At 36.7% G+C, this 288,358-nt stretch overlaps 1 long non-coding RNA gene across 1 annotated transcript; it reads left to right on the top strand.

The window, feature by feature from the left end:
• Positions 1-76,447: 76,447 nt before the first annotated feature.
• On the top strand, positions 76,448-235,237 carry LOC150047049 (uncharacterized). Its single transcript, XR_016539495.1, has 6 exons — positions 76,448-76,519; positions 77,752-77,919; positions 97,408-97,595; positions 119,313-119,493; positions 180,716-180,806; positions 234,928-235,237. It is a non-coding gene; the product is annotated as an uncharacterized LOC150047049 (long non-coding RNA).
• The last annotated feature ends 53,121 nt before the right edge of the window (positions 235,238-288,358 follow it).

Genomic DNA, 288,358 nt, shown 5'->3' with positions numbered 1-288,358 from the left:
GTAGTAAGATTTCTACGTAGGTTGATTTGGAAGGAAGTATAAGATTTAGATAATCTGAAACCCTCCTTTTTAGGTGAGTACATTGATATTTGTTGATTGTAAGTTAGTGATCATATTTAAAAGTCATGCTGTATTTTGCCCATCATTTTCATTTGCAGTTTATCCTTTTCAGAACCAAATGCTTTGATTCACACTATTAGATATTGGTAAGGATAGACAATCTCGGTGTTCAGATAGCCTACCTACTTATTCATTAAAGAAACACATTTATACCTATCTTTCTTCTCATTCTGGGGACTAGCCACCAAGCAGTGTAACTGGCAAAGTGTCTTTTCTAATTATGACCAGGATAATGGCAGCAAGATAATGTACTGGGCTGTTTCTCAGGTTTCCAGCTGAGGGTCAGAACAACGAGTATTGCCTAAAAAGGTTCCCTGAGCTTTTTGGCTAGTATATTTCAAACCAAAATATTGAAATGGGGCATGTGGCCAATATTTGCAGCCTGTTTAGCCAGGGAACAGGCACAGCACTTATTACTAGGAGTATTTTCATGATTACTACTGTCACAATAAAAAAGGAAATCATTTGAGAAATAAACCCTTGGGCTCAGTAAACAAAAACATAAGTGCATCCAATAGCCTAGATTACCCATGCCAAATTTCCTTTCATCATCAGGCCAAAGCCCAAAGAAATCCTGATTTTCAGCCAACTTGGATTTCATGGAAGAAATACTAAGATCTTTTCTGTTTTAACTTCATTCTTTCTTTCATAACTACTTCTTAAGAAATCTTTATAGCTGAGTACTGGTGGCTCATACGTGTAATCCTAGCTACTTAGAAGGCTGAAATCTGAGGCTCAAAGTTCAATGCTAACCCTAACAGGAAAGGCCCTGAGACTCTAATCTTTAATTAATCACCAGAAAACCAGAAGTGGAAGTATGATTCAAAGTGGTAGAGTGCTAATCTTGAGTGAAAAAGTTCAGTGACAGCTCTCAAACCCTGAGCTTAAGTTATCTGGAAGAAAGAGAAAGAGAGAGGGAGAGAGAGGGGGGAAGGGGAGAGAGAGGCAGAGAAGAAAGAAATTCTTATAGAAAATGTTAATAGACGTAGTATTCCAAATATATGATATTATAATATCTCTAATATATAGTATTATGATATTATTTGGTTCCTAGAATTTGGAAGATGGGGATGTAGTATCAAATGAAATATTCTGACTCAGTCAATATCTTTTTACATTGATTGGGCCTAGAAACTCTCCAGAGGACAGAGAACAGTTTCCTTTGGTATGACTCTGAATTGAGATTAGCTTAAAACACTCAAAATCTATTGAGTTATCCTCCCTAATAAACTTTTCCTTCATTGTAACACTGTGTTCTTTATGTGAAGGGAGCTGGAACCTTTCAGGTCATATAAACATGTAATTTCATGAGAAAGACTGCGTAGGCTGAAATTTACAAAGTAGCATTGTAATACTGGAACAGGCTCAGAAGAGTTGTTAAAGTTTGCTGATTATGATGAGCATGAAATTGTTTGTTACAATAAAAAAAAACCTTTTAATTGTTGAAAAAATTCTAAAGAGTGTAGTATGGGGGATTGTTTATGCATTCATTTTTTCCAAGTCTGTATTGATCAAAATTTGTTGGAAGAAGTCTTAACTTAAGGTTATGAGGTATATAAGAGCAAAATAAAATGGCAAAATAAAGGACCAATAGAAAACATTTTTAGAAAGTGAAATGTGTTATGTCCGATAGAGAAATATATGATAGCCTTATAATTGAATTGAAAAAGACAGGAGAGAGGAAAGGCAAGAGAGAAAGAGAGAGAGAGAGTGAGAGAAAGAGTTGCTCAGGTTTGGATCTCTCTCAATATACACATATAGACATATATATAGAATATATATTCTAAAGATATCCTATTTATACCCAGTGGAGCCATTAGTGAGGAAGAGCTTAGCTACATGACTGGTAATCAGGAAGAGGCAAGGAAGAAGCCTCTTTCCTGAGATCTTTGCCCTGTTTTGCTCCCATGCCTCTTGGCTGCCAACTTTACTTATACAATGGAGATAGCTATAGCAATTCTCTTCTAACCATGGTGTGGCACAAAATAAATTACTAAAAGCCATTTTGTACTTGCCCACAGACTTTCAAGAGAGAATCTCAAAGTGAATCTAGGCTGCTGTGTGCCACAAAGAGGACCAACATTTCTCTTTGGCTTTAAAGAATGTCCCATTGTGAGAATGAACTTAGGGTTTTATCTCTCTCTTTGAAATAGAATACATCAAAGTGAGACATCTGAAGGCAAAGACACAATGATCCCCAATCCAAAGCCGAGTTCAAAAACACAGAGATGAGTTGTGTTATTATGAAATTGTATTTGCTGGCTGAGATGGGGGACAAAGAAAGATTAAGTTGCAAACATAAAACAGGCCTTGAAATTCCTATTAGTCTTGGGCCTCAGGGCACATACTTTTTCAGCAGGACACATTTTTCAGAAGTATAGGAGCAAGAACACATGTAACACATGAGGCTTCTCTTTGCTCTCAGTCTGAAATGTACAGTTATTAAAGTGGAATGCATTAATGATTGAATGATGGATGAGGAGAGCCAGTTTGGAAAGTTGTTACTGAGAAACGTTTCCTTTGGGGGGCCCAAGTTCGTGCTATGAGGACTGCATCAATTGTAGCAGTGGCTTTTGCACACCAACTTTCTAAAGCACACTTTTCAAGTAAGGTACACCTACCTAATTGCAACTTGCTTTAAAGCTTAAATTTCAATTACATTGTGTGCGAATCAATCATATTAAAGAATAAATGCTCGTACCTCAAATTTTTTCATTAAAAATGCTCCATATACGTATAGTTTTGTGGGATTTTTTGCTCTAGTAATACTAGAACAGTTTATTTATTGAATGCATATTTATTGAGTATCATGAGGCAGGTGAATTTTTGATTCTTAGATCTTACGATCTTCTGCTGCCTTAGTTTAACTTTCTTACAATCAAATGCTGAAAAGAGAATTGGAGTGAAAGGAGAAGAAGTGAATAGGGCATGAAATAAGATGAAGGCAGAGAGTGGTGATATACAAAGGGAAGGAAGCTAAGCAAAGGTGATTTTTTATTTCACCTACAACCTGGAGTTACTGTTACTGCTTGCACCAGCTACTAATGCTTTGGGCCACACCTCTTTTGTTGATCATCAAATTTATGTTTGGAAGGACCATACTGAATATTAAAGTATGCAAAACCAATCTGGTATGGAACTACCATCTAGTAAATGCCAGTTATCATGGTTACTATGGCTACATGATTACTGAATAAAAAATAACTACATGGGATCTTCTTGAGATAGTCCTTGTCTTGAAGATAGGATTATAGCAAATCAAATGAAGAAAAATATAAAAACAACTTCGCTCTGTAATCTTAATTACTCGGAGGCCAAGACCTGGAAAATCATGGTTCAAAGCCCCTCAGAGCAGAAAAGTCCATGGACTTCATCTGGAATTAACCAGCAAAAAGCTACACTGGAGGCATGGCTTCTGTGGAAGAGTGCCAGCTCTGAGCAAAATCCCAGAGAACTGCAAGCTCTGAGTTCAAGCCACATTGAAGCCAAAGATGAAAAGAATAAAAGAAGAAAGAAGAAAAGACAGGAACACAGGAGGAAGTTGATGTTTTCCCTGAATCTTCAGCTCAAAACTTTGAATCACTCCACATTGTTATTAATTGCTTTCATTTGGGCATTCTAAATATTTTGCTGTTTTTTCCTGTCACAGTGAAAATGAAAAGATGTGTGCAGAGAGGGGCCCATCTAAATGTGAATGAGAGTTGCTGAGAAAGTTCCCTTCCAGCGTCATTGAAGAGATTAATATGGAATTGAGAAACTGCGACTGTAGCAGGAACAGCATAGAAAGCCATTTCTTCCCTTTTTATGGTCCAGTCTAAATGCAAATTTGACTTCCATGACAGTTTGTTTGCTCATCAATGCCTGTGCGGGTCCTGGAGATGGCTTTAGGTTTCCTAAGTTAGGTGGTGTATGTGACTTAGGAAGAGGTCATTTCATTACATGAGCTCCATTTCAGAGGCACAATGCACTAAGCTCAAAATACATGGGACTTTCATTGTATGCAAGGGATGATTCTCCCGCTGAAGGCTGGAGAGAAGGTGTGTCAGGGGCCAACAGCTGGTCAGAAGTATGTCTCCCTAAAGATAAAAAAATTATATAATGAAAGAAGAAAGGGTAAGAGTCCACCGTGGTCTAATTAGCATTTGCTTCTTGTAGCCCTGGAAATGTCAGTCACCAGTTGGTGGCAAAATAAAGATGTAATGTTAGTGATAATGAATTAAACTGTGGCCATTTGCATTGGAATGCCATGATAATGATCTGAAATTACCATTGTATATGTTCCCCTTGACAGTTCAAAATTGGACTCTAAGCTAATAGTATTTCTGATGAACTTTAAACCAATGAAATTGCTTTGAGTGAGTACACTCCTTTTGGCAAGCCATGTGGATTTCAGAAAGTTAATTTACCTCTGCTTTGTTCAAGCTGTTTGGTAATTGATGAACGTACCATAAAAGTTTTAATGAATAACCCAGGGACCATTTAACTTATTTACTAGGTAAAAGTGAAATGCATTTGATTACTCTCTCTAATCTGGCTCTCTCAATGAAGCCAAGCCAGAACAAATGCATCTTTTTGGGGAGGGGGGTGTAGGGACTGCCATTTCTGTTGCATAAAACACCTCAGGCAAATATTTTCAGAAAGTGTGGATGAAGGAGTTGTGTTTCCTCCCATTAGCTTCAATTTATAGTTCTTTTGCAAGCCTTTACATTGCTTAGGGAGAACTTATGTCTGTGTGCAGAAGCACTGGAGGCTGTGTTGCTGTGGGGTTATGTAGCAACCCACAGAATCAGCACATATCTTCACAGCATCTGTTGTGTGAATAACTGTGCAGCGCACCATTATTGTGAAGCAGTTAAAAATAAGAACCATTTTTTTCCTTTCTAGCCTCCCATAAGTGATAATTATACCGTCACATCCTTTCATAAGTAGACTCTTACTATGAGATAAGTGCCCACATGCATCTTAGTTCCCCATTCAATTGTATTCCTTGGCATGCCTCTATAGAGTGCTTTTAACAGTTCAGCCACATGCAAACAAAGAAGTTCTGCTGAAGCTGGTGGCAGAGTCAAAAGAATGTGCTCTGTCTCATTCAGATGCCCCCAGGGGCAGCTCCCACAGATGTGGGTTTGCCTTAGCACAGACTAGCTGTGCTTTCTGGGGAGCATTATTTAACCCCTTCATGCCTCAGTTCCCTCATCTGGAATTATGAATTGACATTAAGTTTGTTGTGAGGATTAAATGAAATAATTCATGAAGCATGTGATCCAACATTCATTAAGTGCTTTTAATCCCAAAGCCTCATGAGTACTGATACTGAGTCTCACCTCCAAGAGTGATGCTTGTCTGGGGATAGCTCTGTGAGAACTACTAGCTGGAAAGATTAAAAGCTGCTTTGTTTGCTTCCATACTTACAGTGAATGGTTTCATCTAAGTCTCTAGAGGGCCCAATCATGTTTTATTCTCCCATATTATCTACTTATGCCCTGAAACTAACACAATAAGTGTCAAAGGACAATCAAATTGAGCTGTGATTTCTTTTACTTTCTTTCTTTTTTAGAGCTTTAAACTCTAGGAACTACACTGTGCAACATATATCACTTGATGTTGTACAGCACTTCTTTGAATTGCTTTCAAGGAGCTGAAGTCAGATTGCCCCAAGGTAATCCCCACCCTTCTACTTCTTATTTATGACTCATTTGACAGGTTTGACACTCTTTATACATCTATTTTCTTATCTATAAAATGGGTATAACAGCATTACATATACTTATAGATCCTTAGGGAGAAACTGCGGCACAAAAGAAGAAGCACTTATTTGGGTCAATCTGAGTTATGAATGAAATTTTGGACAAACTGAATTAAGGCCCTGCACCTTTACAACAAAGGGGGACAAAGAGGTAATTGATTAGGATGAATTTGGATTGGTGTAGACTGGTAGCAAGCTTTCTGTGAGAGAAAGATTGGATAATTTAAAAAATATTTTTAAAGATGTTCTCAGAAATGGGGGGAGGAGGACAAGAATAAAGGCATTCTTGGAAAAGTAAGGGGAAAATGATGTTTATGGCTATTTGTGAGATTGCATGTTCTGTTCTGGAAACAGTAGCTCTCATGTAAACCACTGGATTTATCAAGTCATGGACATAGTGGCAGATCTGACTGAAGCCTGGTCTCTCATATCCTCTTGAGCTGGTACTTTGCAGTACCTCAATCTGCTTTTATGTATGTGATTTTAATTCTCCACATATTATGGTATTGTTTAAACTATTTCTATTCCTTAATACTCAAAAGTTCTTACTGCAGTATTATGCACAAAGAAAGTGTTCAAATATTTCCAACTATTATTATTGCTAGTCTTTTTATCTCTCTTCTCCCACCATCAGAGAAAAATAAGACTCTTAACATAGCCCTGTCTTTTAAAGCTGTCATTGTGACTGAACATAATGGCTTTGCATCTTGGTGAGTGGAAAGCCAAAGCAATAAGAAATAAGAGAGTGGAGAGATTTATTATCTGCAGCAGGTAAGGAGAGCAGTGGAGTTATTTCAAAAACAGTGTCCTCTCTGAACAAAGGAAGCATGGGGATTTTACTTGGGGAGCTGATAAAAATGATACATATTCATACAAGAAAGTGCTTCAGGGGTGGGCACACACTCCTGAGCTTGCTCAGTTTAAGGTCATGGTTCAAGAAAAAAAGATGGCAGTCAGACTCACACATGCTTAGGTCAAGAATACATGTTTGAAAGGTTATAATAGCTGACTTTGGGCATCATAATATTTTTAGTAAGACAAAAAGAAGGGAAGGATACTTCAGAAATGTGCTAATATAGGAATTTTACCCTGCTTATTTAGCAGCTAAGGTCCTGCCACATTAGAGGTATGTCTACATTTTGAAATCTGCTTCAAAAAGCAACCATTCCTCAGACTGATGATAGATTAAATGCTATATGAATCTGCCAGGATAAATATGGTCAAAATATTTCACTTGTACATATGAAAATAAAAGTTTGTTGAAATTGTTTTAGAAGTGGAGACTAGGTAAAGAAGAGAGATATAGGTGTTAGTTTGATGGGAGAACATTGTATGCAGGCATGGCATGTCACATGAACCCCTCTTCTTTTTCACAATTAATATGTCAATAAAAACTATCTGAGAAAAAGAAATTGTTACGCTAGATAACATAGCTTTATTACATGAAAAAACCCTAAGTTTTGTGGATATAGCTAGGCCAAAGAAAGTTATCAGTTTTTCATGGGAATTTGAGAGGTAGTAGTGGTCAGTGCAGATAATGGAAATGTACTGCTCTGTGTGCCAAGCAGATGGCTTCCCAGATGGGAGGACTCTGAAATCTAGATCTGCATGGCATAGGGATGAAAGACAATAGTTCTTTGCTTTGGAAAAAAATTTACATATGAAGCAATCATTTATTTTTTTGTCAGTTGTGGGGCTTGAGCTCAGGGCCTGAGCACTACCCTTAAACTTTTGTCAAGGCTAGAGATCTACCACTTGAGCCACAGCACCACTTCCAGCTTTTTTCTATGTATGTGGTACCGAAGAATCAAACCTGGGTTTTCATGCATGGTAGGCAAGTATTCTACCACTAGGCCAAACTCCCAGCCAAGCACTCACATTTAAACAACATGTAATGAATGTATATAAAAGATGAAAGTGCATAAAAGATAAAAGCTGTAACTAACTCTAATACTTTGGTTGTTATACTGTATTGTAGTTCTGCCATACATCACCATTTGGAGAAATGGGGCAGAGCCCATGAGATCTTCTTTTATTGTTTCGTACACATACAATTTTATGTAAGGTAATAATTATTTTAAAGTTAAAACTTTAAAAAGTTTGTAGAAATAAATAACATATAATTAAGGAAAGCTAGAAGAAAATGAAAGCTATGCTTATTTTTTTCTTCCACAGAAAACGAAATTCATACTTATACTTCCTCAATTTTCCCCACACATTTAATTATAATTAAATTTAATCATATAATTTAAATTTAAATTTATATAATTTAATTATATAATTTAGCTATATTGATTTTAATATTATTTTCCCTTATCAACAATACATTGTTGATTTCCCTCCCTCTCTTTCTCCCTCTCTCTCTCTCTCTGTCTTTTTATTTTTTTGCTAGTCCTGGGCTTGAGCTCAAGGCATGAGCACTGTCCTTGGGCTTTTCCTCAAGGCTAGAGCTCTACCACTTGAGCCACAGCACCACTTCCAGCTTTTTTCTATGTATGTGGTACCCAGGAATAGAACCCAGGTCTTCATGCATGCTAGGCAAGTCCTCTAGCACTAGGCCAGACTTCCAGCCCTGGATTGCTTTCTTTATTTTGGCAAACTTCACCTTTTGTCAGCCTGACTGTAATCCCACCTATTTTAGGTAGTGATAGTAGGATCATGGTTTGACACTACCCTGAAAGCCGAAGAGTCAAAAACAAAACTGGGCTCTGGTAGCTTGTGCCTGTAATCCTACCTACCCAGGAGGGTGAGATTTGAGGATCACAATTTAAAGCCAACTTGAGCGGGAGAGTCTGTGAGGCTCTTATATCCAGTTTACTCATCAAAGAGCAGGCAGGAAGTGGAGTTCTAATTCAATATAGGGAATCCACCCTTGAGCTAAAATGCTCAGGGATATTGTCCAGGACCTAACTTCAAATGACAGGACCGACACAAACAAGAACAACAGCAACAGACCAAAAACAAAATGAACTTGAGAGTGGGACATGTCTGTGGGCTCAGCTATTAAGAAGACAGAGGTAGGAGGATTTTGAGTATAGTCTGGACAAAGTTATTTAGAGAGCTTATCTGAAAAACAATACTAAAAACAAATGGGCTTGGGATATGTTTTAAGGATAAAGCACTTACCTAGCAAGTGTGAGGCTTTCAGCTCAATTCCAAGAATCACCAAGACAATAACAACAAAACCCTACCTTTTGAAAGTTTTGCTTAGTATGAGTATATAATAATTGGCTTACCAAATCTGTAAATAGTATTGTGATGAATCCTTTGCATATATGACTGAATTTATCCATATATTATTTATAATGACTCATAAAATGTCATACAGAATTTAGGGTTCAACATGAGTTTCATTTTAGGGGTAGGGAAGATGTCTTTTTAAAATTTTCTGTATCACCTTGCCTGTCTGTGAGCAGCTAGATTTGAGGTCTGCTAAGCTCGGATACTTCTCCCTCTTCCTCAGTAACTGTCACTGCCACTTGCCAGTGTTGGTGCACTCAGTATTAACTGCTGTGTTCTGCCAGCTTTAAAATCGTCTTATCTCCAAACTACCAGTACAACTAAACTGCAGTCTACCCAGAACTGAAGCACCCTGGGGAAAATTTTCTAATTCAGAGGAAAGAGTGAATAGTTTTAACTTTTTTTATATATACAGGTTTAGAGAAGATTCATTTTGTATCAGAGATGAAGCTGATATCACTAGGGATTACTTTACTATTGGCATTTCCTGAAATCAGAGGCATGTAGGTTGCCTCTTGGCCTTCTCCTACCTCTATTTGTAACTAAACACCTGTCCCATCTCTTTTTGATGAGGGTGAGTTTGTTAGAGTTAGTGTTAGTGTATCTCTAGTAGTCAAATGTCAAACCCATGGCCTAGTGGTAACATAATTCTGAGAGACTGACATTCTCATAGATATGTTATTATAATTAACATATACTCAAGCTGGGTGCCAGTGGCTCATGCCTACAATCCTAGCTACTCAGCAAACTGAGATCTTAGGATTCAAAGCCAGCCCAGACAGGAACATCTTTGAGAATCTTACTTCCAATGGACAACCCACAAGCCAGAGGGAGCAGTGTCTCATAGGCTAGTGTACTAGCTTTGAGGAAAATAAAAATGAGAAGGAAAAGCTCAAGGACAGCGCCCAGGCCCTGATTAAGCTCCAAGACTGGGCATATACTTCAGGAACACATTCCAGGAGAACAATTTCCTTGGAAGGGAAAGGGGATTCCTGTGAATCTAAGGAGCAATGATCCACTGAGATCCAGCCAGCGGGGTCCTATCCGTGCCATTTATTCATAGTCCCTGATGTGCAGACCAGCCTGATGCTCCAAATGTGCCATGGTCTAATTCAATTTGTTTGCCCTTGATGGACACATTAAGTTTTGAAAAATAGTAAAATGAGCAGTGTTTGAGAAAAATAAGAATTTCCTTGTTACTGTCTATTAAGCCTCTCAGGAAGCCTAAAAAGCTTCTGGTTGAAGGAGTTTGCCTGAGTTGATTTCATTAGAAGCCCGTGTGAAAGAAAAATAACCAGCAACAGCAAATGGACTTGCAATTCAGTGACCCTCATCTGAATAAAACTTGCTGCCACTTGTTGATCACATTTATGAAGAAAAGAAATTGTTTTTCTAGTTTTTCAATTTTAAAAGTATTGGCAAAGTCACTCTGACTTCAATGATTGTTTTTTACGTGCTGGGAATTGTGCCCGGTATTTTATGTGTTGTATCTCATTTAATTGTACATCTGGCCACTTGTGTGTAGAGCAGGTGTTAGTGAATAGCAGCCAGTTAAGCTCTTGACTTACAGGCTAGTCTTGTGCCCTGGGGTAGCAGGAAAAGAGGATGTCCTTTACCTGACAGTTGTGTCATAGAAGGCATTCAGATGATAATAACCAAGTTCACTTTGTTGAAGAGAGGAAAACCGCTCTCTTGTGATATGTGTTATGATTCACTGACTTGGCAAAGGTCCTGGGCTTATTCTGCACCATCTCCTTTGAATGTAAATGACTGTTAAGGTTCATGAGCTTGCTAATGACACCTAGACCCTCCAGTCTCCTGCTTGCATGCAGAGTTTGCATTTTGGTGGATAAAATAATAATAAAAAAGAACACAGCCAAGATAGATAGATAGATAGATAGATAGATAGATAGATAGATAGATAGATAAAAGAGCTGAGATTGATTCTGTTATCTGAATCAGAGAAGGAGAACATGGGAGTTACTTCCAAAGTAATGCTCCTCTCCAGCAAAGAAACTATGGTGATTTTATTCTGGTATGCTGAACAAAGCGATGTAAGAAAGCATTTTAGAAGAACCCTTTCCTTAACATGTTCAGTTAAGGAGCATGTTGCTGAGCATGTTCAGTTTAAAGACATCATTCAAGAAGGAAAGATAGTCCTCATGAAAAAATGATGTATGCTGGGGAAGATTCATTCAAGGTCATGCAGCAGCTATTCAGAAGGTTAAAATGGCAGACAAGAGTACTCCAGAGCAATGCTGGGCTTGCATGGTAAAGGTGGCAGACAGGAACACCTCAGGACATTAGTTTTCTTCAGAAAATCTTAGCTGAAACAAATGGCAAGGGTGGAGATATACACATCCCTTAAAGGTGTCTACCTCTGGCTAACACATCTCCATCCAACTGTTTCTCTCACCGAGTCTGGTCCTCTGCTTCCATACTTGAGTATGAACCTTGGGCCCAGGAGTATGTATATGATCATATGTTATGATATGGAGTAAGCCCTCACTGTCTGATAAGTATAGAAGCTAATACGTTGGCCCTGGTTTTTGTAAAAGGGAAAAGCTTTATTTATGTGTGGATAGCCAGATAGGTGGTGAGGAGTGATGTGCTTCACTCCTTCATTGCTTGTGGGGGAATGTGTGGAAAATGAGACGGAAGAAGCTGCTAGTTGATTGGATGGCAGTAGAGGAGTGTTTAGGCTTCTTTCTTAAGAGGTGACCACATCCCTCACCCCTCTTCACAGGTCTCACAGTTCTTTGGGAGGAGAGAATTAGAATGTTCTGTGTAGAGGATTTGGAACTTGTGATGTCAAAAGATCATTGATAAGATGAGCTCGCTTCTGCGTGTCCGTGCTTGAGAAGCCCATAACCGTCTGTCTTTGAGTGACTTCTGAAGATTTTTTCTCAAAGAGAACCTGAGAGGAATTTATGTTTGGACACATAAAGGTCTTAACTGATCTCACTAGGACGTTTGTGAGATTGTTTTCTCCACGTCCTTGCAATTATTTATTTATTTTTCAGTATCTGCTACATGCCTTAGAACACCCAGTCACACTTCTCTCTAATCCTTCACTACATTTAGTAAAACCCATTCACCTTACAACTCAAGCTCTACTTGCTCTGAAAACACTGCTTTCTTCTTTCTTTTGTCTTGTTGTGTTCCTTTGCCTTGCAGATAATGGATAATAAATAATAAATAACAACAATTAACTAATATTGTTTAGGAGCAAGTAAGAAGAAGATATCACATAGAAGTCAAAAGACTAAGATGAGATGATTTATCTGCTTATCTGTTACTTACAGAGGACAGGAGATGATCTGGCAGTATTCTACAGCTTTACAATTGGAGGGTTGTCTTTTTTTCTTTAGGCAGAGAGGGACTAGATCTACAGCCTGAGAGCCTAGGATTAAAGATTATTACCTTTGGTAGAAAAGAAGATTTTATTTTTGAATGCTGAAGTAAGCTTGTGGCAAAATATTGGTGAAACTTAGATGTTGAAATGCAAATTTTCTAAGAAGAGTGTTCAAGAAAGGGAGGTAAAGGGTTTATGGTCAGGAAGAAACCTGTCTAAAGGTTAGTCAAGCTGAGGGAGACATGAATGATTCCTTGGTCAATACTTCAGAAGTACATTTCTTTTCCTTTCTTTCTCATGGAGTCTAGTACATGGAACATTGACTTAAGTTTTGTTTCATCAGAAAGGAGTGACATTGTTCAAAAAAGTAATGTACTTATAGCCTGATCTATATAACTGTAACCCTTGTGTACATCACCTTTACAATAAAATAAATTAGATAAATAAAATAAAATAAAATAAAATTCAGTAGGCCGGGAGTCTGGCCTAGTGGTTAAAGTGCTTGCCAAGCATGCATGAAGACCCGGGTTCGATTCCTCGGTACCACATACATAGGAAAAAGCCGGAAGTGGTGCTGAGGCTCAAGTGGTAGAGTTCTAGCCTTGAGAAAGTCCAAGGACAGTGCTCAGGCCCTGAGCTCAAGCCCACGACTGGCAAAAAATAAAAAAATAAAAAAATAAAATAAAATAAAATTCAGAGACTAAATGAGGAAAAAATGTTTCTCCTAACCTGCACTTACTTGCTATGGTCTTCTTTTTAAAATATTTTTATTGTTATTGTAAAGTTGATATGAAAGGTATTACAGTTACATAAGTCAGGTTATGAATACATTTCTTTTTGAACAGTGTCACTACTTCCCTATCATCTCCCTATCATCTTGGAGTTTGAGCTCTTCAGCTCAAGGCTACTGCCCTACCCTTGAGCCACTGTGCCACTCCTGGTTTTCTAGTGGTTAATTTGGAGATACGAGTCTCACAGACTTTAGTATCCCTGTTGGCTTTGAACCAAGATCCTCAGATCTCAGCTTCCTAAGTAGCTAGAATTACAGGCGGGAGACATTGCTCCGGCTTCCCTATGGTCATCTAATCAGTGGTTTACATTTCATTTGTTGCGTGGTATTTCTTGAACTTCATTTCTCTGTGCAATGCAAACAATAAGATAAAGTGTGCTTTATAAGTTGGTTATAGACATGCAGTCATGCAGAGAGTAAACAGAAATGGACAAACTTCAGTATATAACATAATATAATATGCAGGAATGACATGATAGTTATGGAGTGGAATTACATTTATGGAATGGAATAATTACAACCAATGTCCTAAGTTTTCCTGTACTCACATGTGCCTATAAAAGCAAAATGTCCAAAGAAAGAAAATGTAATACAAGCAGAGATCATCAATGGAGAATACCAGTAGAACTCACATGACACCGCTTCCCTTTTGTCATGAATGCATGTATGTTACTAAGTGTACAAACCTTTATTTCCATCAATTTCCTGATAATGTGGTCTATGGAAACAAAAAGGGGGAATAAAATTTGTCAGGAACTATGACTTTCTAGGCATTTGATTTCTTATGAAAAGGTTTTAATCACATGTGATAAATGCTTATTTATTACTTTGGGATGAATATATCATTTTTTTTCAATCTCTTTGAAATTTCACTATTTTATCATTCCCTGCCAAAGGGGAGAATGAGATCAAGGGAAAGAGAAAGCAGAAGTCAGAGAAGCCTTCTTCCTCAGTATGTCTCTCTGGTAGAGGTGAAAGGGAGAGAAATTGGAAGTAGATTAACAAACAATCCCACACTACATTGTGCCTGAGGCACTGGTATACAGACAGCCATTCAAATAGTCTGTCCATGAGGCACTGATTGTTTTGGCTGCTTCTGCTCTCATTTGATTGAAGCAGGGAAGGTTTTAAGAGCTTCAAACCTCAGCTCTGATCTGAAAATGAAGTTAGGTGTTTGAGAAACAGCTGCTAGAAACAGCTCGGCTCCCTCTGGAGCCTCTGGTTGGCTTCAAAGCAGCTGCCAGAAAAGAGGGAGGCAAGTGAACTATCTTGTGTGTGTGTATGTGTGTGTGTTAATAAAACAAAATGACTTTGCCTAAATAAAGCATGGCTGTTTTCCCTGGTATGAATTCAACTCTAATTCCATCTTTCTGTCTCTTTTGAGCTTTTAAAGAAGTTAGAACTCCCTCTTACCTTTGAGACTCTGGAACTGGAGGCAATATAGTTGGTTTGGTATCCATGGATTCGACCAACTGTAGATCAAAAGTTTTGGAAAAAATAGTACTTGTCATTGCCTCCTAAACAATATAATATAGCATTGCCATTTTATTCAGTATTGTAAGTGAGCTAGATATCATCTGAACCACACAGGAAGAAATGCATAAATTATATACAAATACTATGCTATTTTATGTAAGGAATTTGAATGTCTTTGGAGTTAAGGTGTATGAGGATCTTGGAACTAATTTTCTATGAATATCAAGGAGCAATTAAAATTAACCTATTTGAGCCTGGGTTTCCTCTTAGTTACTCAGCTTAAGCCCTTGATATGATCATATAAACAAAGGACATAGAAAAATGGTAGAACTCGGTATGAGTGAATGCCTTCTGTTAATCTCATTCATGAACATGTGTATTTTCTTAGAATCTCTTTGATCATTTTATTCATTAGTAGGATGATTAGCTTTTCCCGAATGCTTGAGATTTTTCTAGTTTAGTACTTGCAAGTCCTGTTTATTTGGGAAATCCGTCAGTCCTGGCAAACCAGGATGGTTAGTGTTGTGGTTTGGATCTTGAGTATTCCAAGGCCCAGATGTTAAAGCTTGGCCTTAGAGTAGTACTACTGGGAGATACAGTAAGGTTTAAAGGTACCTAGTATGGGGGCCAAGTGTTTGCCCTAGTGGTAGAGTGCTTACCTAGCATGTATGAAGACCTGGGTTCAATTCCTCGGTACCACATACATAGTAAAAACGTGGTGCTGAGGCTCAAGTGGCAGAGTGCTAGCCAAGGACAGTGCTCAAGCACTAAGTATGAGCCCCAGGACTGGCAAAAAAGTGCCTCATATGGAAACCTTTAAGTTATTTGAATCATGCTCTCAAAGTGATTGAGGGACCCTAGCCCTTTCCTCTCTTTTCTCTTCCTCATCATAAGGTGAGCAGCTTTGTTTCGCCACACACTCTTGTCATATCATGCTGCCACTCTGAGCACAAATTACCAACTAGAATTTCTAAGATTGTGAACCAACTAAAATAATTCTTTCCTCTTTATAATTTATCTAAGGCTTTTTTTGTAACAGAAAGCCAAGTAATACAGTTAGCCACTCTACATTGTATCTGAAAAATGACAATTAGTCTGTACTCTTCAGAAACTTAGGATCTGTCATATATACTTTTTTTATAATTCCTTTATTTCAATGTATAGAGTGGTTACAGTTATATTCACCTCTGTCATATATTCTTAATGCTATAATGATTGATAGGTACATTTTGATTATTATTTATTTTATTGTTATTATTTTATAGCTTCCTTTGATAGATTCTGAATTCATAGAAATTAGGAAAATATTATCTTTTCTTCACATTCATCGCCAAATTCTACATTTGCTTGGTGCCACGGTTCATATGAGTGTCCTGCCAAGGTTTATGGGTAGAACCTTGGTCTCCAGATGACACAGTAGATGTTTAAGGCAGAGCTGTGAGAACGATTCTTAAGTCACTGAGTGTTGTACCTTGGAGAGGGGTTTTAGGACTCTGGGTCATCCTCTTGGTTGATTACTTCTGTGAGATGAGAGATTGCCTCTGAAACATGCTCCCTGCTTGCCATCTGGTCCTTGCATTAGAAGCTCAAAGTAGTAGGAGTGGCCAGTCTTGGACTAGAATCTCCAGATCTATGAGCAAAATAGCTATTTTTCCCCATAGTTACCTCAGATAATTTTCTGTAGCAATGTAAAGCTGATTAGGCATTCAACAAATATGTACCTAGAAATTAATCATGATACATGATAATGGATTCCTTTTCTTCTCATTTACTATGATCTTGGCCATATCACCGAACTATCTTAGTGTTTAAATTTTTATCTAAAACACAGACACATGCATAAACACTGAATGTTTACCTCAAGTGTACTTTACTGTACACTTTAGTATACTTGAGAATCCCTTTGTACAACTACTTATATAATAAAAAAACTTAAAGAGATTTACCTGGCTATATCACTGAAATAGAAATTCGGGTACTCTATGCCTGAAATTTTGATTCTCAAGGATAGAGTCTGGGAATCTGAAAACAGTTAAAGTAATTCCTGTGTTTCAGTATTATTGGGGAAAACGTACATTTATCCTCTTGTCAGATGAAACATCTTCTGGATTTCTTGGAGTTGTATTGTTTTACATCTAATTATCCACCGAAATTATCTATTATATCTCCATTCATTCTCAAATGTCTATGATGGATACATAAACAGTAGCTTCAATTTTGAGCATATGTATTAATGCTGAATAAAATCTACAGACTAGTTACATGTCTGGGAACTCTTCCTCTGCCCCCTGACTACCTTATAACTTCTCTAACTAACTCATCTAATAAAATAGCCTTACTTTTTCACTTCTAAAATTATATGCAACATCTCAAAAGTTGTAATTGTAAGAGACGATTTAAACCTGGTTTATTTTAGTGGATTGGGAGACTAATTTACTCGTCACTTAATACAATGCTCAGTGTTAACAGAAATAAAATTCTTATAAGCAAACAAAAGCCTTAATTTTTTAGATGAGAATATTCTCCCTAGAACAAAGAGCCCAGGAGGTCAATCTAGAAATCCAACTTGGTAATCTTATTAGAAGCTTTCAGTGAAAAAGTTATAACTCAATTGTAAAGCAACAATTTTAACTAAATCCTCAGAGTTTTTGAAGGTACATGTTTCTTAAACACAAGTTAGGGTTTTATATCCAGAAGCTATGTATATTTTTTGTATTTCTTAACAGAGCATATTGGAAAAGAGGTATAGGAGACAATGCAGTGGCTAAGATCTCAGTATTTATGCTACTTAAAGGTAAAGTTCTGTTTCACTATTTACTATCCATTTGAAATTAGACAAATTTATATGATTAGTTTTTTGGCACTTCAGTAAATGATGAATGGTATAACAGAGTGCTGTGAAGATTAAATAAGCCATCTCTTCTACATTCTTGTCTATGTGTCCTTGGCGCCTCAGGTTTTAGCCACAGCTTGGGTGAAAAATATCCTACTCCACATCAGGCACTGCATATGCCCTGTGCCTTTACCCACTTGCTGGGTTTTTAGTTCTAGGTCCTTACCGATGCTCAGGAGGGATAGAGAGAACATGCCCAGAACAGGAGCCAAGAAAGGACCAGAGCCCAGAAAGGAGAGGGCTGAGAAAGGAGAGAGCTGAGAAAGGACCAGAGCCGAGAAAGGAGAAGGTCGACCGACCACCTGCACCCAGTCCTTCCTTGCCGGGGAAGACAGGTCAGGGAGACCTGTCAAGGCCGGAGCTCCTTTTTTGAGGAAGTACATTAGGCTAATATAGGATACAGGAGCCTATCAGCACAAAGGTAGGCAGGGCGGGGGAGGTCCACGTGTTTACTCTCACTATAGGTCTCAGCAGAGAGTGATAAAGCAATAACATTCGTACCCAATGGTAATCAAGTTTCAGCAGAAAGTGAGTCACAATATCGCCGATATAACTCAAAGTTAGGCATGGCCTTCATACATGACAGCTCATTTCTTTGTGTGGTTATCTTACTCAGTGATGCAGATTCATGGGCCAGCCTGACCCTGCACTCAGCTCCCAACACCCACTGATTTCACCAAAGAAAATTAGGAAATTAAGAGGCAGTTAACTTCACTTTCTAGGATTTGGGAGCTAGTGAGCATACATTTTTGCTTCCTGAATGTTGAGAAGAACAATTCTGGAAGCCATTTTCCTGAATCTCAGAAGTTTGATGTGGTCAGAAACTGGCTGTTAAAATTAGTGACCCTAGAAACAAAGTTGTTGGTTAGTTCTTATTCCTATTCTATCTCACTCTCTCACTTCCTACTCTCAAGCCTTTAGTTTGATTCTATCTTAAGGAAAAGCAAACTAAACTATGAAAGCATACTAGTCATCTCATGAAAGACTTGTAACTACTAACAATAATAAAATGATACTATTTTTTGTGATCTGTATAATTTTAAAGAGAAAAGGAACCTTTTTAATTCTTGTTTGGACTAGACTTGAGATGAAGCTAATCTTTTTTCTTTCTTATTTTTCATCTACATCCAAACATATCCTTTATAGTCTTCATTGAACAGGATTAATGCTTATTGTTGTCTACTTTTTACTTCACAAAAATGCTCTAAGAGTCCTAAAGGAGTGCTTTTACTTGGTTCTTTCATCCCTCAGGCAGGGGAAAGAAAACCGTACAAATCCAGGGGAATAGATTGAATAAAACACCTGTTAACCTTTTTAAATTTTATTGTTTCTTCTGCAACATGAAAGAGACTGGTTTCATTAGTGACACTGGCAAATTCTACTCTTTGCTGAGCATCCATTTGTTGTATTTCAGAGATGCAGGTCATCACTTGTAACAATCATTTCATAGAAATTGGTGATGATATTTTTGAGTCTAAGGTAATATTCCCAGCTCATCCTAAATATACAGATTGCATCCTCAAGGATAAGAATTTTATTTTGCCAGTCCTGGGCTTGAGCTCAGGGCCTGAGCACTGTCCTTGGACTTTCTCAAGGCTAGAGATCTACCACTTGAGCCTCAGCACCACTTCCGGCTTTTTTTCTATGTATGTGATACCAAGGAATAAAACCCGGTTCTTTGTGCATGCTAGGTAAGCACATTACCACTAGGCCAAACTCCTGGCCAATGGTAAGAATTTTTAAGAGAGACGTAGTCATGCTTCCTAATGAGTGCTACGATTAATGAAAATTGTAGAAATTTAGGGCCAAAAGGAATGTATCATCACTTGGAAAATGATTGGTTGAACATCATGAATTTTGATTAGTTTGTCTTTGTTTTATGCAGGTCTGTTGTTAGAGTTTATTTCCTTTTTCTGTTTTTACACTTAAGAAAGCAGTTTATTATTCCAATAAGTCTTGATCAATGTCACCACTTTCAACATTCTCACTTATTGGTTTTTATCATTGCAGAGTGTTTTGAATGAATTCTCATGGGCTAAGGCCACTCACAGTGATTTTAACTGTTTTTATTTAATTCAGTCTTATAGTACTTCATACCAAGCCAATTATGGCCAAGTTAAACTAGTATTTTCTTTTTACCTAAACCACAAGCTTCTAGGAAAATAACTTGATTTTTAATTTCTGACACATAAGAAGCTTCAGAAATCTTTGGTCTCTCTGTGTATTATATTTACTTGAATCCCACAAATCCCACTATAAAGCTCCTCATTATGCTGAGTACAAGAATTAAGTAGAAAATCCTATAATCTGAGCAGCTACTACCATTGTAGGAATAATTGCATTTGGAGAAGGCATACCTTCTCTTTAGTGTAAGTAACTGAAATACATATTATTAAAAACAGAAAGTTACCAAATGATAATGAGTGAATAATAGGTAATGTTTGTATATTGCTTTAAGGATCACAGATAATTTGAAAGGTAATAGTGGCTAACATCTAGCAGCACTTATTCCAGGCATGGTGCTAAGCACCGTGCATACATTCCCTTGTTTATAATTCACAGTGATTCCATGTGCTATACAAAGCTTAAATATTGACTTGATGGAACTGATGGAGCTTGCAAAAGATAGATCTGGGACCAACCCAGGTTGGTCTAACTCAGTGACCTATATATTAGCTATGACATAATGGATCTCATTTCCTATTCATTATCTACTTTCATTCTTATTGCCCAGAGGCTACTAATGTCCCTCTTTTAGAGTCATGTGAAGTGAGACTTAGAAAGGTATAACATTTGGCACTGTGCCTCCATGCTGGAAAGGGCGGTGTTAGTAGTTTGTCTCATTTTTTTGCCCCTCTTCTTCCCCATCACTCATTCCTTTCCCCCTGATTCATATACACTGTTGAAAATCTCAGACTTCTATGCTATTCATCTGAACCATACAGATTTTTCTTAGATTAAGTTCTATCGAAAGCAGAACCTCAGGCACAAACCATATGCTAACACACTGTAGAGGAGAGCACATTTTGGGAAGCTGAAGTGAGGTGAAACAAAAGGGAAATGGGAAAGGAGAAAGGACAAGGGATCCATTAACTGGCTGCTGAGCTGGTCATAAGCCTCATAAAGGTGAGGGTGATTATTTGATTTCATAGGATGCTTTCCAGATCTGTGTGGAGACTTTTAAATGGTCAGTCTTGACAAGGGAACCATAAGGAATGTTTCCATGAGTTATCATCTCTAATTGCCCCAAGTTTTCCGCATTGTGTGCCATTGTTCTGCAGTGGATCATACCATTCAATTCCGAGGCAGACCTTCTGGGGAGCCACTAGGAAAGTCTCTCCCAAACTATAGGAGCGTTCATGTGGCAAGTCAGAATCCTTCTGTGGCCACTTGCAGCTTAGAAATTTATGTATTCCAAGTGGACAAGAAAGCCAACTGGATGTGTGTTAAGAAATGTCACATGATTGTTGCTCTCACTATACTATGTACAGTTATTTTTTTCTCTTTTTTCCCTCTTATGGTTAAGCTCATGTGGTTACTGTATCTGACTGCTACCTAGTGTATTGTATATACATTTGATTGTTTATTTGAAATAGGGAAGGGATATGGGGAAACAAGATGATTGGGAGGGAATGAGAAGAGGGAAAGGGGGACAAAAACATGAGAAAGGGTATCAATGTTCAAGAAGCAATGTACTCATTACCTGATGAATGTAACTAACCCCTCTATACATTACCCCAACAATAAAATATAAAAAAAGAAAACAAGAAAGGTGACTCATAACGCTGCAATACCATGCTATCAAGGGCATTACCATCATTTTAGAAAGCTCTGCAATGAGAGTGGTTTATCTAATAGGAAAAGATGCCAGTAGAAGAATCCGAAGTTTTCAAAAGGTTGGAAATCTCTTTAAGAGAAGGGTTTCTTCTGTTCTAGGAATAAGTTGTATCTTTCCTGAATATCTAACATCAGAGATTGGAAGGTACCTTAGAAAGCCCTGAATAGATCCACTCAATTAACAAGTAGATGAGCATGTTTACAAATGATGTCAGATTGTCTTGAACTTTTACTTAGTTAACAGTTGAGTTTAAACAGGTGTTCAAGACGGACACAATAAATTGTCTCTTCCCAACAATAGAAGTCTCCATTTTCAGGTGGCCAGTAGGACCCAGGCTTCTACATCTCCAGTAGTCCTCAATCCATTTCTCTACACAGACATGGCTCTTGGCAGGAAGATGGTGACAGACTAGCAGCCAGCCCTCCAAAGAAGATTAAAAACTTGCTCCCTGCAGTTTGTTAGAGTATAATTATTACTAAACCATCAAACACATCAGGCAGAAAACTGTAACTCAGAGAAACCAGGGAGATGTTTAAATTTCATTCTAAGCACAGGTCTCAGGCCTCCTATGTCTCCATGCTGAGCTCTAACTAACCCTGGACAAGGTTACAGTTCTCTTGAGCCCGAGTGTTGGGGACTTCCTGGTATCTACTGATAACTGCCTAGAGTACTTTTAGTGAGAATTCAAACTAAAGAAGGAAGAGTAGACTATTGTCCTTAAAGTACTATGGTATCTCTCATCTCTTTTACTGTCCCTTGGTTATCTCATATTGTTACAGTATTTTACCTTGTGATCTAGTATACTGTATATACGCTTATTTGGTTATTTGCAATAGGATAGGGAAGGGGGGGAAACAAGATGAGGGGCAGAGGTTCGGGGGAGGGAAATGGGGACCAAGACCTGAGAAAGGGTATCAATGTTTGTGAAGTAATGCACCTTCTATCTGGTGAATATAATGTCACCCTTCTATTAATTACAATAAAAATATATGAAATAAAGAAAAAAAGAAGGAAGAATAAGATTAAGTCCGCTCAATGACAAAACAGAAGGAAAGAGAGAATTGTCTTTAAGATTTTCTCCATCTCCATCCTCCTGAACTCTGTGAGTACTGTACAAACAGATGTTAAAAAGCAATGAAAAATACAATAGCTCTCAGCCTCTATTTTTCATCAGTTGCTTGTCAAAACTTTGAATGGCCACAGGACTGGAAATTGTCACACATAACAAACCAATGGCCACGTTTATTATGTGCTGAGTGAGGGCAATAATTTTAGGAAACAGCCAAATTACCATGAATGGAGTTGTCTTCCATGTTCCCAACATCATGCTTTGGCTTTACCACACAGACATTAGTGTCCTTGGCCTTCGATACAGCAGTACTGACCAGCTCCTCAGTAGTCTGAGTAGCCTCAGCAGCTACCAAAGCCTTCAGGTATGAAAAGCCAGGCCATCCTTCCTGAAGGGAGAGTAGGATCTTAGAAGCACATCGCTTTGGAACAAAGCCTGGCTCTATACCTCACCTTACTCCATTTGTAAACCCTCTCTGCTTCAACTTCTCTCTATTAAGGGACATGACAATAATATCTCTAGGCAAGAATTGTTAATGAAGACTAAAAAGTGGTAACTATAGTGATCCACCTTGCACAATATCTATAATCTGCTAGGTACCTGATGAGTATTAGAAGAGGTCATTAAGGAGTACTCTATAATGAATACATATCAATGTGAGGTTTTTTTTGGCCAGTCCTGGGGCTTGAACTCAGGGCCTAAGCACTGTCCTTGGGATTTCTTAAGGCTAGAGCTCTGCCACTTAAGCCACTGCACAAGCTTTCCTTTTTCTTTTCTTTTCTTTCTTTTTTTTTTTGTGGATCATGGGGTTAGAACTCTGGGTCTGGGTGTTGTCCCTGAGCTCTTCAGCTCTAGACTACTGCCCTAACCCTCGAGCCTCAGCCCCACTGCCTGGTTTTCTAGTGCCCAGGCTGGCTTTGATCCTCAGATCTCAGCCTTCTGAGTACCTAGGATTACAGGTGTGAGCCACAGTGCCTGGCTCTTCTAGCTTTTTCTACGTATGTGGGACTGAGGAATCGAATCCAGGTCTTTGTGCATGCTAGGCAAACACTCTACAGCTAGGTCAAACTCCTGGCCCTAAATACATATTAATGATTTTTTAATTGTTACATTTGTCAGGTAGTGGGTGCATTACTTCTTGATTGATACCTCTTCCCATGTTTTTCTCCTATTTTTCCTCCTCCCACCCCCTCCCAATCATCTTGTTTTCCCCCTTGCTTTCCCTATTTCAAATAAACAAATAAACATATGTACAATATACCAGGACTAAAGTCAGATACAGTAACAACATGAGATAAACCATAAGGGGAAAAAAGAGAAAAGAAATAACTTCACATAGTACATTAAGAAAAACAATCACATTTCTCTTGGCCTCATCCTATATGGATATATGTATATAGCTTTTGAGCTATTATGATCCTCTGTTAGGAGAACCTTAAATATAAACTAATTGTTACACCTAAAGGAAACCATGGAGCTTATGTTTCTTTGGATCTCACTTACTTCACTTAATATGATTTTTTTCCAAGTCTTTCCATTTCCTTACCAATGGGGAGATGTCATTCTTGCTGATGGCAGCATAGAATTCCATTGTATATAAGTACCACATCTTCTTGATCCAGTCATCTACTGAGAGGCATCTGTGTTGGTTCCATACTTAGCTATGGTAAATAATGCTGCAATGAACATCGTTGTATCAATGTTTTGTTGTTTTTTTTCCCATGGTGATATGCTTCAGGCAAAGCTCTAGATACTGATAATAGTTATAAATTGCATATTTCTTCAGGTTTCTTGAGGCAGACCCTGGGAGTGTGTTTCTCTGTGTTCTCAAAGGATTTGGATATGTAGTAGTGTCAACTCTGACTTCCTCACTCGCTAATGGTAAAATTTTGGTCATCAAATCTACTTAACTGTTTAAAGAAACGTTTTTTCCCCTTTTCCAAATTTATTTCAAAACAACAGTAAACAATTAAGCAAAAATGAATATTCAATCAATGTTTAAAGAAACTTTTTTCTACACTTTCTAGGAGGTAGAGAACAAACTGGTCCAGCAGCAAACCTCTTCTTTAAAGGACTAGATAGAAGATATTTTGTAACTATACAACTCTGCTATTGTAGCCAAAGTAGTCACAGAAAAATATGCCAGGTTAAGTGTGATTATATTCCAGTAAAGCTTTATTTACAAAAAAATAATAGGTCTGGGCCAAATATATGTAAAAGAATAAATGTGGATGTATTTCAACACAGCTTTATTGACAAGAATTGGTTATAGGCCACATTTGCTCCATGGTCTGGTGTTTGCCAAATCCTTAAGTAGTTAATGCAACAGCATGCTTAGAGAAAAAATAGAGCTGCTTTCTATCTCTTAGATTAGGGAGCAAACTCCTACTTCTAATACTGTGTGCCATTTCCTTCTCTGCTATTAACATTTCATTTTTACTTTATAACTCTTGAACTGCATGTAACATTTATGTAAGACAGTATAGTGATGTATTCATTATTTTTTATTGCATGGAGAATGAGGGAAAATGAAATGTACTCATGAGATACTATAGTCAACTGATAAAAATAATATCTTCTCCATTCATCTATCAGTATACCAAGTGATATAGCACAGATATAGTCAATTATTTATAAGCATAAGGTATGAAACTCATAATTACTTATAACACTAAATTCCAACTCATCCTGTGAGAGGCAGGAAATAAATGAATAACTGAAAAATTGTGTTCAAGATTATGTTCAGTATGCACATTGAGCAAAGTAAAAACAAGCAATAAAATTTAGAATCAAGGATGGTCATAAAGGAAATGCAAATAAAAGCAACGCTAAGATACCACCTTACCCCAACAAGAATGACCAAGATTTTGACAGTGACAGATGCTGGTGGGGTTGTGGAGAGAAAGGAAACCTACTACACTGCTGGTGGGATTGTAAACTAGTTCAGCCACTCTGGAAAGCAATGTCGAGGCTTCTTAAAGAACTGAAAATTGACCTTCCCTATGATCCCACCATACCACTCCTGGGTATCCACCCTGAACATCATAATCCAAGACATGATAAGGACACCTGCTCAGCTTTGTTTATCGCTGCACTATTCACAATAGCCAGGCGATGGAAACAATCCAGATGCCCTACTGCAGATGAATGGAAACAGAAAATGTGACATATATATATATATACATACATACATACATACATACATACATACACACACACACAATGGAATTCTACATAGCCAACAGGCAAGATAAAATAATGGCATTTGCAGGGAAGTGGATGAATCTAGAGTGAATCATGTTGACTGAGACAAGTCAAGCCCAAAGGAACAAAAGGAGCATGGTATTCTTAATATGTGGCTATTAGATACAAACAGTGCGAGAGTGAGGACTCAATATTTGCATACCCAATGATATGGACATGTTACAGGAAATATAAACACAACTACATAGACATAAAAACTTATGACTCTATAGACAATGTTTTATTACATTGATTAATATACATCTATGATATACAAATCCTTAACCTAATTTTGATTATGTTCTAAAAACTAAGTGCCTGTGTTTGTATATAGAGATTCCCTTCTTGAATGCTTGTTTGTTAAACACGTCATTTGAAATATGATGTAAAAATTAATGTTAATAAATTCTTTAATAAAAAAATTTAGAATCAAGGGCACATTTTTACACCAATCCACTTGAATATCTGAATAATTCCCCTTTCCAATATAGTTGGAAATAATACATAGAAGGATATTTGTCTTTTCTTACTTAATATCAGATCATATCAAAGATAGTAAAAATATTGACAGCATCTTCCTTATGGTCTCTGAATTTCTGCCAGTGAATGGAGTGTACATAAGAAGCCTACACAGCCCAAGACTAGTGCATTTGTGAAACATGTACAAGAACCTGGGCTCAGTAATGACATACAAAAGAGGTGATATTCAGTATATGCTTTGCCCCACTCCTTCCACATTCTGTCCCAAGTTCTCCTAGTCTTCAATCTGCACTCAAGATCGTAACATTTTTTTCCTGCTGGGCATTTCATTTTAGCTTACAGTTTCATTATATTGAAACTTTCTTGATTATTTTTGTTTTGAATTTATTCAGACTTTATATCTTATCGACCATTTGAAAATAGCAATATAGTCTTTAATAAAAATGATTAATAGAGATATTTTCTAGTATCTTCTTAGCATGGATACGTGTTCATAAGTATGAGATAGCAAAAAAGGTCCTAATAAATATTAATGCTTATAATTACTTATTTAGTTTATTCAAGGTCTTCTGGGAATTGTGAAACGAAAATAATTGGGGAAATAAATTAGTTGAAGCTCACAGACTAGATCTCGTGCTTAATTCTTCATTTCAAATGACTTTACACACTACCATGATCTTATTTTTCTCAGAGATTGTAATATTGTATCTATGGACTTATAACCATAATAAAATATAAACTTCACCAGGTTTGTAAAATATATTTATTATAATAAATATTTTAACAAATTTCTAAATCTTTTAGTGGTTTACTTCAGGCAGGAAGGTTCCTTTTAGATGTTGTGTCATTTCAGTGAAAAAGAAAAGAATACAAATTCTTGTCTCGAATTTTGAGTGTTGCTTGATTCCAGTTTTCAACTGGAGCGTTTTGTTCTCTAGGGAACAATGATTTGGGATCAAAGGTTATTACTGGTATCTACTGGGTAGAAACCAGAGATGCTTCAAAGTACCATGTTGTGCATAGGCTATTTCATCTTCTGTCTCTTAGAGTAAATAAAATGAGTAGTGCTCAGGTTGGGGAATCCCACTTAGCAGATATTGGATATAAGACAATTTAGGAAGTGGATTCTGAAAGAGGACTTATTAGTCTTATGCTTTTAGTCAGTGAGAGTGATTTAATTCATTTGATATTGCTCCACTTTGGACATGATAAATTGCTGGTAAATGTGAATACTAAAGTAGATAGATGAGACATAAAATTTTGGTGATAATTTTTTAACTATAGGGTCACTTCTGAATTTTGGTTCTCTCATCTGTAACTTTGGAAATATAGAAATATGTACTTTACATTGTTTTGAGTTTTTTTCAAAAAGATAAGTATTTTACCCAAGTTTAGCTCTACCAACCAAATGTTAATTATCTTCATTGAACATCTATTCAAGTTGAGCAAATAGTGCTATTTAAATCATGAAAAGTGAAGTATAAATTACACTCTCCAAGCTCCCATGGGAATCTGTGAGAAATGTTCTGGGTTAGATGCAGGGTTTTTATCTGGTGAAACCAGACTCATGTTTGATCTACAAATGTCATGTTTGACATATTGTTCTATTACCTTTCCCACCCTCCCAAATCTGAAAGGAAGCAAGCGTGGCTCATCTTGAGAATGCAGGCAATTTTCAAGGATATAAATCACTCAAAATATTTTCGAGGGCTGTTGACAAAAAGTTTTGTCTTTGTTATGTCTTTTCTGATTGAAAAATACTTCTAAAAAGGGGATTGCGTGCTGTAGGGAATTTATTAAAAATATGATAATGCCCAGAAAATGAAAATCACTTCTCAGTTCAGCATGTAGCCAAAAAAAAAAAAAAGATTTACAGCTTTGACTTAGTGGGTGGCTATCTGAGAACTTCTTTTCCAAGTGTTTTCCCCATTGTAGGTAGATTGATTTCTCCTGATTTTTTTTGAATTGTAGAAAGCAAAAAGTAGCAATTCTGACTCCCTGCCACTTAAAAGCGGAGGAGATTTATTGCATTTAACTGTTGAAACAGGGATGGTGTAAGTAATCAGGCTGCTCCAGACTGACTCTTCTGGCCACCAGCGTCATTCCTTATTGCTTCCCCCTGCCTGCACATCAGCATTTGCTACTGTTTGCAGAAATGCTGCTGCAGAAAAAAAAAAAAAACCCAAAGTGATCAGCAGTTCGCTGGTGTATGTCACAAGCTAGATGATTACTGTTGTTCTTTGTTGTGAAACAATTTTTTGTTTGTTTGGTTAGTTGTTTGTTTTTTTTTACCATCAGCTGCATTCATTCCTCCATGGGCAGAATGAAGCAGGTCCCACAATTATTTCTTAAATAACAGTGGAGTGAAACTAGGTTCAAACTCATGCAAGAGGAACTGGGGAAAACAATCTCATCTCTGCTAAGGAAAAAAACACTGGAGTCAACATAAATCCACATTGCTCCCCTTTTGTGTGCAGAGATTAATGTTCAGTGTGGAATGCAGGGCCATGTCCTTGTATACAAGGTTCCAAGTCCACAGGTTCAGGGCTTTATGTCGAAGGACACTCCATCTTTTATGCTAGTACTGCAGTGGGGGGATGATTTAAGGAGGACTTTAATTTTTATTTTCTTGTTCTTTCAAGGAGGTCTCATGGATATGTGATCCATCTATCCATCCATCCATCTCTATTTTAAATATAAGAGAATTAATATGATTTGATAGTAATTATCCTAAATTTAGGCTATATTTTTATATTGATGTAAGAAAACCTTCCACATTTCTTAGCCATGAGCTAATCTTGAGGTTTTGAAATAGAAAAATTTTATTTAATTAAAATATATGCTTACTGGCTGCTGAATAAAGTTACTTCTTTTTCTTTTATTATTGAGCCCTAAGATAATATAGAAATCACATAGCTTCCCTTGTATTCAATCCATTGTAATTTAACAAAGGAAACTTTACCTACAGGTTTGAGAAATACATTTTCTCCTAAGATAAACTTGCATAATGTTTGCTTCAGAACCAAGGAGTTTCATTTGTAATTCTCCATTATTTTCAGTAATTGTCATAAAGCAATAACCTATGAAACAGTTAGAGGAATATAAAAAACTGACATTATTGGGAATAGGCATTTAAAATTTCTTACAGGAAGTTTCACATGGTTTATATTGAGTGACATTGGCTTCCCTGAAGGTGGCAGTAAGATGTGCTGAAGGGAAATGAGTTTCTATTCTGATTCGCTCCAAGTAATTATGAAGCCAGAACATGTGCACTGAAGTCAGTAGGAGATAGTTTTTACTCAACAGCTTTTCTATGTGAATTAATTGAATTACAATAAAAGTGAAAAAGAAGACACATTTTAAATGTGAGACGTAGTAAGCCTACCCAAATCAAGAAAGGAACTTGAAAGTATTTTCCCACTTCTTTCCAGTCGTGAGCCCTTCCTCATTAGTAGTAAGTAACCTCTACCATGATTTCTAGAGTAACAGAGCAGTCTTATCAGCTTTTGAGCTTTATATGAATGGAATCCAGTATTAGGTTCTCATTTGTAAAGGTTTCTTCTTGTCTCAATGTTTTATATTTGTCCATGTTGCTTTGTATAGTATTAGACAGACTATTTTGATTATAGGTAAATATTAATATATTACATGATTTCCATACATACAATTTAATACATAGTGTTTGATATAATAATATTACATATATAATTACCTATACAAATATGTGTTATAAATTACAAATATATATAGAATTTCATAATATAACAATACATTGATATATAACATAATATAGGTATATGATGCTATATTATATATGGTATTACATTATATATATATTATATGTGACATCATATATCATATATTGTATATGCTTATAGTTAATAAAATGTAATAATACATGATGATAATATACAATGATATAATTATAATTATTAATATTGTGTAATGTAATAAATGCAATTGCATATAATATATTATACAATATTATAGTCTATGGATGATAAATATATACACTACAATATTGTACTATAGTATATTATATGTAATATAATATAGTATTATGTAACATATACTATATTACGTAAGTTATGATATCCTATATAATGTATGTAATATTGAATCATATAATATATTAGATAATATATAACATAATAGCATATATAATTTATAGTATATATTATATGTAATACTATAAAATACTATAGCATTATATATTATATTATGTAATAATATATTACTATATAATATATATTATGCATAACATGTATTATATATGATAATGCATATAATATATGTATAATACAGGGTTATATCTATAATATGTGATAAATATATAATATAATATGTATGGCTATCTATGTGTAAAGATAAATGCATATATACATCTATATATACACATATATAATATGTATATCTAGCTATACGTATCTCTCTATGGATATATATATATCGATACACATATAGATAGATATAGATATAGGGCTGGCGTGGTGATTTATGTCTTTAATCCTAGCTATGCAGAAGGCAGCAGCGGAGGATTGCAGTAGAATTATGGTCTGCATTGGCCCAATGCAAAGGCTTAAGACTATCTACAAAGTCAACTGAAGTACAAATCACTTGTCATGTGTCGTTCCAATGTGGAGCATTTACCTGAGGACTTTAGTTTATATCCCATTAATTCCAAAACAAAAGAAAGAGAGGATGAACGCAAACAAGCAATCAAGAAGTAAAATAATTTATTTTAAATTAGAATCCTGCTGATGGATAGTTGAGTTAATTGGAATTTTTAGGTTATGAACAATTATGTTTCCTTTCAGTACTTTAAAATTTCAATATTTCTGCAGAGAAGTGTTTACTCTGTGTGTGTGTGTGTGTGTGTATGTGTATGTGTATGTGTGTGTGTTGCTGAGAACTGCAAGCAGAGCCCCCATGCTAGATAAATACCATAAAGCACTTTATTAGGCTTATTTCTATATTAAAACAAGAATAGTGAGGAACCATCGAAGAGATGGTTAGCATTTCTCTCAATGAAAAAGATTTTCCTCTTAATTTCTTTCATCCATAGGTTTTCCTAACTTTGTATGAAACAGATCTAGCAGAAATCAACAATCTGAAGGTTGAAGAGTATATTATATTCATAGTATCTTTCTAATAATAACTAGCATTTGAAAATCTGTATGCTTGGAAAACATGTCAGTTATGTTTTTCCAAGTGTTTATATGACTTGAAATTCATAGCATCTGATAAAATTCATTAGTTTTGGAAATTTCTTGGCCGTTATAAAATTCACACATTTCCCTCTTGAATGTATATTACTTCTTTTCATGTGACTTCAGTCTATTTTGTATATATTCTATCCCCTTTTCCCTTTTTTTGGGGGGTGGTGTTGGTCAGAATGAATACTTTGATTGACATATCTTTCAAACCACAAACCCTTTCTTCATCTGTGTTTAATCCACCATTAAACTCATTTTCTCAAAATTTGAAATTCAACAATTGTATGTCCTGATGTAGAATTTCTATTTTATCTTTTTATTCATTCTGAATCTTTGATGATATTTTTCATCTTGCCATCTCCCTTTGAAGACATTAAGTAGTTATATTATGCATTTGAAAATTCTCATACTTAGGCTTCATAGGAATCTCTTACTATGGTCATTTTTCTTTTAGGCAGATATCTCACTATTTGCATTAAGTTTTCTAGTATTTTTACTAATGATGGCTATTGGTTATGTAAAATGGAAAAAAAACTGTATGAGACATCATCTTTGGGTAAGATTAAAAATGGATCACCATAGTTCAATAATGAAAGAGTTTTTAAAGGATCTGATAGTTTCCCAATTTAATCTCACTTTCTAGAACACAGTCTTCAGGGTTCCAACTGAAATTTTGAAGTATTTATGAGTTACTTTTTTTTGTCAGTCATAGGGTTTGAACTTTGGGCTAAGGCATTGTCCCTTCAGCACAAGGCTAGCACTCTACCGCGTTGAGCCACAGAGCCACTTCCAGTTTTCTGGTGATTACTTGGAGATAAGAGTCTCACTAGAGCAAAACCTTGATACATAAAGCCATATAGTATGACGCTAAATGAAAGGACCTCTAGGATATAGAAACAGAAGCCATATAATGAATGATTGTTGTCCTTAAGGTACTATGTTATCTCTCATCTCTTTTGCTGTCCCTTGGTTATCTCATATTGTTACAGTATCTCACTTTGTTATCTGATATATCGGATATATTTGTATTTGGTTATCTGAAATTGGATAGGGAATGGGGTAAAACACGATGAGGGGTGGGAGTGGGGGGGAGGGAAATAGGGACCAAAACATGTGAAAGGGTATCAATGTATGTGAATTAATGCACCTTCTATCTGGCAAATATCATATAACCCTTCTATTAATTACAATAAAAATATATGAAAAAAAGAGTCTCACAGATGTTTGTGCTGGGCCTGGCTGTGAACTGTGATCCTCAGATCTCAGCCTCCTGAGTAGCTAGGATTACAGATGTGAGCCACCGGCACCTGGCCCTGTATCTGCCTTTTTGTTCCCAGACACTACGTCAACCTTTTGATTTTTGATTTCTGCTAAAAATTTCTACATGAGTTTCATAGAAAGTTGTGAGAGCATTACAATGTGGGGTGGTAAATGACAAGAATTCAGACTTCAGTGAAATTTTTTCTTCAAGCAGGAAGGTTTTTTTTCTGGTAAAAGTAGGTACACATTACTGGAAATGGAATATTTAGATATCCTTTTATATATTCTAATTTAACTCTAAATTTTTTGTATAGTATTGAACAGGAATGTCCATTTTTACCTTTATTTTTATGGTGCTTTGAATAATATATGTCTCATTAAACTGCAACTACTAAGGGGAAAACTACTGAATTTTGAATCCCAAGTAATTAGAATAATTCCTGATACAGGGGATAGAAGCAAATGTTCTTTGGTAAAGTTGATCTTGAGTATTTGCAGTGAATAGCATGAAACAATAAATTCAATTAGGAGCTGAAGAATAAATTCTTGAGGAGGACAAGAGAAGTAAATATGTCAACAGAAAATATATTGAAGTGTCTATTGAGACGGAACTTAGATAGTATTAGTCAGTGGTGTGAAATGAGAACTATATTTTATGTAGCCTTTAGGAGGACAGGCCCGTAGAGAAGGTACTAAAGGTTCTGATAACTTAAACTTGTAGACCCCAAAATATTTATGACATTGCTTTGAAAGTGTCCATTGCAGTGATTTGAAAGCAGAGAGATATTTGGACAAATGGTTGCCACAGGCCCATTCTCAAATAGTAAGAATTAGCATTTGAAATTCCATGTGCTTAGAATTCACATACTCCATTATTTCACAGGAGAAAGCATTGTTGATTATATTAACTCTTGGAATTTCATATTTATAAGAAACTTTTGGACAGCACTGATATAAAATAAAATACATCAGAAATATGTTGACTCCCTGGGTGTTCTGGATTTAAAAAAAAAAAACAAGTGGATAATGGCCTGTTTTGTAACTCTAATATTAGTATTCTTTTGGGTAGGAAAAATTTTGATAACTTGTTTATGACTCAAGGGTGAGCAGAATGTTTCATATAGATAGTTCAAATTCAAAATAAGGAACAGCCATTATTTTCCAGTTATAATGGCATTAAAGATGAAACATTCTAGTATGTATTTTGCTAGAGTTTGACATTAATATATTTGTGTGTGTGCGCGCGTGAGTGCGCGTGCTGGTCCTGAGGCTTGAACTCAAGGCCTTGAGCTTTTTTTGCTCTATCACTTGAGCCGCACCTGGGCTTCTACCCTGGCTGGCTTTGGACTATGATCTTCAGATCTCAGCCTTATAAATAGCTACAGGCATAAACTATCATACCCATCAATGCTTTCTTTCTTTGATCTTAGAAAGCAGCATTATTTATTTAGTGCATTGTGCTGAGTAAATATTTTGTGTCCAGCTCCTCTTTGGGACCCTGCGCTCTAGCTAGGTTGGTAGGGGACTTGGTTTCATGAGATACTCAAATATACTGAGCTGGCTGTGTGTAACAGTATATTGAGAGGGCATTGTTGTCATAGGATGCCAAATAGAACTCATTCAAGGCCAGTAATAACAAGAGCAGTAATTCTCAGAACATGAGATTCCAGGAGTTACTATAACCAATAAATAGATTCTGGCCCTGGACTGCTGCCTGATTTGAGAATTTTACTCTTTTCAGTTTTCTAATTTTTAAAAGACATTTCTATGGAATGATGTAAGACTGGATGGCTAGATTTCAGGACCAAGGATGAATGTCACTGAGATCACATGCCATAGAGGTCCTTTTTTAGGAGCCAGTATAGCTTGCTGGTAAGGAACAGTCAGGAAATCTGATGTCAGATTTAGTTTCACCTCCTGTCAACCTGATAACAAAATTCTTACCTTCAGCATTTCCATTTGTGATATGGTGGTAAAATCTACTTATCAGCTTTAGAAGAGAGCCTTTTCTAATGAGTACTCTAAGGAAAAAAAGAAATTCACAATGTGATTGAAAATAATGTCATGATGCCACAGAATACAGAGACAATAACAATGGTCTTGAACATGGAACTGAGCTTCCTGAGTGATTTTCTTCCTGCTTTATATGGCAAGTGGGTATTTTACAAGAAGAGGGACCTCTATGTTTCAGAGAAGGCCAAAATCCCCATGCTGTGGTACTCCATTCTATCATCTCAGAACATGTCTTGCTGCTAAAGTTAACACTAGATCTGCAATCCTTGAATCTAATATCAGAAAATGAAATAAACTCTGTTACTGTTAGATACTATATTCAGAGAAAGGAGATTAGGCATTCAATGACTACCTCATATTGTGGCTCTTACGTTTTAGAAACATAAGAAACTGAAACTCTTTATCTCTGATGATATAACAACTACCTTTTCCCCCTTCAATGAATACAACCCAGAAAAGTGGCAAACCAATCTTAATTCCTTTTAGGATAAATTAATAAGCTTCAACTCTTTCAGGACCTTGTAATACAAAAGTAATTGTATCCAGGTTCTAATCTATTTGAAAACAGAAGCTCTTCCTATTCTGCATGCTAGCCTCTTTCTTATTGTCTTATGCCTCTTATATATCTTCAGACTGCAGCCTCCTCTTATTTCAGTTTAATTAGCACCTTTCTGTTTTATCATTTTAATTTCCATCTGATAATTTCCTAAATTTTGTATCCTCTCTAACTAAATTATTTACAATCCCTTTGTCACACTGTATTTTCATCCAAACCAATGCTGAGTTTTCATTTCTTACATAACTATCTTCAAAAAGCTGTTCATCAGGCCAAATGTACATACTTCGCATATTATGTATTGGGGTTTTTAAAGTGTGTCTTTGAATGCCTGTTTCTCTTTACTGCTTACATTAACCTTTGTTTAAGTGGAGGTGCAGATTCCTTTATCTCTAGCACCCCATACAACATCTGACAGGTATGTACACATGTGTACTTTAAGTAAATATTTGTTTAGTGAAGGATGGCTGAAGGAAAGACTTGACATTTAAAAAGAATGAGGGAGAAACAGAATGATTCAGGAAAGGCAGCTGTCTTTCACAATGCCACTTATTTTTCTAATATATGTTCATAAACTTACCCAAACTTTTTTGGAACAGTTTTATTTTACATTTTAGGATTTAGGGTTGGGATTAGATTTCGAAAGCTGGCATGAAATATGTACTGAATAGTATTAATGAGTACCAGCAAGAGTAGTACAGCATTCCATAATTCAATAAATGACTATAGGGCAAGGGACACACATTGACAAAGTCTTAACAATTCATCCTACAAGTTCAGCCAATAAATTTGCTTCTACTTTAAGAATCTACTCTTTGGTTTTTGGAGATTCTTGGGTTTGGGATTGTGAATAAGTGATAGTAGGCCTAAATTTTGATCATATAGAAATTTCCTGTTGTGTATTTTACAGATTTCTAATTGTCGGCTGAAGATGGAATCTTCGGTGCAGACGTGACTTTCTTTGCCCTGAACATATTGAGAGAATAGTGTGCTTAAAAATTAATGCTGATAATGGCCATTCTAATAGGAGTGAAATGGAATCTCCAAGTTGTTTTGATTTGTATTTCTTTTATGGCCAGAGATGTGGAGCATTTCTTCATGTGTCTATTGGCCATTCTTATTTCTTCTTCAGAGAAGTCTCTCTTTAAGTCTTTAGCCCACCATTTGATGGGATGGCTGTTTCTTTGAGGATTTGTTTTTGAGAGGTTTACTTTTTTTTGAGCTGTATGTATATTTTAGATATGAGGCCCTTATTTGTTGTATGACCAGTGAAGATCTTCTCCCATTCTGTGGGCTTTCTATTTAAAATGCTAGTTATGTTTTTTGCCATACAGAAGTTCTGCAGTTTAATGCAGTCCCATTTGTCCAAACTTTCTTTAATTTGTTGTGCCTTGGGGCCTTTATTAAGAAAGTCTCGACCTGTGCCAAGGAGCCCTAGTGTATCTCAATTCCTTCTTGTAAAGTTTTCAGGGTATTTCTAGTTAACCACTAGAAAACCGGAAGTGGGGCTGTGGCTCCTGAGGTAGGGCGGTAGCCTTGAGCTAAAGAGTCCAGGGGCAACACCCAGGCCCAGGGATAGGGCGGTAGCCTTGAGCTGAAGAGTCAAGGACAGTGCCCAGGCTCAAAGTTCAAGCCCCATGACCCACAAAAACAAAAAAAATTCCTATTTCACATTCACTTTTGGTTAGTTTCTTGGGAAGCTTAGCTATCTGAGTATGACTCTTCATAAAACACTGAGGATAACTCTCATGAAGAGTTCTTTGGAAAGTCAAATGAGAAAATGCACATTGACATTTTGGCAAGGTGTCTGCTTATTGGCAAAATGGTTACTATTGTAATTGTGACTAGTTGTATTCAAGTTAATTCTTTAAGCTAGTTTCCAGCTTGCTTTAAGTAAAATTATGATATGTAGGTAGTATTTTGAGGTAAACAATAGTTTTTATGGGGCTTGTGAAAAATTAAATTTTGTTAAAATGATACAATAAAATAAAAATGGAAAAATTAGGGAAGTTGTAGGAAATATTTTCCCTCAAAATTAAAGGAGAATATTGGTTCATTTGGTGCATATGAACATTTATTTATTCTGTTTATTCATTAATTATAATGTTTTTGTGTGCCAGTCCTGGGGCCTGGGCCTAGAACTCAGGGCCTGGGAACTGTACCTGAGCTTTTCTTGCCCAAGGCTAACACTCTACCACTGTGCCACAGGGCTACTTCTTTTTATTTCTTTAATGTTTAGTTGGAGATCAGAGTCTCATGAATTTTCCTTTCGGGGTTGGCTTCAAACCATGACCCTCAAATCTTAGCCTCCTGAGTAGCTAGGATTCTAGGTGTGAGCCACTAGGTCTGACTTGATAATAACTGTTTTTTAAGACTCTAGATCAGGCTGACTGAGAGTAGTGAGAAAGCCAATGTTACATTTTGCCTACCTTTAGGGGGAAAAAAAAAACCTGTGAATATAAGGATAGCATAGTGCTTTTGTGGACATTTATTGTCAAAGAAGTTCTCTCTACTCATATTTTTTAGAACTTTTATTATGAAAGCATGTTTAACTTTGCCGAATTCTTTTCCATCATCCAATGATGTGGTCATATAACTGTTCTTTATATTGTTAATTTGGTGGGTTTCTTTGACGCATTCTGTACCAATCAATTCTGCATTTCTGCTTGGCCACTTGGCCACAATGTATAATTTTTTTGATGTATAATGAATCCCATTTGGTTAAGGATTTTTGAATTTGTATCCATAAAGGATATTATTTTCCAGGGTTTATTTTTGTTCTTGTATTTCTTTTTATTTTCATTATCTGACTAGTACTAGACTTAAGAAAATGAACATAGGAGTGCTTTCTTCTCTCCTATTTTCTGTGTTTTATTTTGGAACTAGGTATTGAACAGACAGCCTCCCGCATGCAATGCTCATTGCTCTACTTTGGAGCTACACCCCAGCCTTCTTTATTCTGAATGAGATACTATACAGGTATTGTTATTTCTTCTTTAAATGTTTAAATTTTCTCCTGAAACCCCCTAGATTTGAAACTTTCCATTTTAGGAGTTTTAATAACACGAATTCAAGTAAATAGTCCATTTTATCTCAGTTGTTGGATTAATGTGTACCTGAAAAGCTTTCATTTTATTCCCTTATTATCTTTGGTGATTTAGAGAGTCTGCCTTGTTATACTCCTAGTTTCATTTCTGGTTATAGTAGCTTGTAACTTTCCTCTCCCTTTTCCTTTCCTTTTATCTCTCCTTTTTCCTTTGCCAGTTTTTCTAGCATTTTCTGAGTATTCTTGACTTTAAAAAAAAACCAGCTATTTGTTTCACTGATTTTGTCTATTGCTTTTCTGTTTTCAATTTAATTTATTTGTGCCTTTGTGTTGGTTCCTTTCTTTTTATCACTTTGTGGTTTTCTGCCTTTTTGGTTATTGTTGTGGGAGTTTAGGTTGTTGATGTAAGGCATTTGTTCTTTCTAGTATTAAAAATATATTTCTGTAACTTTCCTCACAACATTGTTTAGGTATGCCTTTATTTTATTTTTTTTATTTTTTGGTTTTTACTTTCTTTACAGTGTTTGCATTTCCATTATAATTATTATATTATTTAATTTACTAGAAATCCACTACTGATTTACTGTTTGAAGATTTTCCTTTTGTCTTTATTATTATTGATATCTAGTTATATTCCATCATGGTTAGAGAACAACTTTTACTTGATTTTAATTCTTTTAAGTTTTATAAGGTTTGTCATATTCTTCAGTATCTGTGTTCCACAGGTATTTGGAAAGAAATGTCTATTTTCCTCTAGGTGATTGCAGTTATTTATGAATGTTGATTAGATTCCGTTGGTTATGGTGTCACTGAGTTCTGTATACTAGCTGATTTTCTATTTAGATACTATGCTAGTTGCCTAGAGAAGCTGTTGAAATCTCCAACCTCTATTTCAGTTTCAGCAGGAGGCGTGTCTGCTTGCAAAATTTAAAAAATTATAATCCACATTGCCCTTCATGGAAGCTCAAGGTGAAGGTATGATTATTAGTTCTGATGCATCCAGGTGGAAGTTCATCTTTTTTTCCCCTTAGCACTACAGTAGTAGTGACGTTTTGGCCACTGGTCACTGTGTTTTCTTGACTTCTACTAAGCCTCCTCTGGCGCCACCCTATCGAGAAGAAGAGTGCTTTGGGAAGAAGAGTGTTCATGGGTGTGAACATTATGACTTCTTATTTAGATATTTCTGGCACTACCTGAGCTATGATGTTGAGTATCTTCATGTAGCATTCTAAGGTGCAAGTGTGGCTTCCCATCTGACTTTGCTATATATGGTAAGAGTATTCCTTGTGTAAAAACAGCATTAATGTTTCCCTCAGTGTGTCCAAACAGGCACATTCTCTGCCTGTGGGCTTCTGACTTTCTTTTTCTTCCGAACATTGAACTTTGAAAGCTTGTAATACCTTTGTCTACCTCTTTGAGATGTACCTCCTGTTCAAAAACATCTCTAGTCAGTTTCTCAACCCAAGAGAATCTTTCTGGAGAAGCTGGGAGCCAATTATTTGAAATAAAAACTTGAAGGAAATAGTTCCTTTCACAGTGGGAAAGGAGAAAAATAATTTCTTGGGTGTCACTAGCCCAATTACTGAGAAGGAGCTCTTTAGTCACAGGAACAATTTTGTATACTGGATACATCATATTGATCAAACTCGCTTCAACTTTCTTAGCTGTTTTCCACCAGTTCACACTAGCACTCACAAATCCTGCTTTTTGTTGAAGTCGAGTGGAAACTAGGTTTTGTCTATTACTGCAGTAGTCTTGTAGGACTGTTCAACTTTGTTCAGTGCACTTGGAGAGGTGGGTAGTTTTAATGGAGTGATTACTTTCTAAAAGTTCTTGTCTTTCAGAGATTCACCTTTCCTGGTTAGTATTTTGTTTCGGTCTTCACTTTGGTGTCTTGGTATTTCTAGCATTTTCAGCTCCAGTCCTGGTATATAAATGAGTCCAAACCACCTTTGAGAGAACCACTTACTATAATCCCTGCCTCTTTAGTTTGTCTACCTAGTCTCTCCACATTTTAGTTTTGCTTATCTTATGCATACTATTCCAGGTTATGAGTTGTTTACTTAATCTAACAGACTGGCATAGGCTGGGCGGTTGAAATAACAGAAATTTATTTCTATTAAGTCTGGAGCCTAGGAAGTCTGAGATCAAGCAATATCAGACATATATCCTCATTTAGAGATGGCCGTCTTCTTATGTCATTACATGATGGAGAGCAGATAAAGAACCATGATCTGTCTTGTCTTTTAACAAAACTTTCATTCTATCATGAGGAATCCAGCCTCATGATATCATCTACTCCTAATTCCTTTATATAGTTACCTGTATTCCAATATATGAATTAAAGGGGCTCAGTTCAGCTCTCAGTAGTTATGCTTACTGGAAGTAAGAGAGCAAACACATCGTTCCCAAAATAAAATATTTGTTTATTAGGTTAATGTCACATTTTTCCTTCTGAACCTTCTCAATCTTATGAAAGTTGTTGTGGCAGAAACTTTGGTTACGTAAGAGATAAGTTATTAATATACTTTACAAGCATTTAAAAGTTTATGGTTGTTGTCATTATTCTTAAGGATCCAAACCCCTTTACCTTATCTTCCAGAGAAAAGGGTAATGTTAGAACAAGTTTTTATATTGGGAATGAATTTAGAATATAACCAAATTTTTCCATGTCAACATTTTCCAGGTCAGAGATGAGACTGAAGTTTGTAGAATATGTCTTTCTCATTAAGGTTTATCTGGAAGTTAGCTTGTGCTTTTATGCTACCCAAAATATTTCCAGACAAAACCTGCAGACTGCAAAGGACAGGCATTACAGAAACTTGAGAAGACGGATTCTTTTACCTTCTCCTTGACATTTCTTCACACAAAAGCCTCTATCCGACTTTTTCATCTATCTTCATCCTCAACAGACCAAAGTTTATGTTCTTTAACATACTCTGTGGATACCTCAAAGCAAAACTCCTGTTGCAGTTCCTCATACAAAGATTCCAGATAGTTCTAAAATAACACACTCGTACCTGGTTATTGAGAGTTTAGAGGCGGTGTGGTAGTTCAGTGGTTACAAGGGTCAGGATATGCTGGGCATTGCCAGGTGTGCTCACTGGATCTGCCGACACAGAGGCATGGACAAGAGAAAGTAGCTAGATACCACTCAGTAAAGAGTCATAGAAAAGCTTATTTCCAGAGGGGGTCATCAGTTAGAACCACATCACCACTGGAAGTTATGGTCTCTTCGAAGCCAGGACAGGTGATCGAAAACCCATGGCACAGCTGTAACTCCCACTGCACTTCGATTGAGAAACTGCCCTATGTATAGAAATTATTGCTTCTCCACTTATTCTTTGCTCTAATTCCTACCACAGTGTCAAGAACCTATGAATAATTAGTACTCAATAAATGGTCATTAAATAAACTTACCCAAGAATGGATATCATGGTCTCCAACATCCTAGTATTTATTAAATTCTTCCAATGAAAAAGGAAGTTTTTATAATGAATATATGTATGTATATATATTTAAAGGTAAGTAGCCATATTTCAATTTCAAATATGGTTAAATAATTTAGCTGACTAGTCTTAGAACATCCACATCCCATGAAAGATGAAAATAATACAACTGCTAAATTCCTGGCTCATAATATATTGCTGCTTTAGTAACATAAGGAACATGGATTCTGTCTTAATACTTGGAGTGCGAGGTTCTTTGAAATTTCTCTACTGTACACAGATGTATTCTGCAGTTGGAAACATCAAACACTGGGCTGACAGCTAACATCACAGATGTTTGAAAACAAACAAAAGGCGAATGTGATTTGATTATTTGTTTATTTCTGAAAGTTCTGAGAACAGTGTTCTGACACTTCATTTGGCTAACCGAGAAAATAAAAGACACAGCATATATACCGTTTCCCATCTCAAACGGGCACGTTTTCTGCTATACTTGTTTTCTTTTGTGATTGCTCTACATTCCCTTGAAATATATCTTCAGTCTGTGCTTCTAAAACTGGTATTTCTTAAAAAGCCCTGCTTCAAAAATGTCAAACATAATGAAAAATGAAAATCACAAAAGAGAAAGTTGTTCACAGCCACTCCCCTGGGGTTCCCTCATATTTCTGGGTCACCATGCCAACCCTCCATGTGGTAGAAATAACATCCATAGTATACTTAGCAGGGAAGCCCTTGTGGCTAGGGTCAGAATGGCTCCAAAGAAACAAAGCCAAGCTCTCCTTGAAGACAACGTGTCATCTGTTCAGAAACACTCCATATCACCCACCAAAGGAACTTCGCCTTTCAAAGTGTAGAAAAGGAGAGCTTCTTTGGAGGTATAAAAAGGCCACTTTATTTTCATCATTTGGGGCTAGAGCACATGAAGGGTATGGGAGCTGAGGCCTACCTGTGGGTGAACGTGACAAAGACCATCAGAAGGAAGCAATGAATAAGCACTGGAGTTCTGAGGATTTGGGGATTCATAACATCCGCTCAGTATAAATGGCACAGAAGTGGAGAAAATTGACGTCAGCAGTGAGCTCAGTCTATGATAGAATCCACTCCTGTCTCCTGAGCACCTGAAACCAAGAAGAGAACTTGCACCAGTTTTATCCTATACTGCTTTTATACATATGAACACGATATCATTGATTATCTCAGATACAATTTATTGAGCATATGCTAGTATGCCAACTCCCCCCCCCCATGGCTGAGGAATTATTTAAAAATCTTAGACTCTGGAATTGAAGACAGCTAAATTTGAGCTCCAAATCATGAGCTTTGTAACCTTAGCAGGAATAGGAAGTTATTCTCTCTCAGCTGCAGATTCTTATTTGCAAGCTGCTTGAAATAATAGCTTCGTCATTGGTTATGGTTATACTTAAGTAGGTTATATATGTAAAAAGCTTAGTAGTGAGACATGCATTTCATAAATGATTCATAAATGTTACTTATTATTATTTATGCCAACTATAATGAATATTTCTTTCATGTGCTACATGCACCACAACCTGGTAAAGAAGACAATTCTATGCCTTTTATGCAGACCTAGAGGCCTCTATAATAGTAACTGCCGAACCTAATTGTCATGTTTTCAATATTGAACATAGTAAATATTAATATATGTATCATGTATCAGGCATTTATTGAAACTCTTCCTACCTCTACTGAGTAGTAGAGTTTCTATTGAAGAGTCTCCTGTCTTGATATTTGTAACAGACCCCATAGTATCCGTGTTTTTTCTAATTCTCCAATTCACACTGTGCGGTGATTTTATAAAGGGAACTCACACAGGGATGAAACACCAGGCAATCAAGTTAAACCCAAACTCGTACTGCTTCCAATAAGTAGCCTAAATGGACAAATGCCCTTCACAGCTTTTGAGAGGCCTGCTCTGTCTGCTAGCTTTGTTCCAGACTGTTTCATTTGGAAACATGCATGTCACATCGGCCAGTTGTTGACATGGCTGAATGTGATTCTGACTGTCAAAGGCCTGAGTCTTCCTTTGAGTTTTCTCAGCTGCACAGCTTGGTTTGGAAGATCCTTGGGGAAAAAGAGCCCCACTTCTCAGCTGAATTATGTACCAAGTTCCAGAAAGTTCATCATGTGACAATGTCGATTAACAGGTTATATTTCACAGTGTCCTACAAGGACAGTAGGTGGGCACTCTCTATGAAAACTACCAAGTTAGTTTCATACATGCTGGCAGAAGACATAGACTCCTGAGTCGGAGACAAAGAACTGTATACTGCATGGCATGAGATCTATGTTCACATTCTCTTGTGCCTTCAAATGACCCTAAACAATGAAGAGGTGGACTGGGGGAAGGAGGGAGAGAAGCTGTGTCTGAGGAGTCTACACATGGTAAAACAGCCATTCTCATGAGGGGTTGTGGTGAGCTCAAGCAATAAATCTACCCTCTGACTTAGATGGAGACACTATCTTTTTCGCCGAGGCTGTTCACAATACACCTACCTTTGACATGTGATCCAGAATAAAAGTGTTCAGTGTCTTGCTTGGAAACAAGAAACCCATGAAGGACTGAAACCTGGTAGCTTTGTGATGGTACCCCAGTTGTACTACATGGGCAGATGAGATGGCTTTCCAAGGTAGGCCCCTCTGTTTCATGTTTCCCAGAACTGGTTTCTCCAAGCTCTCATGGAAAGAAATATGTCTAGTCTAGCAGATAAAAGAAAAAAACTGAAAACAAAAAGTCATCCAATATTATATAACTGTGAAGAAAGGCAATGAGCTGTGGGCCAAAAGGATTGTGTAATAGACTTTCACACTAACCCGTGTGTGACGGTGAACAAATTGCCTAAACACTAAAAGCCTCACATTTATTTATCAGATGGTGATAACAATATTGTCTATCACACAAGGTAATTGGGGAGTCTAAATAAGATAATATGTTGATTTCTGACAAATAGATCTAGAAAACAATGCTTGCTCTCTGTAGCAGATATATTTGGTATACTGCTCAGGTATTATGGATACATTTTTATCTATTTACATCCACCAACTTCCCTAGGGGATGCCCTTGAAGTCATACATACATTTTCTCCAGAAGCCTCTTCTGAAGACACGTCTGAGTTAAGTTCTTTCCTTGGAATCACTGCTATAGTTGACCATGGCAAAGATTCAGAAATATACATCCTTTGTATCCTTTGGATTCGGACATGTAATTTATTCTTTATTCTTCAAAATGGATCAGGATGAAATTAGGCTTTACCTGAAACTACATCTTTGCTTAACTTCTGTCCCTTACCCATCCTACATCCTTGAAAGTACCTCCTTAATAAACCACCAATTTGTTAATAGGTAGCGTCTACCTATAAATAAAACATGAATAGCTAGCTTACATTATGCCTCCAGGAAACTTAACCTAAGATTCTATTGTCTCCAATGTTTGAAATGGGGAGAATGCAGTTTTACTGGACATAACCTATTCTGATTCCTCTAGTACAAATTTCAGAATCTGTCTTTATAATTGCAAAACATTGGAGATGAAAGGCATATCCCTTGTTCTGTATAAATGCAAACCAAGCAATACTTTCCTAACATAAATACATTAAAGGAGGACAGAATATTTTAAAAGACAAATTAGGAGACATATTGTTTTCTGTATTTTGTTGATCCACATATGTAATTAGAACTATAATATATAACAAGCACTTTGCTATATTTCATATACACACACAGAGCTGCTATATTGTTGTTTTGAAATGTGAATTTGTGCCTGTATCACTGACATATTAGGAAAGTTCTGCTACATCTTGAGTTTGTGTTTACATATATGCTATTTCACCTGTAGGTAACATTAGGTGAATTCAGAAAACTATACTAAGTTGACTTGAGCTATGTAGGCAAACAAAAACTGTGAATGTAAGCACATACATACATTTCATCAGTACCCTTTGATATATATATATATATATATATATATATATATATATATACAAGATACTTTGGTTTGCTGCATCAAGCATAATGTTGTATTTTGCTCTTTTGTGTTTGTGAACTTTTCTATGTAAAAAAAAAAAACCCAAATCCCAACTCAGTTTATAGTAGGATCATGCTTAAGAGTCCCAGTCAAAATCATCAGTAAGGAAAGAAATGGGAAAAGGTTTGCTATTTCCTGAGAAGTGAGGGAATCTACATGTGGGCCATCAGTTTCTGTTACTAAAAGAAATGTCTGTGACTTGAAGTACTTTTATGAAAGAACCTGGTTTGAACTGTTCACAAAAATGCAAAGTCTGTTAAGCATATAGATTGAAGATGAGAGAGAGAAAAAAAATGAGAATCAAAATTTCTTACAATGAAGGAGAAAGTACTATCTGTATATAAGGACCTTCAACAAAACCATTTAATTCTTTAGAAGTGCCTCCTTATAATGCTAGTTGTATCTGGCTTAGTGGTTTCAAGCATTATTACAATTTCTAAAGCCTTCCACCATTGGGTAAAGCCATGAATGCACATGAGAAAGCCATTAAAAGTGAGCTGGGGCCTGGGAACGTAGCCTAGTGGCAGAGCCTGGGTTCAATTCTTCAGTACCACATATGCAGGAAAAGCCGGAAGTGGGGTTGTGGCTCAAGTGGCAGAGTGCTGCCCTTGAGCAAAAGGTGTCCAAGGACAGTGCCCATGCCCTGAGAATAAGCCCTAGGACTGGCAAAACAACAGCAACAGTAACAACAACAACAAAAGTGGGCTGGCCCTCAAGGGCTCATGCTTGTAATCCCAGGACTCTGGAGAGAGAGGTAGATCTGGGCCACATAGCAAGTTCCAGCTCAGCCTGCACTACAGGGTGAAACTCTATGAGATTTCCAGTGCTGATACCAGAAATTAAAAGAAAAAGGTGTTAATTGAATTCAGGTTTTTATTTTGATGAAATGAGTCTCTAATACAGATGCATGCCTCAATGGACATATGTCTTAAAGACAGAGATACACGTGGCAGGGTCTACCTGCAAAATGTCTTAAAGTATGACCATTTCTTTGTTTCTATTAAGTCACAAGCTCTAGTTTTTCTTTTTCTGTCTGTTACATTTCTGTCATATTTATTTGCAATTAACACATTGCAAATATTGATGGTCACTACATGCTGTTTTGGAATGTGTGTTAGTGTGTGTGTATATAAAACAAATGATGGGGTGGGGAGATGTGGATCTAATATTTAAAAAAAATTAGTCTAAAATATATAGCAGAACACGGCAGTCATAGTTAATGACAGTGTGTTGTATATCTTGAGTTGATACTATTTTAACCACATACATGCTGAAAGCATGTAAGCTACACTCTTCTTTTTACAACTAATTCTAGAAATTACATTGCCATTTTTTGCTAGGTTTCTTATCAGTTTTCCCAATAATGAAGTTTTGAAGTTTTTGAACCTTTTGTCTGTGGTTTCAAATGTCCTATACTTTTGGTATAACATGATGATTTTAGGAATAAGCACTGTATGCATTGCCATAAATCTTCTGTGCTCCTCTCTGCCTTCCTTATTCTACTACTCAACTCTTACTCTTTCTTCAGATTTATTTCTATTTCTCTAAAAACAAACACTGTGTTTAGTTTATTGTCCATCAAGGCAAGAATTTGGAGTTCATATAATTTATTGGGGAGGCAATTCCAGGAAAAACCCATAGGAGAGGATGGCAGACATGTCATGAATAGACAAAAAGCCTATATACAGAGAACATTGATTAGCCATTTTTCTCCTGTGGGTATCTGAGGCTGAAGTCTACTGAGAACTTCCGAGGGATAGTGTGGAACACATCTCAGAACAATGAACCTCTAACATTTTGTCTTCCTACTCCCATCTGTCCTTGTCGGAGGACTGCATCCAAGGGCATTCATGCCCTGGCCCCTCTCACACCATGCCTGGCGTGATCTCTCAAGCTTTTGGATGGAAAGTCTCAGGTGTTTGCAGAAGAATGCTATTAGCATAAAATGAGCTGGTGCATGCCTGTGAGATAATATTGTGCGTGAGTGTGTGTGTGTGTGTGTGTGTGTGTGTGTGTGTGTGTGTGTATTTCAGGATCTGATGCCTCTCTTGACTTTCTCATTAACAAAAAATACTCCTATTAACAAAAAAAATTACTCCTGTTCTATGCATTTGGATTTACACTCTTTCCTTTGTGCCACTCATCACACTGGCCATTCTTCATTTACTTATGGACTTGTCGATTAGATACACAGGGCAGTGCTGGAGTCTGCCCACACTGCTCACAAGAACCAATTGTACTACAAACTCATGAATGCCAGGCTGGCAGCCTGAAACAAACCGCAACAGTAGTATGGACAACGTAGAACTGGTCAGTACCATTGCATATTCCCTTCTTACCGTTCTCCAGCCCCTTCTGAAGAGCCAGTGACATGTTTGTAAGCACTGAAGCTGACTGAATCTTCTTTGTCTTACTAGTGCATGAACACCATTTTTTTCCCTCAAGGCCACATAGTCTCTGGGGTCCCTCCTGTGACTAAACCCACTCACAGGCTGCCTGAGGCAATTGAGAATGTCTGCTTAGATTGTGAAGAGTGTCTGTCAAAACCCATGATATTAATCTTAGCAGAGTGGGTATTGACCTCTTCTCAGCAGTAATTAGGACACAGGAACCACTGTTGCAACTTGATGCCAGATTGTCAGTGGTCAGTGGAGAGGAGAGTAATCGCTGTGAGGAAAAGACATTCCCCCAATATCTTAAATGCTGAATATTATTTAACGGTAAGGCCTCAGAGAAGAAAAGTAAAGGCTCTGAATGCTTGAGGCAGAACATTCATTTCTAAGAATATGCTCTTGTTTTTGAAGTGTGCTTTCTAGACTTTGCAAATAACAACACAGGTTTCTGAACTTCATAACCAATAAGTCTACTTAGGATGCTAAATACCTGTGATATTCCACCGATAACTTCCACTGTTTTTTAAAAATCTTAACATTAAGATGCATCACTTGGGATAAAAATATCAGCAATAATAAATACTACCACTAAAATAATGTGCTACATTTATGTCAGGGAAAGAGTGCAGAGAAATTCTCTGGGAAAATCAAATCACCTCTGGGAAAAAGGACTGGAGGTGCATGGTTTCAAGTTGATTTTCTATGATTTTTTTAAATATAATTGCCCACTTACAAATGCAAGTTCCACTAGGTTAAGTTCACTCTCCATGTGTCTGATGCACACAGGCAGACTACAGAGAAAAATGCAACTGGCTGTAGAATAGGGGAGTTTCTAACTCCACTATCCAGTCACAAAGCATTTATTTTCAATATGCAAGTTCGCTTTTTGTCCCACCATTTCTGTTTCTGTGATTCCCTATTCCTTCCATAAATCAGATAAACTTACATGCAAGTCAAAGGGTATAGAAATAAAAAAACAATGATCACAGTGAATAAACTAAAGGGAAAAAGAAAGAAAGAAATGAACCAACAATTTCTAACTGCTGCATATAAATGATCCAAGTATGGCCAGCATGGAATAGAAGGCATTCTTTCCTATTTCTATTTCCAAATCAAGATCAGAATAGGAACAATCTGTCAATGTTTACTTTTAATTTGTTTTGAATAAGTTTTATTTTAATCAGAAAATTATATCTAGGAAAAAACTCATGGAATGGTATCTAGGAGAAATATTGTGCTGACATTTTATAACATTTTCACATGGAATTATGCTAGTCCAGGGACAGTGTTTTAAATGGAAAACGAGATTTAAAGAGCAAATAAATAAGAAACTTTTTAACTTGCATGACACACAGAATTAGCCTTAGGATTTCTGTTTATGTAACCTTCTTTGATCTCATTTTCCTATACAAATAATGCAGGCCTCCACAAACACAAATAATTTTGAAAGTTTGATAACATAACATATTTTGAGACATGATTTTAACCATCCTTTTTCCATCTATTCAGTGCTCACCAGTTTTCTTTAACAACCCATGAATTCATTGAGTAAATCAATGGTGATCCTGGGTATGTCAGGATATGCTAACTAAACTACCCAGAACACTTCCAAGAGATTTTCTTCATTATCTGTACTATATTATACATGCTAACTTTTACTCTTTTAAACTGTATCCCATGATAAACTCAAGATAGTATACAGTGGTAAAATTGTTAATATTACTACCAATTCTTGTTTAACACCTAGCTCTACCTTGTACCAGTTTGCGCATAAAAAATAAATACAGGCCAGGAATTTGGCCTAGTGGTGGAGTGCTTGCCTAGCAATCCACAAAGACCCTTGTTCGATTCCTCAGTGCCACATATGTAGAAAAAAAGCCAGAAATGATGTGGCTCAAGTGGTAGAGCTCTCGCCTTGAGAAAACCCAAGGGCAGTGTTCAGGCCCTGAGCCTAAGCCCAGGACTGACAAAAAAAAAATACAATGTTTGTCTACTTGTAGATGGGAAAGTTCCTAAAAAAACAGTAATAATTATCATGTAATTTTTAATACTGTGTGTTATACAGCTCTTATTATTTGTAACATCTCACTATGTTAGAGAGGGAGATTGCTGAAGCAAATAAGCTTGTCACTTTCTTGCACGGATATACATCCATCTATATACAACTGTTGTAGAGGGATATAAAGGAAGCAGCAAAATATATACTAGGCATCCAAATATATAAGAGAACCGTGGATCTTTCACAATGCACGTTTTCTTTGTGGGTGCTATCGTTATCTTTAAAGAACAGCACTTCAATGACAGGCTAAAACCTTTTTGAATATTGGGGAAAAGAAAGTTAGACTGAGAATGCATAAAGACAAGATTATCTTTGCAGCAACTAATTGTGAGACTTGGAGAAAATTCTTAAAGGGCTAGATGACCTTCAGAATCCTTTTACCTCTATGTTGTTTTTTTTAATTTTTATTATATTTTTTACACTTTTGAGTCAAGTTTGCAGTTCAATGCCAACATTTGACAATTATGCAAAATGAGTTCTCAAATCTATAACTGTAATCTTGTGTGGATGTTAGGGAGAAAGATAAAAATGGATTTTGATGCTTGCTTTGTTAATTCACTAGGGTTTTTACATGACAGGCAGTGATGTGAAAGAATATCTCTATTTGAATATAGATTAAGTATGCCTTATCCAAAATTCTTGGCACTGGTAATTTTTTGGATTTCAGATTTTGTTCCCAGATTTCAGAATATTTACATCTATGCCATGAGGTATTTTGGGAATGAGACCCAAATCTAAACATGTTTTAGATTTATTTATACCTTATATACAGAGTCTGAAAGTTAATTTTTTAAAGTGCCTTAAATCATATTTGTACATGAAATAAAAATTCTTTTTATGAAATGTCTTAATTGTATCATGGTGGTACTCTAAAAAAATTGGAATGGAGACACTTTCAAATTTCAATTTTTGGGCTAGGTATGCTTGCCATGTGTTTATTGATAAACTCACAATGATAATTTGTATTGGTGAGAGGATAGTTTCCCCTACCCCAAGAATAGCCTTATTTTAATTCTCATTATTATGGAAATGGATTATTAAATTAATAAGATATTCTACTATTGTAACAAATACTTTTCTCCTATTTCTTCCTCTCTCTCTTTTTTTCCTTTCTCTCTCTGCCAGTCCTGGGGCTGAACTCAGGGCCTGGGCACTGTCCTTGAGCTCCTTTTATTGCTCAAGGCTAGTGCTATAACACTTGAGCCACAGTGACACTTCTGGCTTTTTCTGTGATTAACTGGAGATAAGAGGCTCACACACTTTCCTGCCTGGCTGGCTTTGAACCATGATCCTCAGATCTCAGCCTCCTGCATAGCTAGGTTTACAGACATGAGCCACCGGCAACTGCCTCAATGTTTCTCTTGTTAGACATAAGTCAAGGAGGGAAATGTATAGATAGTAGGCTCTTTGACACATGTATTACAGTCCTGAAGACATGAGGTTCTGGTTATGATGGCTGTGTTGGAATACTGGGCATGGAACCTCCCTCAGCGCTGTTTACTAAGTACAGGAAAGAGTGGTTTCCAGACCTAAGCAACTTACGTGAAAAAGTGGACAAAGACACTGGCCAAAAGCAACAAATTTCCCTCAAAGACATTGTCAGGCTAGACATATGGCTCCAGAAAGAGACCACCTTCCATCTATGAGTCATAAAGTAGAGATAGAAGCCATAAATAACTTGACATTTTCTTTTCACTCAGTCGTCTCATTTTAGAGCTCTCTTTCATGAGGAGGTTGAAGAATTATTATGCCCATTAGTATCTAAAATGATGTAATGGCACTCTATCTGTCAAATTGGTTAAAATTATTTGTATTAAGGGCACACAATGTGTCCCTAGCCTTTGCTCAAATAACATTTGCCTCTTTATTTAAAGATAATATATCTTCTAAACAGAGGATAAATGGAAAGTAAAATAAAATAGAGAACTACATTCTGTGTAGGCCAAAGGAATTTTTTAAAATGTACCAAAATTAGATTGAGAAATTAGCCATCACAGGCAATTACTTTTAGATTAATTCATCCAAAATATTTGATATTAGGATATATAGCTTTTGATCTTTACTGGTGATAAATAGCCTAGTTAATGAAGGAAATAGCTGTAGTTGAGGCCTCAGAACATTTTACTATAATATAGTAGTGTGTGGTCTGTAAAAGATACTAATTTTATTGAGAAATGTTCATGTTAATATTTTAATTAAAAATTATGGAAAGTGTCTAAATTTTGGCTCTGACACACACACACACATTTATTTACATATCTCTTTATGGCTTTATCTACTAATGAATACAATAAAGATAAAGATTATGCATATCTCAGGAGTACTTGTGAGGACTAAGTGAAAAAGGCTATTTAAGTCACACTGTATTCTATTTTACTCAGCTGCCATTAACTTGATTTTTATGGTAGCCATTAGGTAGACAAACTATTATTTATGTAATTGTCCTGGCATGGCTAAATGTTTTGTTGTTTAGTATTATCAAATAACCTTGAAATGAACATTTCATTTTTTTGCATTTCTTTTATTTTTTTATTGTAATTAGTAAAAGGGTTACATGATATTTGCCAGATAGAAGGTGCATTAATTCACATACATTGATACCCTTTCACATGTCTTGGTACCCATCACCCTCCCCCCCACCCACCACCCACCCCCCGTCTTGGTTTTCCCCCCTTCCCTATCAAATTTCAAATAACCAAATACCAATAAATTCAATATATCGGATAACAAAGTGAGATTCTGCAACAATATGAGATACCCAAAAGACAGCAAAGGAGATGAAAGATAACATAGTACATTAAGGACAACAATCATTCATTATATGGCTTTTGTTTCAGTATCCTGGAGGTCCTTTCAATTAGCTTCATACTATATGGCCTTATATATCAAGGTTTTGCTCTATTGCAGATCTCTGCTAGTAGAGCCCAAGGTTTCTACTGGTTATGACAAATGAGGGAAACCATTGAGCCTAAGTTCCTTTGAGTCTGGCTTACTTCACTTAATATGATTTTTTCTAAGTCTTTCCATTTCCTAATAAATGGGGCGATATCATTGTTTCTGACAGCAGCATAGAATTCCATTGTGTACAAATACCACAACTTGTTGATCCACTCATCAACTGAGGGACATCTAGGTTGGTTCCATATCTTTGCTATGGTGAATAGTGCTGCAATGAACATTGTTGTGCTAATGGATTTAGTATGCCCTTGTTTCTGGATGGTTGGGTAAATGCCAAGTAGTGGAATTGCTGTTTAGCCTTTTGAGGCACTGCCACACTGGTTTCCATAGTGGTTGAATGAGTTTGCACTCCCACCAACAGTGTATTAGTGATCCCTCCTGGCCACATCCCCTCCAGCATCTGTTATTATTCGTTTTCCTGATCCTGGCCATTGTAACTGGAGTGAGGTGGAATCTTAGAGTTGTTTTGATTTGCATTTCTTTTATGACCAGAGATGTTGAGCATGAAATGAACATTTCTGTATAGAATCTTTTTCTTGGTCACTTGGCTTATTTCTTTAGAATACATTCCTCTAAAAAAAAAAAGTGTTCCCAGGTCAAACATATCTAGAGTTAGAACAACATTTTGAAATTCTGTTCTGGTGTTTCTGTCCAAAAGTGACTGACTGAGTTTACTTCTGGACAGGAGGTTCTCATTGCATTGCAAATATCGCTAGGAATGTGGCTTTGTTTTCTACAGAGTGACCCATACCCAGTGGTCTGTTTTCCTAGTTGCTGGCCTTTAAAAAGGCCTACTAACAAGCTGTTAGACCGATGCCCTTTTAAAGGGCAGATCCCAGACTGCACTCCCAGACCAGAATTGCTTATTTGTTCTAGCCTGATATTTTTGTTCTGCACATGCTAGAAGGTTTTCAGGTTGGTCCTTGTATTTGTCCCTGAAAGCTGTGAGGATTTCAGTTCAAAGGAAATGAATAAGAATGTGACATAAATATACCTGGCTCATTAAATCCCATTAGATCACTGGGATTTAAAAATATACATTTTGCTGTTATTGTAGAGATGATATACACAGGGGTTCCAGTTATATGAGTCGTGATGAGTACAATGGTTTTTGAGCCACATCTCCCTTTCCCTTGCTCTCTCCCCAGTTTTTCCCTCCTGTTCCACATAGTATCTGATGAGTACCACTGTTCACCCTTTGTTCCAACTTTTCAGATCCTTGGTTTTGTCTCAGAATTTATTTTATGCTTATTTTCCTTAAGGAACTATTTTCAGAGAATGGGAGAGAGAATCTATCTATCGTCTAACATCTCTTTATATCTATCATTTATCTTCTCTGATAGAGTGAGGCTAATTTTATAAATATGCAGAGTTTAAAAGAATTAAGAATGCGTGTTTATACATTGAATCAGAATAGTGCAGTATTAAAAAGTTGGGTAGAAAAAAAATAAAAAGTTGGGCTAGAAATGATTCCAGTTTGCCAAGGGTTTCCCCCACCCCTACCCTGGAATATGGAATTTCCAACTCTAAAACTTGGTGTCCTAGGTTAATGGAGCTAGTTGGCAGGTTTAAGGATTTTTTAAGTCAGAATAAAATCATTTCAATGGAAAGGTATCTGATCTACAAAAGACTCCCTTTTACTCAGTCTCAGATTGTTGGGGACCGACTGTGGGGTCAGTGACCGTGACTTTGGGGTCAGTGACCGTGACTTTGGGGTCAGTGATCTTGGACCCCCACAATTGAGTACACAAGGAAGTAAGCTCTTATCATGATTTTGGGCTGTGTCAATAGCTTCTCATTTAACCTGTTTGGGACTCAATAGCTTCTCATTTAACCTATTTGGGACTTGATCGCTTCTCATTCAACCTATGTGAGACTTGATACTGTTTGTACGAATGTAGCCCCTGGCAGTTCCCTAGTTTAAAGAAGTGTATTTAAGGTCAGAACTTGAAATAAACTGGGCTATAGTCTTGGGCTACACGCTTCTTAAGCTGTGGCTCCTGATTTGGTCTTTAGCCCTCCTGAACCCCATCTGTTTGTCTCTCTTTTATTTTTTCCCAGTCCCTGCCCCCTATTTCAGGAATCCCAATCTGCGAATCCTGGTTCGCTGCCAGCTGGCCCGGGCACCAGATGTCTGCCAAACATCACAAGAAAACTGACCACTACTCCCTCCTGCTCTATGTGTCCTCCAGAAGGCCCGGACTCCCCAGTCTGCACTGAGCCGGAGTCAGCCCTCCAACTTTACTATCCATTCCTGTTTCGGACAAGTTGGCTATAGTCTTTGATCACGCAAGGCTGTGCTCTCGCATTACCTGTTTTTCCAGGTGTCTCTTAACATCCTGGATAAACTCATTTTGTGTCATCCTTTTGAGCTATGCCGTGGAAGGACAAACAATTTTATAAAAAGAGGCCATCCAGAGTGGTACTGGTTAGGAACATGCTATGCTTTCATGTTTAAATTTTTTTTCTTGATCCTTAGCATTAACATTATTTCCTTTGACATATGTGCTTTTTAAGTGCATCTGAAGCACACATCTATCTTACTATCACAACTATTACTCTCCATTGTTATCAGCATTCTCATGATCACTTTTCTTTATCATCACCTTTATTTTTATTGCCACCAATAACCACCATTTTTATTGAGCAAGTTCTAGTGTAAGCACTTGACACATTTCCAGCTGAGGTACTCACCACCAGTGTATTTCACAGTGACAAGCATGGGGGTTTACTAGTTGAGAAGACTCAGATCCTAATCCTAGCCACTCTCTTCTGTAAAACGTTCCTGTTGTTTTAGGGGAGGAGCAGAAAATCACAATGCCTTGTTATCTGATCATACAAAGTATTATTTATTGAAATGAACTTCAGGAAATGAAAATAAGAGTTTTTGAAAATTTTTGATCTTTTTGTTTTCTTTCCTTTTTGTTTGTTTTTTGTTCATTTATCGGCCTTTGGGAGTCTAAGGGGTGAGGCACAGAAATGGAGGAACAAATGCAGCAGTCATTCTCTCTAGACACTACGTTCACAATGAGTTGTGACCTGTGGGGATGGGAGGGAGAATTTAGAGAAAGCCAAGGAAGGAGTGACTCCTCTATGCATCACCTTTATAATCACAAGAAAAATTAAATTAAAAAATTCATGCAGCTGCAGAGGATCAAACCTTCCTTTATAAGGAGCAGCAGCAAAGCTGTGCTTCTGGGATTCAGAGCACACCAAAATGGCACTGATGCTAGAAAAATGAAGATTTGCCTTCAGTAGGTTTAGCATGGCTCCTGACATTCTGCATTTCTAAAGTGTCAAGGTAATGTTGATGCAGGGAACATTTAGCTTAACAAGCAAGGCCCCACAGATACCTGAAACCATGGAGCCTATGAGTTGGTGGCTAAAAGTGCTTAGAATGCTTTCTTTGGACGTGTAGTTTGTACATTGCTCTTAACCAATGGAAGTGACATTGTATCTAATTGAGATCTTATAACCTGCTGTCAGAAACATCACAACCTCCTCTTGTCAGACAAGGCAACTCCCCACTTTTTAAAAAAGAACAGTAATGATAAAAAAATATTCTCTTTCAAAGAAGTTTTAACAGCCATTCTATTCTTGGAAACTCAAAGTAGCCCGTGTGTGCAATTCTGTAAGCAACTGTGTTGCATAGATGACTTTGGTAAATAATGTGGCCACCCTTGGAAACTGTGTGAGTTTAGAGTTTGGATTATGTGGAAGAAATATGTTACAATTACACCAAGGTTCCCTATCAGTTTACACTAAGCATTAGAGTGGGCTAGACTATAGCTGCATGCTGTGGCTCACACCTGTAATCCTAGCTACACAGGAGGCTGAGATCTGAGGATCACAGTTCAAAGCCACCTCGGCACTAAAGAACAAGAGACTCTTATCTCCAGTTAACCACTAGAAAACAGGAAGTGGGGCTGTGACTCATGAGAAAGGGTGATAGCCTTGATCTGAAGAGCTCAGGGACAGCACCCAGGCCCAGAGTTCAAGCCCCATGAACAATGCCCCCCCCCAAAAAAAAAATTAGAACGGGCTAGACCAGGAATGTTTTCAGGGCAGAGCTTGAGATAGTAAATGGAGCCAATGATCTTTGGCCCCCTGCCTTTCTTTCCTGACCCTTTTTAATGGGTTTACCTTTGCTCTGTTGCTAAGGAAGCCAAATCTTAGGCTACCCAGGTTTAAGAGTAAAGTCTGTGGGTAAAAATTAAGTAAGTCAGTTAGCACTTGACCTTTCTGAGAATGTCTAGTTTTCTGGTTTCAAGTGCATAACAATCAGTTTGTGTCTGATCTTTATTGCTAGGATTAAAAACCTGACATTTATTCTCTTGATAAGTGAAGTGTAGTAGCTTTGGATAAGTCCCATTAAATGGAATGATAAATGTACAGATACTAGTTCTCTAACACCTAGAAATGTTCATTTTACTATTGTACAGTATTCTTCCTTAATAGAATACTGAAATCCTCTGAAGCATTTATTATTATTGAAAGTATATCAACAATACTAGTACCTGGTAGAATATGTTAGTCTTAGCCATCAGGTTATCCCTTCATTCATCTTAGTTAACATGGTTCCCCCCCACACCCTGCTGTTTGAAGCAGTTTCTGTGACCATTCTTTTGCCACAGTTACAATAGTTAAAGCAAGGTTGACATTCTTAAGGATGAATGACATGAAATTCCTTGAATATAAGTCAAACAAAGGTCATATTGGAAGGGTCAAATTGCTGAGTTAGACTTATATAAAGGATCATCTTATTTAATGGTAAGAGAACTGGACTGGGAAGAAGAGAATTTAAGTTCTAATACTAGTTCTGTTTCTTGAAATGTGTATGCCTTTGGGCAAATCCCTGTACCTCTCTGAGTTCACTCACTTGTCTACAAATAGAGAGGTCCCTGGGGACTTCCTTTGAGATATGGTTGGAACATCCCTAAGGGACACCACACAGGCTATCTATCTATCATCTCTATTATCTATCATCTATCTATCTATCTATCTATCTATCTATCTATCTATCTAGCATCTTTCTCTTATCTATCTATTCATCCATCTAGCCCCCCCCTTCTCTCTGTCTGTGTATCATCTATCATCACCTGATGGATGGGAGGGCATTTATTTAGGGGAACTGGCTTTCAGGATTGTGGAGAATGAAAAATCCCAAGGATACCTGTAAGCAGAAACTCCGTGAAATCAGTAGCTTGGAGTATTTCAGATATAAAATCTGAAATGAGCAAAGAAGCTGATAGTGTAACTGATGGCTTCTGGGAAAACCCTCAGAGTCAGAAGCTGAAAAAACATGTCCAAGGACAGGAGAACAAAGTCCCTGCAGTTTCAGGATCAATCTGTCTGTCTGTCTGTCTGTCTATCTATCTATCTATCTATCTATCTATCTATCTATCTATCTATCTTCATCATCATCATCTCTCTCTGCATATCTATATATACATACATGCATATATCTGTTTTGCTCTATGTAGCTGTCTAGCCAATTGAATTCTCTTGATTCAGTCCACTTATTTATAGGCCTATCTTCTTCAGATCACACTTACATATATCAAGAAACAACATTTTCTTGATCTATAAGTAACCTTTGTGCATACCTTCATCTCATTTGGAGACAGAGGCAGGTATTTCAGCTTGGTGCCTTGGCTCTGGAAAATAATTTTAGTTATGAAAAATAAATGGCAAATAACTTTCAGAAAATAGTTACTTAAGCAAATGTGGCATATTTAATGTGGGAACAATTCCTACCAAAGTTGTAGAAACTTCATGAGGAATAGTTTTGTTTTGATCTGTCTCTAATTTGAGCACCTTAGAACAGCACTCCAGGATAATTTCTGAATGAACCTTGAAGTAGTTGAGAAAGCAGTGTCTTGTGTGGCCTTGACTTTACATGCTCTCAGTGTAATGTGCAGGGATGAAGGATGCTCTGGATGTTCATATGAATGTCTGGAGGGGTGACAACAGCCAATGCCACAGCTTCCCAGAGGGGCTAAGATCTTTGGGATGATTCTAAATCAGGAATTGCTTTCCCAGCCTTACACTGTCAGTGTTGACAGCATGAGAACTCATGGGGGATGATGGTGTCTTTTTCACTTTTGGAGCAAGTGGTTAAATCACCATGGTGATTATTAAAATTATGACACAACCTCATGAGACATGTGAGCTGAGATTTCAAAACTGCCAATCATGTGTACCCAGGGAACACAGAGTCCTCAGCCAAACAAGAGACTATTTTAAGTACTACATTATCCATTTGACTTCCTAGAAAGGCCAGTGCTAAAAGTGGCAAAGAAAGAACTTCTGGGTTTTGACCTATTCATTGCAGTTTACAACTGTGCCTTTAAAGTCAAACTTTTTGTATTAGTGTGTCTTTCCATGTTTTATGGCAGTGTATTTATTTGATGGTATGCATTTCTCTGTGGCACATTCTGCTCCAGCCACAGGCTTTCTGACAATTTGTGTGCGGGAATCCTGCTTTGGGAATTTCCTACTTGGGACGGAGCTTATGCATTGTTTCCCTGCCTGACTCCGGAATCTTCAGAGCCCCATGGAAATGCTAACTCTGAGGAAGGCTTTGTTAGCCTTCTATCAAGAGGAACCCCACCTGTGTTATAATCCAGCACTGTGCCATTTTCTTTCCTTTAGAAGCAAGTTATTTTAATAATATTTGAAATATTTGTCCAGTTACTTGGCCTGTCACCAAGGTAACTTAAGGAAGTGTAGCTTATGGAAAGAACAATTGAAAAACATTACTTATGTGGTAGGTACTGTACTATTTCCTAATTAGAAAGTTCTGAATATAATATTCAGTAAATAAGTAGCAAATCTAAATAGAATGAGGAAAAGAGAATCTAGTCCAGCAATTCTTTGTTATTTCCTTAGACGTAGGAAATAAACTATGTAGGACATGGTACCTGAAATTTGAAAAAGCTTTTCTCTAGATCCCTGGTGTCATTCTCTCCATATAAAGCATTTCTTCAACTTCAAGTGTTTTAGAACTCTTTAAGGCTGTGGGACTGTTAAGAGGTTAGATTGACTGCTGCCAAAGGAATTAGCCTACTTTCAAGTATTTAGTTCTTTGGTTAATAATAAATGTAAAAATGTCTTCAAGTTCTTTTATTGGGAGAGTGAAAGAAACAATAAGAAAAAGAAGTCTATATATTCACTTTATTTGAATGATTTGTTCTTAAGGTGATTTGTTTAAGGCACTGGAGGTGTCATATTTTATTTTAAATTATGCTTTTGATATAATATCTCACTATGTCTCTAGTATGGTCTTGAATTCTCAATTCTCCTGCCTTTGCTTCCCAAATGCTGGAATTACAGGTGGTGTCACTGTGGTTTCTGGTCATACTCTCAGTTGTATTGTAGATATTCCCCAAAGTGAAATCATATACATCACATTTCTCTCACCAATTAGAAGATAGAATTATTCATAATCATGACACACATATAAATAGATGTGTAAATGTGTATGGATGGAATATGTCTTCCCTATGATTAAAAAATAAGATAGTTCAGTGATTTTCTTGCAGTCATGGGAAAACTGTGGACTGTATGTTAAATTCATCCTATTGCCTTGAGTTTTATGGCCTTAAAACTCAGACTTATGTTTACATTTTCAAATGTAAAAAATTAAATACAAATGTAATGATTAGTCTCTCAGCAGGAACATTTGCTCAGATTGTTGGGGGTGTTATCCAGTGACCTGCATTGTTAACTTTCTGCTCCTTCACAGCAAAACTTGCTACCCCCTAATCTAGCACATGAACTTATAGCATAATATTCCTGTTAGGAATCTCTTGAAATCCCATAATTATAGTAAAATGTTTCTCCCTGTATTATTTAGAGAAATAATATGTACTATTATTTTGCCAAGATCTTAATTCTCTTCTTTTTTTTTCTTATTTTTTATTGTCGGGGTAATATATAGAGAGGTTACAATTAAATTGGCCAGATAGTAGGTGCATCACTTATCACACTTTGATAACACTTTCTCATGTTTCTGTTCCCATTTCCATCCTCTCACCCCCCCTCCCAACCATCTTGTTTTCCCCTCTTTCCTTTCCTATTTCAAATAAACAAATAAACATATATACAATATACCTAGTAACAAAGTTAGACACACAAACACTATGAGATTAACAAAAGGGGAAAAAAAGAGAAGAGGAAATAACATAGTACATTAAGAACAACAATCACACAAGATAAAGCTCTTGTTTCCATATCCTAGAGATTCTTTCATTTAGCCTCATCCTATATGACCTTATGTACCTAGGTTTTGCACTATTGTAATCCTCTGCTAGGAGACTCCTAGATGTGTACTAATTACTACAAATGAAGGAGTCCATTGAGCCCATGTTCCTTTGGGTCTGGCTTATTTCCTTTAATATGATTTTTTTCAAGTCTTTCCATTTCCTTATAAATGGGGCTATGTCATTCTTTCTGATGGCAGCATACAATTCCATTGTGTATAAGTACCACATCTTCTTGATCCAATTATCTACTGTAGGGTATCTGGGTTTGTAACTTATCTTTGCTATGGTAAATAGTGCTGCAATGAAGATCTTTGTGCTAATGGCTTTAGTATGTCCTTGTTTCTGGACATTTGTATAAATGCCAAGGAATGGAATTGCTGGGTCATAGGGGAGCTCTATGTTTAGTCTTTTGAGGTATTCCCCATATTGCTTTCCAGAGTGGTTGAACGAGTTCACACTCCCACCAACAGTGTAATAGTGATCCCTCCTGGCCACATCCCCGCCAGCATCTGTTGTTACTAGATTTCTTGATCATGGCCATTCTAACTTTAGTAAGGTATAATCTCAAAGTTGTTTTGATTTGGATTTCTTTTATGGCCAGAGATGTTAAGCATTTCTTCATGTGTCCATAGGCCATTCTTATTTCCTCTTCAGAGAAGTCTCTTTTAAGTCTTTTGTCCACCTTTTAATGGGATGCTTGTTTCTTTGAAGATTAGTTTTGGAGAGATTCAATTTTTTTTAGCTCTAGATATATTTTAGACATGAGGCCTTTGTCTGTTGTATAGCTAGTGAAGATCTCCTACTCTGTGGGCTTTCTATTTAACTTGCGATGTCCTTTGCCATATAGAAGCTCTACAATATAATGCAGTCCCATTTGTCCAAACTTTCTTTAAATTGTTTGTGTTTCTGAGTCTTTATTAAGAAAGTTCTGACCTATGCCAAGGAGACCTAGTGTATCTCCTGTTCCTTCTTGTAAAGTTTTCAGTGTTATCTGCTTTCACCTCAAGGTCTTTGATCCATTTGGACTTAATCCTGGTATAGGGTTGCTGGAGCCAGCCGGCAGCGAACTGGGATTCCTGATTTAAGGGGTGAGGACTTGGAAAAGAAGAAGACAAGGAAAAGATGGGGTCAGGAGGTCTACAGCTCAAGTCAGCAGCCCAAGACTGTAGCCTAAGGCTGTGAACTTAAGACTGTAACCCTGTTTATTTCAAGTTCCCATCTTCAATACTTTTCTTAAACCCAGGAAACTGCCAGGGGTTACATTCATACAAAACAGCAGTCAAGTCTCAGATAAGTTAAACAAGAAGTGATTGACACAGCCCAAATTCATTATGATAACAGCTTATTTCCTTGTGTACTCAGTTGTGCAGGTCTAAGGTCAGTCTCAGCCCCACTCCTCCCAATATCTTCCCCATCTTTATTTTAAAAGAAGCAAATCGGCCTGTCGTAGGTTGAGTGGATCGCTGACTCTGCCTTATCCTTCATGGGGAACTTCTTCAGATCAAGTTGAAGGCCCTGTCTTTGGTTAGTCAGAGCAGCATTCCTTTGTACCTGTCTCTGGCTGTAATTCCTCTCAAGGGAAACTCATTCATTTGGAGCTTGACTTTGTGGAGTTGACCTGCAAGGTTTAGTAATGAATTTTTCAAGATCTTTGCACACAAGTTAGGCAAATAATAATAATCATAAGCAATATTCCCAGACCAACAAAGATCATCAGCAAGCCTTTTAAATTGTTCAAGGAGGGAACATAGTACTGGAACTGTTTGAACAACTCCTTGGCTGTCTGTGTTATTTCAGCGTCAGTGATGGTGCCTGTTCAAGTTCAATGATTTGTCTATGAAGCTGATACAAATTTAGAGACAAGTTTGTGTGATGTCAAAGTCCATTTCTCTGGGGATCTGAAAGTCCAAAGTCTTCACATGCTGTCTTCACCTAGGAATGATGAATCCAGTAGCTCTTAACTGGAATCCAGTTGATGAACATGTCCCAGAATCAACTTGTAAGGCCTGTAAGGACTGGATTGAAGCATGGTTAGAACTATCAACTAGTTCAGCTTCCAAGTTTTCCTTCAAATGACTCCTGGGGCTGCCTCTGGATATCTGAGATAACACATGGTCTGGGGGGATGTCAACAGTTGCTATCAGACCTGGGCCGACAGCATTCTTTGGTTTGGAGGGGCATACAGTGTGACCTTCCCGTTCTTCACCCAAGAAAGCCCTCAAAACTGGGAAGCATGAGACAAGGCTTAACAATCCCTCAGGTGGGCACAAAGAATAGTTTCACATCAGGGTACCAATCCTGACCCTGTTTTTATTATGGATAACTCTCTTGCATACTAATTTTGCTTGTAAACTCTGTCCTTTAAGAAATGCTCATACCATCTGCTACATACAGGAACTCTTTAGGATTTGTCTTCCTCCCATTTTAGGACATTTAAAACAATTGTTTCCAGATTCTTTCTTATCCATAAACTATTCTTCTGTTTTCTCAATTCCCTTCCCAAGATTTTCTTTACTAACTCTTCTCTTTCTTTTTCTTTATTTGACATTTAGCATCTCTCACCAATAGGCTGTTCAGCACTGGACGGAAAATTCCAGCCAGAGGCACCATGATGGCTGCAAAAACCTAGGGGACTTTGAAACTTAGCACAGATAGAATGCCCTACCACCAAGGTTTTCAAAGCAATCTATGAAGTAGCTGTAGGGCAATAGAGTCAGTAAGGACAGTATGTGTAGTAGCAGCCTTGTCTCTCAGCAGCTCCAATGGAATGTCACACCTCCTGCTGGGTCACCTGCAAATTTCTGCACAGACTGGTTAAAGAAGCTTAACTTAAGGCCTGACTTGGGCTAATTCTCCCAATGATTTCCTGGTTGCTTTACCTGAGAACACTCGGTTTTTGCAGGCTGGCACCCCATTAGTTTTTAGGACAGTATAGGGCTGAAATTCAAAAGCAATAGCAGGGTGAAAACTTTTAGTAACTAAATTCCCTTTGAATGAGGCTAGGATTTTCTAGACAGGTATAGAAGACGAACCTGTAGCCATTCCCCACAAATGCAGTCTCCATGCTTGCACAACTGTTACTACTGTTTCCCATGCCTCTAACTTACCCTGTCTTACTTTCCAAAAATGACTCTGGTCCCTTCATCTTAAGGGGGTTGATGGACGAAGATCTATCTTCTGTAACTTCTTCAAGCTGACTCAGGGGCATTGTCACTATATTTAGCTAGGGACCCTAAAAGCTTACCCTATTTTACCAAGGGGTTGCCAGGATTACATTTCAGGAACAATATTTTACTGCAAACTGGAGATCACATAAAACATTTAACAACTGCACAAACCTTTTCTTTGGCTACAACAGTGTAGCTTACTCAGCACCCATTTGCAAAGGCATTTTCTTGATTATCTGGGGAACTTAATCTCTGAGATCCTAACAATGCCTCAGTTACCTATGTAGGCCTATATACAGATCAATAGGGACACAGCCTTAGGCCCACAGACTTCTCTCCTTAATTTGTGGCTGGTGGGGCCAGGAGTTTGGCCTAGTGGTTAAAGTGCTTGCCTAGCATGCATGAAGACCCGGGTTCGATTCCTTGGTACCACATATATAGAAAAAAAAGCTGGAAGTGGTGCTGAGGCTCAAGTGGTAGAGCTCTAGCCTTGAGAAAGTCCAAGGACAGTGCTCAGGCCCTGAGCTCAAGCCCAGGACTGGCAAAAAAAATAAATAAAAAAATTTGTGGCTGGTGTCAAATCAAAATTTGCTCAGTTAGAGCTTTGAGCAAATACAGGGGAGTGGTTAGCATTATAAACTACTTACTATTATAGATGACTGACAAGTTCCTGCCTAGTTATGGAGTAAATGAACATGGACAGTAATAAGGCATGCTTACAAACTATTCTATAATCTCCCAGCTCTGTTTAATTTTGAATGGCCAATCATGAGTGAATCTAGGATCTGACACCATCTCTGCCACTTTCTGCATCTGGATGCTTGGAGTGTCTCTTCACACAGGGATAAATGTCTCATTGGCATTTCACTTGGTTGGTTTCTGGACTTGAACTCAGGGCCTGAGCGCTGTCCCTCAGCTCTCCAGCTCAAGGCTAGCACTCTGCCACTTTGAGCTCCAAAGCAACTCTGCCTCACTAGCACTCTGCTGCTAGATTAGACACCACAATCTCACAGGGACTTTGCTTTGCCCAGGCTGGCTCAGAACTGCAGTTTCCAAGTCAATGAGTCCTACAAAAGGCCACTTTACTACAATTAAAGCAACAAGGTGGTCAATACAGAAATAGTCTCTAAGCAGGATCTTACCTGGAACTTCGTAAGGGCCAAAATTACATCTGAATAAGGATCTGCTGTCCTTTTCTATGGGCCCTCTTGAAATTGCTATTAATAAACTCACAAAAGGAAACTGAAATAGCAATTAAGCAATCATTTTGGTAGTCCTAATTTTCCTTTGTTTTTTTTTCTTTAAACAAACATTTAGGACAACTTCATTTCCAAATTTTGTTCAGAAAACCATTTCTATTTTTCTTTAAAACTTTTACTGATATTTGCTTAAACACTTAACACCTTAGCCTTTATTTGCTTTTGAAGAACCCTTAAGGGCTCAAAGCACTTCCTTTGCCTCCAGGCCTCCTTTTAGAGAGGCAATTTTTTTTTCCTGCAGTTTAGGTTACTGCCTAGAACTCCAATAACAGTTTTAAACTCAAATAAGTTTTTCCTTAATGCAAGAACTACAAACATCACCAATGCACCAAAAGTCCAGACTTAGTTTCTTTTTTTTCTAAAATACATACAATTGCAAAGTAGCATGAAACCAAATCATAAGGAAATAAATCTTTAAACATTCCTTTTAAAACCCTTTTCCCCAATTTAATATATTTTAGGGGACAGTTTAAGAAATACTAATTACATCACCTACATTTTACCATCAGATTTTCAGAGTCAGTCTGCAAGGAAAAAGGATGAAGATGGTCCACTCAGTGTATCTGACCAGGGTTAGATGAACAGCCTTTGTGCCAGCTTATCTTCTTTTGCCATGCTTGGAGTCTCCCTTAGGGCCTTTTCCACCATGGGAACCCAGAGCTGCACCTTTGCCAGTTCACTTCTCACTCCCAAAGATGGTCACACAGGACTATCCTAAGTTTTCCCAGTCCTTTTTCTTGGCATTTGATTACCTAAACATTTTAAAAGACAGACAGGCAAAGTTTCTGACATTGATAAACAAATTCACATTTAAATTTCTGATACGTATCTCTAAATTTTAACTTAAGGAAATAAATTCCAAATTTCCTAATGCCTCTGGGCTAAACAGGATACAATGTTTACAATGCAAACAGCTCTATCCATTACAATATTAGATTTTAAAGCAGTTTCTCTTTAAAACAATGCAATAATCTTTTGAGACATTGGAAACATTCAAACTTAGTCATTTTCTTGAAGTTTAGACTTAAATTTACCCAAATGCCTTTGTGTTTCAAGTATAAATTCATCCATTGTTTTATACAGCATCCTAACAATTTAACCTGAACATGTTCACTCACACACATACTCAAAGATCTTAAAAGTGTGCAAAATTAATATCAGCTGTACATTTTCTGGAAGTTTTAGTGCCAATCTTACTCTTGTAGGTGACAACCAAGTCTTTAAAAAAAGCTTTCTAACAAGGCAACTTAGCTGAAATTTATTTTTCCAGAGCTTGTTCCTGATGTCAGACATATTACCATAATACATTTTGTGGATGAAAGTTGGGTGGGAGTCTTAAATCTAGGGGAACTAAGACTGAAGTCTGCGTCCTGCCACCAAGGATGCATGTGCACATGTACACACACACACACACACACACACACACACACACGCACACGCACACACACAAAACCCCACAAAGACCCATATTTAGTACTGGTATTAATTTCAATGGCAAAATTGGGCAAGAAAAAAATACCCAAGGAAAAATATGTAACCAGAACAAGACAGAGAAGCAGAGACTTTTAAGTAACTCCCGAACTTCTGATGGCATGCCTGGCCTTAAACTATCAGAGTGATGGAAAGACCATGGGGCCCTGAACTCAGGGGTCACCTCCCCTAAGGAGATTTTCATTCCCTGGTAGCTAGCTGGTGGAGGCCATCCTAACCTACAAAAGATTCTCAAACAAAACCAGACATTGACTTATAACAAGAGAATTGGACTTATTCAGATACACTGAACACAAAAACATGAACTCAGATGAATGTTCTCACCAAACAACTTATTTAGATTTAGACATGTCTTGCTGGTGGGACTCAAACCCACACATCCTCTCAGACATGCCCTGTTATCCACAAGAACCCTAGAAGGGGGTCAAGGCGTCCCTTGACCACCCAGGCCTTAGAGAGCTTACTGCATCCAGCTTTTCCTCTCTGTTTTAGGCCCACGGTGCACTTTATAGAAAAAAAAATACAGACATACAGGGAGGGTCAACCGACTTTTACATACCCCTGGAGGCCTTTGCTTTTCAAGCCTTCAAGTTGCCCCTGCACTACCTGCATTCTGCCGGCATGGAGCACTCCTTTAGCGGCCTACATATGGAGCCTGTGGCTTTCACCTTGTCCCATTATTTCTTATGTCTGACTATATACACTCCTGCTCTCTCCCTTCCTTTTCCGGTGCGCATCTGTCATCACAGCGGGGTCCTCTACTGTCGTCCCAGGTTTTCAGGTCCCTGTTTGGGTGCCACATGCCAGAGCCAGCCGACAGCGAACCAGTAGTCCTGATATAGGGGGTGAGGACTTGGAAAAGAAGACAAGGAAAAGATGGGGTCGGGAGGTCTACAGCACAAGTCAGCAGCCCAAGACTGTAGCCTAAGACTGTGAACTTAAGACTGTAGCCCTGTTTATTTCAAGTTCCGATCTTCAGTACTTTTCTTAAACCTAGGAAACTGCCAGGGGTTACATTCATACAAAACAGCAATCAAGTCTCAGATAAGTCAAATAAGAAGTGATTGACATAGCCCAAAGTCACCATGATAACAGCTTATTTCCTCAGTTGTGCAGGTCAAGGTCAATCTGACCCCACACTTGGCTCCCAACACAGGGTGACATAGAAGGATCCAACTTTAGTTTTCTGCAGGTGCTTAACCAGTTCTGCCAGCACCAATTGTTGAAGAGGTTGTCTTTCTTCCAGTCTATTTTTTTGGCTCCCTTATCAAAGATTTCTGGGTCTTCAGTTCTATTCCATTGGTCCTCAGGCCTGTTCTTGTGCCAGTACCAAGATATTTTTGTAACTGATAGCTGTGTAATAGAGTCTAAAGTTTGGTATTGATATTCCTCCAGCACTGTTCTTTCTGCTAATAATTGTTTTGGCTATATGGGGTCTGTTATTATTCCATATGAAATTTTGGATTGCTTCTTCTATTTATTTAAAGAATGACATTGGGATATTGATGACTATTGCATTGTATTTGTAGATAGCCCTTGGCAGAATTGCCATTTTCACAATGTTAATTCTTCCAATTCAGGAGCACGTGAGGTTTTTCCACTTCCTCAGTTTTGCTTTACATTCTTGGTCAAATTAATTTCTAAATACTTTTTTTTCTCTGAGGCTATTGCAAAAGGAGTTGTTTTCCTGATTTATGCCTCGCTCCTCTCATTGTTGGCATACAGGAAAGCAGTTGATATTTGAGGGTTAATTTTATACCCTGCTATTTTCCCAAAATTTCGAATCAGCTCAAGCAACTCGGAAGTGGAGTCTATAGGGTTCTTTAAATAGAGAATCATTTCATTTGCAAAGAGGGAAGGTTTCAATTCCTCTTTCCCTATTTAGATCCCCTTTATGCTTGCTTTTTGCCTTATTGCTCTGGCTAGAAATTCTAATATTATTATTAAAGAGGAGTGGAGGGAATGGGCATCCTTGTCTTGTTCCTGATTTTAGAGGGAATGGCTTTAGCTTTTCATGATAAATATAATGATAGCTGTAGATTTGTCATATACAGCCTTTATTATACTGAGAAATGTTTCATGGATTCCTAGTTTTTCCAGAGCTTTTAGCAGAAAGGGGTCTTGGATCTTATCAAATGCCTTGAGACACTCATGTGATTCTTGTCCTTGCTCCTGTTGATACGATGAATTATATTTATTGACTTGTGTATATTGAATCAGCTTTGCATCCCTGCGATGAATCCTGTTTGATCATAGTGTATAATTTTTTTTGCCAGTCCTGGGCTTGAGCTCAGGGCCTGAGCACTGTCCTTGGACTTTCTCAAGGCTAGAGCTCTACCACTTGAGCCTCAGCACCACTTCTGGCTTTTTTCTATATGTGGTACCGAGGAATCGAACCCGGGTCTTCATGCATGCTAGGCAAGCACTTTAACCACTAGGCCAAACTCCTGGCCCCCATAGTGTATAATTTTTTGATGAGTTGCTGAAGATGGTTGACCAATATTTTGTTGAGAAGTTTTGCATCAATATTTATCAAAGAAATGGGTCTATAGTTTTTTCTTTGATGAGTCCCTGTCTGGTTTTATACTGGCTTCATAAAATGAGTTTGGCAAAGAAGATCTTAATTCTCTTCTGATAAATAATAAAATAAATTAGCACTAACAATAACAGTAATAAATGCTAATAGGTAATATTACTTATAGTTACCAATTATTAATAGTTACTGATATCTTCCTGTGTTCTAGGAACTATTTTATAAACTTAAAAAAAGTCAAGTGTTAGTTGAGCATCTGTGGCTCATACTTGTAATCCTGGCTACTTAGGAGTTGAGATCTGAAGATTGTTGTTTGAAGCAAGCCTGAGAAGGAAAATCTTAAGACTTTTATTGCCAATTATCCCATAAAAAGACAAGGGACAGTAGTTAGGCACTGAATTCAAGGCCCAGTAGTGGCACACATACAAAAGAAGACAAATATTTCCTTCATGTTTTCTTTCATTTCTGACTTATAAAGTGATTGACTTTATTAAGGCTACCCATATCAATTTTTTTTTAGTGAGCACTTTTCCTGACATAAGCATCCCTAATTTGTTTAATGATTCTTATGCATGACTATGAGATAGTTCCAGTGGCCTAGATGCTGGGGTTGAAAAGTGGTAAGAGAAGCATGTATACTGAGAGACATACCTGTGTCATTGCTCTCCAGGCTTATTTGTTCATTTCCACATCAAAATTTCTAAAACCAAGTGCTGAAACATCTTCCTCATCAGTCAGATGCATAAAAGGTCAGGTGAACTGTGCTTTCATGTCTGTATCCTAGAGTTACCTTCTGTTGAGAGGCAAATGAGTCTGATCAGTGCTTTGTTACTGTTTGTGCACTAAGAATGTTCGATCTGTGATCACATTAAATGTCGAGCAGTGGAGGCATCATTTCTGGCTGGTCCCTTTGAGCCCACGGATATATCATCAAGAAACACTTCACAGAATATGTTAAAATAACACATGTTCTATGTGTATTTAGCATCTAGCCCTCAAATTTCCAAATGGAATGTATAGAAGGTATCTTATAAATCCATAGATGAAACTGAATAAAACTCCTGAGAATTTTAGCAAAGGTCAGTTCTTTGCATTTTCTTTTTCCTCTATGCTGTCTTCTGTCAAGACAAATGGAAATTAACTGTTCATATATCTGAGAAAGGAGATGGTGCATACTATTAATTAATGAACTAATTTACTTACTGGATAGCAATGAATTAAACATTTGATTGATAATTGAACTCGAATCTTCTTGGTCAGAAATTATGTCCTGCCGCATCCTCACAACCCTGAAAAAAATCCCACCTGTGACTTGTTCATGAGTGTGTAATGTCTGCCTTATTATGTCCACTATGTCTGATTATGTCTATTTTTAAAGCTTTGCAATGATTTTTCACAGTCCATACTTTACTTCATTATGGATGAGCAGATTCCATTGAACACACAAAAGTAAACAAAAGTAACATTCTAGCAGCTTTTGGAAAGCCAGCAGTGAGCATGAAGTGGATGAAATTCTGGAGTGCATGGTGCACAGATATAAATAAAAAAACAACAGCATGCCTAATATTGTTGGTCATCTCTACCACTGTTTGGCATCAAGAAGTGTTTGGCACTGGGAAAAGTTTATAATTGTGTGCATGGGCTAAGTTTCGGTAGACGGAACTTCATGTATTCATCTTGTATGTGTTCCACTTCATTACCTTGACTAGACAGTTGATTGATCTTTTTACCTGGATCTTAAAACTTTCACAATTTTAAGACAATTATATGATTTATACATTGTTTCTCATCCTCACCATCCTAGTTCCATTGGGCCACTGAAAGTTAAAATTCTCCATAAAACCCATAATAGATGTTACTTATAATACCCTGGCTTGAGATTTGGCTTGTATCCCTTCCTCTGCATCTTTGAAACACTTGTCATGTTCTTTTACAAGCATAGATGCTTGGTTGTTTGGACAGTGGAGATTTCTGTGTGCTACTTACTCTCTGTCATATTGTGAGCTGCATCTTTACCATTTCAAATCTTAACTCTGCATAAATAATTGTTAAACAAGTAACAGAAAATGATCAAAAGAGAGATTTCATTTCTAGATTCTAGATTCTGATTTGTATTTTGTTTATGCAGTGATTTTGCCCAACTTTGACTCAGTTGACACTTCCCAAGTCGGTCCATGCCTTTCATACCACCTTGATACTCCTTTGCATGAATGAATCTTACTGTCCCATTTTCCTAGGAACTTGTTATTCCAAGCAACTTGTTTGTACATGTTGACCTTTTCTGTAAAGACCTGATCAACATCCAAAGACTGAAATAATCACTCCCTCCTATCCCTTTCCAACACTTTGTTTCCTCAGTTCTCATAGAACTCATTTTTTTTTTTTTGCCAGTCCTGGGCTTAAGCTCAGGGCCTGAGCACTGTCCTTGGATTTTTCTCAAGGCTAGAGCTCTACCACTTGAGTCTCAGCACCACTTCCGGTTTTTTATAAGTATGTGGTACCAAGGAATCGAACCCGGGTCTTCATGCATGCTAGGCAAGCACTCTACCACTAGGCAAAACTCCCGGCCCCACAGAACTCATTTTGGAAGGAGTGGCAGTAGTTATATTATTCTCCTCATGAAGAATGGCAAGAATATGCCTATTTTAAGCCTGTAGAATTGGTGTTATGTAATAGTCTGTTTCATTTGGGTGCTAGGAAACTAGCATTGATTGGAATACCAAATTCAAAGATGTATCTTTTGATATAACCTTCACTTTCTTTGATTTCAGAAGATGGGAAATAAATTTGTAGAATTCTAAGGATCTTACAAATTGCTTGCTTTAGCATCTAATTTTAAAGTCATTCTCCATAAGACATTCAGTCCCCTTAATAAAGTAATGTTTAGTGTACAGGTCTCTTGATTTCTTAATTTAATGTCTTTAATCACTTGGATTTCTATTTGAAAATTTGCTTACAAATTTTTGTAGTACTTTTTGAAACTAAGTTGATGAAAAACTGCTTATCAAAAGAAAGTGTACAGCATTTTCTAGGAAAGAATGATATAATTCATTGATTGACATATACTCACCTATGATTGTATATGAAATAAAGCAGTTAAAATGAAATTGCATCAGAAACATCCTGGTCTTCTGGAAACAGTTTCTATCCTCTCTATTTGTGTTCATGTTTATGGTAGATACTGTGTATATCAGTAGAATTTTTAAGAATTAGTTTCTACTCTAGGAAGATCTTGATCTTGTGTAATGGTTCTTAATGTACTATTTCTCTTTTCTTTTTTTGCCCTTTGGTTAATCTCACGTTGTTACTGTATTGACATTGTTTCTTGGTATATTGCATATATGTTTATTTGTTTATTTGAAATAGGAAAAGGAAGAGGGAAACAAGATGGTTGGGAGGGGGTGGAGGGAGGAAAATTGGGACAAAAGCATGAGAAGGGGTATCAATTTGTGAGAAGTAATGCACCTACTACCTGGTGAATGTAACTGTAACCCCTCTATACATTACCCTGACCAAAAAACAATTAGTTTCCAATAAAGAATATAATACTATGAAACGGAAATGAGTGAGGTAGCTTTGGTGCTGTTCTTCTGGTGATAGGAATAAAAGAATCCAGGGTATAGCAAGTGCAGGCCAGAAGTAAAAATTACAAATAGATTTCCTAGTTTTCTCAAAGCTATTGTGGTCCATCAATAATACTTTTTTTTAGGTCAAGTAACTTACAAACTAACTTGTTACTGCAAGTAAGATTCCCAATTCTGTTATTTGAAGGAAATTAAGATGAGGACATAATTTAGCTGAGAATTATCTCTCTCCCTTCTGTTCTGTCTTCTTTGAGCTGGTTGTGATAAGAAAGTTGGTCCTATATTAAAATGGACACTTTGGACAAAAATTGTGTAAGTTCATTATTTACAGACTAATAGACTCCTGTCAATGAATACTTCATGTCACTGACATGAACTTCCAGTGTTGTACCTTGAAAATTAATAAGTCTGTATAAATAGAAATAGATCCAATGTACATTACATTGGAGAATAATTCTAGGTAGAGGGAAATTGTGTTGTCAAAATATAAATATTGATAGTCCATTGACATTATTAATGTTTTGGTTGGAATAATAATATGATAATAGGGTATATATTTTAAGACATTTCATTTATGAATGTTTCTATAAACTCTAACATGAAATTTTCTATGTTAACTAGATACATATGCAATATTTTTGTCCATATATTTTATTGTAATTAATAGAAGGGTTATATTATATTAACCAGATAGAGGATGCATTACTTCACATACATTGATACCCTTTCTCATGTCTTGGTCCCCATTTCCCTCCCCCCACCCCCACCCCTCATCTTGTTTTCCCCCTTCCCTATCCTATTTCAAATAACCAAATATGTATATATACAATATATCAGATAACAAAGTGAAATACTGTAACAATATGAGATAATATGCAATATTTTGTGTTTAGAAAAATCTACTTTCTTTTATCTCTGATACAGGTCACCATTATAAGTTGTCAAAATGTTTTGCAAATACACAAGGCAATGTCTTATTTTATTAAACCTGCACTACTTTTGAACTCTGGATTTCTGGATAGTACAGTAGTCTACTTAAGTATTCATGAATTCAAGTTGTTTTACTGCATAGAGCAGTACTGCATAGTAATAATAACTAACATTTATCAAGGGATTATTATATTCCACATAGCCTTGCAAACATTGCTAGCAGTTTACTTTACTGAATCCTTATAAATTACAAGGAGGTTGATACCGCTACTATTTTACTATTTTCTGCTTTAGAAATTAGAAGAACATGCTAAAATAAATTAAGCATGTTGCCTGGACTCAGATAACTACTAAATATAATTCACAATACTCTGTTAGTCTTACTCATCTTATGAGTCAGTGTATATAATCTTCTGCTCAGTACATGGGATGGCAAAAAACTTAAATGATTAATTCAAATCCTGACTGTATCGTATCATGTCACGGCATCTATTTAGTCTAGTTTCTTTCTCATGAGTGCAATAAAGTTTACTTCATTGGAGTGGTGTATATTAGTACTTAGCATGTGGTCTGGACACATCTATCAATTTAGTTTTAATGAATCTGACACGTACTCAAAAGTTCTCAACTTGGGTTTACTAGTAAGTGTTATATGTGTGTACATGTCTGCTTTTTATGACAGATGTCCTTATAATACTCGTGATCCACAGGATTAAAAGAGACATTGGCTAGATGAATATTTAAGTTCTCTTTTAAACCCAGAGGTTTTGAGAATGAAAAGAGGCTAATTTATTTTATTGTTGGGATAATGTATAGAGGGGTTACAATTACATTCATCAGGTAGTAGGTGCATTACTTCTCACACTTTGATACCCCTTCTCATGGTTTTGTCCCCATTTCCTTCCCTTACCCACTCTCAATCATCTTTTTTTGCCACCTTTCTTTTCCCTATTTCAAATAAACATATATACAATATACCAGGCAACAAAGTCAGATACAGTAACAACATAGATTAACCATAAGGGCAATAAAAGAGAAGAGAAATAACATAGTAAATTAAGAACAACAATCATACAAGAAAAACCTCTTGTTTCCATATCCTAGAGTTCTTTTCACTTAGTTTCATCGTATATGACCTTATATACCCAGGTTTTGAGCTATTGTAATGCTCTGCTAGGAGAGTCGTAGATGTGTACTTATTATGACATCACCCATTCATAAGGAAATGGAAAGACTTGGAAAATATCACATTAAGTGAAGAAAGCCAGACCTAAAGGAGCATAGGCTCAATGGCTAATTTCTAATTACTGAGAGAAAGTAGGTGAAAGCCAAAACATATACTGCCTTTATAAGTGATTGATGAAAACATGCATATTTCTGTATTTGTTTGTTATCTCTTAATGAAGAGATTAAGTTATATAATCATTGAAGAATCTTACAGATCTGTGATTATGACATTTTCAGTTAAATTTCAATCCAACTGTCTTGATATATCACTAGGATCCTTAACATGTTGCCATCTGCCATTTGAGAGGAAAATTCACATTTGCCAGTGAAAGTATGATGGGGCAAGCAAATATGAAAGGGCAGCAGAGAAAACAAATCAAGATTCAGATCCAAACATGTGCCTATTTCGGGTTGTTCTGTTGCGCTTTATTTAGAATATCACATCATCTATGTGGAGCATTAAGACAGGATGCTGCTGCTTTCTTCCATGTCCTGAGCAGCACTCCCTCATATTAGAGTAGAAGTGTTCAGATGTTCAGTAAGGTTGAGACTGGCAAGGCCTTTGGTATAACACACGTGATGTTACACATGTATCAAGGTGTAAAATAAAATCACAGAAGCATCAACATGTTGGTGGCATTCCAGTTGCCAAGATTTCTCATGACAAAAAGTATCTCACCTTTGTGATGCCGTACAAAACAGTATTGTTGCCATATCATTATTGGTGAGGTTCCGTGAGGTTCCGATGTGCATCCTTAACCTAGGACTTGAGTCTTCTTTTCATCTGCCGTTAGATGCTTTCATGGATTTGGATTTATGGTAAAGATAAACACATAGCTCAGTGTCTGAAATTAAAAGTTGTTTAAAAAGTAACATTTGTGGTCCTAAAGGAAAATAAAATTATGAAATTCCAAAACAATCTTAAACAAGCAATAATGATTAATATTCTTTTATAGTGTACTAATCTTTGTCATTAAATATATTAAAAATTCTGGTAAAATAAGCATCATATTATGTTTGTAATTTTTACAGTTAGGTGGCATTACTACATTGAAATGGTACACAAATATCAATACTAATTCCAGACTATCATTCCATCAACCTCAAATTAAAATCCTTTCCTCATGGAACAATCATTTGTCATACTCTAATCCTGCTAGCTCCTAGAAACCACAAATCTAGTCATTAAAAAATTCTATTTTAATATAGATGGATTTATATAATATGCATCTTTTTGTGTTTATCTCTTTAAATTAGCATTAATTCTTTCCAAGTTTATTGTTGTAATTAGTATTATCAGTATTCCATTGCATGAATATCCCACATTTTATTTATCCATTCTTCCTTTGATGGATATTTGTTTTTCTTTAACTTGTAGCTATTTTAAACTCTGCTATTATGAACATTTGTGCACAAGCTTTGGTTTGAATATCTACTTTTAATTCTTTAGAGAATATACCCAGCAGGGATCAAAGAGTAGTTCTATTTAATTTGTTAGGAAGGGGCTTTCTCATGCTCATGGTTTTAACTCAATGCAACATGAGCTATATGAAAGACACTTCCATATTCACAATACTTTTCACACCTCAGAATTGCTGATAGGACATTGATGCCTCCAGGGATGACCTTTCCCAGCATGCTGGCAGTTAGGTGAGGGTGTGGGACTAACTCTTGTAAGTAGAGTATGAGAAAATGGCTGTGCCTTCTCCTGTCTTCGTTTCCCTCTCTTTATTTTTTTCCATAAGGTGACAGTAAGCCACAGACAGTGGTGGAGATACCAGGGCCTTCGTCCTAGAATCTTTCCATAGGACTCTCTCCCTGGTTGAATATACCATTTAAAATTTACATGAGTAACAAACATTTATTATTTATGAGCCATAATGTACCATGAATGTATCATTTATGTAATTTGATAGATAACACCATCTTAAATAACCTAAACTGTAAATAAAAAAAAATAAAGGAATACAGAATGACCTCTTGAAACAGTGCTGGGAGATACCTCTTTTTTGACATCACTTTTTTTTTCTGTGTGGCTTTCTTTATTAAAGCTGTATTGAGAATCATGGAGGCTCATTATCAGACACTACTTGCAAGAAAGTGAGTTCCAAGCTTGAAACTAATGGTATCATGACATTGCCAGAGCCTGGATGGACTTTGACACAAGGCCTGAAGAACTGGCTTGGGAGGAGGTGGAAGGAATCAGATCATGTATAGTGGTCAGTAAATGCCAATACAACCTCTTTTCCACTAATGATGGGAAATAAAGTGTTCTAAGTTTAGATAGCTTGTGCTTTTGATTAACTTTTAGAAATCCCTATTTGGGTGTCCAGTAAGTCTCTCTTTGTTAACAGTAGCGTTTGGGGTGGGTAGTACTACTGGAGTATCATAAAGAAAAGCAGAGGTGCCATGTTGGTGGCACTGTCCAATCTCGTATGGATACCATTTTCCTAATCTTTAATTCAAGTTTTCTGGAGAGTCTTCTACAAAGAAAGTATGGACAATAGCATGTGCCTTCAGCATCTCCTCAGCAATCTCTGACACCACACAGAAGTGAATAGATAACACATTTTCTGGAGAAAGTAGAGATATTCGCTGAAACCTTTGTTCTGAGCTGTTTCTCTCTATTAATATGTTAGACAAGACATGTGGGCTATACAATTGCACATTCTTACAAATAGACCTTTTAGGGTAAGGCTTTTTGGCTCAAGAGATGAATGTGAAAAATAATAAAATTACCAGCTTGTGCCTCTTATTCCATCTTATTTCTAGTCTAAACCATCTCATCTCTAGTCTTAAAATAGGTTAATTCATTCTGCCAAGCAAAACAAGCCTTGCTCATTCAAACATACCTTGAGCTCAAGGCCATCTCTTAGGAATGGAATCAGGCTTGCTTGAGATTTTGATCCTGTTCATCATTTTTTCAGACATTTTCATTACACACCCAGGCAGATCTTGAATTTACAATCTCCTTGCTTCAAGCCTCCCAAGTGCTGGGATTATAGGAACAGGGCAGTAGGTCTGACTTTTAAAAATCATAATTAGTGTCAGATGTCAGCCATTGTTCATATACCAAAATACATTTAAATCTATTTTACTGTGGTGAGTATGTATGCTATGTTTCTTAATATGTTACAAATGAGATGTATTGTTTCTCTATAGAACTACTAACTTTTTTTCTATCGGTAACTTTTATCCACATTTACCATTATAATTTAACTTCTCAATTATTATACTTCCAGTTAGACTTTACTAAGGCATTACTTGCTTTCAGTAATGAGATAAGATGCAGTTTTCACTTTTTTAATACATCCTTAAAATATTATTTATTTTGCCTTAGAAACTATTTGTCCTTTGTTTTTACAATAAGAATATTTGGGGTTTAATTAAAACCATCAAAAATGCCGTTAGAAGATAATTAGTAAAAACACCTGCTGCCATTATTAGAGAGCAGTATTTTCTCGAGAGCGGGAGTAAGCTTCTGTTGGTGAAAATGTGTGTATCATGTGTTTCATGGAATGTGCTGCTGGATTTTTGCCAAAGTTTAGAAATTCTTATCTGCACATTTTAGGAACTGTTCTACTTTCAGCAGTCGGAGATGTGCTGTATCTAAGTGAATTAAGTGCCCTCTGATTTCTGAATAAACTTGAACTCTAGATTCAGACTCCACTGGAAGCTCACCTTCAGTTTTAAGTCTGGGAGCAAGAGAAAATAGGGAAAAGACAGAGACAATGCTACTCATCGTTATACTAGCGACACTCTCCGAGATATTTGCTGTCTGCAAGCACATTTGTGATTAACCACTGGAAGGAGCTAGAGTAAAGATATTGGAAGAGCACTGTTGAAGCTGTAGCAGGCAAAATAATATAGAGGAAAACGATGAAGGCAGGGTGGTTTGACCTTACTTCTGAAAGGCAGAAATTCAGGTTTAAAATTCCATGGCACGGCGATACATAAGATCATTAAAAAAAATTGTAATGTGGAACTTTTGCAAGAAAGTAGTAAGACAATAGCTTGAAAGCCTGTCATTTCCTTTTTATTTTGCTTGCATCAAAGATTCAAAAGGGAAACAGTAAAGGAAAGGAAGAACAAATCAGAGATGATTACTCTAACTTAGAGAATCCTTATATCTTTATAAAGAAGATCTCAGAAGGAGAGATTAGCTATAAATACTTAACTCTTTAGAGGCTGACCTTCACCATTTTTTCTTAAATAGAAATAAACATAGTTTGGTTTATTGCAAATCTTTTTTTTCGTAGTCAAGACTTTTGAGATGACAAATGATTCAGCAAATATTCACATAAAGATAGAGGTTAAAATTAAAGTTTGATTGCTACTTTTTTTCTGAAATGGAAACAGAGTCATTTACAAATGATAATAAATCAGAGTCTACTTGTATTTTCAAGTTTACTCATATTTTTTACGTTAACATGCCTGTGATTCTCATTGATAACATGATTCTGTCTACACTGATAAAATTAATCTAAATACAGATAAACTACTCATAGCAGTCATGTTATTGCCTCTGGACAAAGGTTTCATACATAAAACATTAAGAAATGTACAAAAGTGGTAACTTTTGAGTGATATGGACAGGTAATATAGTTCAAATAATCAAAACATCCAAAATAGGCATCAGAATCTTTTGAACCTTGTTACTAGCAGGACAGAAAGTTAAACAGAAAAATCTAGACTCAGATTTTCCTCTGAGCCTGAGATTGTCTCCATGATAAAGTTCATATTCATACATACATATAAGCAAGTATGTGTAATGCATGTGTGAGAGAGAAAAATGAGGATGTTCTAACACCATTATATTTTGCTTGTGATTCACTAAGTTTTTTTTAATAAATCATGTTTTATATCCAGATTATGAAGCTATTAGCTCCTCAAAAATGGAGTTGATGAAACTAATCATTTTGTAGGGGCAGAAGTTGAGAGAGACTGATTCTGTTTAGGAAATTGATTCAGTTAGGTTTTCTCTGATGAACTGATAATTTTTCTTTAGTATATGTATATGTGTATATATATGCACTCCATTTTGTTGAATTTACCCATTTCTGAAATAATTTGCTCCTGGGGAAAATATAAAAAATGTTTCCATATAGTATACTTTAAGAAATGTCACACAAATTTCCTCCAAAGATTTGTTTTCTCTGAGGGGGAGCTGCTTTACACACACACACACACACACACACACACACACACACACACACAGGCATGCACTCACACACACCACACACATGCAGTCACGCATGCACTGTATTATATAATTCAGCGATAGCTGCATGCCCTGTTCTTGCTCAAAAATATTGTCTTTTGGGGGAGGATTATTTATTTCTTTTCAAGTGGTTGTTCTACAAAACATTGTTATGAGTGGAAGGGAGATACCAATCAAATTAATTATTACTTAAGCTTATACATTTGTGAGTAGATTGGTAATGATGTTGACAGTTCAGTTGGAAACCAAGTGGAAGAACTTTCAATATTTTTCTTTTTTTGCATAATGATTTTGGGCACGGTTATCTTTGAAAACATACTGTTACAGTTTTTAGTCTCTCATACTGGAATACAGCTCCTACCATCTCTTTTTCAGAGCCACTTTTGGAATTATTTAGCTCTGATTCTTACTACTGAAATTGATAAATGTCATGGTAATCAAAACTAATGTATCTTTAGGAGTTATTACCTTATAAAAACAGAATTCCACTATAGTATTGGAATGTATTAATCCACTGATGAACCTTTTATATGAAATGTTGACACATTTGCATGTACCAACGTATTGATTTTTAGGATGATTTATGAAATTTTCTGGCAAGTTGAATGGTAGTCCCTATCAGGATCTTTGAAAATCTTTCTACTCGAACTAAGAACGGGGTCAAGACTTTAAGGTTTCTCCAAAAGTAACATATTTGCTAGGTACCAGAAAGTGATTCCAAGGAAATAAAGAATTTACAGAGCTTGCTCTTGGACTTTTATTTTTGTGTGTGTCATGGGGCTTGAACTAGGCCTGGGTGCTGTCCCTGAGCTCTTCAGCTCAAGACTACCACCCAACCCTTGAGACAAGCCCCTTTTCTAGTGATTAATTGGAGATGAGAGTCTCTGATCCTTTTGTGCCCAGGATGGATTTGAACCTTGATCCTCAGATCTCAGCCTCCTTAGTAGCTAGGATTACAGGTGTGAGCTACTGCACCTGGCTAAACTCTTGGACTTTTCTGAGACTGATTCTGAAAGAACAAACTAGCAGTTGGTGCAGTTATGTGTATGATGGGGCTAGTCCATGTAATGAATTTTTCTATTCAAAATATATTAACACACCAGTGGCCATGACTCTTCAGGATGATGTGCTCTTTCACTTCCTAAAGCCAATATAGGTTTCTTCTCTCCCTCAGTTTCCTCTAGTCTTGTCTAGACAGTCATGTATAACTCACATCTCTAAACCTTTTCCCTACCTTGACTTTCCCCTAATTTCTTCCATCAAAATGCCACCACTATTTACAATTGTATATTGCATTCTCACCCTTGGCACTCTGGGCCCTATTCACCAGGGCAGGCAGATCCTTTTGCAGCCCTCATCACTATGTATTTACTTATTCTGAGACAAAATATCCCCACTCCATCAGTAACATTCTGTTCATCCAAGAAGCCCAGCGTAAAGGCCAGCTGGCTTCTAAAAGGCCACTCTTTTGTCCTTCATCTCTCTGCCTTTTGACATATAGAATCACATTCATTATTGCATGACCACATCATATTTTATTTACACAGCCTAAGTGCATGTCTTCCTTCAAAGATTCGTTTTTCTAGACAGAAATGTATGTTCTGTACAATAACTAGCTTTCTTTTTGCTTTTCTACATCAGGGATTGAACCCAAAATTGTGTACATAATGCCAGGCAAGGACTCTACCAGGAACCTGTAACACCCTTGCCTCCTTCTCCCCTCACCTCCCTGTTCATTGCTGGTCACCAGCGTTCAGCACAGCTCCTTGCCAGCAATCATTTGAACTTCAATAAACAATGTGAATCTATTGCCACCTTGTCTGAAACCACTCAAAAGCATTATAAATGATTTTTTGCTTTGTATTCATTAGTTTCTAATTCATTTTACATTTACTTTTCCCATTAAATATAATATGAGAGAATTTCTGTGAAAATTTTGACACTAAATAATGAGTTTGGTCCAAAATGGTGGTGAAAATGGTTTTTTTTAAAGATTTCTCCATATTTCATATGTAGGAATATATAAATATTGCATATAACACAAAGATAATGCATATATATAACTAAATTAATTGCAAAATATGTCAAATTGAGGCATCAATTAGGATTTGAGTAAGGTTACACCGTTATTTTGTTATTAGTTAAAAATCTCAGTAATTCTCTTTTACCTTTTCACATGTTGTAGCACCCCATGTATTTATTTTCATACAATTCCAGACTGAATGACAACTAGATCTGAGGCCTCAAATTTAGCCCCTTCCCAGAAGAAAAGGCCTTCTGTAAGTAGAGAGTGTATGTCAACGACAGCCAACAGCCAAAACTGGGAAGAAAATGGGTGAAGAGAACATGTCATTTTCCAGGGAGGCAGAAGGTAATGCATAAATGACTGACAATCCAATTAGAGAGTTCTTTTTAGGGAAAAGTGTGGCAGAGTGGAAAGTTATGAACTACATAACACAGCATGACAAAAATTCCCAGGGCATCTAGTACCATTCCACTTTCAAATATATGTATGAGAAAAATCCATGAATAATGGATTTCATATAACATCTTTGCTATGCATTATTTAAAATATTGGTACTGACTGGAGGTGATCACACACTTTTCTCTTTACAGTTTAGTGATGTGGTTAATATTCTCTACCTATGATATCAGTGTAAGGACATGATACCGGACATGTTGTTTCAGAGGCTAAAACAGATTATCTGAATTTAGATAGAATTGTAAGCATTTAGAAACGTCTATTGCAAAACAATTTTTCAAAAGGTGTCAATATTTGTTTATTGCATTTTTTCAGACAGGAAGATTTAAAAATGCAGAGGAATGGGAGATGTATCTAAATTGTATTCTGGTTAATTTTTCTCTTTATTCTATATTTAATATCATGACAATATATTACCTTCTACCTTCTGTTTCTAGTTTCATGTACGTTATTCAGGCAAAACAGAATTAGAATATAAATAACTTAATTAGAATATCAGATTCTCCAGCTCCAAATTATGTTCACACCCACATCTGAATAGGGAAACAACTTAAGACCAAATGTCTACTTCAGAAGTTATCCACATTTTAGTTTTCTGGTATACATATACTAGTAACTAGCACAGTTACATGTTTTCAGAAAAATGTAATATATTCACAAATATATTACATTAGCTTAATGATATTTATGAAATGCCTAACATGTTCTGGCTTCTGGGATGGATGTGTACACAGTAGGTAATGTGGAACTTATCAATACCATGGGTTGATGTTAGATACCTTTTACTTTGTGGGTTGACTGAAATGATGCTAAATAAAATGAAAAAATATGAAAATATTCTGTTATATGCTCCATATACTTACATATATGTTTATATATTATGGTAAAGTTGTGATTTGTAATCTTACTGCTTTGTATATGTTTGTACACCCACCCATGTTTTTCTTTTGGAATTTCTTTTTGGTATTAATAAGAGTTCATTATGCATGTTGATATCAAAGTCTATGTTTATTATACATGCATATACAGTATATTCATATATCTACATACATACTTATACATACTGGAAGAACAAAGAGCTGCTTTGCAGAATAAGAGTGAAGATTTTATATGTTTAAAGTATATATATTGTATAGGATTATCTGTGTGTCAATATAGGCCTTACCACTTCCTGGTAGTGCCACGGGTTGTGACTTTGAGAGATGTTCAGTTGTCAAACTGGAGCACTGGTGTTTCACAAGATAAAATAGGGCTTTTTTTTCATATTTCTTCTACACTAAAAAGGGGGGGGGAAGATTATCTGAAAACTATTTTCCATGAGAACTCTAAACAACCCAGTGGGAAAATTGAGAATAACAAAATTTCAATTCTAGATATGGCTAGGATAAATTTATTCCTACCATTTACACTCTTAAGCAATGCTAAGAATTAAATAAGAACTTTTACAAGTCTGGGTTGAGTTTCAGTGCTCGAATGTCAAGCGATATTAAATCTCAATTTCTGAGGGTTAGAAACAGCAAGGCTCCACTTGCTCTTTTCATGGTGAGACTCTCAACATTCTTTATAGAGCTTGTCATGGTGTGTGTCCCAATTGCTGTCAAACAGGCTGCTATATATCTTGCTAAATGTAAGCTTGAATTAAAAATCTTCAGGCATTTATAGGAAAGTAGCTTAGATATAGCTGAGGGGATTCTGGGAAAGATAAATGTCTTCACATTCTTCCCATTAAGAACTGACCAGAAACAAGTACAAAGACTGTGTTCTGTTTAGAGTAGCTGAAGAAGAGTGATAATTTAATTAGTTTAAAATAAGGTTATAAGTGACAAGTTCTGTGTTCCACTAGATAATACATTGTCATTAAATGTTTTAAAACTAATGTATTCTCTGCCCACCCTTCCTCACACATAGAAAGGAAATGTAGAAGTCCTTTAGAAACTGGTTAACGTAGTACCTTATTGTATTTTTAAAATAAATACCCCGTTTCCTATATAAACTTGAATTGCTAGCAACCAGGAAGATTTAAATTTCCATTTTTTTCCTACCATTTCTATATCCCTAGAAAAGGGATGAATACTGACAAGAAAGCATGACTAGAAATCTGCCATTTTTTGTACCTCTGTGAGGTAGACTGTGAATCTTGACACTCAAAGTGGTACGTGCTGTTCAGACTGTAAGCACGGAGTTTCCCCCAAGAACTCAGTAGCTATCCAGTCTAAGAAGGTAGAAACCTTAGAATAAGACGGATCAATCTGGGAGCCCAGTTTGTGGCTGAAAGAAGGCCTGGAAGGATTCTGGAGAATCAGTGGTATGAGTCTACACTGAAAGCTTAAAGCTGGACTCTGTTGTCTGCAGGTGACTGCAGCATCAGTTGAAATACTTAAGAATCAAATCTACAAACAAGCAAACAAATCAAATACCCAAATATGCATTTACTTCCTCCTTCCACTTTTTGTTCCGTATAGGCTCCGAGCCTATTGGGTGATGATGTCATAGTTTCCTGTATTCTTTAGCTTTTTGTATTGACAAGATGCCAGAGAGAATTTCAAAGAGTTGAAGGAGTTGTGTTTTTTGTTGTTGTTGTTGTTTGAATTTACAGTTTCTCTAGCTTGATCCATGATTGGTTTGTTCCACTGCTTTTAGAAGTGTGGTCTGGTAGAACAACTGGCAGTTAGGAGTGTGTGGCACAGGAGTCTGTTCACCTCATAGTGCCCAGGATAGAGAGAGATAAGGAGGGATAGGAGATAGCCAGAGGCCCAGAGATAGGAAGCATGAGAGGGACAGTTGGAGATAGGGCAAATGTGAAGGCAGAAGAGAGGAAGGAAGAGAGAGGAAGACAGGGTCTTCATATCCCTTTCTAGGCACACCCACAGTGAGCTAACTTCCTTCCACTAGATTTTATCTCCTAAGGTTTGCACCACCTCTCAGCAGTGCCACAGGGTGACCTTTGGGTGATATTCAGATCCACACTGTAAAACTGCTATGTCTTTTTCATTTTTAAAAACAGAAATCAAGCCCTATCTGCGTTCATGTAGAACAGTATTCATTCTTGTCTAATATCCTAATTACAAAAGCAGTTTTCTGTAATTTATATATATTTCCAATTAGTAATAGAAATGTTTTCAACACAGACCTGAAAGCACTTTACAACACTTCCAGGAAGTTCACAGGTGTCTTGTACTCTATATAAAGGTCTTAAAATAAGTAACTTTGAAATAAGGGCAAATCACTTGAATGTTAGAACTTATTTTATTTTATTTTATTTATTTATTTTTTTTTTTGCCAGGCCTGGGCTTGAGCTCAGGGCCTGAGCACTGTCCTTGGACTTTCTCAAGGCTAGAGCTCTACCACTTGAGCCTCAGCACCACTTCCAGCTTTTTTTTCTATGTATGTGGTACCAAGGAATCGAACCCGGGTCTTCATGCATGCTAGGCAAGCACTTTAACCACTAGGCCAAACTCCCGGCCCTAGAACTTATTTTAAAACCAATAGTGAAGATGTGTCACTATCTCTATATTTGTCATGCTTATTTGCAATATTAGATTTTGGAAATTGGTCAATATCAGGAGCTTTACTTGGCAGAAAATATTTTAATATAAATTGCTTTGAGGGCAAAATCAGAGAAATTAAAGTTAGTAGAGCAAATCAAGTAACAGAAGAGAAAAGATAATATCATATAGTAAGCACAGTGGCTAGCCTCCAGTTTGCAGACGAGGAACTGAAATTAAAAGAAAAGTCTGTGCAGGTAGATCTAGTAGGTTCCAGTGTTTTCCTCTGCCTTCTCCCACTGTGTTTTGATTGTACCAGCAAGATGGTCATCCCTGAGATCTGATCTTTCTGAGATCAGATCCCCGAGATCTGATCATTCTGTTCATCAGTACAGACTTAATTAAAATGAAATTGACTTATTGTTTCAATTGGCCATTGGCCCTTTGACCAATAATATCATGTATTTCAAAAGAGCTGTGTAGGGTACACTAGTTTCTGGGTGAACTCTCTAGTTTTACTCTTCTCATTAATTTGAATGTAGGAAGATGGTAATACTATTGGGTCATCATTTAGAGGTTAGGTGCTGTGGGTTACACCTATAATCCTAGGCACTGGGGAAGCTGTGACTGTGAGGCTTATGGTTTAGATTAGCCAAGGCAAATAGTAAGGCTCACCCATTGCAAAGATGGGAGTCTCTTTTTGAATAACAGCTAAAGATGAAAAGGGCTGGGGATATGGCACAAGTGGTAGAGTACCTGCCTAACAAGCCAAAGCTGGAACTTCACAGCCCAGTGCTATCAAAAACAACAGCGAAGAATCATCCTTTAGATCTTGGTAATGTGCATTCAGTTTGGAGTCTGATATTGTGGTGAGGGTAGATGTTTGGAAGGGAAATTACAGAGAGATTTCTGTCTTGTAAAACAGTCTCACAAGAGAAAACCTAATTTCTTAAAAACTGATGATATTTTTCTTTCTTAAAGATCCATTATAATGTTTAGGTTTTTCTCTCTCTGTCTCTTTTTTTTTCCCCTTGGAAGTACTGGGGAGTTGAACTCAGTTCCTTGTGTTTGCTAGGCAAGCACTCTTGAGTACTACTTGAATTACAATGTTGTTATGTTTTCAGTGAAGTTAATAAACAAAGGAAAGGAAGATAATCTTCCCATTCAGATGATTCCTTTTGCTTTGCCTTTTCTCTTGCTTTCTCCCTCTATTAGGTACATCTATAGATCTCTATATATCAACAAGGCAACAAATACATGTACCTCTATAATCTACAAAAATATGTTTCTATATGTAAAGTAATAAAAAGCAAAACCACAGCTTAGTTTCCCATTTTTTTGGCAATAGATTTTTTTTCTTTTCTTATTTTTTATTGTGATTAATAGAAGGGTTACATTATATTCATCAGATAAAAGGTGCATAACTTCACAAACATTGATACTCTTTCTCATGACATGGTCCCCATTTCCCTCCTACCCTCCCCCGCTTATCTTGATTTCCCCCCTTCCCTATCCAATTTCAAATAACGAATTAAGCACCTATAAAATATATCAGATAACAAGGTGAAATATTGTAACAATTTGAGATAACCAAGGGATGGCAAAAGAGATGAGAGATAACATAGTAGAAATTAGTTTTTATCTTAATGCATATGTTGATTTTAAGATTTGCCCACTTGAAGGAGTCAGATTTGCATATTGTTTAACATCTTGATTTTGTTCGTGCTGTCCAAATTATATTCTTTGGAAAAGCATAACCCTCCCTCTCTTCCCAGTTCACCTCATATTTCATGACATTTTCTTGTATTTCAGCTGTTATTCTGCACTGAGCTTCTTAACAGGAAATGATACCTGTGAACCAAACTACATCTCTATCCCTGATGCGGGGACAAAGAGAGGTGTGTGGGTGAAAGTTGCTTGAGATCCTAGAAACAGGGAACCTAACCATATGTTCTATTTGTTTGTGAATTAGTAGCATAACTATATCTCATCCATAGAGGGGTGCTTCACAAAGATAAAGGGGTGCTCTTAATAATCACACTGGAACAATAGACACAAACTAGTAAAAGTACTAGACCAATTGGAATATATGGTCACTTTCTTTTAAAATTTCATATTAACATTATTCATATGGAAGTGTTTTGGGAATTTCACGAACATGTGTAAAATGTACTTTGATTGTATCCCCCCAATAACCCTTTCTTGGTCCCCTCTTCTCACTCACAGAATTGCAGATAAAATGTTGGATCCACAATCTTATATCAGAAGACTCGATTTATTCATATGAACTTTCATATTAGAACATTAGATATTTTCCTTTTCCTTCCTGGTGTGCTCTGATGTCACTTGCCTCTTCCACATTCAAACACCTGATAGTCTGTCCAAATGATGAACAATAAACACACATGTAACCGGTTCCCTTCTTATGCTAACTTTGAAGTAAGCCTTTTAGAAATTTTTTGGAAGTATTATTTTAAGATATTGTAATTTTTTGATCTAGAATATCAGTGCCAAGATCATTCCCTTTTTTGCCTTTCTATTTCTACTTCCAACTAATTATCTGGTTCAACTATTCCTCTATTTGTAAAAGTTCCCTACTTCCTCTTTTTCTATACTAGCTGAAGGACCTATTTCTTTAGGGGGTAAGGGAACCTCTTTTTTGTTTCTTTTTTATTAAAGAATTTATTAACATTGATTTTTACATCATATTTTAAATGGCATATTTAACAAACAAGTATTCAAGAAGGGAATCTCCATATACAATTACTGGCACTTAGATTTTAGAACATAAATAAAATGAAGCTGAGGGTTTGTATGTCATAAATACATATTAATCTATGTAATAATATATTATGTCTATAGAGTCATAGATTTTTATGTCTATGTAGTTGTGTTTACATTTTTGATACCATGTCCATAGCATTGGGTATGCAACTTTTGAGTCCTCGCTCTTATACTGTTTGGATCTAATAGCCACATATTAAGGATATCATGCGCCTTTTCAGGGAACCTCTTTTTAATCTAGAATTTATTGTCTTCATGTGTAAAACAGGAGTAAGTTCAAGAGATTTTACACTGGATCAAATGCAAAACATATCATATTGTCTAACAAACCATAGAAAACAAAATAAAGCCAACACAAACCTAAAAACACTTCAATTATATTCAGTTTTTAATAAACTTCAAAATATTTTGTTCATAAATTACTCTGTTCATCAGATGAGACACTTAATTAATCATCTTGAATACCAAGGGCTATGTTAAGAATTTTATAAATGAGAAAACAATGGATTACAAAGGAGAAAATTAATAAGCTTATTGCTTGTCAATTTTATTAGCATAATTTATGAACTAGCTATTGATTTTATCATTTGATGCAGCTATCGAAACAAACTTTGAAGCCAACTGAAATAAAAGGATCTTTCACAACTAGAAATAAAGAAATGGTTGATTATTATATCCTTTCTCTCTGGAGTCTCCAAATGAGAAAGAGTTGTTTATACCAAACATGCAATCTGATTTAAAAAAAAAATACACTTTGAAATGAGTTTAGTTGGCAGGGAGAAATTTGGTGACTGAAATTCAAATTTCCAATTTAAGTGAATTCACTTAAACATTGTTTTCCCAAATAGGTATTTCTTTGTCCTTCCTAATTTCTATATCTTTATTCCTTTTTCTTATTTTTTTTTTTTTGCCAGTCATGCGCCTGAGCTCAGGGCCTGAGCACTGTCCTTGGACTTTCTCAAGGCTAGAGCTCTACCACTTGAGCCTCATCACCACTTCTAGCTTTTTTCTATGTATGTGGTGCGGAGGAATCGAACCCAGGTCTCCGTGCATGCTAGGCAGGCACTTTAACCACTAGGCCAAACTCCCGGCCCCTAGTACCGCAAAATTTATTTCCTAGATACCAGAAAGATATTACAACATTATGTGTTCTTGGTAGAAAAAGGATCAATTGAGTTCTTTGATAAGATTAATCTTGCTTAATATATAAATTGAATTGACAAAAGAGAAACTAAAGGTTGATACTCCAAATAGAAGACTCCTGTGAAATAAGATTACTTTAGGCTTTATAATCAGTTTCAGAACCTAAGCAAGATTAAGTTGAAAAAGATTATAAAAGGAAAAAATGATGATATTTTATAGTTAGACTCCTTACATACAAAGATAACGTTATCAATTTTTTTTTTTTCTTTTACCAGTGCTGGGAATTGAACTCAGGGCCTGAACACTGTCTTTGGGCTTTCCTCAAGGCTAGTACTCTACAACTTGAGCCACAGCACCATTTGCAGCTTTTCCTATGTATGTGGTATGTGGTATGTGATACTGAGGAACCGAACCCTGGTCTTCATGCTTGCTTGGCAAGCACTCTACCACTATGCCAAACTCCTGGCCCATGTCACCAATTTTCAATTGAATCACTCTCATGGTCGGAAGTGGAAATCGTGAGGTAGCTTCTGATATTTTTAAAGAAAACATCATCATATATGTTGGCATTTTGGGATGTTATCCATCAGCCATGTGAAATGTATGTCTAGACTTCAAAAGTTCTATTTGGCGACACATACTGAAGAATAGGAAGCAAAGGACCAATGGATTTCATATAACTCAGACATGAATTTAAATCCTTGGTAGGGCACAGGTATCTCATTGAGTGGGATGACCCTCTAGGAAACCACTGATAAATGGTACATTGTGATTGGAATTCAGCCTCCTAGAATAAGCAAAATGTCTGAGGGAGTCTTAAATCTCATATAAATAGAATTCTCTGCTTTAGAAGACTGTTCAGATAAAGCTCTGCTGAAGCTCTGATACTAGGGTCCTAGCTAAAAGTCTGAAAAGACTGGAAATTCAATCTTTTCAGTGTTTTATGAAGGTTTGGTACTACTTTCTAGTTGATTGTTTCAGAGTGAGGAAGAAAAATGGTGGCTCAGATAATCCTCCACCTCTCCCAAACATATAGTTTCAGATGAACAAAAGAAGTGAATTTCTTATACTTTTTATATACTTGTTAAATATAAAAATTGGAGATAGGAAGCTGGAATCTTGTCCTAAGATCAACCCTGGAGAAGTTTCATGAAATCATTTGAAATCTTGCCTTTAGTTTTCTTAAAAGACATGAATTTTTGTTTAATTAGTCATATCCACTTAGAATGAACCTTATAATAGAATACACCATCCTTCTGAAGATCTTAATTTTAATCCTAGAACTGTCTGCAATTGAGCTAGGTGAATTTAGGAGAAAGTATAAAAATAATGCCGAACGTGGGAAATACTTTATCAACATGTACTGTATAGATGAATGAAACTTGATAGACCTATGTGGAAAGACAGGAAGAAATAGTAAAAGATGGTAATGAAAAAAAAAAAAGTGGAACTTTCAAATCAGTGAAGACCTGGAAGTGTAATTAGATATCCTCCATGCCTACAATCCTTTGAATACTGGGCAGCTGAGGACCCCAGCTAAAATAGAATTTTAGCAAATTATGGCCAGGCCTGATAAATAGTATCTTATGTATTAATAATAAATTTTCAAAAAATTCATTGTTTTTAGTGTTTCTTCCTCCAGAAATGATACCTAAGCATGAGAGAGGCTAAGTACCTTGGCAAGGGTTGTGCATAGGAGCATTGAGTTCTACCTGTGACTGGCCTGTGCTAAATCTCTCAACGTTATAACTTCCCTTTTTGTTCTCTGCTGCTTAGTAATGGCAGCACAGTAATGGAGACTCTTTGGCTTCTTGAAATGTGGCTCTCATCTGGTCTTGTTTGAAGTAATAGTTTAGCAAGGCCAAAATTTTATTTCTGATTCCAACTGAGTTTCTTCCAAGCTGTAAGTCTGAGAGGAATCACCAATGCACAGGACTGGAGGATGTGATATAATGGTACCTGAAGGCTAGGAAGCTGGTCTGTGGGACATATTGTTATTTATAGAGTTACCATGAAACTTGGCTTGGGACCCAGTCCTCTATATTGGAGCCAGATTCTGTCTTTGGCTAATTATCATGCTTCCAGGAGAAAAAGAAATAATTGTTGGTGAGCAGCAGAACTATTAATCATTAACTGTGTGTCATCTTCTTTACAATCACATTTCTAGTAGAAATGGATAATCACACTCTTTTGCAAGTGGTCAAAATAATGTGCGTTCTGCTTTTATTACATATATATTTTTGCAGTTCTTTTTTAAGGTTTTATTAACATCATACTTCAAACATTATGTTTAACAAATGAATATTCAAGAAGGGAATATCTATCTATATATAATCACTGGCACATAGATTTTAGAACATAATTAAAATTAAGCTGTGTCTTTGTATGTCATAGATACATTTTAATCTGTGTAATAAAACATTATATTTTAAGCTTTGGAAATACCAAGCTAATCACTAAAGGTCTCCTGTTTTGCAGTATGCAAACATATCTTATTGATGCACACAAATATACAGAGAAAGTAACAGGCATCATCTAAGACTATGATGATCCTAGTCCTTTCCAAGTCTAAGGAGGTAAAAATATTTGTGCACATATCATTTACACAATATCTATGCAGTATATTTCTTATCTCACAAATTACTCTAGATGTAACCAACAACATGTCTAAATACAGATATAACTTTCTATTCACATAGATACAAGGAAGTAAAAACATAGACACTATGTAAAATAGAGGTTGAATCTCAGTTCTGACATTCACCATCTGTGTGGCAGTGAACATAAACATTCTCAACATTGGTGCCTGCCTTTACAATATGGGCTATAATTTGTGCTTTAAAATATTCCTATGAAGTTTAAATGGGATACCACATTTAAAATGTACTGGCACAATAAATGTTACCCAATGATTCATTTAGCATTCAGAAACATTCATTTCTTCTCTCTAAAATATTAGACTCTAGTATGATGTCCATATTCTTGTTTTATAACTTGGCATGCATCGTAGAACAAAATGAAGTTTGGCCCCTTTAGTTCCCGAAACTATCAGACATTTGGTGAGTAAACTAAAGCACAGTATTGTGGATTTGGACACTAGATTTAGCATCACTAAGCAACAAGTTTGGGCTTCTTCCAGTGCGATCACATGAAATACAAGCCACCATCCTTCTGTTACATCCCATAGAACTGTGAACAAAGTAAAAACAGAGATAACCCGAAAATGAAACCCATTTACCAACTCTATTTCAGGGCAGGTATGTGTAATAATACCAATTTTGCATACCTAAGATATGTTTGGTTTCATTATGGCATAGGCTTTGGAGGGTAATAAGGTATTTTGGTTGAACTGCATACAATTCTACACCATGTCAAGCATAGGAAGGAAAGATTTCTGGCTTGTAAAGAGAGAACTGGAAAGTACAAGGACATTTTAGTGGTTTACCTTGCTATTCCTAATGCTTAGTTTCTTACTACCTTCTTTTTTTTTTAAAGTAAGATATACAGTGTTGCCAAACTTCATTTCTCATCTGACAAGAGTTGTTTCTGCTTTCTGAACTAGTTGGTATTTATCCACTTCACTGTGTTTCCAAGCTTATGAACTTAGATAAATTCCTGTAATAAGATTCTGTTGAGAATAGAGCTCTTGGTTAAATATAGCAGTTTTTTGTTGTAAGAGCTTTCTTAGTTTCTAATTATTTTATTATGAAAATAATGCATGTAGATGGTAATAAATAAACACATAGTAAAAACCTACTAATAAATGAAAAGCTAATTTCTTTTACATGCTCCTGTTTTTTCCCTCCTTAGTCAATTAGCATATAGATGATAATACATCTGTTTCTAGAGAAAACAAATATTTGTTATAAACTGTCCCACATACAAATAGATGTTGTAAATATATTATTTTGCTCTTTTACACAATGCATGTTCATTTTAAGTATTTTTACGGTGAGGGTTTTTCATGTAATATATCTCGGAGGAAGCTACTTAAAAAATGGAATAGTGCAATCTGAATATTCTAATCACTGTTCCAAAACTTAATAATAAACCCACCAGGTTGAAACACATGTAAAGAAGAATCACCACTACTTTTGAAACAAAAGTAGAGCCAAATGTATTTTTGTATCCTTCAAAATATTGAAATATATGGTAGAACCAAAGGATTCAGATAAGTGCCAAATCCATTTCAGAAGATATAGAGACAGACAAAATTCAGGCAACTGATTTTTTTTTCAGATTTATTATTACTTGAGGAAAAGTACATACTGGTAGTGAAATCATCTTGGCAAAACAAAAGCATAGTCAAAACTTTTATATATTTAGAGATATAGATAAATGTTAGTGGAGTGCAGTATACTTCAAGTGAGTCATTTGAGATGAAAACCACACTTAGTAAATCATAAATAATGGAAAACTTTGAAAACTAATGTGGCAACAAAATCTCATAATCCCAGTTGCCCGGGCTACATGCTAAATGGTTAGCCCAGTTTGTACTATGTGAGACTTTGCTGAGGGATAGGGAAAGACAGAGAGAGGGAAGGAAAGAGAGAAAGAGAGAGAGAGAGTGTGCTTAAAAGCAGCTGAATAGAAATGAACTATCTCACAAAAGGAAGAAATAATTTGAATAATTCATCAGAAAATATGGGGGCCAGAAGATTCTGGAATTACACATTGAAGTGTTGAAAAATTGAAGAAATTAAAGTGTTGAAGGTAAAAATAAATTCAATTATTTTCTTCCCAGTCCAAGTATCCCTCAGGAATACATATGAAATAAAGACATTTTTAGATGAAAAACAAAAACCCAAGAATTTGTTGCTGGCTGAACTGCACTCAAAGAAATGCCAAGGGAAGTTTCTTAGATCAAAAGAAAATTATATGGGATGAAAATCAGATATTCAAGAAGAAACAAGGAATATGAGAAATTTAGATTCTCAGGAAAATAGAGGATTTCTCTTAGTTTAAAAATTATGTACAAAAAACAAGTAGAGTACCTACTTGTGGACTTGTCAGCATGTAGATTTAATACATATATGAACTGGATCCTAAAGGAGGGAGATAAATGTAACCACATGATTACAAGTTGTTTATCTTTTATGTGAAGACAATATTCTATATTTGTAAAATATATATGAAACTAATTTCTCTAGATTTTACATGAATTAGAACAATAGCAATTCTAAGATGACTGTGCCAATGTATGGCAGTCACTAGGCCAACTGTCTCAAAGGTATCATGTATATAACTAAAATCCAATAGATGAATTTAAAAATAATTCCAAAAATAACCAAATAATGTTAAGCATGTTAGGAGACAAAGAGCATAGATATAATGACCAAATCAGAACAAAACTGGAGACCATGTAGCAAACATATATAAAATATGTAGACCTAAGTCTAATCATGTTGAATATTATAACAAATGTTAATGGATGAAATAATCCAAATAAAAATAGTTAGTTGGGCAAAGCCCAACTTTACAATGTTGACAAATTGGTCAAGGTCACAGAAATATTCAAAGTAATAGGTGGGAAATATGTGCTATGCAGGTAGCTTAAAAAACCTGGAATGATTATTGTGATATCAGAGAAAATTGAATTCAGTATAGAATATTACCAATAATATAGATGTTTCATGATGTTAGAAGTTAACTTATTTAAAAATATAACTATTATAAATGAGTATGTATCCAATAACAGAGCATTGTGATATGGGAAGCAGGAATGGACTCTATTAAGAAATAAGTAGTTCTAATTCTATGTTTTCTATAAGATAAGCAGTTCAAACATGATGACACATTGTTATGAAATTATATAACAGACAGGACTAATTAATGATAAAAATAATACAATCTTAGCCTCTGGAAATACGGATAGCAATTACTTAGAAGTTGTAGAATTGAACCTTCTGGAATGATTATGATTCCCTGCTCTTTAGTGGGGTTCAATTATATTTAACTATGTCAATCTGTATCATTAGTTATAAATTAGAAAGCTAAATCAGACAAAATAGCTGTAACTAGATTTTAAACTCTAATAGTATGCAGGTGGAAATACATAGATGTACATTGATATCTATATTTAGTGGTTAATAGGATCTTTTCGTATTCAGTAGTTACAGTAAACCAGTCTACATCCACTGTTGATCCAGAGCCTTATTAATTCTATCTGCAATTAAGAATTGGCCAAAAATTATACCACTGCTTATAACAACAGCTGTTATTTGGACTCAGGTTTCTGATTTCAGAGTGATATAATGAGTCTGAATTGTCCTGTCAAAATGTCAGAAAGGTTAGAGATCCAGATAAAGTCCAGATAAGGAAGGCCCAGGTAAAACAAGCAGTTTGAAGAATAATCAATAAACTGTACTTAACTTGTCATACAGTTTTGAAGATACCTTTAACACTAATATCCCTTTCTCCAGAGAAAGGAAGGGAGAGAAAAAGCTCAGAAAGGGAAGTAAACTACCCAAATGCACACAGCTAGTTTGTTAGGATTTTAACTGAAATCCAAATTATTTTTTTTCTCTCCATTGTGTATTAATGGAAAGTGAGACCAAGAAATGTATGTTACTTACGTTGCTTTACTTTGCAGAGGCTGGTCATGCTGATGTGGGAAAAGCCCTGTGGTACACCCTAAGTCTCATCTAAGCCAACATCTGTATGTGGACTGAAATGGACCTTCACATTTTCCTGGGGAGTAAGAATATCAGTTACCTTCCATGCTTGCTGGCAAGAGCTCAACCCTGCAAACTAGGATGGTGGTCAAGAAGTTGAGGGAGGGTAGGTCTGAGTTTTTCTTCGAATTAGAGTTTCTAAGTTAAGTTCCTGTTTGCAGAAGTTCTTGTTCTATACAGAAAACCCATGAAGACTTTGGTGGTGGAAAGAAAAGACTGATTTAGCCCTTATACCTTGAGTTCTAAAATATCATCTCTGCTTTAAATCCACTAAATCATTTCTGGATGTTTTCAGCACTAAATCAATGCAAGAGGCATTTATTTTCTTTTGTTTTCAAAGCCTGCTCTATTTTTATATTTAATCTATAAAGTAAGCTCCATCCAGTGAAATAGTTTTCCTTTATATTTATTATATTTATTATTATTATTATTAGTTTTTTTTTTTGGTCAGTCATGGGACTTGAATTCTGGGCATGAGCATTGTTCCTGAGCTCTTTGGCTCAAGACTATTGCCCTACCCCTTGAGCCACAGCACCACTCTGGTTTTCTAGTGGTTAATTGGAGATTAGAGTCTCATAGATTTTAGTGCTGGGACTGGTTTTGAATCATGATCCTCAGATCTCAGCCTCCTGAGTAGCTGGGATTATAGGCGTGAGCAACCTGTGCCTGGCTTATATTTATTATTTATATTTTTTATTATCTTTGAGTAACTGTACAAAGAGGTTACCATTCAATGTAGTCTACAAGTGCAACTTATATTGACTGATGCCACCCTTTTCTTCATTCTCTCTTATCTTTTCCCAAACCAACCTTTCACTTCAGGTTTTTTGGTTTCATAGGATGTATCTTGAATATTTCACTACATGCTCCCTCCATCCAGGCTTATTTATTTTTTTACTTTTAACTGAATTCTTAGCTCATACTTTCTAAAATTTTCAGATTGTCTAATTTTTCATCATTATTGTTATTTTACCATATCAAACGGAAATTATAATGAGGAATTTTGTTTTAGAAAGCACAATTTACTTACACTTTGCCAATAGCACTTATTTATTTTGTTCTTTAAAGACAGTAAAAATCATCACTTCTTTAGTTTAGGACCTCTAGGTATTATATTTTGGTCAGCCAACCGTTCATGCTCAGTTTCTATTTTTCAATGCCATAGTTTCTTCTAGTAATAGTATTTTATGAACTTTTCCTAAAACTCATTTTGAGGTACAAGAGAAAGAAATACTAGAAATCTGTCCTAGTTGCCATCTACTTACATCCACATCGATTTTGAAAGATCTACCTATACTTGATTGCTCTAAGTTTAATTTTCCTCACATAGTTATTTCCATAAGTATTCAGTTGTATTTTCAAACTCTTGCTTTCCAACTCCAGTAACTTGTTAAATTCAAATAACTTGTTCAGTAACTCTTTTTGTACCAACATTCACTGATTAGAAAACCCATGACATCTGGTGAAGTAAAGCAAATCCTAACCCCTCCCTTTCTTTTTTCCAACAATCATTCTGGCTATTATTATTAGATGTCCAATTTTCAATATCTTTTGTGTGTTTAGCTGATTGAATTAACTCCTCAGTTTTTCTGTCCAGTTTTATATAGGATCTTGTTGAATTAAAACTATGAATTAGGATGAGTTTTCTACTGGTATCTTTCAAAAAGAAAATATATCTTAACTAATTTTACTCTGAATATGGTAGAAATTTTCGTTAGCAATATCAAGAGTCATTTTCTCAGAGTAGAATTCTGAGAATAGGACTATGGACTGTGTTAGAGGGGACATGGACTGTGTTAGAGAGGATAGAAGTTTGTACGATATATTTGCTTTTCTGAGACTGTAGTTGGTGCATGCCCTGTTTTACATTGCTCTCTGACTCAAACAGAAAACCTCAACGTTACATTCTCGATTTTTTTTTAAAGAGCAATTGTAATAAAGCATCCATAAAACATGACTTCTACAATGAAAACTAGCAAACTGGAGAGCCTTGAAGAAATTGAAGATGACACTAAGAAGATAGATCTCCCATGTTCATGAATTGGCACAATTAATATTGTGGAAATGATTACTGCCAAAAGCCATCTAGCAATCCAGTGCAGTGCCTATTAAATGATGATGTCATTCTTCCTCGAACAGAAAAATAAATCTCAAAATTTATAGAGAAGCAGAAACTAGACACTAAATAGTCAAAGCAATCTTTTTTTATTCTTTATGGTTTTTTTCATATATTATTATTGTAATTAATAGAAGGGTTACATGATGTCTGCCAGATAGGAGGTGCATTAATTCACATACATTGATACCCTTTCACATATCTTACCTCCCCCCCACCCCTCATCTTGTTTTCCCTCCTTCCCTATCCAATTTCAAATAACCAAATACAAATATATCTGATATATCAGGTAACATACAGGGATAATGTAACCATATGAGATAACCAAGGGACAGCAAAAGAGATGAGAGATAACATAGTACCTTAAGGACAACAATTATTCATTATATGGCTTATGTTTCTATATTCTAGAGGTCCTTTCATTTAGCGTCCTACTATATGGCCTTTTGTATCAAGGTTTTGCTCTATTGAAAATCTCTGCCAGGAGAGCCCAAGGTTTCTACTGATTATGACAAACGAGGGAAACCATTGAGCCTAAGTTCCTTTGAGTCTGGCTTACTTCACTTAGTATGATTTTTTCTAAGTCTTTCCATTTCCTAACAATGTCATTCTTTCTGACAGCAGCATAGAATTCCATTGTGTACAAATACCACATCTTATTGATCCACTCATTAACTGAGGGACATCTAGGTTGGTTCCATATCTTTGCTATGGTGAATAGTGCAGCAATGAACATTGTTGTGCTGGTGGATTTAGTATGTCTGTGTTTCTGGATGATTGGGTAAATGCCAAGTAGTGGAATTGCTGGGTCATAGGGGAGTTCTATGTTTAATCTTTTGAGGAACTGCCATACTGCTTTCCATAGTGGTTGAATGAGTTTGCACTCCCACCAACAGTGTAGTAGTGATCCCTCCTGGCCATATCCCCTCCAGCATCTGTTGTTATTAGTCTTGATCCTGGCCATTGTAACTGGAGTGAGGTGGAATCTTAGACTTGTTTTGATTTGCATTTCTTTTATGACCAGAGATGTGGAGCATTTCTTCATGTGTCTATAGGCCATTTTTGTTTCTTCTTCAGAGAAGACTCTCTTTAAGTCTTTGGCCCATCTTTTAATGGGATGGTTGTTACTTTGGAGATTAGTTTTAGATTGATTAAATTTTTTGAGCTGTTGGTATATTTTAGATATGAGGCCTTTGTCTGTTGTATGGTTGGTGAAGATCTTCTCCCACTCTGTAGCCTTCCTAATTAGTTTACTAGCTATGTCCTTTGCCATGCAAAAGCTCTGCAGTTTAATGCAGTCCCACTTACCCAGGCTTTCTCTGATTTGTTGTGATTCTTGGTCCTTATTAAGAAAGTTTCGACCTGTTCCAAGGAGGCCTAGTGTATCTCCTATTCCTTCTTGTAAAGCTTTCAGAGTGTCGGCTTTTACCTCCAGGTCTTTGATCCATTTGGAGTTAATTCTATTCCAGGGTGGCAAAGAAGGATCCAACTTTAGTTTTCTGTAAGTGCTTAACCAGTTCTGCCAACACCAACAGTACCAGATGTGTGACATCAGATGGCAGAAGAGTAAACCTAGACCTTTATCGCTCACCCTGTCTAAAAATCAACTCCAAAAATGTAAAAAAAATCTGAGAACATTATTTAAATGTCTATTCTGATTTCTTTTTCAGGAATTTCTTCATTATTTCTATAGCATTGAATTTTGGAGATTTATTTTCTTCCTTTGTTTAATTCTTCTCTTATTATTTGTACACTTTTTAACTATGTGTTGAGATTCGCACTTTTGGAACAACAGTGACTCCTTGCAGTCTTCATGGGCTGGCTTTGCTAAAGAAGGCCAAATAGCTTGTATGGCCACTCTAGGTGTAATTGAGATCTTCTGGTGTTCTTGGGGGCAGGGAAGCTATGACATGTCATTTCTAGGCCCATGTGAGCAGAGGTCTTGTTTCTTTGTAAGGTGCTCACATGTCCTTATTTTTGTTGGCACCTGTGGGCATCACTGCAAGAGCTCTGTTCAACTGCATGTCCTTCTCACTGTCCCTTGCTTTGGTGGCTAATATGTGTCTGAAGTAGGGGGCTAGCTGATAGTACCCCAAGATAGGGGAGATTGAACCTCTCCATGTTACAGATCTAAAAATATAAACCTGGACAATTGGACGCATGTTATAGTCTCTGCCTCCAAGGGAGAAGCCATCATAGCCAATGCCTTCTCTCCTAGCACTGAACTTTGTAGTGAGAGTGTAGTGTGGGCAGAGTGAAATTGCCTTTTTAACCTGTTTGCTCTTGTTAGCCTGGGGCACTGCAACTTTTTACTTCAATTCTGGAAGTCTCATAAAAGTATTTTGGTCCCTATATCATTTCCAGATTGATATTTCTATAAGTTACCAAGGGCTAAGATTTCTTTTTCCATCATCTTATTTTTCCAGTTTTATAATACCCACATTCCAGAATTTCAGAGACTACATGTAAAATAAAAATCTTGACATGTTTTTCACATCAGCTCTGTAGACTTAAAACAGAGGAGGAAACAATAGCTGGAAGTTTCTTTTTAGATTTGCTTTATTTATTTGTAAGTCTCTCTTAAAGGTAAAATAAGCATCTTGTCCATACTTTCTTAAAAAATGTGAATACTCAAAACAATGACAATAAAGAGATAAAAGAATGGCTTTCAATAAATTTCACAGATCTGAGTTATAGACTAAGTGTCTTCATAATTATTACAAGAGGTACATTTCTTTGGTATTAATATTTGAAGTGTGATCTCATTTAGAACAAAAATTCTAGCCACAGCCATAAGTTATCGTTATGCAATTATTCCCTGATATAATTGATTTTTCCCTTGGTATGTTTCATCTGATTTGTAATGGTATTTTTAGAAATGATACTGCTAAAATATTTACATGATAAAATCTTGAAAAATGGTGAAATTACCCTACTACTCTACCTCTGCTGAACATTAACTGTTTTTGAAGATTTTGTCAGACACTCAAAATGCCAGAGTACATGAACTAAGCAGACAAAATATGAGCAATTTCCACCCAACAAAATTGAAAATAAAAGAGACAAGCATTTTCAGATGACCTATCATCAATCTGTGTTAACTTCCCATCAAATTCAGGAGAGAATAAGCATGCCCTTTTGGTACTTTCCTTGACAAAGAAACCTCACTGTCTGACTTATAGTAAGGAGTAAGTGCTTTGGAGAGCTGCTCCAGCCAGAGGCAGCTCTGAAGAGTTATAAGTCCATAAAGAAATGTTTTCTTTAAGTAGCATTCACACCCCCAGACTCCACAACATCTCATTAGCTTTCGCTTTCAAGTGTCCTTAATTGACAGAATAAATTTTCGTTAGAAGCTACATTCAAATCTCTCTTCTTGCTTTTATAAGCGATTATATTAAAAATAGGAGAATGCAAATAATTTAATAATATGCTGGTCATTACTAGTTTTTTTTAATTCCTTACTTCTTTTGCTTAAAAGGCGCCTGTGTAGACTCACTTGACAGGCTGGATAGGGTTGAGTTAGATGCCCCTAAGATAGGGCGTAAATATGACCACAAATTAAATCTTTCCTTGGGGACACATGCTATTATATACAGTGTTCACCTAGAATTAAAAAGAAAAACACATAAGACATTTTTAAGTTCTTGCTCTGAGAATCTCTTCAACCTGGGCCAGGGAAGCACTTAACTAAATAAAACATTACTTCAGACAGTTGTAAGTGGTTTCCATATAATATCCTTTCCAGTAAGGCAGGAGCTTTATTTGTTTTATTCATTAATGTGTCTTACATCACCAAACACTGCCCAGCTAATAGTGGACTTGGGATAAATGCTCGTCAAATGGATGATGATGATGCTGGTGATGATGATGACATGATGGAAAATGACAGGAATGCAGAGAGCTATGCTGATGTGATGGTGATGGACGTGTGCTTTAAAAAGATCCCATTTTGTGTGGGAGCTACAGAATCAGAAAGAGCCAGTTATGAGTGCATCTAGTTATAGAGAGCATCCTGGAGCAAAGGAGTCCTGAAAAGACTGGAATATGGCAGGGGTGTGGTAACTGAGGATTTACCAAGGCCACTGTGCCAGGCATATCATACAGGATGGGTGGATGATAAGGGTGAAAAGATGGGATTGAGCCACACAGTGGGATGTGCTGTCTCATAGCAAATGCTTGGTCTTGGTTGTTGCTGGTTGTTTTTTTTTTTAATCTTTGAATATAGGAGTTTCAATTCAACATATCAGTTTATGGGTATAACGTGTCTTGATCAATTGTGACCTCTTCCTTTATTCTCCTTCATTCCTTCCAAACCCACCTATTTCTGTTTTCACTTATGTTGATTTTAGTTTTTGAAGTTATTACAAAACTTCATGCAAGTGACTAAAGTATTTGAATGTCTTCTAATGACAGTCCTTTTAATACAGCTTAGGAACAAGCACTTCTGTAGGAGATCTTCTTTGAGAAGGAGATTGTAAGTTATGCAGATGGAGGGAATTCTGTTCGTAACATAATAGTAATGATAACAGGATTTTCTAATAGTATGAATGTAGGTGATGGTAGAAAGGCAATTCCAAAATGATTTCTTTGAAACTTTTTTTCTGATAGGAGTTTTATTCCCTTCTGGCATTTATCTAGTTACTAAGTGACTTCATTTTTCACAAACTCTACCCAATATACCAAGAAAGGGTTTTTAGGAAAAGAAATTTATCACAGAGAAATAACTTTTAGTCTTCCAGTTCTCATTTTTTTTTTGTCAGTCCTGGGCTTGGGCCCAGGACTTGGACTTCATCAAGGCCAGCACTCTACCACTTGAGCCTCAGCACCACTTCCAGCTTTTTGCTATGTATGTGGGGTACCGAGGAATCGAACCTGGGTCTTCATGTATGCTAGGCAAGCACTCTACCACTAGGCCAAACTCCCAGCCCCTCTTGCAGTTCTCATATATGGTGATATGTACTCATTTTATGACAGATAGGGAAGATTGTTAATGGATTAAAAGCAAAAACTTACATATTGAAAGACTTCAGAATTCATGAAGAGAGCTTGATCAGAGGGCAATTAGAAGCAGAGAGCCATAGCCCTGAACGGCACTCTGTAAATTCAGGTGTGCATGTGAACTCTAAAAAACATATTTATGCAAAAATCCTAAAGGATTGAGCTTTGTGGATGAGGAAAGTGTCTGGAGAGAGCTGAGATTTTTCTTCTCAAAGCTTCCATTCTTTTATTTCAGTCATTTTACTTGGAAATTATGCTATAATGTATTCAATACACCTTACTCTTCTAATTCTAATGTAATTTGAACTTAACCTTGCTTATCCATGGTAACTTTAATGTAATAATAGCTACCATTATTGAGTGCTTAATATATTCTACCTGCTGTATAAAATCATTTTTACTTATGCTTTTTATAGCTTTCTGAAGTAAAGTCTACCCATTTTTTTATGATGATAAAATCATGGCTTATGGAGTTAGCTCATTTACGTGACTTAGATAGTAAATCAATAAAAGCAAATAAAATAACCAGATCTTTGGTAGTTTTAGGAAATGGGTAGGATTCATTGTATAACGGTTACCGATAACATTCCTTTCCCTAGAGGGAAAACTCAGTGACATCAGTATTATCCTATATAACGGGTATCTTTTTCCTTTACTTTCTAAAGTGTTGAGAAGGGACACCACAGATCAAATGGAACCACAGGGCCAGAAGAACCTGATTGTGCCATTATGCTCACAGAAGAGGTATCTGGATTAGAAAGAAAGAGGGTTGCATAATTTCCTAGCTCCATTAGCAATTTGCAAAGCACTTTCTTAGGAGAAAAGTTGCTAAGGAAGCAATAATAAGGATTGAGATTATAAAACAGTAAAATCATTATAATAATATAGAAATGTAATAATAGAAATAAAACTTAAAGGGAACACTAGAAGAAGAAAGAAAAGAGAGAGAGCAAAAGGCAGGAGAAAATGGGGGAAAAAAGAAGCAGAGAAGTGGAAGGAGAGAGTCCGTTATATACATCATCTCCTTTTATTTGCACTAACTCTCTACTTTTCACATGAAGTAGCTGCACATAGAAGGCTTTGTAGCTAGAATCATCTCACACAGTGAGAAATTCAACACTTTCTTTATTTTATGTGACTTGGAATTTATTTCTTGGGTTAAGAGACTATATTCTTATAAAAAGTCACAGTAGAAATTTCAGATGACTTACAGAGAACAGAGGTTGCAAGTAAATCAGAATTATAAATATGTTTATGATATTATAATTTATATAATATCTTGTTATTGTAAGAGCTCATAATGTGATATATCAAATTCTATTTTTAAAGTTATATTTTTGATATCCCATACAGTATATTTCAACTTAATGATGATACAAAATGAAAATTTGTTTTTAGGTCATTTGAAACTAAATAAATGGCAAGCTACTGATTTTGTATATAACAACTGAAATAAAACTAGACACTATTTTCATCATGCCTCTTTTCTTTTTTTGTCTATATAGGTATATTTATTTTTTCATATACTTTTTGTACTTAATAGAAGGGTTACATTATATTCACCAGATAGAAGGAGCATTACTTCACAAACATTGATACCCTTTCTCATATCTTGGTCCCCATTTCCCTACCCCCAGCCCCGCCCCTCATCTTATTTTACCCCCTTCCCTTACCTATTTCAAATAACCAAATAAGCATATATACAATATATCAGATAACAAGGTGAAATACTGTAACACTATGAGATAACCAAGGGACAGCAAAAGAGATGAGAGATAATAGTACATTAAGGACTACAAAAATTCAACACTTTTTAAAGGAAATTATACTCTTAACCTTAATATACAAAGTCTGCATGTGGAGCAAATATAAAAGTAAAGAATAGCCGGGCGCCATGGCTCACGCCTGTAATCCTAGCTACTCAGGAGGCTGAGATCTGAGGATCAAGGTTCAAAGCCAGTTTGAACACAAAAGGACCTGAGACTCTTATCTCCAGTTAACCTCTAGAAAAAGGGAAGTGGGGCTTGGCTCAAGGGTAGGGGGGTAGCCTTGAGCTGAAGAGCCCAGGGCAACACCCAGGCCCAGGGGTAGGGCGGTAGTCTTGAGCTAAAGAGCTCAAGGACATCATCCACACATCATGACCCACAAAAAAAAAAAAAAGAATACTAGTCAACAAAGAGTGACTTTATCCTTAGATAAATTGGAAAGTTTTATGATAACCCATTCTTCTTATTGTGTATATATATATTAACATATACATGTAATGTACTTTCTTATACCCATTTTGAGTGAAGTGCACTTAATTGGTCCCCAGTTAAAGATCTTCATGCATAAACATCTGCATGTATCTACACAAACATCTACAAATCTTTCCCTGATAGACATTTGGTTTCTCCCAAGGATAAGTCAAGATTTTGGCTCCATAGAGTTTTCAAAGTTATAGGAAAGGTGCAAAAGATTACAGCTGACCTATTTTCTCATTGGAAAATAAGTTCTTCTTAGATCTCACAAGATGTTTATTAATTTCTAATTCCTATTATGTGATGTTTCCTGTGAACACCATCTGTAAGTCAATGATGTGTTTTATATACAAACAGGAAGAAGGTGTCCTAGGGTAGATTGTCCCAGAAGTAGCACCTGAAGTAAGGAATGTGTTCAGTGATTTGTCTTGTACATGATGTAGGGAAGCAGGCCAGGGGATCAGGGCAGTGGTGTTCAGCAACAGATGGCCAATAAAACAGATATTATTGCACCACTTACCATTCTGGTCAGGGCTCAGTTCCACAGGGGAACTTTGAAGACAGTGTAGAAGATATTTCAGAAATATGCTCACTGAAGTAACAGAGGTTTGAACTATTTCCACAACTTCTATTAGTCATCAGCTTACAGAGATCATTTAACCCCAGGTCTTGAGATAGCTCTGTGCTGATCAACTCCAGAAACTTCCATGACTAGAGAAAGCTGTCTGTGAGAGAACTCTTGGTAGGACATACTGAGCAGTTAGAAAGATGTCAACAATGCCAACAACATAGACATCCTTACAAGAACAGGTAGCCCACCATCAGTCACCTCAGGCTTTCAGTCTTGCCCTGCTGCTGGACTTCTTTATTCTGCTTGTTTTTATGAATGTATTTTTTTTGTTTTGGTGCTATTAGTGTTTTAACTCTAATCTTTGCACATACTAGGCAGGCAGACAGTCTACCCTGTGAACCACATCTCCAATCCTTTCCTTTTATTTTTTGAATAGAGTTGCAATTTTTTTTGACCTGGTCTGTCATGGGTTCCATGGCTCCTATTTATGGTTTCTATGTAGGAGGAACGATGGCTGCATGTCACTGCACCAAGCTTTTTATTAGTTGAGATTGGGTTCTGAAAACTTTCCACCCAGGCCTTGAACTGTGATTTTCCAGATTCCAGCTTTCCAAGTAGCTAGGGCTGCAGGCATGAGCACCCAAACTGTGCCCAACTTTGACCTCTCTTTTGCATAATAATCCTCTTTCTTTTCTATCAGCATAGTTTGTATTAATGTTCTCCTATTTCACTTTGTCTTCTGTGATGAGATTGAGTCAATACTGTGTTTTATTGTGGTTTGATTTGCAAATCAAATATGATTGACCTCAAATTAACTATACACTATTATATTTAAGGTTCTGTATGAGGCAGGGGAATTAATAAAATTATTAAGTAATAAGGGGCTTGGTTAGTTGGTTCATGTATGCAATATCAGATACTTAGTAGATAATTGAAAATTCTGATTCAGAGCCAAGTTGGGAAAAAGTGCTACTTAGGAATTTCATCGAAGAAAATTCCATGTCTTTAAAGTAATTGCAGATCCAAACCACGTATTTATCCTTAGAAATATGTTTGGCTTAACTAAGATATGAACCAATGCAGTTGTACCTCAGTAGATGAGTGGATCAAGAAGATGTGGTGTTTGGAAGTGATGCTGTGGCTCAAGGGGTATGTCAGTAGCCTTGAGTTGAAGAGCTTAGGGTCAGCGCCCAGACCCAGAGTTCAAACTCCACGACTGACAAAAAAAAAAAAAAAGATTTTATAGAACAGGCCTGAAGACCATTGTAATAGAACTGAGGACCCAAATATTAACCCACAGACCAATGGCCACCTAATTTTTGATAAGGGAGTCAAAAAAATAGATTGGAAGAAAGACAGTTTCTTCAACAAGTGGTACTGGCAGAACTGGTGAAGCACCTGAAGAAAACTAAGTTTGGATCCTTCTTTGTCACCCTGCACCAGGATTAACTCCAAATGGATCAAACACCTCGAGGTAAAAGCAAATACACTGAAAACTTCACAATAAGAAATAGGAGATACACTAGGCCGCCTTGGCACAGGTCGAAACTTTCTAAATAAGGACCAAGAAACAAAACAAATCAGAAAAAGGCTGGATAAGTGGGACTGCATTAAACTGCAGAGGTTCTGTAAGGCAAAAGACACAGCTAGAAAATTAACTAGAAAGCCTACAGAGTGGGAGAAGATCTTCACTAACCATACAATGGACAAAGGCCTCATATCTAAAATATATCAACAGCTCAAAAAATCGAATCGCTCCAAAACTAATCTCCAAAATAACAAGCATTCCATTAAAAGATGGGCCAAAGACTTAAAGAGAGTCTTCTCTGAAGAAGAAACAAAAATGGCCTATAGACACATGAAGAAATGCTCAACATCTCTGGTCATAAAAGAAATGCAAATCAAAACAACTCTTAAGATTCCACCTCACTCCAGTTAGAATGGCCAGGACCAAGAAATCTATTAACAACAGATGCTGGAGGGGATGTGGCCCGGAGGGATCACTACTACACTGTTGGTGGGAGTGCAAACTCATTCAACCACTATGGAAAGCAGTATGGCAGTTCCTCAAAAGATTAAACATAGAACTCCCCTATGACCCAGCAATTCCACTACTTGGCATTTACACAATCGTCCAGAAACAAGGACATAGTCAATCCACTAGCACAATGATGTTCATTGCAGCATATTTACCATAGCAAAGATATGGAACCAACCCAGATGCCCCTCAGTTGATGAGTGGATCAACAAGATGTAGTATTTGTACACAATGGAATTCTACCCTGCTGTCAGAAAGAATGACATCTCCCTATTTGTAAAGAAATGGAAAGACTTAGAAAAAATCATACTAAGTGAAGTAAGCCAGACTCAAAGGAACATAGGCTCAATGATTTCCCTCATTTGTCATAATCAGTAGAAATCTTGGGTTCTACTTGCAGAGATTTACAATAGAACAAAACCTAGATATATAAGGCCAGATCTTATGATGCTAAATGAAAGGACCTCCAGGATATAGAAACAAAAGCCATATAATGAATGATTGTTGTCCTTAATGTACTATGTTATCTCTCATCACTTTTTCTGTTCCTTGGTTATCTCATATTGTTACAATATTTTACCTTGTTATTTGATATATTGTGTATATGCTTGATTGGTTATTTGAAATTGGATAGGGAAGGGGGGGAAAACAACATGAGTGGCAGGGGTGGGGAGGGAGGAAATGGGGACCATGACATGAGAAAGGGTATCAATGTATGTGAAGTAATGCACCTTCTATCTGCTGAATTAATGTAACCCTTCTATTAATTACAATAAAAATATATGAAAAAATATGTTATAATTATACACAATAGAATTCTATGCTCCCATCAGAAAGAATGACATTGCCCCCATTTGTAAGGAAATGGAAAGACTTGGAAAAAATCAAATTAAGTGAAGTAAGCCAGACCCAAATTAACACAGGCTCCATGTTTTCCCTAATTTTTAATAATTGGTACACATCTAGGACTCTCCTAGCCGAGGACCATAGTACCTCAAATGCTATATGCATATGGACATATAGGATAAAGCTACCTGAAATGAACTCCAGAATATGGAAATAAGAGGTTTATCTTTGTTTTTCTTAATGTACTATGTGAAATTCATTCTTTTCTCTTCTTTTCCCCTTTTGTTTATCTCACGTTGTTATTGTACCTGACTTTGTTACATGGTATATTTTATATATGTTTACTTATTTGAAATAGGGAAGGGGGAAAATAAGATGATTGGGAGGGGAGATGGGGGGAAATGGGGACCAAGACATGAGAAAGGGTATCAATGTATGTGAATTAATGCACCTTCTATCTGGCAAATATAATGTAACCCTTCTATTAATTACAATAAAAAATATATGAAAAAAAGATGAGGGAAGGGAAATTGGGAGAAAAACATTTGAAGACATATCACTCACCCTGTAATAGAATTAACTCCAAATGGATCAAAGACCTGGAGGTAAAAGCCGACACTCTGAAAACTTCACAAGAAGGAATAGGAGATACACTAGACCTCCTTGGCACAGGTCGAAACTTTCTAAATAAGGAGCAAGAATCACAACAAATCAGAGAAAGCCTGGGTAAGTGGGACTGCATTAAACTGCAGAGCTTTTGTATAGCAAAGGACATAGCTAGTAAACTAATTAGGAAGCCTACAGACAACCATACAACAGACAAAGGCCTCATATCTAAAATATATCAACAGCTCAAAAAATCGAATCGCTCCAAAACTAATCTCCAAAGTAACAAGCATCCCATTAAAAGATGGGACAAAGACTTAAAGAGAGTCTTCTCTGAAGAAGAAACAAAAATGGCCTATAGACACATGAAGAAATGCTCAACATCTCTGATCATAAAAGAAATGCAAATCAAAATAAGTCTAAGATTCCACCTCACTCCAGTTAGAATGACCAGGATCAAGAAAACTAATAACAACAGATACTGGAGGGGATGTGGCCAGGAGGAATCACTACTACACTGTTGGTGGGAGTGCAAACTCATTCAACCACTATGGAAAGCAGTATGGCAGTTCCTCAAAAGATTAAACATAGAACTCCCCTATGACCCAGCAATTCCACTACTTGGCATTTACCCAACCATCCAGAAAGAAGGACATACTAAATCCACTAGCACAACGATGTTCATTGCAACACTATTTACCATAGCAAAGATATGGAACCAACCCAGATGCCCCTCACTTGATGAGTGGATCAACAAGATGTGGTATTTGTATACAATGGAATTCTATGCTGCTGTCAGAAAGAATGACATTGCCCCATTTGTTAGGAAATGGAAAGACTTAGAAAAAATCATACTAAGTGAAGTAAGCCAGAACTTAGGCTCAATGGTTTCCCTCGTTTGTCATAATCAGTAGAAACCTTGGGCTCTCCTGGCAGAGATTTGCAATAGAGCAAAACCTTGATACAAAAGGCCATATAGTAGGACGCTAAATGAAAGGATCTGTAGGGTATAGAAACATAAGCCATACAATGAATGATTGTTGTTCTTAAGGTACTATGTTATCTCTCATCTCTTTTGCTGTCCTTTGGTTATCTCATATTGTTACAGTATCTCACTTTGTTACCTGATATATCGGATATATTTGTATTTGGTTATTTGAAATTGGATAGGAAACGGGGAAAAACAAGATGAGGGTTGGGCGTGGGAGGGAGGGAAAAGGGGACCAAGACATGTGTATCAATGTATGGGAATTAATACACCATCTCTCTGGCAAATATCATGTAACCCTTCTATTAATTACAATAAATATATGAAAAAAAAGAAGTAATGTACCCACTACCTGACCAAGGTAACTGTAACCCCTCTATACATCACCTTGCCAATAAAATAAAAAGAGAAATATGTTTAGCTCACCACATTAACTGAAATGAGATTTTTGAAATAGTACATTTTACTAGTGGATGTGTGGTCTTACCTCTGGGCTGGCCTCAAAGCATTATCCCCTTAATCTTTGCCTCCAAAATTTACAAGCTTGCGTCATTATACCTGGCTTTCTTCGCGCTGATCCTTATACTGAAAAAAATGTTATTACAAATATGATAAACAGACTACAGTTACATAAAAAAAATCAGGTAAAGAGTACATTTCTTTTTGTGCAGTGTTACACCTTCCCTTGCTCTCTCCTAGGTTTTCTCTGCCATCCCCAGCTTCAAGTTTTATATAATTCATTTTCCACATAGTGTCTACTGAGTATCACTACTGTGCTTGTTCATCCTTTTCTCTACCATTTCTACCCTTCCCTTTACCTTCCCAAAGACAAATGAACCAAGAAAGAAGATAGAAAAAAGAAAGCAGAAACAGCAATGAAGAAAAAGACCTCTGTTTCCACTTCTTGGATTTCATCTTGAAATATTTCATATGATTAGAGAGATATTTGTGAGTGTGTGTGTGTGTGTGTGTGTGTGTGTGTGCACGTGCCAGTACTGGGGTTTGAATTCAAGGCCTGGGTGCTGTTTCTGAGCTCCCTTTGCACAAGGCTAGTGCTCTACCACTTGAGCCACAGCTCCACTTCAGGTGTTTTGTTTCTGGGTTCTTTTTTTTTGGTAGTTTAATAGAGGTAAGAGTCTCATGGAGTTCCCTGCCTGGGCTTTCTTTGAACTATGATCCTCATATCTCAATCTCCTGACTAGCTAAGGCTATAGGCATGAACCACTAGCACCCTGGTTCACTCTGATTCTTCAGTTACATTTTCCATTTCTAGTATACTCTGCAAGCAATTTTGTGACAAATGTCTTTTTATTTGTGTGCAGGAGTTGAGCCCAGGGTCTTGCATATGAGGTAAGGCTATATTCCCAGCCTGAAATACCTTTATTTTATGTTCTTTTAAAAATAATTTTATCTTGGCTGGGAATTTGGCCTAGTGTTTAAAGTGCTTGCCTAGCATGCGCGAAGACCCGGGTTCGATTCCTTGGTATCACATACATACAAAAAAGATGGAAGTGGTGCTGAGGCTCAAGTGGTAGAGCTCTAGCCTTGAGAAAGTCCAAGGACAGTGCTCAGGCCCTGAGCTCAAGCCCAGGACTGGTAAAAAAAAATTTTTATCAATTATCTTCTTGTTTAAATTTCCTTTATTTGATTTGATATTGTATATTCTTTAAAAATCTGATGCCCTTGGTCTTTTATTAGCTGGGGGAAATTCTCAGTCCTTTACTCTGACTCTCAGTTCTTATATAACCTGTTATGGAAAGTCCTAGAACTCAGAATCAGAATTTGTGTTAAAAAATGATCACGTTTCTTACCAGTTTCAGATTGTCTTTCATATACTCTGTTGCTTATTGTCAGTGTTTTCTTTTTCTTTTTTTCATATATTTTTTAATGTAATTAATAGAAGGGTTACATTATATTTACCAGAATGAAGTCATATTACTTCACAAACATTGATAGCCTTTCTCATATCTTGGTCCCCATTTTCTTTTTCTTTTTTTAAAAATATTTTTACTGTAATTAATAAAAGGGTTACATGATATTTGCCAGATAGAAGGTGCATTACTTCTCACATATTGATACCCTTTCTCATGTTTTTGTCCCCATTTCCCTCCCTCCAATCATCTCGTTTTCCCTCCTTCTCTCAGCATCTTCTTAATTCTGCTTTATTTGGAGATATAGTATTGTTGTATGTTTTGGGGTCGCTTTGGTTCATTATCTTTCCTTGTTAGCTTCTTGAGAGTGCAGGGATTACAAGTACATGTGCTATACCTGACCTAGTTCTGTCGTTTAGTTAATGGATTGTGCCTACATGTCCTTTTCCCGCCATTTAGAAGTCTCATTCGATGTGTGCCTTTTTGTTCTCTTTTTGTTCATTTGAGTGATGAGCTCTGATTGTGTCCTTAATTCCCCCCTCTCTTTCTCTCTTTTTTTTTTCTTTCTCTTTCTCTCTCGCCTTTCTCTCTCTTTCTCTGTCTCTGTCTTTCTCTTTTTGTGCTCCTACTGGAGCTTGAACTCAGTGTCTGGGTACTGTTTCTGTGCTCAAGGCTAGAGCTCTACTACTTAAGTTACAGCACCACATCTGACAGTTTGGTGATTAACTGGGGATAGAATCTCACAGGTATTTTTCCCCACTGAGCTGTCTTCAATGTCTAGATCTCAGACTCTTGGGAAACTAGGATTACAGGTATGAGCCATTGGTGCCCAGCTACCTAATTTGGTTTTTATAATGAATACTTTTAGTTTTTTAAATGTAATCTGCCTAATTGTTATTTCTGGACCATTGTTCAGAAACTCTTGTGTTAGTCTTATTTTATTGTTTTAATCCTATTTCTTGGAATTTTATTTACAGTTGCTTCCTAGATTATTGTTGTGTGCTTCCAGAAATTATTTAAGTTTTCTATTTTTTTACAGAAAGTCTGAGATCATTGTCAACTTAAATCATTTAAAGGTTTGGACTGACTTTCGGTCTGAATGATATTGCTTCCCTCAGTCTTTGTTTCCCTCCTGTACTTTTGGAGGGTGTCCTGTCCAGCATTCTTGGTGGGGTGATATTTGTCTCCTAGTTTACAGTTACATAGAATGTTAAACACCATGGGGAGTCGGCACTGTAGGGAGATGTAAGCTTCACCCTCCATGCCATGTGGGTTTGGGGAATACCTCTTGAGTCCTTGGTGTGGTGATTAAAGCCTCTGCTCACCCTTATGGATTTTTGGTTTTGTTTTTGGACTTCAGGGGCTTCCCTTTTATGGCCCAAACAGTTTGAGAAATATATTATTCAGTACTTTTAGCTATTGTGCAGTAGGGTTATTGTGTAGCATATGTCATATTTCCCAAAGTAAAAGTCCTAGTTGATCAACTCTGAATCTCCAAGAGCCAAAGGAGTAGAGAGGAAAGTGAATAACTAAGTCAGGCAGTTTTCCAGTGGGTGTGGAGTGTGCGGGTGGCATCTGAGGCTCTCTGTGCAATTCTTGTCCTGGTCAAGTTCGCCGCCCAGTGCTGGGAAATGCTCAGTTAATAATAATAACCCAAAGCATGTACAACTGGAGATATATCCTGAAGAAATTAAAGCTAATTATGCAAACACAGTATTTTCTGTCATTTACACAATTATCCATAATAATCCTCTAATTTCAATTTTTAGAACCCATTTCACATTTCCTTTGCTAATTTTAGTAACATAGAGTACTCCCTTCTTGGAAATTGATCTTTCAAGAGGGAAAATGACCCTGGATTTTTGCCCTCTGGCTATCCTTAGCACTCAGACAAGATGTGTTTTTCCTTTTTCTTCATATTTTATTGTTTTTGTGTACTTGATACATAGAGGGGTTACAGTTACATGAACCAGGTACCATCAGTATAATTCTTTTTGAACCATTTTTCCCTTCTGTCTCTGTCTCTCTCTCTGTCTCTCTCTCTGTCTCTCTCTCTGTCTCTCTCTCTGTCTCTCTCTCTCTGTCTCTCTCTGTCTCTCTCTCTCTTTCTCTCTCCCCCTTCTCTCTCTCTCTCTCTCTCTCTCTCTCTCTCTCTCTCTCTCTCTCTCTCTCTCTCTCTCTCTCTCAATATTTCCCTTCTATCCCCAGTTGTTTTCTACATAGTGTCTGGTGAATATCATTGTTGTATGTGTTCATTATTGTTCCACCTTTTATGAGCCCTTGCTTTCCCTCCCAAACACAAAGTAACAAATACAAAAAGAGAAACATAGGTAACTAAAGAATGTCAAGGTTTTTTTTCTTTCTTTTTTATTTTTGGCAGTCCTAGGGCATGAACTCAGGGTCTGAGCACTGTCCTTGGGCTTTCTCAAGGCTAGAGCTCTACCACTTGAGCCACACCACTTCTGGCTTTTTTTTGTGTATGTGGTACTGAGGAATCGAACTCAGGTCTTCATGCATGCTAGGCAAGCACTCTACCACTAGGCCATGCTCCCAGTCCCTCTTGTTTCCTTTTCTTGGAGTTCATTTCATAGAATATTATTTACATGACCATCTGACTCTAGCTCTTGAGCCTTTGCCCAGTACTCCTATGCTTAACCTCTTTTGGCCTCTATGTTAATTACTAGAGTCCTATAATGTTTATCATATATCTATTTTATTTGTCAAACAAGATTTAAGAATGCATTGCTTTTATGTCTAAAACAACAATTGTAGTGATATTCCATAAATTCTCCACTCTAGTTCGAAGAATTGTCATGTAGTAACCATTTTTTTGGTGCTAGCACTGGTTCTCGCACTCAGGATGCTCTTCCTTAGCTTTTCCTTCTCAAGGCAAGTCCTCTACTATTCGAACTACATCTTCACTTCCAGATTCTTGCTAGTTAAGTGGAGCTATTGTCTCACAGACCTTTCTGCCCAGACAGGCTTCAAATGATGATCCTGCAGATCTCAGTTTCCTGAGTACCTAGGAGAACTGGATTGAGCCATTGGCCTGGGACTACAAACTTTGTAAAGATACTGGAGAGGCTGAAAAACATACTTTTCTTTGTTGATTTGCTTTGAATTAGTTTTCAAAACAACTGCAGAAAACGTAACATTAACAGTTTCCAAATTTAATCAGTGTGTGTAAACTACTGATTTTTTTTGGCACCCCTCTCCTCCATCTTATTAATTTATACTATGGGAGTAAGCAATTTTCAAATTTTATTTTGAGATGATAAACCATAATGGATTTAAACATGTGAAGATACATATTTAATGAACTTTAATGCCTTTATGGTCTCAGTGTTCAAATGTAGAGCCTTAAATAATCCTGCCTAGAAATGCTGATATGCTCACTTGTGCATTCCCCACAGAGCTATGAACATGCTCCTGTGTTCCTGGCCCCTCTGCTCCATTTTACTGGGTAATTCTACCTCAGTATATTTTGCTTCATACTTGCATTCCATCAGCCAATGAGTTTAGTGTGCTATTGTGTGTTAAAGAGTCCAAAAGATGGAAGCAAGTCTCACTTTTGTTACCAACAATGTAGGCCAGGCTATAATTTTTTGGAAAAATACTTGGGAAACTCTGCGGTTATAATAACTATATAATTATAATTATAAAATAATAATAATTATTATTGACATTGTTTCTATTTTTATTATTACTGATGTTGAAAGCCTCCTTCTCACTACCAAAATCAGCTTTCAATTGGGCACAAGTTATATAATCTAGTCACATTTCATATTTGTAGAATGTAAGCAACTTTGAATAATTGGCTAATATTTATCAAGAAATGAGTAGTATAAAGCTATGCCATTTATTTTCACCTTATCTACTTTAATACACAGTGTTTTGGTGTATTTTTGTTAACTCTTCTTCATGCAGGAGCAAACTGAGTCTTAGATGCCAATTCCTAATTGCCATTTATTCAGTGAATGTTGAAATGTTGAAATTTATATTGCATCTCTGGTTTTTCTTAAGTAGCTACGACCCTGGCTTTCATGTAATGGTTAGGAAGAAAAGAATGCATGCAATACAGACTCATCATGGAGATGTAGTTGAGCTTTTAATATTGGAAATGAGTGGAACTTTGAGCAAATATCCAGGAAATGTTTGCCCCTTTTATTAGTTTCATTTTAAGGATTATTGCTCTCGAACTATAAAATTTAAAATAAAAATTTAGAAATTCTTCCTAGTGCTTGTCCAGATAGAGCTGAACATTTTACTGATAGTGAAATTGTGGGCCAGAAAAAGAAATTATCTCTTTTAAATGAAGGCTATGTTTCTCTCTTTTATGTTCTGTGTGGTTGTTTTATCTACAGCAGAAGAGAAATGGCAGTAATGGTAGGCATTTGGCTGAGCCGAGTGAGTCTTAATGTACTTCTGTAATATGTAAAGTGAATAGAAACTACCTTTACAATGTTTTGACCTATTTTATAATACTTGTTCAATAAATTATCAATTTAAGTGATACATAGCAGCACATATTTTAATGACATATAAAGCTTTCCATTTTCCTTGCAGCACAGGCTTCCAGTTTTTGCTTTTGGTGACCAGAATGGTTACTCTTGACTCTGCCTTTCTGTGGAGGATAGTGATGATAAATAGGACCTGATATAATGGTCATTATTGCTATCAAGTTCTTATAAAGTCTCTGGCACCATACTGAATTCATTCAAAATTATTTTCTCAAGTTATTCCATAAGCTAACTTTCCATAGTTGATACTATTCTTTTTCAGCCAATCTCACAGATGAGGAAATGAAAGCTTAGAAAAAATTAGATAATTTGTCCAAGAGAGTAAGAAGCAAAACTGAAAATGATAGGCCCTCCCTTTCCAAGTAGAACATTTCTTTATTTATCTTGGTGTCTTGATTATTTACATAATAGCACTTGTCACAATATGCAATTATCAACTTTTTTTCTCCTTTGTCTTCTACCAAAATGTGAGCTTCCAGGCAGTATCATCTAGTTCTGCTTCCCTGCCTCCACCATCTCCTTGCATTCCAAGCATGAATCTCAGTGCCTGCTACTCAAAAGGCTCTGTGAACACGAATGCTATTTGCTGACGAATGAATAAATACATAATTCCAAGTCACATCTGGGGCCACTATGCATGTGACAGAAATTTTCTACTGCACAAACATCCCATCTTAACGGAGAAATCCAGGATTTAATGTACCTAATGATTTAGTATGCTAAAATTAGAAATGAGGTAATTTCATAAGAATTTTATGTTACAATTTAGTATCACAAGTTATTGAGACTGAAGAACACGGTTGAAACGTAATTTAATTACTGCCATCATATATTTGAAGAAATCGTAATGAGGGGGCAACCAGCTGTTTCCCATCTGTAGCACATATAGAACAGGATGAAAACGGCTTATATCAAAAGCACAAAAATTAGGCCAGTCTTGGAAAGGGCTGGAAGAGATGAAGGTAAGTTTTTGAGCTGTTACAAAAGAAGTCACTGCTCCCTGTATTCTTCCTTTTGTTCTCTCCTCAGGCTGGTATGTTATGAGCTCAACTGGCTGACTCCGACCTTTCTAATTGCCAATAGCCTTGGTTGCCCTATAAATTATCAAAGGCCAAACTACCAGGAACATAGTTCTCCAGTATGTGGCACCACTGTGTAATTAATTCCATCAGTTCTGCACCACCCCATGAGATGAGAGATCATTGGTCCTGTAAGTAGCAGAATTTATGGTTTGTTGACAATGTAAAGGATTTGCCAGAATATCACTTAAATTATACAGTGGTAAATGGTATTTAAATGGTATGTACAATTTATTGCATTTCTACTTCTTATGTTTGATATTACTATCACACATATATAGTCTTCCAAAATGATAAAGTAGACAATTCATTGAATCAAATACACAAACATTTTGGCATTTTGACTACTTTGTTTGTATTAGGTTTCCATAAAGCTAGGCTAGGATACAAAATAAATTTCTACATAATACCTATATATTATAGTTTACAATCATTTTAAGGTTTTAATCCAGTCAATACATTTGAATGCCCACTATATTTCAGGCTAGTTGACCACTAATGAAGGCATAGTACAGACAGAGCTTAAAAGGGAGCAGTTATTGTTGGCTCTGGTTATTCACACGGGCTAAGCACCAGAAAAACACTGCGCACATGCAATCTATTTCCAAGTCTTTGGGTAGATGAACAAATATGTCTGGTGCTGGTGTCTCACACCTGTAATTGTAGCTACCCCAAAGGCTGAGAACTGAGGATTACAGTTCAAAACCAGCCTGAGCATGGAAGTCCATGAGATTTTTATCTCCAATTAGCTACCAGAAAACTGGAAGTGGCCTTGTGGCTCAAAGTTTTAGAGTACTAGCCTTGAGCTGAAGAGCTCAGGGACAATGCCCAGGCTCAGAGTTCAAGCCCCACTACTGACAATAAAAGAAAAAAAAATATGTCAATTGCACATTCTAAAGGGTACACACTCTATTCTTGAGGAATAATGTTTAAGAATATAACTTTGAAGCAAGTTTAAATACTGAATCTTGAATTTCTTTTCTGTACGACTGGAAAAGTTACCTAACCTCTTTCTATACAATGTCCTCTACCTCGTTATCAGGGTTAGAGATGATAATAATACCTAGATTATTGTTATATTATCTATATTATTAAATCTACTGTATGCTGTTGTGAACGTTAAGTAGGATGTGTGTGTGTGTGTGTGTGTGTGTGTGTGTGTGTGTGCATGCGTGCATGCGTGCATGCGTGCATATACACACAATTACAAAGGAGGTTATCAAAATAGGCCAAGTAAGTTCTACCTGCCTCCTGTTTTTATGTGATTCAGGGACTAAGAATAGCTTTCACCTATTTAAAAACTGAAATAAATACATGTAGTATTTTGAGATTCATTAAAATTTGTATAGAATTCAGTGTCCATTTATGCAGTACCTATAAATAAAAATCATACTCATTTTCTTATACGCTGTCTTTGGTTCTTTTACTGACTAGTTGAACAAAGACTAAGCTGCAAAGAGTAAAATACTCATTACTACCTTACAGAAAAGCAGTTCTGAACTTTGGCTTATCATATTGACTAACCTATAATAAATGCTAGAAATTGTTATTTATTATAATATTAAGTATTTTCTCAAGTTAGAATATTACCTTGGCTTGGACATTTTCATGAAGACTCTGTTTTAGAATTTTATTGTACTGAATTAAAGAGTATTGGTGAGTTTGTAAAGTGCTGGCCTATATCTGATTCAGATGTCTGCTTCCTTATAAATTTCACTTGGAACAAATCTCAGGCTGAACATAGTCGCTTATGTATGTAATTTACTTAGGAAGAAGATATTGGAAAGATCCTAGTTTGATACAGATACCAGCCTGGGCCAAATGACCATGAGATTCTTACTTCAACCAATAAAAGCTGGATATAGGAACATGTCCTTTAATCCTAGGTACACGGAGAGTATAAAAAGGAGGATTGTGGTCCAGACCAATGAGACCCATACTCAGAAGGTAAATGCAAAGCAAAAAAGTAACTATGAAAGAATGATGGCCAAAAGGGCTGTGAACATGGTTCAAGTGATGGAATGCTGCATGGCAGACGAAAGCCCTAAGTTCAATCCCCAGCATTGCCAAAAACAGTTTTTTTTTAAAAAGTGAATATGAATGAAACTTAAACGTCTTGTCTAGTCAGGTAGATCTTCAAAGTTCTGTGAGCCCAAATCTAAACACTCTAAATGGAATGATTGTCCTATCTTTATGACAGTTGTAGAATAATAGCTAAAGGTTGTGGCTGCAGTCTGTTACTGTGACTTTACTCTCCCAGTCTTACCCCAACACGAGAAGTGAATTATTGTTGTGAATGCCTTAGCACAGGGAACAAAAGAGAGTCAGAATTACACCCCTAAGGCAAACCCACCTCTGCTGGTATCTAACTCAAGCCAGGGGATGGATGGCCGCACAATAAGCATTTCCTGTTACCTCTCTGCAAAAGCTCTTCTCACTGTCTGCCTAATTGGAGTCTCATTTTGGTTCCATGATTGTTCATGGACATATATTTGACATACCATTTATTTCCATCCCTTCCGTGAAGAATTTCTCTAGTGAGGTGACTCATTCTTTCTACTATTACTTATTCATGTGTGGACTTCTTATATAAATTGCTTTACTTACTGCTTTTTGGGCTCTCAATTCCATAGCTCTCTTTTTGAAAATCAATAACACCTATCTTCTGAGGGAAGCTCTCAGTAAAGCAAGCTGCGATGTCTTTTGTTGTACTCCTTGGCATTAATTATTCATGGTTATTTATTGAATAATTCAGCGTGTTATATGATAATTTTTAAATTCTCTACCTTGTTACTGAAAAGTGAGGACTTTTTGGACTATCATTTGATTCATACCAAATGAAGCCATTATCAGCTAGAGCATACACTATGTAAGAAGGTGACATTCAGTTTTCAGGTCTTCATTAAATAAAATAAAGATGACTCCAGTATATTCCATGGCCCTCAAGGAGAGCAGTATATTTTTTCCTACTCTTGGTATAATCTGGATAAGGGGAAATTACCAGGACAATGTTCAAGCAAGATTTGGAGAGAAAAAAGGGCCACTTTTGTATGATAAAATGCCAATGATGTAAAAAATTCAACCATCCTCTCTAGTCTATTAAATGATAGTCTTTTCCTACAAAACGTTGTCTTCTCTAACTCCTTTATTTCTTCTGTATTTTTTACTTTGATTTGTTTCCTTTTGTTTTGTTATTTTTCCCATGTTTTCACTCACTTGGTTTTAGATGATTCCTTTAGTCTTTGATCTTATACTTAATTCTATATTAAGTATCCTGAATGTTATGAATTTTTCAGAAATTCATAATCTCGTTATTTTGACAGATTATAAACCAATAGTAATTCACATTGCTGTTTACTGATTTTTCAAATTTAAAAAAGCAGTGAGATATTTCTGATACTCATTAAATTTTTTCCCCAGGATTTCCAGATTTCCTAAATTAAATAACTCTCATTCTAGCCTAGCTTTCGGGAGTTTTCATTTGCACTATAATACCTCTTTTTATAATTTTAAATTAGCATAACTGCATTTGAACCACAGTAGTCTATTTCAGTATTCTATTACATTGCATGTTGATTCTTATTGAGATGGGGCTGGGAATGAGTACCTGAGTTAAAGGAGTTTATAAGCATCACAAATAAAAGACTCTGAAGGGTCAATCAAATGCTCCTATCAATCAATCAAAACTTTTTATTCAAACAGAAGCTAAATTCTACAGCATGTGTGCACATTGTCAATAGAAGCCAGTTTTCCAATTGCACTAATCTATTTTAATGGGAGAATTAAAAACTTTGTAAGTTCATTTTGATATGTCAGATAAAGAAGGTTTTAATTGATTATGTTCATTTGTCTAGCAACTCTGCTTTTGAGAAAGATAAGGGTACTATATTCATTGTGTTATAAATAATAAAACATAGATTATGGCAAATACCTGAATATCTGAGAAGCAATTAGCAATAGGGGGTATATTTGATTAAAGTCCATTATATACAAATATGGCAATGTCACAAGGAAATTCCTTTAAATCTATATAAAATAAAAATTCACAAGGAAAGAAATAATACTTCATTCAAAACCAATATTAGAAAGTAGTGAAAACATTATTATAGATGAGTAAATGGTGCTTAGAAAATTCTATCAAGTTATTAAAAAATAACAAGTTATAAAAATGGATTGGGAGGGACAGGTGAGAAACCTGAAAGGGTAACATTGATCAGGACACACTGCCTTCATTAAACTGCCTTCTTGAATGGCAACTCCCTTGTACAAATAGGTAAAGGTAATTTTTTTTTTAAAGAAAGGCAGCTTGCTTAGTATGGTGGAAATGAAAGAGAAATAAAAAAGTTTCAATTAATGTGTGCTAATAACCTATGTTATATATGAGTATGTGCATCCCAATACACATGTATGTTTTTATATTTACTGGTGTCTGTATATATTCTTTTCCTTCCTTCCTTCCTTTCTTCCCTTCCTTCCTTCTTCCCTCCCTCACTCCCCCTCCTCTCTCTGTCTCTGGCTCCATCCCTGTCTTGCTTGTGCTCTGTCTCTGTCTCTGTCTCTCCCTCTCTCCCTCCCTCCCTCCCTCCCTCCCTCCCTCCCTCCCTCCCTCCCTCTCTCTCTCTCCCTCCCTCTCTCTTTCCCTCCCTCCCTCCCTCCCTCCCTCCCTCTCTCTCTCTCTCTCTGTCTCTCTCTCTCTCTCTCTGTCTCTCTCTGTCTCTCTCTCTCTCTCTCTCTCCCCCTCCCTCCCTCTCTCTCCAATCTCTCTCTCTCTCCAATCTCTCTCTCTCTCCAATCTCTCTCTCTCTCCAATTTCTCTCTCTCTGTTCCTTCTTTTTTGGTGATTAATTGTAGATAAGAATTGCAGGAACTTTCCTGCCCAGCCTGGCTTCCTGGCTTTGAACCCAGATCCTCAGATGTCAGATTCTTTAGTAGCTAGGTTTATAAGTGTGAGCCACCAGCATTTGGCTAGACTGGTAAGAAGCTAGTATCTTAACTATAGTGAACTATGATCAGATGAGTTCACTGCATATATTGACCCAATCAAACTGTCATTAAGGACATTATACTTAATAAAAGAAAATTAAATCACTTGCCAAATGCAAAATCTGATGAATAGTATAAATACCTTAGGTGAGATTTCAGTCTGTGACAATGTTCCTCAACTGAGACTGATTTTTTCTCTGGTGGTATTTAACACCTTAGATATTTTCATTGCCACCAAAATGGAAGGAGGGGATAGTGAAGCTACCAGCTACAATATACAGAGTTTATTTTCTCTACAAAGTCAATAGATCCCTGTTGAGAAACCCTGTTCTAGAATGACGGGAACAGAAAGTGGACTGAAGTTTGAGAACCACTGTAGTGGCCTTTCAGTTGAGGATGATGTGTAATGAAATGTGCAGTTTCATGATCCCGTTTACTTTATATCTCAATAAAGGTTTGTAAAAGTTGATACAGTATATAAATCACAAAATAGCAGATGCCAATATAAAACACATGGCATCGAACCTCTACTCAACTTTCTAACCTTTTATTCATAGATAGAATTATCCAAGTTTCCTAGGCTTAATCTGGCCCCTGATGTGTAGTTAACTGCAACTACAACATGGAGATGGTGGCAGCTTCCCTTACAATTGTCGTGAGAATTAAATGAGAATGTTCAATAAACATGAAGTGTCCTGCCCAGCCTCTGACTAAATGGCAGCTGTTCATCAGAGGAGATCACATTATGTTCCAAGTGATTGAAGTGACAGAGCTTCTGTGGCCCCGTAAATTGCAGAATTATTATATCTTATATGAAGACAGAAAAAGAAATGATTACCTCTTTTGATGGAAAGCTATGTTATGAATTACTTTTTTAAACCTTCAGATAAATGAGTTAAATGTGAAAAGCCCTGGAATGCTAAGTGTTTTCTTTCTTTTTAATACAAGATTTGTTACTGGCAAGGAATGGGAAAGCATAATGAGAGCAGTCCAAAAAATTACTATGCAAACTTGCTGATGTGCTGTGTGCTACAGTAGTGACAGATCATAAAAGTACTGAGAATGGTAGAAGTATAGGGTACTGAAAATATAACAATTACTGTCCCGGGGTCTTGACTGATGCAGTGTTTTCAGGATCTAAACTGCTAAGTTTCGCATCAGTGTCCCTGGCATGTGGAATACAGAAGGTGACTTAACTCCAGATAAGGCAAGACTTGTTGGGAGTAGCCCTCACAATCCAGTCCAGGCTGGTATCATGCACTTCTTATGAATGCTGCTGGTTTCAGTGTGGTGACAGTGAGCCAGGGCCTATCTAGCTCTCAGATGCATTTTCTCTTCTGTGTAATGAATATGTTTATGCCACCTGCTTCCACAAATGCCCTTGATTATGTTGATTAAAAGAACAATTCATGAAACCCTTTGTTCAGCTTTTGGATCTATATTAATCATCATTATTTTACTACCAACTTCTAAAAGCTTCTTGTTGTTGCAATAATGTGTGCTATTTTGTGTTTTAGCTTTGTTTAAAGTAAGGGCAATTAAAATATGTTTTCTGTTAGTCTTAACATTATAAGGCAATGCCTCCTAATTAATATATAACATATAATATTAAAACACTGGCTCCGTCTTTTCACTTGTGGATTTTTCATTAGCTAATTAAGAGAACGTTGCCATAATATATTATCCATTAAAAATGTTTTCCTTATCCACTTTTATTTCCTCAATTTGTCTGATTCATCAGTGAGAAATATTCATGATTAGACTTGATGTTGGAAGAACATCTGTACTACTCTGACTTGAACTCCTGTGGGAAGAAGGGCCCTTGATTGTGTCTGACCTGCTAGGATATGGAGACAAGAGCTTTATCTTATATGATTGTACTATGTCATTTCTCTTCTCTTTTGCTGCCCTTTGGTTAATCTCATATTATTACTATATCTGACTGTGTTACCTGGTATATTGTATATGTTGGTGTATTTGAAATAGGAAAGGGAAGGGGGAAAACAAGATTATTGGGAGGGGTGGGGGAAGGTAAATGGGGAAAAACATGAGAGGGGGAATCAGTGTGTGACAAGTAATGCACCTACTATCTGGAGAATGTAACTGTAACCCCTCTATACATTGCAATAAAAAGTTTAAAGAAAAGAAGTAGCTGAGGGAATACATAATAGCAGAATGCAGCCCATAAAAGGTCTATGCTCAGCATGTGTGAGGCAGCAACCAGAAAAGGTTCATATTGCATGCATTTTATGTTATGGGCTCTTTAAGTAAAATCTTAGGCCATTCCTTCCACTTATCCTTGGTGAGTATCCTTGGTTACTTACAACATTCAGGTTCCTTGACTTTGGCTTGGTTTTCAGGTGAAAGTCCAGGGAGCCATAACCCATTCTTTAAAGAACTCTGTTCCTCACCTCTCCTTCTATAAAGAAACAGGAAGCTGGTTTGTATGTTGAATGGAGAAACCAAGTTGCAGTGACTGCTACTTTAAGTTAAGCAGCAGAAGTTGGATACAATATTTATATCGTACCCCAGGTTTATATGAAAAATGTAGGATTGGGGTCATCATACAGCAGGGACACCAATGAGTAAACTTTAGGTTTTATTTTTTTTTTGGGGGGGGGGTTTGCCAGTCCTGGGCTTGAACTCAGGGCCTGAGCGCTGTCCTTGGACTTTCTCAAGGCTAGAGCTCTACCACTTGAGCCTCAGTACCACTTCCGGCTTTTTTTCTATATATGTGGTACTGAGGAATTGAACTTGGGTGTTTGTGCATTCTAGGCAAGCACTCTAACACTAGGCCAAACTCCCAGATCCAGACTTTAGGTTTTTATATGCTTCATGTAATTCAATAAGCAGTCGCTTGTGTAATGAGATTCTAGAAAGACTCCTTTTTGGTGATTTAATAGCTCCGGTTAATAAGGGAGTTTAATGACTTTTATTATATCATTATTGAATAGAAATATGTATTTACTATATTAAACAATATATTATCAAATATCCATCTATTCACTCCCTCCCATGTGTTAATTATGTAAAGAGAGAACTGGACAGCAGAAATGAGGACAAACTTATAGAAATGAATACAGGGGATTGACTGCTAAAACTTAGATGGGATTCTATGCTATGAAGCTCATCTATTTGTATTTTCAACAAGAAAGAATAAGATCAAATTTGAGAGACTTTATGTTCTAACAAACATGAAATACAGGTTTATAACTATATAAATATATTATATGTGCACACCTATAAACATCAAATGTCATCATTGTACTCAATGCTCGATTAGTCAAGCAAGCTCAACAATGAGAGAATGATGAACTCCAGTTGATAAATGAGAAAACAGATTATGGGAGTTTGGCGTCATTCACCTTTCAATTCATGAATTTCTTTCCTCAGTAATATTTATTGCCTATTATAATGAGGAAGAAGAGGAATACAAAGAATAAACACATGTAAAATAATACATCATTGCATGATCAAATGAATGACAAAATTTCTACTTTCATAATCCTAGCTCTTAATCCCTGGCTGGCTTTTTACTAACTCTATGATCTGGTCAAAGCCTCAGATTCTTTATCTGTAAAATGGAATTGAAAACCACCCCTCCTTCCACCATTCTGCTCCATTTGCTCTCATACACTCTTTCTTATCCCCAGCCCTCTTTATATTCTTTACGTCTGGTACTGAAACACCATATGGGACCTTGAGAGCTCAGCATGATGACAAATAAAATAAATACTCTGAATTATTTATACTTGTACCGCCTCATGGAGAGCTTCATGAGAGTTTAAGCCCAGCCCTGAGGCAATAGAAAGTAAGCAACTCCATCTGCCTGACCCTGCTTAGAAAGACTGTCAAACTCACACCAAAAAAAAGGCCTACTAGTCAGGCCTGTGAGGGATGAAAAATATTTTGTCAAGGAGTTACAGAGTAAGGACAAAGAATTTCATCTGGTAAAAACACTCCCTTTAAAGACATGAGGTCAGAAAAGGGGACAGTCTATTGATTATCCATGAAATGTACTGTATCAGGAACGCTGTAGCTGAGTCAGCAAATGGTTTGTTTAGAGAGTTTGAAGTTTAGTAGGAATTTAAGAGCAACTTAAGTTTTCATAGAGGTCAGTATTAGGAGAAATCTAGTGTTTTTCTACTACAACCAGTAGCTTCTCTGATATTACTTATAAAGTTATATTATAACATACTATTGTGTATTGTCCTATATAGCTAGGTCTGTATTATAGTACTATACTCACTGTGGATATAATATATGGAAAATTTCTCCTAAATGTATTGATTCTAATTAATCTTAATTAGATTTTGTCTTGGCTTAAAAAAATGATCAACCTCCCCTCCCCCACACATGTCTTTTTTCTGCCCCTCCCCCCTTTCCTTTTTTTTTTTTTTGCTGGTATCAGAGGTAAACTGAGTTCCTCTCTCCAACAGCTTCCTTGACTGTTGCTCTATCACTTGAGCCATGTATCCACCTTTGCTTTTCGCTGGTTATTTTGGAGTTCAAATCTCACAGATTTTTCTGCCCAGGGTGGTATAAGCTACTGGCACTCAGAAAGAGGCACTTAAAAAAATGAAATTGCAGCCAAAAAATGAAATTGCAGCACCTGAGACATTTCCTATGACAAGATCTTTTTTGAATACTTGAGAATGCATGAAAAATAGGCAAAAGTAAACAAAACTTTTACTTGATGCTTTGTGTTGAGAAGGAAAACAGCAAAGTTGAGTTTCCTAAGGCATGCTGACGGGAATATATTGTTCACATGAATGTCTCCTGATTCAAAGCATATGCATAGAAAGGAAATGACAAATAGTATCCTAATGTGTCATTAAGGACTAAAGGAATTTTAAGAGAAAACATCCAAAGGAAGTGTGGATGTCTTGGAAACACCTTTCAGGAACTGTGGCTGATCCGCATAGCTCCAGGTCATTGAAAACCAAGTCTGTACAACCCAGGCAAGATAAATTACATCATTCATGGACACAATCCTTATTAAGGAGTTGCCTATTAAGCTTCTTAGTGACTTTCCTCTTCTTTATTTCTAGCATTTCACAGTGCATTGCAGTGGAAGAAACTTTTAAATGCTGTTGACAAATTGATGGAGGAACTTTATGCAAAGGCTGAGTCTCCTTTCAGGAAGCATTTGTGATATTGATGAAAAGCAAGGCTATTTCCATATGTGTCCCTTAGAAATAGCACACAATGATTTCACGTCCTTTTCTCAGTTCTACCGCATGAGTGCACAAACATAAATACAAAAACTAAGCAAAACCAATTTTCTCCATAAAAATTAAATCAGTTACTTCCAAAACATACATGACTCTCTCCACTTACAGTGTTGATATTTTAATGTTGGGCTTATGATATTGTGTGGGCATATTTAATATGAAAATTGCAGGAGATATAAATGTTCTTCTGTCATTGGTATTATAATTTGAAGATGGCACTGCTTTTGCTAGGCAGGCACTACTACTTCACCCTGCAAAACCCTATGTTTATATTTAGCATTTCTTTCACTTGAAAAAAGAAATTTTCTAGGTAGCTCACGTGTAGAGATTTTCAGGGAATAAAAATATGGAGTGGGAGCCAGAACCACATTTCCCTATTCTGGGCATTTAAAGTGGAATCACACATGTGGTCTTATGTGACTTCTTTTACTTAGTGTAATATTTTAAAGCTTATTCATGCAGTAGCATGTAGTAGTATTTCATTTCCTTTGATGAATGAATAATATTCTAGCATGTAGATATATCACATTATTATCCCTTTTTATATAACAGGTATTTGGAGTGTTTCCTCTTTGGAACAATTACAAATGTTATAAAATATTATAAATGTTATAAAATGTTACCATTTGAAATATTAGAGTTGGACTGTGGTACATTACTGAGTTATAGGTTTTTGGACAAGGTTTTATTAAGTAGCCCAAGCTGCTTTCACATTTCTAATTCTCTCTCCCTCAATCTCCCAAAAGGTGGGATAATAAATACATGCCACCATGTTCAGCAGGTATTTATTTGCTTTTTAGAGACATGGTTCTGTTATACACGCAGGTTAAGCTTCAAACTTGCAATTCTCCTGACTTATAGTATTTGATTATTTTGTTTTTTGTTTTTTGCCTGGTCCTGGGTCTTGAACACTGAACCTCTATGCTGCTCTTGGACTCCTTTTGCTAAAGACCCCTGTAATCCTAGCTACTCAGGAAGCTGAGATCTGAGGATCATGGTTCAAAGCCAGCTTGTCCACAAAAGTCCATGAGACTCTTAACTCCAATTAACCACCAGAAAAGCAAAAGTGGTGCTAGCCTTCAGCTGAGGAGCTCAGGGACAGCACCCAGTCCCAGAGTTCAAGTCCCATGACCAACCAAAAAAAAAAAAAGCAAAAAACAAACAAACAAAACAAAAGACTAGCACTGTACCACTTAAACCACAATGTCACTTTCAGCTTTTCCTGTGATTAATTGGCGAGCATGAACTTTCCTGCCCTGGCTGGCTTTGAGCTGTGCCTAGAGCATGGTTTATTGTAGTATTTTTAAATGGATTATTTTGAGCTATCTAGAATATATATAGTTCCTTATTTCCAATTTTATGCTTTACATATATCCTTTTTTGCCCTATTATGTACAATCATGTCTTTTGGGTTAACATTTTATCACAAGGATGCTAAGTTTTAAAAATAAAATCTGTAGCAAATACTATTTCACTAGTTAAGGAGAAAAACAACACTTAGTTATGATGTATTTTTTTGATGTGCTACATAATTCTAATTGTTGCTATTTTATTAAAATCTCGGCTTTGATGATCAGAAGTAAGATTTGTTTGTTATTATCTTTTGAGGGCTGACATTGGTAAATTCAGTATCAATGTAATTATGCTTGATTAAAAGAAGTGATTAAGCTTTACTTCATATCATGCTTGAAAGCAGTTCAAAAGCATAGGAATTATTTTAAAGTTTCTTAGAATTCCCTTGAGAAACAGTTTAGCTATTTGAGTGGGCAGAGTGATAGTTCCACAGTGAAGTACTGATTCTGATCTCTAAAAGTTGTTAACATGTTAAGCTACATGGCAATGAAGGAGAATTAAGGTTACAGATCAAATTAAGGTTTTTGATCAATTAATCTAGATTATCCATCATGTCCTTTGAAGTAGAAGATGAAGGTAGAGAAAGCCAGAACCAGAGAATTTTGAGGATGTGGCACTGCTGGTTTTTAAAAATACAGGGAGGAAACACACACCAAGGAATGCAGGCAGCTTCATGCAGAAGGCCAGCATGGTTTCCAGCAGCAGTGTGCCTCTCCTCACCTGGCTTCATTTCAACAGTAACAGTAACAAGACATTGGCTCTGAGTTTCTAAGCCTTTGGCAGTAACATCCTCCCCTCCCCTCATGAATATAATTTATAGGGAAATTAACAGTTCCATTGTCAGGGTTTTTTCTAAGTTTACCGTGTGTGTGTGTGTGTGTGTGTGTGTGTAACTGGCTTTTCTGACTTGAGAAAAAGAGTAGCTCTTATATTTTCATTAGTGAAGGTCTTTTTGATCTCCTTTATATGGAGATTCAGTTTTCCCAGTGTCATATATGGAAGAGGCTATACCTTTCTCATTGTGTATTCTTGCCATCTTTGTCAAAAATTAATTGATTTCAGTGAGGATCTGGTGGCTCACACCTGTAATCCTAGGTAATCAGGAGACTGAGCTCTAAGGACAGAAGTTCAAAGCCAGTTTGGGCTGGAAAGTCTGTGAGATTCTTATCTCCCATTAACTAGCGAAAAGCAAAACCTTGAAATGAATCCCTTGGCTCAAGTGTTAGGGTGCTAGCCTTATTCAAAAAATGCGCAGGGACAGCTTCCAGGTCTTGAGTTCAAGCCACAGGATCAGTGTGTGCACGCACGCGTGCACACACACACACACACACACACACACACACACACACCACACAATCGATTAAAATTGATTAAATTGATTAAATGTGCAAATTTCTCATTTGATCCCTTCCTCTCTGTTTTTGCAATTGGGCCAGATTGTCTCAACTACTATAGCTTTGTGGTTCATTTTGAAATCAGATGATATGACACCTCTAACTTTGTTCTTCACATTGTTTTTGACATTTGTGGGAGGGAGTATGTAAAATTTATTTTTATGTTTTTTATATTTTAAAAATTAGTTTCTTTTTTTCAAAAGCAGTTATGGCAGGAATTTATTTAGCTCCATTGTTTCTGTGATTGAATTTGCAAGATTTTGAAAGGGCTTCTGCCACCATGCATGGAGAAAACGAGGTCATTGTTTCATTTTATCCATTTGTCTTCTAACAAATCCTTCGCCTCTCTCTCCAGAAAGATGAAAATTAGCCACAGATCAGCCATTTAAAATGAATACTTTCCTAGTGAGAGAATGGTTACAAATGCTGGTATTGTGTATTGTGTAAGGGACGTAAAAAGATGCATCGTCTACCTGACAATCCCTTTAAAAAATGTCTTTGAATGAATTGGTGAAAAAAAAACTTGGGCAAGATTTAATCACACAAAGAAAGTATTCTGAGTTTAATATTTTTCTTTCATAAAATGACTGATTTATCCCATTCAGACACTTAACCCACTTGTCATTTTTTTTTCACCAGTGCAATTTACAGGGGGAAAAAAAGGAGGGGGGTTAGCTTTCTCAAGTTAGAAAGAACAGCATGCTGGCCTGAGAACTTGTTGTGGAATCGAGATCGTATCAATTGATGGTGTTTCCTCACAACTCTGATGCTTGACTATACAGAATTCCAATAGAGAATTGGGGTAACAGCCTCCATCTTCTCGAGGGAATGGACTTCAATAGGACAGTTTCCCCTTTTCTATGATTCTTGTCAAGAGGTCTGGTGAAGACTTCACAGCTAATGCAAAGTTTCCATGGAGCCAGCCTCCCATCCACTTGAAGCCAATCTGGAAACTTTTGCTCAACACACTGACCTTTGTACAGCTGTCATGAGTGCTGTCTATCAAAGAAGAAGCCGATCCTGAAGGATCACAACACTCCAGAGCTGTGTGGCTTTGGTTTGTTTTTGGTGGAACTGCATTTTAATCTTCTACTGACAAGCCCTGTAGGATTTAGGATTAGCATAGCTCGTATAACCATGTTACTTGATATAAATATTCCTTTTGGTGAATTTGCTTGCTGATACACGTAATGCTAATAATAGACTCAGCAATGAAGTTAAGCTTGCGTTATTAATTTTTCAATATTAAATTTCACTAACAGATGCATTAAAAATTAATTGTCATCTTTATTATGCAAACTCTAATGAAAAGACATACATCATTAGTGATATGCTTACAATATAAAGTATGTAAGAACATTTATGAGGGAAAATCAATAACCTCATTAAACATGTTTATATTAGTTCCTATGTTGTCAATTATATTCACAATTATTAGCATATTTATATTATGACAAACCCAATGAATAGCTTTTTTTTCTACACAGAAACCTCATCTTATCTGTTTCTCTTAATTCATTGTATTTTATGATATTTTGTTGTATACACTGAAATCTTAAACTTAAAAACAAGTTTTTATTGGAAGTCATAGACAATTATTCTACATTTAAACTGAGCATTTAGGAGAAATCCAAGTAAGCTGGAAGTCACTGTTTATGTTAAGATGACGTCTGCGTAAGTGGTTTAAAATGTTAAATGCTACATATAAAAAAGCCTAAAACCGATTAAGTGGCCATATCTGCCAGATGTTTCATTTAATTTTAGATTTGGAAACAAATTTATATGCTCTTACTTTCTCAAGATTTAATAACTTAAAAGATCACTGTACCTCTTGCTGTATGCTACTAATAAAATGTTTTAAACATGGGTATGTAGGACACAGGTTGCAGTTGTGTATTCAGGACACAAGCAATACCAAGTCTAGGGTACAAGAATATTACATTTTATTAAAAGTTTCAACCTTTTTGTTCCAGTAGTTTAAGTTCTATGTATGTATAACACACATTGTTGTGTGGATATTTGTGTACTTCACTAGCATAGAAAATAAATTTTCTTTTCCTTTTGTAGAGAATAGGTCACAAAATTGTGGGGGTAAGACACAAACAGCAGTTAAAGGAAGTCAGAAAGTTAAAAAGAAAACAACTGAGAATTAAAGTGAAACTGTCAAACACATTGACTGATGACTCACTTTGCCAAATAGCGACTTCCAAAGTCCCAGTCTTTTTCAAAATAATCACTGCAAAGTAATTTTAAGTTAGACCATGACTCTCCATTGTAAATAACACAACAGGAAGCTATAAGCAATAGCCTTTAAAAGTGGTAGGGGAATGGAATTATCACCCAGTGCTTGACTTCTTGAGCCACAATAAATGCTCTACCAAAATATCAAATTCATGTAATACTTATTATAAGGAGATTGTGTCTGTGGTATAGACTAAAATTTAAAATGTCCTGTTTGGAAACAGAGTTCTAAAATTCTAAGAAGACAATGACTATGAAATTAAATAGGCAAATTTTACAAGCGCTCTGTATTTTCCTGGAGTAAACTACTCCAGTGGGTACATAGGCTCTGTAAATATTTTCCCTACATTGTTTTAAAGATTATTATCACTTCTGAAGAATACCAGTATAGGATGCTAGCTTTACTAGAGAAAATGCAAAAAAATTAAAGTTGTAAAAATTTCTCCTGAGATATTAAAAAGTTTAAGGTAGATTAAACCTAGAACAAAAATTAAATCAAATTATATTCTGTGTGCTCAATTTTCTGTAGGGAACCAAAAACCACTGGAGTGTAAAATTCTAATTAATTATGTGGAATGCTAATGGATTTTAAATTAAAAATACGTGCTATTTAACACCTCTCCCCATACAGTTTTGCAAGTAGATATTAGAATGAAACTGTCCTATAAAATCTGAAATTCATGAAAGGTATAATTGTCACTTCTCCAATTAAACCTAAAGAGAAAGGCTGCATTTTCCTCACTGGGAACCTCTGGCAAATATTGCATGGTGACAGTTAAGCTTGAAGGTTTGCCAGTCTACCTATACAACACACAACAAGAGATTAGCCACTGACATTAACTTAATAATCACAGACATTTGTTACAGCTTGTCTAACTTTATAGTGGTTTTAAAGATGATCTTTGTTACACATAAGGACGCTGAAATTCATATGTTCACAATATTCTAGGCATCATGCCTCATCATCAGAGTTGACATTCAAAAACAAAGGTTTGGATTTCAAATTGTGTATTCAAATAATTACAGCAAGCTCAATAGAAGGAATGTGACAATAATTCTGCATTATTTTACTTTTATCAATGAATTTATTTTTATTATCCTTAAATAATTATATAAGGGAGGTTCAACTTAACCTGTCCATTTATGTGTGCATGCATATTGACCAGCATTACATCTTCTATTATTCTTCCTATCCCCATTTATCATCTTGCTTCTAAATTTATTAATTTATTTTTTAACTGACAAGTAAACATAATATATAATTAGCGTGTCCAGCATGGGATTTCAAGGTAGATATTAATCATGGAATGGCCTAAGTCCAAACCATTTAACATATGCACTGCTTTGTATTTTCAAATGTAAAATATATTGCGACTAACTGTGGTCAGGAGGGTATCTAATAAGCGCTTGAAAAGTTTCTTTCTTTCTAGTTGAAACTTTGTGTTTTTTGGCCAAATAGTTCATCCTTCCCCGAACTTCAGTCTATGGGAGCTACAGTTTCACTGTCTAGTGCTGACCACTACTTTTTAAAACCACCTTTATGAGTGAAATTACTTTAAAATATCAAGTGGAAACTCTTTGCTGTATTGGGTGATTTTCAGTGTTATTCCTAACACTTTCCCCTTGCCTGGTAATTCTGTTGGAAAAGGCATGAAGCAGTCTAGAGTCAGGATAGCTTCACTCATTCATTAGCTCAATCTTTTTGGTATGGAGCATACACTTTGGGAAGGACTAGTTTTATGTATTAGATATTTCATCAGTGAGGAAAGTAGTTAAACTATCCTTTAAATCTTGTTTAGGCAGGTGATTTTAAAATATAAAACTAAGAAGCATGTTTCATATTGTGTTGAGAATTAGATCATAAGTACTAAACTGGGATAAGGTTAATAGTGGTTCCTATCTCATCCTATCCTGGGTTGTCAGAAGCCATTAACAAAATGACATTTTAGCAGAGAACTATATGTAAGGTATGAGAGAGAAAAACCTGTGATTAAAGTTTCAGGAAAAGGAAATACATGAGTGGAGACTCCACCTGAGTCAGGCATACTCTTGAATATCGAGATGGAGTCAAACACGTGGACAACTAGCGCTACAGTGAGCATTTAAAAGTAAATGGGGCGGGCCTCTTGTGGCTCACTGAGTTCTGAGGACTGTGATTCAAAGCCAGATGAGCAGGAATGTCCATGTGACATCTCCAATGAACTACTCAGAAAAAGCTGGAAAAGGTGCTGGGCTCAAGTGGCAGAGTGCTATCCTTCAGGTAAAGAGACTTGGGGACAGTGCCCAGTTCATGCCCCAGGATCAGTACACCACACACACAGACACACACACACACACACACACACACACGGACACTCACTGGAGGCTCACACATATAATCCTGGCTACTCAGGAGTCTGAGCTGTGAGGATCACAATTTGAAGCCAGCCTGGAGAGGAAAGGGCTTGAGATTTTTATCTCCAATTAAACGCTAAAAAACTGAAAGTAGTGAAGAAGCCCAAGGGCAGTGCCTAGGCTATATGACCATAAAAATCCGAAAAAGTATGTCATTCCATATTGTTTTTGTAAAAATAAGTCTAATTGTATTTATAATTTAAAGGTTTTTAAAAGTTAACATTAACCCTGCAGACTTTTTTTTTTACTTGTAAATCACATTTTATTTACACAAATATATTCTGCCCTCTAGGTGACAACATGTGTCTGTGGAAACAAAGCTTTCTAGTAAATGAAACCATTGCTAAAACATTCCTTTCATCTATATGTATGGCAGGCACACATTTTAATGCCCTATTATATTACAATCCTTTATCAGAATGCATTCTGAATATTGTCAGAAATCACTAAATATTATTGGAAATGTTTTAAAGTATTTTAGACCGGTGGCTAGTAAGCTTTGTGTCCACTCATCTCATCACCTTCTCAGGGGGAATTTCTTTTTATTTATTGTAATTAATAGAAGGGTTAGTTATGTTCACCAGATAGAAGGTGCATTAATTCACACACACTGATACCCCTTCTCATGTTTTTGTTCCCTTCCTTCACCCCTCCCCTCATCTTGTTTCCTCCCTTCCCTTTCCTATTCCAAATAAACAAATAATCATATATACAATATACAAGATAACAAGGTAAGATACTGTAACAATATGAAAATAACCAAGGGACAACAAAAAATAATAACAGTACAGTAAAAACAACAATTAGACATTATATGGCTCTTGGCAAGAGATAGTAGAAAAGGATCAAGCTGGTGGCAAGAACATTTCCTCCTTTTGATATTTCTCAGAGACTGGCCAAGGCTGTGAGTGAAAAGTAAGGACAAACTCAATCCCCTCCCCCCAAAAAAGGAAACAGAGAAGATCACACCCTTTTTCCTTATCATTACCTGATTGTGGGAATAAGTTCTGCTTTGTCAAATTTAAGATTATTCAGAAAACATTTTTAATAACTGTAATTTTCACTGGGTTTGGTGGCTCATGCCTGTAATCCTAACTACTCAGGAGGCTAAGATCTGAGGATCAAGGTTCAAAGCCAGCCCAGGCACAAAAAGGACATGAGACCCATATCTCCAATGAACCTCTAGAAAATGGGAAGTGGTTCTTGGGTCAAGGGCAGGGTGGTAGCCTTGAGCTGAAGAGCTCAGGGACAATGCCCAGGCCGAGTTCAAGCCCCATGACCCCCCCCCAAAAAAGCTTTATTGTTATTAGAAAGGTGATGCACGAGGGATTATGACTGCCTGAGTTAGGTAATGAGTGCATCTCCTCTCAGGCAATGTCCTCTATTCCCTCACTGTCTCCAGTCCCTTCCTTTGTAGTTGTGCAGTTAACTCTCAGCAGTGTCCTGTGAGCTCCACTGCTCCTGCAGACCCTTAATATATCTGCACTGACTTATAAAAATTAGAAATAAATTCATCTGTTGCCTATTCCATTGTTTTCAGGACACAGTTTCTTTAGCTATATCATCTGTAGAAGTGTTCATGTTTATTGTAATATCAAAGTGCATGTTAATACACTTAACTTTTCTCTGCCATTCTTTGTACTTCCATGAAACAATTCCTAGCACTGGTTTTGCATCAAAAACAAACTTTGCTAAATAGGAGCTAACACTGTGACTAAGAATTCCAGAAAAGTTTTGTTTGGGAAAAAAATAGAACAATGACTTAAGAGTGAAAGAAGTTGATAGTTTGAAGTTGGTTTATGGATAGATGGAGTTTTGTAATGTATCAATTATACTTGTAAACCTGGAATTTTTTAATAGATAAGGTTTAAAAATGTTCTCATTTAACTTGTTCTTTTTGTGCTAGGGTCAAGAATCAGTAGTTTTAGTCATTGCCATTTTTCTGCCCCAAATCTCCATTTAGACATTGTTTGGTAGTGGAGTGGCTCTCTGCTGTGTCATGTCAACCACTACTCTGTAGAGAGGGGGTGGAGATACTTGTTAGGGGTCAGGATCTCAATCAGTTAACAGGTTGCTGAAGCCGGGCTGGCTGAGCAGTCTTCCACCTTGAAGGGATTTTTCCTCAATGTCTCTGAGGGATGCATTGTCTGAGTCAACAAATGAATAAGTCTATATAATGAACAAATTCACAGCAGGAACAATGCCAGAGTGGTTTTTTGTTGTTGTTGTTTGTTGTTTTGTTTTGTTTTAGATGTTCATTTCTGTGTTTACTGACAGGCTTGAACCCACTAGCCAGGCAGTTTTCCACCGGAGGACGGTTCTGCCTGCTCCTCTGAAAGAAGGCTTTTCCACACTGGGGCTTCCCAGAAGCGCGTGCTGATGGCTTGGGCAGTGTGTGCTCACCCTTTGAGAGTTAAGGAGTTTCCAGGTGCCAGTTGGCTATGGAAGATTACAAGGCCCCCAGCCAACTCTCACTGCTCCCCCATGGCAGCCATGGCAACCCTTCCCCGTCTTTATCCATTGTGTCTGGCCAGCTGGCAGGGGTGTGAGCACTGAGCTGCGGAGGGCTGCTGGTGAGATCTGCCATATCTGCCTCGGGAGTCTCAGGTGAATGCTCCATGCATCGGGCACACCAGTTCCCTCAAACAGAATTATTTGCTTTTGATATCAGTGTGAACATGGTTGATCAGTTTATGTAAAATGTAGAACTTCATCACTTTTTTGTTTTCTTAATGAACAATTCTACATATTTAGACTGGATTTTGTTTGCTAAAATGATTTGCTCATTTCTTTTGGCCCATAACAGTCATCACAGTTTCAAGCCAGCTTAAGTAACAGTCCAGTAAGGGAAAGTGATACTTGAAGGTATGAGGTACTGCCTGAGTGCTTGGCTGGGCATACTCTGTTAGAAAAACTGTGATTCAGAATTAATTTCTCACCCTCTATAATTAGAACTTTTAAGCAGAAGATTGATTTCTTCATTCATGTTTGTCTTTCAAATAAATCTGCATTACCTACTGTGGACATTTTATTTTTGCATCCTCAATCACTTTAAAAATGTCCATATACTTCAGGTATTGAGATAGGAATCAAACTTTTTTTCTACCATTGTCAATTATTTTTTTCTTTCATGTATTTTAACTGTTATTATAAAAGAGTTACAGCTATATACATCAGATACAGATCTTTTTGAACAATGCCATGCCTTCCCTCATCATTCCAGGTTTTTCCCTTCTCTGCCCACCCACAAGTTGTGTAGTTCATTTTCAACATAGTGTCTAGTGAGTACTGCTGCTGCATTTTTCACATTTTGTCCCATCATTTGTGTGCTCCCTGTTGCCCTTCCAATGACACATAAACCAACAAAAAATACAAAAGAAAAAAAAAACAAAAATAGCAACTAAAAAAACCCTCGTGTTTCTATTTCCTGAAGTTCATTTTTATAAATATTATTATTATAATTATTATTATTGCAGTCCTGGGGCTTGAACTCAGGGCCTGTACACTGTCCTTGGGCTATTCTCAAGACTAGCGCATTACCTTTTAGTCATAGCACCACTTCCTGGCTTTTTCTGTGTATGTGATACGGAGGAATTGAACCCAGGGCTTCGTGCATGCTAGATGAACACTCTACCACTAGACCACGCTCCTGGCCCCTATAAATATTATTTTTTTATCATCAGATGAACATAGTTTTGTGCTTTTTATTCCTCTCCTAAGAATATCTTCCTTAGGTCTCACTGAGTATGAATGCCTAAAGACTTGTACAATTTATCATGTTCCATGTATTTTTTATTTATTTTACTATCAGTGTGTTTACTTGTAGATTTATAGGCACATTCAAGCTAACACAAATGAAGGAAACCATGGAATCCCTATTACCCAACAATTCTACTCCAAGACTACACCAAATCTACCAGCACAACCTTGTTTATTGCAGTATTATTTACCATAGCCAAGATAAAGAATCAGACCAGATGCTCCCCAGTAGATGAATAAATCAAGAAAATGTGGTATATATACACAATGGAATTCAACTCCTCCACCAGAAAGAATGATATTGTACCATTCATAAAGAATTGGAAAGTACCACATCTTCTTAATCCAGTCATCTACTGAGGGGCATCTGGGTTGGTTCCATATCTTCCCTATGGTAAATGGTGCTGCCATGTATATTGTGCTAGTAGCTTTAGTATGTCCTTGTTTTTGGACATTTGGTTAAATGCCAAGAAGTGGAATTGCTGGGTCATAGGGGAGCTATATGTTTACCCATTTGAAGAACCACCATGCTGCTTTCCATAATGGTTGAATGAGTTTACACTTCTACCAACAGTGTAGTAGTGATCCCTCCTGTCCACATCCCCACCAGCATCTATTATTAGATTTCTTGACCATCACCTTTTTAATTGGAGTGAAATGGCATCTCAAAGTTGTTTTGATTTGCATTTCTTTTATAGTCAAAGATGTTAAATATTTCTTCAAGTATCTATAGGCCATCCTTTTTTTCTCTTCAGAGAAGTCTCTCTTTAAGTCTTTAGCCCATCTTTTAATGGGATGGTTGTTTCTTTGGAGATTAGTTTTGGAGAGATTCAAGTTTTTCAGCTGTAGATATATTTTAGATATGAGGCCCTTGTCTGTTGTATGGCTAGTGAAAATCTTTTCCCACTCTGTGGGCTTTCTATGGAATTCTACGATGTCATCAGAAAGAATGACATTGCCCCATTTTTAAGGAAAGACTTGGAAAAATTCATATTAAGTGAAGGAAGCCAGACCCAAAGGAACATAGGCTCAATGATTTCCCTCATTTGTAATAATTAGTACACTTCTAGGACTCTCCTAGTAGAGGATTACAATAGCTCAAAACCTAGATACATAAGGTCATATAGGATGAGACTAAATGAAAGGAACTGTAGGATATGGAAACAAGAGGATTATCTTGTGTGATTGTTGTTCTTAATATACTATGTTATTTCTCTTCTCCTTTTTTGCCCTTATGGTTAATTACATATTGTTACTGTATCTGACTGTATTACTTCCTGTTTTCTGGTGATTAATTGGAAATAAGTCTCCAGGTTTTGTATTGCCAGGGTTGGCTTTTAACCTTGATCCTCAGATCTCAGCCTTCTGATTAGCTAGGATTACAAGCATGAGCCACTGTGCCCAGCAAAATGTAATTTCTTATGCTGAGGCAGTCCCTCATATTATCTTTAAGTCACATGAACTTATACTTCTTATGTGTGGGGGGGGAAGTTGTGTGTGTGGGGATGTACTTAGGTTTGTACTTATGTTTTGTTACAGTTTGGGCAGAAAGTACAAACTTTGGTATTCTACATACCTTGATTTTAATGTGCCTAACCTCGAGTGCAGGTTCAGAGCTTTTGTTGGGACCAGGAATACTATTCAGGTGTTAGTGGGAGATGAAGCAAGTGTTGAAATAGTTTCATAATGCTGGAACATAGCAGTAGTTCATCTATGACTAGTTATTGTTATGTTGATATACTCTTATCTAGTTCTTAGATCACATAAGTGTCAATCATAATGCTTATACCATAAAACAGTTTAAAATTTAATTGGTATATGTTTTAATCCAGAAAAGTTAATATGTTTTATGTTGGGAGCTGATGTAGCAATATTTCTTATTTTAAATGAATATCAAGCCATTTAGCAAATGATAAATGCATCATTTCTTAATTTGTTAAGTTTTCTTGGCTTATTATTGTTAACCTTTTCATTTATATGTATATTAGATCAAGTAAATTTATACTCACAACTATTACACTAGCTGTGCTAACTGCTTTTTAATAATCTAATATGTAGCTGCATATAAGTAAATAGCATTTGGGGATTTCAAAATTAACAGTTGGTATTTTATTAATAATATCGCTTAGTAGGTTAGGAATAAAGGCTAATAATAATTGTTAATTCCTTATAATATGCAACAAGTAATAAATTCTCACAGACATATTTGAACTTCATGATGAAAGAATGATTTGGAGATTTCATTGGTATTACCAACCACCCAGTGTAAATGGGTTTGATTGGACCTTGTAGACTTTCTTCCCTGGGCTGACTTTGAACTGCAGTCCTCAGATCTCATCCTCTTGAGTAGCTGGGATTATAGGTGGGAGCCACTAGTGCCTGCTTCATCCCCAGCCTTTTCTTTTGACTCAGGAATAAGGCCTCCCATGGCCAGGTTTCAGTAGACGGCAATATTATGAGCATCAGAATGCTGTGACCCAGAGAAAACATGATTTTACTTCTGTTATCCTTCGAGATAAATCACATAGACATGTTTTCAATGAGACAAACTGAGAGCAGCTTTGTCAAAATTAATAGAGATGGTCCTTAAAGACAAATATTTCACGTTTTTCCCCTATACTTCAATACACTAAGTGGTCTATCCTTGGGCCTTCTCAAGGCTAGAGTTCTACTACTTGAGTCATAGCACCAGTTCTGGCTTTTTTTCTATGTCTGTGGTACTGGGGAATCAAACCCAGGTCTTAGTGCATGCTAGGCAAGCACTCTACCACTAGGCCAAACTCCTGGCCCCACCAATATAAACCAACTATTAACTGGCAATAACAGTAGGCTACATTTAGCCTAATGAATGAACCAGGTAAATGGGCCATGTTTTCTCACACAGCTGAATTCTCTTATATGCTTCCAATGCATTGCTTCTTCAAAAATCAGAGGGCTGTGTACAGTAAATTTTAAGCTAAGTATTTTGCCCATGCAAAATACTTCTTCTTGATGTCTGTATATTGATTTCCATTTTCGAAAATGCATTACTTTTTATGTCCTGGTTACCTTTACTATAACCAACTCATTACCCAGTAAATCTGTTCCAGTGTCAGCACTGTTTGCAAAAATCTTACAGTGAAAAAACAGATAATTTAAATGGTGGTGAGCCTGCTATCTATAGTTAAAAAACAAATAAAAAATAACAACAACCTATTTTCCAGTATTACTGATTTCATATTAGTTCAGCTTCCATATCCTCTCATGTTGATGGTTTGGCCTGCTTAAAAGGCAGATTTAGTATCATCTCAGCTCTGGCCTCCAGTGGTGCTTGCTTCAGTTTAGATGATTTTCTCATTGCCTTTGCTAGAAGGAATGGAGGCTGCAAGGCTGTGTGTTCCCTTGCACAAGCAAAGAGAGAAAACCATGCTGAGACAGTCACCTCCACCATCATACATTCAGTTTAAATCTACAGTAATAGACTGGTACTCCAAGAAGGCTTGCTGTGTTTGTTTGCAAACTAGCATGCAGTACTTACAAGTCTGTGGTTTTATTGACATGTTCCTTTCTGTTCCTGTGGTTTTTAATTGAAACCCCCACTGTTTAGCCCGGCTTCAAGAATACAGCCTATAGGAGTTTTACATTAACTTCCTAACTTAGACCAGAGGAACTCAAGAGGCTCCAGTTCATATAACGAAACCTGTAGACTGGAGTGTGGTTTTGAGTCTGTAATAAGATGATGAGCTTCAGAGTGTGTGTTGGGAATTAATGACTGAATTAAATCTGGTTTATGAGAAGCTTCTGTTCAGCTCTTCAACATGTATACTGTCATTACCTGTAGAATTGCAATATTTTTCCTTTTCTACAGTCTTATATTACTATTTCTAACTTTGCAACACTCTATAGTAAGTGCAGACTCAAATATCGAGGCATTTTTTTTTCTCTTAGAGCAGTCACAATGGCAATACTGCTGTTTATTACACCAGCTCCATGGAGCTGGTGTAATTTGGCTTTCTTGCTGGATTGCAATTGTGGCTTATGCTATTCATTTCTCTCTTTCCCTCTCTCTGTTGTTCTATTTTGGTAGTACAGAAACGAACCATTCAGATCTTTATGGCAACTCAAATGCCTGGATGATTCACCTAGGTTAATTCTAGTTGGCTCTCTCCTTTCCTTCTTTAGGTGCTGGTTGGGGAAGTTTTCCAACTGTTACAAGTTGCTTTTCTACTGTTACAAGTAGAATTGTGGTGGTTTATTTTCTAACATTGTAATGTGAACTTAAAAAAAAAACCCAAAACAACCTTTCCTTGTAGCTTCCAGTTTCCAAACTCATTTCAGCACCATCTACTGAGAGCACAGAGTCTACTTCTCTGAAAAGACAATTCAATTAAGCACTCAATATTTACATTGTATTTTCATCTAAGATGATGAGGGGATTATAAGAATGTTCTGGAAATATCCAGTCTTTCCCCTAGTTTACTATCCAGAAATTCAACTGAATACAAAAATAAGATTATATCTTCGGATAAATTTCACACAAATTCCCACAGATTTCAGCTTAAGCTCTCCGATGGTATATATTGTTAGCTGATTTTTCTGAGATAAGTTGAAATATCATTTGTTTTCACAGATGAAAGTAACAAGCGAGTGTGCAATAATAAGTACTATTTTTTTCTGATCTTAGGGGAAAATGGAAGTGAAGAACTTCTATCTTTTAATTATGGTTATTTATTTACAATAAAGTTGCCACTGCTTTGTAGAAATGTAAGATTACCTATAAATTATTCCTGAATTCTTTGGCTAAGCCATGTACATTTCAGCACCTTTGTATTCATTTCCAAATTTGTACAGATTTAGTGACTGGAAACAACATAAAGTTATCCTCCTGTAGTTCAGACAACTAAATTCTGACAGGAGTCTTATTTAGCCAAACTCAAGGTGCTGGAAAGAAATCCCACACTCATTATGAGAAATCGGTTTCTTCATCTTGTTCAGCTTCCAGAATTCTCCACATGCCCCAGCGACCATCCCATTGCTAGGAATAGAAAGCCAGCATTAGGTTGTGTTCTGTCTCATTCTATCATTCTCTCTCTCATCTCTCTTTGTCTCTCTTTAATTTTTCTGATACTAGGCCATGAACACAGGGTCTTGTGCTCACTCTGCCTGCTTGCTCCAGTTTCTACCATTTGAATCATGCCTCCAGCTGGTGCTTGAGTCCTTCTTATGCTGTCTTCTCTCAGATTTTAGAACACTTAAAGATTTGGCTCACTTAAAAAACAGTTAAAGATTTGGTTAGCCTAGGGTAGTATGCTTGTTTTAAGGTTAGCTGATTAATGATGTCAATTTTCATATACTATTTATTTTCTTGTTGGTAATGGGGCTTAAACTTAGGGCCTCACATTTGCTAGGGGAGGTAATTTATCACTGGAGCTATGTCCTCAGCCCTTTTTGCACTTGTTATTCTTCGGATAGGCTCTCATGGTTTCCTTCCTATATAGCTGGGACCCCAGGGCTGCCCCTACACATAAGGTCTAGCTTACTTTTGGTCTTCATCTTGAGCCTCCTTGTTTTAGCCTCCCGAGTAGGTGGGATTGTAGGCATCGGTCACATATGCAGCCCTTTATATAGAATTTTAATTAAGCTTTGACATTTAATATCAATGATCCTGGGGATTTAGAATTTAAATTCAAAAGAATTTAACAATTCTCTAATCATCTTTAAAATAATATGTAGCATGAGGGGTGGGGGTGGGGGGAGGATAATGGGGACCAAGACATGTGAAAGGGTATCAATGTATGGTAATTAATGCACCATTTATCTGGCAAATATCATGTAACCCTTCTATTAATTAGAATAAAAAAATAATATGTAGCAATAACTCTGAAATTCAGCTTATTTCTGCCATACTCTTCCATATTTAAGAAAGCTTCTGTTTCATATATAAATTATTCATAGAACATGACATGGAGGGGTAAAATATGTTTTCAATATGTCTCTGGATACTGAAAGCTACTACTTTATTATATAGATGTTTATCAATTATTTTTAATATCTGCTTTCTTTGAGTGAGACAGAAATCTGTACTTTACATAATTGATATCAATGGAATTTTTTTTGCCAGTCCTGGTGCATGAACTCAGGGCCTGAGCACTGTCCTTGGGCTTTCTCAAGGCTAAAGCTCTACCCCTTGCGCCACAGCATCATTTCCAGCTCTTGTCTATGTATGTGGTATCAAGGAATAGAATCTATGTCTTCATGCATGCTAGGCAAGCACTCTACCACTAGGCCAAACTCCCAGCCCATAATATACTTTTTTTTTTGGTTGCTTGTGAGGCTTGAACTCTGTCTGGGTCTGGGCACTGTCCAGCCCTTCAGGTTGAGGCTAGCACTCTACCACTTGAGTCACAGTGCTTCTTCATCAATGGAATTTTAATCATCAATCACTATACATATATATGTACATATATACAGATAGACATACATATAGTCTTTCACATATTTATATAGGTACAATTGCTTTCTAGAGTAAGATAGCCTACTGTTTGTCTTGCTGATTTTTATCCAAAATATGGAATCATTTACAAATACTTTAGGTACATTTTACTGGCCATCTTATTTACAGATATGAATTAAATAGGGAAGAATTTTATTGCAATTTTTACCAGATACTTTTTAAATTCTATTTTTCTTTTGAGGACGATAGTATTGGGGTTTACACACAGGGACTCCTACTTGCTCTGTATGTTAGCTTGGCTAGGAATCTGCCACTTTTACCACACCTCCCATCCAAATTTTGATTAATTAGAGATGGAATGTTTGGACTTTCTTGACCCAGCTGGCTTCAGTCCCCAAGCCACTGGATCTTAGCCTTATGAGTAGCTAAAATTACATGTATGAGCCATCTGCTTTTGGCTATAATGGTCTGTTAGACAAACTAACACTTGTAGGATTCACATGAAAATCAGGTTGATGTTATTTTTTTCTTAAGATGTCATCTACTTATGTAGAAAGCTGTTCTTTTGGAGAGTTGAGAGATACATCGATACAATTTTGTGGTGTTTGGTGCTGTTTTCTTCGGCACCATAATACCATCTAGTATTCATCCTCCTTCGAGTCCTCTTCTAGCTTTTCTTTCTTTATTGTTTTTGTATGCTGCTTTTACTTGCACACACTCACTATTTCCTCTCAATTAAAGACAACCCTACACATTCCTGGAGGTTTTTCTAATTGGAAAAAAAAATCCTTCTTTGGCTTTTTCCTATGTACATGATGAGTAAGCCTGAAATATAATAAGTTGTCTTTTGCTTTTGCAGTGAGCCTTCTGACCACTGTGCTTTTACTGTTGTAGTGCTTCTGATCTGTACACTCATCGTCTTTAAACTTGGCACATTGTTTTTGGTACTTCATTTGTTTGGGTAATATTTTCCCCCTCTTCTCTTTTTCCCCCTAGACTATAAACTTCCTAAGTGTAACTCACAGCTGTATTTTAGTCCAGTATTACTAGCGCATTACCTGTGTCTAAGATATTGTCTAGCACTAGTAGAAACCAATAAAATGTACACTGAAAGAAGCATTGAGCTACCTTCTACCCCTCTGGAAGGACGTTTATATTTTTTTTCACTCTTTGATGGCAACCAATGAAATAGTGTATGTTCAAGTTGGAAACCACATACTCTAAATGACTTCTTTTTTTGATATTTTTATTGTAATTAATAGAAGGGTTACATTAAATTCACCACATAGAAGGTGCATTACTTCACAAACATTGATACCTTTCTCATGACATGGTCCCCATTTCCCTCCCTCCTCCCCCGCTCATTTTGATTTCCCCCTTCCCTACCCAATTTCAAATAACCAATTAAGCACATATAAAATATATCAGATAACAAGGTGAAATGTTATAACAATATGATATAACCAAGGGATTGCAAAAGTGATGAGAGATAACATAGTACATTAAGGACAACAATCACTCATTATATGGCTTTTGTTTCCTTATCCTGGAGGTCCTTAGCTTTAGTGTCATACTATTTGGCCTTATGTATCTAGATTTTGTTCTATTGTAAATTTCTGCTAGGAGAGCCCAAGGTTTCTACTGATTTTGACAAATGAGGGAGACTCTTGGGCCTATGTTCCTTTGAGTCTGGCTTACTTCACTTAATATGATTTTTTCTAAGTCTTTCCATTTCCTTACAAATAGGGCGATGCTGTTCTTTCTGACAGCAGCACAGAATTCCATTGTGTATAAATAACACATCTTGTTGACCCCACTCATCAACTGAGGGACATCTAGGTTGGTTCCATATCTTTGCTATGGTAAATAGTGCTGCAATGAACATCATTGTGCTAGTGGCTTGACTATGTCCTTGTTTCTGGACAACTGGGTAAATTCCAAGTAGTGGAATTGCTGGGTCATAGGGGAGTTCTATGTTTAGTCTTTTGAGGAACTGCCATACTGCTTTCCATAGTGGTTGAATGAGTTTGCACTCCCACCAACAGTGTAGTAGTGATCCCTCCTGGCCACATCCCCTCCAGCATCTGTTGTTATTAGATTTCTTGATCCTGGCCATTCTAACTGGAGTGAGGGGGATCTTAGAGTTGTTTTGATTTGCATTTCTTTTATGGGCAGAGATGTCAAGCATTTCTTCATGTGTCTATAGGCCACTTTTATTTCTTCTTCAGAGAAGACTCTCTTTAAGTCTTTGGCCCATCTTTTAATGGGATGGTTGTTACTTTGGAGATTAGTTTTGGAGTGATTCAATTTTTTGAGCTGTTGATGTATTTTAGATATGAGGCCTTTGTCCGTTGTATGGTTAATGAAGATTTTCTCCCATTCTGTAGGCTTCCTAATTATTTTACTAGCTATGTCTTTTGCCATACAAAAGCTCTGCAGTTTAATGCAGTCCCACTTATCCAGCCTTTCTTTGATTTGTTGTGTTTCTTGGTCCTTATTTAGAAAGTTTCGACCTGTGCCAAGGAGGCCTAGTGTATCTCCTATTCCTTCTTGTAAAGTTTTCAGTGTGTCGGCATTGCCTCGAGGTCTTTGATTCATTTGGAGTTAATTCTAGTGTAGAGTCACAAAGAAGGATCCAACTTTAGTTTTCTGCAGGTGCTTAACCAGTTCTACCAGCACCACTTGTTGAAGAGGCTGTCTTTCTTCCATTCTATTTTTTTGGCTCCCTTTATCAAAGACTACGTGGCCATAGGTCTGTGATTTAATATCTCGGTCCTCAGTTCTATTCCATTGGTCTTCAGGCCTGTTCTTGTGCCAGTACCAAGCTGTTTTGATTTTTATAGCTCTGTAATAGAGTCTAAAGTTTGGTATTGAAATTCCTCCTGTGCTGTTCTTTCTGCTAAGAAGTGTTTTTGCTATACGGGGTCTTTTATTATTCCATATGAAATTTTGGATTGCCTCTTCTATTTCTTTAAAGAATGACATTGGGATATAGATGGGTATTGGGTTGAATTTGTAGATAGCCCTAGGCAAGATTGTCATTTTCATGATGTTGATTCTTCCAATTCAGGAGCATGGGCGGTTTTTCCATTTCCTCAGTTCTGCTTTAATTCCCTTTTTCAGGATTTTAAAGTTTTCATCAAAAAGGTCCTTTACATTCTTAGTTAAGATAATTCCTGGGTACTTTATTTTCTTTGAGGCTATTGCAAAAGGAGTTGCTTTCCTGATTGTTGCCTGGTTCCTCTTACTGTTGGCATAGAGGAAGGCAGTTGATTTTTGAGGGTTAATTTTATACAGAATCATGTCATCTGCAAAGAGGGAAAGTTTCACTTCCTCTTTCCCTATTTGGATCCCCTTTATGCTTGCTTCTTGCCTTATTACTCTGGCTAGGAATGGAGAGAGTGGATCTAAATGACTTCTTCTATGGGAACATAGAGATTAATACTCAAAGTCAATGTATGGGAAAATTACAAATTTCAATTTTTGAAAAGAAAAACCCAACTTGTTTTCTTTCTTCCACTAAGTGCATAAAACGTGGACATTTTCCAGTTCAGATAATTTGTTGTATACATTTGTTCGACTCGGTGCTTCAGTGTAGGTATGCTTAGCCCTGTAAGAAGTAAATGACTACAAATAAGAAGCTCATTTGATCCAACAGATTCACAACAGGAAGGAGATTGTCATTTCCAAATAGGTCATTGAAGAAAATGGATGGAAAAACTATTTGTAAAGGCACTGACTGAGTTAACAGGAGAAGATATGGGGAAGTATCAGAGGTAGCCACATGGGAGCCATTACTACAAATTAAAACTGAAAAGGCAGGACAGGAGCCATGGCTGGATCCCCAGAGAGCCAGGGAGAAGATTGGCAGTCCTCTGGTGGGCCTTGAGCACAGGCTGGGAGAATCGTCAAGCCCCAGCCTACCATTGTCCTTCCAGTCTCTTTCCAGTTTGCCCACAGGCTGAATCCAATGGGAAGCCAGAGTCCTCGAGAATTCTCCAAGGAAATAGGAAGACATTAGGAGCAAATGAAAATATCAATGATCACTGCTGAGTCTGTGGGTTTCTTCCTTTATGTTGTTTAACAAAATCTCTTTTTTAAATAACACAAACCACAGTTCCAGTTATATTTAGAGACTTTGGGTAATGTGGGAAGTATAGAAAAATACTAGCAATAACTCCATCAGTCCTAAAATAGCCTTTGTAGCACCATTATGTAACATGCAAAGAGTTTTTTGATACAGAACATGAACATTACTTGTGTTCTTTATAAAACATGCTATGCATGTAATATTAACTAATTTAATGTTGGGAGTGCTGGTGTTTTTCTACTCAGTACAGTCCTGTACTTGCTGGAAAATACTCAACCACTAGGGTGGAATGGTTCTAGGCCAGTTTTCTGCTAATTATTGTGGAGATGGAATTCAGCAGATGTTCCTTCTGAGGCTGGCTTCAAACTGTGATCCTCCTGCGTCTTGGCCTCTTCCTGAGTATGGTATAATTACAGATGTGAGCCACTGACACCTAACCTGTTTGTTTTTGGTTTTTTTTCCCAAATAAGATCTTACTAATGTTTTTCTTAGGCTGGTCTGAACCTCTCTCCTCTGTCACCTTCCAATAGCTGAGATTACAGGCGTGAGCCACCATCCTTGACCCTACATATCACTTTAGCAACCATATATCACTGTGGCAAATGTGTCTGCTCCATGTATTTTTATTTCATTTTAATTTATTATAAAGGTGATGCACAGAGGGGTTTCAGGTAATGAGTAACATTTCTTTATGAACACCCACCCTCATTTTCTCCCAGATGTTTCCTCCCAGTTCCTCTTCCTTTCAAGTTGTATGGTTCATTTCCAACACAGTGTCTAGTGACTATCACTGCTGTATTAGTTCACCCTTTTCCCACCTTTCCCCTCCCCAAAACAGATGATAAACTTACATACAAGACAAAAGGACACAGAGAGCAAAAACAGTGACAAAAGAGAATAAAGCAAAAAAGAAAGAAAGACAAACAAGAAATACAAACAGTACAATAAAAAACCCCTCTAATTTCCATTTCTTGGAGTTAATTTGGATGAGCGTTATTGATCATATATTTGTATATGTTATCGATACTATGATTTTTCCTTTCTCCTTCCTCATTCATCTCGAACGTACTGAGGCTATTTTCAGAGTTGGATACCTCTTACAACCTTCAAATTCTTCTGACAGTGAAAATGATACCTTAAATTGCCAATAGTGAGATATAGGAAAAATGAGGGAAACCTCAAATCCAGTAATAAATTATAACCAAAAATAATCAAATCATTACAAGTAGAAGTCAGAATTCTTAAAACAGACAAAAACAGTTTTCTTCCCTCATTTTCCTTTGGTTCCTGCTTCTTGGAGTAAGGGCAGAGAAGCTCATCTCCTCAGCATTCCCAGCTTTGTTTAGAAAGGGAACATGATAAGTAGGATGCTCATTCCTGTAATCCTAGCTATTTAGAGGTCTGAGATTCAGAAAAATGTTGTTTAAGGCCAGCCCTGGCAGGAAAATTCACTGGACTCACTTTTGGGAAATAACCAACAAAGTGGGCTTGAGATATGTTACAAGTAGTAAAGTGACAGTCTAACAAGCTCAAGATCTTGAGTTCAAACTGTAGTCACACACACATACATTACACACATACATATACTCATACACACACAACATATACATACAAGTAAAAAAGAAAGAGAACATGCTAAACTTCATTATTCATTAGTTTAGTTTTGTACAGCTGAATGGTAAACAGGAATTTTACATAAAGTCAAAAGTTCTGATTCCATCATCACTTGTAGGATAAAGGAAAAGATCATATTCAGAGTGAGTTTAACCTGTTTTTCTTTGTTAACTACAGTAATTATACATTTAGAACCACTACCAAGTTATAAGGCATAAATTCTTGCTGTAGGCGTCAAGAACTGACAGGTGACTCTGAAGATTTAAAATATTTGGGAATCTATCCATTCAGTATACCTTAGACAACATCATATGTTTTTTTGTGATTGATTCAGTCCTTATATAGATAATAAGCAGGTATTTGCACAGACTATAGGAAAATGATTTGGAATGCTTTGTATATTAATTGCAGTTCATATTTTAATTCTAGTATGAAATTACATTAACAGACCAAATAACACAATATTAACTAAAAGTCACCATACTCACATAATGAGTAATTTTTATTCAGCAATTCAAACTGTTATTTTGTATTTCTGACTTACTCTCTTTAACTTTTGGACTTGGATTTTTTCAATGATACTACAATTTGTACTATCTTTGAATGTCAGTTAGCATTTTATTACTATAGGAAAAGTAATGCTTACATTTCAATTGATAAAAATTACTTGATTGGGATCATGAATACAAAGTTCCTGATATGAATGAAATATCTAACTGCTTTTTCAATTCTTATTCTTTGTCATACAGAAGGAAGCAAAATACAGTGATTAAGAGGTTAGATACCAGAGTTAGCTTTTCTGGGTTGAAATCAGGCAATGTACTTAAAAACTATTTTGGACAATTAAAAGATGGTTATCAATTCTCTTCCACTACACTCCAATCTGAGGACCAATCCTTTTCACCAACCCTGCACAGTAGATATGACAGAATCTTTTGTTTTGTTTATTTTGGGGTACTGGGGATTGAACTCAGGACCTCTTGCTTACCTGGCAAGCACATGACTGAACCACATTCCTAGGCCTTTTAGTTTGTTTAAGATGGAATCTCACTAACTCTTCCCTAGTGAATAGCTCCCGCTCAGATCCTCCTGCCTCAGTCTCCCGAGGGAGTGTAGGTGTATGCCATCTGCCTGGCAGTACCTTTTGTATTGGACGCTTTTTGTTCACTGACCAAGGTACGTTGCCATGTGGAAAAATAAAATGTTATAGTATGTGTATGTGACGTAGGATCCTGTGACCAAACATGTTAACATATTCTTCAGTCCAGGTTCTCTTCTCATGTCTGAAAGTGCTGACATGACAGAAACCCCCCCCCAAAAGCTTGGAGACATCACTTAGAATACTGATATCTGTGTCACACTCTGACATCCAAAGTGATTTACTTTTAAAGGTGACAGTGTGTGAAATCATCGACATAACTGCCCACTGCAAAGTAGGACTTGCCTTTTCTCTGTTGATGTGTCTTATTTAAAAGAAAGCTCTCTCTCTCTCTCTCTCTCCCTCTCTCTCTCCCTCTCTCTCTCCCTCTCCCTCTCTCTCCCTGTCTCTCTCCCTCTCTCTTCCTCTCTCTCTCTCTCTCTCTCTCTCTCTCTCTTTCGATAAGTAAGAATGATAGCTGAACTATTTTATCTTCTCTTTGTCAAAATGATGGGGGAGGGCAAAAGTGCTGTATACATTTCCATTTTAAATTGTGTAATCATGTTATTATCTGAAACTAATACCACGCTGTTAAAATTTAGATAAAGTGTCCTATAATGCATACAAAATGTTCATTTGTTGAAGGCCATTAAGTTAATTTCCTGGCAACAAGATTAAATGCAAGGCATTTACATAATCATTAGTTGTGAGGTGTGGAAAAGATAATTAAATATTCCGCCACATTAATTTATATTTAATTAACTGTGCTTTAGTGATCCTTCTGTCTGAATATTAATATTGTGTAAATAAACAATTAGAATGCATACTGATTTTATTAAAGGCTTATTCTTAAAATTAGGCAAAAGATGCAATTATTAATTTGATTATATTTAATTTTGAATCCTAATCAAGTTAACAGAGTCTAGAAAGGTCTATCATTGGCTTCAGTGATGACATTCTCACGTTTTATATTCTCAACTACAGTTATGCTTATAGACTCAAGAATATATTCATTTAGTTCATTCCAATAGTTAATTGCTTTCTTAATATTCTACTCAGGAGTTCTTTTAATTCACCCTGACACTTTAAATTTCAAAAATGAAAATTAGTTTCTATTGTGAAGTCAACTACATTCTGCTGTGGCCATACTCACTTGGGATGGGATATTTCTGTTGAACAGCTATATTCTATAGAAAGGAATGAAAGTTACACAAACTCCGATAAGACCAAGTGGTTTGAAATTGCAGCTAACATCCATAGGAGATAAATTTCCGAGGTCTTTTGAGTTTTTTTTAACCTAATATTGGCGATAATCAGTCATTTCTAGACAGTTGATCCTAACAATTTCTGAATCTTACATGCCAGGCATTGGTGCACTGTATAGCTGTCAGTGAAAGAAAATCGTAATCATAATGGTCCATTTTCAGAATCGTAAGAACTCCTGCCTTTGTCTGCCTGGACAATTCAGAAGTTAATAAATGCAAATGTCTAGTCCTCATTAGACACCCAGAGTGGGAGAAGCAAGAATATATGTTGTGGAAAGCAAAAGAGAAACAGGCGAATCTAAATGTATTATGAGAATGTATTCATCTCTAAGATATCAAGCTATACTATGGTATTTCTATGAAAACCTTTTGTTATGACCAAGTAGATTTATTTCCTGTGACATTATCACATCTACCTTCTCCAAAATTGTTGTTTTCCACATAAAACATTTATTTGTATAAGCAATTTAACACTGATTTTAACTTTCTAAATGTAGTTTGCTGGCAACTGATACTTTCTATCGGCACATAGTTCCTAGTGGAAACATTTGTTTCCACAATTTTGGAAGGGGGAATAATAAACTTGCCTTTGTTCTTTTCCAAAAGCCATGGGGACTTTTATATTTATAGTACAATATGGCTGTATGGTTAGTGTTCCCTTGGGCTGGCCAAAATATATTTCCCTCTGATTTGTGAGAACACTTGGCTAAGAATCTATTCTCCTTGTGTGGGGAAATCATGTTTCCACACTGCTCAGCTTACTGTATATCAGTCATCATGCGTGAGGAATCCAAAGCTGGTAGCCTTCCCAGGGCTTCAAAAATTTGATACAACTCAGCACCTCCTAAGTCCAAATGGCTAATTTCCACTCACCATTGTTCATTTGGTTTGTGCTGCCCCCTCCAATTCTGTGTTTGAATTATACTGCTGTATATTCTTGGGCAGATGTGGTATCACTTGAGACATTTTGATCCACAGCTCCTGGTGGTAACTGTGGTGATCTCTCTTTCATTCAACCATTACTTTTGTGTATCTTCCTTACTTAAATCACTACCAACAGGTGACAAGTTTCAAAACTTTAGAAATCATTTATAAGATCTTTTAGTGAAGGCATGTGACATCTAGATGAATTGATAAATAGATGAATATTCATTTTGAATTAGTAACAAAATTCCCCAATTTGGGTAAGAATGGTTGGGTTGAAAATAAATTGAGCAGTGACTCAGAGGCTGCACCCCCTTTATAAGAGGATGTTTGCTTGCTCTAAGCCTGAGCTTCTACTTCATTGAAGGATGAACAGGAGAACTCAAACTAATGCAAGATTGTGAGCCAAAAATGATAGGAAACCTGTCCTTCAGTCCTGAGCCACGGGATGTGTCACCCTTATGATGACAAATCACTCACTGCCCACAGTCAAGGGACAGACATTCTCATATTTTCTCAGGAATTAGCTGAATCCTCCATGAAGCACACAGCTCATCCCAAATAAACAATTCAAAAACATATCTTAATAATAAACACTTCTTCTGTCTTCTGTTTGAAATGTTAATTTCCTTTTTGAAGTTTTTCTTGTTTGATAACAGTATGCAGTGTTGCTTGTTTTGTTGCCAAAGATATACTGGTAGAGTTCTGTGAATGCCCTGCCTTGTATACTTATAAAGAAGGGGATTTCAAAATTAAAACAAAATACAAACACAAAAGCAAGACTCTAGTGTAGCCAAGTTCTGTAACTTTCTTTTGGTCTTCTGAAAATTGAATCATTTTGATAATATCTAAATTCAGGTTCATTGTAAGTAAAATTACATTGCTTCTTAGTAAAATCACATACAGGCATTCCCAGAGAAGACTTTACAGTAAATGCACTTGCATTATTTATGTAGTTGTTTACATTTATATAATTGATACATGTATCCTTGTGTATATTTATTCATATCTCTATTTATACTATTCATATTTTTTAGATTTGAAAGGAGAGCTTTCTTTGAAACTTTCAATTCCAGAGATAAGTGAGATATGTATGGTCATGCATGCATGTGATCTCAGACATTGCAAAGCCTAAACAAAGGGATGGAGTGTTCAAGGCCAGCCTTGGATAGGTGGGGTCTCCCTGTCTAAAAACATAAACAAACAATAACAAAAGATAATTGAAAAGGAAGAACTCAAAGTCTACACATTTCTTTGGAGTGACTTGCAGAAAACCTTCTCATAGAATGCAGATCTTCAATAATCTGGAATACAGATCATCTGTAATTCTGCTATACATAAGATATGAAATTTTTTTAATTTGATCACTAATTTTGGTAGGTTACTCAAAACCTACTAGCAATTTCAGTGTATGCTAATGCTTCTGGAAAATGAATAATATAATGTTTTCTTATTGATCTTTATCCTATTACAATTTATATAAAATATAATTGGAGTTGAGATCAACCAGGGAGTCAGTGGTTAAAACAAGAAATGAAGTCTTGCAAGAGGAAGGAAGCACGTGTAGAGTCAAGATGCATATTTGAGAGCGGTCAGAATGCATGTCACCCCTGTGTGATGTACAGGAGCTTCCTGAATGCCAGACGGGCCACCTAACTCTCAGTGAAACAATAGCATTACTCGGAATTTGGATAATATGCTGGCATCCCCTCCATCTGTATATGTCTCTCCGATTTATACAATCTACAAGGCAGCAGGCACCTTCCATGTGTTATTTGGCATCATTTAGGTGAAAAGTAAGGAAAGATAACATCAAGGCAATCAGACATGAAGCTTGTATGCATGTTAGTTTTACTGGAAATTTTAATTAAAAACTCCAGATTCCATGCTTCTCACCAGAATCTCAATTTTAAGTTACCCAGATAATGCAATATAATTCCACAGTCTTGACCTTCATGACCTTGTTGATTGTTTTAAAATTATTGAGTCAACTGTGTCAAAACACCCTGTAGCTTTGCAACAGGTCTAAGCCTGTTTTGTGGCAATACATTTGTGACTTCTTATCCCAACTATCTGGAAATGAACTAACATCAGTTTCCAAATAAGTGCCTCTAGTACAGTTTTTATCTGATATTCACCCCCTTACTCCAAGACTGATTATAGCATTAAATTGTTGATAGTTATATGTGTATATTTTGTTGTGATACTAGGACATGCTTTGGATACTTTTTGTAGTTACCTATAACTGTAATAGCTACAGATAACTTAGTTAATTTTTGGTCAAAAAGTTAACAAACGTTCTAACTGAGATTCTGCTGAGATTATGATTTTTCTTATGTAATTGTGGGTAAATAAAGGGAGAGACCAATTTTCTGCCTTGCTTCAATTTGACTAGGGAATAGAAGCCAGAAAAATGGAAATTCTTTCCATGTGGTGCTTCCTAACTAAATGAATGTCTAGTGCTAATTTTAATGTCTCTTCAATTTACTTATCCTGCAAATGGTCAAATATGCAACAAATCAAGGAAATAAAAATTGTGATAATTTTAAATGGGAAGAAAGCTTAAACTTTCAATTTGCACCTTAGTCTACTATTCTGAGATCCACTGAAAGGAAAATGTATTGACAATGTATTTACTAAGGACTTTTTTCCCCTCTTAATTTTCCCATAATTAGTATAACTATATCCAGAAAGGAAACAGATAGAATCCAATCTCCATGTTAGTATCCAATTACTCTAAGATGCTACAGTAAGATTATCTTCTAAGAAGCTTATGCTCTGTACCAAGATATTTCTATGCCAAGTTATCTATGGAGGTATTTCCATTTTGCCAGGAAATGTGGAAAGATGCCTGGTGAGCCATAGAAGATAAGAAAAAAGGGATGTTCTGATAAGTAGTAACTTCCTGCCTTAAGATAGCTGGGAAAGGATGTGTTTTTTTAAAAATGTCACACAGATTCTGCATCCCAGCTTGTCTATTAATGAGGACTCAACGAATTTTATGAAATTTCTTTGTTTTTAAGTCTCTTGGGGTATCACTGCAGCATGTACTCTCAAGCCAAGTTTCTTTAATTAGGGAGACACTAATTTGGATGAAGTTAAACTATTTAAATGTCCATGGAGATTTGGTGAAACTAATTGAGTTCAAAATGTACTGAAAATGTTGAGTGATTATATTATTATGGTAACATATGCACACAAGTATAAGTACAATAAACATAAAACAGAACAAATGGTAGAATGCAAGACAATGCTCAGATTTAGATTCAACTATAACACTTGAGAAATTTCATGGATTGTTTTATTATTTTTTCCCCAAAGAGGAAAACATCAACATTTCCCAATGCTATAATAGATCTCTGTTTTGTGTCTTGACTTTCTCTGATTTAAAGGAAGATGTTTCTGATGTTTTATTCTACCTTTAATTTTACATTAAGTGCTTACTTACTAAAATAGTTAAGGGATAATGCTTAATTTTGAATTAATGGAGATGATAATGGAAATAGATTGAAAAAAATATTAGTTTGCTATGTCTTCTGTTATACTTCAAATTGTCTCGCTGTGAATGTGTTTTAGCTTTCTATTTTCCATAACTAGTAAATTTGGAAGGATATTCTTAGCCTGAAACATAGAGAGAGAATGTAAGTTGGTTTAAAAGGCTTTAAAGGCCTGGCTTAGGGTCAGATAGAATAAATCTCCCTAGATGCCCATACTGTACACTTAAATGGTTTCCATTCTCGTCTCCCTCTTGCTTCCTTTACAGTTTTTTCCTTTCACTTTTTAGACACTCTGTCCTCCTCCTTGATATTCTTTTTTTCCTCCTCTGCCAACTTTTCTTTTGTCCATTTCTTAATTTATTTTTATTGAGTGTTTACTACTTTGTTCTACCTTGTACCTACTGGGCGTTTTTTGCTTGCATACAGGTGTGTTTGTGGTGCGTGTGGGGAGGGGGATTGTGTGCATGAGCATGCACATGCATGTGCTCGTGTACACATGAGTACATGCAGAAAACAGTGGTTGTAACCATCTCTGATATTCTTTCTCTCATCCACCTTTGCAAAGCTATTTTGTGTGAGGAATCCTTCATATGTCCTGATTATATTAAGTGATGTAATCATTTCTCATGTATTTATTCATTTAAACCAGCATTCATATAAATATTGATGATACTAAAAATGCAGATGTGTTCATTCATTCATTCATTCATTTATACTATGTGGTCTAGGCTTACAAGGAGCCTAGAGTCTATTAGAAAAGAATATAAGAAATGCAAATACTTAAAATACATCAAGATTCGAGTTGTAAGTACCATTGGTAATACAAAGATCACAGAGAAACATGGAAGAAATTTCTATGGATCTGCTTGAGCTGTTCACATAGTGCAGACCAGTAAATACCAGTACAAGTGATATTTCATAATTCAGCCTGACTTATGAAGGTGATAGCCAAAGCCAAAATGTTGTATATGAGTTGGTGGCTTAGACCATATTCTCTAGGGGGAGAAGAGCTTAGGGAAAATCTGAAACGATCTCAGGAGAATATGAATGAGAGAAAAGGGAATTGAGAAGAGAAATGTTGGTAAGGAAGTAGAGATGTGGCTCAAGGTAGAATGCTAGCCTTGAGCACAAGAATGCCAGGCCTTGAATTCAAACTCCAGGGAAAAAATACATAATAAAGCAAAAGGAAATTCCAGTAAGAAAATGCAAAGCGGTGCAGAGTATCACAAGACAAATGCATCAGGTTGCACTGTAGGGTTGGACATGGGTGGAAGTCTCATGGAGTTTTCTATCATTTGACTCTCTTCTGGACTCTCGTACTGAGCTAAGTTTGTTTCCTTGGGGATGAGCTCTATCATGGGATGAGTTACATACAATACATGGCCTCTGTGGGCGGCTGCTAGAGCATCATGGGTCCAGTGGTGACTTCCCTGGACACTGGTTGGCCATTGCAGAGCCATCGAAGTCATGTCCACTGAAGCCCTACTCTTCTGGAAAGGACGAGAGGACTTCCCAAATCAAGAGACAAAAGAACAGTGATGACAACAAAAGCTTTTTACCAGTGAAGAGTATGATCAGGTGCTGGGCGTCTTTGTCCTAGACGTAGCACAGTGGAATGGTCGGCATCAGCTGAGCAGCTGAAGGACTCTTAGGAAATGGGGGCTGAGGCTCAAGAGTGCTCTTGTTTCCTAGTACTCACACAGTAGTGCAGAGAATCCATGCAGAGGCAGACAGAGTAGGCAGCATATTTTTTACCAAGCCTGGAGCTTGCACTCAGGGCCTGAGCACTGTCCTTGGGCTTTCTCAAGGCTAGTGCTCTACCACTTGAGCCACAGCACCACTTCTGGCTTTTTCTATGTATGTGGTACCAAGGAATCGAACCTGGATCTTCATGCGTGCCAGGCAAGCACTCTACCACTAGGCCAAACTCCTGACCCCATTTTTGACATTTTTTTTTGTTGCCACATTCACACCTCTGTAGAGGAGGGATAGTGATATAGGTGATTTGAAGTAGCAGAATTACAAATCACAGGGAACTATGTGCCAGTTTCTATTTTTCCTTGAGGAAATTGTGAAATGACTACATCCATTTGCCTCTAAACACATAATATGTTTAATTCAACTCATCTTGTATACAGAACTCTAACATTGGCAAAAACCTAAGGTATAAATCATCCCCATAATCACCATTACAATAATAATGATCAATGATACCAATCTTAATTCTTACTACCTTATCTTTTATGGATGTATCCTCATGTGTATAATGAGGATATTAATAATAAGTTCTGAAGAGTGATGGCATGAAGTATTGCCCTGGTTTAATTCAACAAGATTTGTTAAAACATGATAAGGAAAACTAAATCGAGGTGGTTGCCATTAGCATAGGAACCATAGGATTTGATTTTTCAGGGAAGTAGAAATTGGCCTAAATAACCAATAAACACAGACTGGTGGGAATTTAAACCTAAGAGTAAGCAGGGACTCAGTGCATTGACAGTTACTTAAAGGAAAAATCAAGTGGGTAAGGAATAATCTTTTCTTCCTGTTTTGTTTATATGGCGTTTGAACTTGGGGCCGAAAAGATTTTTTTTTGTGACAATTCTCCCCCTACTTGTCCTTGTTATCATCCTCTGCCTCCTCCTTTCTTTTTCTTTTTTCTTTTTTTGGTTGGTCATGGGGCTTGAACTCTGGACCTGGGCACTGCCCCTGAGCTCTTCAGCTCAAGGCCCTAGCCCTGGGCCTGGGTATTATCCCTGTGCTCTTCAGCTCAAGGCTACCACCCTACCCCTGATGCCACAGCCCCACTTCCCATTTTCTAGTGGTTAATTGGAGATAAGAGTCTCATAGTCTTTAGTGCCTGGGCTGGCTTTGAACCTCGATCCTCAGATCTCAGCCTCCTGAATATCTAGGATTACAGGTGTGAGCCACCGCACATGGCTCCCTCCTCCTCCTTTTTTGCTAGTGCTGGGGCTTGAACTCATGGCCTGGGCACTGTCCTTGAGCTTTGTGAAGGCTAGTGCTCTATCACTTAAGCCACAGCAGCACTTTCACTTTTTCTGTGTATGTAGTACTGAGGAATTGAACCCAGGGCTTCGTGCATACTAGGCAGGCACTCTACCACTAGGCCACAATGGTGATGCACAAGTGTCTTCTAAGTAGTCATCTTCATAGGTAGGGTCTGCATTTATCCAGCTTTTGAGATCTTCACTGGGTAAATACATTATTTTCCCTCAGACAAGAAAAAGAGCTGTGTATCAATCAAGTACATTTCAATAATTCCTCTAAAATGTCATCTCATTTTTATGCATTCTTTGTTTTCAATAGTATGAACTATCAGAGTGAATTGCCTGAAAATAAATGACAAAAATGCTGTGACTGTGGTCTGAGCTGTGTAAAGCCACTGAGAGATTTGTTTGGTCAAAAATAAAATACATTAACATGGATACACACCATATACATTCAGAGTCATGCACACACAGATTCCTTGATAGAATCTTTTTCTTTTGAAAATCATAGATTTTGATTATTAAGCAACTAAGTTATTCAAATAAATTTCAGTTTATCTGATGCCTTAGAACTGTTTTCTTCCCTCCAAGGTACATTCTGATTATATTGGCTATTTGACTTCAGGATTAAAAAAGTGAATTACCTCTTCTTTTTCTTCAGTAGTTATCACCTTCTTTCATCTCTGTTTGTATTCCTGGTTTTTCCTGAAGCAAACAAGCTAACAACAACAACAAAAAATTTACCTGTGTACAGTAATGGTAGATTATAATTGATAAGAATAAATGCTACCTCTAGATTAAGTTTATTCATTCCTTGCAGATGAAATTTTCTAGGTTAAATCAATACATAGAAACCGTTGCACATTGATTTAAAAGAATCCATTTACTATAATGGAGAATTTCTGTTTGTGTGTTTTTATTCTTTTGCTAACTACATAAAACAGTGAAAAAAAGCATTCTTATCTATAATTCAGTCACCAAGTTCTCTCATACATTTAGCAACAAGTGTTTCACAAACAAAACTTCACCTAGAAATGAAATTTTCATTAATATATATTCAATTACTTTTTTCTTACAATCTAAATGTAGTCTTTATTTTTATCTTTACTTTTCTGCCCAGTTCTATTTCAGCTTCTTGTAGTCTCATTTCCTAAGCATTTATCAAAGCGGCCCTTCTAATATTGTTGATTATGGTATAGTTTGTGAATAATATTCAGTCTTTATCTTAGTGGAGTTTCTCTCTACTTCATATGACTTCCTTAGCTGTGATTTACTAGCACATGTGCCTTATAGTATCTTCCAACCTTTAGAAGTGCATATTTTAGGCTGTATCTATATATCCCTGCTATGTCTACTCAATGTAGAAATGTCTTATCAACCTTCCTTATAGACATTTTTCCTTCTCTCTGTTCATACTCTTTTCTGAAGAAATCCCACCTGCCTAAGTTGACATGAAATTCAACAACTCTCAAAAACTTAATTCTTTTTTTTACTTATATGTATATATAATTTTTATTGTAATATATAAAGGGGCTACCATTACATTGGCCAGACAGAGGGTACATCACTTCTCACACATTGACACCTCTCATGTTTTTGTCCCCATTTCCCTTCCCTTCCTCCCAATCATCTTATCTTTTCTTTTTTTTTGCCCTTAGATTAATCTCATATTTTTATAATATCTGACTTTGTTACCTGGCATACTGTATATATATATATATATATATATATATATATATATATATTTGTTTATTTGAAATAGGAAAGGGAAGGGGTGAAATAAAAAAACCTATTTCCAAACCAACTTTTCTTGCATAATCCAATTTCATATTACTTCATTTTACCTATTTGGGATTGTAACAAGATTCTGTCTTCTTGAGATTTTTAACCAGAAATTCCATGCTTATCTCTACTCAAACTTGATTGTGTGAGTTCACATATGTGTATAGGGGTGAGGACTGGGGTAGTGGTGGGGGGAGTCTACCTATAAAACTGGATCTTCCAAATTGAGTTTATGGCAACTGTCAACAGAAACAACAATAGTAATAATAATATAGGTATTTATCTTAAATGAAATGAAAGATATTATATGAAATGTACTAAGTTAATATTTATTTGCAGTGTGTTTTCACTTTATTGTATTTATATTTTTTCAACTTTTTTTTTTTGCCAGTCCTGGGCTTGAGTTCAGGGCCTGAGCACTGTCCTTGGACTTTCTCAAGGCTAGAGCTCTACCACCTGAGCCTCAGCACCACTTCTGGCTTTTTTGTATGTATGTGGGACTGAGGAATTGAACCCGGGTCAAGCACTCTACCACTAGGCCAAACTCCCAGCCCCTATTTTTTTCAACTTTTAGTGATTTATTTTCTGCGCAACAATTGTGGTATCTAAATCATCTCTTATCTTAAAAAAGCATATCTCTATTTTTTCTGCACTTTTCTCTGATTGCACTACCCTAGCACATCCTTGGCATACAGGCACCTGTGCCAGTGCCACTCTGTGCCATAGCCATGCATCCGTTGGATTTTCTGCTTTCTATACTGTGAACTGCTTGAGTAAAATGAGATCTCATCCTTTCCACAAACATGTCTACTGTCAATGTGGATATTTGGTGATAGACACAGAACTATTTGACTTCACTTGTGTTTAGTATTCTACCACATGGCTGTGGCTTATCATATTAATCTCATCACAATTAATATTTTCCGGTTATTTCCATATTTTATTATTTCACATAACGACACAGTGATTTTTTAATCCATGATTCTCTTTGCCCATTACTCTTTCATTTGTAAATTAGATAGAACCTGAGATAGTTTGCCTAATTATTGGCACCTTGTATTTCCATCAACTGTGTTTTCTAGCTGTTAACAGAATGCAAATGCTCCTGAGTAGAGAAGTTTGCTTGATGTTTCTGCTTGACTAGACATAAGATCAACAATGTAACCCTGGATGTGTTTTGATACAAGCTAACTTATCACCCTTCCTTTTTCCACATACGATTGCCCTATTTTATAATGTTAATCCACTGGCATTAAATATTTCTTGATCCTTTTGTATACTTTGAAATACACTATCGCTCAAGGCATTATAATAAAATGTATCTCCTTTTGTTCAGAGATCAGCTTATGTCTCTGCATTAATTTTCTTTCTTCTCTCTCACAGATAATTAATAGAAGATACTGGAAAGTGCTTAACTTCAACCTATTTGAAGTTTCTTACCCTCGTGACACACATCACAACCACTAAAAATGGATAAATTGTAAAACATACCAGAGTTAAATCTCCCCATGAAGAGCTGCCACTCCCAAGTCTTCGAGCAGTGCATTTTCAGATTGCCCTCTCTAATAACTCTGTTTCCCACAGAGCAAAAAGCTTTTAGTGCATTGCAAATGCTATACTATTGTTCTTAGCAGCCCATTCTCAAACTCTCATTTCTGATATGCTTCTAGTGGCTGAACTCTGACCCATGTAGTCAGTGTGCTACCTTCATGCCATTAACATGAAGCTTTCTGTTTAGACATTTAGGCGTTTCAGAAAGTGGTCTTCAGATTTGTGGGACAGAAACCTATTTCTAGAGGATTTGGGTAAGAGTTGTGAAGTATGAAGTACTGACACAGTGCTCAGTTAATTGTTCAGCAGATTTGATAGTGGAAATGTCTACAGGCCCCTTCATTTGTCATAGTTCCTTCCCAGACCATCCTGTCCCAGTTGCATTTTATGTGTACCCCTTTCTTTATGTAGTTTCCTTCCTTTTGCAGACTGCTAATATCTTCATCCGCTGCTATAACAGGGGCCGTGGCTCTCAACAAATCGTCTGTGTGCTGCTGCATCTCTCTTGGCTCTTGGCATAACAGGCAGGTCCTTACCTCTGGTTCTGGCAATAGGCTGGTGAGCATGAGAAGTGCTCTTCAATGGTGTCATTTCTACACTACACATCTTTGAGATGGAGCCAGGACTCTGAGTATATCACACAGTACACACAATGCATAATGTGCAAGCAGACCTAAACAAACCAACACTTGTGGAACTGAGCTTCTGAGATGGAGTGGCTCATCAGCTCACAAAGCAAGTAGTAGGCCTGGTGTGGTGGCACACGCCTGTGGTTCTAATACTCCAGAAACTGAGGTGAGGAGAATCACTGGTTTGAGGCTAGCCTGAGTGGCAAAGGGTCACCATGTCTCAAAGAAACAAATAAGCAAACTGACAATTCAAATCATACACATAGTGTATTAATCTGGATTAACAACTTACAACTCTCTAGATAGTACTTTAATATACTACTCGATTTTTTATTATATTTTATTGTCAGGATAATGTATAGAGGGTTACATATATACAGTATACCCGGTAACAAATTAGATACGGTAATCACATGAGATTAGTCGTAAGTGGAAAAAGGAGAAAAGAAATAACTTCTCATAGCACATTCAGAACAACAATCACAAAGATAAACCTCTTGTTTCCATATCCTAGAGTACGATTCGATTTCTTTCCAATTTTTGCAACAACTTTATTCAATGTGCAATCCTGCTCTTACTGCCAATTTTATCCCTGGCTCTGGGTTATTGAGTTTCCCCTCTCCTTCTCAGGTGAAATAGTGGTGTTCCTTGAACAGGTAGTGCGTAAGTTCAGGTTCACAACTGAACATTATACTTGTTTTAAAAAATATTTAAAGGGGCCGGAAGTTTGGCCTAGTGGTAGAGTGTTTGCCTAGCATGCACGAAGACCCGGGTTCGATTCCTCAGTATCACATACATAGGAAAAAGCTTCAAGTGGTGCTGAGGCTCAAGTGGTAGAGCTCTGGCCTTGAGAAAGCTCAAGGACAGTGCTCAGGAGTGGCAAAAAAAAAAGAGTATTTTAAAACGTCTTTCTTTCTTTTGCCAGTCCTGGGGTTTGAACTCAGGGCCTGGGTGCTGTCCTTGAGGTTTCTCAAGGCTAGCGCTCTGTCACTTGAGCCACAGCACCACTTGTGTCTCTTTCTGTGTATATAGTACCAAGGAATTAAACTCAGGTCTTCATGCATGCTAGGCAAGCCCTCTACTGATAGGCCACACTACAAGGCCCTAAAACCTGTTTCTCAAAGTCTGGAAATTGCCTTTCTTTTGATCAATTTCATAAACCTGTATTCGGGATATTTTAGTTATCCACTCATCTATACTTGACTTTTAGTATTGTTGCATATTACTTAATTTTATTTTTACTTGTAGGGAGATATCTGCTTGCTCATAAACTTTTGTTATTTGCTCTTCCTTAGAAACTGCTTTTTGTGCTGATCTTTTCCTACATTTTCAGCTCCATCTTTTCTAGAGTCCTTTTTTGCATTCCCTTTTTCTTGACTAGACCTACTCTCCCTGCCTATTTTTTAAAAAATCACTTTCATTTTCTCAACTGGTATCTACTAAAGGGTTAGTTCCTTAAAGAAGCTTGTGTCGGTCTCTAATTTGGTCAAGAGGTCAGTACTGCCAAAGTAGCTCGCACTGCCTCCTGCCTTCTCATTGCCTGTGTGTATTAAGTGTCTCAGGAAACTGTGAGGCCTCGCCCTGTGTATGTCTCTCCTTCCCATGTGCTCTTCATAGCTGGCACATTGGTGGCATGTGAAAGGACTCCCCGTAGAACACCAAAGGATAACATAGTTCCCAGCCTGGTAGGTGACAGGGTCCCTTCCTAGTTTTCTCTTGGCACACAGCCCATCTGGGCCACGAAGACTTCTGTGGGATTCCATCCCATGCAACTTTCCCACTTGCCTTCCAGCTGGAGCCACCTCCTTCATGCCCAGCACGGCACCACTGCTTGAATGGAGTTCTTCCCCTATCCAAGAGTGATCTTGGAAAACAGGGTCTAATTATGAGTAAATAGCGGGTGATATTCCACCAAGGCTTCTCATGAGGCAAGCATTATGTTGGGATAGAACTTCAATAAAGAAAAGATCCTCATTCAGGATGCCCAGAAATTAATACATAAAATGACAGGAAATAAATACACAGATGGCAATCGTTTATTTTTTCATTTAAATTTTATTGTGAAGGTGAGGTATAGAGGGGTTACAGTTACATAATGTAGAGTGCATTTCATTTTGAACAGTGTTACCCCCTCCCTCATTTTCTCTCTTTTCCTCCCCCTGAATTCTCCTTACACTTGTAAAATGTACATCTAGCATACTGTACTGAGTATCACTGTTGAATTGGTTCATACTTTGTCCCACAATTTCTGTAATTCCCTTTCCCTTTCCAAAATCAGATAAACTAATATAGAAAACAAAGCTACAATAATCAAAAACAGTGACAACATATCATATATATACATCATATATATATATATACATCATATATATATACACACACACACACACACACACACACACACACACACACACACATACACTCATGGGGCTTGAGTACTGTTCCTGAGTACTTTTGCTCGAGGCTAGTGCTCTACCACTTTGAGCCACAAAAATACTTCTAGTTTTTGAGTAGTTAATTGGACATAAGAGACTTATGGGGACTTTTCTACCTGGGCTGACTTTGAACTGAGGTTCTCAGCAGCTGGGATTACAGGTGTGAGCCACTGACACTGAATTTCAGATGATACATTTTAATGCATGCAAATGTACCTTAATGAATTTGGCTCTGAATCTATGTTATATCTTGTCTTTTTGTAAGTTAACATACAAAATATACAGTGATTCACTATTGTGATTATCAGGTATGTAATTTTGAGTATTTTGAGTATATATTTTAATAGGATGAAGAATATCAAAAATAAAGGAAAAAGAAATAACTTAAAACAGTACAATGAAAAAATCCTCTTGTTTCCAAATTAATTCTAAATGGATCAAAGACCTCAATGTAAGACCAGACATCCTGAAAATATTATAGGAAAGGATAAGGGAAACACTGGGCTCCTTGGCATAGGTCAAAACTTTCTAAGTAAAGATCCAGAAACACAGCAAATCAAAGAAAGGCTGGAAGAATTTCTGCATGACAAAGGACATAGCTAGCAAGACAAATAAAAGGCTCACAGAATGGGAGATCTTTACCAGCTATATATCAGATAAGGGCCTCATATCTAAAATATACTTAGAGCTCAAAAATTTAACCCGCCAAAAACAAATCCTCAAAGTTTACTTTTGTAACAGATTTATCATAAGAGAATGTAATTTTAAAGGGGTTTTATAATAAAACAAAGCACAGAAAATATCTTTCCAGTTGGATATTGTTGGCTCCTACCTGTAATCCTAGCTTTCAGGAGGCTGGGATTCAGAGGATCACAGTTTGAAGCCAGCCTGGAAAGAGTCTGCAAAATCCTGTGTCCAAAATAAATAACTAAAAGGCAGGCTGCCAGAACGGCTCAAGTTATGAGTGTCAGCTGAACAAGTGTAAGGCCCTGACTTGAAACCCTAGTGTAGGCAAACAAATGAACATAAACAACCTTCCTCCAAGTAACATGGAATCCTAGGAAACATAATTACCTCCACTGCTGTTAATTCTAATCAAGTAAAGTTAAACTCCCAAAGAATAAGCATATCCAGAATGTCTTAATACATAGACCATTCCTAGCCAACAAACTGTACTTTGGAGATATTTTTGGTGCGGAACACATGTACGGTGTAGAGCACATCTGAAACACAGGCACATGTGCGCATGCAAAATCCCATTAGTGAAACCATTTGTTCTGCCTTGAAATCTTTTGAAACCTTTTATTATCTTTGCCCAGTTGGAAATTTATGAAGATAAAAAATAATGACATTTTAGTATTTTATTTACAAGATTTTGCTGAATCTCTCAGAAGACAAATTTGTGGTACTTTAGGAAGATCCTTGAGATTTTGATTCTAAGCAGACAGAGATTTTTTAAATACCTTGTATTGAATCAGCATTGCAATCGTTAGGGAGAGAAAATGATGAAATAGAGGCTTTACTGACCTACTAAAGAAAAAAGCAGGTGTCATTTAAGCCAATAGCAAAGTAAGAAGACCATTTTATTTATCAAGAGGGACTTGTTTAAAATAGCCTATTTTTACAATTTGAATATTTTTCCTCCTGTCTTATCCTACGTGTATACAATTTCTCATAGCTGTTTTTATTTCATTGGATTCTAAAAATGGATTTAAGATTGAGGATATCTAGAAAACATCCAAACAATATGAGGATATCTAGAAAACATCCAAACAATATAATTAGAAATAGGTGCAAACGTAGAACAAGACAGAGCACCAGAAATGGGGCAAAATCTAAACATGTTTGCATAGAAGTTTTATATATTGCTGCTGTTTTAAGATCTTCAGCAACCCATGCTGAATAAATTTAATCTGTCAGGACATTCATGCTATTCAGGATTTTACAGCAATGGAATGTTGAGGAAGGGATGCAGAACCGGGAAGGTGTATTCTCTTGTTAGGTGTCAGGAAAGACTGTACAATATAATGAACAACACTTTCAGCAATATCCTCAACATTGCTATAGTAACTATGATGAGTAAGACACAGAGGTTCCCTATTCACCCTAATAACATCATATTAAGATAGGATGAGCACAATTATGCTACATTTTAGGATTAGGACTGGAAGAGTAATTAGATATAGTCTAACATATGGATTTATATTGTTTTGGCTGAATTAATTGTGATTGTCAACATAAACTATTGAGCATAATATATTCTTAGCATGTTCTTCACTGGCTTCTCAGTAAATATTAACTGTGCAAAATCTTATAGTTTCTTTGCCAAAGGAATCAAGTTCTACCTTTCATACCAAAATTCCAACTCAGAAGTTCGAAAAGGAGATTTACTTAGACCCAGAAAAATAGATGGAAACTTTTACACACTTCATGATGATTATTAGTAACCTACAAAAATAGAAACATTATAGAGTAAATTCTAATGAAGCAATAAAAAGTATTTTGGTGCTCATGAGCACAGATATAAAGTAGGCCAAATTTTCGGCAATTAAGAAACCATTTAGAATAAAACTGAGGACCCAGATATTAACCCACAGACCAATGAACACCTAACCTTTGATAAGGAAGCAAAAAAAAAATAGAATGGAAGAAAGACAGCCTCCTCAACAAGTGGTGCTGGCAGAACTGGTTAAGCACCTGCAGAAAAACTAAAGTTGGATCCTTCTTTGTCATTCTGCACTAGAATTAACTCCAAATGGATAAAGACCTCGAGGTAAAAGCAGATACACTGAAAACTTTACAAGAAGGAATAGGAGATACACTAGGTCTCTTTGGCATAGGTCGACACTTTCTTAATAAGGACCAAGAAGCAAAACAAATCAGAGAAAGTCTGTATAAGTGGGATTGCATTAAACTGTAGAGCTTCTATATGGCAAAGGACATATCTAGCAAATTAACTAGAAAGCCTACAGAGTGGGAGAGGAACTTCCCTAACCATGCAATGGACAAAGGCCTCTTATCTAAAATATATCAACACCTCAAAAAATTGAATCACTCCAAAACTAATCTCCAAGGAAACAACCATCCCATTAAAAGATGGGCCAATAACTTAAAGAGAGTCTTCTCTGAAGAAGAAACAAAAGTGGCCTATAGACACATGAAGAAATGTTCAACATCTCTGGTCATAAAAGAAGTGTAAATCAAAACAACTCTAAGATTCCACCTCACTCCAGTTAGAAAGGCCAGGATCAACAAATTTAATAACAACAAGTGCTGGAGCGGATGTGGCCAGGAGGGATCAGTACTACACTGTTGGTGGGAGTGCAAACTCATTCAACCACTATGGAAAGCAGTATGACAGTTCCTCAAAAGACTAAACATAGCGCTCCCCTATGACCCAGCAATTCCACTACTTGGCATTTACCCAATCGTCCAGAAACAAGGACATACTAAATCCACTAGCACAACAATGTTCATTGCAGCACTGTTTACAATAGCAAAGATACGGAACAAACCCAGATGCCCCTCAGTTGATGAGTGGAACAACAAGATGTGGTGTTTATACACAATGGAATTCTGTGCTGCTGTCAGAAAGAATGACATCACCCCATTTGTAAGGAAATGGAAAGACTTAGAAAAAATCATATTAAGTAAGGCAGACTCAAAGGAACATAGGCTCAATGCTTTCCCTCATTTGTCATAATCAGTAGGAAGCTTGGGCTCTCCTAGCAGAGATTTATAATAGAATAAAATCTAGATACGTAAGGCCATATAGTATGATGCTAAATGTAAGGGCCTCCAGGTTATAGAAACAAAAGCCATATAATGAGTGATTGTTGTTCTTAATGTACTGTTATCTCTCATCTCTTTTGATATCCCTTGGTTATCTCATATTGTTACAGTATTTCACCTGGTTATCTGATATATTGTATATATGTGTATTTGGTTATTTGAAATCGGGTAGGGAAAGGGGAAAACAATATAAGGGGTGTAGGTGGGGGGAGGGAAATGGCGACCAAGACATGAGAAGGGTATCAATGTATGTGAAAGAATGTACCTTCTATCTGGTGAATATAATGTAACCCTTCTATTAATTACAATAAAAATAAATGAAAAAAAAACATTAGCTCACTAGGATCCTTACCACAGAAATGTCTGTTTCCCAGTGCTTATTCTACCACTCAGGTATATCACATTGTTAACAATTTCCTCTACCCTTTGTGATTAAAAAAAATTAGAATCCTCCATGTGAATCCATAGTTGGAAATGATTCTGTTTTGGTGTGATACATTGTTTGATATTCTTTCTATAGGTCATTATAAGAAAAGGTGATAGAGAAAACTCTTAGTGAAATATTCGTTTTAGACTAGTATGTCAATAATGACCTACATTTCATAATCATTATTTAATGGAGAGAATGAGAAACCTGTTTAGTATTGCTGAGCACCAAAGTTTTGTAGCTGGAGAAAAGTAGATCCAGGATTGCAACCCAGGTGTCCTGTCCTGAAATCATGGTCTCCAACCCCTAGCCTGAGCAACTATTTACCTCCTTTCTATCACAATCAAAAGCTCTAAGACTTGGCAGGCACCCAAACAGCTTTTAATTTCATCTCATTTCTAGTTGGAGATATTTGTCTGCTTAAAAAAAGAAAGTTGACTACTAAGATTTTAGTGATAAAGAAATGATAGTTATTAGATTGGGATACATTATAATGTCACTTTAAATTGTGTTTGGTACATCCTGATAATAGATAATGAATTATAATCTTGCTGGAAAAGAATTCAGTGTAACTCCTCATTTAATGAAATGGCTATTTCTCTATGTGACATTTCATTACAACACCAGAATCAAGGACTTCAGAATTTTTTCTCCTATTATTCAAGAAATATTGCAAAATGCAGTTTCATTGTCATTAGGATGTACTTAAACTCCTGGGTGTTACACGATCTAATCTCTGGGATAATGTCTGCATTAAAGAATCTGTGTCAGCTCAACCCTTTCTCTTCCCTTCAAATAATAACAGAAAGCATAACTAAATGATCTTTAAGGTGGCAGTAAAAGCTTTTGCTGCTTTACAATTTCTCATTGCTCGTTTCTTTTCTGATGAGCACTCAAAATTCCAAAACTAAAACTTTAGCTTTATGCTAAAGTTTATGCTCGTTATGCTAGCCATGCCTATTGCTTTCCAATAGTGTGCAGAGGATACTAGACGTATAAGATGTGTACATTGAAATCTCTGTATGTCCATTTGAAACAGGAGATGGGTCTAGTCATATGCCATTAATTAAAGGAATATAAGACGTAAAGCCTAAGGAGGAGGGCGAGGAGTTTGGCCTAGTGGTAGAGTGCTTGCCTAGCATGCATGAAGACCTGAGTTTCATTCCTTGGTAACACATGCATAGAAAAAAGCCAGAAGTGATTCTAAGGCACAAGTGGTAGAGTTCTAGCTTGAGAAAGTCCAAGGACAAGATTCAGGCCTTGAACTCAGGCCCAAGACTAGCAAAAATAAAAACCTTGAGAAGGAAATATTTAATACTTGTGTAGTTTCTTTCATGAACAGAAATGTAACCGTGGGAGAACTTTTGTGAAGGTAATAAGTTTTATTAGATTTCTGTAGCTTTGAAGAAGGATCTATTTACTTGGGGACAGAAGGAGAAGATTATACTACAAATTCAGAGTCTTGGTAATCACCAGCAATCTGTACACAGGTGCTCATGTGCAGAAACATTTGTGAAACTGCATACAGATGTGACACCATTCACTTCTAAGAATGTAGTTTGCACCAAAGTTTCTTTATCATATTTCACTTCACTTTTGATCTTGTCAAGTATTTATGACATGTGAGCAATATGAAGGGCCTACATTTCACTCTCTGTAATAAGAAATCCCTAAGGGAAATCTTTATTATCTTCTATGGCTGATAACAACTCATAATTCATTTTTATAAAGTTTTATAAGTCCTAAATAAAGAAAAAGAAAATAAATGTAGTCCAGGATACTGTGTAAAACATCCTCTATCTATCTATCTATCTATCTATCTATCTATCTATCTATCTTTCCTGTCCATCATCTAAAGGACACACAGTAATTTAAATATTCTATTCAGGAATAGGCTTATGAATTCACTATAGACTCTCTCTCTCTCTCTCTCTCTCTCTCTCTCTCTCTCTCTCTCTCTCTCTCTCTCTCTTTGTGTGTGTGTGTGTCTGTCTGTCTCTCTCTGTGTCTCTGTCTCTGTCTCTTTCTGCCTCATCTGTTTGACATAATGCTTCAGAGAATCAGAGAGACCAGAGTAAGAGCTTATCTTTGGAAAAATAACAACCATCATTTTCCCCAAAAGATGTTTATTGAGCTTCTACTGTGGGCCAGGAACACAGTAAAAGTTGTTGAGGATTGCAGCTATATTTTTGAACTGGATTCTGCTTTTTAATATAACTTCGAGCTGAGAAGGACAAGTATATCATATATACAAGTCATAACGTTGTAAGGAAGAAAATGATACATGACCCAAAGTAAAGGAGAAAACGCATAATGGAAATTTAGGGGAGGGGGTGGGAAGAAGTTCAGCGAGAAGATACTACAAGTCAAAAATGTTAATGTCTCAGAATTGGAAAGTCACATAATGAATTTATCAAGTAATATAGTTTAGAAATGGGTTGTCATGAAGACAGATGTACATTTAAAGCAGCATTTGCCCTGGATTTTTAGGTCACTCTTTGAGCATGAGTCTGAATCTTGATGTGTAATTTCGTTTAGAGATTCCCATCCTAATTTTGTTATTGTGGTAATAAACATGATCTATCCCGAGGAAGCAGTTGGTTTGAGCAGCCAGCTGCAGTGTCTTCAGGATTCACAAATTTCTCCAGCTCAGGCTGTGTCCTTCCTCAACAATTGGGGCCAGGAACTAAACCAGGACTGATTCCAGCTCCATATTTTTGTCCCAGTTCTGGGCTCCCTTGAGGCCATTACCAGAGCTCCCCATGGAGGACACAAGACATTCTCAGAGCTTGTTTAGTTGGCTTTTCATCACTGTGACAAAGTACTTGAGCAAATCAACACAGAGGAAGCATTTGTATCCGTTCTTGGTCTCAGAAGTCTCAGCCCATGGTTGTAGGTCTGTAGTGAGGCTGTAACTTCACAGTGAAAGGACATGGCAGAGCAGAGCTGCTCAAGTCAGCCCCCAGGAAACAGCGGCAGGAAGGAAGTAGGGACAATTCATGCCCTTCAGAGGCCTGGCCTTAATGACTTCATTTCTCCAGTGAGGCGCATTCAGTATGAACTCAGTGATGGAGCTATCCATCCAGGTAGTATCTTGACAATCCTGCTGAGTAAGCTGCAGAAAGTGAGGGAGGTAGGGGTGGGGGAGAAATCACTTTCAAACCAAGACAGGGCGGTTCCACGCTCTGAGGCATTTCCTTACTATGCTCTACTGTTCCTCTTAGTTTCTCAGTCTGCAGTCTGGAGACATCTACCTAGTGCCAGATCCCTCTTCTTTTATCTTTAAGAAACATGACCTCAATTAATTTTTTGGCACCTACTTTTTGGAAGACCCATATGGACACTCTAGCTGTCATCTATTTAGTCATCAAAATATTGATTAAGTAGAGGAAAATGGACATGATCACCTTTTATTGACACAGGAGCAGACTAGGTTGTTAAATGGTTTGGCCTTCCTCCTAAGTCTGATGAAAGAGGGATTGATTTTCTTTTTGAGTAGAGTATGTAGGTCCTTAAATATACTTGATATTTAAAAGTAGCCTACCAATCTGTCTGTGCCCTCCCTCTCTCCCTCTCTCTCTCTCTCTCCCTCCCTCCCTCCCTCTCTCTCTCTCTCTCTCTCTCTCTCTCTCTCTCTCTCTCTCTCTCTCTCTCTCTCTCTCTCTCTCTCTCTCTCTGTCCCTTTCCCTCCCTCCCTCCCTCCCTTCTTACTCTTTCCTTCCCGCTTTCCTCCCTTTCTCTTGCCTCCCTTTCCTCTTCATTTCCTTGTGTGTTTAATTTGGATGAATATTCTTATGTGTGTGTGTGGGGGGGGGTTGACCACAGGGCCTTGTCCTTGCTAGGCAAATGCTACACAACTTGAGCAGTATTCTCTATCATTTTTTATTTGTTTTTTGGATAGGGTCTTGTGTTTCTGCTCAGATCAGTCTGGACTCTGATCTGCCTATTTCCACTTAGTTCATAGCCATCAAGGCAGACATGTCCAACCGTTCCTGGCATGTTGGTTGAGATGGGAATCTTGCCTAATTTTTGCCCGTGATAACTGCAAGCCCTTATTCTCCCATTCTTTCCTTTCCAAGCAGCTGGGATGGCAGGCATGAGCCACCATATCTATCCATGGACACTTTTGTTTTCCATTAAAGCCTCCGGGTGTGTCCTCCCAGAAGGACAGCTAGCTTCACTCCAAGCGCTCATTTCACAAGCATTGTAGCCCTGGGCTACAAGAAATGCATGAGGTCAAGACAGAGAGTAGGTGCCCTTGCTACAGTCACTTCTGTTCCTCAGATGCAGTGACTGCTTTGCTTTCAGAGGCCCTTCAATCAGGCTGATGCCCTGACTCTGTAGCCTGGCATCTTCTTCACTATTCCCAGCTCCACTTGTTAGCCTGTGTGGTTCCAACGACAGACATTGGTTATTCTCAAAAACCCTTCTTCCCCTCAGCACTTTTGGTAGACTTTTGACCTCAATGTATTTTTTCTTCTATTACAAGTCAAGAGCTTTTCATCAACAGCCTTTTCTTTCTACTCATCTTAAGCTAGGTGAATGGAGGAAGAAATTCCCAGATGTGTTTTCAGTCTCTGCTAGATATAACTCCTTTCATACTTTTACTGCCTCACTAAAATTGGTTTGATGTTTCTATATCAACTCTGCAGTTTAAAGACAGGTACATTCAATAGGAGGACTCCTCAAGGCAGAGGCGAGTCCAGAGCAACCCCTGGCACACAGGAGAATGGGGCTACTTGAATGATTATTGAAATGATTTTTTCTTACAAAACTATCTGTTTGGGTCACTGGACTTTAAGTTACTAGAAGATTGAAACCCTATTATTTGCATATTGGAATCTTTTTTTCTCCCAAAGAATCTTTCACATGATAGGCACTCAATAAGTATATAATCAAAAATGCAACTCAATTTGAAAAATAGTAAAGAAATGATTATCACTGAAAGTGGCTACCACTTACTTAGACAGTGAAGTATGATTGGAAGAAAATATACAGTGTATTTTGAATATGATCTGTCTGTATGAATTAAAATAGCCATAACACTGTTAAGCATTCTTGCTCTTTTATATCAATGAATTTTACTTCATTGAAGACTTCTATCCTTCAGTGGGGAAAAGTGTCATAAACTAAACATTTTCCATGAGTTGCTATTCTTCTTTAGTCATTAGATGTTAATAGTTATCCAAAGGTTTTTATAGCCATGCCATTAATTGGAATTGAGTTGAGGAAATCACCCGTTACAGCATTAACCTCTTGGACCCTTTCAGTATCTCTGCCCTTAGTGGCAAATGAATTCCCTGGAGTATTCATTTGGAACTTGTCAAATTCTCCAAGAATTGTTAAATTCTCTGGACAACATTGCTAGTATAAACTTTTCTCTAAATAATAAATTTGTAGCTCAGCAACATGCGAGATATATCTGGATGACATTTTCATTTTTTTGTATACATAGTAGTCCCAGCCTTTGGAGAAGTGTTTGACAAAATACAAATTTGCTGGACAAAAAAATTAGAATACAGTCACGCAGTTTATTTTAAAAGAGAAATATTTATAATAGCTGGAAGTCATACTTAAGATCATAACATTTTGGGATATAGTATGTTTGCAGTCAAATGTGAAATCAATGTACAAGGGGTCAAGACAAAGACTATTTCTCCTCTAGGCATTTCCAAAGGAAGAAAAAAAAGACCACTATCTAGCCTCAATGTCTCCAATGACCTAAATTCTCCAGGCAGTTAATAGAAGATGAAAATTTTAAAAGAACATGAGAGAGAACAGCATTTCATGATTCAGTGATGTTTCTTGGGGGAGTCAGGCTCCAGAAAGAGAATGCGAACTTCATTTGAAGCTTGTTCCATCCACTCATTACTTCTCTCTTGCCTCTGAACATTAACTTGGAGGGAGTTGTGCCATAAATGCAGTGACTTACAAGGAGAAAAGTGACACATTCTTTTGTAAAAGGAGGAAAATCTGTAAAGGTAGAGATGGGAATATAAAACCCAAGCACTCTGCAGGAAAAGTCCAAGCCATTTTTCAATTCTCTAGGACTTTGTACAAAGGAAGGCTTGGCAGTACTCATAAAGTGGGCAGGACAATTTCAGTGAGCTATGGGAACTGACCTTTTTTGAACTCCAATGATCATAAGTCAGAAGAACAACCAGTGGAAAGTCTGGATCTGATCCTGAGGAAAAAAACGTTAGGAAATGACATTAAAACTGCTGTGATTATGTCAGGAAAATATTGTTTATCAGACATTTACAGGATTAGAGAGGTTGTCACTGAAGAGGAAGAACCCAAGTTGAAATGCTTTTCACATTTGAAGATGCACGATGCTGATGTCATGCCCGTGTGTTTATTTGAACTCTATTTGCTTTTATTAAATGACCTGGTAGATATCCATGGCCTTCCTTCTTTCAAATTTTTTAAGATTGGCAAGACTTCTGAGACCAAAAAATCTTTGATATTCAGCAAATGTAGGAGTTAAAATAGTAGGTCACAATACCTAATCTATGAGTGGCCAGTTTGGAAATGGAGGATGAACTTTGATTTGTTTCTAAGGTCATAGGACAGCATGAAGAATGTTCATCCTCTAGGCATTTCTAAGCATACATGAGTTATAGTTTGTCTTCTTTGCTCCACAACTCTATACATTTAGAAAGAAATGGCCAGCAGGCTTTATAAAATTTCTTCAAAAAAATAATAAAATGGGGAAATCTTTGTTTTGCTGATGGGGACACTAAGGTTCAGAGAACATAAATGCCTCAGATGCTTAAATTTGGCGTGATCACGCCTCAGGAATAGGTTCCAGGTGTCTGTCCACATATCACAATCATGAATATTCATCCAAGGTTATTTGTTAGCTTTACTCTCCATACTTCCCTAGAGGGAAGTTGGTATGCATGCTAGTATTCCTAGATATACCCCCAGAATATGATCACTTATGTTCACTATCTTTCTTTAGTGTGGATAATTACACTCCCCAGTTCCTTCTTAGACAACTGTTCACAGATGCCCTATCGGAAATGTGCTAGCTCTAGGCATTGGTTGTATAGAGATAAATTCTTCAAGGATATTAACAAAGGTATAGACTTCATTCCAAGACCATGATATATGGCTTTAAAAAAATTCCTAATAGCACATTAACCATCATATTGATTCACAGGGGCAGAATGGGATTCCCTTGAGATTACCCAATTCCTGTAGCTGGGCAAAATCTTGTCATAATCCTCTGTGGATTGCCAGTGTATATCCAGATTAAGAATCATGTATGTTTATACTAAAACGCTGACAGATATGTAAAGAAAAGGAGGGATGGGGTTTGATGCTTACCTGTCTCTAATAAATGATATGATCTTGAACAAGTGCCATTTTCTCTCTGAATTTTTGCTTTATTGGTTTCTTTCACAGCTAAAGAATAATTGGTGATTCTACAAATTTCTCACAAAGAGTAGATGGAAAGGAGAGAATTATAACTAAAGATGTGGACCTGATGACATTTGTAAGTTTAATTATTGTCATTATAAGTACAATTATGGTTGCAAGTCCTTGAAACACAAGATTATTTTTTGCTGAGTAATTACTCCTTATAACATGGTATTAAAGGGCACAAAGGCCAGAGACTCTCCATTTATTGGCCACACCAGTGATGTTTTGATTAGTCCTCTGTATTGCTGCATTGAAGGACATCCCCCAGGAGGCATATTTATTAAGCTCTAAAGAGATTGTTACACTGAAAATAAAGACCGGTATGTTTTGGGTGTTATCTCTGCTACTTTATGACCACAGGGACAAATCACTTCTAATTGCTAGACTTCAGCTTCTACAATTATAAGATGAGCTGATCTGCAGGTTTATTTTAGTAAGTTTATTTAGTTTTTATTTATTTGTTTATTTGCTTATTTATTTATTTATTGCCAGACCTGGGCTTGAGCTCAGGGCCTGAGCACTGTCCTTGGACTTTCTCAAGGCTAGAGCTCTACCACTTGAGCTTGAGCACCACTTCTGGCTTTTTTTTTTCTTGGTATGTGGTACCGAGGAATCGAACCCAGGTATTCATGCATGCTAGACAAGCACTCTACTATTAGACCAAACTCCCGGCCCTTATTTAGTTTTTAATAGCTAGAAGATTTCAGTTCATTCCTTTTGTTAGGCTGTTCCTTAACTGAGTCTACCCTGGAGTGGCCTCTTCTCCCTAGACCTACTGGGTCAGTAGCAACCTTTGGAATTCTGTGTTGAGGTTTGAGACCTCAGTCTGGTATGGGCTCAGGATTTCTAATCTTTGTGACAGCTATTATGAATACTGAAGCTGTGTGCCATATAGAAGTTTCCTGAAAATCATGTCAAGCTTCAGAATTTTTCTGGGTGTCCAGGATGTTGACATGAATAGATTGGTGATGTATCATTCATAGACTGAGTATCGGTAGTCTTCTAAGCCATTCTTCTTCAAAATACCCATTTTATCCTAGGCTGTTTTGTGAAGATGGTGCATGATACCCCTGCTAATCAGTAGTGTGATATTTCAGCTCCGTCAAGAAGGCAGGATAAGTTAAGAGAAGTAACTGAAGTTCACAAGAGTTGGGATAATTTGCATAAGAAAATTTATTACTAATCAACTATTCCAGAATATGTTCATGCACCTGACTGATTTAAATCCTATCTTTGAATATACAGAAGGTAATATACCTTACTAATATTTAAATCAGGAAATTCTATTTCAGATAGTATCTTCTCACACATCCTAATTTTACGGAGAAAGTCACTGAATTCAAAGACATTACATGTACATTTCCCAAGCCCAGTAAGAGCTTAGAGCTATTTTTCTCAGGAATACCTGGTGATTTTTCCTTCTCCCCTCTAATGGGTAAGTGCTTATTCGAGGTGAGTTTGCAGGTAACGACATCTAGAGGGAAAGCAGAGGGTGTTGACAGAAAATGTATTTTTGTTTGAGGGTCTTGGTGCCTCAGTTTTGTTCTTTAATCATGACATAGCTGAGACAGTGATCCCACAGCTGATGAGACTGCACACAGATGAGAACAGAACCAAGAATCAAATGCCTTACTGGTTTGAACCAGAGTACCTTAGCTAAAACATGTCAGAAAGGCAAAATTTACATTTTAAATTTAATGTTAAATAAGTAGTTTGAAGGAAGGAAGAGAGTGTGTATGTTAGTTTTATTCCATATTACATCTTCTGATACTCACCAAGTCTGTCTCATTTTTCTCCCAGGAGGCAAAAATGGTTTCTTTAAACTCTGATTACTGTGGTTTGGAGTATGCAGGTTAGGTATGTCTGGTGCCTGAATAGTTTGTAAGCTTCTGAAATCTCTATCTGGGGTGATTCTGTATGATAAGACTCACATCAAAAGAAAACACCAAATCCTTTGAATTGCTCTAAGACCTATAGAGGGGCCAATTATATTGATAGAACTGTAAAAAAAAATCTACAGAACACTGAAATAATCCCGGGATACACAATACCTTTGAATTTCTCTGATTCCTAGAAACAAGCCAATTGTTGATGCAACTGTGAAAATCTACTGATTATTTACTTCTTGGAACAGAAATGCAATGAGCTTGATCTCATCATAAAGTTATACTTTCAGTATGCCCATTGTCTTGTAAGGCAATACTTATTTGGAAATGAGTTTTGTGGATCTATAACACAGAACTGTAAGTTATTTTATTATTCAGGCTAGAGACAAACAAGAAGAAATGGAACTATATGAACTAGGTGGATGATTAGAAAGAATTTTCCTAATCTTAGAAAGGATCCAAGTTGTCAAACTTTGTAGTCAAGGTGAGGGGGGGAAGGGAGGGACAATGCATCTCTAATGTGAGGAAGAGCATGGATGATTGCCTTCATCATCTTAAGCAAACAAACATACAAACAGAAAATGCCTGGGAAGAGTGGCCCCAAGGTATGTTTTCCACATAAGTTCAATCAGTGGCTTCATTCCCCAAGGACTAAGGTTTGCTTTCTTATTATTATTCCTCCTCCTCCTCCTCCTCCTCCTCCTCCTCCTCCTCCTCCTCCTCCTCCTCCTCCTCCTCCTCCTCCTCCTCTTTTTCTCCTCATCCTCCTTCTCCTCCACCTCCTCCCCCTCCACCTCCTCCTCCTTCACCACCTCCTCCTCCTCCTCCTCCTCTTCCTCCTCCTCCTCCTCCTCCTCCTCCTCCTTCTCTTCCTTCTTTTTCTTTTTAGAGTAAGCTACAGGAATTTGCATCATCTTTTTTGTCAGAAAAACAGATACTTTTGATTAAGAAAAGCACTTTTTAAATTTATTTGCTCTTTCTCTTCTGGCTACAGGATATTTTTTATTGTAATTAATAAAAGGGTTAGTTGATATTTGCTAGATAGAAGGTGCATTAATTCACATACATTGATACCCTTTCACATGTCTTGGTCTCCATTTCCCTCCCCCCACCCTCACCCCTCATCTTGTTTTCCCCCCTTCCCTATCCAATTTCAAGTAACCAAATACAAATATATCCAATATATCAGATAACAAAGTGAGATACTGTAACAATATGAGATAACCAAGGGACAGCAAAAGAGATGAGAGATAATATAGTACATTAAGGACAACAATCATTTAAAGCCATATAAAATAAAAGTTTATACAACATAACTATGTTTTAGTTAACATTATAGACGTCCCAAATAATATCATTAAATAAATAATGTAGAAAAGATAAAATATAGAGCAAGAAGTCAGCAAACTATATCCTCTAGACCAAATTTCATTGCCTGAGAGACAAGATTAGTTTTGTACCTTTTTAAAGGGTTTTAACAAGAAAAAAGAAAAAAGAATAAAGAATATATATATATATATTCATCTGCCCCAAACCTCAAAATATTTACTATCTGCCATTTATATAAAAAAAAAATTTTATTGCTGATTTAGAACATTTTAAAAGTACTTACAACTTACTTCTTTTCCTAACATCTTTAACCCATGGATTGTCTCACTGGTTAGTAGATAAAGTAGTAATAGTTCACTTTACAGATGAAGAACTGACATAAACTGACAAGTCTGTGATTACTTAAATTTTCAAACCCATGGATAGCAGAGAATTCTAAATAAAATCTACCATTTTAAAGAATTAAGCTGGGCATTATCAGTGATAAATGTGGTAGCATATTGTCTCTACTTCCATGAAATCAAGCTAAATAAATCTTCCTTTTACATCCATACATTAAAGTTTGTGTAAGTAAAGTATAGATAAAACATTTAAAGAATCTGAAATGTATATGTACTTTAGTCATGATTCAATGAGAAGTATGTAATATGGTTGAAATTAGATCTAGAAGCTGAGAATCAGGTACAGCAATGGTTTAGTACCTGGCTGGTATGCACAGGGCCTATGCTTGATTGTGAGCACGGAAGGGTAGAGAGTCTAGACTAACGATGTGGTGATCCGTTGGAAATCTGCATTTGGTACATTTTTGGTTTTTGCCAGTACTCCAAAAACCATAGGAACCACAGGATAAAACAAGAAACATTCGGTAACACACATCTGGATAATGAATGAGTTTGATTTCATTCAAAGAAGAAAAATTAATATTAGAGAAACTTATTTGGTGTGGAAACAAGACTATTTGCAGGAGATGGATTTATTAGGTGAAAGAAAAAATGAGATGTATTGTGTTCTCTGGATCAATAATTGCAATCACTCAAAATATGTGATGAATTCTGAAAATGAATGAATACTAAAGAACTTCCTAAATGACATATCAAGTGGGTAACAGACACTTTGTCTTCATTATAATATAATCAATCAGGTGGAGGACGATTTAAGAAGCCTCATTAACAAATATGTAAATTAGACAAAGCTAGGAGAGGCGTATCCAATTCAATGGCTAGAAATTGTATAAATCTGTTCCAACGCATTTATCAGTACTTTGTATATTTTGTCTGAATCCATCTTTATACTTATTTTAATCAGCTAGCTGCCAATGAAGTTTCAGAATGCCAGTTATGATAGTATCTGTTTTAGTCACTTTGCTTGGTAGATGGCATAGTGCTTATTTCAGATGATGCTGTTAAATGTCCAGATTATTATAGAGACCTAGTTTACATAGTTATCATGCACTTATAATGAAATGAGTTCTATAGTGGAAATAATCATTATAAATAGCACTCAATCAGATGTTTGTGCCAGGAACTGTGTTGAGGTAAACAGGACTGGCAAGAACTGATAACAGCAGTCCATAAATGGATTTGAAGTCTATATATTTATAATCTGTCATTAGATTCGTAAAGTGCAGATTAAATACATTGATTTCAGAGCTAATAAAATAGGATTTGAATGACAACTTAAAAATCAGCAGATCAAACTCATATGGTGATTATAGAGGAAAAATGCTTAAGGACCTTTATTATGAAAAAAGTTTACTACTCAATGCAAGTTTGTGCCCTTTGTGTATGTGTGTGTGTGTGTGTGTGTGTGTTCTACTCACATTTTATTAGCGTCATTTTGATATGTCCATATGTGTGTACCTTGATCAGATGTACCATCCTTTTATCTTTTCTTTATTTCCCAATCAATTTTAACAGGATTCATTGGTCACATTTTCACAAAGCATCTTGACTGTATTCATCTTCCCTCATCTTTTTCATTCTCCTTCTTCCCCTTCTATTACTACCCCACCACAAGAGAACCTGTTCTACCTCTTGTCTTTCACTTAATCTTCACTGTATGCTAGTTCTTCAAAGGGGGTTTTCACCATGCTATTTTACATATGCACATGTAATTCCTCAATCAGATTGATTCTCTATCCTCTATTTTTACTTATTTATTTAAATTTTTTTCCAGTCCTGGGGCTTGAACTAAGAACCTGGGCACTCTCCTTGAACTTTCTCAAGGCTACTTGAGCCACAGCACCACTTCTGGGATTTTCTGTGTATGTGGTACTGAGGAATCAAACACAGGGCTTTGTGTATGCTAGGCAAGTACTCTACCACTAGGCCACACTCCCAGCCCATCCTCTATTTTTAAATAGCTTTCACTTAGGTTTTACCTTCTTGATTCATAGATACAATCTATTTGGATATTGTTTACTCTTTAGCATTCGCTTTTCTTCTTTCCCCTCAAAATTCTATACTTACATACATGTTATATATGTATGTATGTAGGAGTAGCTAGGATTGCAGATATCACCCAGCTCTTTGAATTGTTTTTAACAGTTCTATAATGTGCATGAATAAGAATTATAACAAAAATTATTTGAATTCATTCTCCATCACTATGTCTATTGGTTCCATTTCTCATATTCTTTTCTTGTCATTTTCCCTTGTATACTAAAAATGTGTCCATGGTTGAATTAATACGATATATATCTTTTTGTAGGTTCTTTCACTTAAGCAAATAGCAATATTTATGATATAATTCTATTTTAGAAGCCATAAGGTCGTGATTGCTTAAAATTTTATTATATGGAAGAGTAATTTAATGAAGTATTTTCCATCTTGGAATTCACCAGGCATTCCCAACTTGACATTGTTATATGCAAGGCTTTTTTTGTATTCTTTTTTTGGAACAATCTGCCAGAAAAATGATTCTTGAGTCACGTTCTATTTCTTCTGTAGGTGTAAAGCTGTGCATTTATATATGAATTATATGCATACAACTTCAGATTATTTTGTATTTCTGAGAATCATTGATGATTTCCTTTAAGAACATTTGCTTGTGACATCTACCTGACATGGACTGAAGGGTTTATCTGGTCGATGTCAAGGTTCTGTTGCCTTTTTTACTACTATATTTAAATTGTCCTTGGTAATAGTCTTCAACTGAATTTGTCTAATAAAATCTAACTTTTTCTTTGCTAAGACATAGCAGAAAGTATGTATAACTACAAGAACATCTTTAATAATTATCATCTGTCATCAAGAATATGCAAATTAACAATATAAGAATATGCTAGTTAACAACATAGGGGAGTTGACAATATGTTGCCATTCTTTAATAAAAATTAATAAAAATGAATCTTTATAACAACTGACAGGTTCAAGACGAGGAAAATAATCCCCTGATACTTGTTTTTTTTAAAAAATCTAAACTTTAGTAATAATTAAGTAGCCCTGAATTTTCATAGCTAGCAATAACAACTAGGAGGATTCTTAGATAGGATTTTATTTTATTTTAAATATTTTTATTGTAATTAATAAAAGGGTTACTTGATATTTGCCAGATAGAAGGTGCATTAATTCACATACATTGATACCCTTACTTCACTTAATATGATTTTTTCTAAGTCTTTCCATTTCCTAACAAATGGGGAGATGTCATTTTTTCTGACAGCAGCATAGAATTCCATTGTGTACAAATACCACATCTTGTTGATCCATTCATCAACTGAGGAACATCTAGGTTGGTTCCATATCTTTGCTATGGTGAATAATGCTGCAATGAACATTGTTGTGCTAGTGGATTTAGTATGTCCTTGTTTCTGGATGGTTGGGTAAATGCCAAGTAGTGGAATTATTGGGTCATAGGGGAGCTCTATGTTTAGCCTTTTGAGGAACTGCCACACTGCTTTCCATAGTGGTTGAATGAGTTTGCACTCCCACCAACAGTGTAGTAGTGATCCCTCCTGGCCACATCCCCTCCAGCATCTGTTGTCATTCGTTTTCCTGATCCTGGCCATTCTAACTGCAGTGAGGTGGAATCTTAGAGTTGTTTTGATTTGCATTTCTTTTATGACCAGAGATGTTGAGCATTTCTTCATGTGTCTATAGGCCATTTTTGTTTCTTCTTCAGAGAAGACTCTCTTTAAGTCTTTGGCCCATTTTTTAATGGGATGGTTGTTACTTTGGAGATTAGTTTTGGAGTGATTCAATTTTTTGAGCTGTTGATTTACATCAACTCATATTGGTACACCTGTTTACTTTTTTTAATTCTACTTGCCACCATAGGAAAATTTGGTTACAGTAATGCAGTGTGTATGCAAATCTGGAAATGTGAGAAGTAATGTTTCCTGAGGCAACTCCTGTCTAGGTGCTGGAATACAGATACCTTTCTATTCTTTCCCATGGAGATCATCTTCAGAAGAGGCTGTGTAGTCTCTGCAAGAATTCTATAAGGCACTGAGTCCCAGTTGCTCACATTAGTAACCAGATCTGCTTGTGAATTTATTTCCTCTCCTTCCTGTCTGCCTCTTCCAAAAATCCTGTACATTCTGTTCCTTGGGATAACTTTAAAATTAAAATAGCTGTAGGAGCACTCTTGTTCTTGCTTGCTTTTTGGAAATGCCCTGCCTAGGAAATGGAAAATTTGCATTTTTAGTTCAAATAGACAGAAATTGTCAGAAGCTTTTAGGCTGGGCCTACTCCCAGACATTGGAAGGAGGAAGCAGGAGCATAGAGAGTCTGAGACCAGCTTGAGCTCTGTAGGTCAGAAATTGTGATAAAAACTGCTGTCATTGAACTATGAGCCCTACATGCAATGAGGATAATTGGATTCCAGGGTAACAAGGACTGGGTGGGCCTCTTTAATCACCAGAGACTATACAAGTATTGTTGCCACAATAAACAATAGAGTCAAAGCAGTGATCAGAACAGTCTGACTTGTTGAGACGTATAGCACTGGCTACTTTGTCACTGTGTCCTTAGAAGAGAAATGAATGGGTACTCCACTAAATTCTCCCTTGATCTGTATAAGCAGAAGAATGTTAGGTCTCTTGAACTTGAATCACTAAGACAGGGTCATGGCCCCTCAATCAATCCCCAGATTTGAGCCAGTTTTCAGAGCCAGAATCCCTTGGAAGAATGAGAGGCTGTTCCTCTTTCCAGAAGGAACTTCTACATGAACAAAACAAAACAAACACAAAAAACTACTAAGATTGTCACCATTCTTTCTCAAAAGCATCTACAACATTTACTAGGCATCGAGGGATGAAGAAGAATCATCAAATTCCTCAGGGACTACCAAATATTGACTCTAAACTGACATGGTTTCTAGGAGGCCCAAAACATGGCTACCATCCACCAGTCAGAGTTGGCTCTTGAGGAGGTCAGCTTATCAATGGCTGTTTAGCTCAGACTTATCTCACAGAGGGCTCGTCATTATCTAAACACCACCCATATCTCTTTCCTGAGCTCTGGAATACATAATTGGGAGAGAAGCACTCAGCTATGAGCACTAAGGCTTCCTGGTAACTCACTGTGACCATCTCAAATCAAACACAGTGCCTCTGCCTGCACCAATGCAATGCTTTGCTTAGTTCCTGGCTCCAGCAGGAAGCCCCTAGGGCCTGGGCAATGGTCATCATTCCTCTTCTTTCTTGTATGCCTTAGCATATACTTAACAACTCTATGAATTTTTAAAGGGTTCAGTGAATAGGCTAGTGTATCCACGATTGTCTGTGCAATGCCTGTTGGGATGACTGGCTGCTGGCATCTTCTGTCATCATTGTGCATATCACCATTCAAGAGCTGCAGAGAGGTATATGTAGGAAAAAATGAGATGAACTATGCCTGTGGTTAGTATTGCTTTTGTTATTGCCTATTTTTTTACATTCTTGAAGACTAATGTTTATTATTTGCCACAATACAGTAGTTATTGTCTGTTCTAACTCATACTGAGAAAATAGTTAAAATGTAATCGCCCTAAAGCTTGACATTCAAGTTACTTTTCAACAGAAAAGATTCAAGTAGTTCAGTTATATTTTCACACACCCCATTTGGCACTGATTTTACTGAAAACCACACTTTTAAGATGTTTAAATTGTATTTTCTTCCACTGAAGTGAAAAGTTCCCTGTTCACAAATGGGCTCTGCTGTAGTTTAGCCCATCAAACCGTTTCTTTCAACCTTAGAATTGCTAGAAGCATCTTAGTCTCTGATGGAAGAAATCTGTAGAAAATGAACATGAAAACAATGATCTTCTAACTGGTGGCCCCCAAAGAATTTCTTAAAGGTATTTTTCCGGCCAGGAATGGCTCAAGGTTTCAAGTACATTTTTAAATCACACGAGGGTGAGGAAGACAGTTGTATCAGTAAGCAGGAAATAAAATATGTAAAGCAAAACCCGATTATTTGACAGAGCAGTGCCCCAAACAAATGCTGTCAAGTCAGAGCATACTTTCTATGTGATTCAGCAGAGAAGAGAAAAGGGGCAGGTAGAAAATGACCGAATAACTTCCCAGCACTACATTTACACTGTTCTGAAATACATGCACTATCAGTCTGTCTTCCTTTATATAAAAGTATATGTGGAGGAAAGGCAAGAATTATGACTTCTCGAAGGCTTTATCAGGGGAAATTCCTATGGCAAAAGTAGACAACTGAGTTGGAGAAAGGCACAATTTATTGGCCCCTAACTCATACTTTTCTCTTTGCAAAGCAACTTGCACTGATGGAAGTTGTTTTCTAGCAAAGACACAAACAACAAGAAAAACAAGAAAAAATAACAGTGTTATGTCCCTTTGTGTTAGGACTTTGTTTCTTGTCATTCCCCATATTTTTTTCTTCTTTATTATTTTCAGAAAAAAAAAAGCCAGGATGATGCATCTTCATTTTCAATGTGTGCAGTTTGTGAATTTATTCATAGGAAAGACGTATTCAATGATCAATTTTTTGTAATTAATCTGTAGGAGGAGAAATTGCTATAGATTAGATCATAAGTTCTCTGATCTTTGCAAATCTTTGTTTCCTTACCCAAGATAAATGGATTTAGAACTCTACTCACATGGGCCTCAGTGCCACAGAGTACATATAAGCACTGTTTACATTGACTTGATATCAGTTTTGCTAAAATCTACTACTGTGATATGCTCACATATAGAGCTTCCATGGCATTCAAATTAGATCATATTGAAAGGAAATATATATATTCTAAAATAATATAGATGAGAGTTTTGTTTATGAGGTTTGTATTTTAAACATTATAAATTACAGAAATATTTATTTAACTTATTAATTTTATACTTAATATGGTATGAAATAATTCAGAGCTTAAGCTAAGGCCAAATCACTTGACAAATGCTATGGCTAAATTGTATTTCATTAAAAAGGAAGAGAAAAGAGAGTTAAATGAAGAGATATTTTTTTCTGGTACATTTAAAAGAAAAATACTCAGTATTCCCTCACCACAACCAATGAAAAGCATTAACATGTTGAAGGAAAGCAATCTCTGTTAACTCAATGTGGATTTGGTATTGAAAGTTATTAGTATTCTAGTTCTTAGTGTACTTGGTTTTTCTCTGTGTAGAATATTTTCAGCAACAACACAGAAATAGCATTCTCTTGTATAAATTTATGGAGAAGTCTTATGACACATACCATTTATTGAACATTACTATGTAGAAAACTGTAGATTTGGTAATGGCACTTCAATTGAAGTAACAGGCTATTGTAGACACCATGAAAAAACAATCATCTTAACAATAGAAAGCATATACATGGAATGAAAGGGAAATAGATTAATAGCAGTTTTCCACAATTTGCCTTATGGCCGTTGAAATACCCATACATGCTTATGTATTGTATAGCGGAACTTTGTCCTTCATTGTTTATTGGGATCCAGCTCAATTATTTGCATAGTTGAATCTGAAAGTTGGTCTTTTTTTGTTTGTTTGTTTTTCAATTTGAAGCTTCAGATAATGTACTAAAGGCCTGTTGATGAATGGAACTAGCGCCACCCCCCCCCCATTTAAATTTGGTTTCAGTACCAAGAATAGGCTCACAACTTTATTTCTTCTGCTTTGAACAGACTCTCTCCATTCTTTTGGCTAGTTTTGTCTGTTTCTCCATAATTCATCTTGGTCCACACAGAACTGAAACCTGAAAACCTCTGCAAAATAGCAAGCCAACGTGGACTTTGTGAACTACACCTTGCTTTTGTCCCTACAAGTAAAAAATACCTCTACATTTCCTGCTACTTATTCATTTGTTCTTTCCCCACATAGAAAGCAATTCTTCTTAGTACAGCAATATAAAATGAGTCCCAATCTCTTAAGTGTAAATGAATGTTTAGTGTCCATGTGTAATTAAATTTATATAATTAAATAATGTAATGCCATAATGTAATTCAACAATGGCTCTTTATTTTAAATCAAACTATAAGTGATTTCTTCACTATTTTTCTATCTTATTCACTATTTTATTCCAAAAGAAATTCTATTTCTTTATACAAAAAGAAAACTCAAGTCTCTGGGGAAGGTAAAAACTGTCCTGTAGCATTTCACAGACTTTTGAAGAAGGAAGGTATGAATGTGATCAAATCAGAAAAAGCTAAGTTCTCGAGAGGTAATTCTGTAGGATCTTTCAGAAAGTCTGTAAGCTGCTTTCCAAAGAATGGCTCAAAATCAAGTGAAAGAAGAGGGGACTTCTATAGTGGCTGAAGAGGGAAAGACCAATGTATTGACCAAGCAAATTGGTACAGAGAAAAAAGGTGGAAGATGAGGCTAGAAAACAGTGTGGTATCGTTCTGTGGAGGAAATCTAGCATGCAGTTAGTGAAATGGAAGTTTATTTACTAGCTATGGGGAAACCATTTGTGTGACCAAGCTAATAAGTTAGAGAAAAAAAGTAATGGATGATGTGTGCCAGCGTAAAGTTGCATGGTAATGGAGGAAGGGCAGTCCCTGCAGAAGGCCAGGCAAGGGGTGATGAAGTCTGAATCAATATGTGTCAGTGTGAATAACCCTGTAATCATAATGATGGGAGCCTTTAAGACCCATTTCCTGTGATTAGATTAGACTTGGAATATTCAGACTTTAAATGACCTATCAAATTTTTTGTAATCATCCTTATGTAATGCTATCTATATTAACCTATATCTAGTGGGTCAGTTACTTATTTTTTTTATTAACTCAAAGCACTGGTGTCTAGTAACTTCAGTACTGTAATGATTTCTTTTAAAAAAAATTCCACAGCACTGATACAGAGTATGTATCACTATCTGGAACTTCAACAAACAGGAAATAATTTACATTCTTGCCAGAAATCCAGTGTCAACAGACATCAACCCCTAGAATTATATGTTATTACAGCAGTAACAGTCTACAAAACTCATAAATGACTAAGGAGACACAGACCTTGGTATAAAACTAAAAACACACAAAGGACACAATTATTATTGATTCCATTTGTTTAAATTTCTGACTCTAAAAAAGCACTTCAATTACCATATGCTTATTATGTTGGTTGAATTCATTTATAGAAAGAATACAATCATTAATTATCATAATTAAGATACCTGAATTTCAAATGAATGGCATTCATTCTAACCTCCGTTGTAGCAATGCTTTATCTCTGACGGTTGAGTTTCCAATCAAATGTTATCTGATTTTTTTCCTCTTAATCATTAAGAAATGCTTTGCTAATTAGCACATGAAATTCATGCCACATCAGACTGAATTGAATCAAGGCCTATTATCTTGAGCAGTGAGACACTTTGAAATTCTCAGTAATAGGGCATGAATATGTTATACGGTTCATACACATTTCATGAACTTCCATATTAGCACTATATTTTTTTCCAAGACAGTGCTATTAGTTATGCCATTTTCAGGACCTTTAATTCGATCACACTGTTTAACAGCCTGTTAGATTGTGGCGTATAAAGTCATACATTAATTTATCTTTGGTTACACTTTGCCAAAATGCTTGTATTTGGCTGTAAATATTCTGCATGGAATGAGAAGTAGCCGACAACTTGAAAGGTACAAAGCAATGTTAACCTTGGCTTTAATACTTTATAAACACCACTTTAGAATTTGCAGACCTATGATTCTTTGGCTTCTAGTTCTCTCTCCCTTTCCTTTTCACCTTGTTTTTCTTCTAGGAAGCTGATTTGTGTGACCAAATCACTGACCCCCTCGACAGCTGGTTTTGTGCTTGGCTCAGGACACAGGTAAGAGGGATGTTGCCTGAGGATGATTGCCTTCTACAGAAGGTCTCTCTTTTGGTGAAAACAGCCCTGTCTGGTAAAGCACTCCTTTTGCTTATTCTTCCTTTGCTTTTGCTCTTCCTTGCCCAAGAATATTGCACCACTCCTTTGCGTCCTCAATGCTCTGGCTGAGTCTTTGTAAGTGAATCTTTCTTACCTGGCCCCATTTGGGTGTGTTGTCTTCTTCTTCCTGGGACTTTGCTAGTATACTTCATATGTAGCCTGCTTTGCTGCTTTAGGGGCTTGAATAGGTAAAGAAATAGCTTTTTGTCCAGTTGAAGCTTACAGATAAAACAAAAATACTGTCCATCAGGCTGTGTGGTGATCAATATGAAGAGATGACCAAAGTATCAGGATTTCTTTTCAACGGTTTGGCAATGTAGAGCCTGTATTTCATATAGCAGCAGCCTGGGCAGCAGGTAAGTGGGTGTGTATATGCTGGGATCCTGGAAGGCGTATTTCCAAACTCTTACATTCCCCACCTGGGCCAACAGACTTTCTTTTGCTTGATGACTAGCTTCAACTTTTTTTTTTAGCATTTCTAACAATACTTTGTATTCTTTGCAGTCCATGTGTGATTACATCTTCAGAAGCAAAGAGTCTTATAATGAATATATGATGCTGTGGATTTTAAATCTAATAGTCTCTGTCTATCCTTAGGGAATTCTAAAACCTCTAATGAATGTCTAAAACCTTAGAAGGTATATCTTATAGTTTTTATGCACACATTCTTACAATAGAGACATTTTAACTTTTAACTTAGGTCTGTAAGAATTTGAAATGACCACTAATAATAAAATAGAAGAATTGTAGAAAGCAATGAAAATTATGTGAGTTGATTCCTTTCTTCATTAAAATATATTATTGTATTGCACACATCCTTCTTGTATGATGTGAGGCCATGGGCTGGGAGTTTGCCTCGTGGTAGAGTGCCTGCCTAGCATGTATGAAGAGCCGGGTTTCATTCCTTAGTACCACATACATAGAAAAAGCCAGAGATGGTGATATGGCTCAAGAGGTAGAGCTCTAACCTTGAGAAAGCCCAAGGACAGTGTTCACGCCCTGAGTTCAATTCCAGAACTGGCAAAAAAAATTATGTGAGGCAATATAATTCACCTGTGATAGAATGAAGCTGTTTTTCCCTTGGAAATTTATGAATAGTGAGGTGGAATCTAGAACTAGGTAACTGAAAACAGACAACGTAAAAGCTCAGATAAGGTGGTAGAATGCTACTATATTCTTTAAGCAATTACTAAGAGTTTTCCCGTTTGTGTTACTATATGAATTAAATAATGGCTGGGTGAGAAACTTGCATCATTTGGCTTGGTTTTTAATTTTATTCGGTCATTGATGCAAGGAAAAATTTTTTGAGCCTTTCAACTTATTTTATAGGGAAAAAATTAAAGAAAACTTGAGTTGTTCATGTCTCAAAAATATGAAGTAGCAATGCTAAAATTCAGTGTGCAATATATAAAATTCCTTCTTTTGCAAAAATTGTAATGTGTATAAAGAATTGAAATCTACCCATAATTTGAAGATCTAAGATAGCCAGTGTCAGTATTGAAGAGTTTTATACAGCATATAACAGTGATTGTATTGTACATCATTTACTAAAGTATTTAACTGATAGTGGAGGGTGTAAAATCATGTAAACCATACTATATGAATCTACAAAATTTTACAAGGAAATATTTTGTACAATTAGTGATTCATAAGATAAAATAAAATAATTTTATGCAGTTTGTTATGTATTGCATCCTATGTTAATATTACTTAAACTTTGTTCCAGTAAATTAGTTAAAACTTTAATGTTACTATGTATTAGGTACTGGGTAGAATGCATTATTTTTACAAGTATTGGCTTATGTTTTCTATCCACTTACTCATAATCATAGAGTCATAAAAATCTTAAAAATCAGCAAGCTCAAATAAGACATAAAGATGGATTAATATATTTTTCTTCAGTTTATAGACCAATGATTATTATGAACAGACTTTTGCTCTATCATGTCAAATATCAAAATATCAGTGTAAACACATGTGATCATAACACACACATGTATATATTTGTAAGTTGGGTTATAATTACTTTTGGTCACCATTTTTTATTAGTCTTCTATTAGTGACCAGAGACTGGTACTATAAAGTCAAGTCTAAATTATCACAAAGATTTCAATTCACAAATGTGACATAGGTTTGATTTGTTTTTGATTTGTGTGTGTGTGTGTGTGTGTGTGTGTGTGTGTGTGTGTGTGTGTGTGTTTCTGTAGACACAGATAAGACTTCTGGGGATGGATAAGTGATATTGTCAATATTAGACCCTGTAAAATTAAATCTGAATTTATGGTCTATAGTTCCTAAAGTTTTTGCTTTGTCTTACTTCTTCTTTATCAGACTCATAAAGCTTAACATCAATAAGATACTGTAACTTCCCTCATGCCCTGCTATTAATTAGTGGCATGCCTATTTCTTTCTTTTCCATTTTTTGGCCTGCCTATTTCTTACTATTTATGTATCCAGAGCCGTGATCCAGGAGAAGTTAGAAAACATACTGGGTTTTCCTAGTTGACTTGTTTCTTTTCTTTCATGGGAAGCAGTCACACTGTGTGGGGTCTTTCCCACTGTCCCAGTAGACTGAATAAAAGGCTGTGGATTGCATACAATGTTATTTCAAGATCATAAGATGTTTAAAAACAGATGGCACTATACATGAAAGATCACAGGAGATTGCAGTTCTCAGCAGTAATTAAAAAGATCCTGTACAATAGAAAGGCTTTTTAAAATTAGGCAGTAAAGTTTACATAATTAGGCGTTCTTTTTCTGTTCATACTTGGCACAGACTTTAGACAGAAAGTTTTTCCTTCTCCTGTCAACAGTATCTTTCTATTTTATGAAAAATAGCAGCTGATCATTGTTCCTAGTCAGAAATCAGAACCGGAGAGTGAAATAAGTACCAGAAAAATCATTGAAATGCAGAATAGAAATTTTCCTAAGGCCTTTGAGTAGGCCAATTTCCTCCTCTGAAATGAAAAATGTCCACAATATCTACCACAAGAACAGAGGAAATTCTGTGATGTAGAAATTCACTGAAACATTAAACATGGACATCTAAAAGGTATAAGAATAGCTCCAATTTGCAGCACTGAAAATATGCCTTATTTCTAAAACAAAGCATACGTTCTAATAGTGTTTTTAAAGATCTGTTCAAATTTATTTGCAACCGTTCACAAGAAGAAATATTAATAAATGTCCAGTGTTTTGAAGATCATCAACTTTGAGATTATCAGGGGTTTTTTGTTTGTTTATTTGTTTCTGTGTGTGTGTGTGTGTGTGTGTGTGTGTGTGTGTGTGTGTGTGTGGTCATGGGGCTTGAACTGGGCCTGGGTATTGTCCCTGAGTTCTTCAGCTCAAGGCCTACTGCCCTACCCTTGAGCCAAGCCCCACTTCCAATTTTCTCGAGGTTAATTGGGTTAAGAGTCTCAGGTCCTTTTGTGCTCCAGCTGGCTTTGAACCTTTATCCTCAGATCTCAGCCTCTGAAGTAGCTAGGATAACAGGCGTGAGCCACCATGCCCAGCAAGATTCTCAATTTTTTAAAAAATTTAACAATGATGTAATAAGTACTGTGGGGGAATCAATTGGATACTGAGGATTGATAACTGATTTTGGCTACTTCCCCAACTTAGTTCTGTGAGTCTGTGAGAATGCAGTATATGAACCAAAATCACCTTTTATTGCTTAACATAGATATTTAGTACAAGAAGAGACCGACTTGGTTGGTAGAATACAGAATTTTACAAATGCCCTTGCTAAGACACACTGTCCTAATAACCACTTTAAATTACCCATGCAACTTTAATTTTCTCCCTCCTAGGCCTAGATCCCTGTCCTTTCCCATTTGTACAGCCCTGATTTGGAGAAATTCAAAATTTTGTTCCATGTGACTTTTCACTTCTGTTCCTGTTGGGAACCCACTTCTTTCTGGACCCTTGATTTCCTTGAAGGGGAAGTATGAGTAATGGGATTTTCACAACAGGAAGTATGGGACTGGAAGACGCCATTGGGTGGATCCCTGAGAAGATCCAGCTGTCCTCATTGTTAATCCTTCCCAAAAGAAAATGGAAGTTTCTATCTTCCTACTTGTTAACTAAAGCTAGGTTTAGGATTATTTGGAACACAGGTGAAATTCTTTTCTTATTTATTTACTTATTGATTTTTATTTTTGGCATGTGTATGTAATGACTCTAGTCAGATTGTCTGAATTTCATTCCTTTGGAGAAATTTTTCATTTTTCCTCATCTAATGAAGTTGTTCTGGGCTGGTCTAGCAGCATGATCTGACACAGTCGTCCGTGAGACAACAGAAGAGAGACTGTGTCTTTGTGGGAGCAGCAGGCTGTCAGCCTGGGTTGCTTGCATCATCTTCCCTGACTGCTCACAGAAGTGTGTGATACAAGCAGAGATGAAAACCAGGCAATATGGAGCCAGGTGGATTTGCAAGGGTGCCCCACAAAGCCTAACTTCATGATGAATCTTTTTGTTTATTTGATATTTTTCTCAAGCTAATTTAAGAACTTTCCAGAGGAGGAGTTCTGACAAATGAGTTAACCAATACAATCTGAGCTTACAGTAGCACAAAGATCATATAGGAAAATTTTCTCTTGGTTCTGATAGAATTTTTTTATTGTTAGGATAATGTATAGAGGGGTTACAGTTACATTGTGAATTACATATGGCATCACCTCTGAATTGTGACCAGCACCAATGTATTCTGGGAGGGGTATCTCTGACTGAGGCTTTTACCTACACTAGAGGGGATTCTGCAGGTATTTCTTAGTAGAGGCCATGCATTCACTCAGAAATTATGAAAGGCTAGGACTTGTTTTGTAGGAAGATGGAATGGACATAATCTTGGTGCATGAAAGAATTATAATCTTTTACCCTTTTGAACACCTAAACTGGTTGTTTCCTGAAAGGAAAGGAATTCTGCCTCATTCCTGGTTGTTAACTAGATAGCTGGAGAATTAGCAGAAGTATTTCAGACACTAGGTAGAAAACAATGCCACCAAATTCTGTGAGAGCCTATACTGTCTTCAAAATGAGCATGAGAAGCAATGGAATACAACAATAATAAAGAAAAGTTTTAAATGTTTCTGATTTAAACAAAGGATGCCATCCCATGAGCACCTGGGTCTTTTGTAGCAGCGATGTCGCTTTCAAGATACATCTTTTAGGAAGAAAGAAGCAGATTTATTTCAATTTGTAGAGATAATACATCTGCCAGAAAGTATCATCCAATAAACTCATACATAGACAACTTGTCAACAAGAAACTCGGATAAACCAGACCAATCCATGCTACTGGATCTGACAGTTTTGTCAGATTAGATGGTTAAAGCCACAGCTATTAACAATATGTGCAATGTATACCCTGAAGAGAGTTAACTGGGACAGACGTTCTAAAGTTAAAGAGTGGAAAAGACAAAAGTGTGTCAATCAAGAAAAGCAATGTAATCAGAGAACAAGCTAAGCTATTGCTTATCATGAAATTCAGGAAATAGTTATATGAATGGATAATACTTATTAAAGAGTTTATTGCTGTTTCTTTGTCATCACAAATTAATCAAATACTAGTAAAAAAAAGAAGAAAAGAAAGGAAAACCTTTCTTTAGGAAACACATTTGCTTCCTCTTTTATTCATGCAATGGAATAATTTTAACATCATAGACCAAATATAAAAGTCTATGTGTACATGCATACATGTGTGTATATGTTAATATGTGTACATATAGACATATGTATATAAACATACATAAATGCTCATTTATCTGCCTTTTAAGGCAAAATATTCCTAATAATCTTTCATTTGTGAGTCAGGGTCAATAAACATCTGCTAAATAAATGAACAAGTTATTGTAATTGCTTATTGATGTATAAGCTGGGATTATAGTGGAATATTAAGTGGGCACAATTGCTAACTAAATTCACCCACTAATCAGAATCAACCTTGTTATGAATTTCTATTCCATCACCCAGTCCACCTTCAGGGCCTATTGCTACATAGAATGGATTCATCCCCATCCTAAGGGACCCCAGCATCCTGGATAGGGTATGTATCATAACATTATGAGTTGGCATTATCCAGGCAAGTATGTGTGAAACCCAGCCTAAGCTTCTACCAGAGTGCAGCACAGGCTATGGGCCTGGGCTTTGAGATGGCGCTCACCACACTACATTATTTACCTGCTTTGTTGTTACTTGTAACAACCCTCGCTATGAAATCATTAGTGAGTGAACAAGCAATTATAATAAAACAGGGTTAAACCACTTAAGAGAAGAAAGTTGATGCTTAGTAAGATTAGTTGGTTAAAAGGTCACTTTGACCTGGAATGTTTTTTATTGAGTCCTATCTATCCTGAATTTCAAAAAAAGACAAAAAGACTTGGGAAGTTTTATGGAGAACTGAACACTCAAGTTGGGGAGCAGACTATTATATTGTTGTTTATGTATGTGGACATTTAAGAAACATATTCATCATTCTTTTTAACATTCACTATACCAAATGTCATCTCCCAAATGGCTACATGAAATACAGTCTAATTGAAGTATTTTATATAGGATCCATTTTTTAATGGAAAGGATCCTTAAGATTATTCTGTAGTAATAATATTTTGAATTTGTGATGGTGGCCCATTAATCATCTAAGTTAATATTAAAATATCGAACATGTTTTAGGTAGATTTATAGGTAGATAGATTTATTTATAGGTAGATAAATATGCCTATACACACATGGATGTGTGTACGATTGCATTCTTGGCTGCCTTTATTCTTCTCTTACCTTGGCAAGAATACCAATTGAGCTCTTTTTGCTCTATCGCTTTGCTTCTGTCTGTCTGTCTGTCTGTCTGGCTGGCTGGCTGGCTGGCTGGCTATCTTCCCCTCTGTCAGCCTGTTTCTCCCTCTATCTGTCTGTCTCTCTACCAGTACTAAGGCTTGAACTCAAGCCCTGGACACTATCCCTTAGATATCTCACTTGAGACCGGCATTCAGCTCCTTGGTGATTAATTGAAGAAAAGAGTCTCATGGATTTTCCTGCTTTGGTTGGTTTTGAACTGTGATTCTCCTTAGTAACTAGGGGGTAAGCTCTCTTAGTAGACCTTAAAACTATAAAAATTTAGAGCACTATTTGGCATATTGTAAATTCTAAATCTGCCAATGTCCATTTTAGGTCACAGCTAAAAAACACATGACAAACTGGGTTTAGACAATTATGAGTATACATAATGCTAAGTTCCTTTACTTGCAATGATCTAATGTTATTTAGATTTAATGTTTAGAATTCTGCCAGCGACCCCAGGTTCACTCTGTACCTTCCCATTTCATCTGCACTAGCTTGTGTCATAAAGGATATGCGAAGTTGCTTGAATATTCATAGGCGGTCTTGCATTTAATCTAATGTCTTCTGTGCACATGTTCAATTCTCTGAATATTTCAAGTGAATAACATATCAAAACAGATGGCAAATTCTTTCTTTCACAACTCACTTAAAGTTGTCCTTGAGTCTCCTCAATGTGAATTTGGGTGTCTTCTACCTAATGAACGTGTGTTCCCGCAGCAACTTGAGTGCAAGATTAGCAGTATACTTTGGGACACACATTTGTTTTGATTCACTTCTTTCTTTAATCCAATTGACATGAACTTAAAACTAATAGAGTTAGATTTTTAGATTTCGATTTTATTCTATCAAACAATTTACATAAACCTTAACAAATAGGCATTGAACTGATTGACATGATATGTTCAACTCAGTTGTCCAAATCTCTGTGGTGATAAAATTGATACTCAGCCTATTTCTTGTTTTTGTGCCTTTTATTCTGACATGTTAGATATTTTGGATAAATTATACAGCTTTACTTTTATAATTGTTGTAACATTATTTATAATAACCAAGATATGGAAACAATTTTTATCAATATATGGATAATTTAAGAAAATTTAATACACATCTATACATATGCATGAATATATATATATTTAGAAGTTAAATGTACACTAATATATAACATATAACTTTGCAATATTATTTACATATGCAAATATATGGAACAGTATTCAGCTTTCGCAAAGAAGGGGATTCTGTTATTTGTGACAATATGAATGAGTCAGGAGATATTATGCTAAATAAAGCAAATACTGTAACATTCCATATTTATAGACACAACATATCCAAAGTCAATGAAGCATCTAGAGTAGCAAACTTTACAGTATCACAGAATGAATTATGTTTGCTGGAGGTCGTGAGGAGGGGGAAATATAGAATTGCTTTATAAGTGGGTATAAATTCTGTTAAACTAAATTAGTAAATTCTTTTTTTTGTGTGTGGGTCATGGGGTTTGATCTTGGCCTGGGCACAGTCCCTGAGCACTTCAACTCAAGGCTACCGCCCTACCCTTGAGCCAAGCTCCACTTCTCCTTTTCTAAAGGTTAATTGGAGATAAGAGTTTCAGGTCTTTTTGGGCCTGGGCTGGCTTTGAACCTTGAGCCTCAGATCTCAGCCTCCTGAGTAGCTAGGATTACAGGCAAGAGCCACTGTGCCTGGCTCAAGATTAGTAAATTCTTGAAAATTGTTGTAAAATATCATACCTATAGTTAATGATATTGTATTGTACACTTAATGTATTGAAAAGTTAGCTCTCATGTTAAATGTTCTTAGCAAAATTAAAAACAGACACAAAACAACAAGAAAAATTGAGAGCTGGAGAATAAACTTACTTGTTAGGAGTATGAGGTGATGTAGTTTAGGAAATGATGATAATAAAAATATCTGTGCAGGGTTGTGGTGATGGTTAACCAAGCAATGCGAACACCTTGCTTAGTGCTTAGTAATCACTCAGTAATTATTAGTTTAACTTGTCTTACTTGCTGTTTTCCAAACTAAAAATGTACATATCAACCATAGTTCGTAAACTTACATGTATTGGTGTTGTAACCTTGGATTTAAATAAAAGTTTTGCTTGCATGGACTTCTTCTTATGAGTAGGTGATATTTGTGGGAAAACTGATAACTTGAGGCTAAAGTACTTACAGGGACCTTTTGCCTTGTCAGAAATGAGTGTCTTATTTTGCAGAATTCAAAGAAACACATTATAACTATTCTCTTAAGACTAATTGCATTTGTTTGAGCGTTATTAAACAGACACACATACACAGAAGTATAATTTCTGACATTTAATACTCTAGTCAAAAGTAAAAGTTGAATTAAATGTAGGAAAATGTCATTTATTTTTTAAGGAGAGCATAAGGTGATAAAAATAGTCTTTCAATTAATGTTCATGCCCTCAGAGTCATACATTGAAATTAATGTAAATTAGTCCCCAGAAATCTATTTCAATAAGTCATTCGAGGAGAGAGAAAAAAGATGATACAATCATATCCCCTGAGAAATAAATAACTTTTCTTCAAGATGAACTTGAGCTTCTGGACCAAAAGTGACTAGATCTAGAAATTCAGGTTAAAGCAGAAGTTAGAAAAAGAAAAAAAATCATATTCTTAAGCAGCATGGTCTACTTCTGATGAGATTTACATAACCCCATGTTCCAGCCAGCAAAATAGACAATAAAAAAGATAAGTAAGATAAAAATTACTTAATAGAATTCAGAAGTCTGAGGAGATTAACAAGGAAACAACAAAAGACTTCAAAGCCATTTTCATGTCCTTATGATGAGAAGATCATTTAAAAATATTCTGAAATCAGAGACAACAGAAGTCTTGTCTAAGAAGTCCATCCTTAGGAAAAAAAGGAATTCACATCTGAGCCCAATTTGTATATAAACTTTTGTTCTGAAGACTAAATTGGCTTAAATGAATACATAAATTTACTTAGGTAGGAAGGAATCTTATTATGAAAGGATTTTTACCATTATTTGTATTCCTTTTCCAGTATTTTGTTATGTTATGCTGTATTATATTCTATTTTTTCAGTGATGGGAATTGAACTTAGGTGTTGTTGCATGTTAGACAGTTGTTCTGACATTGAGCAATGCTTTCAACCCTGACAATACTTTTAAAATGTACTACTTAAAATTCCATCTACTTGATAATTTCTTTTTTTCTATAAAATTCAAATCTCTGATTTACATGATGGTTGAATTCCTTAACTCACGCAGGCATAGAGCAAGGTGTCCTCCAATCTTGCAGGTTTGTTTCTAATTTAAAGATGAAATTAGAGAAAATTATCTTATCTCTCCACTTGCTATATATATATATATATATATATATACACACACACACACACACACACACACATATATATATGGGTGTGTGTTAAGCATAGAGAAATTAATAGCATTCCTTTCTAAGAATTTTGTTTTGCTTTTCTTTTTTAATTGATGTTTATTCTAGATGCTTTAAAAAATTTTAAAAATTATTTTTCAGCTAGTGTGACATTTGCATCCTCCATACTGTTCTGCTTTGAGAAGTTATGCTTTAGAATCCAATGATATTTAGAACCTTTCTGTCATTAAGTATTATTTCCTTGATGCTCAGGCCCATACTTCTCAGGATGAAAACTGTTCCTTGGAAGCCTCTGGGGTTCTGATCATGGTCAGCCTGGAAGTCAGGATCAAATCAGTCTGCTAATAAGGGTGGTCCTTGAGTATAATGAATGTAGCCAAAGGGGAGAGCCCTGGAGGAGACTGCAAAATCAGATGGTATCGATTGGTGCAACATGTTAGGTCCAAGGAAATGTGCTACACCTTCCCGTCTTCCCTAAGACTTCAGACACTTTTAACAAAGCCCAAGGTAACAAGCTGAGCACAGAGCTAAACAATGCACTATAAAAACTGGAGGTTGTCCACATACCATATTTCTGAAGCGTGAGTGTATATGAGACTAGCTTAGGAATCTTAAGCCTGGCAATTCTCATTTCCACATTAAATATGAAGTCCAAGAGCCCATGGTTACAGCTTGAGGAATTGCATGCCTGAGGAAAAACACAAGTAGACCTAACTGATGGTGAATGCTTAACAAGCTCTGTTCTTAATATATGCCAGTAAAAATACTAAAAAACAAAACGGCTGATGAGGAATGAGAACTGTCTTCTGGTTTCTTAAGTATCAGCTGCTCTGTGGCTTCTTCTTTGTGCCTTGGACATTCTTTTCTTCTTCTTGCGCTTCTGAAAACTCTTTAAGAATTTCACTCTAGAAGACTGATAGCTTGGTGCCTGGAGTCAGGAAATTACGATCCCACCCCTCAACAGCTAAGTCTAACCATCCCCGCTTCTTTAAATATTGTCTTGGCTGCTTCTGCCCTAAGGTAGTTGAGAACACCACTTTCACCCAAAATCATGTGATCCAGAAAGCCTGAATACTTATTGTCTGGCTCCTCACAGGAAAAGTGTCAATAAACTATACAGTAAATCATATTCTCTGACGCATAGTAAAGTCACTACAGAATCTGAGTCAATTTAGAATAGGCTAAGAAACCTGGAAATGATGGTTTGAAAGAAGCCAGTTGCTACTGGTAGTTTCTTCTAAATCCATGCACCGGGGAGTGGAAAAGAATTGTCTAGCAATTAGGACAACTCATTGTTTCAGTAGAGCACTGGGTACCAGAATCTCAGGACAGAATCAGGGAGACCCATGCATAGCTGGTAGGGAGCTAATCAATTGTTCATGTAAGTCTGAAATTCTTTTGTATCATCTTGAGTCTCCTACCAGACCCTCTGGTCTGCTGTAGCCGGGGGCTTACACAGATACGAATCAAGTAGATAAGGCATTAGGAAGGGATTAGGAAAGCCAGCTTAATTAAAGAAACTTCAATGGGATCATAAATAGTCAGTGCAAGTTATTAACTTTTGACAACTGCTCTGCTGTATTGAGTTCAAATGACTTCTGGCCTATAAAGTTCTTAATCTAATTCTGAGTGAATACAGTGCAATAGGGAAAATACCCTTTACAATACACTGACAATAATCAACAAATCTCTCAAGCAGAAATTTCCCTGGAATGTACCTAACATACTCCATATTTCTTTATATTTATATCTTCAATTCCACTGTGTTTTATTTCTTTCAACCTGAAAACTTCATTGGTCCAACTTCTTTTCATAAAACTCAGATCAAATGTCATCTTCTTTATACATTTTACCTTAGATCTTGTTGAATTATTATTTCACTGCTTTGCATTCAGCAGATCTATGTGTTTGCAAGGCGATTGCACACATACCCTATATACCATGACCTATCTGTCAGAGAGAATCATGCTTCACTCTCTCAAGTGTTTGGCTTTGATCTAGTATTCATACGTATAGAGAAGTTTTCACAGTCACGTTTTTCTTTGTGCATACAATTCTTCTGAAAAGTCAAAACCATTCAAAGTTTGGTTTAGTTTTGTGTGCTTATGGTTCAAAAGCATCATCAGAAACTGAACAAGAATGACCAAAATTAACAATCTGCTTGCATTAATGCAGTAGCAGGCTATCAGAGAGTTGACCCGTTTGTTCTGTGTTGTGGATGCTTTTTCATGGAAGTTTAACTTTTTACCCCATGCTAGCTAGAAAATAGATCACGGCTTTTTGTCAAAGTAGGCATTTGGAATGCAGAGGGATGTGCTAGGTGCACCTTAAGAAATGACTTCAGGAGCAGGGGAGAATTGGTTGAGCTGCAGGTGGCTGCCTCTGGCCTCTTAGATGTTTGAGTAGGTATAGTCTAGGACCAGGCTTTCTAAACTGTGCCCATAAAAGACTTTGCAGAAGACAATTGTTTGGATAATTATTCCTGGCTCTAGACATACAATTTGTTTTGTTTATAAAATTTATTCTGATTACCTGTGCACAGGGTATAGGAAGACTGGCTAATGTGAAAAGAAAAAGGGGGTTGTTTGTCTTTATCAGAATGCCGAGTATGTGTTCTATGGAAGCCTTTTTTGTTCTGTTACGTTGGTTGGCCTTTTGCTTCAGTTTCCATTGGAGATGGCGCCTCAGAAGACAGATTTAGAGAGTATGAAGAGTGTACTGTAGAGAGCCTCGTGAGTGCCTAGAAAATGAGTGGAGAAATGTTAGTAGCACCTGCTCATTGAGACTTCTCTTGAAGATGGAGATTGAAGAGCAAATACTACAGTGAATAGTAGAAGGCTCTGCTCAAGGAGGCTATGTCTGTCCAAGAAAACCATTCAGGAAACAGAAACAAAGGCTAGTAAGCCTTAATTAAGATTTTGAAATGCAAAACCAACTCAGTATGCCCTCAGTTCAATAACCTTTGTAATTTGAATGAATTTAAGAATGGTTGGATTTTAGGAGGTTGAACAAGTGTTGTTTTTAACACAGGATTTCTCAGAGGTATGAATGCACCTCTAGTTTTTTTTCCCTCCCACTGCAGTGGTTCTTGAACAGGGGATCTGAGAAAGCCTGGGGCTTCCTGAGATCTCGCCAGGAAGTGAGTTAGGGCCTTCCCCTGCTAAGGTTACCAGAATGTCAGAGCAGCTAACAAACCCTGTTTCCTCAGGCATGGGAAGAATTTAGCACTGCCTCTAATGTAGTGAAAGTGATAGGAAAGTTTGTTAGGAAAAGAATACTTTCAATAGACAAGGAGAGCCACTTCTACAGTGAGAGAGATAACAATGTAGGGACTTAGAGGCTGCAGTTTCTCCCCAGAATGAGGCCAGGAGAGCAGTCACTGTCCAAAGTGTAGAGGGAGATTGGCCAAATGACATTTTACCTCTAGGGCATGGTTTACTGGCTTGGGTGAGTAAATTACAAATCTTGTGTTTTAGGAAGTATTCACTGACTCATTGTAGGGTGCAATAACAACTTTCATTAACACTGACATGGGTGGAAGACACAAAATGCAGATCTTGTGACATTCTGTGGTTTTGGTGGGCTGGTTGAAAAGCTCAGGTTCAATATTGGCTCTGGGAGACCTTGTGGTCTCCTCCTCTGCTTTTGATTTCTTCTATATTTTCCCATAGATCATGGCTAGCCACTACCTATTACAATCACAGTGGTATCTCAGGGAGGTTCAGTGTTCTCTCTACCTCAACCAGGATGATTTATGCAATTGACTGGCTATGGAGGCCAGTATAAGAATCTAGCTGTCAGATCTCAAGTCATAAAAGAAATGCAAATCAAAAAACTCTGAGATTCCACCTCACTCCACTTAGAATGGCCATGATCAAGAAATCCAATAACAACAGATGCTGGAGTGGATGTGGCCAGGAGGGCTTACTACTACACTATTGGTGGGAGTGCAAACTTGTTCAACCACTCGGAAAGCAGAATGGCAGTTCCTCAAAAGACTAAACAGAACTCCCCTATGACCCAGCAATTCCACTACGTGGCATTTACCCAAAAGTCCAGAAACAAAGACATACTAAATCCACTAGCACAACAATGTTCATTGCAGCACTATTTACCATAACAAAGATATGGAATCAACTCAGATGCTCTTCAGTTGATGGTTGGATCAACAAGATGTGGAATTTATACACAATGGAATTTTATGCTGCTGTCAGAAAGAATGGCATCACCACATTTGTAAGGAAATGGAAAGACTTGGAAAAAACCATATTAAGTGAAGTAAGCCAGACCCAAAGGAACATAGGCTCAATGGCCTCCCTCATTTGCAATAATTAGTACAAACCTTGGACTCTCCCAGCAGAGGATTACAATACCTCAAAAACTAGATAGAGAAGGTCATATAGGATGAGGCTAAATGAAAGGACCTCCAGGCAAAATTTTGTTGAAATGAATGATGTCATAACTCTGATACACAAGAAAGGAGTAGTAGAATTATAAGAGGGAGCAATTGCTCTCTTGGGAGAAAAAGGAAATTATATCTTATTTATCTGTATAACTGAGTGTCTCGAAGCTGTTAGTGGGAAAATTCTTCTTCCCAGAAGAGCAAACCTAAGGAATTATGTGTTCCGGGTGTGATGTTACTATCCATTGTGTATAGGGCTAATGGGAAGAAGTACTTCTTGGGAAAGGTGTAGGAGGCAAAGTTTAAGGAATTAATCCACTTCGGGTTATTAAGCAAAAATGGTAGTCATGGGAAATGATTCCTTGTACAAGAGTTCCAGTTCAGGGATACTGATCCAGGAAGGACCCACTTGGGCAGAATAAAGAAGGCTTTGTGGAACTGGGCAAGCTTGCCTGCGGATAATGAGGGAGACAGCTTGTGAAAATACAGGTGTCCTAGATCCTGTTAGAGAATGCCTTGTGCACTTGGCATTGAGCCCTGGAACTTACATTCCGAATAATCACTCCTGAGTGATAGTTAAGATAAAGCTGATTGGTAAAACTTAAGGTTGTTCTGAAAGTTCTCTAGAATCACGGTGCTGGCCTCTTCAAAGATTTTTCATTCAGGAAAGAGGTAGGCTTGAGTGGAAAACTCAGATTTCTCATAAGACCAAATGAATCAAACTAAGCTCATAAAATAAGAGACTTTCTGCATATTTGTTCACAAGAAAAAATTGCAGGAGACATGAAGAAAACGCCCAGAGAAACTTAAAGAAAAAAGTTGGTTCAACTTTATTTTATTTTTATTTGTTTTGGTTTCAAGGGAATTTCAACTGACCTCCGTGTGTGTAAATGGATACCAGGGTAGGAAATATTAGAGCACAGAGACATCCACGTTGCTGTGAACTCACTGGGGGCTGGATGTAGGCTGTTCTGTAACGCCCGTTCTGTTGCATCAGAGGTCCAGCTGTTCCCTCTGTTTCTCTAAGTCTCTCTTCTCCTTTAGTATGCGCATGCAAACAATGGCTGCTTTTTCAAAATTGCTGTTGCTTCATGTTGTACAGTGTTATGATAAACAAACAATATAGCCACATAGGGAGGAAATCAGAATGGGTTGTTTTTGTTGTTAATGGTGGTGGCTATAGTGGAAAGAGGAGGATAGTTGCCACATGGAGAAAAACAAGAGTGGATGCAACATTTAAAGCTTAGTAAAATGCTTTCCACCAGTGATAGCACTTTGCATTCTGAGCAGCTGGCATACATATATCATCAAATGCTGTCTGAATTACTAGAAATAGATGCTAACTGTCTAGGACACATTTGTGTGGTGGCCTTAGGGAAAATGTCCCATGGGAGGTGTGGGGGTGGAGTGATATCAGCATCAGATCAGTACATCACAGTTACACAAGGATGGGCCTATAAGGACATCAACCTTGTTCAGATGAAACATGCAATGTGGCTTCGCCTGGCAAGGAACAAAGCTAAATGGCATACGGCACACAGCCTGTTCTTTGTGATGAAAAGGACTGCAAAATAAGTGTTTTAGTATTTACAATCATCTAATAAAATGATTCATGAGTATTTATGAGGTACTCCTTTAACAGGATAAATTGTGATATTAATCAAAAATCAGGACTATGACTTGGAATTCTTCCAAGAACCCAGCTCATCCACAGAGCTTTTCAGGTATTTTCCAATTCATTAATTTTCAGTTAAGTTATTTATTCCATCCTTTCTGCATGCACAAGAATGTAGCTATTTGACAGGAAGTCAAACAATCCCAATATGGATTGTTGTTTGCTGGTTTATTAGCTAAATCATGATGAGTTAGGATATTATTAATATTAAAGAATATCCCTTCTAAGTGAAGATGCATGAATGCTCTTCATTATGTTACTTTTTCCTCTCTATTCTGTGATTGAGACCCCAAAGGAGGCAAATGCATACATCAAAGTTAAGTCTTCACACATCCTTCTTCCTCTTCCTTCTCCATCTCCTTTGTCAGTTGTTCTTCCATCTCTAGGGCGAGGATTGAGGCCTGGGCTTGATTGGAGAGATGGCATTTTATAGGTCAAACTCCTAGAAACCCCAAAATAGGCTTATTTTGGAGTCTTCTGTATTCATAGGCATAATATTTAGAATGATCTAGGTTGATTTACCTTTTGGAAGCTCTGTCTGAAAACATTTAAAATGTGCCAATTGTTTTTCAGTATTCTTTTTCAGAATTGTTATTGAAAGGTGATGCGCAGTGGAGTTTACAGTTACATAAGTCAGGTACATTTCTTTTGAAGAGTGTCACCCCTTCCCTCAATCTCACCCAGTTTTTCTTCCTGTCCTCTCCCCTCCAGAAGTCATATAGTTCATTTTCAACAGTGTCAAATGAGTATCACTGCTACATTTTTTCATCCTTTTCCCATCATTTCTGTGCTTCTACCTACCACTCCCCCAAACAGATCAAGTTACAAAGAAGACAGAAGGTACAGAAAAAACAAACAGTTTCAATGGAAAAACAAAACAAAACAAACAAACAAACTCCAAAACCCCAAACTGTTATTACCATTCCTAGGAGTTCATTTTGCCAAATATCATTTTCTATGATCATATGTGCCAAGATTTTTTATGTGGTTTGAGACGTAGGAAAACATTTATTTTCACCATGTTGGCTGCTGCAAAGTTGGCTTTTGAGTTGAATGAAATCTCACAAATGATAGTTTTAATTTGCTCTTGAATGTTATTGATTTTATGGTAGCAGAAAGTCAGTGCAGTTGCTATCTGCATCCTTGTGGCCTGGGAGAGAAGACTCCAGGCAAGAATACTTTAGGAGGACATGAGGAAGAAAATTTGGCAGAGAAAGGAGGTGATTACGTGACAAGATGCCTTGGGATAGTGGTACTTTGGGTCGTCTTCAGTCATCCCTTTGTTTGCACATGGTGGGTTTAACTAGAGGAAGACATGGAAGTGGCAACAGCTGTATGAAGTTGAATAGTCACGATCTCTGTTCTCCTTCCGCTTAGTTGCTTAGTTCTAGGGAAGCTGTTTCCACTCTTATCATGGGAGAGAGCTCTCTGGTTCTCTGGAATGAGTCCTCCCACTCCAGGATGCAGGCTGCTCACTACAGGTAATTTTCCTTATTTGGATGTGTTCTCTCCTTAAATAAACCCCAAACTCTGCTGATTCTTAAGAGTACCTTCATTCCTCTCACTGTTGGTCCTTGTTAAGAAAGTTTCGACCTGTGCCAAGGAGGTCTAGTGTATCTCCTATTCCTTCTTGTAAAGTTTTCAGTGTGTCAGCTTTTACCTCCAGGTCCTTGATCCATTTGGAGTTAATTCTAGTGCAGGGTGACAAAGAAGGGTCCAACTTTAGTTTTCTGCAGGTGCTTAACCAGTTCTGCCAGCACAACTTGTTGTCTTTCTTCCAGTCTATTTTTTTTGGCTCCCTTGTCAAAGATTAGGTGGCTACAGGTCTGTGGTTTAATATCTGGGTCCTCAGTTCTATTCCATTGGTCTTCAGGCCTGTTCTTGTGCCAGTACCAAGCTGTTTTGATAATTATAGCTCTGTAATAGAGTCTAAAGTTTGGAATTGAAATTCCTCTGGCGCTGTTCTTTCTGCTAAGAAGTGTTTTTGCTATACGGGGTCTTTTATTATTCCATATGAAATTTTGGATTGCCTCTTCTATTTCTTTAAAGAATGCCATTGGGATGTTGATGGGTATTGCGTTGAATTTGTAGATAGCCCTTGGCAAGATTGCCATTTTCATGTTGTTAATTCTTTCAATCCAAGAGCATGGGAGGTTTTCCCATTTCCTTAGTTCTGCTTTAATTTCCTTTTTTAGTGACTGGAGAGAGAACTGCTCAGAACAAAGAGAAATACAAAGGCTAAGCTTTTCTCGTGCCTTTTGATTGTTTGTGGCAGGAAAAAAAGTTTAAGTACCTGTCTTACAAATACTGTATCTTTTCTGTAGACCGAAAGCAGGCTGGATTTAGGGTGGGGCCAATAAGTACTTTGAGGTTGGCAGAAGTTTGGGGCTTGGAGTGGTAAGTCCTTCTTATGTTAGAGTCCCAAGGCCAGGGGAGTTTACGGGTTGTATTTGTAAATGACAGATGTGCTTTAGGACGTTTTTCTTGAACCACCTCAGTGTGGAATGAGGCCTTTCATTCACCTTTGGGAGTGTGTGAGGGGTGGTGGGGAGGGAGGGTCTACTCACAAAACCCACCTGTGACATTCTGTGACCTTGGTGGGCCAATGAGGCAGATCACTGTTAATGTTGGAAAGTTTAATTATAGTGTTTATTTGATTTTTCTCTCAGAGAATTTGTGCTCTCCTCCGTTGTAAGTTTCCTTGGCTTTTCCCAGTTGCTCATAGATAACTACTGTCTTCATTTCATCCCACTCCAGAAATTTAAAACTCTCAAGCGTAATGAAAAAAAAAATTTAAAGGCAGAGGTGAAATATCTGTCCTGCTGTGGTAAGATTTCTCCTGTTTCTAAAAGGCCACTGACAGTGTTCAACTTTACCAGAGCCCTGTGTTCTTGACACTCAGGAATGAGGGGGCAGTCACCCAGTACCCCCACGCAGAAGGACGTAGACCTTGAATTTGCAGCCAACTTGGGATGCCAGGAAGTTACTGACTCAACCTAAACCAGACAACCATACATCCAAAGCAAAAATAAATTCTCCCTGCCCTCTCTGTGGCCCCTCCCTTTTCTTTTTTGATAGTGCTGGGATTTGACTGACTGCAGGTGCTTTAATGATGAGGCATGCCTCCAGCGAGGCCCCCTTTTGACTAGACATTGTTCACAGTAAAACAAACAAAAAAATCCCCCTTTCCTACATGACTTAGATAAACTCTAAAAATGAAGCAGCATGCAGACTTCTGCATCCCATAGATTATTTACTTAACCACTTTTCTCTATTCATTCATCTGTAATAAGTAACCAGGTTTCTCCTTATGTCGGGTCTCTGGATTGGGATGGGAAACAAGCTTCCTCCACTGTCAAACCACACCACCTGGAAAAAGAGAGTCCGGAATTTGCAATTTGCATTCATTAGCTATGGTAGTCTGCCCAGGCAAGGGGACGGCTGCCATTGAGCACAGGGTCTTCCCCACGGGTCCCCAGAAACAGGAGGCCCAGATAGCCATGGGGGTCACAAGTTGGCCGGGGGACAGATGACAGTAGCCTTGGCTGTGGTTGCCACAGGAAGACATGCCTGAGGTGGAAGCAGCAGGCGCAGGACCATGTGGGATTGATTTTAGTGGTCTCTGGGGCACAGAGGCTAGTCCCAGTTGTTGTTTTGTGCTCTAGGTGTGTATCAGGTGTGTGTCTCAGATGCAGCTTTGTCACCTCAGCTGGTGTGGTGTGGGAGGCACATCCAGTGACTGAGGTACAAGGCTTGGTCAGAAAAAAAGAAAAACTTGTATTTTTATTTTTTTCTGAAGAATCTGTTTTTTCTTTTTTTTTTTTATTGTAATGTATACAGGGGTTACAGTTATATTCGCCCAATAGAGGGTACATTTCTTCTCATGATTTCCCTCCCTTCACCCCCTCTCAATCATGTTGTTTTCCCCCTTCCCTTTTCTATTTCAAATAAACAAATAAACATATATACAATATACCAGGTAACAAAGTCAGATACTGTAACCATATGAGATTAACCATAAGGCCAAAAAAAGAGAAGAGAAATAACATAGTACATTAAGAACAACAATCATACAAGATAAAGCCGTTGTTTCCATATCCTAGAGAGATCCTTTCATTTAGTCTTGTCTTATATGACCTTCTGTACCTAGGTTTTGAGCTATTGTAATCTGTATGCTAGAAGAGTCCTAGGTTTGTACTAATGAGGGAATCCATTGAATCTTTGTTCCTTTGGGGCTGGCTTACTTCACTTAATATGATTTTTTCCAAGTCTTTCCATTTCCTTACAAATGGGGCGATGTCATTTTTTCTGATGGCAACATAGAATTCCATTGTGTATAAATATCACATCTTGTTGATCCAATCTTCAACTGAGGAGTATCTGGGTTGGTTCCATATCTTTGCTATCGTAAATAGTGCTGCAATGAACATGGTTGTGCTAGTGGGTTTAGTATGTCTTTGTTTCTGGACATTTGGGTAAATGCCAAGTAGTAGAATTGCTGGGTCATAGGGGAGCTCTTTATTTAGTCTTTTGAGGAACCTCCATACTGCTTTCCTTAGTGGTTGAATGAGTTTGCACTCCCACCAACAGTGTAGTAGTGATCCCTCCTGGCCACACCCTGTCAGTATCTGTTATTATTTGATTTCTTGATCATGGCCATTCTAACTGGAGTGAAGTGGAATCAAAGTTGTTTTGATTTGTATTTTTTATGGCCAGAGATGTGGAGCATTTCATCATGTGTCTATAGGCCATTCTTTTTTTTTTTTTTTTTTGCCAGTCCTGGGCTTGAACTCAGGGCCTGGGCACTGTCCTTGGACTTTCTCAATGCTAGAACTCTACCACCTGAGCCATAGCACCACTTCTGGTTTTTTATTCTATGTATATGGTACCGAGGAATCAAACCCCAGGTCTTTGTGCATGCTAGGCAAGCACTCTACCACTAGTCCAAATCCCCGGCCCCTCTACAAGCCATTCTTATTTTCTCTTCAGAGAAGTCTCTCTTTAAGTCTTTGGCCCATCTTTTAATGGGATGATTGAAAAGCTTTTATTTTTGAGAGTGATTGCAGCATCAGTGTGTTCGGTTCCTGTTCTTATAGCATATGAGCACAAATGAGGTGGGTTAAAATCTTACAAGTTCATTGTTGTACAGTTCTGCAGGTCCGCAGTGTGCAGTGGTTTTACTGGGATAAAATCCAGGGAAGCCCCAGGACTGGGTTCATCTTGGGGATCTAGGGAAATATTTACACACAGGCCCGTCTCTTACTTCAGCTACACCTCAGTCTCTTTTGTGTCAGGCTATTTTTCAGTTAGAGCCTTCCTCTTTGACTCCTCTAGCATCAGACTGTCATCTTCTACCTAAGATTCCTAGGTAGCTATGATTCCAAGTCTGTATACTATTCCAAGCTTATATATTGATATGGGAGTGGGAGAGGAGTCTCACTGTTTGAGGAGGGGGCACTGGCTTTTGAACTACAACCTACCTGATTTCTGCCTCCCAGGTAACTGAGGGTTTACAGGCAAAAGCCACTGTGACTTGCTTTGTAAGAACCTTGATTTCACTGACTGACCACAAGTTCTGGGATTGAGCAGAAGGGAGAAATATTAGAAGTTATGGCAGCTCTAGTTTTGAGATTTAAACACAAAGTAGTTTAGAAGCTTTAAGCCTAATTTGTCTCTACTGCAAAATGGAGACATCAGAAATATTTTGTAGTATTCATGAAAATATATATCACATAATATATCCTAAAACCTTCTTAAAATTAATGAATTTCAAGCCAGGCATCTGTGGCTCATGCATGAAATCCTAGCTACTCAGGGTGTTGAGATCTGAGGATCACAGTTTATAAAAATCTGTGAGACTCTCATCTCCAATTAACCACCAAAAAACCAGAAGTGGTGCTGTGACTCAAGTGATAGAGCACTAGCTTTGGCTGAAGAGCTTGTGGACCGCACCCAGGCCCAGAGTTCAAGCTCTGTGACAGACAACAACAACAAAAAATAATGCATTTCATAAGTAAAAAGCTTTTCCCTTCCTTATTTCTCCCATCTAAAGGATAATATATTTGCTATATCCTTATTTTCATGCCTAAACTCTAAGTAGATTTAAAATATAACAAAATATCTGCTTGGCACCAGTGGGTCAGGCCTGTAATCCCAGGTACTCAGGAGGTTGAAATCTGAGGATTGCTATTTGAAGTCACCCTGGTTAGGAAAGTCTGTGAGATTTTTGTCTCTAATTAACCACCCAAAAACTGGAGGTTGAGGTGTTTGTCAAATGGTAGAGTTCTATCCATGAGCACAAAAACTCAGGAACAATGCTCAGGTATTGAGTTTAAGCTCTGGAACTCTCTCTCTCTTTCTCTCTCTCTCTGTCCCTTACACACACACACACACACACACACACACACACACACACACACACACACACACACACGATCTTGATTTTAAATTGTTTAATAATTTGCTATTGCGTAGATATCAAGATAAGCAGTAACTTGATATTATCTTCGTGGATGTATTTGTTCATTAATTTAATGAGCATTTATTATCCTAGGCTTTTAGGAACAAGCTAAAAATACTGTGGATTTCAGAAAATGTATCTACCTACTTTCCATACTCAGGAGTCAGTTCTAATCTAAGACAATAACACTGGATAAAATAGCACAAATAAAGCCTCTATGGCTAAGTTCCTGTGGCTCAAGCCAGGGGCTGATCCTAGCTACTCAAGAGCCTGAGATTGGAGGATCACAGTCCTAAGCTAGGTTGGACAAGGACATTTGGAAGTTATCTATAATTAGCCTAATTCCTTGAGTAACAAGGTAAGATGTGAAAACCTGACTCAGGTGAATTTGCAAGATGAAGCACTAAGTAATCTGGAATGGCAACATGAGAATGTGAGACTAGATGGAAAACTTGCTCACTTCTTATTTGGTAATTAAATGTGTGGTGTCATTTTACAGAAAGAAGTCAGTTATTTTCCAGATTCTTCTCATTTTTACTATGGCAGGCCGCGATTACTTGAATGGTATTCCATTTTCTACAGCAAACCTTCCACTCCCTGTAGAGCTACAGTAGAAAAAAGTCAATAGAGTCAAAGGTGTTCATCTATGAGATCAGATCATCCCCAGAGGCCCCACTTGCGGAAGGTACAGCCGGTAATCTCCCTTGCCCTTTCCCAGGACTTGACACTTCTTCTTAACAAACAAAAATCTATTTGCTTCTGTAGAAATTTTTTAAATTTTATTCTCATTCTTATCTCAGGAGCCTAAACTGCTATTTGTACAAAACTATTGTTGACCCTGGTAAAGTTTAATCTTTAGATCTCAAATGTGAAAATCTTTCTCTTAATTGAACTGCCAAAAATGTTTTGATTTCTGTGGTTGCTAAGAATGTAGAAAATCAAATAAACAATTTTGTTAGCAAGAAAATGCCATATAATTTGCCTTCTGTTTCTTTCTTTTTTTATCAGTCGTCTCTTTTTTGGTGATATGGTCACCCAAGACAGTATTAAAAGACAGCCAAATCCACATTTATCATTTGCATAAATGTTTCCTGGAATCTAGTCTCTTGATTAGGAAAGACAGGTAATGTAAATGATTGGGAAAATATGTTTTAGAAAAAAGAAAAGAATGGCAAAGGAGTGATTCCTCAATACATCCTGGCCACAATGACACAGTCATTTAAATCAGAACTCATGCGGCCTTGTTGAAACAACAGCTGGATGTGTGGTCTTGAGCAGGTGATGTTTCTTCTTTGTATCATAACGAATGTAACATATATAATGTATAATACACTACCTCATAGTATATAATAATATAATATACAATCCATACTACTGCCATTGTTCAGTTCCGTGGATGTCCCATAAAGAATCAGTCCTTCTGGGCTATGCTCATGGTTGAATCTGAACCTTGTACCCAAGAACCCTCAGAGGAGACCTCCACTCTGAGGTATTATTGCTTGCTTGAGGCTCTGTCAGAAAGCTGGAAGAACCCATAGACTCATCTTCCTTCTCGCCTGCTGGACTTTCTCCATTCTTTCTTTCTTCTTAGGGTAAATATCTGCTGTTTTCTCCCACAGATGAATTTTCTGTACCTGTTCACTCTGCTTTGTGGGTCAGATCTCAGAGGTGTATGGCCAATATCAAAGAACATTTTGCTTTCTGGATGCCAATTATCTTCCAGCAATGGGCATTATTTGTAGGGGGTTAGAAGGGTGGCTGTGGGGAGAGGGAGGTCAAGGTCCTCATTTCCTCAGTTCTGCCCTTGCTGACTACATCTGCAGATCACAGCTCTTCTCAGGGAGACCTCTACCTTTGCAGGAAGCTGTGCATTCCGTATTCCGTTCAGTTCTCTCACAGGCTGACACTGCTAATGGTTCTGTACCTCTGCTGGTCTTGGTGCATCCAGTTACTGTGGCAGCGTTCTGTGAACTCTGCCTACATATTTGCAAAAGCCCTCAAGGTCTAAGAGTGCTAATAGTTTCACACCTCTTCCGGGATTGGTGCCTTGAACTACTCTGGTTGCTTTCCATGAACTTTACCTACATATTTGCAGTATTTCTGTACTAAAAACTTTCTCAATGGTTAAGTTTAGATATCCTGTCATATTGATTCTGGGGACATAAACTAATATGTAGCCATATAAAGCACCTTCTCAATAGCCATTTATATTGCTTTATTTTACTCTATCCAATGTCAAAAATCTAATATATGAAATATATGTATGACTACATGACATATATGATATGATATCTATGAAATATAATATATATCCTATATTATATATATTACCCAAATAACATTGGATATATATGGTATATGTATCATATATAATATGCATATGGTATATAATAAATATATTATAAAATATAGGGGATGCTGCCTAACAGCAGATGAATAGATGAAAGCTCTGAATGCTTTATGTCTCAGTTGCAGAATTTAACAGAAAATGGTGTCAAGAATTCACTCAGGAAAAAAAAAAGAATTCACTAAGGGCCAGAACCTGTGGTTAGTGCCTGTAATGTCTGTTATTCAAGAGATGGCAACAAGAAGATCACACGTTTGAGAGCATAGTGAACAAAGTTAGCAAGACTCAGTCTCAAAGACAAAATGAAAACAAAAGGCCCGAGGTGTGACTCAGGTGGTAGAGAACTTACATAGCATGAGCAGTTCTTGGTGGGGGAGGGAGAAGTCTATCAAACCAAGGCAGATCCTTATTTTATATTCTTTCAAAATCCTGGACCAGAGGACAATCATTTTAATGAAGCTTACTCTGTGAATCAACAGAGTATTTTTAAACCTGTGTGATGGCTAGAAGTCCTAGCAAATGAACATAATTAATATCTTATTCCTTAGGCCACCAAGTAAAAAATTGCTACCTAAATTGTTATAAATTTCCATAGCTTGATTTTATGATGTCTTTGTGGTTTCAGGCAAAATAATTAACCCAATGCTATTTTTCTCATATATTTGTTTATTTTCTGAAAGCATAATACAGATTTATGAAATCCCCAACATTCTAAGATAATCAGTATTGTCTTTGTAGTCAAAAAATGCCTTAAGCATATGAGAAAAAAATAAAGGTTAAGAGAGAAACTGAACTAAAAAGATACATAAGATTAATCAAATGTTTTCATTATTTCTTTTAAAAACCAAATATAAGCTCTTAAGTCAGTCACATACCTTTCTGGACCTCACACATCTTACCTTAAAGGAGAATACATGTTTCCTTGAGTTATCTGAAGTTCACATTATTTGTTAGTGTTTTGAAATACAAAGGCTTTCCAATATATGCATACAGCCCTTTCTCACTTTATTTTAGCCTTAATCTTTAAGACGGGAATTCTGTTTGCCTTCAAGTGTAGGAAGTGGCTCTGGTTCTCACTAGAGCTATTATGGATCCACTGTCACCATTAAGATTCTTCTGTTTGTTTGTTTTTTTAATTTGTCTATATGTAAACTGAACAAGGTTGTTACATGGTAAAAACCAATCCATGTAAGCATCTAACCTCCCACAAGAAGTTGGGTTCTATCTTTGAAGGGCCACCAAAGTGCCTTTTTCAATTGAGAGAAATACATAGCCTCTTTTTTTGACAAGTGGTTGTTATTTAAAGTTTGAAAGATTTATGAAAGAATGAATGAATCCACATGGTCTCCAGGGGATACAATTGGTCAGATTTATTGCAACACATGTATTCACTTAAGCATCACACACATCTGTACTCATATTATATGAACACATACAGACATAGACATTTTATATACCCATGCAGGCAAATGCTTTATATATGTATACACATATGTGTGTGCATATTCATAAATATGCAGTCATACAAAAGATTTTTATGTAGTTTTACTCGATGTGCAAATAGTCTCATTTTTTAATGTGGTGCATGTAGCTACCTCTTTTTAAACAGCTTCTTTGATGAAATTGGTGGCGTCTTGCGTTTCTGCTATTATAAAGTCAAATGATTTGCTATTGATTTCACTTTGAACCTGAAGTAATGATGTGTTGCTGGCACTGACTGAAATGAATATGGATCCCACTGTGGCCTGGGGGTTTATTCTCAGAATAAGCCTTTTTCCCATGTAGCCAATGTGAGTTATTTTTAAAAATTAAATAAATTTGAAAGGATTCTTGTTATCTTCTTGTTCCCAGTAAAGCCTAGAATTTTCAAGGTGCTATCTTAAGATGAGAAAAACCCTCAGTCGTAAAGTAATCCTTATGGAAAGATTATATAGGATTTGGTCTAATCCTTATTTTTTTCCACATTTTTATCTTCGACTTTCATCAAACTAAATCAATGAATATGACTAGTATCAAGGCTCTTCTTACCTTAATGGACTTTTTAAAGCATCAGCTAAAGCTTGTTATATTTCTAATTTGGAATCTTAACTTGCCTTAATGAAATGTGTTCCTAAATTCTCATCAGATATTTACTTTGAAAGGATTTTTATAGCTTCAGAAATGTCTTGGACTAAAATTGAGGAATAGGTTTAAGTCTAATTTAGTTGATTGAAATCTCCTTTAAATTTTTAATTTATTTTGTAATTATGTTTTTATCCTTTTATATAATTCTTTTTTGACACACTTTTGTAAATAAGTTTTCCTTTTGCTTCCCTGAGTTTAAAATCTGACAAGCTGTTGATTTCGTTTGATAAAGAACAACAAGGGTTATGTCTAAATCCCATCAAATGTCTACTAGGGGCCAGGCTCCTGGTTAAGCAATTCATATAAGCATGTATTCCATTCTTGTAATTCTTCCAGGAGTTGGGCCATAGTATCCCATTTCAAGGAGAGGAAACTGAGATGCATTGGGCATCCAGTTTCCCCAAGCCAGTACTACCAACCAAGTGGGGGAGAGGAGAACTGAACCAACTTTGTTTAAAGCACAATAATCAACCAGAAACATTGCACGTATAAAACAGCATAATCTAATTAGTGTTTTTCTTTCTCAAATACAATATAGGTTTATTTCTAAATCAGACAAAGTCTGATCCTGTATGTACACATGTGCATACACATGCCTTATGACGCTTAAACTCTGAGCCTTGCCCTGTCACTTGTGTTTTGTGTTAAAAGCTGACATTCAACCACTTGAGCAATGCCTATAGTTCTGACTTTTTTGTTTGTTTGTTTTTGAATTCATTCTAGGGCTTGAATCTGGGCAATGTCTCTTAGCTTTTTTGCTCAATGCTAGTACTCTACCACTTGAGCCACAGCCCAACTTCTCTAATTGGGATGCTTTTAAACTCATTCCTCAGATCTCTCTCAGCCTCCTGAAGTAGCTAGAATCACAGGCATGATCCCCTAGCATCTGACTGCAGTTCTGACTCTTTACTGGCTGATTGGAGAGTATTTGTCTACCGATGCCGGCTTCTGACAGCTACTGTCAGTTCTCATCATCCTGTGTAACCAGGATTACCGGTATAACTTTCAGGAATATGGCCTTTTCACTTTTTCCTTTCCTCCTCCTCCTTCTCCTCCTCCTCTTCCTCCTCCTGCTCCTCCTCCTCCTCCTCCTCCTCCCCCTTCTCCTCCTCCTTCTCCTCCTCCTCCTCCTTCTCCTCCTCCTCCTCCTTTTCTTCCTCCTCCTCCTCCTCCTTCTCCTCCTCCTCCTCCTTCTCCTTTTCCTCCTCCTCCTTTTCCTCCTCCTCCTCTTCCTCCTCCTCCTCCTCTTCCTTCTCCTCCTTCTCTTCCTCCTCCTCGCCTGTGTACTGTCTGTGAAGAAGATCCACTATAACTCTATACTTTTTTGCATTTTAATTTACTTTTTCTATTACTTATCTTCCTTAAGTTATTTTTTAGCAGTCTCCTCATATTTCTTTTTTATTTCCTTTTTTATTCTATTGCCAGGATAATGTACAGAGGGGTTACAGTTACATTCATCAGGTAGTAGGTGTATTACTCCTTACATATTAATACCCCTTCTCATGTTTTTGTCCCCATTTCCCTCCCTATACCCCCTTCCAATCATCTTGTTTTCTCCCCTTCCCTTCCCTATTTCAAATAAACCAATGAACGTATATACAGTATACCAGGTAACAAAGTCAGATACAGTAACTACTCTAGACTTTTGAGGACAGTGTAATTCACGAAGTGGGCTGGGATTCGAGCACATCACTGGGGGTTGTGTGGCTCTCTGGGACTCACAGGAGCAAGGAGTCCTCTGGATATGTAAGTCTGATGGTTGGTAGGAAGATGTGCTTTTCAGGAGCCTGGGGTGTACTGGGACTGCCTGAGAGATGCTGTCCTTTGCCCTGACCTAGGGGGGTCCATAGCCAAGTTAGGACCTTTTTCTCTCATCTCCAAAGGGTGCTTCTAGTCATGTGAACTCCAAAGAAAGCCAAAGAGCCACGGATAGTCATGTTTCATATTTGGGACCACAGAGTAGGATGGATATAGTAAAACTAAGTTTTGGGAGCCAAGAATCTAGTCCTTTTATGTCATCTTAAGACTATTTATGTCAGAGCTTGGGGATTATGTACAAACAATATCATTTTAGAAAATCAGCATCTAAGGGACATCACTTAGGAGTCCACATCTTTAAATGGCAATAGTGACCAAATGTCTATGATACTGTGGAGTTTCTGAGGAAAGGCATGAAAGGTGTAGTTATTATTAACTATGTTTAGATTTCATAGGAAATCATCTGTAGAAAGGATATTGGACTTTAAGAAGTGCTGGAGGAACAGAGGTCCTGTCAAGAGATGAAATCCATAGGTTGGTGGAGATCTGCTCAGAGCAAGCTGGAACTAAGCTGTCAATCTACAGATGAAGCTGTCTTAGTTGTTTTTGTTACTGGAAGTATTCAAGCAGTAAATAGTTGATGAGATAATCAATGTAAAATGCTTTGGAAAAATGTAAATCTACGTGATGATAATGATGAAAACAATGATGAGGACAAGAGCCCAAGTGGTTCATTTGCAATGAAGATGGGAATGGAGAAGAAAGGGAAAGAGAAAATGGATACTGGTATATACCTACAATGCATCAAAGGACCACGCTAAGTATTTTATTCTGCTTGCCCTAATGATACACACAAATGAGTATCCTCAATCACCAATAAGAAAGAGGGTTAGCAAAGTCATATGGTACCATATAATGGTTAGAACTCCGAAAAATTATTCAGGAAATAATGAATACCTGGGCACTTTTAGTTCCAGAATGTAGATTATTGGCCATGTGCTCCTTTAAATTGGGTACTGAATCTCTCATATAGAGAGACTAGAGCGTGATTCCATTATTATCTTTTCCAGTCCAGACCATACATACTTTTGGCTACACAGAATCTAGCTACTACTTGTTTCCATATAATCATCATTCCTATTAAAAGTCAATAAATAAGCAAATATAAATTATCAAGTTATAAAGCTAAACAACTATTTCTTATGGTCGACAGTACTAAAAATGTCTCATTAAGCTTTTAGATCATTCTGTTTGATGATACAAAATTCTAGAATATTAGGGGGAGTGTTCAGATATCTTTGACATGAGACTCAGAAAGCTTTGGGAATCATTCCTGTTCTTTAATTTAGTTGACAAACCATTCTCAACCTTGATATGAGGACTCTCTTAGTTCTCGGCGAGAAATCAAGTTAGCTGCTCCCCAGGATGAGTTCAACTCTCTATAGAATTATAATTTGTGTGTGTGTGTGTGTGTGTGTGTGTGTGTATATGTGTGTGTGTGTGTGTGTGTGTGTGCGTGTGTGTGTGTGTGTGCTTTTCAGTTTGGTATAATCACTGGATAGCACTTCATTTATATAATAAAAGAGCAATGTGAGAAGAAAATGGTCTTGATGTTTAAAGGGCAAGCTCATTTTTGCCTGGTGCTGAACTATGTCAGGAACGAAGGGCTTTTAAATCGTGACAACTCGCTGGCCTCCTGCAGCAGCTGTCCTCACCATTAGCACCTTTAGATAAGACAGGAGTACAAATTGAAAGGCAATTGTGAGATAGTTCACAAATTGACTGGAATATTGAAGATTCAATTAGACACTTTGCTTTGACTTTGTTTGCATTGCTGTTGAAATGTGTGCTCTGGGAAGGAACTTTGGCTACAAAATACAAGGAGGAGGGGCGACCCATGTGCTGCTCTATGACTCGCATGCTTGTAACTCAGTCTCCCAAACCGATTCTTTTAAGGGAGAAATGGTTTCATTTATAAATAATCATCCTTCAGGGAATAGATTCAGGTTTTGTGGTCGTAACATATTTTTCTTCTGATTATTCAATATGTGACCCAGATTCTTTATAACTTTGTAGCATCTCTGTATTTGTATCATCTTGTATGTGGCTTGTGTTTGCTTTCATTTTAGTCAATGTATTATTATCTCTATTAAGGAGTTAAAAACTCTATGTTAGGAAAATATCTCCATTTCATTGTGCTAAGTATAGAGTAAGGACTCAAGACATGTAACCAAAATGTCCATGTCATCCACACTGGGTAAGAATAGTTAATATTGAGACTCAGAATAGAAATGGGAGCTGAGGTTGGGACATTGAATCCTGGAGATTAGGGAGGAACTCCAAAATAAATTCGAAGTATAGCACTCTTTAACTCATTCCCCAAAAGTCTATACACTTCTTATTTGTCTTCTTCACAGAAGTTACGGCCAGAGTTGAGCTTACTGACATAGTAGGTTGCAGATCAGATGTTTGATCATTCCTAAGAAAGAAAATCAGAGTGTCATATGCTAAATCTGACCTTCTTAGACTTAGATCTGAAGCCTATAATCTAGTCTCAGCTAAATTACAGGCTTAAGGTACTTGCCTGATATACCCTGGTGTCATTAAAATCAACACTCATAGTCTCTTATTGTTCTTCATGCTTTGGGTAGGTAATTGCCTGCTCTTAGAGTATGGCTTGAATATAAACTGTAAGGGCTAGTTTGTCTGGCCTTAGGAGATGAACTCATTGCTGGCTAGATTTCTTATTTTCTTTCTATAATTACTTCCACTCCAAAATTATTCATGAAGAACAAGCCTTCATGCCTATAGGTTGGCATCCATAGATGAGATCAATCATGGATAGAAAATGTTATTGCCAATGACATCACAGGTCTACAAAGGTGGCATCTGTACTGGGTATGTGAAGTACATGGGCATTGTCTTCAAATAGTTGTACAAAGGGGCTACCATACAAAAAAGGAATTTATAATATATCTTGATCATTGTCACCCCTTTCAATATTCTCACCCATCCCTCCCCTCCTCACTCCTCCTCTCTTGTCTTAATTTTGTAAGGTATACATTGGATTCTTTACTGCATGTCCCCCCTCTTCTCCTCTTCATTCTTCTGCCTTTCTCCTTGATTCCCCCACCCCTTTGGATTATCCACTTTCTGGTGTTTTATTTTGCTGAACTTTCTAAGGAATGACACCATTTGAGATACTTTCATTATTCCCTAAACAACACAGTACCACAAATAATTACACAGCATCACAAATATTTACGAAGCATATATACTGTATTAGGTGTTGTAAGTAATGGTCCTTGAAACTTACAGGGTAGTCATCGTTCTATGCAAGCACATCATTTTATATAAGGCCTGAGCACCACAGGTTTTGGTCTCGGTTTAAATGAATCCTTGAACTAATGTGCCTTGCATACTAAGAGATGGGAGTGCTTCCTTTGGAATTTGAATTAGGGAAGGAAAGAGGATAAACAAGATGATGAGTCAAAGGACAAAGAATGAACCAGTGCAACAGTGATATTCATAAGACAGTAGGTTGGAAGTGAACTCTACAACTTGGGAGGGATGGGGGGAGGGAAAGAGGGAGAAAAACATGGGAAGTGGTAACAATCAATGTTCAAGGAGTAATCTGCTCACTATCTTATGAATGTAACTGTAACTTCTCTATACACATTATGATAATTACATAAAAGCATTTTGAAGTGACATTATATCTCTTGGAACCCCTGAATGACTCAAAATGGTCAGAGAGATGGCTATATTCAAAATATAATATAGTCACTTCACTCAGTCCTTACACAATGCAAGAAACATCTACCCACCTTCTCAGGAATAGCATAATCTTTCTTTTACAGTTCTTAAAGTGAATTTCTCAATATTCTGAGAAAGTTTGGAATTCATCTAACTGGGTAATGGTTTAGAACTTGGAAAAATAAAGTCAAGCTGAGAGAAAATTAAACAAACTAAAGTTCCTAGCATCAAGTGATCAGAAGCTGAACTGGCAGAATCACAGTTGATTTTTCTTAAAGTATTGGAAATGTAACATTTGACTTCTGTCACTTCTAAAGTTTGGAGAGGCTTAGAAAATGTTGTTAAATGAATACATGATTATATATATATATCTATATATATATTAGGCATTGAGAAAAGAAGTAACTTAAGAAGATTGATATAATTGAAATCCTTGACTTATGCAAGACATTATTTTAAGGCTTTTAATCTTGGTATTTATATATAAAGCCCCTTCCTTCCTTCCTTCCTTCCTTCCTTCCTTCCTTCCTTCCTTCCTTCCTTCCTCCCTCCCTCCCTTCCCCTATCCTGGGGTTTGAACTCACAGCCACAGCAGTGTCCCTGAACTTCTTTTGCTAAAGGTTAGCACTCTATAACTTAAGCCATAGCTTTTCTCCAGGCATTCTTCGTAGTTGATAAGAGTCTCATGAACTTTCCTTCTCTGGCTTGGCTTTGAACTGTGATCTGATCTGTCTCTTGGATAGTTAGGATTACAGCATTGAACCAGTAGTACCCAGCTTTAAGTATTTTCTTTTTTGACAAAATTCTCGGGTGCTTCCAGTTTTATAACAACTTGCTTGGCAAAATCTCTATATATCTCTGAAACCCTCTATTATCACTGTGAGCTTCTACTTTCTCATAAATGATATATACAAAAGCACTAGAGTCTAGTAACATTAAAGCTTCTTTTTGACCTAGGGTATGTACAAAATGGTTTTATACTACTGAGTCTCTATGGAAACACATCGCATCTCATAAGATATTTTTAAATTTTTTAAGGAAGTAGCCTAAAGTTGTGAATCCCTAAGCAGCAACATCTAGTGATTGGAAGGCAATGTGATGGGTTTACAGCAACTGTAAATTGTATTTTAAGGATCCCAGTGGAGCAAGTAGGAAATGAAGAGGAAAAGTTAGTGTTAAAAATAAGGGGAAAATCAAATAAAAAGGCAGGTGTTTTGTACTCACTCTCAGGTCTGGCACTTTGAAAATAAACACAAATTATTTTGCATATGACAAAGGTGAGATAGGCTTTGATAAATGTCACTCTAAATTCACAATATATTTAGTAATAGTCATTGGATTCTGAATGTGAAGGAAATTAAAATTTCTTTTGATCAAAGTTTGGACGGCCTTCCTGATAGGAAAATATAATTGGCCTTTTGAAGCCTCAAGAAGAATTCCAAATTGATTGTTTCATTTGAGGTAGAAAGTTTGGAGATTATCTTCTCAGATGAATATATTTATGATGATGTGATGGCATTTAGGATGTGCCTTGCTTATCAATCTTCTTGTGGATCATTGTGTTGGCAAGGTTTCATGACTGAGGCAAGATGCAGATATAGGTGAATGCTATACAATTATTAGTTTTCTCTCTCTTTTTGCATTATACCAACTTCACAGATGTTTCCTCTTGAAGAACAAAAACAAATGACCAAGAGGGACTAATACGTTTGGGTAGTTAGAGTCTGGAACTTTTACTATCTAAGTTAGTAACATAGCCTTCATTTTATTGTTGGCTCATGGAAGAATCCACTTGGTGAACTTAATTATCCCCTCTGGTGTTCTTCTATATTCTATGCTAAATATTAAGCTATGATTTTGTGACATTGAGTGGAACTGCTAGGCCATAAAAATATTGTAGGCCTTTCAGAATAGCAATTTCGAAAGAAAAAGACTTTAATAATAAAAACATCTAACTGAAGACACTTGGTATTAAGTTGAAGGCAAGAAATGGAAGGGTGACTTCTGAACCTTCAGCTTTTCCCAGTGTGATTTAGGCACAATCATTGTGCCTACATCAACTGTTTTTTTGGGGCCATTTTATTGGTTAAGAAAAGGTTGTTATCTATAACAAGCATGTGGAAACTTTGGTTTTTATCTCTAGCTTTGTAATCTTCTTTTGAAGTAATCCATTAAAAATGTGAACAGTTATGTAACTGTTGCATCAGTAATGATACCTACAAATAGTTCTTTATTTAGATGTGAATGTGCAATACATAATCAAGGTATATGAACTGTTGGGTGCCAGTGACTCAGATATTCATTTTAAAAAGATCAAGGAAAATGAAGTTGGGAACTTTATTCCAACCATAGAAAAGTTTATTGGTGTTAATGTATCTGATTTCTAATAATAATAAAAACAAAGAAAGATTTCTCATTTTAAATGATCTAGCCAGACTTTAAGTAGGTAATGAGGCATAATCTAATCACCATTACCACTCCAGATAAAAGAAAAATAAAGCAAGCAAATAAGCAAAGAAAGGAGAAAAAAAATGATTGAGGATTTGGGAAAGCTCAAATATACAGGGTAATTCATGGTTTTGACAAATGAGACTTAGGTGATTCCACATTTTTTAATCCTCCTGCTTCATATGCATGAGGAAAGCTATGGATTAGGATGAAGATTTAAGGGAGAGGTAACACTCTATAATGCTGTATATATGTGTGTGGGCATCTTTTAAGTGGAACTCCTGAAATGACAGAATCTATAACCACCGTTAAACACTTGATCCTTTTAGAGTCTGTATTAAGGTGAGGACTAGAGGAAGTCCTTTGGGGCTTTAAGCAAGTTATGTAAACATTGAAGATTCTGAAGCTGAGCAGCTCAGGCTATCAGTTATCTCTGCTCTCTGTGGCAAACAAGTGGAGACGCTACCAAAGCATTGATAATTATTAGCGAATAGGCTTCTTTATTTGGTTTAGTGATTCCTCCCAGAGCCAAAATTCTTTTTGTTCTTATCTCTAAGGAGAGTCATAATCTTAAAGAAACAGGGTCAGAAAGTAGTACACGGAAGAATACTGCCAAATGTTTAGAAAGTCTCTCTGTGTGCTTTGGGAAGGGCTCAGGGACACAAGAGGGAGAAGACAGGGTATTTTTTATTTTTTATTTTTTATTGCTGGGGTAATGTGTAGAAGGGTTACAGTTACATTTGCCAGGTGAATTACTTCTCGCACATTGATACCTCTTCTCATGTTTTTGTCCCCATTTCCCTCCCTCCACCTCCTCCCAATCATCTTGTTTTCCCCCTTCCTTTCCTATTTCAAATAAACATACATACACTATACCAGATAACAAAGTCAGATACAGTAACAATATGAGATTAACCATAGGGGCAAAAAAAGAGAAGAGAAATAACTTACTATATTAAGAACAACAATCACACAAGATTGTTTCCATATCCTAGAGATCCTTTCATTTAGTCTCAGCCTACATAACCTTATGTACCTAGGTTTTGAGCTATTGCAGTCTTGTGCTTAGGAGAGTCCTAGATGTATACTAATTATTACAAATGCAGGACAACATTGAGCCTATGTTCCTTTGGGTCTGGCTTATTTCACTTAATATGATTTTTTCCAAGCCTTTCCATTTCCTTACAAATAGGGAGATATCATTCTTTCTGATGGCAGCATAGAATTCCATTGTGTCTAAGTACCACATCTTCTTGATCCAGTCATCTACTGAGGGGTATCTGGGTTGGTTCCATATCTTTGCTATGGTAAATAGTGCTGCAATGAACATCATTGTGCTAGTGGATTTAGTATATCCTTGTTTCTGGATTTTGGGGTAAATGCCAAGTAGTTGAACTGCTGGGTCATAGAGGAGCTCTATGATTAGTCTTTTGAGGAACTGCCATACTGCTTTCCATAGTGGTTGAATAAGTTTACACTCCCATTACTGGCCATACCCCCATCAGCATCTGTTGTTATTAGATTTCTTGATCCTGGCCATTCTAACTGGAGTGAGGTGGAATCTCACTCTAGTTGTTTTGATTTGCAGTTCTTTTATGGCCAGAGATAAGACAGGGTAGTTTATGGGTAAGAATGCTTGACTTAAATCCCACCTCTCCTGGTGGGGCAAAGTAAACCTCTTGTATGTCTGTTTCCTGTTTCTGCTATTCCTGGCTCATCCCTCAGCCGTGTTTTTCTGGCCCCGTTTACTCATTGTCTGTCCATCAAAAGTAACTGGGTTGTTGTTTCATATTATTTAGTTCTGTTGCATTTCTCTGTATAATATAGGGGAAAATAGCATGCTTTCAAATTCAGGGTTTACTGTTTATCAGGCTGTATCAGCTTTGCATCAGAAAGTGACTTAATCTTTCTCTGAATATTTTCTCATTCACAAAGTTAACCCTTAAGGACAGTTGTAAAAATTCCTTGAAGGATGTTTGCATACAGTGACTGATTGTGATGTTGATTTCTGACATATAGTTAAGAGCTAAAAAAGTGCCCCCATGATGAAGCAACAACTGTTTTGTTGTTTATGTAAACTGTGAGTGACCCAAAAGTGCACCTAAATTAAAGAAACAGAACTGTGGTGCCACTAAGTCCCAGGAACTGACCTGTCTGTGTTAAAATTAACCAGAACTCGTGTAAATTCAAGGGATGGCATTTGTTTTCCAAAGCTGAACTTGCACGTAAATTCAAGGGATGGCATTTGTTTTCTAAAACCATAAAACTACCCTTAGACAGCTAATTAGGACTCTATTGGTATAGGAATCCCCCTTAGCTCCAACTGCCCTGAACTGTCCCTAAACCCTACCTTATCTCATTCCAATAGCTGATTGCTGTGTTAATGTACATCTATAGTCTTTGCCTTTAAAAGCCCTGTAGAAAAGCTGTTCAGGGCTTCCTCCTGGGCTCCTGCTGTATGGGAGTGTAGGACGGAGCCAGGAGCTAGCCCGCCTGAATAAAGCCTTGCTTTTGCATTTCGGAACATCTGACTTTGGTGGCCGTCCTGAGACTTGGGCATAACAATAGCATTACATTTTGCTATCTGCTTCACAAGATGGAAGCTAAGTTCTTTTGCAGGGTTCGTAACATGCCACAGCCACCGTCTAACTCACACCCGTTCCACTCACTGCTGGCTATTAGTGCCTTAATTTTCTCTTGCAGCACTGTTAGTTCTTCTACTGCGCTAAGTGAATATTTAAAGAACGTCATTGATATAATTTCTGCCATATTATTTTTTTTTCTTAGCTACAATCAATAAAAAATAAACTCTGGCAGATTCTGACTGTAGGAAACATAATGACAGAAAACAAATTCCTTCTCTTACTGGTGACTTTTAATATGCTTTCTTTCTCTGTGACATTATTATTATTGTAAAACAAATATGATTGTGTATATTTGAGTTATAAAACATGTTAGGGGGCACATACATAGTTAACACATATATTTACATACTTACTGTAGTGGATCAAATAAACATATCCATCATCTTACGTAGCTCTCCATTTCCTCCTATAGCAAGAACAGCTATGGTTCATTAAGGTTAGCAAAAATCCTGAATATAATACATCATTGTTAACTGTGGTTCTCATGTTGTGTTTTAAAATTCCATTTTTTTCTTATTTGAAATCTAAATTCCTAGGATAGATATACAGAGTGACTGGAAGGTCTGTTTTTCTTAATATCGCTGTTAGAAACCTTGAAGTACCTAATTAACCCATTTCCTCTTAGCCAGTTCTATGCAAATAAAGACTGCTTTTTACTGTTCTTTTGGATTGGAAAGTAAAATCTGACAAAAGAAAGTGGAGTTCGCTTTTATTATTTTGGGTTCGGTTTTAAAGACACTTCCTATGCAAGAATCATAACGTTGATACTTTCAAGGACAAGTTTAGACTCTTTTCTTCCAGTGCACTGACTCTGGATTGGAGTTTTAAAGGCATACAAGCAAATATCACAACTACGGCATATGTACAAACTCGCGTGAAAGATAGGACTTTAGCCTGTAATCAGCTTTCTCTCTGAAAACTAATGATAACACAGAGAGATTCTGTTACTCTTTCCTTTTCCTTAGTTTCAAAGAAATAGCTTGGGAATTAAATGCAAAGCAAGGGGCACTTCCAGTTTTACACGTGTAAGGTTTTGAGATTTTAGGTTAGTTTTCGTAGTTTACTGTTTTCTTGCATCGTATGCCACTAGTAGATTTATTGGTAAGAAATTTCTTACAGAAATAGGTAGCTCATAGAAATGCATAAAATAAAAAGAGAATGTGTTCAGTTATGAGCTCATGAACTTTTGGACATTGTACAATTTCAAATTCAGTGATGCTGAAAGTGGTTTCTCTTGATTCTTTGGATGATCGTCTAGGTTGTGTCTCATAACATGATTGTCTTACAGAAACTTAATGTTGATTGAATATTACAGGCCTTTGACTTATTATTCCACTCTCTATATTATTCTTGCTTGCATTCTATGGACCTGGGATCTCTTTAAACATTTTTAATTAAAGTTCTTAATTTCACATAGTTGTAGAATGCATGAAGTTATGAAGATATAAACCAGACTGATCTTACATACTGTTTACCTAGTTTCCCTTCACGACAGCATCTCACAAAACCATAGTGCAGTCTCTACCACAGTATGAACACATGTAAAACAAGTATGGAGCATTTCATCATCATGATAGGCGAGCAGTCTACCACTAGGCCAAACTCCTGGCTCCAGAGGCTCCTATTTCCTGAAGCAAACCATTTCTTTTTTGTTTGCACTGGGTCTAAGGAGTAAATTTTGGATAAGGCAGGACAGTCTAACCCTTACTTCCACTGAGGTATCAAATTATGTGGACATGGCCTTTTTTTCTCTTTCTAAAAGGAAAGTAATTGATAAAGGAAAAGACAGTAGACCACAAATAATCATACATGTTTCCTTTGATATGCTTTGGGGCTGAAATGTATATGAATATGCTGTTCCTATGAAATTTCAACATCATGCTTCTCATACAATATCCATAGTTACATAGCTGCCAAAGTGCTGACTATTATTTTGCTAGTTTCTTTCCATCCATAGAAAGCACAGTAAAATACAAGACAGCAAATATAACACCATCAAGGAGATAATTCTGAACCCGTTACCTGATAAAGAAGTAAGCTATTTGTCAACTTAATGCCTCTTTGTATGTCATGACACATTGGTTCTTCCCAAGACCTAAATTTATAGCTACAGCCCTGTACCATATAGCAATAAAGAATACTATAAATTATCTATTCTGATCTTCTCATTTTTCAGCTGACCTCCCAGGTAAGTCCTAGAAATCTCTTCATTGGCAACTCCTTGTATGTTTCTTGTTTGGTAGCTGTCTGTTTGTTCAGCATTTATTTTTATGTTTAACAAAAGGCTGTGTATTATGTTATATTATAATTGAAAGCTACCAGCGTCAGCAGGCTAAATCCAATTCCTCTTCATTTCAGTCAAATTTCACATTCCATTACAACAGAATTAATTTGATGGCCAAATCTGGTATGTTACTGCTTTCCAGCTAGATTTGTTTCCAATTTAACATCCTAACTATGCTTGTAAAATAGACAATAAAACAATCTTTTCTGATTTGGGAAATGTACTTTATTCTTCATTTCTCTCTGCTCCACTGTAACATTTTAGTTGAGTTTTATGGAACAATCACTTTCCTCATCTAATTACTACAATTCCCTGGTAGATGGCCTTCCTCACCCTGCAAGAGCAAAATTATCATAAATACACAATGCCTTTGCCAGCATCTCATCTCCCACATACATCAGTGAGTAGCGCTGGATGCCAAGCCCCCTCCACCACTAAATTGTGCTCTTGATAAATTGACAATTTTCATGTGAACCCATCACATTTTATTCTGACACACCTGCAAAATTCCTTAGAAAGTTAATCTTTCCTCATAGGTACTCTTCAGCTTCTGCTCCTTGTGTGTACACAGGACTACGAATGCAGATAAACACAGGCTGAATCCTTCTAATTAAATGCTTAGATGTCAGGACTCTATTCCAACAATGAAAAGGTGGAAATGGCTCTCCAAGCAAGATCATAGAAATAAACCAGAGGAACTGAATTGGTGGCAAATCTAAAAACCCTCCTGCATTATGACATTCGACTGCAGTGATACTATCAAAAGAAAACTTGCTTGGGAAGTAATCACGGGAGAGTCCAGAATCCAGATTTGGCTTGAGACTGAAGAATAAGCATGGATTTCAATAAAGGCCAGAACTGAAGGGGCCCTGAGATGAAATCAACACTAAGATCCCCTGAAGAGAAGACTCTAAGTAGAGAAGCTGGGTGATATCTTTTCATCTCCTAACCCCTCACCAAGGCATCTAGAAACTCCCTGGAGGTTAACCCCAGGGAAGAATATGATGAATAAATTGATGTTACAGAATCAAGAGTACAAATTTGTTTTAAAAATCAAAGATCATAGATTCTATGTATCCAGTAAAGCCTAGAACAGTAATATAATGAGTGGCAAAATCTCTGAGGTAAGATAGATTGAAAAGAAAAGTTAAACTCAAGACTAAACCAGCTTGACTAGCAAATGTTCTGTTTTCCCTGGTGTCAGACAAGGAGGAGACAAGGATACATTCATTATATTGTCTTCAATCTGGCTCTCCCAAATTTCCTTCTCACTCTTCCTGGAGATTTCCTTCTTGCCGATGACAAGTTGAGCCTTCTGCAGATGACAAGCAGGGGTTCCAGAAGGAGAGACAGTTACAAGAGGTGTTACAAGGTTTTACAAACACCGCTTGATTCCAGAGTGACTTTCGGGATGAAAATAACTTAATTATATCATTTTTAGTCATTATAGCTATGATTAATTCAGGAAAAAATTACCAATGAATATTAAAAATCTCCAAATAAATGCTTGATGAAAAAGATTATAGATTGTCTCAAAGAATCTCCTTGAAGATTACTCATTAATTGCAAATGGAAAACTGGTAATTTTCCAGCAGAGAAACCTGGCTCTCACTCTCTTTTTACCCAAGTGCCTTAAATTCCCTTAGCCAGGAGTGGCACAAACCAACAGAAGTTCCTCTTCATACAATGCAACAGGAATGATTCAACATTTCTTTCACTGCTGCCAAAAATGTAAGTTGAATTTAATCATGGTGAAACACAGACAAATCCACATGAGTGACAGGTTTTTTTCAAGTAATAGCCCTACATCACAATGGATTGGATAACAATAGTAGTGCTGGAGAAATAGGCAGACTCCAGATTGTATTTAGAAAGTATATCTCTTAAAGATATACTCTGTATGTGGCACGTGTCATGGTGTTTGTAGTCAGCTGGGGAAGGGAAAGGGTAGCACATTCCAAAGCCTGCTTAAAATTTCAAAGATGATCAGGTAATGAATACTATTGATTATCCTTGGAACCAAGGGTGGAGGGAGGGGGAAGGAGTTAAATAACTTGGTAAGGAAATATGTCTGTTTTCTGATTTTAATATTTTGGTCTTAATTTAAAATCAGTATATTACACATGTGTTTTTCTTTTCTTTTCTTTTTTTTCTGAGAAAAAGAGAGATTCCACTATGTATCCCAGGCCAGCCTCAAGCTCAGGCTCTTCCTACCCCAACATCCTAAGTGCTAGAATAGCAGATGAGAGTCTTTTATGTCCAGCATTAGACTTGACATTTTATTTAACTTTAAAAGGTGATTTTCAAGTAGATTAATAAATTAAGGAAACCAGACACCAAAACATTATATACATTTCCTAAATCAGCGAGAATTGTCAGGCAGTAGATTAGAATCATACTAACTGTGGTTAGACACACAGGAACAATATTTTCTCTCTCAAATAAAAGCTTCTGTGTTTGCCCGCTGTGAGTTAAGGGTGCCAGCTAAGAAATGATGTCATGGGGAACAGTACTTTGAATCTCAAGTGACCCCTTGGAAAAAATTATTTTTACAGCCTATCTATTTGCATTGAGTGTGGAACCCACTTGTCCTGTGTCCTCTGTGGAAGCACACATGCATGAGCAGAGGGAATTAAAAAACCCGATGGGCTTTTCTAAGAACATACTTTACAGCCTGTTCTTTAAATTTTTCTTTATGTTTCTGACTCTGCTTTCAAAGTGAGAAAAATCCTCTTATTAAAAAAAAGGGGGTGAAAACGTTTTCTATAGAGCAGTCGCCCATCTGCATCGAAAGCATTTTCTTTCTCCAGCTGCCATTAGTTCGTATTGAATGCACAGTCAGATGGGCCTCCACACACACTCAGAGTCATTTATTTATTCTTTAATGCACATTGAGGCATGTTTGATGCAGCATCAGTTTTCAGCTTAACTGAAAATTCAAATGAATGTCTAATTCAAGTTTATTCAAGATACATTATTTACAAAACCAACATTATTTCCCCCACCACCAATTTTTTTTATATTTGCTTTCTTTGCATTTTCACTTTACAATCTACATGCTACATATATGAGAATTTTGATAAGGGTTCAAAATGTTGATTTTTAAGATAGTGGACCTGGAATGAAATTAATAGTTTTCATTAACTTTTAAAATACTTTTGAGCATCTCTTTTTATTATGACTTATGAGTTCCTGTAAACTTACATGATCCTGATGAAGTAGGAGTGATGATTCTGAACCATGTTTTGCAGTGAGAGAAATGTATGTAAACACATAAATACTGATATTGACAACTTGTCCTCCCCCATAAGGAATAATTAATGTTTGTTTTCTTGATTTATGGACTTTGTTAAGGTTGTGAGTGAGACGGAGAACTGGGTGAAACCAAGGCAGATTTGCTTTATTCTTGCTAAAATGTAAATTATATTAATGTAGAAGAGAGAGGAATGGTGTCTAAAATGAGAGAAAAAGGTGAGGGAGGCATGCAGAACAAAGCAAGTTAGCTTAGTTGAAGTTTTCAGAGAGAGAGAGAGAGAGAGAGAGAGAGAGAGAGAGAGAGAGAGAGAGAGAGAGAGAGAGAGGGAAAGGGAGAGAGAGAGAGAGAGAGAGAGATTGTGTTGGGTATGGGTGTTGGGTATGAGTGCCTTCTACATTCATTAGATTCTAGATCATTTCCCTATTGATGCTGTAACAAATTATCCTATATTTGGCATATGAAACCATACAGATGTACTGTCTTACAGTTTTGGAATTAAAAAAAAATCAGCCTCTCTGCATTAAGCCAAGGTTTCCTCAGAGCCCATTTCTTCTTTTCTAGAAGAGAAGCTGTTTCCTTAACTTTCCAGTGTGTAGAGCCTGCCTGCACTGCTTCATCTACCACCTGCTCCATCTTCAAAGCTAGCAATGTCACCCAGTTTCATTTTGTGTCACTCCAACATTGTATCTTTGGTCTTTTCTACATTTACAACCCTTTCTGCTGCATAGGGTCTACCCATATATAATCTAGGACAATCCCATTATTTTATGGCTTTCCCACAGAAATCTTCATTTCAGGTGGGACTTTGGTTCTCCCTTGCTATGTAACAGGACACATTCACAAATCATGGAACATTTGAGGGGAAGGTCACTAGTCGACTATGGATACCAAGCCTTTACTCTTGCCAGGGAACCTTTCTGCTAATAGTAAGTACTTTTATAAACATGATCTTTGTGTATTTGTTGAGGGCATATTTTTTATTGTAGAGGTAAGGAACAGTGATTTACTGTGACTTTCATGGCCCATGGTGTACTATAATTCCTAGTTTTATGTCCTCAGTTGCGAACTGAGCTACTTGAGGGCAGGCATTATTCCTCTGTTGATTTTCCCTCACGATGTGTGTTACCTCTTACATAAAATAGGTTTTAGATTTCTAGTTATGTGTGGAGTGTAGTATAAGTTAAATATTCTTTAAATACTTGGATGGCAGAATTAATAAGATAGCAATTTGACCCCTAGATGGGAAATAAGTAGATTTTTGTTTGTTTCTTATAGTCTAGATGACATTTTTGTGGTGGTGTGTTTCAATAATGCATCTGAAATGATAAGGCATACCTAGATCCTTTTCAAGTTACTTGTGATTATTTAAAAGTGTTATCATAAGAATTTTATTGGAAATACCTTTTATTTCTAGCCAGGTAGTCTAATGCCACAGATGGGGATGTGATTCTAATTTTACTGGGCAGCAATCTCACGAAGTGAGTAACCCATGATTAACAAAGCTGGATCAACCTGTGAGGAGTATAATTATCTGTCTAAAAGGAAACCAGGGCCAGAAAGAACACAGAGAAAGAAAAAGAGGTGGACTTCTACATTCTTTTTTTTTCTGCAACAAAGAATAGAGAATTGAATGGTATCCTATTTTTTCACATTTTTTTTGTTTGTTTGATGTATATGCTGAAGCTAAGGATGATTTTGTGTCTCTTCCATTGCAAGGACTTGATCTGTACCCATTCAATTCTGAATTCCAGCACATGGAAACCGGGCTTAGGAGAGATGTACATGGAATGTGGCTTTGAGCAAGGGAAGTAAAGACAAACCTCAAAATGACAGTAGAGTGGAATATTGGTAAGAAGGAGCCCATCTGAATAGATGGAAGGCTTGGTTATCTTTGATGTTAACTTTGCAGCATTGGGAGTTATCCTAGCTCCTACTTGATACCTACTCCATATACGTATACAGATGTACACATCATGGCTCATAGACACAGATGTGCAAACACACACACACACACACACACACACACACACACACACACACACACACCATACACAGTAAAAGAAGAGGAAAGAGAGAAATAAATTACTTTTTTTCCACAGCTTGGGTGAAAACTGTGTCCAAATGCTGAATGAGAAAGTATTAGCTCTATAAATCTGTCTTCCCAAACCACTGTCTTCTATACATTCTATACGCATTGACAATTACAACTCAGATCTAAATCAAATGCTATTATGTTACTTTTCCTACTTCCCCTGGATTTGCTGTGAATTTATCTGATAGGCAGAATGTAATCCTATTGCCTGTCATTATCATAATCTGGGAAAAATGCTGACTTTACATAAGTTTCACAGGAAAATTTATTTATAAACTAGTTACCAAGAAAACAAATCAATTTTGGCAAAGGTCTTTATTTTTCAGATAGTCGTCTTTTAGCTTTTGCACATGTTGTTTTTTAATTTTACTTTTATATTGATTTCATTTTCCCATGGTGCAATGTTAACAGGGGAAGCATCTATATTTAATTGTGAGGAAAGTGAGATAGTCACAGCAATTGAATCTGCCACAGCCCTGCTCTGTATGCTTTGAAGGGAGCCTATCAGTCCAGGGCACCTTTCTAAATGTGCAAGGCATCAATCAAGAGACCAGTGGACCCTGTCCACAGTGAACACATTGCCTTACACATTTTGAACTGGGAGGGTTCATTGTGCTCACGCTGATGTCCTCAGACTTTTTGGCCATAGGATCAGAATCCATCCCTAGAATTGCGACTCTCAGCATCCCACGTGGCTTGTGTCCCCATCTGAATATCACTCATCATCCTTTTTTGGTATGCAGAGACCTTTGAGATTTTGTGTGCACATGAGGGCTTGGGCTGCAAAATGGCACACGATGATGACAAAGTGAGAAAAAAAATACTTAATTATAGTAACAAGTCAAATTAGAATCTTTATGGACATTACTTTTCAATTCCAAATTTGAGACTTTCCTGCAAATGTTATAATGCAAAGCTGCACAGTGGCTCTAGGTATAACCACTGTATTTCCATTGCTGTCTTTTTTTTTTTCAATTGAGTCTTTCCCTGTCTGGCCCATCTCAGCCCCTAGATGAAATCTCTTGCAGTCCATCCACCCAAGACAAATTTCATTTCCCTGTGGTATCACATCCTTTGTGTATCATAGCACATGAATCATCATGTTGTTTATCCTATTCTTCATTCTTGGTCCATTCAAGATTGTATCATTTGAACTAATTATATGCATTGCTCACACCATAGTGCTGTGACTGGCTCCTCAGGGTGGCAGTATTGAGAAGTGCTGAGTGCCTTGAGGGAGTTTCACTTAGACCCTGGAGTGGGATCACAGAACCACAACGCTTTACAGCCTCTTTCTGCTTCTTGGTTTCTGAAATGAGCAGTTTGTTCTAATGCATCCACCTGTTATATATACTACTATGACTAAGCGTCTAATGCTATGGGGCTACCCAATCTTGAACTGGAAATTCAGCAACATGAACCCAAATCAACTTTCCCTTTTTTTTTTGCCAGTCTTGGGCTTTAGCTCAGGGCCTGAGCACTGTCCTTGGACTTTCTCAAGGCTAGAGCTCTACCACTTGAGCCTCAGCACCACTTCCAGCTTTTTTTTTCTATGCATGTGGTACAAGGAATTGAACCCGGGTCTTCGTGCATGCCAGGCAAGCACTCTACCACTAGGCCAAACTCCCAGCCCAAACTTTCCCTTTTTATAAAGTTAATTGTCTCAGGATTTTTGTTACAGGGATGGAGAACTGATTAACTCAAGGATTGGAGAGATGTGAGTTTCCTGTTTTCTCCCCTAACTTAGTTCCTACCCCATTCTTGTTGTTGTTGTTTGTTTTTAATATGAAGATTTTAGAACAGTAGCTATTCATTATTTCTTTTTTTTCTCTCCCTTTTCTTTCTGATTTGTTTTGTTTTGCAGTCATAGGGCTTGAACTCAGGTCTTGGGCACTGTCCCAGAGCTTCTTTTGCTCAAGGCTACCACTTGAGTCATAGCACCACTTCCCAGCTTTTTTTTTCTGTGTATTTGGTACCAAGGAATTGAACCCAGGGCCTCACGCATGCTAGGCAACCACTGTACCGCTAGGCCACTCTCCTAATCCTCATGATTTCTATATAGAATGATTCTCTCTATCTGCATGGTCCTCATTACTGTCAGCTATTGTCCTCCAGATCGGGAGCACAGTGAATTCTAGTGGACTCATCTGAAAAGAGAAGCTTCATGGTTAAGTTAAGATCTTTGAGAGAGTGAAGAAAGGAAGCACTTGAAGGAAGAAAACTGAATGAGTAGATGAACCCTACTTATGCCTGCAGTGAAAATGACCTATGTAGGTCCAGTGGAATAAATCAATAATGTCATCAAACTCATTTGAAAATTGGTTTCATACCTCTGAGAGTCTAGCCTGTCTAGATTACAGGCTTCCCTATATTGCAAGTCTGATTTAAAAGAGAATGGCACAAACCAAGAAGGTTTAATAGACAGACGGAGAGAGAGAGATAGAGAGAGAGAGACAGAGAGAGAGAGAGAGAGAGAGAGAGAGAGAGAGAGAGAGAGAGAGAGAGAGAGAGAGAGAGAGAGAGAGAGAGAGAGAGAGAGAGAGAGATAGGTGCTGAATATGCTCTATACCTGAGAGTTGCCCAACACAAATATTTGACAAATGCAACGGCTTGCAATTCCAGAAAGAACATTACAAACATCATTTCATCCTGAGTTCAGCCTCAGTCAAGCGAGCATTACAAAGAGTGGCTTAGTGTAATCCTGTGATGCGATCAGCACAGTCATTAGCTTAGACATGTGGAAAAGAGCAAATACATGAGCTGCCTTTGCTCTTCCCGCTCCACGGACCCCGGCTCACCACAGCTCTGCCTAGAACCTAGGCTGTGATTTGAGCAGATGGCATCTCACAGAGCAGTCCAACACTACTGTACTAGCCCAGGACAACAGAACACAGAGGCATGGGCTGTGCAGAAGGAGCAACAGTGCAGATGTAACCATATCCATTTATTTAGAATGAAAGCCATAGCTATCAAATGAGGAGGGGAATCTTGACTGTCATGAGTAAATGATGGGGACATGCCCACAAACTTTTTAGATGATGTTACAAATGTGCATCCCCAGATAGCAGCACATCCTGTGCTGAGAGTTGTCCTGCAGAATGAGAAGCATCAGTGCGAGCTGCATGCACAGGTTTACACTTCTCTTGATGGTCTTCCCACCATCAGATGGTCCATCTTGGTAGTTGTTCATTAAGAAAAAAGCATGGGGAAATAAAAAAGACAAGCTACTGCTAAGGAATATTATGTAACTGTTATCAAGAATAAGGTTAGTTTGTTTTATAAACTGACCAGGCTGATCTATGCTATATTGAGTGAAAATGCAATATATAAACTAATTGCACCTGCACTTTCTGCCTCTGTTTCTCTTTAGGAGGGAGCAATACTGGGGTTCAACTCAGGGGCTCACAATTTCCTTTAATTTTCTTTCACTCAAAGTGTCACTTGAACCAGACTTAAATTCCCAGATTTTCTGCTGGTAAATTGGAGATAAGTGTCTCTTGGATTTGTTGCCTGAGCTGGCTTTTAAACGCATTTATTTGATCTCAGCCTTCTGCATAGCTAGGATTATACGTGTGAGCCACCCTTGATGGCTCTGTCTCTTTGTGTGTGTGTGTGTGTGTGTGTGTGTGTGTGTGTGTGTGTGTGTGCGTGTGCGTGTGCGTGCATGCGCGCGCCGGCATGCTCACACTGTCCCACTCCCCTTTTTTCTCTCTCATACACACACTCTTATGAATACAAACACACAGGGACATTCATTGCCAACACCTAAGATGTTTCACTTAAAAAGAAAACATTCACTTCTGCTCACTGTTTCGGGGTTCTTATCTGGCATTCATTGGCCCCTTTTCTTCAGGCCTGTGACAGGAGCATGTGATGGAGGGAGACTGCTTGTCTCATGGTGGGGAAGAGGTGAAGATGAAGAGGAGAGGGCTAAGGGTTTGCAATAGTGTTCCGAAGCACATCTCCCACTGTCTGAAGGCCTTCTCTATGCCTTACACCTTAAAGACTCTACCTCCTATCATTTCAAAGCTGAAGATCGTGCCTTCACCTCTGTATCTTTGGGAGACATTTCATATCCAAGCTATTACACATATATGTGCAGATTTTTTTCATTATCAAAAGCTGAACTAGTAATTTTTACATTCATACATATTTTATGAGCATAGAGGAAATTGTAAAACTTTCTGATACCAGGTTAGCTGGTATAAACTCTGGCACTTATAAAACAGGAGGTGTTTCTAGTGTAAGGAAAAAAATAACTGTAAAATAGTATTTAAAGAGCCAAGGATGATCCACTCATCAACTGAGGGGCATCTGGGTTGGTTCCATATCTTTGCTATGGTAAATAGTACCGTAATGAACATCGTTGTGCTAGTGGATTTAGTATGTCCTTGTTTCTGGATGGTTGGGTAAATGCCAAGTAGTGGAATTGCTGGGTCATAGGGGAGTTCTATGTTTAGCCTTTTGAGGCACTGCCATACTGCTTTCCCTAGTGGTTGAACGAGTTTGCACTCCCACCAACAGTGTGGTAGTGATCCCTCCTGGCCACATCCCCTCCAGAATCTGTTGTTATTAGATTTCTTGATCATGGTCATTCTAACTGGAGTGGGGTGGAATCTTAGAGTTGTTTTGATTTGTGGTATTTATACCCAATGGAATTCTATGCTGCTGTCAGAAAGAATGTCATCGTCCCATTTGTAAGGAAATAGAAAGACTTGGAAAAAATTATTAAGTGAAGTAAGCCAGACTCAAAAGAACATAGGCTCAATGGCTTCCCTTATTTGTCATAATCAGTAGAAACCTTGGGCTCTCCTAGCAGATATTTTCAATAGAACAAAATCTAGATATATAAGGCCATATAGTATGACACTAAATATAAGGACCTCCAGGATAAGGAAACAAAAGCCATATAATAAATGATTGTTGTCTTTAATGTATTATGTTATCTCTCATCTATTTTGCTGTCCCTTGGTTATCTCATATTGTTACAGTATTTCACCTTGTTATCTGATATATTGTATATATGTGTATTTGGTTATTTGAAGTCAGATAGGGAAGGAAGGAAAACAAGATGAGGAGTGTGGGTGTGGGGAGGGAAATGGGGACCAAGACATGAGAAAGGGTATCAATGTATGTGAAGTAATGCACCTTCTATCTGGTGAGTGTAATGTAACCCTTCTATTAATTGCAATAAAATATATGAAAAAAGAGCCAAGGATGATAGCTTATGAGAAAAATATCAGCTACTTGGGAAGCAGAGATTATGAGGACTCTGGGCAAAAGTTAGTGAAACTCCCTTTCAACCAGTAGCAGAGTGTGGTAGTGTTATGCTATATCCCAAATACGTGGAATTCATGAAATGTCTCAGATGAAACACAACACCTTGTTTCCAAAATAACAAAAGCAAAAGGACTGGAGCTATGACTCAAGTGGTGGGGAAAATGCCTCGTAAGCTTGAGGCCTTCTATTCAACCCCTACTACTGCCAAACAAAGAAAAAATATATTTAAGTGTGTTTCCCAGGGTAATAAAAATAGAAGTGGAGTTGAGACTAAAATATCAGTCTGATCTACTCAGCTTCTTACAAGTAATTCTTCTGTGTCTGTATATCTGTGAAATGATACAATATGTCATTTCATAGTTTGAATAAAAGAGGTTGTCTCTTAGTGTTGAAAAATCTGGGCTTAAGTCTCTAGCACACTCTAGTATCTCTTTGATGTGACATATTTACTTAAAATTTCTGAGCCATTATTTCTTCAACTCTGAAAATAGATGATAATTCCAGCCTACATTTCTATAGTAGATCCTTGTGAGAGTTAACTATGAGAATGCTGAAGATACATGTAAAATTAGCTCAGGCTACTGCCTTCTGGAAAGTGGGCTACCCAAATTTTTGTTTCGATTTACAGTCTCAGTACACAGCACCATGACTGAAGCATAACTCTTGCATAGTCCTTTATTTAGATATAAATTACTATTAATAAAATATATCTTTAAGTAAGTGTACAAGGGAGTTTCAATCCAACATATCAGTTTATGAGTACAATGCATCTTTTTTTTTTTTTTTTTTTTTTTGCCAGTCCTGGGCTTGAGCTCAGGGCCTGAGCACTGTCCTTGGACTTTCTCAAGGCTAGAGCTCTACCACTTGAGCCTCAGCACCACTTCCGGCTTTTTTGTATGTATGTGGTACCAAGGAATCGAACCTGGGTCTTCGTGCATGCTAGGCAAGCACTTTAACCACTAGGCCAAACTCCCGGCCCGTGTGCAATGCATCTTGATTAGTATCACCCCCTCTTTCTCCCAATCCCACCTAGTCCTTCCATTTGCCTAGTTTCATTTTCTCAATATGTACACTGAATAGGATGACTTCAGTTTCTCTCATTTTAATGGAACTGGGGTTGAACTAAGGCGGTCATGCTTGCTTGTACGTATTCTAACACTTGAGCTATGTTTCCGAGTTATTTCCTCTTTTCCAGGTTTTTCCCTTGGCTAGCCTAGGACTATAGTTCTCCCATCCATATCTCCCACATAACTGGCATAACAGGCATTCACCACCACCGCGCTCAGTTTATATATTGAGATGAGGTTCTAGGCACCTTTGTATCCTCAGAACACGATCTTCCTTTTCTCTGCCTTTCAATAGCTGCGATTATAGGCATGAACACTGTGTCAGGCTAGAGATAAATTTTATTGAGGCACAATTTCCATATCATAAAACTGATAAAATTTAAATATACAATAGATGATTACTGATGAATCTTTATATAACATCACTTGTTTATAATCAAGATAGAAAACAGGGTGATCACCCATGAAATTTCATCCTGCCTGCCTCTTTTGGTCACTTCTGGTTGGATTCCTATAACTGAAGAGCAGTTTTCTTTATTCTAAAATTTAATCTGTTCCATTTTAAATAATCAAAGGTTTTCATTTTTCACAATCTCTGATTTGTATATTCTTTACTTACTAGTCATATAACATAATCATTATCTGTGCTCTTTTGCTCTATGAAAAAATTCCCAAGCAACTGCCTTATGGCACATTCCTAATAGCATATTGCTGAGCAAAGAGGTCTGCCTTTTTCCTTCAACATTTTCCATTGAGTTATCATATGACAGAGCCATCCATCCTAACTGTAGACATGAGAGAAATAGAAGTGTACACCTATGGTAAAACTTACATGACTTTTCATTGCATCTGTATTCTTACAAGCAATCATTCATGAATTCATAAGGAGACAAATAAATATGCAACATCCATGCAGTGGGAAATCCTTTGGCCTTCAAAAGAAGAAGCCTAGATGCTCCACATGTTACCAGGATAGACCTGGTAAACATCAAACAGGTAGTGTGTGTTTGCCACATAGGGTGTGTGCCCACTTATAAAATATCAGAACGGCAACTTCACAATAGACAGCAGTGCTCAGGAAGTTGCTCAAGGCTAGTAGAGAGGACATGCGGGAGTAAAAAGAATGACTTTGAATGCTCTCAGCTTTGTCTCATGAATGGATTATTAAAAATGTTCCAAGACTGTTAATGACAGTATGGTTTTATAAATACACTGAAAATCCCTTAATTATATAATTTCAATGGATGAAATATGTTTTATTTTATTGTCTGCTATTTTCAAGTAAAACCTACAGCTCTACACATGTTAGGCTAGTGCTCTACCACTGAGCAGCATCCACAGCCATGAATTATTTATAGTATCTCCATAAAGACTGCATTTTAAAAGTACATGTGATTCTACACCTGGATAATGTATTTATCTGCAAGTCTATCCTTAGGTTATAGCATAATCACTCAGCTATTATAAGTGCTTATACCTTATTGTCTTCAAAAGTGATTTCTGAAATTTTTTTTATGGTCAGGTGATATATAGAGGGGTTACAGTTACTTTGTCAGCTAGTGGGTGCATTCCTTCTCTCACATTGATATGCCTTCTCATGTTTTTGTCCCCGTTCCCCCCACCTCCTCCCAATCATCTTGTTTTCCCCCTTCCCTTCCAAATTTCAAATAAACAAATAAACATACATACAATATAGCAGGTAACAAAGTCAGACAGAGTAACCACACTAGATTAACCATTAGAGGAAAAAATAGAGAAAAGAAATAACATAGTACCTTAAGGACAGCAATCACCAAGGTAAACCTCTTGTTTCCATATCCTAGAGTTCATTTCATTCAATCTTATTCTATATGATATTTTGTGCATAGCTTTTGAGCTATTGTGAGATTGCTGGAATTTTTTATGTATTTTTCTTGAATCTATGTGTTAGGAAAATGGGTATCTTAATTATACTGAATCACTGGTTGTATTTATCACTTAATTATATTGACTGAATTTATTTATTTAGAATTTTTAAGTTTTTTCTCTAGCAATGCCTGCTATCCATTAGTATAGAATAATATAGTATAGAAAATTTTTACCAAACTTTAATTTTGTAAATTCAGAAATATTAAAACACTTTTCATTTTCTACTTGTTTGTTGTTATCCTCCATTAACTTTATATACTTGAAATTTCTATAGATTCATTTATTTAGCCTACAGGCATTTTGTATATTTCTTATGGTATTTTACATAAACAGTTATGTTTTACTTTCCATTATTTGATGTGCATGTGTGTACTTTATTACTTCTACTTGTGTTATTTAACTTTATTTTCTTTGTGCTGGTCTCGGAGCTTGAGTTCTTGGCCTGAACACTGTCCCTAAGATTTTGTGCTCCAAGTGAGTCTTCTAAGGCACTATCTCTTGAATCACAGTGCCACTTCTGTTTTTTTGGTCATTCATTGGAGATGAGTCCAATGGGCTGGCTTCAAACTGGTATCTTAAGATCTCAACCTCCTCTAGCTAGGACTACAGGTATGAGCCACTAGTACCTATCTGGCAGCGTACAACTTTTTAAGAATGAATATCTTGATTTTGATCTCATAAGGGACAAGGTGGTCTTTGACTATTACGCAGAATCTTTGTTTCCAAGCAAACTTGAATGAGTTAGGTATTATTAAAGAAGGAAATTTCTTTAGGACTCTCCAGTGTTTTTCTCCTTCTTCCTTAAGGTACATTAATTTTCCTTTGGAAATGACTATTTTCTTCTTTTTAGTTCCTTTACTAGAATTGTCAGTTGTTGGCTTATAAGTATTCACTTTTGCTTTAAAGCTGGGCAGATGTTATCAACCTAATTAATAGTACTATCTACACTAGCACATCTTCACCCCAACACAAGGTATTTTAGGTAGAGTTACCAAGTAAGAGGGACTATTTTTTAGATGTAAGTGTTGAATTTTCCAGTTTTATTAACCAAGTTATTTCTTTTTGTTTATATTAGTTGGATTCCTTGTATTTCACTGGTAAACTCCTTCCTGGAAAGAAATTTCTGATGATGATGTTCATATTTTCTTCATACTTATTTTGTTCCAGCCCAGAACATAGTCTTTAGAACATAATTGACTTTCAGTAAATAAACTTAAGGGAATTTATTGAAATACAGATGTTGACTTCTTCAGGACAGAAAACTAGTCATTTGTTGTTTTTAATGTACTATGTGAAGTTATTTCTTTAATCTCTTTTTTCCATTATGGTTTATCCCCTGTTGTTGCTGTATATGACTTTGGTACCTAGTATATTGTACATATATTTATTTCTTTATTTGAATCAGGGATGGGAAGGGAAAAAAACAAGATGATGAGACAAAGGACAAAGGGTGAACCAACGTAACAGCAATATTCACAAGACATTATGTGGGAAATGAACTTTATAACTTGGGAGAGGGTGGGGGAAGGAAAATGGAAGAAAAGCATGGGAAGGGTAACAATGTTCAAGAAGTAATATAATCACTACCTTATGAATGTAACTGTAACCCCTCTATATAACACCATAACAATACAATAAAATTAAAAAAAGAAAGTTAAGTGGGCTGATAGGCAGATACCACTAAAACTTCTTCTCCCTACCATACCATGCTGACTCCAGGAAGGTGAACTAAAACACTGATTAATGATATAACCCACTTCTTCCAACAGTAATATGAAAGCACTTCTCTCTTTTCACCAATTGCTACTGAGCAATAAAATATGAGCTTCTCAGAGAAAAGGCTTACACTTGTTTTCCTTAATATAATTACTTTGAAGAGTCAGCATGAAGTTGAGGAGGGGCCTACCTAAGCCATAATAGGTGCTAAGTGATGACTTAGGGGTGTTCTCTGCATCTCTAATGCTTCTGAATCTCCGAGGGAGGGAGGAAGGAGGAAGGAAAATATCACTCCACCACTGAATATTTTAAGGCTGATGAACAAATGACTTCATTATGGAGAAGATTGCTGCTCCTCTTGTGTAAAGTTGTAACTTTTGGTATAATTCAGCTTTTAAAGGCTCTGTGGGGAAAGAAGAATCTCAGAACAAACTGCCATTAATATTTAACACACACTCCAAAAATATTGGCCCCTTAAGCTCTTATGAAGTCTTTATGGGGGAAAAAAGACAAAACTACAAGGGAAGTCACACTTTCAAATAAAAAGCAGCAGCCTTAACTACAGCAACTGTGGAGAGAATTAAGAAACAAATTTCAACTTGGAGTTCTTATGCCTGCAGTAAATAATGATTTAGGTCCTTAGGAAATGGCAGCTGGCCCTTTTTCTTTTGTATTCTATTTATTTGGTTATGGGTAAGGCCACAGAATTCTAAACTGATAATGTGACATCTGTAATGGTTATAAAATATAATCCTGCAATATCTAGGACCCTTTTGTGTAATCAATAAATCATTTCAATTATTTTAATTAGAGTCCTGTTCAGGTAGCACTCAGGAAATAGCACTTCCTTCCCGCACACCTCAATTGACAATATTGTCTTTCTACATTTCCATCCACTAAGTTGGAAGCAAAGCTGGTCTCTTTTGTCCCCTTGCTCCTTCTCTGGGTCCTTGGTATCTTTGCATTCACAAGTCAGCAGTCTCCACATTGGTGGTAGTTCAACAGGGACAGGGAGTTAAATTTTAGATAACTGATTTGGACTTTTATACTTTTACATGTAAAACTGTGTTAGCCAGAAAAGACAGTTTTGCAGAAGTATTGAAGGTTAAAATATAGAGTGTTTTGTTAGGACTTATTCTCTAAGTCCCACTATGCCAGGGCAAAGGGCCAAATCAGAATGGAGGGAAGGAAGAACTCAGAAAATATTAGAGTTCACTCTTCAAAACCTTTGGGGGGTAGAAGGTACAGACAGATGGAAGATTAAGCAGCAGCAGATGGTAGTGGCTGAATCACCAAAGCAGGTGTCAAACCTGGACCCATCCAGTTACTTTCTACCTTCTTTTATGATTTTTAAGACTTGTGGAGTTGTTATAAGCTTTTCTAGCTGATTGGTGATTTCCACTTCATTTATTACAGTTTTTAAATTTCTTGACCTACTTTAGAGATGGTACCGAATTGAGGATGGTCTAACTCTGTGATTTCTTGATGCAACAATAGTGGGGAAGTCATACAAATTGAGTAGAAGCCATATTTTGGGTTTTGGTCTATTCCTGGGCTCGTGAAATGAAGCTGTTTTGCAATGCTGGGAGCCTTAGCTCCTTGTCAGCCTCTGGAGCTCCAGAGGCAAATAATGAATACTTTACAGTGTACTGAATAGCCAGTGTGCATTGAACGCAGGCATTGAAGAGAGTACATGAAATATTCCAGATGTTTCAAAAATAAAGCCCTCTTGAGCGTTAGAGAATTTGCATTCCTGTTGGCTACTTGTAAGTGTTCAAGACATGTGAAAGGGTATCAATGTATATGAATTAATGCATCTTCTATCTGGCAAATATCATGCAACCCTTTTATTAATTACAATAAAAATATTTTTAAAAAGTGTTCAGAGAATATTCAAGGCATTGTAGACCAACATGCATTTGGTAAGTCAGGCATACTGACTGAAATTTTTAAAAAATTTACTTTTATTATCAAGGTGATGTATGGGGGATTACAGTTGCATACATAAGGTTGCAGGTGCATTTCTTGTCAAGTGTTATTACTCCTTTGTTTTTCTCCTACTTCCCTTTTCAACTCCTCCCCACCAAATCATAACATTCATTTCCAACGTATTGTCTTGTTCTGACTTAAATATTTTCAACTTACTTTGGATTTTCTAGAATGGAATTGCATTATAAGCTAAAGGGCATCTGCACAATGATGTATTTGCTGTTGAATTTTAAAACTAGTTCTTTATACATGCTTTTTTTCCTACCAGTTTTGTAGATGCATAAGTCCTATTGTCTCCTTGATAAATCTCTTCTAGTTTGTCAAGGTCAATAATTTCTGCTGTATAGATAATATTGAATGTGACTATTATTAAAGGAAAAAAAAAGAAAATGATCACAGAATGATTTCTGAGTACTCAAGTATATTGCTAAGCACTTAAAGTTATGTTAAAATTATGTAACTTAGTCTCCATTTCAATTTTGTGAGCTAGATATTCAGCAGGAAAATCAAAAACTTCACCAGGATCTAAGGATAGGTGCTAGAAGAATGCTTAGCCTTGGGCTCAATCTCCAGCAACATATTAAAGAAATAAATCAGTCAGTCAACTGATCAATCAGTAACAATGTTACAGCAAAACGCCAGCAGACCTATAGATGTCAGGGTTTGGATTAAAATGCCAGTCCATCCATACATCATGGGAGCTGAATCTTTAACTGTTACATCATATGGAAGAGATGGTGACTCCATTGTTAATTCTTATTCTGCTGGATCAAGTACAAGTCTTCACATTTCATTTATCACAATCTATGTAATAATTATCATTTAGTTTGTGTGTGTGTGCATCTGTGTGTTTGTGTGTTTTGAAATCATTTAAGTCACTGAGGATGCAGGCTTAAGAGAAAACTTCCTTAAAAAAAAAAAAAAAAGGCGAGAAGGAAGATGGCGCCGAGACAATAGGGACACTGCCTAGCTCTCTCTGACAAAAAGAGAGAACCAGGGAGTCCCACGAGCCAACTACCTTAAGAAATCCACAACAACAAACTCAAAAAGAAACAGAGAAGGACCCAACGAAAACCCTATAACTCATGGAGACTGAACAACACATTGTTGAATCACCAATGGGTCATCGAAGAGATCAGAACAGAAATCCAACAGTTTATGAAATTTAACAGTAAGGAGCACACAAACTACCAGCTCCTTTGGGACACAGCAAAGGCAGTACTCAGAGGAAAATTTATAGCGCTGAGTGCCTACAACAACAAGTTGGAAAAATTGCAAACCAACAAGTTAATGTCTCACCTTAAGCTCCTGGAAAAAGAGCAACAAACCAACCCTAATCCCAGTAGAAGAAAGCAAATTATTAAAATCAAAGCAGAATTAAATGATTTGGAATCCCCCCCCCAAAAAAAAGGTCTCTGGGAGCTCACACCTATAATGCTAGCTATTCAGGAGGCTGAGATCTGAGGATCAAGGTTCAAAGCCAGTCCGGCCACAAAAGGACCAGAGACTCTTATCTCCAATTAACCTCTTGAAAACAGGAAATGGGGCTTGGCTCAAGGGTAGGGTGGTAGGCCTTGAACTGAGGAGCTCAGGGACAGCTCCCAGGCCGAATTCAAGCCCAGTGACCCACACATACACACACACACACACACACACACACACACACACACACTCACACACACAAAATGTCTCATGTAAGCTTGGTCCTGTATTTCTACAGTCTTGCTTCTACTTTTGCGCTCTTTCAGACTGCTTTTTTACATCGCAGCCAAAGAAATCATTGAAAATTCCAGTTTGGATTGTGTCACTCTTTAGTAATGAAAGATCATCCTAGATAACTTTCTTCCTTTCTAGAACTTCCCAGGTCATTCTTTCAGTTCCTGCGTAATTTTTTCCTTTTTTATGTTGTGACTGGTACCCAAACGTAAGTGCCCTTGTAGCTTTTATACCTCCAGAAGACGAGAACTACATCTTAAGGAAGTTTTAGTCCCTCATGGTTTAGCATGGTAATCACTCAATGTGTGGTTGGAAAGCAACCACATAGTGGGGCACATGGCAAAGGAGGGGGGTGGGATATGGACAGGAGGAATAGGCATGCGCAGAGGAAATTCATTCTGATTGATGACTTCTCGAGGGAAGTTAGTTTGCCTTTTCTTATCTATCACTTCATTTTAAATGTGAGAATAATCTTAAAGCCCTTTACTTAATATCCTATGGCTATTTGAAATTCAAGTGCTGTTAGAGATCTTTGATTAATCTTGGTAACTTTGATTTCATTGAGGTGGGTAACTCACAGCCAAAGCCCAGGAAAAGGACCTTTGCCTCCCTCTGATCTTCCAGTCTCAGCGCCCCTGCCCTGCTGACCTGGCTTGATATCTGATGTCCTCACGGAGAGCTCTGCTCTCATTATTTTATTCAGGTCTGACATGATGATATAATTCATCATTTAAGAAAATAGTGTGAGAACTGCAAGGCATTTACTGTGATGGAAGTCATTCCTGACATGAAGAAACAGGTGTTATCGTGAGTGAGAGACTCCGGAAAAGTACTCACTTAATTCTGAGAGAAGCAGAGCTGAATAAAGTACTCACTAAATTCTTAGAGAAGACAGAGCTGAGAGCAATGGCTTATCTCTCCTGTGGAATCCTTTGGCTAAGAATATGTTGATCATTCTGGCCTTGCCCTTGCTAATCCCACAGTCTTGATCCTTCCACAGCTCTGTTCGTTTATTAGTTTCTAGGAAGTTGAAGTTGCAATAACATGGGTACAATATATTTATATATATACATATATATGTATATGTGTATGTCTATTCACATTATATTTTATAGTTATAACTGATAATTTAACTTGTGGAGATTATAATTGTGATTGTCTTATAGTTGCCTTTCCCATAAGTACTATGGCTGCATTGTGGCTCTCTTAATATTTGAGGAGTGTAAGTAGTACATTGGTGCTGTATCTTCTTCTAATTTCTAGCATTCTCAGAGCTGAGGGAACCTATTGATTAAAAGCCCAGCTTCCAGCTGGGTGTGGTGACTCACTCCTGTAATCTTAGCTACACAGGAGGCTGAGATCTGAGGATCACAGTTCAAAGCTAGCCTGGCCATGAAAGCCCATGAGACTCTTATTACTCCAATTAACCACTTGAAAACTGGAAGTGGTGCTGTGGCTCAAGGGGTAGGGCAGTTGCTTTGAGCCAAAGAGCTCAGGGACAATGCCCAGGCTCAGAGTTCAAGTCCCATGACTGACCAAAATAAATAAATAAAAAGTATATAAAAAGCTCAGCTTCCATGGACCTATGCAACAAATTCAGTTCCTGTGCCCCAACTTTTAACACTGGCTGCATGAGCCTGGTCAAATACCCACTCCTAGCCTTACTGCTCTCCCACTTGTAAATTGGAAATACTCTTTAACCTACACGCTTAGATTCAAAAACAAAATGGAGGACCATATATAAAATGTTCTGTTTATGAGCTTTCTCTAAATGCTAGCCTGTCTCATTGTATGTGAATGAACTAATAATAAACGTAAAGATAATTGTTATAAGACGACATTATTTCCAATGATTAGATCAAATACCTAGAATGAATTTAGCAATAGATTCTTCACATTCTTGATTCTGAGGAATTTTCAGTGCAGCATTTGTCATGGTTTGTTTATACAAACTAGGCATGCATCTGTACTAATAACACAGAAAGCCAAATTTAGATTGCTGCTCAAGTAGTTTTCAATGTCATTGAATGCTCCAATTCTGACGAAGACTTAATAGATTAGATGTATTTCAGAGGGCACAAGAAGTGACTTGAGCCCTTGGTTAAATGGACGGTAGAGGATAACTTCTGGTTTTCTGGTAGTTGGAATCTCGTTGCTATTCATGGCTCTCGCCGCCACTTTGTTCTCTCTCTCTAAGGCTCCAGGCATTTCTGTTTGGGTTCCATTTTCATTTCATTAATATTCTAAGTTTCCCCCCTCAGCCTGGAGACCTGTACAAAATTTTGCCTTGGTTATTGCAAAGCAGGGGTAAACTCTTCCTCTCTGATAGGATGGAGACAACAAGTTTGCCTTTTAACTCTGTTTCTAAAGAGGTTTTCGGTAGCTTCTAGCCAGAAAACAAAATATTCATAAGTCATTTGCACAGATTATAAATCAAGATCAGGTAATTAAAGAGGCAAAGAGGAAAACTACTCAAGGAAATTAAGTCTGAATATGCTGAATGATGAGAATCACATTCTCTGTCCTCCCAGTGTGTGTGTGTGTGTGTGTGTGTGTGTGTGTGTGAGAGAGAGAGAGAGAGAGAGAGAGAGAGAGAGAGAGAGAGAGAGAGACAGAGACAGAGACAGAGACAGAGAGACAGAGAGAGAGACAGAGAGACAGAGACAGAGAGAGAGAGAGACAGAGAGAGAGACAGAGACAGAGAGAGAGACAGAGAGAGAGAGAGACAGAGAAAGAGACAGAGAGGTTAAAAGTGATAATTTCCATGTATCCTTGTAGACTACCTAAAATCTTTTAGGAGGAGATTATGTATTCTGTCAATTTATTTTCCTTGCTAAGATACAAATAACAAATCTATTATGTGACTGACATTTTGGAAGAAACTTGACAGCTAGCTTGCCTGCCTTCCTTTCTTTCTTCCCTCCTTCCTTCCTTCCTTCCTTCCTTCCTTCCTTCCTTCCTTCCTTCCTTCCTTCCTTCCTTCTTAATTTTTGCCAATCCTGGTTCTCGAACTCAGGTCCTGAGAACTGCCCTTGTACTTTCTCAAGGCTAGAGCTCTACCACTTGAGCCGCAGCACCACTTCTGGCTTTTTTCTAGGTATGTGTTATCAAGGAATTGAACCCAGGTCTTCATGCATGCTAGGCAAACACTCTACCACTAGGCCAAACTCCTGGCCCTGACAGCTCTCATTTTTCAGGGCTAATACGACTCTTAATAAATGATGCCAGATTGTTAGGATCATAGTAATACTTTTTTTTGTTTTTTAGCCTATACTTGTGCAGAAATCGACATTTCTGCTTCTTTTTTTAGGCCATTGTGCACTATTTATAAAAAGCCTTCTGAATAGTTGAGAATTGTATTGATTTCTTCCTAATGTCTAGAGGTATGTTATTGGTTCTTATTTTTATAAAAAATGACCAGTATGATGTTTTCCATTGGTCAGTTTTCAAAATAATTTTGATTTTGTATCATCTTTCAAGAATAACCAATAAAATTGTTTTTCAGGACTAAAAATTCATGAACTGAAATACCTATGCATTTCAGTCTGTTGATTGTATTAACTTATTGCTGCATTAGTTAATGTTACTATATGCATATTGGCTTCACACCAGTCCATTTTCTTGGAAAAATTGTATCTTCTGATCCATGACTAACTTGAATTTTCTTATTCTAGATCAGGAATGAGCTACTTCTTTTTAATAAAAGTTAGTTCTTTGAAATAAGGAATTGTGTCTCTGGACCAAAGGAAGATTTTAGAGCTGCAAACAGATACTGGATTAGTCACTGTTTCTAGGACTTTTCAGCAGAAATAGTTAGAATATATATTTTACTTTGATTTTGAAATAAAATACAAACTGGTTATACTGATATATGCTGCTAGTATCAGTATTATAAATAACAGAACTAGAGATTAGAGAGTTTGCATCTATCTCCCTATATAATAAGAATAAAAGAAATAGTTAACAAAAGATACACTATATCACGAGGTCACTATGAACCCCTAGTGAATTCTGTTTCAAGGCTGTGGTATTTTCTTTATATTGATCTTTCTCATAATTTGAAAAATTGGTTTTTGGTGATAAGCTACCTTAATATTCATTTCTTTGGTCCTATCTTACTACTTTTCACAATATAATGTGAAGAATGGCAATACTTGGAAAAATTAGTTTAAGTAAAGTTAGGTCCAGAGAGATAAAGGAAGCATGTTTTCTCTCATGTATGGAAGCTTGAACTAATTAATACAAGTACAAGTATCCACGTATGGACTTGTAGGAAAGTGCACATAAATGCATTTATGAGCAGGGAAGAATTCAGATGGTATAATTCCTTTGAAAAAGGAAGTCACTATTGAACAAAATAAATATTAAGAAAATGGCACTGGATAGGTGTTGGGGAAGGTCAAGAGGAGAAAGATAAGAGGAATGAAAAGAAGAAGTGATGAAAATGCAGCTGTACTATTCCATGAATAGCCCATAAAACTAGGAAAACACAGAGGAAGGGTAGGAGTTAGAAGGGATTGGGTAAAAAGATCATAAGAGTGATATCAATCAAAAGGCATTGTATTCATAAACTGATACATTGAATGGTAAGTCCTTTGTACATCACTTAAAGATAATAATAATAATGGCAGTAAAAGTAAATATACAGTAAAAAGCAAAACTAAAAACTAAGTGGCAATACCAACACTATCATTTCTGAAGATTAAATCAATACTGATGGCTACAGCGGATCAAAGTACATAGCACACATGCACACACACATACATCTGTGTATGTAGATATGAGGACAGCATAATGAAATTCACCAAGCACTGAAAAGGGGAAAGGGATGAGACGATACAGAACAGGGTGGATATGTTCAAAGTACACTCTATATATTGGATAACCACAACAAATTCCATTATTTAATATATGCTCATTCAAAAAATAAAATAAGCTAGCACTCTAATGGTGAATGCAGTAATGTCAGCATTTCACAAGTTGAGATCACACAGGATCACTTAAATCTTAGGAGACAGGGCCAGGCTGGGCAATATGGCAAAGTTCCATCCCAAGGGAAAAAATAAAAATAAAACTGAAAAAAACAAAGGCACTTTGAGATTTTGTTTTTCAGGTTTTTTTGCCTTAGGGTATCTTCCACCAGGAAAAAAGTGTCATAAAATTCTTTGTTTGAAATACCACTGGAAAAACTCCTCTTTATTGCCAGATTTAGAATATATCATTATATATTTCTTTTGTTTTCTTTTACCTCTGAGTGTTTGGAGGAATTTTTAATAGTTAGCTTATGTTTTATAGTTACAGGATGTTTCAAAGTAAAATGTTTCACAGTCATATTTATTGAACTGGGTGTATTCAGAGCACCCCCCAACTAGACCATTTTGATTCTGTATCCTGCCCATGTGCCACTGTGTCCTATATTTCTATTTAAAAGAAGAACCATGTGATTAATAACTGGTATTGTCATACTCTTCTGTGAGCACTTCTTTTTTACTTTTGAGTATTTTACAGTTAATCTTCATTACTCCATCCAGTTCTACAATGTGCCAATGTGTAATTGCACAGAGGTACGTAAAAGTGGGTCCTCTATCGATGGGATTTCCCTCAGTCTTTTACTTTCATATATTTGGCTGAAGGAAATGGTCTCATTCATAATTCTACAGTACTTTTGCCTGTGTATCTTCTAATAAATCATTTATAAATGAGATTTTCATTTCCAAGAGTTCATGTACACTTCATTTTAGATACTGCTGAATTCTCCTGATAGGGCATGTTCCATTTTGTAGTACCACTGTCAGTGAATGAGAATCTAGATGAATTTTCTTTCTTCTTGACACAATTTGGTGGCTAATTTACATCTTCACTCTTTGGTGAGTCACAAAGGCAGATGATCTTTGCATTGCATGCTATGAATTGTCAACAAAGGCACATCCCTTCAAGACTCCTTCTAAACTGTGCTATCTTCTAGATTTAGTATTTATATCCTTCTTCATGACCTGACTCTTCAGTAATAAGCTGTGCTTAGCTCTGCAATAGCAATTGTTATCCCATAGCATCGCCATGGTCTTGTTTTGGACTCTGAACTCACTCTCCTTTACAAAACCTATGTCTAATGTGGAGGAATTTCAATATGTGATTGGCTGGGAGCCTACATTTGAGCTAAGATAGCGCAAAAGATTCTTATTTCATTTTTGTACATCTCTTTCTAATGCATGTCTGGAAGATAGTTTGATTTTATTCCTAGATATTACACATTGACTATAAAATCTAAAGGAAACCTTTGATTCTTAATAGATTAAAAAAATCTTGGCACCATTTGTGGGTCAGTATTAGGACTGTGAAGTTGTTGTTATTGTTAATGTATCAAACACAATTTGAAATGTACAATCTACAACAGACTGAAATCCAACGTGGTCTTCTAAGATTCTCACTATGAGTACAAGTACAGCCTAGTTAGTGAAGAAGGGTCAGGCTAAGCATTACTCATGGATCTCTCAAGGCACTGTGGATTTATTGTAACAGATGGTCGGTACAGTGGACCCTTCTTAAAATTCTATGACTTGGTGTATACTTGGGACTCATTAAGGGACTCAGTTTCTGAATCATGGAACCATTACAGCAAACCAATACACTGTTTTTCTCCTGTCCCCTAATAGACTTGTGCTAGGCTAACCCTTATCTCAGCTGCAGACTAAGTTGTTGAAAAGAAGGTTATGGTGGCTGCCATCTGCTAATTTCAGTCATGGAAATTCTTAATGTGCTATGGCAATTTGCTGTTCTCTCATATGATCATATTTTATATGGATCAACTAACATAAAGCCAAATGTTCATGTTAAAATGTTGATTTTATTTAAATCTAGACAGATATGTGATGATTCTTATCTTTTGCTTAAGATTGTATTATTCCTGGAATGTAAGGGAATAAAATAAAGCACATCTATGTAAGAAGACAAAATGAATTTTAAAGAAATCCAAAATAAGGAGCAATTACAAAAGCTATCACTGGCCTTCTAACACTGGGCATCAGAATACCTTTGGTAGGATTTGTATACTACATATTTGGTTGGGAGCTGTTGTATGTATGAACTTTGGCAGGTTACACAATCTGTAGATTTCTCTTTATTCCTTTTTGTTTGTTTGTTTTCTATGTATATTGTACCAAGGAATTGAACCCTGGTCTTTGTGCAAGCACTCTACTACTAGGCTAAATTCACAGACCCCAGGTCAGTTTATTTCTGAAAGTAAAGGTAGTCATAGAATTTAGGTCATTATAAGATTAAATGTAATTAGGTATATGAGGTATCAAAATCAAAATACAATCCTGGTGCTGATGGGCCACACTTCTAATCCTAAAGACTTGGGCAGCTGAGATCTGAGGATCAGGGTTCAAAGTGAGCCTGGGCAGGAAAGTCAGTGAGACTCATAGCACCAATTAACCACCAGAACACCAGAAGTAAAGCTGTGACTCAAAGTGGTAGAGCATTAGCTTTGCGGAAAAATATCTCAGGGACAGTGCCCAGGCCTTGAGTTCAACCTACATGTCCATCAACACTAACAGAAGTTTAGAAGCCTACATCAACTGGATAGACCACTTGTCTGTCAATCTAACCTTAGAAAAGGAAGAAGACTACATTCATTTTTTTAAGTGACTTAATCCAGATTCAGTTATTTTTGGTATTTTAAGAGTTAAAATTGAATTTTAAAATGTATTATCACGCTATGTTATTTTTCTCAGATAATAAATTAGAGTAATTTTCTTCAACATTTCTAAGTTTGGTGTGAAACATGCAGCTCAGAAGACAGAAGGAACAGAATTCAGATTCTGTCAAAATGAATTTTCTGGGAAATGTTACTAAAGAATTTAAGTGCTTGGGCTTCTCATTTTGCAAAAGGAAATAGGACTAATGATCCATCCTAATCTGAGGGTCAGATCAGGAAAAAGAAATTTAAACAAACAAACAAACAAAAACAACTAACAGACCTTGAATTTTTAAAGCATATCTCAAATGAAAGGTATACTGATGTTATTAATGATACCATAATTTTTAGTGCCTTTAGTCCTGTATGAACTACAAGTATGATCCCTTTGGGGCCATTGTATATGACTTCAGAATATAGAAGTTGCATATTAACTATTCACAAAGCTAGTATATGGAAATTTCAACTTTGTCAGAAAATGCTAAATTCATGTAGATAATAACAATTAAAATCCAATCAAGGAAAATAGTTCATCTTGGAACACCTGTGGAAAAAAATAGCACATAATTGAAGAACAAATGTGTGTTAATATTTGGAAAATGGATTAACAAAATTCAGTTTTCATGATTAAAAATATTACCTTTGTTTGCATGTTTATACAGCTTCCAGAGTTCTCAAAAATTGCTAGAATTTAATTCCAGAAGACTTGTTTTGACTATCTGAATAACTCATAAAAGCTATTGCATTGTACTGCTTTTACTTTGAAAAGAGACACTTATTTAGTGCCAGATTTAACCCAAATAATGGAACAAATAGTCCTAATGAACATAAGAAAAATTCTTTACCATTTGTATTGAATTTCTTTAGAGTAGCTGATTTGCCCCTCACAATTGTCTCTTGAGATCGTTTGAGTTGTTTACATCTACAAGGAATGGGACCTAGAGCGTTTGGAGAGTGTTGCATCTAAGTTCCTGAATCTAGTGCTAAGTTTTGGTTGTCTTAAGAACAAAATATCATAAACTCAAGACAATTTTGTGTTTTTATATCTTCTAGTGGTCACCCTACAACAAAGTTTTTTTTTCTTTATTCCAGGTTCATACCTTTTCTTGCTTTGAAGAAAGGAGAATGCTTTCTAATTATTCTCACAAAGAATGGTGAGTATTTCTCCAAAAACCGAAAGCCTGTCTTTCAAATATTTATGTCTGTCCTCAATCCCCTCAACTGACAGCTGTTTATAACTGATCAGAGATCTGGGAGGTTTTCTAGTTGCAGCTCAGTGGCTGCTGTTTAATATCGTATCTGCCTAACCCTTTCAAAATCTGTTTATGTGCAAAATCATCAGATATAGTTGCCTTCTGAATGGATTACACTTTTGACTTTGTTTTGGTCAGTGGGCAAATGCCTTTCTGGAACTATAATCTTCTCTGTATAATTTATGTCAGAAAAGATTATATCTTATTTTGCATGGTAGGATTTCTTTAAAATTATTTATTATTCACGTTACATCTTAAACTGGTGCTGGGCTATGCAGATTTTAAATGTGTTTGTCATAAACCATTAGTCACTGTGTGAAATCTCTCAGTAATAGTTAGCCCTTGAATTTTCTGTAGCTAAGGAGAATTTAACACTGATTGATGGCAGATCACTTAGCTGGTTGGCAGACTTTCCAATTTACGGTGAGGAAATTGCTCTTTTCTTTTTCTTCATTCCTTCTGCTGCTTGTGCTAAGCAGTGAGACATATGTGCCAGACGGCCCACGAGAAACAGCCAAGGATTGGCAAGACAGCGTGTCTTTTTTACAATTATGATTTTATCAGTTTCTCAAACTGTACAGGGAATGTCAAATATCTTTGATGACATTCTTCCACAATTGTTAGGCAGTTTATGTATCTTTTCGACTCTCGCTTCCCATATGCAGGGCAAGCTATCATCTATTGCATGATAGTCTGGCCCTGAGCCAAGAAAAAAGACGTTCGTGTTTTGCTCAGAGAAATCCCAGGTATTTTGCTTATGAGCTGCAGATCAGTTCTACAATCAATTTTACCTTCCTCTCTGCCATACATGCTGAGGAAAAACAGTTCTCTATTATGTTGTTTTAGGTACATTAGTTAGAAAACATACTGGTTGCAAGTAATACAAAATTCAGCCTAAAGTACCTTGATCAAAACATGGATTTTCTTTGCACATAACAAGAAACCCCCAAATGGATGGTTTCTGTCACTGGTTCAGTTGTACAGTGACACTGGCTTTTATTGTCTTTACCTGATACCATGGTTGGAGCACTGGTCTTGTTCACAGTGGTTGTAGAATGATCATCGACCATTCCAACTTCAGTCTTCAGGCTGGAAAGAGGGAGTGGGGGTTAAAAGATGATGGATGCTAAGTTCTTTGGAAGAAGATTTTGTCTATGTGTGGAGAACATTCTCAAATTCTTCAGGGCCTCACTGGCTAGGAAAACTATATATTTCCATTCTTATAACAATAGATGTCCAAGGATGAGGTTATTATAATTTGTCTTGCAAGAAAACAAAAGTACCCATTTACTTGTCCCTTGAAGTCTTCTAAAATTGTATCTACAGAGCTAAGTTCTCTAAATCCTTGCCTCCATTTCATGTGATCTATTAAGCATCTCAAAAATGTGTTCTTACGCAGATTTGGGTTCTTGATCTATACAATAATAATAATCATAATAATAATAATAATAGAAGAAAAAGGAGGAGGAAGAGGAGGAGGAGGAGAGAAGAAGAAGAAGAAGAAGAAGAAGAAGAAGAAGAAGAAGAAGAAGAAGAAGAAGAAGAAGAAGAAGAAAAAGAAGAAGAAGAAGAAGAAGAAGAAGAAGAAGAAGAAGAAGAAGAAGAAGAAGAAGAAGAAGAAGAAGAAGGGGAAGGGGAAGGGGAAGAAGAAGGGGAAGAAGAAGAAGGGGAAGAAAAAGAAGAAAGTATAATGGGAAGAAGAACCAGCAGTTGAGAAGAGGGGAAAAAGAGTGATGGTGTCATTATCACAGAATTATGTCCTATGAACAGAGCACAATGAAAATGTATGAACAACTAGCAATAAAGAGCAATAGGGGTGGGGTAAACTTGATAAGTCCATTATATACATGTTTTAAATAGCACATGAAACTCTTTTGTGCTACTAAGTGTGCTAATAAAATGAGCATGAATCAAAAGGAGGTATACTGCTGCTGGTAGAAGTCAATATTTGACACTGTGTGTCTAGTATGAACTAGAAAAGAGGAACAAACAATGGAAATGATTAACATTGGTAAGTCAGAAGGTTTAGTGCTTGAAAGTGAAGCTATTTACCTGACAGAAGTGATAAGAAAGACATTCTACATAGAAAAAATGTTTACACAAAGACCAAGGCTTTGCCAAGCTGGGTGAATGGGCAAATACACCAAGAATACTTGTTGGGTGTGGTGGAGAATAAGATAGCAAAGATAATCCAGCAGTCAACCAGAAAAGATCCATATGTCTTCATATCTTTGCATCCTTAAAGCTTGTTTGCAGTATAAAGGTTATGGACAGCAAAAATATTCACTGGATACGGTGCTAAGAAATTATGAAACTGACTCTGCTGGCAATGGGGGATCATTAACCATTCTTGTATTTTCACCATTTATTACATGGGGTTACTATACCCCTAAAAATCAGGCTGTGTTCCTTCTTTGCAGAGGTCCTGCTTTGGTATTCCTGCTGAACGCATTATTTGGAACATATCTGGTATTCAGAGACATTTTTAACTTTCCTATACCTTCACTGCTTATGATAGTAGTCTTAAATACTTCAGTTAGGTTGTTGGTGTGTTTTGGAAGAAGGATTCCAGACTTTGTGTGTCAGAAGTGTGGTCCACAATGTGGCAGTGTGGGAGGTTTCCAGAATGGGGTGGGAATCCATAGGGGCCTTTGTCTTCAGAAAAAGGCTAGGTTAGTGCTATGGTACCCTACTGAAATTTCTTGAAGAGGTTGTTATAAAAGAAAGAACTGACAGACGCCATTCTTTTCTTCAGAAAAGACTCCCTTTAAGTCTTTGGCCCATCTTTTAATGGGATGGTTGTTTCTTTGGAGATTAGTTTTGGAGTGATTCAATTTTTTGAGCTGTTGATATATTTTAGATAGGAGGCCTTTGTCCGTTGTATGGTTAGGGAAGATCTTCTCCCACTCTGTAGGCTTTCTAGTTAATTTGCTAGCTATGTCCTTTGCCATAAAGAAGCTCTGCAGTTCAATGCAGTCCCATTTATCCAGCCTTTCCCTGATTTGTTGTGTTTCTTAGTCCTTGTTAAGAAAGTTTTGACCTGGGCCAAGGAGACCTAGTGTATCTCCTATTCCTTCTTGTAAAGTTTTCAGTGTATCGGCTTTTACTTTGAGGTCTTTGATCCATTTGGAGTTAATTCTAGTGCAGGGTGACAAAGAAGGATCCAACTTTAGTTGTCTGCAGGTGCTTAACTAGTTCTGCCAGCACTACTTGTTGAAGAGGCTGTCTTTCTTTCTATTTTTTTTGGCTTCCTTATCAAAGATTAGGTGGCCATAGGTCTGTGGTTTAATATCTGGGTCCTCAGTTCTATTCCATTGGTCTTCAGGCCTATTCTTGTGCCAATACCAAGCTGTTTTGGTCACTATAGCTTTGTAATAGAGTCTAAAGTTTGGTATTGAAATTCTTCCTGTGCTGTTCTTTCTGCTAAGAATTGTTTTTGCTATATGGGGTCTTTTATTATTCCATATGAAATTTTGGATTGCCTCTTCTGTTTCTTTAAATAATTGACATTGGTATATTGTTGGGTATTGCATTAAATTTGTAGATAGCCCTTGGCAAGATTGTCATTTTCACAATATTGATTCTTCCAATCCAGGTGCATGGGAGGTTTTTCATTTCCTCATTTCTGCTTTAATTTCCTTTTTCAGAGTTTTAAAGTTTTCATCAAAAAGGTCTTTTACATTCATAGTTAACTCCTAGGTACTTTATTTTCTTTGAGGCTATTGCAAAAGGAGTTGCTTTCCAGATTGTTGCCTCATTCCTCTCATTGTTGGCATATAGGAGGCAGTTGATTTTTAAACCTACATAGATAAGGCCATATAGTATGATGCTAAATGAAAGGACCTCCAGGATATATAAACAAAAGCCATATAATGAGTGATTGTTGTCCTTAATGTTCTATGTTATCTCTCATCTCTCTTGCTGTCCCTTAGTTATCTCATAATCGTTACAGTATTTCACCTTGTTATTAAATATATTGTATATATACATATTTTGTTATTTGAAATCAGATAGGGAAGGGGGGAAATCAAGATGAGGGGTGGGGGTGGGGGGAGAGAAATGGGGACTAAGACATGAGAAAGGGTATCAATGTATGTAAAGTAATGCACCTTTTGTCTGGTGAATATAAGTAACCCTTCTACTAATTACAATAAAAATATATGGAGAAAGAAAAAAAACAAAGTGTATGATAGGTATAAGCAGAAAGGTTGCAATGAAATCCTTTTGTGTAGTTAATATATGTTAATACACATTAGAAATCATTGCATACAAGTGAAAAAAAAAAGAACTGACAGACCCTTCACTGTTTTATCTTCTGGCTTTGCCTTGGGATCTCACATGTATACAACGCTTCTGTATCACCCATGATATGTCATTCAGTGAAGTCTTCACCACAACTAAGTAGATGTCAGTCCAATTTGTGACATAAATAAGCTTTTTTGCCTTCTAAGTTACCTGGGTGGTGGTACTTAGTTATAGCAATGGAAAATAGACTGTATGGTCCTATTTCCAAGGACAGAACTGCTCAGGAAGAGTGAACTCAAGGAAATACCATTATTACCTTTATCAAAGTTATTGAGAGATATTTCTATAGCCCTCTATTTGGTATAGGGAAACACTGATAGCTTGCTGAAAGAGGAAGTCTCAATCACAAGTGCGAATTTCCCTTTTGGAAGTAATACAGCTGTTGGGTCTGAGGGAAATTTTTAATATTTCTGATGAATAATTGTGGAAACTGTAAAGCCATTTGATCAGCAATGGAAGCTTTGGGAAAGGAGATTGAGTAGAAAAGCCAATGAAGATATTCTTAGGAGAGAATCACAAAGGTTCAATACCTATGCCATAATATCATATACAATGCTTATTAATGTGAACTCTAAGAAAGCAAACAAGTGATTTTTTTTGTTATTTTGCCTTTCTTTTTTTTTCTTCTTAGTTACTGTTGTTTTTTTCTGTGCCTTTTATCTTGTGTGTAAGTTTGTTTTAGAGAGGGTAAGGTGGCATATAGAAATGGTGGAGAAAGGATTGAACTGATGCAGCAGTGATTCTCACTGGATACCATGTTGAAAATGAAGTTTGCAATGTGTGGAGGAGGAGGTTTGGGGGAAACAATTAGGAGAAAATGAGGGAAAAGGTGATCATGTTCACAAAGTAATGTAGCTGGATGTGAGTGGCTCATGTCTGTAATCCTAGCTATTTAAGAGACTGAGATCTGAGGCTCATGGTTCAAAGCTAACCTGGGCAGAAATGTCTGGAGTCCCTTATCCCCAGTTTGCTACCAGATAACTGGCAATGGCCATGTGGCTCCAATTGGTAAAGCAGTACCCTGGAGTGAAAACATCTCAGGGACATCACTCATGCCCTGAATTCAAGCCCCACAATTAGCTCTTGGTCCACAAGCATTTGCAAATGTCAGGATATCCATATTGTATAACTAGATGAATAAGTTTATCCAAGTTTTTCAAAGGTAAATGCTCTTTGCTTGAACCAGATTCACAATGCATCCATTTGATTATCTAATGACAATGTCTATTTTCCAACAAGAAAGCATTCAACTTAACCAGAATTTAAGTTCATGCTGAATGTCAGGTACTTTGTAGGAAAAAATGCAATTTATGTGCTTCGGACTGTTCTATAGCAATGCACAATGAGTTTCTTTTGTACACAATTATATTGTCCTTCTCACTTTATTCATTGATCACAAGTTTGATGACTGTGAGCTGCCACCCCAACCTCCCTTCCAGCACACACATGTACATAGAACTGTTTTGTTAGGGTAGACAAAAGCACTGTGGAGCCTGCAGGACTGGATGGGACAGAGCTTTACCAATAAATGAAATCTCAGTGAAGCAGCCAGAGGGCCCTTTCTGAAGACCCTCCCCTGCATCAAAGAAGAACCTTTGTAGTGGAAACTGTAGCATCTTTATGTGTTGGAGATTGGTTAAAAAAAAGTATAGTAAATTAAATTGAAAATCCATTGAGTTTAGATAGTATCTGACTGCTTAAAAATAAAACAATAGTATTTGGTAGGTTACCTTAATTCTTTTCTGCTATTTGCTTACTTTTCTAAGTAAAATCTGGGAGAACCTACCAAATAAGCAATATGGTAATATTTCACCTTATGAGCATTCTTGTAGCTATTTCTTAGAAGGGTTTCTTGTCCCATGTTTACTTCGTTGAAGACAATGCATTATATTTATTTTTGTCAATATTCTTTCCAGAGAAGCAAAATCTCCTTATTTAATGGAATTCATCACTAAGTTATATCCTCCTCAGCCCTGCTTAATTTTTCTCAGCATGTTTGCATATTGCAATGCCAGGTATTGATAGCCATTAGTCTATGTATTCCATTTTGTTTCCCAGGAATTAAGTTCCCTATTGTCCATTTTTTTTTCTATTTCTAGCTTCACTACATGCAGTCAGTTTTAGAAACTCCTTATTTGGTTTATTAACATGTCTTCAGATATACCTGGTTGCAAGCAAATTTCAAAATCACCTATAGTTATATGGATTTCCATTCAAACTAATACATGGAAAATGTCTATTTTTCTTCTCAGAAAGGCACTGTAGTTGCATGGGAGGCCTTGCACTATAAGAATCATTCCAGTGCTCATTCTGACCCCATGTTCCCATATGAATATAATTCAGTGTTGCCTACAGCTTCCTTCTTGGTGTTTGGGAATGCTGTTTTTTTTCTCCTTTTAGGATTCCTCTCTTCTAATTTGTGAAAGACAGTGAGACTGTCCCTTCCACCTTCATCAGCTCATTGTGAAAAATCAAGTGCGATAATATGTTTGAAACACTTGGAGAATTTGAAAATGCGGAATTGTTAAGACCTCAGCATTGCTACTCTCAAACAAAACTAAATAACAAATATTTTTCCTTGACACCTAGTGCTTGTCCCTAGAACATACACTATACTATATATGATTGTTGTGACAATATATTTATTTCAAGCATGTCTCAGTCCTATTGCTGCTGTTTAGAATTGATTCTTTTTCAGTATGTAATCCTGTTGTGCCCTCATACATCCTGAGAATACATATAAAGTCATAGAAGAAAGTACGTCAAGTTAGTTGATAATAAGTTTTTAATGTGTTCCTATGTGAAGCAGCATTTTTACCTCCATAAGTGGAGACTTGTTTCTCAACCTCAGAGATTTCCTGCTAGGTGTTTATTATGGCTTCACACTCATTCTAAGCCTGAGATGAGAGACACAAATTAAAGTATTTATGTCATTGGTTGGTGGGGCAGAGAAATAAAAATGTGTTTGTAAACTCTGAAAATAGGTGGGCATTTTTTGAAAGCCTTGAGATCTGACAGAATGATTTTCAACTAGGAGTGCAGTATTGTTTATCATAACTTTGACTGGCAGCCTAATATATTAAATCAGTTCAGAAGATTGTAAATGCATTAGCATTAGCAATTTAATACCTTCAACAAATTTAACTGTCACTCAGAAGCATATCTGCTCTTGTTGTGAAACAAAACAAAACAAAACAAATAATATCTTCACATGGAACTCCCTTCTTGATGGACAAGAGGCCAAACTTTCCTGTATATGTCAACACACATGGGAAGGGCATCTTACATTTAGAACAGTGAAGTGGCACAAGAGAGATAGAGAATTTGGTTTGGGTTAGGCAGCTTGAAGTTCCAAAATACAAGTTGAAAAACCAAGGAACTACCATCTCAGGTCCCCAAGAAATCTTACTCATGAGCATGGATTTCTCCAGCAGAGCTGATTGTCCTGTCGTCACTGGGACATTGCTGTTGTTACTGGAAAATATTAATAGCATGGGAGTGAAAAACTTCCTATATAATACAATACTAACATATTAAGAAATTATTCCTGAAAATCTTTAAAAGGCAAATTATGGTAATTGAGTATTATTTGCCTGACTTCAAGATAAGCACGCTAATCTCACAAATGCCTTTTGAACACATTTATTAGGTAGTGATTTCTTTTTTCTTTTAGGTGAAGGAACTAAAGCCTAGAGAAAGTAACTTCTTTAAGATCCTCCAGTTCATAAATGCCAGATCCGGTTTTGGCACAATGTCTAGTAATTCTACTGGTTTTAAACATGTGAACAGATTTCCTGGCCATGTGACTTTTTTGTGCAAGCATCATAGACATTAATTATCACAAGCTTGCTATATCAATTTTATATCTTCCTGAAAGTAACTAACCAAATTCTCACAGAACTTCAGTACTCTCAAATTATATCATCTCTCAACAAGTGTAACGGAAGACAGAAGTGTTATATGAGGTTCATTTAGAGATAAGATTAGATGGGACGAAGATTTAAAAAAACACAAAAATATGGAGAGAGAAAAAGAGAGAGGGAGAGACAGAGAGACAGAGATATGGGGTCAGAGACATAGAGAGAGAAGTATCAATCACAAACAATGATCAGAATTACCCAAAGTGTAAATGGAGAGCAAGGAATACAGTCCCTACATTCTTCTGGCCATCACCTACTACTTAGAATGCTTTATTTTATGTGTGTTCCTCTTTCTGAACTTTTTCTGGATCTTGTAGAAATTAGTTCCATCTTTTACTTCCCACCATTTTGGATGTACATAACAGTTTCATTATCTTGTAAGCCATATATATATAATCATATTATTTTAAAGTGCAAAAATCCATAGTTTCCCATTTGAATATAATTGAGTGATTGCGTTTCTTACTGAAACACAATTTATTTCACTTGTTTCACAAAAGTACCCAGTAAGAAAAATCTTACAGAACATAGAAAAATATTTTTCTGTAAGTTGGCGGATAAAAATACATGCCTTTGTTTCTTTTAAGTAATTTATTAGAAATACCTTTGAACAAAAGTAAGAAGAAAGTCTAAAAAACTTTATGGTGCCACACCATTTTGCTTTAGGTTTCTTTTCTACTATGTATAGGTCCTTGTCTTGGTAGACAAACTTTACAACTTAATCTCCAAGTTTATTTCAAAAAAATCATTTATTGGAGATATTTTAGTATATATTTCTAAGGCAAGGAGTCCATGAGACTGTTATCCAAGCTAACAGTTTAACTTCCAAAGAACTGGAAGTAGAGCTGTTGATCAAATGGTAGAGTTCTAGCCTTGAACAAAAAAACTCAGGGACTGTGCCTAGGCTCTGATCAAGCCCTACACAGACACATACACAAAGTTATTCATTTCTTCATTTTAATCATTACCTAATAAACGTTCTATGTCATAATTATTGGCGCTTTCTGTCATTTATTGCCATTTTCAAGCTTTCCTCATTTTTTATCAAATATTTGCAACAGAAATTGGCTTGCTGGTGCTGTAGATTTTTTTTTCACAGTCCCTACAGTTAATGTTTACATTCCTATGGTGTACTTAATATGATTCTCTATACCTTGGATTAATCCTAACATATGGAATTTCTAATATTCAGGCTGGCTTTGATTTATGAAATGGAAATTTTATATAGTTCAGCCTCATCTTTCCTGTAAATTGGCAGTTAGATCTAGAATAGATCTAGCGTGCCTTTGACAGCTCCCCTGCTTGTAGATATGATAGGATGCCCCTGGCTCATCGCCTGTATTTCTGCCACAGACTGATAATCAGTATTTCTTCACATTCTGATTTCTTTTACTAGAAAATTGCAGTTAGAGATTATATCTAGATAGCATGGGTGATTATTAGTACTTTCATTTGGTTGTTATTTCTGACTTTTGAATAAACAAAGATAGTATATTTTAGCTTTTTTTTGGTCAGTTGTGAGGCTGGAACTCTGGGCTTGGATATTGTCCCTGAGTTCTTCAGCTCAAAGCTACCAACCTACCCCAGGGCCTAGGCACTGTTCCTGAGATCTTCAACTCAAGGCTGCCACCTTACGCCTTGAACCACAGGGCCACTTCTGGTTTTCTAGTGATTAATTGGAGATAAGAGTCTCACTGACTTTAGTGACCAGGCTGGCTTTGAATCTCTATCCTCAAATCTCAGCCTCTTGAGTAGCTAGGATTATAGACATGAGCCACCACACCTGTCTATTTTAGCTCTTTAAAGGTAAAGTATTTAAAGACCTTACAATGACTCTTCTAACTCATTTTATATTTACTTATTATTATCCATCTGATTTCCTGTTACTTTGTAAGCATGGTGAAAATTCCAAATCATAATCCAAATTGCTAATTTTCTTTTCAGTTGATCATGTACAACCATACCAACATTATCTCTAAAATATGAATATTAATGAGAGTTCGCATTATTCTTTTACTAGTATATTTAATTTCAGTTCTGTGTATCCAAAAGGTATGTTATTTGTACAGAGAAAGTAGCATTTTAAAGTTAAAGTTATGGCCGGGAGTTTGGCCTAGTGGTTAAAGTGCTTGCCTAGCATGCATGAAGACCCGGGTTCGAATCCTCGGTACCACATATAGAAAAAAGCCAGAAGTGGTGCTGAGACTCAAGTGGTAGAGCACTAGCCTTGAGAAAGTCCAAGGACAGTGCTCAGGCCCTGAGCTCAAGCCCAGGACTGGCAAAAAAAAAAGTTAAAGTTATTTGGAAAAAAAGATGAATGTTTGATCTAAACTTTATAAAATATTAGAAGTGCATGTTACACCATTAATAGTGGTATGTTTTACGTTTTTGTAAATCAGATAAAAACAAATTTGAGTTAAATCTTAAGAAGTTATTCAGAACAACTTTCGTTTTCCATGTGGAAAAGGGTTTTCTGCTTTTGATTCTTAAGATTTGCTTGTTATAGTTGGGAAAACTAGGATGTGAAAGTCATAGCCAGTTCCACATTCCAATCTATGAGGCAATATATATATATATATATAAAAATTTGGCTTCCATTCCTGTTGTCTCTATTTTTCTTATTTTCTTTGCTGAAAGATAACTCTTCTTTTTATTTTCAAAAGAAGTCATTCTTCCACTGGTTTTTCTTGAGATAAGGTATAATTCAGGAGTGATAATGGTTACAATGTCAAGTATACTCTTTCTTTCTTAATATTTTTCACTTAGCCACATGTTACTTACTCCTTTATTGCTTAGTCCAATTGGCCACCCCTTCTTCCAGGTGTACAATACTCAGTGTGCTAGCCTCTTCACATATTTGCTGCTGTGAATAATCTTGTTTATATTTCAGTTTTATATGTTGTTGCTATGTTTTGGGGAGAGATTCCTAGAACTGTAATTCTTTAGTCAAATCATAAATGAATATGTGATTTTGGGGGGCACATATTGTTTCCAAACTTGCCTCCCCAGAGTTTTAGCACTTTGCATTTGCATTAGCCATGCTGGAGGATTCCATTTCCCCACAGCTTTGCCCCAGAGCATGCTGTCAAGCTTCTTTGGACTTTTGCCAAGCTAACAGGTGAGAAAAGCAACTCTAGCAAAATGTTAATTTGCATCTTTCGTCCTCCTGTAGTTGCACAATTTTCAAATGGCTGAGTGGTAGTTTTTCTCTGCTTTTCTGTAATTTCCCTCTCTACTCATGCTCAGATTTTTTTTTCAACAAAGTTGTTGTGCTCCTCCACTTGAGCCATGCCTTCATTTTGGTGGTTTTTGTTTTTCATTTTGCTATTTATCTGCATCTAGAGTCTTGAATTTTTCTCCCTGGCTAGCTTCAAACCACAATCCTCAGATCTCCCCTCTTTCCACACCCCTCTTCTTTTCCCTTCTCCCTTTCCTCCTCTTTTCTTCCCTCCTTTCCTCTTCTCTTTGTTTCTGTGATGTTGGGGAAAATCCTAGGGTTTTGTATATGTTAGGGAAGCCCTAACATATCACTGTGCTAGTCTTTCAACCCTAAGCATCACCATGTTCCCAAGCAGAGTGTGTTCCCCGCTGCTGAACTACATGTGTCCCATGTCAATATGTCTACAACGATGTCATGGCGTTAAGAGGGTAGCAATGAGGAGATATTTTTTTATTGAAGTTACAACTCCTTTGTACAACTACTTAAAGATAATAAAACATCTTTAAAAAAGATGTAAGAAAAGACAGATGAGTGGAGAAGTATAAGTGAAGAGTCATAATATTAACAATACACATGTGTAAATACAATAGAATGTCAAATGTTCAAAATGTTTTATATTTGGGTGTATAATGTTTTATGGATTGGTCTATTCTATTTTTCTTAGCTAATAAAGTTCTTAATAAAAATATCAACTAAGGGTAATTTTTTTTCGATAGGTCATGGGGCTTGAACTTGGCCTGGGCACTGTCCCTAAGCTCTGCAGCTCAAGGCTAGTGCTCTACCACTTTGACCCACAGCTCCACTTCTGGTTTTCTGGAGCATACCTGGAGAGAAGAGTCTCACAGACGTTTAGTGCCCAGGCCGGCTCTGAACCTCCTCTGCTAGGATCACAGGCATGAGCCATGGGGCTTGCCCAGCTAAAATGCTCTCTTTTATTGAGAGCATTAATTTCTCAATCCCTTGAATGGATGGACTTCCAGTCCTCCAGATTATGATTACCTTTGTGTCCAGAGTCAATGAAAGTGAACGGAAATTCACTGAATATTTCTCACTTTAGTCGCTTGCTGTTTTTACAGCTTTCATTAAAAATGTTTATGCTACCTTCTCAGACTTTATGAAAACAAAGTAGTGTCATTGCCATCTGACAGTTTATAGGTTCACCGCTAATTATTCAATCTTCTCCAAAATGTGTTATTACTACAGGCAATGATTTTTGCCTTAAAGAAAAGTGTGATGTCGTATGGAGGATTCATTTTGGCGAGTATGTAGTGTTGAACAGTGTGAACACAGAGCTTCCAGGAATGTCACCTCGGGGAGTCATGGGCCTTGTGACTAATCCTGAACAAAGAATCAGCTTCCATATTTTCTTCTCCCTAGGCTGGCTGTATTTTTCTTGTTAATTATCTTTGTAATGTCATACTCTCAGGGCACTGAGTTTCACATTTTGTTTTTCCTTTGCAAACAATTTTTTGTATTTACAATTAAGTATGTAGTTGATGGAGTCACAATTAATTGATCACAGTTATTGCAAAATATATATATAATTGTCTTTTTTGTCATTTGAGGGGCTTCAGCTCTGGGCGTGAGTATATAGTTGTCTTTTTGTGTAAGAAAATATTTTCGTTTACCTCACTGTCTGTCACCATGAATATACTGTTGTACTCTTAGTTTGAGAGAAAGGCAAATAATAGATGCTTGTTTGGGTTATATATGTTTTGACATATAAATGGACATAGTTATTATTTCCAAATACCAAGTTAAAATAATAAAGTTTTTAACATTACAATGTATATGAATATATCACACAAGATAGAAATAAAACAAGAAAAATGTATATTTTGCTTTTACTTTAAAATAATTCCAAAAATTATTAAAGAAATGAATAGTTTTTATGAAATCACTTTATGTATTTGACCATGTTTTCCTACAAAAGAGACAGTAAGCCACTGAAACAATATTTTTTACACAACCTGGAACATTCACAGATGGAAATACATTCCACATTCATGATTTTTAAGAGAAAATATGTTTCTGAATCTCTTGCTATAATTATGGCTGAAAGTTAAAGAAATAGCAGCAGGATTACTAAACACATGAGTCAGAAATTTGATTTGTTCTCAACTTGGTAATTTATTTGCTTGATCTGAGGAAAAAAATTGGGTGTTTGGTAAGTTCCTTTTTAATTTGTGGTTTATCCATCCCGGTAAAATGTGTTTCTGCTTATTCCACATAAGCTCATGTTAACTTTTTTTTTATTTATTATTTTTAAATATATATTTTAAACTTTATTGTGAAGGTGATATACAGAGGGGTAGGTACATATGTAAGGTTATGAATATTTTCAAGCAGTTTACCCTTTCCCTAATTTCCTCTCACTTTCCTTTGCCCCTCCCTCCCTCTTCCCCAAGTTGTAAAGTTCCTTTCTAACTTAGTGTATAGTGAGTATGCTGTTTCATTGGGTCACCATTTGTCCTGCCATTTCTGTTATTACCCTTCCCTTACCTGAATCAAATAAACTCATATTCGAGACAAAGGGTACGGAAATCAGAAACAGTGACCTCAGGGAATAAACTACAAGAGAAAAAAAAATGATAGACAAAAGAAATAACTACAAACAGTATGCTAAACAACAACAACAAAAGAACTCTTGTTCTTGTTCCCTATTGTGGAATTCATTTTGCTTAGCATCATTTTATATGGTTGTGTACATATAACTACTGGGCTATTCTTATCCTCTATTAGTTATTGCAAATGAGGGAAACCATGCAGCCTATGTTTCTTTGGGTCTGATTTACTTCTCTTAATATGATTTTCCCCCAAATCTTTCCATTTCCTTTAGAATGGAATGTCATTCTTTCTAATGGAAACATAGAATTCCATTGTGTTATATCTCACATTTTCTTGTCAATAAAATTCTGGCCAAATGCCTTTACGTTAACTTTTTTTTTTGCCCCTTCTGGGGCTTGGACTCAAGGCCTGAGCACTGATATTGGACATTCCTTAATGGTAGCACTCTATCTCTTGAGCCACAGCACTATTTCTGACTTTTTCTGTGTATGTGGTATGGAGGAATCAAACCTGGGTTTTCTTGCATGCTAGGCAAGTACTCTACCATTAGACAGACCATGCTTCCAGCTCCTTATGTTAACTTTTTTAAAGGGTATATTATCATCCTGCCGTGGTTGGTTTCCTATGATTTATTTTTTATATCATCTTGAATTAACTTATTTGAATCAACTAGAATGTTGACCCATTACTTTTAAGTGAAATGTGAGTTAAATTATGAGAGTTTTTCTTTAATAATAGGTATTATATTATCATTGTTCATAAACTCAATCAAGCAGCTAATCTATTGATAACCACTGTGGTCCTGACCAGAATAAATTAAGGTCTCCATGCTGTGGGATATATTTCCCCAGAATTAATTCCACCAAAATGAATTTTTAATAAGTAGAAAGTTTGGGGTTGACTCATTTATGGACACAGGAAATAGATCCCACGTCTCAAGAAATTTCACTGTTGAAACTAGATTTCTATAGAGAAAACCTCTTGCTAGTATATCCATTCAGCTCAGTATTTTGATATCAAGTTAACAGGCAATAAAAATTGGACAGGAAATTGTTTGCCTTCAACTATTAAGTAGTGAAAACTTCTGAAATAACATTAGTGTATGTATTCTCTATTTTTGTTCACAATAGCTACCTCGATACTATAACTTGGTTGAATTTAATAACTTGTTATTAATCATTATTCTCAATTCTGGTCCAGAAGCTACTTTGTTACTACTAGCTGTTCTTACTAAGGCTTTTGTTACTTATGCTTTTGCCATTCCTTGGGTTATCTCAATAATCCTGTCAAATAATCTTTACTCTGATCCTCAAATTATCCTAGGTCAGAGATTTTATTTATTCTTTAGCAAATCCTTCTCCTGGACTTTTGACCCTCATTTCTTCTTCCTGGAAATCCCAGGTAGGAAGGAAGTCTCAGGTGGGCCCCTGCTGTTAGTACTGGGTCTATAGCCCTGCCAAGTTTGCCCTTTCAGTGTATCAGAAATGTCAGGGAGATCCTATAACTGGAAAGAATACAAGAACCACAGATCAGAATATACACCGCTAGTCTTGGCTGCTCTGTGTATGTGTTTTCTGTAACTCAGGAAAGCCTTATTTAATGGAGGTAAATGACACTACTTAACTTATGGTGAGGTATATTGATTTTTCTCTGCTTCCTCAAAGGTGACCTTCAGGCAAAATTATACGAGGGCAAACGAATATTATAGATTTAACACAGCCGTTTGAAATCTATCAGCCAGCTAATTCCCACCTCCCTTTACAGTCCATTAAATTCTCTATTTTTAATTGAAGTTATAATATTTATTTTCACCTGCTTGGGTATGCTACATTTCTTTGATAATTTCTCTAGAGATATGAGCCTGGATTTATTTTTGTTTCTGTTGTCTTCAGTGCATTTGTTTTTTTATTCAAGAATATTGGAATCTGTTTAAAACTGATTTTTATAAAATTTGGGATAATTTTCTTCAGAAAATGGAAAAGGCTTTATAACTTTATGTTATGCAAACAAAGATCCTTCCTTGTGCAGGAAATGAGATACATTCACCAACCAAATTGACCGAGGGGTTGACTCACATAATTGGAATGTTGGCAATTACTTGATGACTTGTTCTCATTGTTAAAATTCTGTAGTCAGATTGCCATAAAGAAAAATATGTAAGTGATTGCTAAATTTTTATAAAATAGACTCTACATTTGTATTTAAGTATACTTCAAGTAATTAGTTTCTACTTCCAATGATAGCCAAAGTAAGAAATTTTGTTTTGCTCTGTATTTTCAGCTTTGAGTGTAATTTATGTCCACAGAGAAAAAGTACTGTTAAGTTGATTTTTTATTATAATAAGATCAATAGTTAGCTCATGAATTTAATCCAATTTCTACATTGAAAGTCACACAATATCCTGAATGGATGCAGAGTCAGCACTAGAAGCATTATTTGTGTAATATTAAGCCTTTCTTCAGACTCTCTCTCTTTCTCCTTCCCCTTTCTGTATGTCTGTCTGTCTCTTTCTCTGTAAGTTGTGCCCTCACTTTTATCCTTTCTCTCTCAACATTCAATATAGATCTTGCTTTTGAAATTCTGGCACATCTTTTGTGATTAGGCCTTTACCTGTAATATTTAATGTGAATTTACAACTTTTTCTCGTTGATTTATTACTACTCCACATTTAAATACCTTTACACATGCTATCACTAAATAAAATACTGCATGTTTGGCTGGCAGAGGCCAAGTGTAAAAGTGAGCAGCTGAAAGAATGCAGGAACGACTGACACAAACAATTCCTTAGATTTTTTTCAGCTTTAACATTTTTCAGAAATTTCAAAATAAGAAATTTAGTTTATATTGGCATTGAATTGACTTATTTGTCAGTCATAAGGCTTGAACTCAGGGCCTGGGCACTGTCCCTGAGCTTTACACTCAGGCTAGGACTCTACTGATATATATGTATGAGCCACAATGCTAATTCCATTTATTCTGGTGGCTAAGTGGAAATGACAGTCTCATGGACATTCCTGCCCTGGCTTGACTTTGAGCAGGCATCCTCAGATCTCCTGAGTAGCTAGGATTACAGCTGTAAGCTACCAGCACCTAGAAAGTCCACCATTTTTCTTTTGTGCAATGCACCTTATTGATCTATTATATAAATTGTATGTTCTTAATATTAAATACTATACTCTCTGGAGAGTTGCCAACACAAACATATCAATTTACTTAGAAATTCTTGTTTATATTTCTCGTTGAGATCATTCTGAGTTTTTGAAAAAAATTCATAGTAAAGAAATCTCTGAAAGATTCATTACATGATGAATAAGGGAAGCAATTAATGTTTAATCTTTCACATATATGAATCATAATTTTGGCAGGCTTCCTTTATTCTATAATATTTCAGCACATTTTATTAATTATTATTTTGTGTCTTAATTAGGGATATTTAAATCAAATAGTACTGATAATTGACAGTTTGTATCTGAATGTTTAATACACATATTTGAAAATTTTGAATTTAACATGAGTCTGGTTTCAAAACAAATATTCTTCAGGAATAATATATATATTACATATCAACTATGTCAATTGCAAATAAATTCCTGTCATTCCTACATTAAATAGAAAGTGGCAGTCAGTAAATTTCATGAAAATGTTTATTTTGAGAAAACTTATGGTGTAGTAGATCAAAACTATGTGGGATACTAGATCATTAATGCCCTTTGAAAATACTAAAATTGTTATAGTAGATTGAAAATATAGCTATAAATTCTTCTCTGAGTATTAATACTTTTGCAATGAGTTTTTTTTTCTGACCTTGCTTTAACTCTTGAATTTGAGCTGGCTGTGGGACTTTGATCAATTGGATACAGTAGAAACACTGTCACCCAAATAGAATTAGGCTCTGAGAGACTTTGAAGATTTTAGGCTCTATAATCCCCTTCTGCTATCCATTCTACCTCCTTTTCTTCCTTCAGTAAGTACCTTCATTTCTGAAGAGTCTACATCATTGTAGTCTTTCTGGATTGGGCTGTCATAGTTTTCTGTTGCCCTTGCTTACAGGACATTGTAAGAATCAAGGACCTCCTGTGGAATTTCATGTATTACAGTTACATTCTTCCTCACATACATTAGATATAAGTAGCAACTCTCCATGCTCCACTTTTAGGACCTGCTGTGACCCATGCATTCATTGATACAGGTTGTTATTGCCATACAATGTGTGTTAGTTTTGTTTGGGACAGTATAATCATTTCACATTGACTGATACGGAACATTAAAGTGAAGCCATCGAAGGGAAGTATTTTTTAAATGAAGATGTTAATAGACAACAAGATATTTTAAACCAAAGTTTAAAAATTAGTTGTGAAAGCAACTCCTTTTGCAATAGCCTCAAAGAAAATAAAGTACCTAGGAATAACTTAACCAAGAATGTAAAGAACCTTTTTGATGAAAACTTTAAAATCCTAAAAAAGGAAATTAAAGCAGAACTGAGGAAATGGAAAAACCTCCCATGCTCCTCCTGGATTGGAAGAATCAACATCGTGAAAATGGCAATCTTGCCAAGGATTATCTACAAATTCAACACAATACCCATCAATATCCCAATGGCATTCTTTAAAGAAATAGAAGAGGCAATCCAAAATTTCATATGGAATAATAAAAGACCCCATATAGCAAAAACACTTCTTAGCAGAAAGAACAGTGCAGGAAGAATTTCAATACCAAACTTTAGACTCTATTACACAGCTATAATTCTCAAAACAGCTTGGTACTGGCACAAGAAAGGCCTGAAGACCAATGGAATAGAACTGAGGACCCAGATATTAAACCACAGACCTATGGCCACCTAATCTTTGATAAGAGAGCCAAAAATAGAATGGAATAAAGATGGCCTCTTCAACAAGTGGTGCTGGCAGAACTGGTGAAGCACCTGCAGAAAACTAAAGTTGGATCCTTCTTTGTCACCTTGCACTAGAATTAACTCCAAATGGATCAAAGACCTCAAAGTAAAAGCCGATACACTGAAAACTTTACAAGAAGGAATAGGAGATACACTAGGTCTCCTTGGCCCAGGTCGAAACTTTCTTAACAAGGACTAAGAAACACAACAAATCAGAGAAAGGCTGGATAAGTGGGACTGCATTAAACTGCAGAACTTCTGTATGGCAAACAGCATAGCTAGCAAATTAACTAGAAAGCCCACAGAGTGGGAGATCTTCATGAACCAAACAACGGACAAAGGCCTCCTATCTAAAATATATCAACAGCTCAAAAAATTGAATCACTCCCAAACTAATCTCCAAAGAAACACCCATCCCATCAGAAGATGGGCCAAAGACTTAAAGAGAGTCTTCTCTGAAAAAGAAATAAAAATGGCCAATAGACATATGAAGAAATGCTCGATATGTCTGGTCATAAAAGAAATGCAAATCAAAACAACTCTAAGATTTCACCTCACTCCAGGACCAAGAAATCTAATCACAACAGATGCTGGAGGGATGTGGCCTGGAGGGATCACTACTACACTGTTGGTGGGAGTGCAAACTCATTCAACCACTATGGAAAGCAGTATGGCAGTTCCTCAAAAGACTAAACATAGAGCTCCCCTATGACCCAGCAATTCCACTACTTGGCATTTACCCAACCGTCCAGAACCAAGGACAGACTAAATTCACTAGCAGAATGATGTTCATTGCAGCACTATTTACCATAGCAAAGATATGGAACCAACCCAGATGTCCCTCAGTTGTTGGGTGGATCAACAAGATGTGGTATTTGTACACAATGGAATTCTAGGCTGCTGTCAGAAAGAATGACATTTGTAAGGAAATGGAAAGACTTGGAAAAAATCATATTAAGTGAAGTAAGCCAGGCTCAAAGGAACTTAGGCTCAATGGTTTCCGTCATTTGTCATAATCAGTAGGAACCTTGGGTTCTCCTAGCAGAGATTTAAAATAGAACAAAATCTAGATACATAAGGCCATATAGTATGACACTAAATGTAAGAACCTCTGGGAAATAGAAACAAAAGCCGTATAATGAGTGATTGTGGTCCTTAATGTACTATGTTATCTCTCATCTCTTTTGCTGTCCCTTGGTTATCTCATATTGTTACAATATTTCACCTTGTTATCTTATATATTTTATATATGCTTAATTGGTTATTTGAAACTGGATAGGGAAATCAAGATGAGTAGGGGGAATGAGGAGAGGAAAATGGGGACCATGACATGACAAAGGGTATCAATGTTTGTGAAGTAATGTACTTTCTATTTGGTGAATATAATGTAACCCTTCTATTAATTACAGTAAAAAATATATGGAAAAAATTAGTTCCTGTGATATTTATGCATACATACATACACATGTATTCACACAATCACATGTAAGACACACACACACAAACACACACACACACACACACACACCAAGTTTCCTTAAATGATAGTAAAAAGGGTATCATTAGAAGAAAATTGGAAGGGGGACTGAATGAGAAGCATGTGAATGGCAGGGGAAGCTGGGATGTGGGGAGTAGAAGGGTCTCTAGTCAAGAGTGGAAGTAAAAACAGTGCCTGAACATGAAGGAGGAGGAATGCCCATGATTGGAGTTTGGAGTTTGGTCATAAAAGGAAGCATGAAATGATTGGAACGGTGGAGCCAGATCTGGTTTTTAAAGAAGCTGTTGGTTTGGTTTCTTTAAAAGGTGGAAGTCATCAGTTCTTTGTGCTCTGGTTTAATCTCACTGACAGTCCTGGAAGTAAGTGCACTTAGCCACAGACAGGAGACTTCACGAGATCTCCCAGGAATCGCCTAGTCAGACTAAGAAACAAAATGTCCCTCTCCAAGAAAACCAATAACTAGGAAGGATTTATAGGCATTAGTCCTTTTCTTCCTACATATTGAAGAAACTATTTTTCTTGTTTTTCAGTTTTTCCATTTTTTTTCTTGCTAAAACAATTGCTTTTGTTAGCTGGCAATTAAAGAAGCATTCTTAATTTGAGCTAAAGTGCTTTGTTGTGTAGGTTATTGAATACTTTTAGATTATGGCTACAAATGATTACCTCAGGGTTTTTTTTTTTTTAATCATCAAAAGTGGTGTGAATCTAAGGGAAGGGAGAAAAGAGAGACCGACCACAAAGAAATCAGGTGTCCTTTTGATACCAATGATCAAAGGCTGTGTTTTGACACTTTTGAAAATATGAATTGTTATTACTCATTTTCTCTTAGCTGATATTTTTGCTCCACAAGATGCCTGCTGTTCTTGGACATAACACAAACATTTCCTAGGCTATTTGAACGTTATGAATTAAAATGACCCATTCGGCTTGAAAACATAGAATCTGTTTTAACTTTAATTCTCCCCTTCCATTTTTTGACAATCTGTAACTTTGATTCTTGATTTTAACTAATCTCAACTACAATTTCTGTGAATCTCTCGCTCCCTCCTTTTTCTTCTAGTACTGAGTCTCAGACCTGGGGCTTAGTTCATGCTAGTCAAGCACTCCCACCATTCTTATCCCAGCCCTAGGCTCCCTGCTAAAATCTCAGTGATGAATTGCATTCCTGAGTTATTTGCTTTTTATATACTTTGACCTTTAAAATGCATGTTTTAATAGACAAAGATGATCATGATCATCAGTTGTTTTCACCCAAGAAAGTCTTACATACAGCCGCTAAGATTCTGTTCAGCTCACCATTCCTTTGGCCTCTATCTAACATTCCAGAAACCCACAAACCTGACCTTAGCAACCCTGCAGGCTTGGCAACCTTTCTGCCTGGGGTTTGAGTGTCGGATGGCAAAGTCTGTAAGGAATCTGCTTCAGTGAAATATTGTCTTCTTCTTCTTACTCTGAAACTCTACTTGGAATGGCAATACATTCATCTTTCTCAAGATTTGCACATGACATAGACTCTAGTCCTCTCTAACAATGCTTCTTCACTTTTGCCCTTTCCCCTGCTGAGAAAGGACAGGTAATCTCCTTTATCAGGAATAGATTTTACATAGATTGAAGATGGACAAAATTGTTACCGCTTAAGACACATGTTTTATTTTTACAATAGGATCTTGCTTTTTATTCTTGTGGGGACTGTGATTCTACTATTGATGCTGCCTTTGTACAGGTGAAAAGGTACATTGTACTTTTTTTTTGCCATTCCTGGGCCTTGAACTCAGGGCCTGGGTACTGTCCTTGGTCTGGGCACTGTCCTTGAGCTCTTGGGTTTTATCAGGGCTAGAGCTCTACCTCTTGAGCTACAGCACAATTTCTGCCTTTTTTTAATGTATGTGTTATGGAGAAATCAAACTGGGGCTTTCGTGCATGCTAGGCAAGCACTCTACCACTAGGCTAAACTTCCGGCCCACATTGTACTTTTTTTTATTTTGTGAAATGAGTGTACCCTGAACTTTTTGTCCAGTCTGACTTTGAACCATTGTCCTTCAAATCTCCAACTCCTAAGCAGCTGGGATAACAGGTTTGATCCACTGCACTTAGCTACAAAGAACTTAAAATTAAAGGAAAGCTCATATATACAGAGAATGTTTTGCAACAAAATATTTGAACAGGGCAGGATCAGTCAGCACAGAAAGTCCCTCCCTTCCTTCCTTCCTTCCTTCCTTCCTTCCTTCCTTCCTTCCATCCTTCCTTCTTTCCTCCCTCCCTCCCTCCCTTCTTCCCTTTCTCCCTCCTTGCCTCCTTCATTCCTTTCCTTCCTTTCCCCTCCTTCTTTTTCTCCTCCCTCCCTCCCTCTCTCCTTCCCTTCCCCTTCCCTCCTTCCTTCCCTCCCTTCTCTCTCTCCTTTCTTCCTTTCTTCCTTTCTTTCTTTCTTTCTTTCTTTCTTTCTTTCTTTCTCTCTCTCTCTCTCTCTTTCTTTCTCCCTCTTTCTCTCCCTCTCTCTTTCTCTCCCTCTTTCTTTCTTTCTTTCTTTCTTTCTTTCTTTCTTTCTTTCTTTCTTTCTTCTCTCTCTCTCTCTCTCTTTCTTTCTCCCTCTTTCTCTCCCTCTCTCTTTCTCTCCCTCTTTCTTCCTTTCTTTCTTTCTTTCTTTCTTTCTTTCTTTCTTTCTTTCTTTCTTTCTTTCTTTCTCTCTCTCTCTCTCTTCTTTCTCCCTCTTTCTCTCCCTCTCTCTTTCTCTCCCTCTTTCTTTCTTTCTTTCTTTCTTTCTTTCTTTCTTTCTTTCTTTCTTTTTTTCTTTCTCCTCTTCTCCTCTTCCATCCTAAAGCTTCGGCTGAGGCCTGGGTGCTGACCCTGGGCTTGCTTTGCTCAAGGGTAGCACTCTATCACATGAATCACAGTGTCACATGTGGCTTTTTCTGTGTTAATGGAAGATAAGAGTCTGACTGACTTTCCTGCCTGGACTTTATCTGCTTTTGATTGGAGACTTTTCTGCCCAGGCTGGCTTTGAACGATGATCTTTAGATTATCCTGAGTAGCTAGGTTTATAGTCATGAGGCACCAGTGCCCAGATAGAAAATACCTTATATTCCTCAACATCTTAATTTTCATAGTGCAAGTAGTTGTGCTTGCAAAGAGAAATGTGACTTTGAGTGAATCATTTCACTTTCTTCTATGAATCTATCTAATAACTTTACTATTTTCTGTACACTCTGTAGCATACCTGCAAATTACTGCATCATCTTCATTATTTCATTACTGACAATGACAAATGGGTATAAATCCTTAGCCCTCCAAACCCTGGAATGAAAAACTCCAAATTAAAACAACAGACTGTTTTTAAAAGATTCTGGGCCGGGAGTTTGGCCTAGTGGTAGAGTGCTTGCCTAGCATGCACGAAGACCTGGGTTCAATTCCTCGGTACCACATACGTAGAAAAAAGCCAGAAATGGTGCTGAGGCTCAAGTGGTAGAGCTCTAACCTTGAGAAAGTCCAAGGACAGTGCTCAGGCCCTGAGCTCAAGCCCAGGATTGGCAAAAAAAAAAAAGATTGTGCAGGGGCCGGGAGTTTGGCCTAGGGGTAGAGTGCTTGCCTAGCATGCACGAAGATTCCTTTGTACCACATACATAGAAAAAAGAGAGAAGTGGTGCTGAGACTCAAGTGGTACAGCTCTAGCCTTGAGAAAGTCCAAGAACAGTGCTCAGGCCCTGAGCTCAAGCCCAGGATTGGCAAAAAAAAAAAAAAAAAGGTTATGCAAAGTTCCTCACGGTCCTAAGAGTAGTGATGAAAAAGCAAAGGTAATGCTTAAATCCTTAGCACAAATGCAGTAAAATGTGTCCAGAATTAATACATTGTACCCTTTCCAGTTCTCTTTATCTTGTGCTTTTACATCTCAAAAACAAAATCTGCTGCTTAGCTTGTGTGCATACTAATTAGACAAATTTTCAGAAATTATTCATTTTGGGAGCAATACATTAACAACTAACCCAGTTAGCAGGCTAAGATGAAGGGGATATTTTTTTATACTTGTATTTCTGAACTTGAATAAGGACATTTAAGCGGTTTTGTTACACAGTAGATATTTTTTTTTTTTTACTTTTTAAAGGATTCCTGTTAGTGCTTCTATACTCTTTCTGAGGAGCCCAGAATAAGCGTTCTGATTTTATTTTGTCCAACGATCTTTCATCTCCCTTTATTGGAAAATGTCACCTCATCAATCCTTTAGCAATAAACTCCTGCCACCGCTTGACCTCTCTCTGTAACTTTTGTGACTTTACAATTCATCCTTTAAGTGGAACTGTCATTTTGGTATGATCCTTGGTTTAATCCTGTTAAACTTCTGCAAGCATCCCATTTTATATATGTTGAACACTTAGTTGAAATGTAAGATGCTTTAACAATCCATTTTTCATTTCTGAAAGCTCACTGCTATGGAGTAGATTTGCCATTCTCTCTTTGTGAAACTGCGCTTTCCCAGTAGATTGACATGTCTAAAACTGTCTTGTTATTTCCTCCATGCAATGAAGCTGCCATCTCCTTTTTGGCTTCCCATCTCTGTCTTCCTCAGGATGTCCCACAACTCACCAGTGCTTCTTCTCCAGAGATAGAAATTCAACCCAATTTCTAATGAATGAAAAAAGATGTTCCTTACGGAGTGTAACATCTGGAATTCAGAGAGCTTGTTTTTATTTTATTCTGGCCCAATCACCTAACAGCTTCATGGCTCCTTCAGTCACTTTCGCGTCCTTTATTAATCACTAATATCACCCACCTGAAATAATTGCCAATGAATCAATGAATGGCCATCATTTATTCATTACACTGATCTATTTGATACACAATTCGAAAACCAAATTGTATTGAACACCTGATATTTGCTAAGCAGTGCACTTGGTATTTTTACATTTATTAAAAATATTACAAAATTCACATTGCTTCAGAGGGAAAATGTAAATGAGTTTTTCTCATATGTTGTGTAAACCCATGGTGATATAAACATAAAAGCACACATTCCATCTTTCAAATGCTACAGATTTTAGTGTCCTTATCTGAAGATGAAGCAAATAATATTGCTAAATTTTAGGATTATGGGGATCTCACTGAGGATTAATGAGATCATATAAAAATCTTAGCAAAATGTCTCAGAGAAAACAACTTTTCTATAAAACTTGATTAGCAGTAGTTGTAGCCATAGCATTACAGTGGTGGGAAAGGTAACAGGCAGACATTTTCCTGCTTATGAATAATTCATTTACTCCAAATGTTTGTAATATTTCTAATGTGATATACATATAAAATCTATGTTTCATTTTAATATTTTCATAAGGCCGAGGTATGATTTGATGTCCGGGAAGGCCTGCAAAGTCTATTTAACTGGTAAAGAGCTGGACTGTTTTATTTCCAGGACTATATATTTCTTTCTATCCTAAAGTACTAACTCATGAATATTTGTGAATTTATCACTTATGGTTTCAAATCATCCCAAGGAAAATAATATCCAAACTGATAGCATAAAGCTACTAAGTTATTTATCTTAAAGTCGTGAGGGTTTCTAATGGAACTTACTGCCATAAAGAAGCAAATTTCAGATCTGTCTGGAGA

This window comes from Megascapheus bottae, chromosome 24 (assembly GCF_031878675.1).
Source record: "Megascapheus bottae isolate mThoBot1 chromosome 24, mThoBot2.hap1, whole genome shotgun sequence".
Classification (NCBI taxonomy): domain Eukaryota; kingdom Metazoa; phylum Chordata; class Mammalia; order Rodentia; family Geomyidae; genus Megascapheus; species Megascapheus bottae.
The sequence above is the reverse complement of the archived record's forward strand: the minus strand, read 5'-3'. Positions and strand labels throughout refer to the sequence as shown.